This window comes from Python bivittatus, unplaced genomic scaffold (assembly GCF_059951505.1).
Source record: "Python bivittatus isolate LINGU-HERP-01145 unplaced genomic scaffold, Pbiv_v1 ctg000980_np1212, whole genome shotgun sequence".
NCBI classification, from domain to species: Eukaryota; Metazoa; Chordata; class Lepidosauria; order Squamata; family Pythonidae; genus Python; species Python bivittatus.
The window spans coordinates 39,415,858-39,653,679 of NW_028277125.1; the positions used below are offsets into that span (position 1 = coordinate 39,415,858).

General features: G+C 38.6%; 3 protein-coding genes across 11 annotated transcripts; 1 reads left to right on the forward strand and 2 right to left on the reverse strand.

Annotated features, from left to right (window-relative positions):
* Positions 1–1,559: 1,559 nt before the first annotated feature.
* Positions 1,560–9,453, reverse strand: SUMO3 (small ubiquitin like modifier 3). The gene is made up of 4 exons (XM_007438674.4): positions 9,144–9,453; positions 6,423–6,551; positions 5,035–5,106; positions 1,560–3,130 (listed from the first exon to the last, which is right to left on the reverse strand). Exons 1-4 carry the CDS (start codon positions 9,162–9,164, stop codon positions 3,068–3,070), a joined length of 285 nt encoding a protein of 94 aa, XP_007438736.1. The 5' UTR covers positions 9,165–9,453; the 3' UTR covers positions 1,560–3,067.
* Positions 9,454–15,673: 6,220 nt separating this feature from the next.
* PTTG1IP (PTTG1 interacting protein) lies at positions 15,674–34,018 on the reverse strand. The gene is made up of 7 exons (XM_007438675.3): positions 33,796–34,018; positions 30,029–30,084; positions 24,935–25,043; positions 24,169–24,274; positions 20,893–20,958; positions 19,217–19,263; positions 15,674–17,293 (listed from the first exon to the last, which is right to left on the reverse strand). The coding sequence occupies exons 1-7, from the start codon at positions 33,893–33,895 to the stop codon at positions 17,247–17,249; spliced, it is 531 nt and encodes a 176-aa protein (XP_007438737.1). The 5' UTR covers positions 33,896–34,018; the 3' UTR covers positions 15,674–17,246.
* Positions 34,019–49,104: 15,086 nt separating this feature from the next.
* Positions 49,105–232,553, forward strand: DGKG (diacylglycerol kinase gamma). 9 transcript variants are annotated; one of them, XM_025166501.2, is made up of 28 exons: positions 107,442–107,614; positions 107,839–107,940; positions 132,388–132,728; positions 139,744–139,820; positions 144,789–144,809; positions 147,109–147,274; positions 150,713–150,775; positions 153,632–153,889; positions 155,414–155,584; positions 159,769–159,818; positions 160,424–160,498; positions 161,474–161,593; positions 165,491–165,608; positions 167,816–167,904; positions 168,980–169,096; positions 175,798–175,896; positions 177,947–178,063; positions 179,157–179,230; positions 182,325–182,399; positions 183,188–183,273; positions 184,835–184,924; positions 186,562–186,722; positions 191,780–191,844; positions 200,071–200,161; positions 205,770–205,971; positions 216,845–216,965; positions 217,841–217,901; positions 221,012–232,553. In XM_025166501.2, exons 3-28 carry the CDS (start codon positions 132,662–132,664, stop codon positions 221,108–221,110), a joined length of 2,733 nt encoding a protein of 910 aa, XP_025022269.1. In that variant the 5' UTR covers positions 107,442–107,614; positions 107,839–107,940; positions 132,388–132,661; the 3' UTR covers positions 221,111–232,553. The 9 variants fall into 9 exon arrangements, 8 of the variants coding, with proteins under 8 accessions (XP_087988788.1, XP_025022269.1, XP_087988789.1 ...); XM_088132662.1 differs by lacking the exons at positions 107,442–107,614; positions 107,839–107,940 and adding an exon at positions 49,105–49,283; XR_015794506.1 differs by lacking the exons at positions 217,841–217,901; positions 221,012–232,553 and adding an exon at positions 215,275–215,388 and having other exon boundaries at positions 216,845–216,960.
* Positions 232,554–237,822: the final 5,269 nt, after the last annotated feature.

The following is a 237,822-nucleotide window of genomic DNA, read 5'->3' on the forward strand; positions in this document are numbered from 1 at the left end:
AACCTTGGCAAGACTGAGTGGGTGTGGGATTTAAGACTGCTGGATCCAGAGACTTTCCATCTCTGCTTGGTGAGGTGGGGGGACTTCTCCAGTTGGTTAGTGCACAACTTGGAGCAGCTGGCAGCCACAGTTAGGAGGGCCTTTACACAGGTTTGTATTGTACACCAATTGCACCCCCTCCTGGACCACTTCCTGTTTGGATTACTGTAATGCACTCTACATGGGGCTGTCTTGGAAGAATATTTGGAAGTTAATTGATACAAAATGCAGTGTCATGGGCTGTTTTGGCCATTTCTTGTTACCCTCATATATCACCACTGCTCTGCAAATGCACTGGCTTCCAAGTGTGATTATAGGTGCTGATGGTCCTTGCACGGCATATAGCCAGACATTTGTGGGACCACCTATCTCCCATTGTCTCTGCTCACCCCACCAGATCTAGGATGGAGGTCATGCTCCATGTCCCTTCCATCAAACATTGTAATCTTGTGGGATCCCAGAGACACACCTTTCTGAAGACATTAGACACCTGGCTGTTCCCCAGGCATTTGAGCCATACAAGGCAACCTCTGCAGGTTAACGTTGGAATGTATTTATTGCCTTGGTGATTTGGTTTTTGTTGAACTGTTACTTTAAACCCTTGTACGCCATCCCGTCACTTTTGGAGACGGCCACTTTACAAATACATACAATTGTGAGTAGCATGAACCAAGGAACACAAGAAATAGGTTCAGGGTTTGTTTTGCAAAGATAATTCTTTAATTGCTAATGTCTATTTCAAGTAACATGAATTAAGAAGTAGTGTAGTGGTTAATGGGGAAACCCAAATTTGAATCTACCCTCAACCATGGAAACCCATGGAATATTCAGTCACTTTCTCTAGTTTATCAGGTTATTGTTGGGTTAAATGAATTAGCTCCAGTGAAGTCACCTTGAGCTCCTGGAGAAAAGCAGGGTATAAATTAAATCAATCTATTTGGACATCACCAGATAGAATCAAATAGATTACATAATACAAAACAGAACATGGAGATATGCAATCTAGTCACCCAAGGACACTTCCAAGTACAAATTTTGGAACAGACCATAAATTATTGGCATCAAATATTAATTAAATTTAGAAAATATGCCAGCAAGACTGACCTGGACATATAAAATTTAAGAACATAAGGAACAGATTCAGTGTATTCAGTACCCAACAGTTTCTGGAAAACTGAATGTAAAATATGGCCTTGCTCTTTAATTAATTATCAAGATTTTCTCTGCTTTTATAATAAACATTTCTTTCTAAAATACAAAATGATTAGACCAAGGTTTTAGGACAGTAAGGAAATAACAGATGAGCACCTGCTACAAAGTAACAAATATAGAACCTTCAAGATGGACCAATGTTATTAAAATTGTGGTTCTATGCTAGATACATTTATACCCTAAATATTAGGTCCACTCTCAATAAAAGAATTTTAATAAAGATGTACATATGAATAAATTGTCAGCATTTCAGTGATACAGCTTTGAATAGTCATATGAAATTCAGCAGCATTAAACATAAGCCAAGACAGAGTACCAAATTATGTTTACTGTATACAATAATAAAGGACAAGTATTATACAATTGAATAAACAATTAACAGTTTTAAAGGAATATCTCTTCCTGGACCATTTACAATTGTAGGAAATAGGTAAAGATAGCCAGTCTTCTCAACAGGGTTTCTTACAAACCGATATAGATATAAAAGGCAGAAATTGACTTTCCCAAGCAGCAATGAAAAAGCTTACAAAAAGTCAACAAAATAAATTTGATTTAGATGCATCCAAATCACACGTGACTACTAAAATTCCTTTAAATGTAAAGTATTTGGGAAACAGGACCTTTGCATTCAATATTTTCCCAATGGTACACTTGCACTTTAACTTGACCACAAATATTGAAATTTGAAGAGAAGACAATAAAAGAATTATGAATTGATGGCTGAAATTTAAAGAGCCCTGTGCATAAGCAAAAGACTTCACAAATACTCAGGAATGGGATACTGAATTCACTGTTGGCTACATTCCTCTTGTATTGCATTCTGCTCCACTGGGTTCCCCAAACAGTGGTTGCAATGAAAGGGAAGCAATAAAATCCTAATGCATAGGCAGAATACAATACACAGCTATTTGAATCCCAGACTAGACTATAAAAACAATGAGCCTATAAAGTTAGCTTTTAACAAAAAAGGTACATAGCATTTATTGTCCAATAAATCAATAATGCTTTTTGTAAGAATTATCTGCTGAGAATTTCTCCTGCACAAGTCCCACTGAATTAACACGAGCTGCCCAGCAGAGCTTCTTAAAACATCCTGGTCAATTATTTTAAAAAATTATCAAATACTCTGGTACTCCACCCTGGATATGTGAACTTTATAGTAAATGTGGAATATAATGTATGCAAATAGTGTAGTTGCTGACAAACTCAATGACTTCCCATTTAAAAATTGATTCTATACTATTTTATTATGAAAAAGCACATGTACATTTGCATTACCCTTAACTGCCACTATAATCAGCATTCTGCAAGTATTGCTCTTTCCATATATCCCGTTAACAGTTTTAGAGTAATAATTGTGTTTATGATAAAATTCTTTTCTTCTTTCCCAAACATCTTTTAAGAAAAAAATACTACTGCAAAGAAAAACTATTTCAATATTTACATTATCATAATTAAGCAGTAAAACAAAAACAACTAAAGGCAGGACTAAGTATCTTCATTTTACAGTAGGTTGGTATTTAGGTCACCATTTTAGAAGAACAAGATGACAGTAGACAACAGCCAGTATTTACTTATTTGAAAATTTAATTTTTTACTGGGCCCTTTTTCATGAAGTTATTTTCCACAAATACAGCTTCAAGTTGCACACGCAGTATATCAGGGACAGGAAAAGGATTTGGATAAGTGTCCTCAGAACATGAGAAGATTCCTGTATGATTGGCATGTTCGTTTGTTTACTATTTAATAGCAAATCCAAGGACAGATGATGAAGTGGGTGACATTTTGCATTCCTCCTCCGAAACGAAAAGGACATTTAGCACATGCCACCAGTTTGCTGTTGAAACACATCAATAGTATCTTCATCTTCCATTTCCAACTGTTAAAACACAAATGACAAATGTTAAAAAATGTTATGGTAATTTGATTTTTATAACTTCTTATAAGTAAGTTGCATATTGCATGATATTTTAAATGCTACAAAAATTTCCCAGATATTATGGTTTCACACTCAAATACATTTTCACGAATTATGAGACAAATCCATAGCCTTCACATTTTGAGGCAATACTTAAACTGTTATCTACAATTCAGATTGCTGCATAATAAACTTTGCTAACATGCCCACTGGATATAAAGTAGAAGTAGATCTTCAAAATTGGAACAAAGCTCCTTGCTGTTCTTAAAAATCAAGAAGCACTACATATGGGGGGGGGGGGGGTTTCCCAAGTATACTTGTCCATTCAAGCACTTATCACTCAGAAAGGCCAAACAACTAATTTGTCTCTTATTTCAACATCCAACCTTTTCTGCCTGCTTAGAGAATACTGTATCATGAGAGATGGAAAATGAGAATGACTTCCGGAGAAAAAAAAAGCTGTGCTGCATAGCTTTTCCTCATGTACAGGAATTATAACAAATATATATTAATGCCTTTCTTATCCATTTTGTATATTGTTTAAAATTAAAATGCCGTATTAGGAAATATTTCATATTTCTTTCCTATATTTTTCGACATAGTTTTTCAGTGCTTGTTTTCCAATACTCCCATGCCTAAAATATGTCTTGGAGAATACATTAGGCAAACTCTTAATACAGATACTCCATATAGCTCTATGGGAACTTGGGGGGAAGTGGTTTCTGTTCATTCCCATTTGCATTACATTCTCCAAAGAGGTGCAGCTGGTACTTTCAGCAGAAACCCAACTCATGAGATAGAAGCTATCCTTCTTTTTTCACAAATAAATTGTGGAAGAAGGGAAGGAGTTTCATTCTCACTGCTTTTGCTGAAAACAATAGCAATTCACTGATGCATATTCTGCAAAACCTAGATGTCCATACAATCCCCTTTCTTTCCCAACTACTTTATGTATGCCATTGGACCTTAGCAAAAGATTGGTTAAATGTGACCAGAGGCAATTACTGGCTAATGATCCAAATCAAAATTTAAATCTACAACTATAAACACACAGAATATAAATATTACAATTATTTCTGATACAAGACTAAATGAATATATTTCAGCCACTCTGAGACCAGCTCCTGAAATTTAATTTCTCTAGTCTGTTTTTTAAATCCTGTAATAACGTTAAAGACTTTGATTTTCATACCTGAAATAAAAAAAGCAGCTTAAAATAGATTAAAAGGTGTTCAGCATTGGAAAAACAAACATATGGCTCCAACTATTCAATGGTCTGCAGAACTGACCAATATAGATTAGCTAAGGATGACTGCAAGAAATTATGGTTTCCATTCATAGAAATGCTTACTGTACAACTTTATATATGCATGTATGTCTGTAAATATATGCCCTGTATGTTTTTGACTTTTTGTTTTGTTTTTCTCTTTATGATTTTGTGTATTCTTTTTGTTTTTGTATTTACTTAACACAAAAAGTGAACAAAAATCATTTGTTAAAAAAAATAAAATTCTGCAACACACTGATTTGAAAACCAGGATTTTCCCAGTTCCTCAAGTTCAGATGTACATACTTTGTTAACATACCTCTATATGCCCAATTCATATATTTCTTATAGAATAAGAGTTTAAAGTCTCTTAGATGTATTTAATTCATGCTCCCTTCCAAGCTACATATGGACAGAGTTGGAAATAATTATTACAGATTCTTTCCTTTCCCCACCTTATTAGAATTGGATAGGAAAACCACAATTCAGCCAGGAACTTTATGATCTAGAAATGATGTCTATTTTTCAGTATTTGCAGAATTCCCAAAATAAACAGACACAAGCTCAAAGTTATCTACATATGAAACAAGACTCTTACCTGTGCAGGTGTATCTGTTTCATTAATTGGTTGCCCATCAAATCTGAATCTAATCTGTCTCATTGACAAACCCTGGAAAAAAAAACATACGTATACGTATATACACACATGCACACAAATATATATGAGAATGATGCTTTCACAACTAAATCTGCATAAAAGATATCTTAGGTCATGTCAAGGTGGATATTGCATAAAGATAACTCCCAAATTTTTAAGACTAACAACTGATTGATCACTTACCGTATTTTTCCAACAATAAGACGACCCCCACTTTTCCAACCCAAAATTAAAAAATCAATATTTTAAAGATAGTGCAGAACACATTTTTATTTAGTAATTAGTTAACATTTACCTGATACACTCGGTGGGAGGAAGTCCAAACCATCTCTCTGCAGCTCTATTTCCAGGCTCTTTTGCATAACTGATTACATTCAAGCACGAGTGAAACTGCAGATAGCTTGTCTCTGCAAACAGCCTTCCTCTAATTGGTTTGTTCAGCATCAGCTGACGGCAGTTACATCAGGCTCGTGATTGGAGGAAGTCTGTTTGGAAGACAAGCTATTTCACTCATGATTGGAGGCTAGCAATAGGAGGAAGCCTCTCTGCAGAAACAAAGTATGGGCAGTTTTGCAACTGCGCGATTCTCGGCTGACTTCCTTGAATAAGACGCCCTTCAGTTTTTAGGGTAAGGATTTTAGAAAAAAGTATCGTCTTATAGTCGGAAAAATACAGTATATGCATTTGATAAATTAAGTCAGGAACAATGTTGCTCTCATGCAGGCATGTTCAACCTATGTCTATTTTACCAACCTAAGCCATTACAAATATCAAATAATTTGCTCAGCATAATACAGCTCTGTGTGAGCTTAAATATCCACTACATTAACACACACAAACCAATAAGCTAATAAAGGAACGGACAAGGTAACAATAAGCTGGGCTTATCTAAACAGTAGCCAGTTATAATTTTCAGAGACAATCTGACGTAAAGTGAAAAAAATTATGTCAAAATCCTGATGAAAACAGGTCCTACAATACAGATATACTTGGCTCCTGTTTCTTCCCTAATGTGAAAAGGGAAGAATACATTAATTAATTAATTAAATGAATACAGCGTATAGCCAATATATAAATAGGTGCAATTTAAAGCTGACAAAAGTACAACCTATTGCTGGAAATACAAGCACATCTAATTTTATAGTGTATTTGCTATATTATAATCATTATAAATTATTAGCATAATGCTGCTTTACACCACCACTGTATTAGCATTTGGGAAATATTTGAGCATCAGATCTCTGGGAAAACAAAAATTTGGGAAGATAATTAATATATTCAGCATGAATAAGTGTTAATCTTAAATACAATAATGTTAATTTAATTACCTGTCTCTCACAATAAGCTTTCATTAGTTTACTTAGTGGCGTGTGGCGTTTTATTTTAAACTGTACCACCGATCCATCTTGACCAGCAACTTTTAAATTGATATGGTCATTTTCTGTTTTTACTCCTTCCTGCAAAACACAATATAAAAGTATGTATCAGTGTTTGTGAAGTTAAATGTCACACAAAAAATCCTGCAAAAATATGAAACACTTGCAGGTATTTCCCAGACGTTAAGAAAAATCATACAGTACACCTGACATGTTTCAAATCTTACTAAAGCAACAATATTTTCCATGAAACTCTTAATCCAAAAAACAAACAAAAGAATTACAGTGAAATCAGAGCTTAGCACAACAGACAGTTAACTTGCAAAACAACTCTGTCTATTCCTGCTATCTTTCAGAACTATACATTTTTTCCAGTTTTGTGTTTAAAAGCATTTCCAGCTTGGTAATTAGAGAAAGTTATTGCCAAGATGTGCCCCCATACAGTGCCCAAACTTCATGATGCACTATTACCACTATCTATAATGTTACTTCAGAATGATTAAGATTAAGATAGAAAACATACACATCTAAAGCTATACTATGCTTTGGATCACTTAAGATGGCAGCTATGGACAGATACTTCCCAGAGAGTTTTTAAAATTCCCATAGCAAAAATGCTAATTTGAGAAACAGCAGCATGGTATCCTGTCAAAAGATAACAGATAAAAGATGGTGTGGCTAATTGGAATATCCAGGGTAGTGTTGCTACTCTTTCTCCAGCTTCATGTTTTCAATATGCATAATTTAGTGCTAGAGGTGTGTGTTTGTACCCATATGTATACAAATTCCCTGTCTTCCTCCTGCCAGATCTCTGTGCTGTCCTTTGTTTTCTTCTAACACCCCTCACTGTGCAAATTTTAAGATGTTTTTACGTTCCATATCTTCCTGCAGTTCATAACTATTTTATTAAATACTGTATTTCAGAAAGCATTCTTTTTATGGCCAGACCATTTTTTAAAACATCACAACCCTCAATAGAACACCAACAGTACAGAAATGTTATAGAAAAAAAGAGAAGGAAGCATGACAATTTTCATGAAATCTGATACAAATATAAGATACCAGTAGGCTAAGGAAGAGTAGATGGGGACTTTATTTACATTTGAGGTAAAAATTGTACCAACCCTATTTAATGTGGTTTCTTTTGTTTTTAAGATTTTAATTTTTATTTGATATTGCTTTGCTGTGATATTTTAAACTCTGTAGGAGACCTTAGGCTAAACTATGATGTACATATATTATATACTGTATGACATATAAACAAATGCTTAGAAAAAAACTGAACTCCAGACACAGTACCTTGGTAAGAGTTTTAATTAATTCATAAGAGTTTTGTAAATACATTTCTACCCAAATTATTTTACTGTAAGACTGTGGAATAGTTTTACAAGACCGATAATGCAGTCCACAGCATACCACAGGACTTTGAAGAAACAGAGCAGAAAGAATACTGAGGCTTTTGAATGTTGATATTGGAGACTATTACTACTACTGTGGATAGCCAAGAAAAGAAACAAATGGTTTATCAAACAAATCAACTCAGAGTTCTCACTCTGAAGAACTAAAGGACCAGGTTAGGGACAGATGGAGAAGTTCTCTCTATGTGGTTGCTAAGAGTCAACACTGACATGACGACACATAATCAATGCATGCTACGTTGGAAATAAGTCCACTGAACTAAATAGAACATATCTTCAATTAAATATCTATTTGTAGCCTACCCTTTTTAAGTTTCAATAAATTTCATGAGTTTTACTTCCCAATCAGCATCCAGAAGACTGCAACCAAGAGCTTTCTATATAGTGAATTATACTCATCCGGTTCTTCAGTTAACGTGGCCTACCACTTATTTCTGAGCGTTATATGGTTTACAATACAAAACATCAGATGGAACAAGGTTGGAAGAGATTATGCTAACGCAACCAATTCCTTCTGAAGCAACTGGAGAGTAGAATCTCTCTGACACCTTGATGAGGACACTGATCCACCTCCACTAAGTGCGCGCAGGAAGACAAAAGGAGGAGGGGGAAAAGGAAGTCGGGGACGGCCCTTTACTTAAGCGGAGAGCCCCAAGCACGTGGTGATCCCGCGCAATCCACCTCTCGGCAGCGAGGGGAGACCGGGAAAGTGTTGTCGTCGTCTGACCAAACGAGCTCCTACCGCCACCCCGTCGCAGATGTCCTTTGGGCAGCTCGCAGAACACGCACGCTCTTTAAGGCGTAACATAAAGCAGCAGGGACCACTGGGAACAAACCACCTATTACTGGATTGCCCAGAAAGCGAAAGTGCCAGAGCTGTAAGAAAAACACGCTGCTGCGGCCTAGACACCCTTTCAATTCCTGCGGGAGCTCCGCGAAGGAAGAGTGCAGGCGAGCCGCTCCTTCGCCAGTGCCCTCCTTCCGGGTGAGGCGGGTCCGGTTTCTCGCTCACAACCGGGGCGGGGAACGCCAATCCGCAGGCCCAAGACGGGGAGTGAGCCGGGTTTTCCTTTCCGGGGGAGCCCACCCTCCGCTCTCAAAGGCGCCGAGGGCAGCCGCGGGAGCACAGAAGCTGAAGAGTCGCTCTGAGGGGATAGTCCGCCCGCAGACTCCGAGAGGCCTGGCTTCCATCGGGAGGCAGGGCAGCCATCTAACGAACAGGGCGGCTGTGCAAAGCGAGAACGCCCTCGCTTACCTTAGGTTTCTCCTCGGACATGGCGACGCGTCAGGCAGAGACCTCTCGGGGAGCGAGTCTGCACGCGCTCTGAGCCCGTTCCTTCCTCGCTCGCCTCTCCCGCCTGCAGCAACTGCTTGCGAGAACGCGCTTCGCGCCCAGCGATCTTCTGCTCCCTGTTGGCCCTAAGCGGGTCACGTGGGGCATGCACGTTCTCGGCGCGCGCCCCCGAACGATGCTTTGCTCGTCGGGAGCGCGCTTTATTGGGGTGGAGGAGGTGATGGCGCCGAAGGTGCGTCACCGTCGGCTGAAGCGGGAGCTCTGTGGCTGCTAGAGAATGTACGAGGTGGGGGCGTGGTCACTCATAGCGCGGGAGGAGGAAGAGGCGGAGCCAGTTCCCCTATTTTTTAAAAATGATAGAGAACTGGGTGGGGCCGTAGTATTTGCTTATTAACCTTAAGGGTATCTGTACTGTTCAGTTGTAGCAAAAAGAGAAGCTAGTCAGAAAACTATATTCAGGACATGTATCTTTTATGACACTTAGTCGCATGGACAGGGTCACATTCACAAGTCTACATTCAAACTGTGTTTTAGAATTTTAAGCTCCTGAGGTTAATGGCAATAGGCTATTTAAATTTCAAACTCTCCTTATAAAATGGGAAGTCAGTGATTAGAAAATGGACATGAACAATGACACCACCAACATATCCATCCTTCCCCATGTGTTTTTGGTTTCTGCAGGAATAATAGCTTGGCAAAGTGTTCAAGAATATTTGTCTGAAAAATGTCAGAATTGAGGGTCTGATGCATTGTTTTTAGAAAAAATTCTTTGCACATGTACACATACACACATTAATAAACAGTCTATGCTGAGCTCATGCATCACTCTAAGCCATCGATTGTAGTCCCATGATGCACTAATTATGAACCTAGCCTCAAACGGCAGGATTTTGTGTTTTGTTTTTAGCTTAGTGTGTTACATGAAAGGTGGCACTGTAGTTAATAAATCATGGTTTATTACCATAATGTGTGAATCCAACTACATGTGGCACATGTGTGAACCTCTACCTCTAGTCAGTTTCAATAGGCCTCTTGTTCTTTGAAGTTGGAAGCTTTTCTCACATGCCTTTAAAAAGTAGGAAATAAAATGCAGCACTATGGTTATCCTACTTGTAGCAATAAAGCTATTTTCCTATTATTCTGTTCACATGGAACTGGAACTTGCAGGCTTATCCCCCAAGACTGCAAATGGAATGATGTACAATTTAATATGGTTCTCTGGATAAATTGGCAGAGAGCATGAGCTAGGGGGATTACTTAATTACCCCTCAAAAAATGCAGAAATTATCCTTTGCTGAAAATGGGAGAAGTAATGAATCTGTATAAGCACACATACATTCACAGAAAATGAACTGAAGAAGTAAAGACTTTGGCCATTTTCTTAATTTAACTTGAATATTTTTTAAAAAAATATGCATTTAAGATTTACAATTACACCTACTTTCTAATATTAATTGCCAGTGTAACATTGTTCTTAGCATTCTTTGCAAATATGTTGGCTTTCTTAAAATAAATTGATTTTAGGAAAGCCATTTCCTAATTTAAGCACAATGACAAGCATATTCACAGGTGAAAAATGTGTAAAGGCATGTTCTCTATGTTAGTTGAGAAGGCGTCCAAGATTCATTGGGTCAGAGTCACTGAGATTTTTGTTTTATAGTGTCTGGGAAACAGCAAGAAATCAGAATTAATTCTGAGTCACTGATTTAATACTTATTTTAGCGGCTCTCCATTATATTCAAATACGTGCACATGTATATCTTATTTTTATACCCTGTCTCATCAATCCAGAATTCTGATGCAGAAATACCTTTATAAAAGTTAGGTGTTCCTATAGTGTTATTCTTATCTCAAGTATTATAATGCATATTTGCTGTAGCTGGGGTGATCTGGAATACCATTAAAAACAACAATGAACAAAAAACATCCATTTGCCTAAAAGAAATTTTTACATATGCTGTTGAATTCCAACAGTAGCCACACCATCCCAGCAGGATGTCTTCTATAGAGAAGCCTTTATTAGGTTTCTGGTGCAAATGGAAGCATGATCAGGGTACAATTCAGGGAATAACAGTTTCAAAGAAGGATATGGCTTGCATCACAAAAGAGAGCAGCAACCTACAATAACACAAGAGGGCACTGATGACCTCAGTTAGCAATGAAGACAGAATCCAGGCTGATCTTTATGATCTCCAAACAACCTGATAATATTCTCAGGGATTCCTTGAAATCCATAACAGTATGAAGAACTAATTAATAATTCCAGCATTTAATATTTTGTGTCAGAAATGAGTTGTTAATGACCAGTCTGAGTAACAACATTTATTTAGGGCAGGAAAGAAAAGGTGGGAAAAGTATGCTTAGGTTGGATAATAATGCCTTTATGAAAGTTGATCTTTTAATGCTCAGCAATAAGCCAAGTATGTTTGAAATGCCTTCAGGCAAAATTTCTGAATTCTTCCCTCCCTCCCCCTTTTAATTGAGAACATAGTTGGTCACTGTTGAGAACTACCTGCTACATATTATGGCATCAGCTGAGGCAAAACCGTCTTTCCAAAAGCTTTTAGATGTGTACAGCATAAACACTGGATTCTTGTTTGAATGCCACATCCAGTCAGATTGATCAAAGAACTAATTTAGGACTTCAGTTGAATGATTTCCTCCCCTTGATGGAAATTGAGATTTCTTCAATTTTTCTTTCAAAACATTTGGGTATGTATGTATGTATGTATGTATGTATGTATGTATGTATGTATTTGATAAATTTATAAACTGCCTGAGTCCATCATGACTCTGGAAGGCCTACAGTATAAAACAATTTAAAACAATGCCATATCAAACAATACAAAAACATCTATCTATCTATCTGTCTGTCTGTCTGTCTATCTATCTGAAAGACTTCTATGGCTGTCCATCTTACATGCCATAATTCTGGGCGGCTCACACCAACATAGATTAAAAACATAAAAGAAACAATAAAAACCAGCATCTAAAAAACATCTGGAAAAAATAACACAAACTCTAATAGATTAATCATTCAACAAGAAGTCTGCCATCCACTCTTACCCAAGGCCTGGAGGAAGAGCCTTTTCTCTGTAATGTTGTCTTCACTATACAAGCTCAGTCTTTACAATAATCCAAATTCCTGTTGCTTAAATGTAATTATTTTCTCTACTTAGCAAAGGAATGCCTGTTTCCTTAGCTTTGATTTTGAGATAGTTAAAAAAAAACTTCTCAAAAGCCACTGTACTTTCTGCAGTGGTTTTCTTTGAAATGAAATGCTAAATGTTTTGGGAAAAGACTTCTTGACTATTAAGCAATCTAGCCTAAAGATGTCTGATCTTCTTGATCCCTGATGATGATATAGCTATTCTGGATAATTATGCAATATAATTATTAAAGCTTAGTGAAGTTGCACAGCAAGAGAATTTATACTCTGATTATACCATTAACATGAAGAGTGTAATTTGCTCCATTTGGGATTCACTGAATCTCTAGCCTTCTACAAGAGACTGGGATTTATAATTTGTACCGATTGTAGAATATTTGGGTTTATATCTTTCCCAAAATATGTTTAATATGTCTAAATGTATAGATGGAATTTCAGCAGACATGACTCAATGGTTAAAACTTCCATTAAGTTTTTGGGGCAAAATAACGTTATTAAGATGAACATTGCATCAAGATTAATGTGTATCTTAAGAGGGATTCCAATGTTAACCTCTATTAAAGTTCATGAGAATTTTTTTATGGCAGGCTAAAGTCCCTCAGATATCTTGGCCAAACTAAGGTTATGATGATGGCAGCTTTAGCCTACCGTATTTTTGTCTTTGAGCTTTTATTTTAATATCTACTGCACTTTTTATGAATATTTCTATTTCTCTCTCTCTCTCTCTATATATATATATATCTATATATCTATATATCTATATATATATATTTTCTACTAGGATAGCATGTTTTATACCTCTGAAATCTTTGCAAGTTTTAGCATTGTAGTATATTAAACAGGGGTCTTAGTTTTCAACCTTAAAAGCTGTCAGACACATTGGTCATTAATAGGTATGTGGTTTCGATCCCAAGCCTCATTAGAAATTGACAGTGTGGAATAACCCAAATTTGAAAAGTGTGGAAGATGTTTTATTGAAATGCTTGGGCCAAACAAAGGATCAATACTTTAAATCAGTTGATTTTTAATAGTTCTTTTAAAGACTTGAAGATTGCATTTTGAATATGACATTTACTTGGCAATATATACAACTGAAACATGTATTAATTAAACAGTATGGTCCAAATGCTTTAGTAGCCTCCAAAAGCAATTTTAGGATACTTAAGAAATCCAACATTTGAATGAAAGCCCACAATCCAATGTTATAAGCAATTAAAAAGTAAAATGAAAATTAATGTTAGTTATGTATCTGAACTGTGCAATGAAAAATTGGAATATCAGTTTTGGAGAATCAATGGATCCAGGTATTAAGAAACATAACTGTACTTCTTAATGTTTGAAAGTGAAATTAATTCATCTGATATTATTCATGTTTATTGGTTTACTCGTCAAAAGCTGTTTAAAAAGTTATGGACATTAGATTTTGTGTGCTGTCCCTGTAAGATATTTGAAGGCTGTAACTCACAAGATCTAGTCTTGTACAACTATAGCCTTGTTTGGTTTTAAATCATTACACGTCAGGATAGTTGAAATAATATAATTGAGGACCTTATTGTCATGTTGAACTTCATTCCTAAAACATGAAAATTAGGAAGAGTTGGGGCTCTGTTGAGTCCAGGCCATGGCAAAGAGGACAATTTTACATAAATGGAATGAACCCAATCTTCCAGACATTTAAGAAATGGATTCACAATATGAAACTGTTAACTGTTTTTGAAATGTCTGTGTTCTAAAAATGAGAAGATTTAGCAGTATGTTTCTGTATAGTCAAGATTTAATAAGTTTAAGGATTAAATTACTTTTATATCAATATTAATGGACATTATATGTATTTTCTCTATTTTTCCCAGATGTAGAATAGATATGATGGGGCAGCAGTTATGTCTCTGAAGAATCATTTTGCAGTCATCTTCCTTTTTTAATGGGTTTAGCATGTTTAAAAACTGAAAATATGCTGTTTGGTGTACAGAAGTTAGCATGGTTCCTAACTTTTACTGCTGAGATTTTTTGCCCTACTTCTGTATTTGAAATAGCGTTTTAAAGTGCTAGAAGTTTATTATATCATTCTCTGCCTGCCTCATAGTCAAAGCTGCAAGGTAGGTATTATTCTCCATTATAAAAACTGAGGATGGAAGAAAATGTCACTAGCAATCCTCAAATAATGGAAAACAGGCACTCCACCTGATAGTCTCCTAGATGCAGTTGACAAAGAGACAGTCACCAAAGGAAAAGAAATACTGTAACCATCTCTTCAACCCTCTAGTGCAAGCACTGATTTACAGTCTCAGCTGCTATGTTTCACCGTTGGCAGATCTTATAGAACTGTGGGTTAAAGGCATTTTCTAAGTATCTTTGTTTTGAGACAGAACTCCAGTAAAATGTAGCAGGTAAAAATACTGATTTTTTTTTTCTGTCTTCCCATAAGATCACCCAATTTTAAAATAGCAAGTAACAGTTTTGACAGTTTCAGCTTCAATGACGCTCCTTCATTCAACAAGTCTCCTTGCTCCCATCTTAATGTCATCCTGGGGTGGTCTATTCCTCACCTGTGGGGAACTATTTCATTTTCCCACCAGAAGACAATTCCTTTGCTCCCCCTATGAATAAAATCCTTTTTCTTCACACTGTTCCCTGGTTGAACCTTTGACTTGATCTCTCTTCTTCTCTCTCCCTAAGTTGGTTCCCTTCTCTCTTTTATCTTGCCAAATCTCTCTTCCCCCTTATTGCTATCTAGGTTGAGCATTCTGGTTGGAAGGCTCCTGATCAATCAGAGCTGTGAAATCCTAACCAGCTATCCTCACTGGGGGCTTAGTATGTTTAGGTCTCTCCCACCTGATTGGTTTGTATCTATAATGTAGGGTCTGATTTAAGGGTCTGATTCTCCCCCACCCCCATTTCAGACTCCACAACACAAGAAATTCATAACAGAACTGAATGGCTTCATAATTAATTATTCTATATAATATTCTAGAGAAAAGAATGCTCCTAAAATTGTAGCAAACCATTTTTGCTCTAGCTGACCCTATTTATAATTGGGACAGAATCTTATTCTGTACCTCTACCTAGTTGGATGTTTGGATAACTGGCTCCCACTTCAAAAGCCAAACTACTTGCAGTATTTCCAGATCAGGACTATAAATTCCAACCAATATGTCCAGGGCAAGTAGAATATAGTTAGTATATCTTGTTCACTTAGAACAAGAATCAATCTGCAAAGCTATCATTAATTTAAAATGTCCATTTTCTTTCCTTTACAGAGCAATAATGCCAAATCCAAATGTAAGTTTCCATTTGAAAGTCAAGAGAGTTCCAGAAGGTAACAGAGATTTTAAAATGTTAATTTTAATTTAGTTAGCCAAATAATTTACACTTTTCACTATTGTTAATGTTAATATGGCAAAAGAGCTGCATAAAAGTTTTTGTAATACAATGCTCTATCTTTTTGAAATTTATATATTTAAGTATGGAAAGCTCTAGAGTTCACTGTGACTTTGATAAAACAATCAACTGAAGAGTAAATATATGAATGCATTTCAAAGGAATTGTAGTTAGTGTACTATCGACAACACAATATTCATAGTATTACAGAAGAATATTAAATATTTCACAGCATGAGCATTTTATTTAATCCTCTTTAGATTAAGAAGTAATGCTAATGTTGTTCCATATTCTTCACGAAGTTCTATGTTGAGGTTTTAGTTTCTTTCATTCATTTCTCTAGTAGGTAAAGAGTTCAAGTAAAAATGCTCAGAAAAAAAATCTGTAAGTATTTTTTCTTTTCTAAAAAGCCATCCTCCAATTTTTTTCCCCAAAAGTTATTTCACTCTTCCAATTAACATTAAATATTACAAAATCTGTTTTTCTTAGTCTTAATATGCCTCGTCGGAAAAAAAATACACATTTCACCCTCCAGTGCGTAAGGCTCAATATGTGGAATTGCCTGAAAACAGGCTATTGTATCAAAGCAAAAGATTTTATCAGTAAGACTTAAGGTTGATAAATGTCTATTGTGGTTATGAGGGGCATTCTTTCTGACATTATACAATAAGTTACCACTTGAATACATAAGGATACAATGTGATACACATACACTAAAGGGTTTGGCAAATTTGTATTACAAGAATGTTAAGTAATTCAAGAAGACTGAATATAGCTGAACTTTTACCCTTTAAATGCTGGCATATGTCTAATGAGCGCCAGTATAAAAGCTATAGCTATATCAAACTCTTATTAACATTCAGTTTTAATTATTTCTATGGTAGCAATTTTTTAAGGCACAAAATCAGGAGGACTATACCTATTTTGCAAAGAAACATAGAATCAATTTATAAAAGTACAAACCCTTAAGATTCCATGATTTAAAAATGTATATTGGGAACAGTTTCTTTCTGGAATGATTTAGTCACTTTTGCCAGAGAATGTATTAAAGCTTATGATCTTTTTGTACAGGAAATTCCTAAGTATATACAAGGATCTTAAAAACCTTGTCTTATTTCCAGTATTAACATTAGAATGGCTACCAACTGTTGGTCACAGAAGGATACAGTATGTGCACCATTCCGCCCCAATTCATGAATAAATTTGTTTTAAGACTTTGCTGGCAAATAAAGAATGCACAGTAAAAATAAAATATTGTAGTAGCACAAGCATCTACTTAACAGCTAGACAAAAAAAATAACATGAATATATTGCAGCCTCCAGAGTTTTAGAGGTATGTTGGTTTGTTCATTAATCTCAGTCTTTGTTAACAGCTCACTGTAATTATGGTTGGCTCCATCTTGCATTAGGACCATTTTTCTATTTGCAATTAAGGCGTCTAAAGTACAGATCTTTCCACAACTGTACATTATACAGACAGCACTGCCAGATGGTATTTGGACATTTCAAAAGAAATCTTAGTTATTTTCAAATTTGGCATATGGATTCTCTTCTTTAAACAAACCTGAAAGAGAAAAAAATACATAGTTAGAACATTAAAAATATTAATGGTATATGGCAAAAGACCAAAAGGAAGTGGACAGAGGTTGGCCTTATCATGAAGTCCTTTCTGATCACCAAAAGATGAATCCTTCCCCCCACCAACCAAAATAGTATTCATACCCCATTTCTTTTAGCTAGAAAGCAAGACTTAAGACTTCTTACTGTCCTGGGCTAGGAGGCACTTTTAGGCGGCTGTTATCAATGCCTTTCCTCTTTTCTTTCTTGGTTTCCAAAATGAAGTCAGGAAAACCATGGCATAAAATGCAGAGCATTAAGACTGAAGAGAGGTTTCCTCCAAGGAACAAGAAGAAATCTTAAGCTCTGCTTTCTAGCTAGAGGGAGAAGAATAAACACTTTCCTATTTGTTCCATCCTGGTGACTGAAAAGAAGAAATAAGCATTAGTTGCCAATTACTAAAAATAAAGACCTCTGATTGTACATCATTGTACTTGGACAGGCATTTCCACAGTATAACAGCCAGAAAGCAGGGGTTGGAGAACCTTAAACATAGGTACCATAGTAGCCAGAAGAGGCTAGGAGTGCAGACATGGGCATGTAAGGACAGTGGGAGATGGCTGCAGAGGGCCAGCAACCCAGTGGTGAAAAGAGGATGCCTCATAAATTCAGCAGGGAGGTAGCACTGAGGACTGGGGGAAGCTCATGGAATAAGGGGCAGCTGTAGCATACCCCACCACCTAGCCAGCAGCAGATCTTTGCCAGATGCTAGCACATGAATCCAGCAGAGAAGACAGCAATGCATTAGCTGGAATCAACAAGCCAAGTGACTTTGCAGGGAGAAGAGTAAAGTATTAAGAACTTACAGCAGAAATGGCTTTAGAGATTAAAATACATACAGTAGCATAGAGAAGACAGATTGAAAATCATTAGCTAAAGCATTAACTATAAGTAGAAAGACACAGAGATAAGAAAGTAAAACAAGGTACAGAAATACAGGACTGTGAAACAGGAAACAGATTGTAACATGCATAACAAAGTTATAACTGTAGATTTAAATTAAGAATGTAAAGGATAAAATAATATCATAGCAATTAGTGGGTAATGCATACAATAAAACAAGAATAAGGTAGACAAAAGATAATACAATTAAGCTGTTTCATGTAAATTTGTGGTATATCATTTTATTATTGTAATAAACGTTTTCCAACTAAAGTGGGATTGTGTCTTGCTTGAATCTGTACCATCCCTGAGCCTACAATAGTCAATATTTAACATTCAGGTTGCACATACATAGTTATGTAATGAAACGGTACAGTAAGAAAAAGCAAATTATTCAGCACTTCAAATAAGCAAGTTCAGTTATTTCAACAATTGTTAAACATTTATTACAGTTAAGCTATCTATTTCTACTGTAAAAAATTGCTTTAACAAATATATGCATTTTTAATTGCACAGATACTACCATGTATTTTATAATTCTGAATATCAGCTAGCATGGATATGAAACAACATGATTCACATTCTATGGATAAGACACTAAACAACACTTCAAAGTCCACAATATCAGAGTTACTGAACACAATTGCTGGAATGATCCCTGCCAAATCTACAGTTCTCAGACTAGAAGCCAGTCTGGATTCACCGTTCTCGCTATGTCAAATAACAGTGCAGTTGTTTTCCTTCACCCCTTTCAAATCCAATCTTGGAGTCAGGAATCAAGAACTATCAGTCACAAAAGGAGGAATACAGCCCTGAAAACTATTTTGGGGCTTTATAACCAGAGTCAACCTACATAGCAAGCAACATTCTTTGTAACAAAAAGACCATGACATTTACCTCAATGTGTCACCCCTATATTTTGTTACAAAGAATGGCTTTATAACAAAGGCTTTACTTTACAAACAAGTAAAATAATAGCACATATTACCATATTTTTTCCGGATTTCATCATGTCTAGATTTCATCTCTGCTCTCCTGTATGAAATATCAAGCATGTTACATTATGGTTACACTTAAGAAGAAGAAGAAAGTTCAAATAAGTTACCCTTTATCCAGCAAAACAAAACAAAACAAATCTATTAAAAGTAAAAATATAATGGATAGGAGCTATAAGATATTCTGGACAGCTGCCAGAAACCTCCCCCACATGCAGGTTATAGAAGAAAAAATATCCTAATTAAACATCAGAATAGTGTAATGAAAATTATTGGGTGAATGCACATCATGCAGAAATTTAGCAAAAATCTCATTTCATCTGGTCAGCACAACTACCCACAACTACTTTCACACAAGTCACACAAACTTCAGTCCAGGCATGGACCATCCCATACTTCCTGTTCCATGCATGGACCATTCCATGCATTGAACTTTCTGTACATCCCTAATGCTAAATTAAAGAAATAATACCTCTATATCCAAGTCATTAAAAAAATGAAACTGAGACTGAGCTATGTTTTATAAAATAGGATTAAGGTAATTTCCATCATAAAATATGTGCTTAGAAAATGAGGTATACATAGTTTACAGAAGGTCTCATTTTAAAGTTCAGAAATACTTTGAATAATGTGGAATGCATCTTGGAAGAGGCTTTTTTTAAAAAAAAAAAAACCCTCCACATTTTCAAAATTTTCATCATTCATTATTATCTAGGTGTAAATACATCTAGGAATGGCACTGATAATTGTGGCAGAGTTACAGATATGTTACCATGCACATATGCAATTAATCTAATATGGAAGATGCCAGCTAAATCATATATGTATGGGCATATGGATTTTATATTGGACTCTTACAATGAGATCTTACTTATTACACTGTATTAACAAATCTCTTTGGACCTATTATGGAAGGCAAAGTATCAACTTCAGGTCATAAATCCTACCTGCTCTCTTTTTACACTATTTTAAGTAGTCCAGGACACAAGTTAATGGCATGAGCTCAACATCTACTAGGTGATTTGATCAACAAAAGTTTTCTGCACATGAGAACAAGAGTTGACTATTTTGAATTAGAGTTGTTGAGCAAGTATACTGTATTTCTATTTTGCCCATGTATGGCTGGACTGAAACATCTGTGCTTAGTGTTCTAGGCAGACATGTTCCAGAATGGTAAACAGTGGGGTAAAGGCAAGGCCGTCAGCAGTGATGGGAAGGAAGGAGCTGTAAAGATTAGGGGAAGGGTAAGTAGGTATGCCATACTTGGATTCAAATGAGACTGCAGCTAAGGCAAAGGAACGTGCTGGAAAAATTGGCAGGCAGGCTGGTGCACAGGAGGAATAGAGTGATGCAGTGGCAGAAGAGGGGAGCAGCCTTGCCTTTCGCAACCCATTAGACCACTCTGGATTTTGTTTTATCAGAAACTGTTACACGTTTCACTTTGGTCAAATCGAACAGTTTAGATAAACATTCAATCACAATAAGTTTGCTTCATTCACAATGCAAAACACATTTTCCGTTTTGTGCACATTCCTGTTTATCATGTCTGTGCAAAATTTCAAGAAAACATCTAATTGTGAAGCAAGCCTTATTTCTTGACTGGCATGGAATGACCCAAAGGCTAGAAGAAACAAACCTGACCGGCATCTATAAACTAGAAGGAACGCACCTTTCTTCCTGCCGAACTCTCCTTTGCTCTCTCTCCCTGGCAGCCTTTTCATCCTCTTTATCGGCCCTGTTTAGAATAAGATTATTACAAACAGATTGCAATATGAAATGATCCCGTATTATGGACTCATCAAAACCATAAAAAGTAATCAAAAATAGATTCCTATTAGGGCTTCTGGGTGAGGTTCTATGGCTGACTGGATGTCTCCGAAGGAGCAGAGATAGTGCTATGGTAGTGAATGGCAGCCAGCAGTGATTTCTGGCTGGCAAAGTCTTTCCAGTTAAAGGAGAGACTGAGAGATCACCCATCTGCATCCCAGACTGCTGCTCCTTGTGTGGAGACCATGGGATGGAAGCCCTGTGGTTTTCTCATGAGTAGAGTGGCAGGGGGAGTCAAGGGAGAAACAGTGTGCTCACACACGCAAGCGCAGCCTTTTAAAGGACACTAAGTTCAACCAAACCCTCACTTTCTTAATCACTTTCAGATACAATCCATTTGCAGCTGGAAAGAGGTCTTTGAAAACAGTAGGACAAAGAAAATAACCTCTCAGTGAGTCAGCCTTCCTTCTGAATTACAGAAACTAAAGCAAAGAGGAAAATAATATTCTTAAAAGACTTTAAAACAACAGTAAAGAGCTTAACAAGATTTTGACTAAAAAAGTTATAAATGGATAAAGGGGACTGTACAAATTTGAAAGATTAATATTTTGGCAAAAGTGCTTTTGGCACTATTTGGAATTAATTTAATAAATTTGTGGGAATGTTGATTGTTTGACATCAAAGGGAAAAGACAATTGGCAGAATTTACAAAACAAGGAGATAAATGTAACATGAGATTGACTGTGTCATTAAAACTACAGAAAGACAGATTGGACTAAAGCCTTAAGGGTATAGAAAAGGCAAAAGAGGGGGGGGAAAGGACAAGCTTGCCTTTTACTTTCATATTCATAATTGATTTACTTTTACTTTTGGATTATAAATAAAAGAATGGTTGCCACCAGGAAAGTTGCAAGGCTTGGTGAGGGAAGGAGAGGATCATTGGAGCAACTAACAGAAAAGGGGATTACTCCAGAAATATTACAAAAGATGTTTGAAGAGATGGGAAAGCAGGTATCTGAATCTGTCAAATCTGTTAAAAGTGAACTGATTGCTTTTGAAGTGAAAATGGAAGAAAGGTTTGTAAAGATGAAAGAGGAGATGAAGAAGTTACCAAAAAAAATGAAGAATCTATAGGACAACTTATGAAAGAAGAAAAACAACTTAATGACTAAGTGGAAATTTTAGAAAGTAAAACAGAAATAATAAACAGAGAGACAAAAAAGGACTTAAACTATTTGGCATTACTGGGATTGAGAGAAAAAGAATTTTGCTTGAGGTTTAGAGTAGTTCCAGAGGATTCTGGAGAAGACACCAGAGAAAAGGTTGTTCAATCTTTAAGAAACTTTTTGGAATGGGATGAAGATGATATGGAGGCAGTAATGGACAAGTGTATAGAATCAACATGTGATTTCCAAATTAAGAAATGTATCAAGGGATATTCTTGTGCATTTTGTCAGGAAGAAGACTAGAGGCCAAGTTTTGAAGCAGCATTTTACTTCCAGATTGAAGATTAATAATACAGATGTGATTGTACTTAAAGAAATCCCAATCAGAATACTGTGCAAACAAAAAAAGTTTTTTGTTTTTTTTTACTGACAAGCTCAAACAGAAAAATATACCATTTTGATGGGATAAATTGGAAAGCGTGATCTTCACTTTTAAACAACAGAGATTTACACTGAATTCAGTCCAAAAAGCAAGAGAATTCCTAGAAAAATTTAATGTGGAATTGGAAGAAGTGCAAATGGAAGTGATGGAGGGCCCCAAGCAACAGGCACAAGAAATTGAGGAGACTACCATGTTAGGTGCCACAGGTATTGACTTTTGTAAGTTTTGGACATAAATGTGGATTTTAAATGCCTAATGTAGAATATAAATGGAGCAAATGCTCCTCAAAAAAAGTATTTCACTACTTTAAAAAATTGAAACAAGATATAATTTGTTTACAAGAAATGCATATTAGAAAAAAGGATACAAAATACTTGATTTGCAAAAATTTGAGTGAAGAATTTATTTCAGTGGGAGCCAAAAAGAGAAATAGAGTTATTTTGTATATAAACCCCCAGTTACAGCCAGAACTAATATTGACTGATTATGGTAGATATGTGGGGGTGAAGCTTCTTTACATGGGGCCAAGACTCTGATAATGGGAATTTATACTCCAAATGAGGATAAAGTAACATTTTATGAAGGACTTATGGATAAATTAATAGACTTACCATATGAAAATTGAAGTTTAATGGGAGATTGGAATGGAGAAATTTGTCTACAAAAAGACAGAATTTCTGCGAAAGATATTAAAATGACATAAGGTAAGCTACCAAAAGAGTGGGGTTTTTTTGGGGGGGGGGATATGATGGACAATTGTAGAACTTGTACATGCATGGAGATACAAAAATGGTGATGCAAAAGAATATGCTTATTTTTCTGAAAGACATAGATCTTTTTCAAGAATTGATATGTTTTGAACATCTAAGAATTTGGTAACTACTGTTCACAAAGTGGAGATACTGCCAAAGACCTTTTCAGACCACAACCCAGTGACTTTAGCATTTAAAAAGAAAATCAGTTCCTTCAGATGGAGGTGCAGTGAAACATTGTTGCAGAAAGAAATAGTAATGAATGATTGCAAAAAGAAATTGAAATAATTTTTTGACAATAATCTTTAAAAAGATACAGATATAAGGATGGTTTGGGATACAAGTAAAGCTTTTATGAGGGGCCATTTTATACAACATAATAGCAAGCTCAAAAAAAAAATAGAGACAAGAGAAAACACAAGTGATTTTAGATGGTAATCTTAGAGAGAGAGGGTAAAATATAAATATACTTGTAAGTGCGGTTAAGAAGACTGAAAGCCGCTTCTTTATAACTTTTTCTTTTCTTTTCTTTCTTTTTTCTTTCTTTCTTTGCACTTTTTTCACGTACTTATTACTTTCCTTTCCTTACTTTTCTCTTTCAAAATGTGTATTGTTTTTATTCTTTCAAAAAATTCTTTAATAAAAATTGTATATATAAATTTTAATAAAATATATATTAAAATATATTTTATTTTTATTTTATATATTATTTTTAATAATATATTACTATAAATTTTAAGAGAGAGAGATTGATTGATTGATTGATTGATTGATTACTATTAGGACATAAAATGCTAAAAAATAACAAAAATACTTGCTTTCTGTTCTTTTTTTTCCTGCAACAGAAACAGCAACAGACGAAAAGTGTGATAAGGATTGTTCCTCCCACCACAGACATTGTAATGATCAGTGCTTCAAAATTCACTGAAATATTTAAACACAAAAAAATTAGTGTGGAAACTAATTGCCACTGAGTCCTAATTGTTTATTTAAAAAGACAAGTTCTTTCAAGCAAAGACTGAAAGCTTATATCATAGAGAATCTATACAATATATATACAATATACTTATACAATATATAAATGAGTTATGAGGGGGCAGATTAAAGCCCCCTGCAGTAAAAAGGATTGGATATATTTATTCTCAGTAGCAACTGATCCCCCCAAAAGTTTTAACTGAAACTCTCATATCCAGAAGCTGTGTATTTTCTAGTTACCAAATGCTGCAGTCAAGCAGGGAATGATACAATGCAATCATATCCTATTTGTGACACCTTGTGCAATCTCCACAGTCTTAGTATTCATACTGATTTGCAATTGATCAATTTTATTTAATCCGTTAAATATTTGTATTATACAACTGGGAGATATTGCTGGCTGCTACTAAAAGAGGTTTCCTTCCTATTACCTTGAAAGCTATGGCAGTTTGAGCTATACATGTTGCAAAGAGACTGTAAGCTTCTGATAAGAAGTTAATCCTACCAGACCTTGTATTAATATAAAATATTTGAGGGGGGAAGGATATTTATTGTATCAAATACAACATGCTAATGACAACTAAAAGAATATTTCTAGAACCCCCTTACCCCAACATACACCCCAGCGTGCAGAGCTCAACTCGCAAAGAGAACTTGGAGGGAGGATATTCCGAACCGGATACTCCATGCATTTTTTGCTGCTGCTGCACCATAAACACTGGAAGAGAACATTGTGGTTAAATAACACAAGCTAAGAGAGATTGCAAAAGTCAATTAAAAATGAATCAATGCTTTATTATGCATTACAAACTTTTTGGAAGTGCTGCTTCAGTCATGTGCCTTGAAGCAGCATACAAGCCAAGGAGTAATAAAATCAATGGTACAATAATATTAATATCAATACAATAACAACAAATCACAATTGTCATCACCATAATATGGCATTCATCGCAGATACATTGTCTTTTAAAAACCAAGTTTTTACCAGCTTCCTGACTATCAAGAGTGAGGGTCCAAACCTCATTTCTGGTGGCAAGACATTCTATAATAGGGGATCTCTAGCAGAAAATGCTCACTTCTAAGTCCTCTCATGTGGGGGTGGTAACCCTCAGCAAATACTCTCTGCTGGCATGCCTTGGGTGGGAAGATTTTATTTCAAGTAAGCAATCCTGGAGATGTTCAGGCTCCAAGCCATGTAGAATTTTATAGTTTGTCACCAGCACCTTGAATTATGCTCAGAAACTAACTGGTAACCAGTGCAGCTCCCATGGAACCGATTTTATATGGCAGTAACAAATTATTCATGCAAGTAGGTAGACTGTTTTATTTACACTAGCTGGAGCTTCCAGATGGCCTTCAAGGGCAGGCCCCTGTAGCACAAGTAATAATAATAATAATAATAATAATAATAATAATAATAATAATAATTCCATGATGTGACAAAGGATGAGTGATCTTCGTTAGTTGAGAATGGTCACCAATGGGCAATGGGCTCAATGTAGATGTTAAATAGAAGAGAGAGTCAAGCCTTGGGGCTCCTCATACTGGAATGCCCAATGGCTCAACCTCCTCCTCCCTGTCACCCTGACTGGGGATGTCCATTCAGGAAAGAGCAGAGCCACCACTAAACAGTGCCTCTAATTCCCATCCCTTGCAGGCAGTCCAGAAGGATATTTTTGATGGTATTAAAGACTGCCCAGAGGTCCAGCAGGGTAGGGTCATGCTCCTCATCGAGGTCCTGCCACAGGTCATCAGCAAGAGTGACCAATGCAGTTTCTGTCCCATACCTTTAGAAGCATCTGTTTCCCCACGAAGAAAACAGGAGGCTATACTACATAATGCATTAAACCGATTAAGCAATGCTTCTTATCAAAATACTGAATTTACCAAATATTATGCCAAGAGACACCAATAGGCAGAGAAAAAGAAAATCCAGTTCAGAATTTTTAGGGAAAAAAAGGAGCACAATAAGCGGTCATTTTGAAAAAGCTTGTACCTTTACTAGTATTACGAAAAAAATACAGGAATTTATAAACAAGAACATTTGCAAAGTAAAGAACAGAGAAACAAATAGATAAAAACTTGCAAACAGCATTTAAATAGTTAGTTTGATGTAATCCTTTGGGTAAGCAGGATTTCTGTTAATCAGTACAAGTATTTTGTGCCCATGGGGCAGGGCAAGTCCAAGTAAGTTCCAGAAATGAATAATACTTTTGTCCTAATCTGGCATCAAAGACTTTAGAAACATTTGATTTAAGAACTCTAACTTGCACACAAATAGGCAGGTTTAACTGTCAGATTAGTTAATTAAAAAGTGAGCTCTGTCAATGGTTGTTAGTGAAAATTTAAAGCAGAGCATTTCTCAACTTCCAGCAAGACTTTTGTTCAATCCTTGCCCCTTGCCTTACAAAAGTGCAGCCACACTAGATGCTGCACACCCTGTTTTTCAATATTTATCAAGACAGCCTTTTCCACCTTTCATTTTCAGGTAGTTGTAAAAGCTGGCACCTCTTTAAGGAATAATCTGTTACCAAGCTAAGTTGTCACTATTTGAAACACACTGACTCAAAGTTACGTATTGTTCTGTACCATACACAGATTGCATAACTTTCCTAATAGAGCCTGAAACTTTTCATATTGCCCTAATGTGTATATTAGTACATCATCTGACAATTACAATTTTCATATTCTCATATAAGATTAGAAATTCTTCAGCTTTACATGTTCCTTTGTCCAAAACAGTACATCAGTATTGTCCTCACTCTATAAAGCAATATAGCCTATAAAATTACCATCCTTTGTAGTGACCATTACTTTATCCACTTTGTCCCCATCATACATTTCAGCTTTTTGATAAAATATTTGTATTTCAAATAAATATTAAAAAGTATCAATACTGTTTATTATTGAATGCAATGCTTAAAATAAGCAAAGCAGCTGATACATAAACCACAGAAGACAACAGTAAACTCTCACTTTAATGGATCAACGAAGGGAAGGGTGTTTGTTATTCCCAAATATCCTTCAGATGGTGACTAGAATTTTTTGCTTGCATAGCACCATTTTATATATGTGTAAAATAATCAGTTGGACTGTATGCATGTGTAACATGGCAAAGTATTTGTCCATTACATCTGTTAACCTGTGGTCCAGTAAAGGGCTTATTATAATGACTGCAGGAAACAGCAATATTGGATCTATTTATTTTCTATTTATTATTGTAATTTTGTAATTCTAATTGATTTTAACTGTTTTGTAAACCGCCCAGAGTCGTTCAATGAGATGGGCAGTGACAAATTCAATCTATAAATAAATAAAATAAAAAAATAAATATTGCTGCTGAAGAGTTTTTTTTTTATAATTCCTATCCTGCATAATACCTTGCTAGATGTTGATTTTGTACAGGAAACTTCCCTGCTTCTACCAAACAACAAAACTGTAATACTGATTCTGGACTAGTATGAAACTTAGTTTGGAGTTTAAACTATTGTCAATTTTACATCTGCCAAACAATTTATCCATTTCAATTTCAAAAGTGTGAAAAGGCATCTTAGCCCATTGGTTTTCCAAACAATTGAAAATAATCCATATTTTTTCTTCTTTCCCCTAATATTTGTTTCACATAATTCTTTTTAACAAGTTGACCATCTTCATTTTTCATGTTTTTCCTTTAACCTTCCTGTAAGCTACCCTGATACACAGTCATCTTTTATGCCATTTTCCTCTTAAACTAGCTTCTCTTTGAATAAAGTACTTTCTGTTCTCCTTTATAATCAGGTCTCCCTTTCACACTACTAAGATGTCACATGTCATGCATCTGACTCTTTCTCATGCTGATGTCTTGCATTTAATTCATCTTTTTTCCCACCCTTCCAACCTATCTAGGACAAAATGTTGTTTAAGATTACTCATTCTCTCAACTTCTCTATTTTTACTTTGTCTTTCACACTGATGAGTAGGAATGAATTGCCAGAGCATTAGTCACAAACAATTATGAGATTTAACAACAGCAGGCTCAGAAAAGTAAGACCTTCCCAAAACACTAATCTGGCCAAATCATGCAACAAGATACTAGTACCAATAGATACTAGATACTAGTAGACAACTTAATTTCAGACTACAATTTCTGTAAATCCCAACCAGATGTGAACCAAAATTCAGACCTGATGTATCCTGTGCCACACCAAACATTTCTACCATCTTGAATGTATGCAACAGGATTGTGAAGAATAGATGCTGTAATTCATTCTCCCTTTCAGATGATTATCACAGAGCAGCAACAAAAACAAAGTATGCTTCTCAAATAAGTCACAACACACACTGGCTCTTACTCTGTTCATCTGAAAAGAAGGTGGCTTCATTAGCACACCTGCATATCTCTGCAGAGCAGAGCAAGCAGACTCTTGGGGCCCACTAGTAACTAACAGCTCAGGTACTGAAACATTTACTGCCCATTTCTCAGAATAAAGTCTAATGGGACTGACTTCCAAGTTAGAATACACAGACCTGCAGTGTAAATTTGTTGGGCTTATTATTCAATAAGATTACTTTTGCACCATTCTGGTTTGACCTTTTAGAAATCCTTTTTAAGTAGAAAGGTAACAAACATAAATCAAACAAATAAAACAGATATTAGCTTTCTTTTTGACACTAGGCAATCCATTGTGCAAAACAGATAAAAGACAGAGTAAATATTTTATGGCTGAGGAACATTTCACCATCTTATGCCTCACACTATTTAGCTATCTGGAACCTCAAGGCATTCTTGGAAACAATGATAATAATGGAGGCTGGTGCTTTACAGCATGGCAGTAGATTACTATTGTTATAAGAATTAGCAATTGTAAAAAGTCAGATGGGATAGGGAACTCAGCTAGCACCAAGGAAGTTATATGCAAGTGCACTGGTATCCCTAGGCACCATACGGGGGATTCCCACATACAAAACTGGATTGCATTCATTAGTATTAGACCATTTCAGTATATGGCAGTGTTTCTCAACCTTGGCAACTTTAAGATGTGTGGACTTCAACTCCTAGAATTCCTCAGCCAGCCATGGGAGTTGAAGTCCACACATCTTAAAGTTGCCAAGGTTGAGAAACAATGGTATACAGTAACATTTAACTTTCAAAAACAAAGAAAAGGTTGTTCCTCTCCTCACTCTTTAGCATCAGTGATTAGATTAAAACCTTATAATTATATAATTTCAACTGTTTCTAAATAGAATTAGGCTCTGAATATATTTCTCTACTTTAAGCACTATAGCAGTACAAGACACTGTTACCAAATGATAGGAAAGAAAAATGCAGTATTCCCTTGAAATAATGCATTTAACTTATCACATGAACAATTCTACTTGAAAATTATTAAGACTTTTGTCTATTACGTCATCATTCCTAGACAAATAAAATATATAGATATAGCCACCTGGTTCTATTTCAACAGCCTGCTATCTAGACAGTTATATGATTTGTACATTAGATATCCTAATCAGGAAGCTGGGTAAATATGTACATGTATTCTATTACACAAGCAGAAATACTTTTTATGACACTAGGTATGGTAGTTTATAACACAGGAACTTGTTATGCAAATCAGAATATCTGAATGGATCTGGATTAGGCCACCCTTAAAATCACAGCATGAAGCAAACATAGATCAGGATTTCATCACAGAACAAATGTCAAGCAATTGTGTTACTTACTGTGACATTTTTCAGACATTCCTCACAAGTTTTATTTGTGTACTTCTGACACCCCACTGTGAAAATAAGAGTCAATTAATAATTAAGTTAATCTCTTCATTTTCCCAGCTTCCCTCTAGATTTTGTTTGTTTTGTTTTGCAATCAGACATAAAGCTGGACTCTTTGTGACTGAGTGTCCAGAATCAAAGCTATTTGCCTGCAATAATACACTTCTTTGGAGAGAGAACAGTAAGATAGTCAACATTCAACACATTGTTTTTATACCTTAAAGACAGTTGTTAAGCTTCTCTTATACAAAAGTAGCACCTAAATCTATCACCTACAAGTTCTATCAGTAATAAATACCTATCAGTGTTCTATATTTACATATGTATTGCCATATTGTGCACCAATCATGATCTACTGGATCCACAAAGCCAGTAATATCATAAGACATATTAAAATTTCATACTTTACTATGCAACTTCTCAGCTGATTTACATATTCACATTTAGCATCAACTTTAAGGTCAAAGTCCTAAGCAGTCTTATACAATTCTAAACATATTGCATGTACTTCATTCAAGTGTAAAAAAGTTGTTTCAGAATTGAGGCTTTCACATAATACTTTAGCTTTCTGGTAGTTGCAGTACCCTATCAGGTCAGACGTTTCATTTACAAACAGTACTGATAGGGATACATCACCATCCTACTTTGGGTACATTATACAAAGACTTAGTTCTCCAGAAAAGGCTCCAATGCTGGGAAAGGTGGAAGGAAGGAAAGAGAAGAAGAGGATGACCAGCAGCAAGATGGATGGATTCAGTTATGGAGGCAATGAGTGCACCATTGGAAGACCTGAAAGATCTATTTAAGGATAGATCATCATGGAGAAAATCTATCTGGTCGCTAGGAATCGAAAACATTTTGATGACACATAAGCAATCAAAGGAAGAGAAACATATTCACAACTCTACATGGTTCAAATGAACTGGCCAATGAAGATGGTTGAAGTTACATATGACAACAGTTGAGATAAAAGAGAGCCAGTGTATTGTAGCAGTTAAGGTATGAGGCTGGCATCGCAGACACACAGGTTCAAATCTACCCTCAGCCATGGAAGCTCATGGGGTGACTTCAGGCCAGTCACTCTCTCTAAGTCCAACCTACCTCACAGGGTTGTTGTGGGGAAAAAACAGGAGGAGCAAGTGCTATGTATGTCACCTTGAATTCCTGAAGGAAAGGCAGGATATAAATCGCACAAATAATTATACCAATCACTCCGAAGTTCTAAAGGCAAGAATATTATTCTTGGTGATCTTCCTAGAAATCATTTTTGCAGCACCAGCAATTCTAGCAACGAACTGTGATTGAGGAACTAGAGCCACACTCATCACAAGGTTATAGTGAATATAAATTGGTAGTATTTAATTATATAAATACATTTTATTTCATCTTAGTGAAAGCTGATGTTAGAAAGGCAGGAAGTTGCCTCATACCAGGTCAGACTATTTGGCCATCTAACCTGGGCAAAAAAATGAGCATGACATGTGGAAAAAATGAAATGATTAAAAAAAAAAACTTTAGGAAAGATGCTTAAAACTCCAAAGCCACCCAAAAAATATGTTCTCAATACAAAAAAATCTGTTAAATTGAACTGCTAAATTTCACCAATGTGATTAGGAAGTCATTTTGGGACCCGGTGTGGGCATTATTTACCCATCTGTGATCTAACTGGTAGTAGCTCTTTGATTTTCCTGATTACTTGTTTCTTCTCAAGAGATCCTAAGGATTGGATGTGGTCCTTCTTGATACAAGATATGTGCACAATTCATGAAGCTATGGTTCTTCCCTTGCCACATCCATCCTGTTTGAACCAGGCAATTGTAGCACTATTCTACACAGGCTGGCAGAAATAAATCCCATGGTGGCCAATGACACTTTCTCTCTAGTGAATTTTTAGGATTGCAGTCTTAGTTGCTACATCATGAAACTTAGTAACAGCATGTATGTTTTCATACATTGCCAATGCCAATGTGAATAGTTTAGTTTTGGGTTAGCAAGTTATACAAACTGAAACATTGCCATCTGTAAACCAGAGTTTACATATTAGAATGTTACCTAAATGTGGCCAATTATACTTTATTCAAAGAATTATAATTAAACCATAACATAGCACAGTCTGTGAATCAGAACATTAAATTGCTCCAATCATGAAACAACAAATTCAATCCTGAAATTCCTCTATGCAGTTCCTACTTCAATCATTACATCTCTTTAAACCAGGAACTACATAATGAAATAATTAAAAAATGTTAAGGATCAGCTAATCTGTACCACACGGGCTTGTATTGGTGTTCTTCTATAGCTGGTCTTCCAAAATTTTTAATTCAGATAATATAATGCATTCATCATCTAGTTTAGAAATCAAATGTGTTGAAGTCAAATGCCACAATTTGTGCCCAATGAATGTGGACCAACAGGATTAGATACAAATTATTAAATCAGCACTATATCCCATTTTGAGAGCCAGTTTGGTGTAATGGTTAAGGCACCAGGCTAGAAACCAGGAGGTTGTGAGTTCTAGTCCCACCTTTAGGTATGAAGCCAACTGGGTGACTTTGGGCCAGTCACTCTCTCTCCGCCCTAGGAAGCAGGCAACGGCAAACCTCTTCCAAAAAAACTTTCCAAGAAAACTGCAGGTACTTGTCAGGGCAGTCACCAGGAGTCAACACTGACTCGAAGCCACAAAACAAAAACAAAAAAAATCTCATTTTGGATTGTCTAAAGCAGTGTTGTCCAAACTTGGCCACTTTAAGATGAGTGGACTTCAACTCCCAGAATTCCCTAGCCAGTCGTGCTGGCTGGGGAATTCTGGGAGTTGAAGTCCACTCATCTTAAAGTGGCCAAATTTGGACAACACTGGTCTAAAGCTATCATCAGCTTAAAGTCATCTCAGACTGCAGTCCTATTCATGCTTTTCTCAGAAGAAAGATCCACTGAGTTCAGGCAAGTATAAGTTTGCAGTTTTAATTATTCAATTGAAATATTCATGGGTGTAAAAGTTTTGAAGCAACAACATACTTTGCAGCTCCTATACAATGGGAAAAGGGGGTATTGTGTTTTAGAATGCTTCTTGTTATGGGTCACTTTCATAGTTATTAGAATTTTAAAAATGGGGTGGGGAAGACAGTAGAAAATACAGTAGAAAAATCATGAAACATCTTTTAAATCAATTCAATAGTTATGTAACAGATTGAACATCATAGCTCTGGACTACAAATACGCAGCTCTGCAGATGCTGATCAACTGCAACTCCCATTAATTCCAAACAGCGAGGGATGCTGGGAGCTTTAGTCCAACATCTGCAGAGCCACAGGTTGTCCACTCTTGATTTATGGGTTTCTCTTTCACCTCCTCTCTCACCCAAACACCCATATCGCGGCAAACACAGAGGGTCCGGGCACCAGACCACAAGGGTGGCGCCCTCTCCCCCCTTCCCCAAAGTACGCCCAGAGCTCTCTCTCAAAGCGGCGGCACCTGTTCTGCTCTTCCATGCTAAATCGCCTTTGGGCCGCTGTTTCCAAGCCAGCAGCACAGAAGAAAGAGGAGCATCGCAAGAGATTCTCAAACTCAGATTCATGGCCGGAGCGAGGAAAAGCCGAAGCGGTGGCACAAACTGCACGAGAGCCTCGCAACTGCTCCAACAGCGTTCCCAGACCGTCCCCCGGCCCTCACCGCCGCCTCAACCGCCCACGTCCCACAGCAGTTCCGGAGTCTCCTCTTACTTCCTTGCCCCGCGGTCGCCAGAGTGCCCAGGACGATGCTACTCAGCGTCGAGAGGAGCAGCGGGAGGCACAGCAGAAACAAGCGCCGCAAGAAACCCATGGCGACTGGAACAAGCAAGGGGTTGCCCCGCTCGCTCGCTCTCTCCGCGCGTCCTCGGCGCCCTCGCCCTGACTTTCCAAGACCGGAAAACAATCCTGGGATAGACGCGCCTGGCCCGCCCCTTACCGTGCCCGCGCACTGCTTTGGGCGGGCCTAAAGAGCACCCGGAGGGGCGGGCCCAGAGGATGCGCGCTCCTGAAGAAGGTGGGCGGCAGCGTGTTTATACGGACTAGCAGTCGGCAGAAATGGGTGCTTTAGTTTCCCTGGTCTCAGCGCGGCTAGATTCTCATTCATTTTTGTTTTATTGTTTAAAGAACATTGAGAAACAAAGGGCCCGGGAGCTTAGCACCGTGCACTAGCGAATATGTTCTCAGGGGTATTGTTACCATGAATTGAAAGCTCTAAACAGTACATGAGGGGGCTGGCATAAGGAAGCGCCTAGCCGATGTTTCTAGACTGTAATTAAGGAGAAAGCAAAACAAAAATCAGACGTTTGCCGGCAAGTTCTCTCGGGTTTTTCTGACTCCATCTGGGCTCAAATATCGCGCACAGCTAGACCGAATTTGCAGAGCGCTCGTGTGTGTGTTTCTTAAACGGTGGTCTATTAAATTAAACCAAGTACGTGGAATTGCGCAACCGTACTGAACGATTAAAAACCACACTGGACTATTAAAAACCACACTGGTTTTATTTTTACTTAGAATTTACTTAGAATTCACAAATCAAACATTGTGCATTCAGCCATACTGTAATGATTTGTAAGCCATGACTTATAGCAGAGTATGTTAACTAGGTTACTACAGCTTGGTCAACAAACCATGAGTAAAATAAATTATGATTTTATGGTGAATGATTCCAGGTAAATCTCTCCCACTGTTCATAATGTGCAACTGTCTGCAGTGTGTTGAAGAAACAGACACATCTACATCCCTTTTCCAACATGTAGAGACTTTGGCTCTCTAGCTCAACTGCTATTTGCTCTCAGTAGAGCAGTTCGGATTGGCCATTGTGTATTCACAAACCAGACTGTCTTTTTGGAAAAACATGAAAAACAGTGGGATGGAGTAATTACAGTAATTCAGGTTCAAGCCCACTTTCACTTGGAAAATTCATTAGGTGATCTGAACCTCTCCCCCAGCCTAGTCTACCTCACAGGATTGAAGAAATGGAGAGGGCTACAGTATGTATGTTGCTTTGATCTGGAGGCAAGATGGAGTATAAAATTAACAAGTAATAAAATTAATGGGTAAAAAATGATGCTTTGTTTTTCTGTGGGGCTTCTTAAGCAAACTCTGGCTCCTGAATTATGTTCCTCATTTCCAGCTATCCAAATGGCATTATCAGCATATTAAAATTGTTTGGAAAGTAACAATAATTCCCAATAATTTTCACTGAAATTACTATTTCTTCTAGTTTAGCATTTTTTCTATTATATTATTTGTTTATTTATAGCTCACATTTATAGGCAGTGACTCTGGATTGTATACCTTTAAAAATATACCTAATATTTTTATATTATAAAATAATATAAGATAAGGCAATAAATCGGGGACTAAAATAAAACACACCTAAGTAAAAATTCCCAAAGGCACATGCTTCTAATCGAACACCTGGAGAAACAGCCAGGTCTTTAAGGCCTGTTTGAAGGTCATAGGGTGCAGGCAATTTGAATCTCAGGACAGATACTATTCCAAAGGGCAGGTACCATGATAGAGGAGGTAGACCACCTAGGTGCACCAAATGGCATTTTTTTAAGAATAGGACCTGTACCTTATTTTGTTAAGTTCAATAAATAAAACAACAATATTCAACTTTTACATATTCCTTTTCCAGTTTTGACCCATTAGTTGTTCCTTATTACATTCTAACTTGCTTCCTGGTCATCAGACAAATTATTCAATTGGCAGTTGAGGTGACCAGTGTATCAATGCTGTAAGGGCCACCCATAATTTGCTGTGATCTGCACAGTCAAAAATCTTTGTATATCCAGTAAACTAACAATATATATGTTTTTGGAATTCCCTGGTCTTTTCTATTATCCATCAGAATTTAGTAACATAATCTTGAGTGTCCTTCCTCTTCTGAATCTTGCTTGTACATCTGGCAGTTCTAATTCCATGTATGGTTGAAGTCTGGACAGCAAAACCTTGAGCATTATTTTAATAGCATGTGAGATGTGGAATTGTTCAGTAATCTGAGCATTCTTCCTCCTCCCCCCTTGGTACTGAAATATGTTGCCTTGAGTCCTTAGTGAAAGGTTGGGTATAAATTTAACAAGCAATAAATAGGTAAATCTTTCCCATTATAGCCATTGCTGTGTTTTCCATTCCTGTTTATAAACAAGCACTAGAACTGCATCATCCTGTAATATTTTAAACAGTTCTGCTGGTATTGCATCAACTCCTGCAGCTTTACTGTTAGCAGTATTATCTAGGGTCCATTTAACTTCATTTTCCAGAATGTCTGGCTCTAGTTTAGTGATCAAGCCTTTTATGTATCATTGATCTCGGGGTCTTTTTTATATAATTCTTCCATATAGCCATCTCTTCATATAGTCTTTTTTCCAATAAATCTTTGCCTTCCTTATGTTTTATCATGCCCATTTTTGCATAAAAAATAACCCTTGATTTCTACAATTATCTTAAATCTCTTGACCTTCCCATTTGATTTTTTTATCCTCAATTTTTTTTTTTTTGCATTGCTTATTTAGGTACAGTATATTTAGTATATTTCTTTGTCTTTCATGCTCCTCTCGGGAATTGAGCATCTAGCTGGGCAGATTTTCCTTTACTGCCTTTTGATTTCCTCCTTTCTTCAGCTATTTTCATTGTATCAGCACACAGCCATTTTGTCTGATCTTTTTCCTGAGGTTTAAGTAATTGGGTTTTTTAAAAAAGCAGTCTAGCAAAAAGTAACAGACTGGAGTCTTTCATATTATCCAAACTCTAACACTGGACAAAGAAAAATAGGCAGTTGCACAGCACTAGAGCCTATGTACTACATTTTAGTGGGCACAGCTTGTATGATCAGTTTCTGATTTCATGTATCATATGAACATAGAAAATTGGTGTGCTATATATACCAGAATTAATTATGGAAAAAGTTATCATGTCCATACAACAAATGTTTCTGGGATTCCGACATGGCATTATTTCTTTACACTGTGTGGATGTCAGCAAGTGAGTAATTTTGGTACCTCCTAACATTTGGCTTGGCAGCAATTGCTCAGCAATATCAATCCATAGTGCCTTTTCTTCTTGACTGAGATGAAAAACTCCAGCCTGCAGTTTGCAATTGATCAAATGTAGAAAGTTGCAGATGTACAGTACAGCCTAATCAGAAATAATAGTTCCATCAGTGTATGTAGATGCTGTTTCTGAGAGAAGATTAAGTTAGGAAAGGAAACTTCATCTTCCACTTTTGTGCAGTTTTCCGTTGAAATCATTCTTCTTCAATTTCCCTTTGTATCCACTGATGCAACAGGTGCTCATTGCATATGTACATTATAGTTCAGTGAAAATATTTTCATTCTCATGTTAGATGTCAGGTTTAATTTAATCCAAGATACACCAGCCATTTGCTGTTGAACAGCTCTAAAGTTATGATTGCCCTTGAACAGTGTTTCTCAACCTTGGCAACTTTAAGATGTGTGGAATTCAGTATGGCTGGCTGGGGAATTCTGGGAGTTGAAGTCCACACATCTTAAAGTTGCCAAGGTTGAGAAACACTGCCCTAGAATTTGAAAAGGCTATTCCTTTAATGTGTGCAGAACTATTTCCATGCCACTGAGTAAATAAAACCAGCCATTCCTAAAGTCTGCCCATCTCTATCATAAAATGCCCTCCTGAGGGCAAAGCACAAGATTTTAAGCTATTATACTGACTTTAAATTCAAATGTTACATGACTGATGGTTATACTGTGTCCCTTTCAACAGCTACCATAGCTTCACTTAACTGGATTTGGGCATATCCACCCAAGTTTCAGAGGTTTCTATTACTAGATGGGTCATACTTCTAGTTAAGTGAATATCGTATAGGACTGTAGTTGCAATCATGTACTTACACTGGAAGGTATTGGCTGAATTTAAATGTCCATTTTAACTCGAAGGTGGGGGAGATGAGACCTAATGGAACACAATTTTAGCGTATGCTGTGGTTCTTGGGAGGTTAGAGAAATGTTTACTGTTCTGCTTCATTTTATTTTTGTGTGCAATTTTAACATGTTATTGTTATATGTTAACTAGTGTAGTCAATAAGAGAGTGGGAAAGGCAGTAATGGGGTACAACCTCAAAAACGACAGAATGATCTCAGTGCGTATCCAAGGCAAACCATTCAATATCACAGTCATCCAAGTCTATGCCCCAACCACTGATGCTGAAGAAGCTGAAGTTGACCGCTTCTATGAAGACCTACAACACCTTCTAGAACTAGCACCAAAAAAAGATGTCCTTTTCATCATAGGGGATTGGAATGCTAAAGTAGGAAGTCAAGGAGTAATCGGAATAACAGGCAAGTTTGGCCTTGGAGTACAAAATGAAGCAGGGCAAAGGCTAATAGAGTTCTGTCAAGAGAACAAGCTAGTCATAGCAAACACTCTTTTCCAACAACACAAGAGACGACTCTACACATGGACATCACCAGATGGTCAATACCGAAACCAGATTGATTATATACTTTGCAGCCAAAGATGGAGAAGCTCTATACAGACAGCAAAAACAAGACCAGGAGCTGACTGTGGCTCAGATCATGAGCTTCTTACTGCAAAATTTAGGCTTAAATTGAAGAATGTAGGGAAAACCACTAGACCACTCAGGTATGACTTAGATCATATTCCTTGTGAGTCCACATTGAAGGTGATGAATAGATTTAGAGGATTAGATTTAGTAGACAGAGTGCCTGAAGAACTATGGACGGAGGTCCGTAACATTGTACAGGAGGCAGCAACTAAAACCATCCCAAAGAAAAAGAAATGCAAGAAAGCAAAATGGCTGTCTGATGAGGCTTTACAAATAGCTGTGGAAAGAAGGAATGCGAAAAGCAAGGGTGAAAGGGAAAGATATAAGCAACTGAATGCAGATTTCCAGAGAATAGCAAGGAGAGATAAGAAGGCCTTCTTAAATGAACAATGCAAAGAAATTGAGGAAAACAATAGAATGGGGAAGACTAGAGATCTCTACAAGAAAATTGGAGATATGAAAGGAACGTTTAGTGCAAAGATGGGCATGATAAAGGACAAAAAAGGCAGGGACCTAACAGAAGCAGAAGAGATTAAGAAGCGGTGGCAAGAATACACAGAAGAACTATACAAGAAAGATCTTAATGTCCCTGATGTCCATGCTGGTGTGATCACTGACCTTGAGCCAGACATCCTAGAGAGTGAAGTCAAGTGGGCCTTAGGAAGCATTGCTAACAACAAAGCTAGTGGAGATGACAGTATTCCAGCTGAGTTATTTAAAATACTAAAAGATGATGGTGTTAAAGTGCTGCACTCAATATGCCAGCAAGTTTGGAAAACGCAACAGTGGCCACAGGATTGGAAAAGGTCAGTTTATGTTCCAATTCCAAAGAAGGGCAACGCCAAAGAATGCTCAAACTATCGCACAATTGCACTCATTTCACATGCTAGCAAGGTTATGTTCAAAATCCTACAAGCTAGGCTTCAGCAATACATGAACCGAGAACTACCGGATGTACAAGCTGGGTTTCGAAGAGGCAGAGGAACTAGAGATCAAATCGCCAACATTCGCTGGATCATGGAGAAAGCACGAGAGTTCCAGAAAAACATCTACTTCTGCTTCATTGACTATGCAAAAGCCTTTGATTGTGTGGATCACAACAAACTGTGGCAAATTCTTAAAGAGATGGGAGTACCAGACCACCTTACCTGTCTCCTGAGAAATCTGTATGCGGGCCAAGAAGCAACAGTTAGAACCGGTCATGGAACAACCGATTGGTTCAAAATAGGGAAAGGTGTACGACAAGGCTGTATACTGTCACCCTGCTTATTTAACCTATATGCAGAGTACATCATGAGAAATGCCAGGCTGGAAGAATCACAAGCCGGAATCAAGATTGCAGGGAGAATCATCAACAACCTCAGATATGCGGACGATACCACCCTAATGGCAGAAAGTGAAGAAGAACTAAAGAGCCTTTTGATGAGGGTGAAAGAGGAGAGTGCAAACGCTGGCTTGAAACTCAACATTAAAAAAACTAAGATCATGGCATCTGGACCCATCAATTCCTGGCAAATAGGAGGGGTAGAAATGGAAACAGTAACAGACTTCATTTATTTGGGCTCCAAGATCACCGCAGACGGAGACTGCAGCCATGAAATTAAAAGACGCTTGCTCCTTGGGAGGAAAGCTATGGCAAGCCTAGATAGCATATTAAAAAGCAGAGACGTCACCTTGCCGACAAAGATCCGCATAGTCAAAGCTATGGTTTTTCCAGTAGTAATGTATGGCTGTGAGAGCTGGACCATAAAAAAGGCCGAGCGCCGAAGAATTGATGCCTTTGAACTGTGGTGCTGGAGAAGACTCTTGAGAGCCCCCTGGACTGCTAGGAGGTCAAACCAGTCAATCTTAAAGGAAATCAACCCTGATTGCTCATTGGAAGGATCGATAATGAAGCTCAAGCTCAGATACTTTGGTCACCTAATGCGAAGAGAGATCTCTTTGGAGAAGACCCTGATGCTGGGAAAGATTGAAGGCAAAAGGAGAAGAGGACGGCAGAGGATGAGATGGTTAGATAGCATCACTGAAGCAATGAGCATGAAACTGAGCAAACTCAGGGAGGCAGTGAAGGACAGGAAGGCCTGGTGCAATATGGTTCATGGGGTCACGAAGAGTCGGACACGACTTAACGACTAAACAACAACAACAACTAGTGTACTGCTTTCTCTATGTGAATGTTTTATTATATAAGAAAGTGGGAAGGGTTTCCTTAACTAAAGGATAGCAAGCCGATACCTAGGTTCTAAAAGGAGTATTAGATATTGTCCTTGAACACTCTGTACTCTCTTGGATAACACACACATACTGCAAGCTGCAAAATGAATCTAAGCCCATTTTCCAAAACCGTAATCTGTTTTACATATTCAGGAAATGAATCTCATTGACTCCAATGAAACTCAATTCTAGGGCAATAGGCAGGGTTGTATTAGTTGGACTCTTGTTCCTAGTCACTATATTCACCTCCATCATTATACTTGCTCCTGGATGGAAAGAAGTTTAAATAATATAAATAATGTAAGTAATAAATGACCACATGATGGTGCCATAATCTTAAGCTGTTTACTGAAGCACTAAAGTAACATGAACAAGTTACTGAAGTGTTCCTAATGTTTTTTTTTTACAAAGATGTAAGATTCAAGTCATTATTGTATTCACTAAGATTTTTAGCAGTTTATTTGTGCTAAATAGTAAATAAGAGACAAATTTCCAAAGCCGAAGTATGCAACTCTGTCCAGACCAAGGAACAAACACAGCTTCTGAATGGCATGTTGTGGACTGGGTGTAGCAAAGACAAAAACTAATTTTGGTTTGATATCATTTATACTGGATTTACATTTCATTGAAATTATATATAATTGTTATAATTACACCAGCCGTGTATTAATACACCTCCTCTGCTGATTAAATTAAATATTACAGTGTGTTAAGTCTCCCTCAAGCCTTTAAGGATCCTCATGCAGCAAAAAGCCTCTGGTTGTGCAAGTTGGTAGGGAGCACACTCACAGCCAATGGAGGAATTGGAGCTTTCTTGTCAGTTTGCCTTAAATAAATCTATGTTTCATGACTGGTCTTGTCCTGCAAGTCAGCTTTTTTGTAAGAGTGCCCACAACATGCTTTAAATATTCCAGATGTGTTTATCGGCTCCACAGCAGAGGCGCTTTGTGAAGTTCTCCTGGGAGTGAATGATGGAGGTCCACTTAAATCTGGTTCTAGCCTGTCCTTAGCAGCAGCTCCCACAAACACAGAGAGCAGCAGCTTTATTTAAGGGTGACTGTTATGTAGTGTAGTTTTTCCCCATTTAGAAATAAACTTAGTGATTATGAATATTTAGTTGCTTGAGTCAACTTGGGAAAAGAGAAGAAGGTATTCTGGGATCCTGCTGTGAGTCAGTCTCTTTGGAACCAGAGAGACTCTCCCTTCCTTAATTACACTTCTTTCCTTATATTTGTAGCCTCAGTCACAGGAATGTAATGGATCTTCCTATGTCCATGTGTGTGGTTGCTTGTTATGGATGCATATGTTCTGGGCTATATCACCAACATTTTATTGATGTGTATTGTTTGTCAACTTTTTTAATTACATTTTTTTCAACAACGGTGCAAGGAAGAGGAGTTTTGACCAATCCAGTCCAATTAAATGCAGTTGTTTTTTTTCACAATATACATTTCCAGTTTTTTTTCTCTTTTTTTAATATTTATCTCATTGTGATTAGAAAATTTGACTAGAGCATATTTGATCTGAACAAAACAATTCCAGAATTTGTACGTGTGTGCATCTTGTTTAATAAAGCACATAAAAAAAAAAGTGTATGCACATACTTGCATGTAGCCACCTATGATAACATATCACTTTTAGCTTTTAACTTTTACAGGAAGAACTAAAACCAATGTAACAACCAGGGGGTGGGGAAGAGATTATGTAGATATGATCAAATACATTTGTGAAGTTATTTAATGGACAATTTCTCAGATGAGGTTCTGAACACTTATGAATGGTAAGAAACTTCTCAACCATAAGGAATGATTTAGCCAGAAAACAAAAGTAATCAATAGCTAATGTTGGAATAAGTAGGAAGAAAAGTCACATCAAAAGCAGTAGCCTTTCTATCTTTCGAGCACCTAAACTACCTGACCTTTTTTACAAAAAAATTATTCAACACATACACATACATACAAACATGACTTGTTTCCAACTTCTATTACTTTTACATATAAATTCAGTAATTACAATATAAAATGAAACATTCGATGTGCACCCCACCCCCAGGACCAATATTTTACTTAATCATTCCTCTTCCCAAAAATATAATAATTCTTGTGTAGGTGTACATCCTTTCCCTTTCAATAAGACAAATTCTATAAATATATTCCATATCTCTGCAAAGTCATTTCGACTTTGCAACCCCCTTCTAACTTTAATATTACATGTTAACTTATCATTGATTGCAATATCCCACACTTCTTTATACCATTCCTCTATTTGATAATCGCCTTGTGTTTTCCATTTTCTAGCTATCATTAGTCTTGCCGCCGTCATTAAATTTGTAATTAAATCTTTAGTAGCTTGAGTGCATCTAACCTTATCATATATTGATAACAATGCTATATCCGGACATACTTCCAAATTTATCCCAATTATTTCATTTATCTCTTTAAATACTTGTTGCCAAAGCTTCTGTACCTGTTTACAACTCCACCACACATGGAGATAAGTACCCGACTCCTAACATCCCCTCCAACATGTTACTAAATATTTCCTATCTCTTTGGTTTAATCTTACAGGTGTCAGATACCATCTCCAGACAAATTTAAATTTTCCTTTATCCTACCGACATAGTTTTTAAAATATGCATATCCCATATCCTGACCCAACTCTGATTACTTATTTGTTGTGTTAAATCATAATCCCATACTGATTTGAGATAGTCTTGTTGATCTTCAATTTCTAATAATATCTTATAAATTTCACTTGTTTCACCTTTAATAACTATATTGTCTTCTTTGTCTTCTCTCTCTAGAATCAACTTCTCGAATCTTGTGTAACCTCTACATTCTTTATTTTCATTTACCCACTCCCTAGTCTACTTCTCTAACTGTATACAGTTAAGCCATGATATCTTTCTTCCCCTTGACACCTCTCTTATTCTATCTTTACTATTCATTTCTTTCGCCCAATCCTTTATTCGAAATATTTTTTTCTCCCTTAATTCCTTTTCCAATTCCTTCTTTAAATTTATAGGAAATTTTTCCATCATCACCACTGGGGTCAATGGGGAGACAGCTGGCATTAATTTCTCTTTATATTTTGCCCAAATCCTTAAAACAGTTTTTAGAAAGGGGTTCTTAATCCCGTCCAGCCGTTTCTTAGTTAGTTTATTAAAAAATACATTTTCCTATTTCCATTCCACTTCTTGCATTTCCATCTCTAACCAGTTCAACTCTCCTTGTCTTACCATACCGTCTATAATATATCTTATTTGATTAGCTATATAATAAAGTCTTAAATTTAGAAGCCCCAGTCCTCCAGCTTTTTGAGACTTATACCATCTATTTTTATTCACCCTTACTTTCTTGTCCCCATTACAAAAATTATTAAACATGGTTTGCCAACTCTTCATCTCTATCTCTGATACCTTAATTGGTAACATCCTAAATAAAAAAATTATTCTAGGTAAAATCTTCATTTTAATAATTGCTATTCTGCCAAACCATGATAATTTAATTTTCCTATAATCCTCCAACTTCTTTTTAATCTCTTGCTTTAATTTATAAAAATTTTCCATTTTAAATTGGTTCCATTGTTGGTAAAAACTTAGTGATCAAATATGCATTCCCAGAAAATATTGGGAATTTTGATGTAACATGTGCTTAACTCAGTAACATTTTACTGCCCAATAGCAAAAATCATTTGTATTAGGTGATAAAAGTACAATTAAATAATTACAGACTATTCTGAAAATGTATTGGGAATGGTCACATATATGCTAATTTCAGTTACAAGTCCAGTTAGAAATGAACTTTCATTGAGTGATTTTCCCTGTCATGGTATCTACTGAACGGAAGAAACTTTTAAAACACAGAACAAGGATATGTAAGCATGGATAATAATTTGCTGTCTAAGCTCCATCCTCCCTTATTGTCTTGACATGAAGCGAGCTGCTATGATGTCATAGAATATTCATCAATAGGGCAATGTCAATAATAGAATGTTGAAAAATTATGCTTCTGGAGAAATGGTAGATCAGTCTGGAGATGTGGTAATCCTATATATTCTTACAGGGTCATCAATATTATTGAAAAGATCTGGGATTTTCATTAAGGCTTTAATATGCATTGCATATATCCTAAATTCTATTTCTAGATAAACTCAGAGAAGTGAAGCTCTTTTTAAAGACTGTTGCCGTTTGCTGCAATGTATTATTATTATTATTATTATTATTATTACTATTATTACTATTATTACTATTATTACTATTACTATTACTATTATTTGGCATATAATTACAGAGTTTCTATGGACCACTAACAAATACAGCTTATATCAGCATTGAACAAAACAGCAGTTGTACTCCACAAAGGGAGTGTTTCAGGTTTTTCCCTTATTTTTATCTTTCTGAAAACATCTGCTCAGGAGTCCAAAGAAGAGACCTCTCAGACACGCTTCTCTTCAAAGAACTTTGCATGTACTCCAGCAGATAAAATATATGAAACACATTAGATTTACTTTATTCATGTTTATTTGAAGTTCCCATGTCTGATTGTTGCCTGCCCTCATTTTCTCCCTCATTCCTTTGCTTAAATTCTTTTCTCCCCAAGTAAATTCCTTTCTGAAAATATAAAGCATTATATTATGGGATGGCATATCAATATCTTAAACAATGATATGCTGAAATGCTGACCACAGTATTTTCTTTGCATCTCCGCTGCTCAGCATGCTCTGCTTTCCTGATGGTGGTTTTGCATTACTGCTTGCTTTTCCTGTCCATCAGCTGCTTCGGCTGAATGTAACTTGTGGGGTCTGAACCAGAGATAGGCAACCTGCAGCCCAAGCATCACTTAGGGACTCCCACAATTCTTTTCTGAAATCTCAAAATAAAAAATTGATGATAGATTTTCCTACTATTTAAAGGCAGGAGTGCACATGGACTATAGTGTAACATCTAGAAAGAATGAAACAAAGTTTAAAAAACAGTGAAACCCTCCTCAAGAATGGTTGAACTACAACTCAGCAACCTCAACCAACAGGGTTAATGATGGGGAATGATAGGAGCTGCAGTTAAGCAATATTTGGAGGACTGCAAGTTTCTCACCACCCTGGCTAGGGCTTCTATATAGGGCTCATCTTTTAAAAACAAATGATGCGCTCCGAAATTGTGGAGGGGAGGGGTTAGATTTGAACCAGGAAGACTTCCCTTCTAAATATTCTGCATGCTCTGATGCTCATAGTTTCTACCTAATGGGAAGAAGACTGTTCTGCTGGGTATGAATGAGCAGCAATAACACTCTTTGCACATTTAACAGAGGATGTAAATAATAATTATTGGAATAACTGTAAGGAAAAACACTGCTCATTCCCACAAATTGTCTAGCAGTTCAGTCAGGAAGAAGCTTTCCCCATCTGTCTTGTTTGTAAACATTACGTGTTTGTTTTTCATTTCCTCTGCATTCATGAATGGGCAGCTCACCTGTCCAGTCTCCCTCGGTGGGCAAAGGAAAGAGACCAGACAGGGAGAGGCATCTGGGGCATGTTGTTATACTAAGGAAGAATAGAAGCTAGCCTAGGAAAGATGTCTCACCGATCCTTTTTTATACATGAAACAGTCTGCACTTTCCCCTACTGATACCCTTAAAAGGGGAGGGGTAGAAGATCTATTTTTCCCCCCTGTAGTAAAAAAACCTCATATCCAGGATACTGATGCATATTTGATGACTGCTGGAATACTTATGTATAGATTTCCTACCCTACTTTGCCATTCCATATTTTAGGCAAATTTGATATTATTTTTATTAAGCATATTTATATGTAATTTGTCTTTGCTGGAGATGTTTAAACAGAGGCTGGATGGCCATCTGTCAGGAATGCTATGATAGTGGGTTACCTCACTGGGAAGGGAGTGGGCTAGATGAGCTGCATGGTCCCTTACAACCGCTGCATGCTGTGATTCCATAATACAGTATATCCATGTGGAATCAAAATGCAGGACACAAATGCAAACTAATCAAGGCTTCACTGCAGTGTTTATTAGGCAGTACATACTGGAGGGGAGCCCCACCAAAGGTTAGTGGGAGACACTCCCCTGTAGGCAAAATGGATGCCCTGATATTTATACAGTTCTACAAGAAGGGGAAGGGAAAAGAACGCATACACGTACCTATTCATATGATGATGCAGGCATACCTAAATGAGCAATACTTCTCAAGTTACTTTCTGCCTGTCTGTTATCTGCCATCTGCTAGGAAACGATACTGTCACAGAGAAGAAGAAACACATTAGTTCAAGATGCCAAATGCCAGGAAGAAGGCATCCTCCCTCAAGACAGATGCCTAAGTTGCTATGGGGATGTTTGTGATAAGGAATTTACAACCAGCCTGGTTCACACCAGCTTCAGGGATGCTGCACATTCCTTTATGTTTCAATTTTATTAAGGTGATCCCATTCATATGAAGCCTCTAAAAACTTGCTTCTTTCACCCAAAGGTGTATTTTCCTCACATATGTCCCATCTACCAATGTCACTCAGTTCCTCTTAAGAAGTGCCTAAATTTTGTCAACCCAATCCTTGAGGCACAAAATTATGGATCAGCCCCCCTATTTAGGTCATGGGCTTTACAATGAAAGTTACGTTTGAATTTGTTCCTAAATTTGGGTCCTTCTATATATGTTGGGCTTCACCTCCCAGAATTCACAACTTTTGCCCATATTGGCTAAAAATTATGGTTGAAGTCCAAAGAACACTTGAATAGGAACACAGTTTTAGGAGATAATGGTGAATAGAACATGAATAGTGCTTGGATTCGAGACCACTGGGGAATTCCAAGGTGGGAGGTCAAAAACATCCTGAAAGAAGGCAGTAGCAAACCAGTTCTGAAACATCAGTAAAGTAACTGTATGGATGTGTCCTTGTGGTCAATAGGATTTGAAATCAACCTTCACTTTTGAGTAATTCAGCAGAAAGAATGTAATAGGACATTTGGGTGAAGATGAGACACTGACCCAAAAGCACTTAAGATTTCATTCCAGTGGGGAAGTCAAGGGAGGAGCACACTTTCAGTTGTCATACACCATTAACTAGTGTCAGGATGCATGCTACTTGTGAAAGATGGTCCTCAAGCATTGACTGTTTGCGTTCAGGCTGACATACAGGGAGAAAAGGAAATGAGATAAATGTGATAGGATGGGATGGAGAAATTCTAGCATTCCCTTGAAAGGTGTCTGCTAAGCGGATAGTAAACAATTCAAGCAGCCTGCAGTCCTATGCATATTTGCAATCAGTCTCACTGAACTCAATCAGATTTGATTTGATTTGCACCAGATTGCACTATAAAGTTGCATCCAGACTGAAAACAAGTATTATTGAACTCTTGTAGAGAGTAAGGAAGATGATCTTGACGTAGATATGCAATCTCCATTACCAAAGCAACAAGGGGTGAAACACATTTTAAGTCTATCACAGACAGAAAATATGTGGAAAAAACTCAAACTGACACCTCTGTAATTCACAGGAGTATAAGAAGGGGAAGGAGGTAAAGCACAATCAGATTTGCCAGATTCTGTTATTAGAGCCACTCTCAATAAAAGTCGTTTTAGCCTTCCTGCAGAGTTGATTTCCCGGTCTTGGCTATCTGGTGGGGCTGACACCTCTGCAGCTGCATCCACACAACACACATAACCGGGTCAGCTGAAGATCTAGCATGTGGCACAGCGTGCAAAGTTGGGCTAAGCTTTTGTGTCTTGGTATCTCGGGCAAGCCGGACTTGTACGTTTATGGTTCAGCAGACTGTGTATTCTCAGAAAAATGGGTTAATTCAGTCATGTGGTTTGTATGAACGCGACCAGTGTTTCAGGTTTGTGCAACGTCAGCCGCGCGGTGGTCAGTTTCCAGACCGGAAAGTTTCACCCGAACTCCTGTGCGGGTTTGAATCCCAGCGTAGCCCCCCGCCCCGCCTCTGATCTGGTTAGGAATAAATCGGTCTGCCGGGAGCCGCGTCGGGCCACCGCTAGGGGGAGAGCGCGCCGGTCGGCGGCGAAGGGCTCTCCTCGCGCCTTCCTACGGGCTGCCGTCGTCGCTGCCGCTCGCCTTATTTGTCTAGGAAGGGGATTCTCGGCCCCTCCAAGATGGCCTCGGAGTGGTTGTCAAGGCAACAGTGTGAAAGTCATCAGTGCCATGGAAACCTCTGCGTGGCTGAATAATATAAATATTTTTTCTCGAAGAAGGAGCCTGGGGATGAGTGGGCGATGTGCTATTTTCTGACGCTGCGGCGGCAGCGGGCGGGAGGGGGCTCCCCGGCGGTGGGGGAAGGGGGGCCGATAAAATTAGCTCAGCATGGAGGGGAGGAAGAATCTCGGGAGCGGCGGGGCTTGCCCTTGGGATGGGAGACCGAGGAGCCGCGGGGTCTGCCTTTGCATCTCCGGGTCCCAAAGACTCTGTACAGGTAAGAGGTGTTCGGGTGCTTGGGCTTGTCGTACCGCGGCTCCCGGCTCCCTCCCCATCCCCATCCCCATGCGGGGCAAAAGCTGCCCCGTACCCGCCCCCGTCCCCCAGAGCAGGCGCGTCTGCCGCAGCAGCAGCAGCAAGCGGGCCTGAGTTCAACTCTCCTGCAGCTTACTCTGGCTGGCCAGAGGGCCAGGTGGATGTGGCTTCCTCTCCCAGGAGCTCCTCAGAGTCTTTGGTGCAGCAGTGCAAAGCCTGCTGAATGGAGAGGCAAGGCCGGGGGTGATGGGAATTCAAGTTGAGCAGTCTGGAGGGCGCTGGTGGATGATTGCACGGGGGAATTTGTCAAGGACAGATGCCTGTCTTGTGTGTGTATTTGAGAGGGTGGTGTTGGTTTTATATGCAGGTAACCCATTTATGAAATCAGTGCCAGGAAGAAGCCACGGGCCAGGAGCTGTTTCCTGGAATATGTACCTGCAGCAGGAATGTAGATAGAGGAGCCTCATAGGTAGCAACCTATCTGCTAACTGGCCATCAGTTCAGATGCAAGACTGTTTTAAGAGTTTTAGAAGAGTATGAAGGGTCCCACAATATAACTCTGGAGTATTTGGAGACAATCATCTGAGCAAATTTTGGTGAAGAATGAATCGTGGGCTTTTTCAAACACAATTTTTAATTCTTTTAAAAAATTGCAATAACAACAAATACAGTTTTTCTTGTGAAAATTTTCTTGTGCTTTCTTGGTTCATGAATGAATATTTTGGGGAAACAGTTCCCATCTGTACAGTATAATGGGTTCAGTAATGAAATAATAAAGAAACGTGGTAAAGACTTGACATTATGATTTTTCATTCCATCAACAGAACTTCAGGTAGCTGTCAAATAATCTGTTGCATATTGTGTTACTGCATGTGTTTGTGGGGGGTTTTTGTTTTTGTTTTTTTGTTTTTGTTTTTGTTTTTCATTATTTTGAGTGGTAACATATTAGACCATGTACATCACTGGCTGAATATTTACATGCATAGTCATGTTCAAGAACTTAGACCAGGGAACTACTATATTTCTTTCAAGAGCAGTGACATGACTGTAAAACCACAAAAACAGCAATCACAGTATCATTTTGTGGATGTCAATTCAGGATTAAGACCCCCTCCGTGTAGATGTATATAGATAGGTCTTTGCTAATCAGATTCAGATTCAGACTTTACAATAAGAAAAAATGATTTCCAACTCACCAGTTTTTATAATGGCCAATTACTCACATTGTTGCAGCATACTAAATAAATGTTTAAGCACACACACTGCAGAAGCTACTAGGACAATAAATGCCTATCTAAAATTTCCTTCCTAATTTTGCCTGCTCTCACTAGTAGTGGCTCTCCTGAAGTCTTTTTCCTAACCTGTTTTGTGACATCCTTTTTTGTTGACATCCACCTACAAATTCCTTCCTTCTCATCCCACCACTCAATTTTTCAGAAGGTGAGTCACACGAGTATCTATAAGCATCTTCAGGAGTCTAATATGATCATAGCTTTGCTTTGCATTATATATATATACCTGTATATATATAGCTGCAGCCCTTAGCCTAACTTTCAAGGGCTAAATTTAAAAAACCCTCTACAAGTAATTGGCTCAGACTTCTGCCAAGAGCAATGAGTTGTTCCTGCCCTGGCAGTTACCCAGGCAGGGACTCTTGAAGAAGGAAAGAGAGAAGAGATGGTTATTCATCCATTTTTGTCTCTAGTACTCCCCACTACCAGAATGTGGTTTCTCAAGGATTGTCTCTAGAAAGAGTTGTTGTTGTTGTTTAGTCGTTAAGTCGTGTCCGACTCTTCATGACCCCATGAACCATATTGCGCCAGGCCTTCCTGTCCTTCACTGCCTCCCTGAGTTTGCTCAGTTTCATGCTCATTGCTTCAGTGATGCTATCTATCCATCTCATCCTCTGCCGTCCTCTTCTCCTTTTGCCTTCAATCTTTCCCAGCATCAGGGTCCTCTCCAAAGAGATCTCTCTTCGCATTAGGTGGCCAAAATATCTGAGCTTGAGCTTCATTATCGATCCTTCCAATGAGCAATCAGGGTTGATTTCCTTTAAGATTGACTGGTTTGACCTCCTAGCAGTCCAGGGAACTCTTAAGAGTCTTCTCCAGCACCACAGTTCAAAGGCATCAATTCTTCGGCGCTCGGCCTTTTTTATGGTCCAGCTCTCACAGCCATACATTACTACTGGAAAAACCATAGCTTTGACTATGCGGATCTTTGTCGGCAAGGTGACGTCTCTGCTTTTTAATATGCTATCTAGGCTTGCCATAGCTTTCCTCCCAAGGAGCAAGCGTCTTTTAATTTCATGGCTGCAGTCTCCGTCTGCGGTGATCTTGGAGCCCAAATAAATGAAGTCTGTTACTGCTTCAATTTCTACCCCTTCTATTTGCCAGGAATTGATGGGTCCAGATGCCATGATCTTAGTTTTTTTAATGTTGAGTTTCAAGCCAGCTTTTGCACTCTCCTCTTTCACCCTCATCAAGAGGCTCTTTAGTTCTTCTTCACTTTCTGCCATTAGGGTGGTATCGTCCGCATATCTGAGGTTGTTGATGATTCTCCCTGCAATCTTAATTCCGGCTTGTGATTCTTCCAGCCTGGCATTTCTCATGATGTACTCTGCATATAGGTTAAATAAGCAGGGTGACAGTATACAGCCTTGTCATACACCTTTCCCTATTTTGAACCAATCGGTTGTTCCGTGACCGGTTCTAACTGTTGCTTCTTGGCCCGCATACAGATTTCTCAGGAGACAGGTAAGGTGGTCTGGTATTCCCATCTCTTTAAGAATTTGCCACAGTTTGTTGTGATCCACACAATCAAAGGCTTTTGCATAGTCAATGAAGCAGAAGTAGATATTTTTCTGGAACTCTCGTGCTTTCTCCATGATCCAGCGAATGTTGGCGATTTGATCTCTAGTTCCTCTGCCTCTTCGAAACCCAGCTTGTACATCCGGTAGTTCTCGGTTCATATATTGCTGAAGCCTAGCTTGTAGGATTTTGAGCACAACCTTGCTAGCATGTGAAATGAGTGCAATTGTGCGATAGTTTGAGCATTCTTTGGCGTTGCCCTTCTTTGGAATTGGAACGTAAACTGACCTTTTCCAATCCCGTGGCCACTGTTGCGTTTTCCAAACTTGCTGGCATATTGAGTGCAGCACTTTAACACCATCATCTTTTAGTATTTTAAATAACTCAGCTGGAATCCTGTCATCTCCACTAGCTTTGTTGTTAGCAATGCTTCCTAAGGCCCACTTGACTTCACTCTCTAGGATGTCTGGCTCAAGGTCAGTGATCACACCAGCGTGGACATCAGGGACATTAAGATCTTTCTTGTATAGTTCTTCTGTGTATTCTTGCCACCTCTTCTTAATCTCTTCTGCTTCTGTTAGGTCCCTGCCTTTTTTGTCCTTTATCATGCCCATCTTTGCACTAAACGTTCCTTTCATATCTCCAATTTTCTTGAAGAGATCTCTAGTCTTCCCCATTCTATTGTTTTCCTCAATTTCTTTGCATTGTTCATTTAAGAAGGCCTTCTTATCTCTCCTGGCTATTCTCTGGAAATCTGCATTCAGCTGCTTATATCTTTCCCTTTCACCCTTGCTTTTCGCATTCCTTCTTTCCACAGCTATTTGTAAAGCCTCATCAGACAGCCATTTTGCTTTCTTGCATTTCTTTTTCTTTGGGATGGTTTTAGTTGCTGCCTCCTGTACAATGTTACGGACCTCCGTCCATAGTTCTTCAGGCACTCTGTCTACCAAATCTAATCCTCTAAATCTATTCATCACCTTCACTGTGTACTCACAAGGAATATGATCTAAGTCATACCTGAGTGGTCTAGTGGTTTTCCCTACATTCTTCAATTTAAGCCTAAATTTTGCAGTAAGAAGCTCATGATCTGAGCCACAGTCAGCTCCTGGTCTTGTTTTTGCTGTCTGTATAGAGCTTCTCCATCTTTGGCTGCAAAGTATATAATCAATCTGGTTTCGGTATTGACCATCTGGTGATGTCCATGTGTAGAGTCGTCTCTTGTGTTGTTGGAAAAGAGTGTTTGCTATGACTAGCTTGTTCTCTTGACAGAACTCTATTAGCCTTTGCCCTGCTTCATTTTGTACTCCAAGGCCAAATTTGCCTGTTATTCCGATTACTCCTTGACTTCCTACTTTAGCATTCCAATCCCCTATGATGAAAAGGACATCTTTTTTGGTGCTAGTTCTAGAAGGTGTTGTAGGTCTTCATAGAAGCGGTCAACTTCAGCTTCTTCGGCATCAGTGGTTGGGGCATAGACTTGGATGACTGTGATATTGAATGGTTTGCCTTGGATACGCACTGAGATCATTCTGTCGTTTTTGAGGTTGTACCCCATTACTGCCTTCCCCACTCTCTTATTCACTATGAGTGCAACTCCATTTCTTCTAAGGGTTTCTTGCCCACAGTAGTAGATATAATGGTCACCCGAATTAAATTCACCCATTCCCGTCCATTTCAGTTCGCTGATTCCCAAGATGTCGACGTTCAATCTTGTCATCTCATGTTTGACCACATCCAGCTTGCCTTGGTTCATAGATCTTACATTCCAGGTACCTAGACAATATTGTTCTTTATAGCATCGGACCTTCTTTTCGCTTCCAGATACATCCACAGCTGAACGTCCTTTCGGCTTTGGCCCAGCCGCTTCACTCTTTCTGGAGCTACTTGGAATTGCCCTCCGCTCTTCCCCAGTAGCATATTGGACACCTTCCGACCTGAGGGGCTCATCTTCCGGCGTCATATCTTTTAGCCTTTTAACATTGTCCATGGGGTTTTCTTGGCAAGGATACTGGAGTGGGTTGCCATTTCCTTCTCCAGTGGACCACATTTTGTCAGAACTCTCTGTCATGACCTGTCCGTCTTGGGTGGCCCTGCACGGTATAGCTCATGGCTTCACTGAGTTACGCAAGCCCCTTCACCACGACAAGGCAGTGATCCATGAAGGGGCTAGAAAGAGTAAGGGCTGCCAATTACTGTGAAACAGCACTTCATTGGTCCATCTAACTCAACCTTCCCCAACCTGGCATTCTTTAGCTGTGTTGGGACTACAACACCCAGAATTCCCAATGGTGGCTGGGAATTTTGAGAGTGGCAGTGCTAGTATCAGGTAAGGAGGCTGATTTAACCAAATATTAGATGGCAGGCAGGTGGGGTTATGCTTTTTACATCTTCCGTTTTACAGCCAATAGCTACAGCCAATGTGGCAGTGATGCAAGAACAGGACCAAAGGTTACAGAACTGGAATTCCTGGTCCTGACGGACCCCACCTCCCACCAACACCACCCATATTTTTTGAGAACCTATTCTTTTGCCCTTTCCCAAAGTGGAAAATTGAACTGAAACTATTTGGCAATTTGTCATTAAATTTCTGAAGCACAAGCTCAGAGGGTTTTTACAACAACAAAGACTCCTCACCCTTCGGTCCCAGGGATTACACAAATGCATTTGCATTGTCTTCTTGGCAGCAGAGTAGAAGAGGTTTGCCACTGCCGTTTTTCAGGATGTTTTTTTGACTTCCCTATCTAGTCTATAGCCCTGAGGTTCCCTGGTGTTCTGTCATTGGAGTGCTAAAAAGGTCCAGCCCCTGCTTAGATTTTGTGATATCGTGCAAGGTCATCTTGGTTCCAGAGGGCAGGGGAGGGAATCAGAGAAGAATTGGGCTAGGAGGGTGCAGGGCGAATGCTCACCCATGATTTCTTGCTGTACAGCTCATCCCTAGCAATTCTTGTCTATAAAATATGTAATACTTTTCTCCAGCAGCTGAGCAATTCTTGTAGTTTTATAAATTTCCCGTTTAGAGGTAATGGCATAAATGAAATCACTTCTAACAGTTAAGATACCCCCCACCCCCACCCCCCATATGTATTTACACTGATTACCCATTTGGGATGCTAATAGTAAACAATGAAGTCGGATGGACTGCTTAGAAATTGAGATATTCAGTATTGGTACGGCCAACCATTGGTATGATGAACTGTGCCATGTAGTGGAAAACATAAAAACAAAATTCAGTATGGGGAAATTTGAAAAGGTATGTAGATGTTATTTTTAAAGGACTTCTCAGCACTTTCTTTGTTTTCTATTTGCAGCTCTTAATGTTATTCCCAGTAAACTATTGCTGATAAATAGATAATTTATCGAAGTAATTATATTAAATATTAATAATTAATATTTAACTTATTAAATTAAAATCAACCCATTAAATTTATTAATTAAATATTTATTAAATTATTAATGAATATTAATATCTTATTTAATTATATTAAATGATATATTAAAATCATATTAAAGAGATTTAATGATTTAATTAATTGGAATTTTGTTTCAGAAAGCATGATTAGCATACAATGGTGACTCCTTTTTAAAATCCTTCTGTACAGCTAATTATGGTTCTTACCTGGGAATGACTTTTGGGCTGAAATTATAAGTAATTCTTCTTTAAAAATAAATGCCATTAAAATGTGTAAAATCTTGAGTAAATATGTTAATCTTGGATTGTAAATCTGTATCATAATATATGTAAGGTATCTTGTTTTATAGTTTAACTGATTCTAGCACACTGTTAAAAACATATTTCAATATTTATCCTGCATATGGATTTGCATGATTAAGTGGTAGCTTAGACTGTTCGTAGTACTTTTGTATATGAAAAATATTATTTTTCCTCAAATCATGAGAAGACATAGCCACATAATATTTCAACAATGCAGTGTAAACTTATTTTACAGTGAACTGTGATGGGGGGGTGGGGTAGGCACAAGGCTTTTGTAGAAGAAAATCTATATATGGGGTATTATTTATTTTTTATTTTATTAATTTTTTAATTACAAAAAAAGGAAAAATACATAAAAGTGCTTTAACATAAAAGTGAAAAAAAATACAACAACAAAAAGTTAGTATAAAATTTTCAGAGGATAATATTCTTTTGAACTATATACCTAGTACATGGTATTTGATAACTGGATAATGTAAATGGATTCTCCATGCCCTTACTATGGCCAAAAGACTGATATTGCAACATTGGAAAGATAAATGTATAGCCCCATTTATTTAATGGATTGAAGTGGATTGCCTATAGACGTAGACTTTGTATGGACAAGTATAATGAAATATGGGACTCATTTATGCAAAACACACTGGGTTAAAATCAGGATTGTCATATAACTCTATTAAAAATATATATGTACTTGAGTAATATTTGTATTAGATAAGCATATATAGAATTGTAACTGTGTACTATTATAATAATATATATGGGGTATTATTAACTTCTTTTTTAAGAAGAGTTTTCAAAATTTGGGCAAGTGATAGGCAAGAGGAAATCAGTGGGTGCATGTCACCAACTCATCCATTTCCCCACAGGAAGCTCAAATAGTCCCTGTTTTTCTATATTAATCAGATCTGAGGGATATAACTGAACTTCTATATGAATCTTACTGGGAACACATTTGGGTTTCTTGTTCTCATAGAACCATGGCAACATGATTACTAACAGAAGTGAAGTCTGGTTAACATTTGGGGGGTGCGATCTGACTCATTTTTGCATATTTAAGGGGCGGCCAAGATTCTAGGCTTTTCATTTATTTTAATGGCAAAAGAAATCTATGTTGCTCAACTATATGAGGCATTCCACAGTGGCTGCTTCTGCTTTCCAATACTACTGAACTGACTATATGGCCATTCATCATTATGGGAAAAGGAAAGGCAGCCCTTCAGGAGAGCTTCACATAGCTGTGAGCGCTTGGGGAATTTCTGCTGTGAAAAAAGAGAGAGGGGGGAGAGAGAGAATCTTGAGAACTCTAACCACCTTGTACGTTTACAGAAGTAAACAATCCCATATGCTCCTAAATGGAGCTGGAAATTTATCTTCAGTTATTTTATTAAAAATCCAGACATAAATCTGGAGCAGAGATCTGCCTTATAAGCAGAAATAAATGGATCAGATTCACACATTCCTGGTTCCATCTTCATAACAATTTTATATGATCACACTTGACCTTTCTTAACCTAAACTTGCCCAGTCAGTTTGACCTTGAAACATGACACTTTTTTCACAGTTTATTCAATTTGTATTCAGCTTATAAACCACCATGTATTTACCTAGTTTATTTTTATTAACTTTGGGAAATGTATTATAATTTCTTTCTCCATATGTGGCATTTGAATGTTGTACTAATGAGATCTGACATTTTTTAGACAAAGAATATTATCTGTTGCTTTAAATTTCATGTTTTCAGTTTCTCAAAAGTACTAGAAAACAAAAGGGTCTTTCCAATTAAGGGATAACATGGGTTGGGACAAGTACTAATTTTCTTGACATTGATTAGAGAATAATTATTTTCCTGTTCCTGTTGTGCTCTACACATCAGTTGTTTAAAGGACCTCCTTGGGTTTTACTTTTTTCAGCTGGGTGAGAAGTACCCTGGTTACTCATTCTCCTTCTGCCTTGGAACCTTTATAGGAATAAACAGGATTCCAGGCTAAATGTTTAGCCAGAACCATAGTGCCAATTCCTGCAGCGTTGACAGGATTCACACATTTTACAAAGTCAAGGTGTAGATTCCTTCTTGGTGGTTTAGTGTGGTTTGTACATTATGTTTCCAATTTGTAAATTACTATTTATGGCTTAGCATATTGAACAGATTGGGCCAATTGTGATTTAATTTAATAGTAAGGTCAAATGTAAACTGCACATGACATTATTTGGGGAGGTGAGGGCTGCAGGCAATAAAATAATGATGCCAACTATACAGGGTGGTGGTGATGGGGTATTTTGATTTCTTTTCCCCATGGGATGGGTTTTTCAAATAGTATTAAGGCTATTTTAAAGATTAATGTACAGTTTTGTGTATTTCCTGCCTCAGCATGGCAGAAATCCCAACTACTCTTTTTTTTTTTTTTTTTAATCAGAGGGCACAAAAACAGATTTGAAGCAGCATGCAACTCTTGGGCCTCAGGTTGCCTAACCTTGTAATAAACCGCATATAATGAAACAGCCTGGTTTGTGAATCCAGCCATGGTATCAGTTGCTAGTAATAGGGGAAACCGGGCATTCTGTGCTAACAGTGGAACTATAGCACAAACCTTATTTTTCACAGCCTTTACTCTTGGCTCATGATTTTCCAGTGCTATATTTTGGTCATCTTTAACAGTGATCCTGTGCGTCTTTTTATATAGGGCAAAAATCGTCATCTAAATTGTGTTTGGTATTCTTTTCATTAATTGTTCATATTAATTTACTTCTTTTTCTAAAGTCATAATCTCTACATTATGTCTGCTTCTAATTTTCAAGACCCTCTATTTTCTCCTTTGAAGCTATGAACTGTGTCAGTAATATCGCTCAAATTAAATATGTGCCCTGTCACCTTCCACATCAGATTTTCTTTGCTTTCCAAATCAGTTTTGAAAACAGTATTTTCCCTTCTTGAATTCTTTGGTAATTTCATGTTCCATGTATTTGTTTCAAGCCCCAGTGTAAGCTATGCTCTAGGGTCTCTTTTATATTTGTTGATTTCTTTTTCCCCTGTAGTTTTAATGCTGTTAATATATCTCACACATCCAGAAGAGATGTATCTCACAACCAGCATTGTGGGGATATAGGGGATACATGAAAATGTCACAAAAACCATATTATTTGTAATAAATTATCTAGTTGAAAAGTATTTTTCTAACTTTTCCATTTTCCTCAAATATTTTTCTAACAATTCCATGGCTTTTAAGACAGTCTCATAATTTTTAGCAACTAAGATATTTTGCTAGTAAGGAAGGATGGTCTGAATAAATGCAAAAAGAGAAATGCAGGTTAAGCCTGTAGAGACCTGGGTAGGCAGAAGGGAGTCAGTAAAATATACCATACAGTTGTTGTAAATGAAATGGGGTAAACCATAGGGACAGGCTGAGTCCGGTCCAAGTAGGTCATCCAAATGTACAAGTTGATGGTAAACTCAGAAGGGAAGAGTTGAGGTGGAACCAGTTAAATATGGAGGAAAATGACAGGTAAAGTCTGAGACAAATGTGCTGAACACATCCCTGAGCTCTGTGGAGCAAGAGTAGGCTTGAAAGTGGTCTATAAAGAATTATTTCTGTATATAGAAAGAAGAAGTGATATGGAGACTTTCAAAATTTATAGCAAATGAAACAGAGGCAGAAAAGTGTAGGAATTAAAGAATCCTCCAACTAACTGCTCATCAGGTGTGGTTTTGGCTGCAACTTCAGGAAGTAGGTATAAGTACTATTTACATTTGCTGATATACTTAAGAACACAATCAAAACTACAACAATTCAGGCCACTTTATTAAAACTATGTTTATTAATAATATAGAAAAGCTTAGGAACTAAGAGCTTATCTTCACTGCAGGATTACATAATTTGTTACAAACAGTTAAAGATAACAGACGGCACATACTGAAATAACTCTCCCAGTTAGAAGCAGGAGAGATGAAACATGAGTGTCAAAGGGGCACATCTCCAACTGTGCACATTCATAGCACATGTTCTGATAAGAGCATATCTGACTTACAGCCTTCATCCCTGTTACGCATAATAATGAGGCAGTGCTCATGATATAAAGGGTATATTTTACCTTGAACATGCACAGGAAAAGTGATTCATCTTTCTGATGAACAGTACATGTTGTCCCAAAGAAGACTCTGGAAGTTTTCATTTCCCACCTAGGTTACTCTTCTAGTATGTTAGAAGAGGAAACACAGAAGTACAAGTGTACTCTAAAGGAGCCATTTATAGAGCATATTAATAAAATATGAACGATATGAAAATATAAAAATTACCTTTGGCTAGATAGAATATAACTTAGAAACAGAGCTAGAAATCCAAGCTTAACATACAAGTGGAGACTGGAAGAAATGACCTGACTCCCAAGTACAGTGGTACCTCGGGTCACGAACGCTTCTGTTCACAACCAATTCAGGTCACAAACAGCACCCGTTCTGCAAAATTCCGGATCGGGTGATGAACAGGATCTGCGGCCATTTTCCCTCCCGTGACACGTGGTCATGGCTTCCTGTAGGGAGGGGAACTCTCCCTCCAAGCAATAACCGCCTCCCCACCCGCCTTCCTGTCCTCCATGCCAGAAGTCGCGTCGAGCAAGGTTAGCGTTCTCTCTCTTCGTGCTGTACTTTGTGTCATATTTTTGTGGTTTAAAAAAAAAAATACATATGGTTCAGAATGGATTAACCGTAATTACACTGAACCTTATGGGAAAATTTGATTCAGGTCGCGACCAATTCGGGTCCCGACCAGAGTCGCAGAACAAATTAAGTTCGTGAACCGAGGTACCACTGTACAACAACATGAGACTTTATACCTTAACAGTATGTCCTAGTAATTGCCAACAATAAGGGGAATTTTTTAAAAAAGCATACAGATCCTTAAGTCTAAATCACAATAGCCCAAACAGGACAGAAAAGAGATATACCCCAGATCTCCAAGAACAGAAGTTATGATCTTACATAGGAACAAAAGGTAAGGAACAAGAAACTGATAACACTGAGCAAGAAGAGGAACCAAGGTGACCGAGTATCTTTTTTCCATAAGGAGAAGCTGAAATGAAGGCAAGTAATTAATGTACAGTAGTCATGTTTGTAAGAAAGTGGATTGTGAGTAGGTTTCTAAGACCAGCAAGACTGAGATTTGTCTTCCAGCAAGAGGAAGGCTGTGGAGCGTAGCAAAGCCCATACAATACCCCAACTGGGGATGAGAAGGATGGGACATTAAGAAGTTTAAGGCTAATCTCATTCCCAGGGGGATGCATGTTCAGGATTCCTTGCAGCCAGTTACTGTCATCCATCATCTCCAGCTCACTTCCTCCATTAGTCCAAACCAGAACTGCAGGAAAAAGTGCTCAACCACTTCTGACAGTCATTGTCGGAACTCTGGACTCTGCAAGGCAACTGGACTAACATAGCAGCTAATCACCTGATTGGCAGTAAATGTTTTTCTACTATTTTCCTCCTTCCCTCTCTTACTGGATATGTACTGGCAATAGTTTGGAGCTAGTATTGTAAAGCTGGTGTAGCCTCTCAAAAATATCTTCATTTTTGTTGTTGCACCTTTGATTCTGTTTAAAAGGGTTTTGTAGACGTTCATAGTGCATCGAAGTATACAATAGAAGAATCTAAATCTCAATCCTGTCCAATAATATAAACGTTTAACCCATTTAAAAAAGAAGAAGAAATTATATAACTTGCTCCCAACAATTGTCTTGCCATTCAGGAACATTTGTTTTAGTTTCTTTATAAAAGAAATCAGCTGCATTAGAAGGATGTTCTACTTCAGTCTAGCTATGATCAAGATTCTGTTGATTCTTGTGGGATTCAAGAAAATTGCTACAATTACAAAAATGTAACAGAAAAATTCCCTTGTGCCCACTGTAACTGTACTCACACATTATTGTGCTATTATTACATTACTGATACTAGATTAGGGCAGTAATAGGATATGGTCATATCTCTTGCTCCTCAAAATAGTGTCAAATATTCCTGGCAACTAGGGAAGAATCAAGGATTCAGTTCCTTGTCTCAAATTAATCACAGGTCCTAGAGAGGAAGCTTGGGAGCACAAAGAAAAGTTGCTCTTTGTCTTAAGAATGTAAGTAGATTCTCTCCCTGAAGCAAGACAGTGCCAGCTACAGTGTATCCCACAGCTTCTCTGGTTAACTATGCAAATAAGGCCACTCTGGCAAGTAGGCATTGTTAAAGACAACACGGCATCCGAGTACTCAAGTCAAGCAGAAGCCATGTTTGTTATCCTGTATGGCTTAATTCTCATTTGGCACAATTGCTATTATTCAGTGCTCAGGAACATTAGCTTCTAAAGAAAAGTATTAATAGATTATGGACTCTAATTAACATTGACTGCAATAACCCTGCACTTTACTGGAGTCACTTGATGCAACAATAAAAGAAAGATCAGTCCTTCAGAAGTGTCCTTTTTGACATTCTGAGATCCAATAATCCTGTAGGAGGCAAAAGCAGAAAAATGATCACTATCCTGAAATCACATTATGTCCTAGTAAGAGATTCAACATTGTTTTTGTTCAGTATCTTGCTCCTTGCTGGCATTTCAGTTTATGATTTATAGGTTTTAATGCTTGAATGTGGGTTGGGAGTGCTAGTGTTCTGTTTTGCATTATGTAGTAGCCCAGAATCTGTGGATTACAGTGGTACAGATATATTGTAAAATAAATGAATGGTGATACACTGATGGATTATAGCATTTGTGACAACCATTACATACTTTCAAAAATGTGTACTTAGGACTATAAGCACTTAGCTACCCAGTTGCCACTGTACAATTCTTAAAATGAAACTTGTACTTGCCCTTTGCTACCAATAAGCAATATTAGAAGTTTAAATTCCTGTCCTTGTGATGGATGAGCAGCTCAGAAGATTTAGGAGATTCAGCCATTATCAGTCTCACTCCTGATATACAGTGGTACCTCGGGTCATGAACTTAATTTGTTCTGTGACTCTGGTCACAACCCGAATTGGTCGTGACCTGAATCAAATTTTCCCATAAGGTTCAATGTAAATACGGTTAATCCGTTCTGACCCCTACGAATTTGGTCACCAACTGATTTTGGTTGTGACCCGAATCAAATTTTCCCATAAGGTTCAATGTAAATATGGTTCTGAACCATATGTATTTTTTTTTTTAAACCACAAAAATATGACACAAAGTACAGTACAGTACACTATGAAGAGAGAGAACGCTAACCTTGCTTGAGGCGTGGAGGACAGGAAGGTGGGTGCGGAGGCGGTTATTGTTTGGAGGGAGAGTCCCCCTCCCTACAGGAAGCCACGACCACATGTGTCAGCAGGGAAAATGGCCGCGGATCCTGTTCGTCACCTGATGCGGAGTTCGCGAACAGAAGCAAAATTTTGCGAACGGTGCTGTTCGTGACCCGAATTGGTCGTGAACAGAAGCATTCATGACCCGAGGTACCACTGTAGTTACATTTCAGTGAAAAGGGTAAGGAGATTGGGCTGTTACTTTCATCTTCCAAGTTGGGCAAGATATATGTGTGTGATAAAGCCACAACTGTTTTCATTTGCATCATTATCAGGACATTCTAATATGCTTTCTGATTGTAAGTAGCCTAAACACATCTTTTCCAATAAACAAGGCTCCAGAGAAATGACACCTTATGGGCAGCTCCAGAGAAATAAAGCTTCTGACTCATGCTACTATAAGAAACTCCATTCTCAGAAATCTGTAAAAGATAGAAAGTTTCATTCAGGTCCAGCTTAATGACCAGTGACTTCATGGACACATCCATGCAGTTGCTTTGGCTATAGTATGGAAGAGTTTTTTCACTGCCCTCCTTTGGTTATTTAACTTCCCAGTCTAGCCTATAGCCCTGGTCATTTCCAATGCAAGAAACTCTGCTTTGCTTCTGAGCCCAGAGAAGGTCAGTCTGGGTGGTGCCATCTACTTGAGACATTTACAGCAATCCTTCTCAACATAATGGTTTGCACGTTGATACTACACCTCTTATAGACTCTAGTCAGATTGGGCATTATTGGGGAGTATTAGACTGGAGAAATCTGTCTCACTGTCTGTGCATGCACTCATTGCTCCTGTTGATGGGTGGTTTCACAGGTTTTCAGTACTTGTGGACTGGAACTTCATCTGTGTGAATATCATTTCATGACCAGAAACATTAAGATGGTATATCTGATGCTCTGAGTTGGAACATAAGACTCTGCATCTGTTCGGAAACAGTTCTGAACATGAATAATTCATTTTATTGTCTCTTTCTTTTTAAGATGAACATTTCAGGAATATCTACATAAGTGAGGTGCCACCTGTGGACCCATGGTTGCAGATAACTCTCTCCATAAGCCTTGGATGGGGGCCCCAGGTCTCTCCAAATGTTGCTTCCAAATTTCAATTTTCAACATGACAGAAAGGGAAAATTATGGGAATTAATCCTGTTCCCATGCATGGGTTTCATTCCCCAACACATAATTCAGTGAACAAATGTGCCCCTCAGCCCTGTGCACCCAACATCCTTAGAGAAGAAGTATAGGCTTATATTGAAATGCAAAGTAATTATCTAGATAATAATTGCAACACTGTAAATAATTTGAATTCCCTCAATCATGTATCTGTATAACTTTGTTGGAGTGTTAATGTGAACGGTGAATAGGATTTAATTCAGTAGCAACGCTGGTAGTTGGACATGTACAAAGGGTCTTATATCAGTCTCTAGGCAACTGTAGAGAAACAGCATTTGCTCAGCATCCAATTACAAATGACACTTCAGCTGGTGCTTTAAAAACACCAAGTGATAGGGGGGAAAGGGCTCACTCTCTGCTGTGATCTGAATTATTGGAGATGTTGTCATTCAGGCCTACAGTACAAAGCTGCCACTTTTTGACAAGCCCTATTAATGCTTTGGTCTTCCACTAGCTCAGCTCCCAGTGGGACATCTGAAAGCACTTCACAGTCCAAACTAGTACTCTCACTCAGCCTGCCACGTTGTGTCTCTAAATTTTTCACATGCAGAACAATAAAGCAACACCTTTGATGTGCTTGTGACCATAACAGCACATATTCAGGGAGAACAGGCCACTATAAAGTCAACATTCTGAAAGCAACTGGCCATTGAACAAACCTTATCCCAGCCTTCTCCAGCAAGGTGCTCTCCAGAAATGATGGGAACACAACCTCCAGAATTCCCAACTATAGACATGCTGAGTTACAGTTGGAATCCCAGCAATGGCTTATCCATTGTTCTTCCTAAGCAGTTGAAATCATCTTTTATTTTTCCAGGGAAGAAGATCCAGGGAATATTGTCTGAAGATAATTACACTAATACTCTTTGGTTTCTAGAATGCTTCTCAGCTGCACATCCAGATCATTCACAAATCATTATAATTTGTGAATTTTGTTTCTTTAGATATTCATTTATTTTCTCTAGAGATATGTCACTTCCTTTATACAAGTTGGAATAATATTGATGAAATGCTTTTTGTATGGCCGCATTGTCCATTAACACATTTCTCCCTGTTGCAATTTCAATTTCAATATCATTTTCTTTTCTTTTTCTTTTCGTAATTTATATGCTAGCCACTTCCCTGGTTTATTTGCAAACTCAATTTTTTTTTGCTTTACATAATTAATTTTTATTTCCATTCCTCTTAATGTTAACATAAATAATTGTCATTGTAAAAGCTTAATTTGTTGAGAATTACCTATCTTCTCTGGAAATTTCTTTAATTCTTCTTTTCTCTTTATTTCATCCAAAATAGCTTGTGTGGATACATCTAAATTTGTGTGGCAGAGGGAAAAACCACAAGTTAAATATAAGTTGTTACAAGATGCAAAGGAAAGAGGAGGATTGGGTTTACCCAATTTGAAATTATATTTTGAAGCTTGCTGTTTGGTTTGGATGAAAGGGTGGGTGCTGCTGAGAAATAGAAGGCTCTTGAAGTTAGAAGAACATGACCTGAGATTTGGGTGGCATGGATATTTGTGGTATGACAAAATTAAGGTTAATGTGGATTTTAAAAATCATTATGTTAGACATGCCATATTGAGAATATGGAATAGATGCAAACCCACCTTTGTAGCTCTCAGCACAAGAAGCATTTTATAGACAAGAAATAATAGGCAACACAAATGGCTAACTTATTGTGAGATACTAGAATTTTGTCAAGGGAATGTAAAATAAAATCAAGAGAAGAACTGGTGGCAGAAGGATATAGTTGTCAATGGTCCTCTTATTTACAATTATTAGAAAAATTTAAAGTAGACAACAGAATTTATGATTTTGAACATTAAGAATTGTGTACAAATGATGTAGATTTAATTGCTAAAATGAATAAACTTTTATTGAAATTAGAAACAGAAAAAGAACAAGTAAAATAATGTATGATAAAGTAGACTAAAAATGTTGGTTATAATATATACAGATGGAACAATGGGAAAATATGTGGTTGAAAGGACTGAAATTTATACTGTTATAACCTTAAAGAGAATTTGTATAAAATGATGTACCGTTGGTATATGTTACCAGAGAAAAGAAATTAAAAACCTGGCTTTTCAAACATGTCAAAGGCTGGGGCAGTTTGTGCTTCTGCCTGGTTGATGATAAGTGGTTGGAATTTTGTTATATTTTCCCCAATGCATTCATATTTCTGCATTTGGTTTTGTATTTTTAGGATATTTTTTTAACTCTGCCATTTTTCCTGTCATTTCCCCCCTCCCCCCAAAAACATTCAGAGGTAGGTGTGTTTGTGAAGTAAAGCACTGTCTGTTTTAAAAAGCCAGCCCTAAATGGTACAATTTTTTTTTCTTTCCTGTTCTCTTGCCACCCCATCCCCAACTTGCGGACGTGGGGGAGAGATGGCTCTTTCCTTACCAAGTCTCTGATTGCACAGATCAGTAGGGATCCCAGTCACGCTCAAGTGCTGCGCTGTCCCTTAAACTGCCAGTGGGACAGAACGTGACAGGGGTGAGGCTCCATGGAAATCCCTCTCTGAAAGACTTCAACAAATTTCACTCTCTGGATTGGGATATATAGCAATTGTGCCTTCTCTCCCTGTGAGAGAGGTCATCTTTTCTCTGAGCAAAAAAATGCATTCAGGGATCCCTATCTTGCAAGCCCTAATTACTGACCATCTAGCTTAGTGAGAATTGTGTGATGCTCACACTGGGACAATCTGGTACAGGATTTGTGACTAGGAGACAGTATCCTGGGGAAAGGCGGGTAAAGCTGTCAGCTTGCATTGGGAACTACCACTGGCCACATCATGCCCATAGACCAAAGGTTCCCCAATACTTGCTTAATTTGTGATATTTAATTAAAATCCAATTTATGAAAAAGAGCCTTAAGAAGGAGAATAGGGGTGATGAAGTTGCTAGGCCGCAGATTCAGCAGGCCCACTCCTCCTACGTGCCCCTATTCATACACATTCATGGCACTTTTGCATACTTGGGCCCTCTTTTGTCCTCTTCATTGGTGATACATAAAAAGCCAGTCTAGTTCAAAGGTAGTTGTTCCTCAGGAGAAAGAGAAACAGGGTGAACTTCAACTCATGTTCAGAACTTAAGCAATGTTAAGAGGCAGGAGCAATCACTCTCCTCCAAACTAAGAGTGAGCAACTAACTGTTCCCCCATTTAGGAAGCCCACACATTCCATTCCATGGGGTCGTTGCTTTATTCATTCACAGCATCCATCTTACAGACTGCAGCAGAGTTTCTATTCAAAACTCTGCCTTTTGTACATTTATTATTACCAGAATCTGGGGGGGTGCCTCTACAATGCTTTCCAGCATCAACCACTTTATCTTTAATAAACAACCCACGTTAAGGATAGACTGCAGAGTAGGATTTCCAGCTTCTTTTTAACAAGCTTTGGGTTGGCTGCCCCTGATTTGAATTGTTTAAGTGTTGTTTGTGCTCGCTTATAAGTCTTCTGCCACCAAGCAAGACCATGATATCAGGCCCTGACAGATAACCCTGCTGTAGGCTACGTTATGGCACAAGCAGAAAGTAGGAAATGAACTTGTAGTGAGAAGAGGTCCCTTAAGAAAATGAGCTAAACCAAAGGATTTCTCTCTTTTCATGCAAATAGATAGAGGTTTTACAATCAAATCCATATTAAAACTGTATGTATCTCTCTCTCACCCACCCCCTCCCTGTATTGTTGATGCAGAAGATAAATGCTGATTCCAAGTCATCTTTCCAGAACACTGTCATGGAAAGAGCAAAACACAGTTTGGTGAACTTTCTCTGTCCTTAGGAAAAGTAACTTTTCCCGTGAAGTGGAAAAGGTTCATGCTGAAATACTGATAAGGTGCAGCCTGTTCATGATGTGATGTTGCAATAGCGAGTATATTTGTTTTATTTATTTATGTATCACCATACTCCATAGGGACATGTGGGTGGAAAGACAAAATGTTACAAAGCAGCAAGCAAAGAAAATCCACAGAGAAATTAAGAGAGGGAGAACGAGGGCAGGGACCTTAGTTCAGACAGTCAGAGACCTCACACAGTCTGCATAGTGTGTATTAGTTTCTTTATTCAATATTAGTGGTGCTAAATAGTCAATGGCCTTTTCCTTCTCAATTTTGAGTTCCTGTTTGAACTTTGTGTTTTCCGTAGTCACTCCTACATGTGTAATTCCTCACTGTGAGTTTATCAAAATGTTTTTGCATGTAGAACATGAGACGGGCAATCTTTTGTTGGCTGGGGGCTTCACTCAATTTTTTGGGAAGGATGAGGGTTGCGGAGATAATCTCAGTAATGAGATTTACAGCCCTTAATCTAAAAGTTACAATACCGTTTGTTCACAGAACTAGAGGGTTCCTATAACAACATACCCTGGCTAAGCTACATGTCAGCTAAACTAAAAAAGGGATTGCATATTATTCCAAGCATGTTTCTGTAGATAGACAAATCTGCTTCCTTGCTCAGCCTAATACTTAATGAGGGGAAAAGCACAGCAGAGACATTTATAAGTTTTCCATCTGTTAAATCAGCATGTTCTATGTGCTCATCTCTTTGAGAACATGGAATAGAAAAAAGCTGTCTCTCCAAGGCCTTTTCATGGTATGTATTGTTGGAAAAAGCTGACAAGAGATCTAGTAAATGACTTACTCCTGAAAAATAACTGGCCTGCGAAACTGATTTACCCAAACCTAACTGGGTGTGTTGGGTTTTCTGTCTTGCTTCTTGTCTGCTTCACAACTTTATTTTCCATTAAAATTGAGAAAACAATTTAATGCCTGAAAATGAAGACAGTTCACTGACAGTCAGAAAATGACTAGCTTTATAAGAGGCATAGATGGATAGCTATTTGTGAAAATGTTGCATGCATTCGTTTATAATCACATAGCTACATTAATTTACATTTTAAGAAGAATCTACATGAATATTCACATGTATATACCTATTTTGATTGTATTTTATTACAAAAGAAACCACTGCAAATTATTTTCTTCCTTCCAAACTCACATTGTGAATTATATTTTATCTAAAATGCATGCTGTAATACATATTTTGGTATGTAGTAGATAAGAACTATTATAACAAAATTCAGGAAAAAGTGAAATTCAAACCAAAACCATATTTTTGTCGGGCAGAGTGATAATCACAAATACTCCTGTTTGTGCAGAGCACAGCAAAAACTCCAGGAAAATATTAGCCATGAAAGCAAACACAATGCAATGTCCATTTCTTGTTTCCCAAAGAAATCCAGTCAGAAAATATATACTAACTGGTGTTTATTGATAAAAATGCAAATATCATACAAAATACAAAGAAAAACACATCTTCTCATGTAATGTAGCATCCAAGACTTATTAGCAACACGCTTAACAAAATCTCTAGCTACAAACTCTTAGAGAAGAGGTACACTACTTGGTACTTTGTTACAACTACGTAGTCCATAAAACCTACATAGTGGCTAACACTAAAACAACTAACAACTACTCAGAGAGGCTGCACATTTTCCTCTCCTTGTATTATAGCTCTATACCACCCCCACTGGGTAACTAGCATACACACGCCAATAGGTGGCAGTAAATAGCACAATACACAACACACAATAACAGGTGTTTTTCACATGATCTCTATAGCCAAAATATTATTTGTTATTGTTGTAAAGATAACGGGATGAATCCTTTCCCATGAGAAAGAAAATCCTGACAATTTTACTGTGTGAATTAATTTGAGAGATTCACTTTGAGATGAAATCCTAAAACATCCTTTATAAAACACCCACTTACCCAGATCCTGCTGCACAAGCGTATGTGTTTAGCATCATAGTTAATGAAGGGGCGGGGGGGGGGGAATGTCAAGAAAGACTTTGTTCTATTTTTGCAAGATAGGATTTTCCACATCATTCTGGAGCATCCTATTCCATTGGCGGGTGGGGGGAGAATGCCACAGTAGAGGAAGGTTTTGTATTTATTATCACAGATATAGTCAAGGGATGGTAAAGGATGTATCAGTTTATCAGAACGTAAAAGTCCCCAGAACACATTTTGTTTGGAAAGTCAAGCTGTTGGATGTATATACAAACCCCTGACCAATAAGCATGACATTTCACAGACCTCCACAGATCATTCTAACACAGTCAAGACTATAATTCTGGCATAAACTCAAAGCCAAATCTAGAACTGCATTGAAAACAAAAAGTGCAGTCACACATATACGCAACATTTGTTCACTTTGCAGATGAAAAACACTGATCTTAATCCCAAAGACAATCTGTAAATCCATAGCAGAGAAATCAGAACACATGCAAGGCAGATAAAAAAGTGAGACATACTACAGATTACAGAACAGGACATACAGATTACTTATATGATCACAAGATTAAAGATGTGGAAGATATTCTAGAAAATATCTTCTAGTAAGGAAGTAAATGATGCAATGAATGTGTAGCATAAAAACCAAATACAAACTCATGCACTTTCTCTCATTAAATGTCCTTTTTTACAACAGAGAAACATGGAGGCTTATGAATCACATGCATTCATACAGTGCATACCATACAGCCCAGGAAAATCTTTCCACATTCAATATACTACAGAAGGTCTATATCATGCACAGTCCCCAAAACATACATCGTATGTGCATATTTCATAAGAAAGCAGTTTTCATGTGAATAACACAAATGTAAATGGAAGTGAAATAAATGTCCACTTTTAATATATTATTTGTTGTGTTCAATATCCTCCAGACAGACAAGAAATTCCTCTGAAGGAGGTTCACATACGGTCAGAAACAAAAAGTATTCTAACTGTAGTCCTAATTATTAATGTAATTAGAAATATAATACAGACGCATACAGTATAGTTTTCATGGGCACCATTTGCCAACAGGAACCCTTGGTAATTTTAAATTTTTACTTACAGTTAGCTGTGAATTAGCTATGATTTTATTTTATTTTTATACAATATTTTGGCAATTTTCTGAAACTGCTCTGAAATGAAATATGACTCTTCAGCTAATTGATATTCCAGTTTGGTAAAGATTCTCTACCAATAATTTCCTAGCTCTTCAAGTGACATATAGATCCCAGATTTCCTTGAGGGAAGTGAATCTCAATTAAGGCAGAGTAAGTTCCCCAAGAATCACTATGTGCTATAGGAGCATCTTATTCCACAGGGCAGTCATGAGGTTCAGAAACCATGCTCCAAACAAAGGTCGCTTTGCAGTTTAGAAGTTCAGAGACTGTATTACCCCCTGATTTAGCACCTGCTGCTTGTATTTAGAGCAGTTCAAAGGTAATATCTAGGAAACTTGTTCTTATATCAGGAAACATTTCCAATGTTCCTTCTCTCTCAGGACTGCTGAGTCAGTCTTGTGCCTTCAGAAAGCAAACACGCAAGGGTCACAGATGCAGCTGAATCTAAATTTATTTTCAAACCCAAATGTTTGCAAAAAGTTGCCCATTATTCTCTCAGCCATGCTAATTAGGGAACTATTCTGACTATGTGCTGGTGGCAAAGTGTTAATTAATGCAACAGCATTACAGTCTGTTGTAAACAAATTCAGGGGAAGTATATTTGTGAGAAAGATGTGGAAGTATTGCCAGAATTAGACGCAAGTGCTTCCGTGTAACCCACACCAAGCCTTAGATTACTGATACTACATTGCCTTTTGTAGACCTGAGAAAGACAAGGGTTTGACTGACAAGCTAACTGCGTTTTGAAAATTTAATAATGTCCAACTTGACAATCAGAGATCCAATAAGCAAATCACATAAACCAAAATAGGAAAACACAGTTGGCGCATGATTGTTTGCAAACCGGACTGCATTTGCAAACAGGAAAATGGGCACATTCATCCTAAACAATACTCCAAAGTGCTGCCAACAAGTGCATTTAAAGAGAAAATGCAGGTGCATAGTGACCCAGTTAGGCCCTTTGCTTCTAAAAATATCCATCTGAACACCTGTGGAACTTGGAAAACAAACCGTAACAGTGGAAACACTCCTGTACCGTTTCCAGACAGATTAATGGCTGTTTAATAATAAACTAACCATTGGTCCATGTTCACACAGCATGGAAAGCTATAAACATTTTTGACATATTACACAATGAGCTTAGAGGTCACAGAAGAAGATGCAGTTCACTTACATAATCAGTTTTCCAAAGGTTTCAACCATTTATCTTGTTTCTATTGCCAAATTGTTTATCCTAATCTTCCCCAAACTGGTGCCCTCTGGATATGCCAGACTAAGTTCCCAGAGTTCATCGCCAACATGATCTGTGATCATACTGGCTGGAAATTCTGAGAACTGGCATTTAGTATACATTAAGGGCATGTGTCTAGATGTCATGTGCATCATAGTGTTACTGAACAAATTTTGTCATTTACATGAGGACGTTGCTTGCCTCTCCATGCGGATGCCCACAAACGTGTGGTTGAGGAAGGTAATAATAATAATTTATTAATAATAATTTCTTAAACTTGTAGGCCACCCGACTCCCAATGACTCTGGGTATCTCACAACAATCAAATAGGTAGGTTTATATAGTCCCCTTCTGTCAAATGAATGGGGAGTCCTCCTTTGCTTGTTTCACTTTGGATGACTGATTAAAAAACAATGTTGTGATTAGTACCTATGAGTGATCAGTGTCAATCAGCACTTGATAAGAGTTGTCTTATAAAACATTAGAGTGATACTCAAAGATGGCTTTATGTTTGTGGTCTATATAAACATTTATTAAAGAGTTAATTAAGCAGTGTTTGTGCATGAAAGGCTGTTATTCACTTGATATAAGTTCTTGCTTCTTCATAGGCTTGCTTTTGAACTCGTGACATTTTATGACAGCATACTGTAATCCTTTTCAAGTGTTGTTTCCACTAGAAGACAACTCTAAGTCTTTACATTTAGTAAATTTTCCCAAATTAGTCAATTCCATTTAACTAGTTATGCTTCTAAACTTAGTCATACTACTAAAATTTGTGATATTATATTACATTATAATTTCTGGTTATTTGTCATGTTTTCATTAATTAGGTGCCACTAAGTTGAGTTTAGCTCCTGCTGACTAAATGGACAAATGCTTGCCATCTTGATTAGCCTCCTGTAATATGTTGTATAACTTCCAAAGACAGTCCTGTAATTTCTTTGACAGAATCCATCTACTTTACATGTTCTTCTACTTTATCCATCCTTCTCCTTCTCTTAGCCTTGCCAAGAACAGTAATTTTTTTTCTGCTTCATCATTTGCTTGCATCACATGTTTAAAGAACGTGAGCTTCTGCTTGTTGATCTTTGCCTCAATTGAGCAGTCAGTCTTATTTGGTCCAGGGCTGTTCCTTCCTGCACTCCATGGTACTTCTAGTAACTATACATTCACTCAGCATGGTTTTTTTTCCTTCATTTTCTTCTTCAAATGTAACATTAAGCCAGATTTTTCATTTTTATTTTCATAATAAACTCTTGTAAGTCTTCATTTCCTTAGTTAACAAAGTAGCTTGTTGGCTTGTCTCAAACTCTTCAGTGTCCTATTTTGTTTCCAGATATCATCTATGCCAGTCCTTCCATTTTTATGAGATAGTTTCTGTATAAGTTAAACTCACTCTCAAGTCCTGCTGTGCTGTGTCATTGTGACAGGGGGTTGTTCCTGGATGGGATCAGTGAAGAACACCGGGAGTGTATGCCAAGAGTACAGTATATAATCTCAGCAGGGGCACCGAAGGCACAAAGGTCATCCCAGCTGCCCAACTAAAGTAAGCAGGTGCCCATATTGTGCAGCAGCAAGATGGGAAGATGCTGGAGGTAGATGATCACTTTAATGATACCAACAAAGGCATAATTTCATACCGCATGGAAGGAGGCAGTGATAAACCACTTCTCTCCCATGCATAGACAATATAAAGTTATTGATCATATGGTGCCAGATGACGGGCCCAGTGTATTCAAAAGGTAAGATAAAAGAAGTCAAGATGGCAGCCACAATGGTGCAGTTGAAAGTCTGCCTGGTTTTAATGTTTAGTGCACAGGCAATAGACACGCACACATGATGCACGCATGACACACATAAAATCAGGTGGGGTTTCAATCTCACCATCATGGCCACCATCTTGAGTTTTGTTTTGTTTTTTTTACCACACCTTGCAGACACCCCTGGATGGACCCCCCAGTTTGGATGGCACTCAACATACTACTGAGGAAGAGCCGAGGATCTGTTGGAGTACAAATGGTGTTTATGATGTGGCTGGATTAAAACTTTTGGGGCATCTAGTTGTTGATGTTGCCATGTAGAAAAAGAAAATTTGAAACTGCAAAGACAGAATTACAGAGGAACATGAAACATGAACATGGGAAAGTTCAACACAGTGAAAGATGGAACGAAGTGACTACAAATTGACATCTGAGGCATCAGCGAATTGGAATGGGCTGGAACTGAATGCTTCCAGTCAGGAGATCATACTGTTTATTATTCAGGATACAAAATACAAGGAATGGCACTGCTTTCATAGTCAGGAAGGATATAATGAGAACAGTACTTGGCTACTATGCAATTGATGATCAAATAATGTCAATTAGACTTTGCAGAAAAACCTTTAATATGACAATTATCCAAGTTAATCTTCCAATCACTGATGCAGAAGAAGAGATGATGAGTTTTATTTGAATTTGAAATTGATAGAACATGCAAATAATATGTGCTGCTTGTAGTTGGAAACTGGAATGCTAAAGTCAGAAATACTAAGGAGGACAATATAGTTGGACTGTACGATCTAGGAAACTGAAATGAAGCAGGAGAATGACTTATTCATTTCTGCCAATCCCATGATTTCTTCATTGCTAACACAGTTTTCAAACAACCAAAATGACACCTATATATTTGGACATCACCAGGTGGGATACATGGAAATCAAATTGACTATATTATTGGTAGAAGGAAATGGAAGAGTTCAAAGGCATGGCTAGGGGCTAAATGTGGAAAAATCACAAACAGCTCGTGTGCAAGTTCCAAGTTAAGCTAAAGTAACAGGAAAAAGCCAATCACTTTCCCTAATATGATTTGACCATATCCCAAACATTTTCAAGGAGAATATCAGGAATAGCTTTGAAGTCCTGAGCATTTATTGATTAGAAACCAGAGCAACAACCTAAAAAGTTGTTAAGGCTAAAGTTATCTGAACTCAGGAGGTTCCAATCTCAGACTGGTATGCTAACGGATGCCAATGGACAGATAGTAACTGATTCAAAATGAAAGAAACATGTATAGAAATCTAGCTTAAGAGCAGCACGTATGGGAAGGGCTTGGATGTACTAATGGATCACAAGGTCAGCATGTCCCAACAGTGTAATACTGCTGCAAAAAAGGCCACCAACATCTTGAGGAGCAAGAGAAGCATAGAGTCCAGATCATGAAAAGTAATTATCCTGCTCTACTCTACCATGGTCAGGTCTCATTTGAAGTAATGAATTCAGTTCTGCACACCCCAGTTTAAAAAAGACTTTGATAAACTAGAGCAAGTCCAGAGAAGGGCTACCAAGAAGGTGAAAGGACTGGAAACCAAGTCCCATAAGAAACAAAAGACCTAAGCACGTTTAGCTTGCAGAAGAGAAGTTTGAGAGACGACATGGTAGCTGTCAGATTGGCAGGCAGTCATATTGTAGAGGGCTTGGACTTATTTTCACTTGCTCCAGAGGGTAAGACTAGTACTAATGGGATGAAACTTCAAGGATGTAGATACAGATTAGACATTAGGAAGAACTTCTTGATAGTAAGAGCTTTCAGTCAATGAAATAAGTTACCACATGAGGTAGTTTCTTCCCTTTTACTGGAGGTTATCAAACAGAGGCTGGATAGTCATCTACTGGGGATGGTGTAGTGAATCCTGCAGTGTGCAGAGGGTTGTACTTGATGACCTCTTAGGTTCCTTCTGACTCTATGATTCTGAGATTCCAAGAAGATCATACAAAAATGAAATCCTCTACAGTAGCGATGTCAACATCCAAGATACCTTATAAGATATTCCCTACGTATAGTATTAGAAGATGAAGTTAGATCAGCACTCTGGTTATTACCAAGTTGGAAGGCTACAGGCATTGATGGAATATCAGCAATGGAAGACGAATCGGTAAAGTTTCTAACCAACTTATACCAGCAAATCTAGGGAATCACACAGTGGCCAATAGATTGGAACAGATCAATCTATGTTACTAAAAAAGGAGACCTAACAGAATGTGCAAACTATTGTATAGTATCCTTAATTTTACATGCTACCAAAATCTTGCTTAGGATCTTCAAAAACAGATTAGAATCCTACATGGAAAGGGAGATGCCAGATGCTAGAGATGGGTTTAGAAAAGACCAAGGAATTTTTATTATGTAATTTTTTAGATATTAAAGTAAGAGGCGAATATATTTTTTATCTATGCCTGTACCAAGGAAAGTTGGAAGCTACTCTTTCTTTCTTATGCTCCCCTTCTTCCTTCCCCCCTTTTTTTCTTTTCCCTTTTTTTTCCCCCCTTCCTTTTTTCTTGATTTTTCTGTATTTTAACTTTTTTGGAAAACATAATAAAATTTATATTAGAAAAGGCTGAGGAACAAGAGACGTTATTGCTCACATATGCTGGATAATTGAGAAAGCCAAAGAATACCAAAAAGAAGTCACTACTGTATGTGCTTCATTGATTATAGAAAAGCCTTTGTGTCAAACATGTCAAGCTGCAGAATGTGCTTAGGAAAATGGGAATCTCAGAACATCTCATACTCCTTATGTGAAACTTTTACACTGGTCAGGAAGCCATAGTACAGACAAAACATGCTGAAAAGAGAGTGGCTCCAAGTCAGCAAAGGAATGAGACAAGGCTGTATATTCTCTCCTTATTTATTCAACCTATATGAAGAATATATATTAAGGAAAGTAGAATTGGAAGAAGATGAGTGTGGTTATAAAACTGGAGGAAGAAGCATCAATAACTATACTGATGATACTACTCTGATAGCTGAAAATGCAAATGATCTGCAAGCTCTAGAAATGAAAGTCAAGGGGCAGAGTGAAAAAAATGGAAGTACAATGAAAAATAAAGAAGGCCAAACTAATGATAAGTACAGCAACTAGATTCAGAATTGACAAAAAATATACTGAAGTGGTGGATAGCCACTGCCTTTCAGGATCAACTATCAGCCATAAAGGAACAGTGGTCAAGAAAGACTAGCACTTGGTTCAGTAGCAATGAAAGCCTTGGAAAAGATATTCAGATGCTGGGATGTACTTATACCTACAAAGAACAGAATCATACGGGGAGTGGTTTTTTTAAGTAATCCTCTATGGAAGCAAAAATTGGACACCAAAGAAGCAGGATTGAACGAATATTGACGTTTTTGAAATCTCCTAAGAATACCATGATGGCCAAGAAAATTAACAAAGGGATCATTGAACAAAACAACCCAGAGTTCTCACTCAAGGCACAAATGAACAGGCTCAAATTATACTTTGGACACATTATGCAAAGACCCAGATCTCTGGAGAAGTCTATAATGCTGGGAAAGGTGGAAGGAAAGAGAAGAGGTCAACCAGCAGCAAAGTGGATGGACTTAATTACAGTGGTGATGGGTGCACCATATGCAGACTTGAAAGACCAAGCTGGGAACAAATCATCCTGGAGAAAATCTATCTACATGCCTGCTAAGAGTTGACACCCACTTGATGGTACATAATCAATCAGTTAAACTAACATGGGAACAAATGCATCCTTGTATTACTCCCTTTCCTGTTCTGAACCTGACTTGTTTTCCAATTTGGTTTTTACACTACTTCTTGTTCATTGTAAAGGTTCCTCTGAGGAATAATCAAATGTTCTAACATAGTCATTAGCCTTAATAATTCCACTTTTTTGGCACATTCTATATAATCAAAGGTCTTGCTATATACAGAAAAGCAAAGGTAAACCTCCTTTTTAAATATCTTGCTCACCACACATTAGCTATCTTATCTCATATATAATCTTCTGAAATCTGCCTGTTTATGTAAGGGAAACAACATAATGTCTGATTTTTTTGCAGCTTGGACTGTAACCTGAAATAAACTTTCTTTCAGTTCATCCACCTACTCATCTTCCCATACTTTGGCAATGGTGATGGGAGAGAATCTCTGCTCATTTTTTCCTTTCCTCCACCCATCTTTCTTGGCATTTGGAATGCTGCTAGATTAATAACCTAGGTATTAGGAGCCCCAGGAATTGTAATTTTACTAGGGCTGCTAGTATCTATCAGATGCTGTTTTCAAATCTATGTGTCAGAGATCTTTTAGTGCTAACAGCAGTGCTTACAGAGAACACAGAAGAAGGTAAAGAAAGAGGACCCCCTCCCATGTCAGAGAATTTTCTTTCTGATATATTTATATCTGGCAAGCCAGATCCATTTTCCTATCTAATTAAGGGCTGATCTACAGGGGAAGGTTGTCCATTAATACTTAAAATGCTTTTACAACCAGTTTAATTCAAAACTGGATGCTCAGACTTTTCTCTTTAACAATCATGCTTTTAGTAGAAAAGACAGGATCACAAATCTGAGCTGACACTGAAAATGTAAGAGCTGAATGAATCTGCACTATTTTATCAAATGAGGAAGCTGTTGCTTCACTTCCTGTGCCACTCACAATTTAGTTAACATATGCCATATTGTTACAAGTACAAAGGAAGGTGATCAAAAGTGGCAGGTCAAATGTGTCCTAAGTTGTGGGATCATTGTGTGGCCCTGATTACTGCTTCATCACATGTAGAATACACACAAATCCAATCCCTTAACTTTGATTTGAAAACTAATGTGTAGCTGTCAGGCTTCCCATGTCAGACTCAGCAGAACCTATCCAGATCCTAAACATGGCATGGTTAGATAAGAATCTATTGTTCACTAGGATGAAGCCATTTTAAGCAGCTGATTAACTCTGTAGGGGGCAGCTTCTATTACAGTTTAAATCCATTGCTTGTTTTTCTGCCTTTCCCACACTTAATAGATATTTTGCTTTGTTACTTCTCAGGCCTGATGCAAAGTGGCAGCTGACATGTGTTGTACTATTATAATATTATAATGTAAATATTCTGTACACATTAATTTATCTACCACTTTGTTGTTAGGATGGACAAAACAATACAAGGGCCTTGGAGAGAGGACAAACTATATTTGTTTTATTTCTCAAAATAATATCGAGCTATTGATTTGTTCATTCTCACTCATTCTTGATTTGTTCATCCACTCATTCATCCCAAGTTATCATTTATTTACTTGCTTTTCTTTTTAAAACTTGTATTCTTTGTTTGTGCTTCAATGTCAGGACACTCACATGAGAATTTCAAGTATTTATTTAAGTATTTCTTATATTTCTAATCAACCCAATAACCAAGGTTTTCTGGGTAAATTATAAACAATTACATTCATCAATAAGTAGCATAGGAAGGAATATATATCCCAGTATATCCAAACACACAACAAAGCATGCAAACCAAAAGTTTAAAAACAGCAGGCATGGCAGATGATGTCAGCAAAAATAACAGTGAGGGAATGAAAACAAAAATCAAAACTCAAAACATGCTGGGTCAAATGGTCTAATCTCTAAATGGCCAAACCCCCAAATGCCTTTATACATGGCAGTAACGCATTAATTAGATGGTTGTGGTCAATTCTGGAAACAAACTGAATCATATCCCAAGGAAGGTGACCAAGCCAATAAAGGGTTTGCAAAGTCCCACAAGGAATAGTTGAACAAGCTGATAGCGTTAAGCTTGGAGAACAGAAGCTTAAGAATGGCATAATCTTAGCTGTCTAGAAATATCAAACAGAATTGTTTTCTGTGTTCCAGGGATCAGGGATTAAAAGCAGTGGGTAGAAATTGTAAGGAGGCAAATTTTCACATTAGGACAAATGACCTTAAAAAGAGTTGTTCAATAGTGGGATAAATAAACTTGGGAGATGGTAGGCTCTCTTCATGCTTGTACTGTGTACGGTAGATCCTGTATTGGACAGAATAGTAAACAACTGATATCTAAGATCTCTTTCAGAGTGACAATAATAAATGTTTACTTTGTTGCACACTCAGCTCTTTGTTCAGAATGCAGTGAAGCAGACTGAAAGCTGTTGCCTCTTGTTCCCACCTTCCTTAGAATTCCCTAAATAAACTGAGGATGAAACAGCATCTCCTGACATTGCTGAAAAGTGTTTAATGACATATGTTCCCTCCAGTTTTTGCAGGAAAAAAGTCTAATCTTTTATTTTCTCAGCCCTTTACAAGAGTTACCTTTATCACATCCCCAAGGTAATTTTTTTTTTAATTGGACATTTCTTGTGTGCCTCATCCCTCATGAAACAGTAACACATGCTACAGTCTAGCAGCTCCCTGCAGTCTCCTACAAACAGGGCAGTTAACCAAAGTTGTCATTTACAGTTTTTGCTGCCTTCTGTTCCATCTTAACTCAGGAGCATCCCTATAACCAAAAACCTTCCATCCTTTCAACTGCTTATGTCCAAGCCTTCTATTTTTCTCTGGAATTACGGAAATGCCCCTTGATTTATAAAAATGCCATCCCACAACATGCACACTTTCATTGTAACACAGGAATGAGCATGAGCTTCTGCCAGTCTATTTTAAGTATGCTTGATGAAAAAAGTCAACTCTGAACTCTGCCATGGCTATATTTAGCTGGAACATCTCTCTCTGGGATTCAGACTCTATTTGGAAACCTTGTAGCTTGGTGTACAGCCAAACCATTTTTTTTAACAGACATCCCTCCGTGAGGTTTGTCCTCACTGTGTTTTATGAGCAACTGCATTAACCTGACCAACTGAACAACAATGCCTTTTACGGTGCATCTGGCTGGTGGGCAAATGTGGAGTGGGCAGCATGAAGAACCCCAAACAATCTTTTCCCAATCTGGCATTATTTTTTAAACTTACCTAATTACTTTTGATCAAATGGACTATGGTCCCACACATCACGGATCTTATTACAGGGCTAAACATGAAATAAAAGGCTGCACTAACTGAATATTGGAATCCCTGCAACAGATGAAAGAGAGGGTGTACTAATATGCCTCAGTTCCATATTAAAATTCTAACAAACATATAGAGAATGACTATTCCATACAGCTACCTAGAGGGAGTGGCCCTAATCCACTTGTATCTATAAACAAATTGTACACACGCAGTTAGTGACTCTGGATGGAGATGTCCATTATTCATCTGCATCAGAAGATGCAGCTTCTGTTCAAATAGGTCACAAAGGAAGATCTCATCTAAATGTGCTGCATCCAAATGTGCAGCTGTATTTGTTGGACAAGAGAAGTGCTAATTCAGTTTATGTACCTCCTTTGTTAGATTATGGGTAAACCTATGTATAATATTAATTTCTTTACGTGTGCTTTTTATCATTCAATACTTTTGAAGGCATGAATGTATACCGTACACAAAAATGCACACCAGTAGTGAAACACTGCCTCTATCAACCTGAAGCAATTGTGTGAAGTACAAGTTTCCATATTTTAGGAAACAGTGAAACCACAAGTAGATTACATGGATGATTCAGTAGATACCAGAAATGTGCACAATCCATGAAATCACTTTTGTTTCAACCCCAAAACAAAGCAGCATGATTGGAAAGCTCTGCTGAACCTTTTCAAATTGGTTGTAGTTCAGCAGAAACAAAACTGGGAACATTTTAGTTATTCTGGGTTTGGGCTGAAATAAAATCCAGAGGAATGATGCAGTGATCTGAGGGGGTAAACCATAGGGCAAGCTTGATGTACATTGCTCCCCCCCCCCCCCGCTCCTTCTCTGCCAGAGTGCCTGCCCTCAACCTTCCCAGCACCTTCCCATCCTCCCTCTTTCCTCTCAGCCACTGCTGCTGCTCATATCTGAACATGCCATCACCAAGGAAACTCCTCAGCCTTGGTCTTATCATACTTTTAACCCCTCCAAGCCATTTCTGCCTGGAATTGCATATTGTACACATTTTGGTTCTGACGTGGAACCAGCTGTTTTGTGCATGGAACGGCTTGTATATGGCTCTTTTAGAACCCAGTAGATACTGGGTTCATCCTCTAAAGCTGATAGGTACATTTAGCAATCATTGGGGAAACAAGAAGAAATAGAGGTAAGAATAAAAAGATAGTTCTCTCACTGGAGAGACAACACCACATTGGGACTTTTACTTTTCAACTTATTCATATTGATTTTAAATTGAACCAAGTTTGCCAAGGAAATAAAATTATTCAGGGTGGCCAAGCCAGAAGGGAAGGGAAGGGAAGGGAAGGGAAGGGAAGGGAAGGGAAGGGAAGGGAAGGGAAGGGAAGGGAAGGGAAGGGAGATACTCCCAAAGGCTTTTACCAGATGGTTACTTGAATGACAAGCGAAATTCAGTGAAAGCAAGCATAAACTGAATCTCAGGTCATGGACACTAAGTCTCTTGGTGACTATAAGTCACAAAGCCTCTGTGAAGCCACCATATTCAGATACAGCATGGAAAACAACAGCAGGGAATGGTTATTGATGTCATGTCCTGCTTGCAGCTTTCTTGGAAGCAATTGGCTAAGAAGCTGGATACTGCAATAGAAGGACTTTTTGTTGAATCCAGTAGGACTGTTGTGAGTAGAACATGCAGTGCAATTTATCTGATAAATTTATGAAAAATATAAATATGCAGTTTAGTAATAGTTGGTTCATGCTACCCATCAATACAGACTTTGTTACAAGAATGTGTCTGCCTGTGGATGATTGCTTAGAAAGGTAGTAATTATTTCATGTGTTAGCTACTATACGTAATGGGTATAATGCAGTGCAAATTAAATATATTTTAATCCCATTGACTAAATCAGGCTGGAGAAGCTCTGCTTTTCCAGAAGTTCCTAGAATATAATTCCCAATGTCACTTATCATTGGCCATCTGACTAGGGCTGCCAGAAATTATAATTCAACAACATCTGGATGGCTACAGGTCCCCATCCTTAACTTAAATATATGGGACTGAACTGCATGTTAAGAAGCAAGTTTACAGCTAATCACAGAGCTGCAGTATTTAAATGATATATCAGTTGGAATAACTAAATACTTGTAATCTAAACTAAAGATTAAAACTAAATTAACTAAAAAGATGTCAGATTAAACAGGATTTAAAAAAAACAATAGTAGGAAAGCATAGAAGAACTCACAGTCTCCTGGTTTCCAACCTGATGCCTTAACCACTACACCAGACTGGCTTTCTATATAAGTTTAGAAATGTTTAAACTGTTTGAAAAAAGTGTAAGTGCTCTATTTTACTATTGACTTCCACAAAATACACACTAAAAGAATATACGCCATTCCCATACTATCTTTCACAGTCAGAATGATCATGATCATGGTTTTAGATTGCAATCATTTTCTGCCCCCTTAAGCTGCTCCTGCCAATTTAAGAAAATCTATCTAGACTAAGACCCTCGGCAGCAGCTTGCAAAAGATTTAGTCCAGACTACAGTGACAACTTCTCTGCTGCTGTGCCCTCCCAACCTTTGGTCCCAGAAAAGCAATTGCCAGTTTCTGTGGGTTGGTCTTAATGGATGATGATGGTGATGATAATGATCAGGCTGAATCAATCCACTGCAGGATGAAAACCCTGCAGGATAAAGACCTCTTCATTGAAGGTTATGGACCATTCTCTACCATCCTGATCTAGAGTAGGTGGTAGATACATGTTTTCAACTTCCCAGTCTAGAGCTGAAAGAGAATGACTGGCCCAAAGTTATCCAGCCACCTTCTGTGCTTCAGAGAGGCCAAGAACCTGGGTCTCCCCATTCCTAGTTCAGCACCTTAACCACTATACCACACCAGTCTGTCTGGTTCTCTCCTGAACAGACAGACAGGGGTGTGTGTGTGTGTTTGTGTGTGTATAATGTGTATATAACACACACACATAAAATATATGTATACAAAGTTAAATTCATAGATACAAATTTAAAACATAAAGGCACATATGTGGCACAACAGCTTAAATTTTTTTTTAAAAAAAACCTTTCTTGCTTTTTCCCAGCTTGCCTGCTGCCCTTTACTTTGTTCTCAGCAAACCCCTGCAGTTTGATTGGTTATTGCTCAGAGGTAGGAATGCCCCCTCACCAATTTTCCAAGCTTTTCTTTAAGAAGGTCTGCGGCAACTTCTGTTGCAGTCCTTTCTCAGTGGCATAGTAATTAAAACACTTGATTATGCAGAACATCCCTCATTTAGAACCTGGCAGAAATATGTTGTGATTACTATTTTTCTTTCCCTGAACTGCCTATTTTTCCACCAGGATTTCATTGTTTTCTGTGCCATTTTGTCATTTTTCCAGTCACTTGAGCTAGAAGGGTTTCACACACACACACACCGCTTTCAAATAGCCAAAATAACCAGGTTTCACATTCTGAATGTCAACCAGTAAGCAGCTGAGAAAGACATGTAACAGAAGTTGCATAGGCCCTTCTTGAGGAAAAGCTGAGAAAATAGTGAGGGAGCATTCTTGCTTCTGAGTAGTAGCCAATCAAACTGCAGGGGTCTGCCTAGAACAAAGTAAAGCATAGCAGGCTACTTGAACAGCAAAGCTTTTCAACTCAGAGCAGGAAAACATGGGTGAAGGTCACATTTATGAGAGGCTGCACATGAATAGAAGGCAACATTGTCCATTCCTCCCTTCTAGAAACTGTTGCTGGCCCTTATTCACCATGGAAACATCTGGAAGTGTGGATATGCCCTGGGTATTCTAAGACATTTTTAGTACTTCTGTTTATTTTTTTCATTATTTGTAGAAGGACATGAATCATCCGTATGATATGGTCTCTGAGCCTGTCTTCTGGAGTCCTCAGGCAGTAAAGATAGATAGATAGATAGATAGATAGATAGATAGATAGATAGATAGATAGATAGATAGATAGATAGATAGATAGATAGATAATCTGTGAAAGCTCACCTCTTAGTGAAGACTGACTCTTCCTTTCTTAGCACCATAAGGAGATAAGACCCATTTTTATGTTGTTAGACCAGCCCAACAAGCAAACAAGACCCACCTTTTTAATAACTGTAATATCTTAAAAGAGAGAGCCAATCCAGACCAAATGAAGTGTTACAGAAAACAGTTTTAAATTGTTAACTTCTAGATATGCTTAGAGAGAGAGAAAACAGTCTGCATGCTTTTTCAGGAACCCCAATATTGTGCCAATTTACAAGAAGTCTTATTGTATTATATTTAGAATAGAGGGAGCTGTCAAATCCCCAGTGTATTCCACTCACACATATGCAACTTTCATAGGGCAGTTCCATCAAATCACAGCAGCTGTGACATCTAAAGGCGTAGGATAGAGTACCAATTCCATGTAGGAATTTTATGCAGAGCTGGCTTTCTATCCTATATTTAATTCAAACAATATTTTGCTGGAATAGTTATTACTCAAGTAATGAGTTGTCTGGAAATGCATATCATTTCAGTCATCAAAGTATCTAATTTAATTCCGTTTTGAGGGTTAAAGCATTCATGTTCTCAATTCATAGTAACCAGAAACAGCAGTCTCACTATAAAAAAACAACATTACAGGGATCAGCTTGTCTATGCAGGAAGGTGTTCTGCACCTATGATTCAACCACAGTGTCACACTTGTTTCTTGAGTCAGAAGTCTCTGATGCTTGGTACTAATTAAAACCCAATTTGATAATATATTTTAAAAGCCTGGCAAAGAACTTGGCTACCAGGCATTGAAGAATCCTGTCAAATCCTGTTATCCCAAGCAGATGAATTTTATTAAAAGATATCAAGCTATTATCCCCACCTGACATCTCCCTGCCTGCAGTTTCTCCCATCAGTGCAGTATGTCCTTCATGCCAGAAGGAAAGTAGCTTAAGTAGAAAGGGAATCAAATATCTTATTTCCACCATCCTTCTAAGCTGCTTTCTTGCTCACTTTAAGTTTAAATGAACTAAGCAAATTAATGAACTATCAGCCTGACATGACCTACTGCATATCTCAAGACTTCAATCTGTGCTAATGATGCCTCATTTGACTTAACAAATCATCTATCTAGTTTCATGTGGAAAATTTAGCAGCACTAAAAGCAGCCCATTTTCTGATGGAAGGAGATGTCTTTTATTAACCCCAAGCCAGGCCTGTCTCTGAATTATTTGATTGTCTTTTCTGTCTGGGTAAAACTGACAAGATTCTAGCCAGGGTGACTTGGCCCCAAAGCAATTTCTGTGTGAACACCATTCTATCTGCCCCCCCCCTCCCGCCTTGTCATGCTTAAATGTTCTCAGGTGACCATATAAGAAAGCAGCCAAGGCTTTTCCCCTTTGAAAATGCATGATTAAGTGCTGGTGACCTACTTCTACATCTTGAAACTTCTAGACTACCAAAACACCATAATACAACCCCCCCCAAAAAAACAGATCTTTGGGGGAAAAATACCTGAGAAACTCAAGCGGGAAGGGAACAAAAACTAGCACTCTTATTATATTTCAGTTTAATTTTTATCCATCACTCTCTTAATGCTAATCTTAGTGTATTTCTTTCCTCCAAAATCATGGGTTTGTTTTTTAAATATTTTTTCTCCTAAAATAACAAATTATATCAGAGAACTCTAATGCAAGATTCTCTTCACTGCTAAATGAAGTCTATCTTGATATAGGATAATGATGATGATGCAGTCAGATTTAGCATCTGCTAAAATAAATTCAGAAGGCATCTGTTGGGAAAAGATGCATAGGTGCAAAGTTCCATTAAAAGTCAGAAGGAAATAGCAAGGGTAGGAAAGAGCTTGCACCTTTAATAAAAAAATCTGGAAATGCTGTGCTGGAAAATGAAGGTTATACACTGAAATATTATTACCAACTTCATGTTGAAATAATATTCAGTAACAGATTATGAATGCATGCTAAAAGATTTGAGATATCTCTGTGGTTTGGAAGTTCCCAATCCAACAGCCAACAGCCCTTTCCAATTAGTAATATCACCCAGGGACTTTGGATCTTTTCTGACTGAAGGATGTCTGAAAGATCTGAGCTCCATTCATTTAACTTGGTTCACTCACTGTTAATTGTTAACATGCTTGAAAAAAGTACATAATGAAGAATAGATAAGAATAAAATGCAGTTATCTTTGCCAAGGATTCCATTTGGTCTATGCCACAGGAAGCAGAGCTTGAAAATCCCAGGTATAATGAAATTAGCCATGTTATGAATTAACCAGCTGCTCAGCAGAGATGTTTTTTTGTAATGCATCACTGCCTAAAATAAATGTCTGGCCTCTTTAATACCTATTTTTCTAAGATGAAGCATCCCCTTTGAGGTTGTCCAGATTTCAAAAGTTGGTTTGAAACGATAATTAGACTAGGAATTTTAGTAGAAAGAGTTAACCTGAAAAACATAGCCTTTTCCACATCAGTTAATACATTCAGGATGGAAGGGTTTCTAGACATTTTGCCATTGTTAGGGCTCATCCTCACATCCTCCTAACTGTGGCATGAACATGCTCCACTAACCATTTTTAAATGACGCCTCCTCACTATATTGCCTTCATCTCATCTCTAGCCCACAGCATTGGTAATTAATTAGCTATTCCAATTTTAAAATACTGTGTTCCCTCTTCTCCTGTTACAATTGTTGCCATAGACATAATCTAGAACAGTGCTGGCTGGGGAATTCTGGGAGTTAAAGTTCACACATCTTCAAGTTGCCAAGGTTGAGAAACATATAGAACATTTAATGGATGAGGTGGTTGATGATCTGTTAGGGTCTTTCTAGCTCTTATTGACTACTTTAAGCCAACCTAGCATGTTCCCTCCCCTTCCATCACTGAGCACTGCTGTCCATGATCACTTTGGCTGGGTCACAGGAGAGAAAGTCACTTGGCTTCCATAAAGGCCTATATAACGCCTTACAAATGCTTTCCAAAGAGTTTTCCAGGTCTTAGATGCACTACATACATGGGTTTAGTCCTGTTTTCCAAGAGCACTAGACCTCAGTTGGTGCTACCAACTGAACAAGATTATGCCAGCAAAACAAAACGAAACCACACCCCCACCAACGTGGCAGGGCAAGCCACTGTATATAAACAGAGAGGAAACCCCACTCCCTTCTGAAGATGTTACCTAGCCAGGTATTGAAACATTTGCAAGAAAACAACCAAGCTCAGAGAACCCCAAGGACTCCACACTTCAACCCTGAGCGACATATATTCTCTTCTATTGATTCTGAATATATTACTTGCTTTCCACTGCTTTGGTCAACAAAGACTTTCACATGGCTATACTTTTTACTTTTGCCATTACTTTGGTTGTGGTGGTGGTACACAATTTTGCCTATCCCACAGGCTACATCCAGAGCTGCTAACCACAGCCACTCAGTATCAGTACTGTGGTTCTGCAGCTCTGGTCAAGCTCCTCTGTGCCTGTTAGCCAGACTGACAAGTCACAAGCATGGAGAAGGGGCATAGGGTGAAGCAGGAGGGAGCACCTTTGATACCCCTTGCAATTCCTCCTCCACACTGGTGACTTCTCATTTGAGCTGCTTCTGAACACAGGTCTTGTACTCTTTTGAAAGAGCAATAAACCCATGACAGGTCACAGGAATGGAGGAGTATGGAAAGTGGGAGGCAACTCTCCCAACACATTAAACATTTTTTTGGAAAACTCCACTCTATTTGCCTTCTTATCTAGTTTCTGTATCTATGTCCCACCCCCTATCCCAAAAGTTGGTCTTCATAGCTGCTAAGCATGCTCTAGCCTTCTATGAATCCATTTTCTTAATAACCTTTTCCTGTCTTTCATATTATTATCTAGTGTAATGGGACCATCTAACAAATGCTGAACATGAAATAAAATCATATGTGTGGCCGTAAACTATAAAAATGTAAGCTGCGTTTATTTATTTTGAATGCTTTTACGACACCTCAGTTGCTTGGACTCTGGGTGGCTCATTTAAGGAATTAGTAATTTTAATACAATCCTAACTGCAGACTTTTTAAATGTAATCCTGACTTGATCTCAGAAGTTGACCTTATGGTAGTATGCAATAAATAAATAAATAAATATTGCAGCCAGATATATTTCATATCTGCTTCTCTGACCTCAATAGCAAACAGTGTTAAAACTAGTGCTTAGTAATCAATAAAGAGATTATTAAAAATATCCATCTTCAGAGGGTGACTATGAGATATACTGAGCTACTGAGTTAACAGGAACTGATTATGTGTGATGAAATAGAAAATAGAACAAAAACGGTTTAAGAAGAGGAATCAGTGCAATCAGAATAGGAAACTATAGAAATCCAAAAAAATCTCAATATATTCATAGCTCTACAAAACAGCCTGTGGCTCTTTTCTGTTTTTATTGATTTAATTGAATACATTTATGCGAGGTATTTTAGTTTACTATTAAATTTAAATAAAATAAAATAGGCAAGGGAACCACATTTTTCCTTGTTGTTGACTGTCATTATTCAGGAACATGTACTCCCTGTTGAATTAAGGGGGAAATACATTTATCAGCCATATTTTGATCTTCCGGTGTTTGGCACATCATAGTTTTAGCCCACTCTAGCATGCTGTTGCACTTTTCTGCACCTGTGCATTCAGATGGATGGTATATACTTCCTTAGTCTCAATATTCAACATATAGTTCATTAACCTCCATATCCATCATGATGCTAGAAGAGGGTTATTTGCTGGGCAAATGGGTTACATGGTGTTCAAACATGGATTCTTTCTGGTTTAGCTAGACCTTGGTTTCTGTATATCCAAAGTACCCTTCCAATAATAGCTTCCTCCCCAAAAGGAGCATACATAGGACACCATACAAATATATATTTTGTACACTGGAATCCAAGTACAAATGGGCAGGATTTTCATCATGATGTCTCCATGCGTATGTCATCATTTTTTAAAATCATCATGACTAGCTGCAGACAGCTATGATTAAAATGTGTGCTTCTTATCAGAAAGGCCAAGAAGATACCAGAGTGCCTGTTGAGCAGAGTCAGAGATGCTATAAAGGCAAGAAACCTTCCTTTAAAAAATACAAGTCTTCCCAAATAAAAACAACAAAAAAGAACTTAAACTCTGGCAAAAAGCATGCAAGCTGTCAGAATTCTCTTAGCTAGTTGAGAAGAGACTTCCAAGGACACCAAGTGTCTGATCAGTATATTTATGGTAGAAAGTTAATGAAGACATTACAAAAAAAAATAATCCAGTGAGTGCTGTATTTATAGTGAAATCGGAGTTCAAATCCTTGTGCCCCTTTCTCCCATCTGTGTGAAATAAAAAGTTAGAAGCAATACTCTTCTGAGTAAGAGTTATGGTTTCTGTTTGTCTCTTATTTTAGTAACAGACTGATCTGATATCAGGCTGTTTGTGAGTTTGTGAAAACTTGTTCTCACACAGTTAATAAAAGATGCAAAAAGAGATAAACAGACAGAATAGAAAAACGACCGGTGTGGCCATTGGATTATGAAGATCATTAAAGGAGGATAGGGAAGGATTCTCCTACAAGAAAATAAGGAAATATCAGAGGAAGTGAATGAATTTCTTTGCTTCCTTACTATTAAGAATGGAAAACAACTTGAGGTGACATTTTCAGGAGGAAACAGAAATGAATGTATTGAAGCCAAATTGACAAACTAAAAGTAATTAAACCCTCTGGCTCCAGATAGTATCCACTCAAGAGTTCTTAAAGGACTTAAACACACAGTTGCTACTCTAGGTGATAAATCACAGATCACAGGACACAGGTTAGCTCAACTTCATAGCTTGACTTGGCTAAAAACCTTTAGACATGGTTCAACTAGATTAGACATGAATGAAGCCATACACAGCAGTTGACTGCCCATTGCTAGTGCAAAGGTAGGAAAGACTTTCATACTTTCAGGGGTATAAACTCAAGTCTTCCTCACTCCACCCTTCTGAATTAAGATACCTGGCATGGTGGCCTTGCAGTTGTTGTACACTTACAAAAGCTATCACTGCCAGATAATTGCTAGTTCCTGTTTCAACCACCTCAGACCTTACACTATCCCTTCTCCATTTTTCCTCTCCTCCTGAGCCTGGAAACATTTGTTGGTTCTCCCTCTCTCCCTTTTGCTTTTGGGCAGTTGAAGCGGATGGGCCCCCTTCTCCTCAGAGTCAGAACTGCTGGCAGGTGCAGAAACTTTATTGCACAGACAGTCAGATGTCTTGGGCAAATGTTAAGGTTTTGGACTAGGAACAAGGAGACCCAGGCTGTAGTCCAGTGGAAGCTCACTGGTGACTTTGGACTAGTTGCTCTATTCACCCAACCTACCTGTTGCTGGGAGGGAAACTAGGAGGAAGGAGCACTCTGTATGTTGCTTTGAGCTTCTGAATGAAAGGTGGGATATTAGTCAAATTAATTAATTATATAAATGGAACTGTCAAAAGCAGTGGAGTAGACATGCCATTTTCTTTCTCTCAAGAATGTTCCATATCCTTTCAATGAATCAAGTATTCCACTCTGATCTTCTGGTCCAAAATATGCTCTACTTTGAATTCTTCCTCCACCTGCCACCAAGAGGAGAGAGGGTCAGAGATATGCAATGAAAGGAAAGCAGACCAGGACCAGGACCAGGACCAGGACCAGGACCAGGACCAAACTGGAAAACTAGGGGCATTTTCATAGCTGGAAGCTGCAAGCAAAAGGCCACAAGACTGATGCTATGATATAACATCCAACTTCTTAGATGGTTGCATGGAGAGGAGAAATCTGGTAGAAAGCCTGACATGACTTCCAACAGCAATGTTGTCAGTTCTGATGGATTACCTCATCCTGTGTTTCATCTGATGGTCCCTCTTTGAACTGTTCAGTTAAGCCTCTTTTATTCCAGCCCAGATGCTGTGTTAACAACTGAAATTCAGCAGCATATTCCCACATCAACATTTTATCCTGATGTAGGATTTTCTCCCTTTCCCCCCTGCCCCCTCTCTCTTGAATGATAGGCAGTATGCCTTATATACTGGTTCCTGGGAATTGACAGTGGAAGACAGCTACTTGCCCTACTGTCCAGGTTTATGAGCTTGTTACCTCTGGATTCACAAGCAACACACTTTAAGTACCAGCTATACCAGAACAACAGTGGTGGACGGCTAATGCTTTCCTGCCTATATCTGCAAACTTTCTGAATGCATCCAGTTGGCCATTGTGTGATCCAGATCCAACAGGCCTCTTTTTAGGTTCTTATCTTGGCTTATATTAGGCTTCCAAGAGCAGCCTACTTAATGCTTCATGATCCTGTAAGCATGATGACAGCTACCCAGCTATTAATTTTTAGGGCTAGTTATTATTTTCTTTTCCATTTACATGGCCAATGTAAAATAAGTGATAGTAGGACAGATTACACTGCAGGTTGTAAATAGGAGCCACAAGTCCAAGTGATCTTTGTAAACTGAATGTTGTACCTGAAAGCAAAGAAGGGAAATTCAGTGACAATTTAAAAAGTGTGACCAATGTTAACAACAACAGCAAAAATCCATATGGACAAAAACAAGCAGAAGTTTATATTAGAGAGCCACAAAAGAGAAGAAAACCAGAACAGTATATCAGAATCCCAGGAAACAATGTTATATTTTAGGTAGGAAAAAAAAAGGGGGGGGCAACAAATGCTGTTTTAGAATAATAATGAATGGAATAATGTAGAGATCTCATACTGAAATTCTTATGCAGCTTACATGAGGATTAGTTCATCAGCATGAGGGCTGCAACACTGAGGTCTTTTCATACATTAATACAAAAGTCTCTAGAGTGTTGTGAATTATGTCAGAAAGACTGCTTTGTAGGATTGTATACCTACAAGTCTCTACTTCTGTAATTTTTCAGTGCTATTGCTGTCTAATTAATAGTAAGTTGTGCAATGAAGCAGCCTCTGTATCTTTCTGAACAGTGGTACTAACATCAACTGAGGCCTACAGAGGATGTAATGCTGATAGATCCTGCTTGATCTGTTGGTATTTAACAAGATGTAAAGGGGTGGGTGGGGGGGATGTAATAGAATGGCATACATGCACAATTTTGAACATAAGCAGATTCAGTTATAGCTGCACAGCAATAGCTGTGGTTTTCCAATAATATTGGAACTGGGCATGTGGTAGATAGTTCTTACATGGAAACAGCTAGGAGCAGCGAAGATGCTGTGAAAATTGATTCACAGAAAGTAAACACCCTGACACTATATCAAGCCATTACCAAAACAAGGAACAGATGGAACTCTCCTGCCCAAAAGAGAACTGTTTCTAGCTCTTTATGTAGAGTGGGTAGGAGAAAATGATGCAAGAAATATGAACATTGATTGTTATAAATAGAATTTGCATCAGATATTCAGCAGTTGCTGGAATTCTTTCACAATGCCTTATTTATACAAGAATTTTCTTAACAGAAGTTCCTAGACACCTACATGGCTAGTTAATTAGTTTTGGCTCAGTCTCCAGAAGAGAAGCCCGACAATTGCCTTCCTACCCTGCTTCAACCAGAAGTGGTCCTGCATTGGGCTTACAAATCCCACTACTATCTTCTTATGTGGGCCTCCCCTCCCTCTGAAGTGCTTTGGGAGGACAAGAGAGTAAGGCCATCACAGCTTGATTTTCAGCTAGAACCTGCTCCCCCACCTTTGCCATGGCTCTTCTTTGTTACAACTTTAGGGTGAAAAGTCTGGTTCCATGTCCTGATGGTGAGTTGACAGACTGGCCCTGGCTGTAATGGCACCTCAGTGCAGGGCTAGAAGTGCAGCCCCTCCTTTGTTTGTACTATCCATTCTAAAGCCATAGCAAGGAAGACTTGCTAGCCCTCAGCCTGCCCCTTGACCTGCCCTGCCCAGGGCTGCAAATTTAAGAACCCTGCATAATGCACCGTCTTTTCAGCAAAGGAAGGATTAGCAATCTGCTGTCCTACCGTTGGCCATTCTGTGTATAGGAATGAGGTGTGGGCTGCATAAAATGATTTGGGAGCCACATGCAGCCTGCAACACATGAGTTTGGATTAAGGCATATGACAAACCTCATTATTGTGCTGGCCTCTGTATTGCTTATACTTCAAGGATGCATTCAATATGGAGCACTCTTAAAATTGAAGAAACCTCAGAATAAGAATAAAACTATGTAGATTCATAAGAGATTTTTAAAACTTCCCAACTTCAAGCTTGAAAATATTGCAAAAGGACACAACCATTTTCAAGCATTTCACTACTGTGATACATGTGAATTCCTCTGAACAGGAACAGATAGCAGGAGAACTGATCACAGAAGAAAAAGGTAGTTCAGGAAAGGTAGAGTTTTCTAAATATTATGAATCTGTGCAGTTATAAATTATTAATGTAGTTTGTATGATAGTTGTCCTTTACCTGATACTTTTCTGTTGCATTGGATTGTACAGAATTTCCACCCAACACCAGGATGGAAAAGGCTGTTGTGGAGTTCTATCAATAATATTTAAAACATTGCAGGAGACTTTTTAAAAAAAAGAATAACAAACACCTCTCACCCAGGTGTCTGTAACACATGACAGATCAATGCTTTCATCTAGGATAAAATCCTGGATAATAGTTTACCAGCAGCTGACTTGGCCTTAAAAAGCTGGACCTGTATGTTCAAGGTGCATGACCTCTGTCACCTAGACTTTCTTGATTAGACTGCAGCCAGAAAAGAAGGAAGGCCAGCCACCAGCTTTCCATGTGATAGTCAAATTGCAACATGCCACCATAGCTCCCTCTGCCAATGTCTACTTTGATGTTTGTTCCTAGACCAAACTCTATTCCCTTCTCTCCCATCATCTCCCTAAGATGTCCTGTAAGAGGAAATAAAATGTAATAAAAACTAGGGGAAAAAAAACAATTCTTCCCCTGCTGGAGTCCAATATTTCTCCCAGAGTTTATTGATGAGGACAAACAGGTTGATGAGTTTTAAGGTGCTTCCAAGGGGCAGTCCCCTTTAGGTCACTCCATCAACAGTAACTTTACTACCACAGGGCAGCACCTCTTTCAACCTAGGATTCAGGATGATTTTTGTGCAGAGAAATTCCTGCACAAGAATGTCTTTAGCAAGCTGGTCCTACAAAAAGAAGCTGGAAGCTTCTGCAGGTTGTCCTCCAGTGGGTGCTGGAATTACAACTTTTGGACATGCTATTTGGGAATCCTGAGAGTTGTGGTACAACTATAGCTGGAGGTACTATGTAAGAGAAGGCTGTCTATTCAATAATAATTAAACAAGTTTATTTCCAAAATAATTAATAAAAAATATGGGGATGGGGTTTTATAAGAAAGAACATGTTAAAATGTGGTACTAAAGTAATAAGAAATCATGCTGGGATCCATATGAAGTTAGCCATGAGTAAGAACACCATTCTGTGCATTTTTACTTTGAGATAAATCCCACTAGATAAGTGCTTTGATTGCCACAGTGTATTTATACGTATTTTCTTGATATATGCTTCCAAAAAAACCAGATATAGGGTTTGCTGAATAGAAAAATGGGCTGTCTTTGAAAACTGGCTGGAAACTTCAGTTAGTCCAAAATAGGGCGGTTAGAGGATTAATTGAGACTTAGAGATACAATCCTATCTCTTATTTCTTTTGCCTACAAATCTAATTTCAGGTTTGTTTCAAACAGTTGGCTATAATTTATACAAACCTAAATGGTTTGAGATCGGGATACTTAAAAAACAATCTGTTTCTCTATCTGCCTGCTTGGACTCTGTTGAAGACAGCTGGGTTACCACAAGAGACAGAGAGGCTATTCACTTTAGCAATTTATAATAGCATCCAACCACTCTCCGTATCAGTGATATATCATTGCAACAATGACTGGATAACACTAGAAATAGCTTCTGTTTCGGTTGCAACACCTTTTCTGGTGTTGTCCTAGTCACAAAAGCTGGCTACCGATATATCTTGCAATTTCCTGTCCTTACATACCTCTCCAGTAAGGAGACCTTTAAAAAAGCAAGCATTAAATGTGCCTGCCTCATTTAATAAGGAAAGCTGGTTACAGAACTACAGTATAGTAGTTGTATTAAGAAAGGCCCCCAAACTAGCACACTCATTTGGTAGAAACTAATTGTCTTGATACGTGTGTTACATTTCCCACTAAACTCCAGGGAAGGTTGACAGAAAGTAGAGAGCTGCTAATGGTGCAGCCACAAGTCCAAGTAAAGCATGGAATATGCCACTGATTTGCAAAATTCTTTCTCCATCTCAGCTTTTCTGGTATGACCTCATGTCTGTACCCTGTAATCTTTCAATTTGCAAAGACCCCCTTGACTTTTCTGGACTGAGGTGTTTTCAATAATTTTTTTTAGAAGACATCTTTGAATATGTAGGGAGTTTCTTACCCAGATTGACCAGATCCAAGCTTGTTTAGTTTCAGGAAGAGATTTATGAGATGCTAAAATCAAGTTTCCTTGGAAGCACAGAATATGGCAGAGCTAGATAATTGTTTTTTTTCCAAGGGCTACTCTTCTCTCCCCTCCCTGTTTTTAGCCTCCAAGGAAGATAAGGAGCATGATGAGGTTATTACAGGTGAGGGGGTTTAAAAATATGGGAGATTTTTTTTAAAAAAAAAATTAAAAATCAAACATAGGTAATTTTCTTTTTTCTCTGTAGGGAATTTATTTAGAAGGTGTATTTAAATTGGTATGTTTCTTTTTAAAAGATAGAAAATGGATATACCTCTGGAAATAAGCTATAAGTTGCCCTGGCTGAACTGAAGGTTCAGCCTAGTGAGGTTAACTATCTAGTAGGGGTCGGGTTTCTTCCCATTTGCCTAGCAGTAGTACTACAAGAATCCAGTCCTACATCTTTCTCTTTCTATTTGGTGGTCCAGTGCCTACCTTACTGCCATGATTGAGCATATGACACTAACAGAATCTAAAAATGTAATAGAGCTGCAGAGAGCATAATCAAAGCCAACAAAACAGATTCCACCCTGGCGTAATGCCCCCAGTGTTCAAAGGAGTAGTAGCAGGGAAGAAGCAAAGAGAAAAGGCTTGTGTGCAAGTTTCTACCTGCCAATCACAGCCTGCTATTTATTTCTTGCACATTCATAAGTAGCTTTTAGGCAGTGAGCTCTAAGCCAAGCAGTATAGTAGGTGTAGCTGAAGTGGCCATTAAATCCTCAGCAGGTATCCTACTCAGGCAATTATTTCAGGAACATTAGTACTTTCAGATCTTTGCCACCCTGCCTAAAAATCGTGACCAAAAAAGCCAATGAATACCTAGTGGGCATCGGAAACCATGTAGCCTGGGTTGATGAAAAATAATACTTTTCTTCAACTAAACATGCTTTTCTTTTCTCTTTCTGACAGAGTTACAAAATGAATTGCTAGAGGGGATGCAACCATGTCAGAAATATATGCCTTCACAAAGCGCCCTCGCACTCTCCTCCAAGCTTCACAAATTGTGTTCTGTGTGCTAGGATGGAAAGTTTTGAAAGGGCCATGAGCTCAGTGGAGAAAGGGTGGGAAAATCCTAGCTCCCTTTTAAAGTGGGGTGGCAACTAGCAAATTGTATTTCATAATTTATTGGCTGTGTGGGGTATTTCTCTTTATGGATATATTTTTGTTCATGTGCATATTTTTAATACCAAACATAAGGTGTTGAAGATTAGCCTTTAAGGCAATGTACATTGCAATATGTATTTTGAAACTGGACCCAATGTCTATGTAGCTTCCAAGATTCATTGAGCCTTTTTACTGGTCATTTGATAAATTTAAATAAGATGATCTGCTGGTTGAACAGAAAGCTTCAAGTGCATATACAACTAAATGAGATAAGGATCTCTAACACTTCGAAATCTAACCCTGAGCTTTTAATTGGCTTTTGGCCTTATAGTTAGCTACTCTTTAATGTGATTTGGGAAGCACCAATTCAAATGTTTGTAATGCATTTTCCCTGGCAAGGTCAACCATTTGATATGAAGTTATGTGGATGACTTGTGCACTGGTGTGAACAGACTGTAAAGTATTAAAGACGATTGCTGTAGGTTGAGAATTTATTGAGTGTATAGATGTCTGGGAGTTTTTAAATATAGAGTACCGGTGATATTTTCCATGACATATTACAAAATATCTCAGCAATTACAGGTAGGTGTATCAATCTGCTTGTGTTGTGTTGGGCTCTGGATGCAGAAATATTCCATCCATCCGTCATGGAGAAGAGGCTTCCTGGTACAGTATTTCTTCAGACTGCAGAACACGTTAAAGATTATTTCTAAAATAAAATAATCATATATCATGAACGTGTGAAGATAAACATTTTTTTAAAAAAATAAACAGTAACAGCAAAGTATTTAGCTGTAGCAGCCGTTGTCTTTAGCTTCACTAGGGTTTATGCCTTTGGCCATTGTGGCCAAAAGATGTGCAGAACATCCTACTGTGAAAAACTGTGAAATCATGTGTTAGGCACATATGTGCTTGTTAAAAGATGGACAACCTAGTGATACAGTGCCTTAGTAGAGATATTTATCAAACCACTTCAAATGGGCATTGTATCAAGACAATACATAGAAGGATATAACAGCAAAATCCCTTGTAATGCATGGGAATTGCCCTGTGATAGTTAAAACTGATCAAGAGCTATTAATTGTGGAGATTTATTCAGTATAGCATGGATTGAAGACCAAATGCAGAATATTGTTGTCATGAAAGCATGCTATTCCAATGGAAATCTGTCTCCCTAAATTGAAAACATGATGTGATTCGTTATTATATACAGTTCAAGAATGAAGGGAAACCAAATGCCTGTGCAGTTTACTATTTAACCGCACATTGAATCAGTGGTGCCTGGTCTTTTGGGGCCAGTTGACACATGTGGAATTTTGAGAGGATGTTGCAGGCACTCTCGCAACATGGCTGCCATGGTAGACATGACAACTCACCAATATATCAAGATAGAAACCACCACTCACACAGAATCCCAGGGTGCTTTCTACCACCTAAACATACAGTATCTCTGTCTTTTCTTTAGACTTGTGACTACAGTTCCAAACAAGGTATTGGGTTACAGTTCTCAATCATTCCTCCAGGGAAGTAAATGTAATGCTTCAGGCTGGTGCTTTGCTGCATGTTAGCTTTCATTTATTTATTTATTTATTTATTTATTTATTTATTTATGTGTGTGAGAGATTAAAAGATTCTTTAAAAAATAAAATGAGGGACATGGATCCTGGCAGGCATCAAGGGACATATCAGTGAACATCATGTTGGGGATCTAGGCATGAAGTCACATATCCAGCTCTGTTTGGCACATAGCAGCAGAAATAGGTATGCCACATTGTGGCCATGGAAAGGATTCTGCCACTTAAGGTAACAGCAACCTTCCCGAATCTGGAATTGTCCAGATGTGATTCCCTTCTAGACAAGAATTCTGAGAGTTGCAATCTTGTACATCTGAAGGGCACCAGCTTTGGAGAGACTTTATTGTAGCATAAGGCATACCATTTTTGAATATTTCTATGACTTAAGAATTACAGCAAACTCAAAATAGAAAACACAAACTTTAACAAGTCAAAAATCAAAGTCTTTAGCTTAGTCATTTAGCCTGCTGCACAATTTTCTGTTTGCGAGGTGTCATAGACGTAGACTAGAATTCAAAATTTATCATATAGCTTAAGTCTGAAAAGGTTCAGGCCATTTTACCATTTCAGCTTTCTATTTTCTTATTCTGCTGCATATGTTAATCAAGTTCTTCATCATGGCCACAGTTATATGACAGAATTCATCACTAGACCTGCTATATCTGTGCTGCACAAATCCAGATGCCCAAGAGGTGGCAGCCGAGAGATACAGAAACTAATTCTGTAGTGGTCTTTCTGCAGGCCAGATATAGTATACTTAGAACTCTCTTCATCACCAGGCAGACTGAAGCTGGGTTCACACAGATGACCTCTAGAGAAAAGCAAAGTGTTAGTGTTTTCTGTATCTCTTGGCTGCCATTTCTTGGCCATCCGGATTTTTGCAGCTCAGCTCTGATAGCATTAATTAAACTATGATTTATTTAAGCATAGTACATTGACTAAACCATAATTGATTCAGTTCATAATTGCTAAGACATAAACTATGGTTTTCAAACCATAATTCCTGGGATTGTATAACATATGAAGCCAAAACCAAACAGACCACATTTTGACCTATGTATGATGTCTCATGAAATAGAAATAAATAAAAATTTAAAAAAAAATAGAAATAAAATAGAAATAAGAAATAGAGTGGTCATAAGTATGGAATCATTAGTTAACTTTTCAGTTCAACTGTTGCTATTTATCAATTCTTTATTACTTGTCTAGCAGGATAAGGTCTGATATATATTGGGATACTAGCTGTGTGACCATAGTTTATTAGGTTAGCATAACATGCTAGGCCATAAACCATGATTTACAGATTACAATGGCTGGGTTCAAACAACATACCAATCAAAGTGAAATAAACAATCTTATGACCTGGTTTGCATATTTTATTACATTTAATCATAGTTTATTGAATAAATCACAACATATTAATTCAAAGCCAAACAAACCACATTATAGCTTATTATGAATTGTGAACCAACTGCATGCTTTTCTTGTTCCTTAAGCTAGGAAGAGGCCATCAGGGCTTCTCTTGCCACCCCATCAATTACCAGACTATTTTGGGATATGACAGTACTATCAGTGGAAAGATGCATAGTCAGCCTCCATGGTGTTATGTACAACTTCTTTGCATTAGCAGACTAAAAGGGCCCTTCCAAATAACATCACAACCATAGATGGACCATTTCTACTGTAAGTTAGAAAGTTTATTACTGCAGCTGTACATTTTAGTAAAAACAGGGCTATATTTTTGTCATAGATGGCTGTCTATTAGACAGTGAAAGAATTATTCATTCCTTACTAGTACTTTAAAAAGATGGGAACTATTAATTAAATCCAGGGAAGGAAGTTTAACCAGCTAATAGTAATTGGAAATATCCACAATTCTTGCAACATGGCCTTTGGACAGCCAATATGGATTCTCTGCTGCTAATAAAAACAAATTAGTAACATCATCAATGGAATCTTTCTCTACTAGAGTTTCATGCTTCCACTGGCATACACAGGGCTTTCAAGAAGCAGCAAAGCTATGGTGCACAGTGGGTGGGCTGGCAGTATCATTAGTCAAGTGAAGCAGCTGTCTCAGAAGCCATCTGCTAATGGGTGGAGGAAATAGCCCCCACTGCAACCTTTCCTTCTGAGCTCCTTGGTTGTTTCCAGCTTTTTCAGCTAATGACCAGAGAGCAGCAATACTCATTGTTAGAAGGATTCCTTGCCATCTGCCATATGTAATCACCTTCTCCCAGATATCTCCATTGGGAAAGCCCCCTAAGAAGCCTAGACCTGGTTTTTCAGCAGACAATGATCACGTATGGTACAGTATTTGCATCAGTAGTCTGACTTGATCCATGCTAGCAACATCTATAATGAACAAATCCAGGTTCAGGGGTGATGAAGCAGTATTATGGCCTGTGCAGACAGGCCCAACCCAAGGTGTTGTGTCATCTGGGGCAAAGGATAAGATGCTGCTCATCCCCAGTTCATACAGAGAATCTGACAATGGGAGTGTGTCCTCTACTACATTTGACACAGAAGACAAGTTGTAGAGTGTACATAACTGTCTTCCAATAAAATGAAACAGCTGGGGAGTTCAGCAGTTTGCAGCTACAACCCCAACATATGTGGCAATTTAGCGTGCAACTGTATACTAAGTTAACTAAATCATCAACTTCCCATTGGCTGAAGCTTGAGTCTGCTGTCCTTTAGCTGTTTTGGACTATACAGTATCTCCCATGTTCTCCAGTCAGCATGGTGCTCAGCTGTAATTGTTGTTTCCCCACTTTCTGAAGTGTACATATGAGAAAAAGTACAGCCATATATTTCTAAAATGAATATAGTGCAATGTGATTAAATATAAATAATACAACATGCCTGAAATAGTGTTGCCTTTCAACATTAACGTCTGCGCGTCATGGAAAAAAGAGGGGAGGTTTTTTATCTATTTTGGCATATTTTGTTTGCAGTGGTTATTTTGTTCCTTAGGAAAATTTGACCTTTGCCATGGAGGAAAATGATCAGAGCCTTCCTTTGTTTTTCTAAAGAAGCTTGACAGACGGATAAGAGCAAAAGAGGAAACCTTTGACTGGAGGACTCTTATAACACCCTCGTGGGCTGCCCTACTATGTCAGGACCTCCTCATTCAGAGTCAAAACACAGTCACAGTTGTAATGTTGGATGCCATTAGTTCATGCACACTGGAGGCATCTTGGATTAGGAAAGAAGGGATTTTTGTACTGGCCTTTTGATTTTCTCCACAAATCCTATTTCTGAGGGGATTAGATAGACAATATCTGGTTTTCTACATCACACTGACAGTTCATTTTAACCTTGGTTTATTAAGCAACAATATCCCACTAAGCCACAAACTGGTTTACAAACCATACTAATCAGGTCACACAACTTGCTAAGACAAAAGCCAGAGTCAAATCAGACAAAGTCCTTTTTTTAGAATTGCCTTCCTTCTCTTGCAATATAAAATTCATTTTACAGATTTGAGGAAGAATCTACCCAGCTCTCGGGAGTGGGGGGGGATTCAGTACACAAAGTGAAAACATTTGTCACTCCATCATTTTTCCTCTTCTGCCCTGATCCCCTGCAACCAATCATATAGTCTTATACAATGATATAAGTCAAATAAGGAGAATGGTCATGTTGAATATCTCCTTCTAGTCTCGTAATGCCAAAACTATGGAAAAATGGGTACCAAGCAACACTATTGCCATTAGGCATCTTCTAAAATCAGATGCTTTCCTGAAGAAATATAAAACAGCTAGTTCTTTTATAACTATGTTAAAGGGATCTCTCTTTCTCTTTGTATATACATCATATATATGGTACTTAATATCAATACCTCATAGAAGATAAAATACATAGAGTAGCTGTATGTCCGTCTTCCCAAAGATACTTCTCTGTTTGATAGGCTGTCAGAAAGCTATCCTCTGGTTGATAGTATCCTCTGAAGGCTTGTCCAGCCCAAGGCCAATCTAACATTTTTTATAAAAAAAATAAGAAACAAGAGAGCCTTGATATAGCCAATCAACAGTAAGCACTTGGCTGGCAGTCTAAGCACACACACAATCACCTGGTCACATTCTTTCCCACTGTGGCAAAATGTATTTCAATTGAACTCCTAGTAATGCCAGTGATGCATTAGAAAGGATATTTTCTTTCCTTAATCTTGTTTATAAACATTTATCTACATTCAAAACAATTGCAAAGTAGAATACATAAAAGGAAATACTTTACAATAAATTAAAAACAAAACTCAGTTTAAAAAAACTTTAAAATGTTTAAAATCTTAAAGCATTTAAAAACCTCTCAGACATCAGACAATGTAATATCTCCCAACAGAAGAGAATATATGTAGCTTAGGGTTGAACTCTGGAGTCCTTGGTGTTCTCTGAGATTGGTTGTTTGCTTGCAGACGTTTCATTACCCAACTAGGTAACATCATCAGTACCACTGAGTGTGGAGTTTGCTCTCTGTTTATATACAGTAGCTTGCCCTGCCAGTGTTGGTGGAGATGTGGTTTTCTCCTTGGTAGTTCCTTATTAGGGTATTGTTTTCTGCTTGATTGTTTGTCTGGTGTTAATCCCTGCTTATTTGGATGTAATAGAGAGGATGTGTTCTGGTCTTTTTGTTTCCTTCTTAGATTTTTTATTGTCTCTTTTTAATGTTGTGTAAATGTGGTTTATCTCTATGCATCTAGACTCAACCATGTGAGATTCAAACTATAGTTTCAACTGGGAAATTGTGAGCCAAATCCAAGCCAAATCCAAAAACACTAGGGAATTCCTGGAAGCTAGGCATTCAGACAAATCAGCCATAAATAGACACATAGAAATATCCCTAATCAAGGAACCAAGGAGAAACAACCAAGCTCAGAGAGCACCAAGGACTCCAACGTAATATCTGTCCAGAACAGAAATGAACAGCAGGAACATCTTAACCAAAAGCCTAAGTGAACTGATATGACTTATGTTGATGTTGAATATTTAACAGGTCTTGGTGCCACTTATAATTTTACTAAGAGGGAATGTAAGATAGTCCTCACTAAGCAAAGCCTTCAAATATTTTAGCAAGTATTCTGTACTTATTTCAGGCATTGTCTTTGTAGGTATTCATATTGTATTGTGTGTAGTACTGAACATCGGTGTTGTGTCTTGTGCATTTACTTTTTGCCATCTTTTCCCCCATGTGCACTAGTACATCTAAAGTATATTTCCATACACCCACTAAATTCAAAGTTAATAACTAAATTGCTTCTCAGAAAGTGTGGATGGATTCTGTTTGCCTTCTCCGTTGATGCACTGCCTGATGTAGCTCCAGATCCACACAGAAAATTCCCTGCTTGCACAAAATCCTTCCACTGAAGGAAGACCCAGACAGGATCTGGCATGATGAAAAGCACCTAATACCATCAGCTAATCAATATGGGACTCAGTTTGCTTCCCAAATGAATTTGAAGCCATGTCTAGTAATCTCCTTAGTTGTAGAGAACCAGGGAGCTCCAACCAGGGACTATGGCAAGGAATTGATGGAAAACCATCTGGAGAACCCCAAGTTGCCTACTTCTAGAACAAACTTCTTAGACACAACAAGTAACATAAAGGACATCTTTGCATAATTATGTAGTTTGCAATAGGTGTAGAAATCTCTTTTTTTGCTATTGTCCCAAACAGAATGTCACTCTCATAGCCTTTGGGAAAAACCCCTTTTAGCAGGAATGCCTATAAATCATGGTTAACTATAAAGTGGTGATGGAGAATCTAATCTTGTTTCCAAATGCTTTTTATATCCAGTTGATCAAGCAGGAGTAGGGAACGAAGTCATCATAATCACCTACTGCCTAATATTTCCCTTTAAACCAGGTGAAATTCTAGAAGATTCCTTGGAAATAGCTAATGTTGAATCTAAACATGCAACTTTTCACCCATTTTTATTGCGGCACATCATGCTGAAGCAGCAAAATCTTCACACTGGTACAATTTGTACCGCTATGAATAAGGTTAACTCATATCACCAGATGATTTCCGTAGAGAATTCTTAAGACTAATAGTTGGGATTAACTGTGATTGCTAAATATATGCCTCTGATTCATTAGCAGGTCTTTATTTTTAATATAAAAAAGTACACAAAATGGCATGTGTCTACCTTAACTCCTTGAAATAAAGAGTTGTGTATCACTGAAAGACAAAGAAACTATGCTTCTCCTGTAAAATAATTTTCTCATATGCAGATCTTTATAGTTTTATTTAAGATTTCTTTATCTGAATAACAGCTCTAGAGGAAAATGTGGAGCACATGTGTAATCCATGTGCCTCAAAAAGCATCTGATATTCAGTATAATAGATGCTTCACTGCTTCTTTGCTAGCATCTGTTAAATTGGAGTACAAAAGTCTTGTGCTACATCAGAAAGGACCGCCGGTAGGCTGTAGTCTCATGCAGCTGTATGTCCTAACTCTAGCAGGACGTTACCTAATTCCAGAAGATAGAAGTCTCTTAGCAGAGGTCAGACAGCCATGTGACATGTTAACCATCTGTGGACACACAGAAAACAAGCAAGCCAAGCAGCAAAAACTAATTCATATTTTCCATTGTTCAAATCCAGACTAGAATGGAGAGGAGACAGATGATTTGATCATGAGCAGCGTATTGAGTCTCAAGGTGGGTCGGCAGGTTTTTCATGGAGGCTCATTCATAAGGAACCTTTTGCTCTCCCTGGCCTAGGACCACAGAATTTACTGGAGTGCTTGGAGGAAAAGCCAAGTATTTCCTTTATTCATTCCAAAAAGAAAGAAGCTAATCATGGTAACTGCACTAACACTGTCCTGACACCATAATGCAGTGTTTCTCAACCTTGGCAGCTTGAAGATATGTGGACTTCAACTCCCAGAATTCCCCAGAATTGAAGTCCACACATCTTCAAGCTACCAAGGTTGAGAAGCACTGCCATGACATTAAAGCCATGAGAAGCTGTTCATGTTCCCTTGCATCTAGGACTATTTTACATATCACAAAGAAGCACCAATGAAAGGTCCGCAAACTTTTCCAAGGTGGACAAGTATTAAACAAAAACAAATGTTGAACCTCTCTCTCACAAGAATGTGTACAAATTATATGGCTATTGGGAGCTCACTTGGCAATCAAAAGCTTCAAAACACGCTACCACATCTTAGAGAAACATAGTTGCTATTAACTTGCTTTAGAACCAATTTTCACCCAGTTTGGAATGCACTACTTTTCACAAAGAATTCTGCAAAGTAAGACTGCTGACCGTTTTTCCCCTTCATCTCAAGAAAATAGTTTCCACCGTTTTTCAATAGAATATCAGAATATTTAGCAAAAATTTAAACTGGTTAAATTTTTAAAAAGCCAGCCAGAAGTATTATCCATGTTCAGATGAGTTAAGATTGATAAAATTACACCTTAAACACAGTAAAGAAAAAAGTTATTCTCCAAACCAATTTATGGAAGTTTAGTTTTGGACTGAATCCTTGATGACAATTTGGTCTTGAAATATCAGCCTGAGGTTTCAGCCACTTAAGGTTTACAGGTCCAGATTGAAATCTAATAACAAATGGATGTGAATTGACTGGGAGGGCAATTCACTTCTGTGTAATGAATTTAAGGAAGTGCTGGGAGGTAGGGCTAATACCAGGCTGAGCTAGTACTCTGGTTTCTCTTCAGGTGGTATAAATCTTTTCCCCAGTTCAAGGGATTGGTGTGGGTGTCTAAATAGGACTCTTGCAGAGGGTAAACAGACCCATGCTCTTTTTCAGCATTAGTACATGAGACATTTCACCATACAGTGTAGTCACAAAAATTCGGGGTGAGGATCAAAAAAAAAAGACTGGTTCCCCATCTCTTGCTCTACAGCCATCTCCCCATTTATCCTCCAAGATAGAGTCAGCATAGGTGAAACCACCCAGGTACAGCTGGTTTTCTGCCTATTTTTAGGCCGGGGGAAAATTCTGCAGCTGGTGGTTGCGAGCCACCTTAACAGCGGTCAGACTGAGCTGTCAGGCCGAGTGGGAAAGCGCTCAGACCGAGGAGACAGCCGCTGCCAGCGAAGACGAGCCAAGCGAGGAGTCTTGAGGGGGGAAGGAGGCTCCTCAAAGCGCCGCGTGCCCCTTTGCGCGGCTTGCGTTGTTGACCCCCCAGAAGCTCACCGGTACCTCCCGGATGACTAACTAGAGCTCAAACTCCTGAGGTCAGTCTTGGGTTTGCAAAGCCGTCTCCTGGGCTGATACCTCTCCGTCCCCGATACAAGGAAGGAGGGGAGGGGGAGGAAGCAAGCGCCTGGCAACTTGACTGGTAAGACTAAAGCCTCCCCGCACAAACGCGAATTGCCACGGTAGCTGCACGTGTGTTTTTGTGTCTGTGTGCTTGGCTCGAAACTGCTGCATGTTTATTTCGTTGGCGCTCGTATTGCAGACAAACAGAGCAGCTCCGGATGGTGGCTTCTTGTGGGGAGTTGGTCTGCAGTGGATCTGAAAGAAGGATGTAGCTGAAAGACTGCCGCAGGATCTTTGGGAGGTTCGTCTTTAATTTAACTGCAATTTAATTTAATAGTCCGTCGGTTCTTTCCAGCGCAATGTGGAAAAGACATCTGATGCTGTTAAGATAAATGCATGGTGCCCCGTGTCGGAGTCTTCCAGGACAGAAACAAGCGCTGGAAAGATGTTGTGGAAGAATGCTGGGGAAGGGGGAGAGAGAAACAAAAATAGACCCTCAAAGGGTGTTCTAATTTAGAGAGCCAGCAGCGGAGAAGGCTTCCCTCTATGCGGGGCTGTTTTTTTTTTTTAATGGGAAAACATTATTGTTCTTTGCTGACCTGTTAGATCCCGGGGTTTCACCTGCTCGCTCCAGAGGCTAAAGTTTTTTCTCCACTGTTTTTGCAATGTAGAAGTACCACATGCCAAGTCAGACGAAAATCCTATCCGATTTCGTTTATGAAGGTCACACATGCTAAGCAGGCTTTTGTTAGAGGTAGTCTGTGGATTTGGTTATGGAAAAGAATCTGTCTATCCAGGAATCAATGGACATAAATCCAGTCTGCTTTGCTAATGCTAACAATGTCTGCGGCAGAAAAACGTGGAGCAGGTGAACAAGGTGGAGTGGATTACGCAAGTTCAATAGTCATCCAAATATATCAGGTGTGTGTTTAAATGGAAATGTGAAACATCCATTAAAGGGCAACTTACATAACCCACTGGTTTATCAAACTGAGCAGATCCAGACTAAATTCAGCATGTAGGTACAATATTGCTTTATTCTGCACCCAGTTCTCAATTTATTTTCAGTTACTTCATGACAAAGGTGCCTTTCAGTCCAAACTGTGCCCATGACTTCTTCATTCATATGAAGCCACTAAAAATCATACAATAAACTAAATTATAATGTGGATTGTTTGGTTCCGGCTTAGCGTGTTGTGATTTATTTAGTAACTCATGGTTATGGAAGCCACGTTTTAACAGTATATGAACCTAATTATTTCTTCGGATCTTTTCCTGTGAATCAGCCCTTAATCTCAGGTTATTACAATTAGAGATTTAGACTTCAACATGAAGATAAAAGCACAGATTCCTGGACAAGTACAGAGAGTTAGATACTGCTGAAAGAAATGAATTCATACATGATATTACCTCAATAATTGGGCTGATTCAATCTATCTAGCCCAGCAATGTCTGTTCTAACAGGCAAGCAAAGGGTTTTCTTAGCCTTTGCTTTGCACTTTATCAAAAAAATCTAATACACTGATTCCTGAAGAGCCAAGAAGCAGACGTAGGCCTATAGTTTAGATGCAGGACTTGCCCCATGAACATTTTTTCCTCAACTGTATTAAGTTTGTGCTAGCCATGGCGCAAACCAATCTAAGTTTGATGATATATTTTCATCTGGGTAGGCAGTCCACAAATGGTACTTTTAGAAAGCAGAATGAATGGAGGTCTGTCTTAATACCACATCTCCAAACAGTCTGATATATTTGCATGTTACCTTTGGTTAAGAATTGATACAAAGTGATGTGAGTGTTTAACTCTTTCTATCTCACAAAATGAACAGAAGCCAGATATACTTTTTCTGTATAAAGGAGATGGCAAGCTGCCATGTTATACTCATCTACATCTACTCAGGAGTTAGTTCCAATGAGTTCAGTGGGATATGCAGCAAAGTAAGTTTATATAGGATTGTCGTCCTAAGATCTGAACAAATAATACCTACTAAAATGAATTCTCAGAAAATATCATTATTATGCAAAATACTTCATAAATACCATGGAGTGACTTTATGAAGGAGGTTTGGGTTCCAGACCTGCTCCAACATACCTGGCTGTATGCTCCATTGAAGTCAGTTGGAATTCCATGTAGACATAGTCATTTGTTTTTTAGTCTCTGTGATTACGACAACAACACAACAGAGGAATGAATTTTTTATTTTAAACACAGTCACTAGTGCAGTGTTGTCCACCCTGGTAATATTTCTGTTTTTAGTTTTTAAGAGACCTTATGGAACAAAACATGGGAAGCCTGTTTTGTATGTTTTGCTTATGTATGCCAGTGCCAACACTGAAAAAAGGACCACTTTTGTTCCTATAAATGAAATCTTACAATACACTTAAATTCCAAAGTGCTTCCCAGATGATGGAATTAAACAATATAATCATTTTCATCCAGTGCCCAATTTGTGGCTTCTCATAGATTCCAGCAATTCCAGATTAAGCCACTAAGAAAAGGGAGGACTCTAATTGTTTGTGGCAAGAAAGTAGGATTCCAGTCACCAATATTGTAGTCCTACTTCCTAAAATTAAGTTCTGTTTCAATTGATATTTGAGTGAAAGAAGATAGTACATTTTGCAATTCATAGAGAGAAAGAATTCAATTAGTATTTTGGATCTCTTCTTGTCAAAACTCACTCAGCTTCATTTTTTTAGAGTTTGGAGGCTTAATTTCCAGGCTTAATGTTTGGTCTGGTATAGGGCATGTTTTTGTTACATTAATTTTTTTAAAAGCAAGGTAGGACTTTGATTTTTAAAGAATTATTTATTAACATGTACACCTTGCCTTTCTTCAGTGAACTGAAGACTCTATACGTGGTCTTACCCCTTTTAATGCTCACATGCCCACCTTGGGAGATAGGTTAGGCTCAGAAGTAGCAGATGGCTCAGGGTCACCCAGTGAACCTAGCCTCTCAGATCCTAGCCTACCACTCTGCAACTATTTGTAAAGAGAAATGTGGGTTCAGACTGTGAATTATTCTTAGGTAATCAGAGCCCTGGCTGATAGTTTGCAATCAAGGGCAGCAGGTAAATGAAGGTGCAAAATACTTATTAGGCCCCTTTACGAACAGTAGGGCTTTTTTCTAGCATGTCCATGTTTCTTTACAGTAATATAGAAAGGATTATAAATACCAATGCAGTATGAATCACAATGTTATGGAATGATATGCTATGAGCGGTTTGGAATAAGGACAGCTGTTACTATAGTAGTCCATTGCTAGCAGCCAAAAGCATGGAAAATTGAAGAGAATATTCAGTTGTTGCATTAATTAGATATGAAAGCATTCCAGTGCCTCACAATAGACAAATCTCTCTTTCTTTTAGAAATAGCAAAAGGTATCAATGTAAAGATCTTAACTTATATTTCAAATTATAGCAAAGGCTTAATGAAATGTCATTTAGGAAAGTTTCAAGAACCAGAATCTTCCTTCTCCCAGCTAACTATCCAGTGTGGAAAAGGGCTTATTAGGGAGGTTGAGATTTATACTGCAATGCACCTGGAGGGACCAGGTAAAGGATTCTTTGGTCCATCATCCTTCTTTCTCTTGGCCTAAGAAAATAATAAATTGTTGAAAAGAAATAGCTGTAACGTGTATCTTGACTGTTGGAAGTAATTTTTGAGAGCTTAAGACTGCATAAAATGTATTTAGTTCAATGTATGTCACTCAGGACAGCTGCATGGGAAACCTGAGAGATGACTGTAAACTCTATTTCATTTATTTATATTATGCTGGAGAGTCTCTGTAGAGATGTTCCTGTAGCAGGTGTATGGAATAGAAGGAACCAAGAGGATGGATGTACTTTTCAGGGAGATTCCCCCAAAGCAGATAGTGACATCTGCCTGAGCCCCTATTTTGTGCTGAGCTACCAAGCCAACTGACATTGCTCAGTTCCTGCAAGCACCAGTTCAACAAAGCACATTCACTTATATGTGACACCCTAGGTTTCATTCATATCCAACTCTTTATATTATTGAAACTCCATTTCTATTGCTTTATATTTTCACATATAAATGAAATGAATATGAATGAGTGTTTTTGGACACCAATTACTGGAATGAAACCTCCCCTGCCCTCTGTTCTAGGACACTGACATGATTAAACCCCTGAGCAAGGTCTAATAATCTTGGGGGACAGAAATAGGCAAGTGAACGAGGAATCTCCATTACAAGAAACTGAGGTAAACCTTAATAATTCTACATCATCTAGTAATCCATAGACAGGCTTTCCAATAGAGTCAATAGCTATTACATAAACTAGAGAGTTTTCTCTGGGAAACATGGAAACTCATCGTTCAGGTGATCCTTATGCAAAACGTATATGCTGATAAATGTATTGCGTTGCTCTCTCTTTTTTAATACCAGTGAGATTTTATTGCCAAGAATACATTATAACTTAATGCTAAGAGGAAAAACATTGATTGCCAAATATGGATTGTGCCTTAACATAGGCATGGAGAGCCCACTTTCACTATCACATGCCTTCCTTTACCTCTCCAGAAGTGCTGCCAGGTGATAATAGCCTTATGAATGAATACAAGAAGAAGTTATCAGTTAGATGTATTTTTCTCTCCATGTGCTGATGTTATTAACATCCGCATTCATTAAATGTTTTAAAATAAAATCATCCTGTAATTGCTATGGATATTTTGAGCAAGAATTTATTGGGCTCACTGTTTGCTTAAGAGGGAAAAGCCCAGGCTCAAAACTTAACACTTTCCTTTCTTGCCTCAGAGAATTATCTGAAGCCAGATATGTGCACAGTCTGTTGTAACTTTTGAGACTGGCCTGAGCTTCTCCTCTATGTAGACAGCAGGATTGGAGATGGGACTTACACCAAGGATCACCATGGTTACCCTATCAAGGGTAATTTTTTTAAAAGGGCCCTCTACAAGAGCCTTCATAGGATTCCTCCTTTTCAGCATTGCTTGTACCTCCCTTCACATCTACCACTTGTGATAGTAACTAGGAAAACTAAAGCTGCCACAACTAGCTTGTTAGTAGGACCTTTACTCGGCCAGCAACCAAATGGTAGAAATGTTGGGGAAGAGGAATAGCTAGTAACAATAGCTGGCAACAGTGGCAAAGATACTGGCGGGCAACTTGAGGCCCTAAGGCTGCATGTGGTCCTGAATCCCCTTTTTGCACTTCCCAGAGCCATCTCTGATCACAGCTGCTAAAGACTGCTGCCATTGTTTCCTGGCATTTTGAGATGGGAAACACTAGAACATTATAGTGCCAGTTTTGGGATTGGCGGGAGTGAAAGAATAAAGAGAACCACCAAACTCCACCCAAAAGCCTATAAAAGCCTGATCCCAATTCATTCACTGCGGCCTTTGGCCACACAAACAATATTACATGGAGTTCCAATCATCAAAAGGGTGCCCAATTCAGAATTAAGAATCAGGAACAAATAGCATTTCCTGGCATCCTACGTCATACTAGACCAAAGTGACATCAATTAGATGTCAAAAATGTAGATGAGCAGATCAAGGAAAATTCAATTGGTTTTACTGCTGGTGTTAATAGGGCAGTATTCTCCTCTGGCAGGTTTTATAGATTTTTAAAAATCTGTAGGAAGTGTTCCAGTAATGTTTCCTAAGACTGGCAATATTATACATCTTCTCCCAATTATATAGCTGTTAACATAAACTCACTGAAAAAAAATTAAAACATGCAATTTACCCTGTTTTCATTCTTTGTCATATATTTCCCTTCCTGGTAGTCTTTTTTGCTGTAAATTCAGCCAGTCTAAGCTCTTTGTAAGATAATTACATCTGCATGTATACAACAATCAATAGCAGTTTCATAGTTTAAAGGTACTTTGGTTTTGATTGTATGTGTGTGTGCATTTCTGTCCAGGAAAAAACAAGAATATTCGGGTGAAGTTTGCTGGGAGCACAATGCTCACATAAGGATCCTTGAGGAAAAAATAAACCTAACAAACAAAATGGAGACTGCACCCCTTCCCCCTTGTCTTTCAGATATGACCAGGGTCAAACCAGTTCCTTTCTTTGCCTAATCCCCTCAGACCAAAATTGACCCTCCCTGCCTCAGAGGAGGCCCCCCACCATCCCATCAAACCAAAGAATAGAAGCCTCCTCACCAGATTACAGTACAGCCCAAGAGCAACCCTAAACAACAGAGAAACCCCAAACTTTCATCCTCCATCAGCTGATGACCTCAACATTCTATCTCCTTAACAATGAACTTCCCCAGCTCTTCTGCCCTCCTGAAAGACCCATTTTGCCTAACAATAGAACCCCAAAGTGACCAGCCAATCAGATCCCTAGGATTTCCTGCCTCATAGCCGTCAAATTCTATAAAAATTGCTTTCCCATTTTGTTCAAGGTCCCTCTTTCTTGTAAAGCAGACAGCCAATGATCATTGCAACAAACATGGTTCATCTCATTGTTGTGCTCCTTACTCTGGCAAAATTCCATGACAGTCTAAACTCTTTTTTAAGGTAATTATGTCTGCACATATGCTACTATCAATAGCAGTTTCATATTTTAAAGGTACTTTAGTTTTGATTGTGTGTAAGTGTGTGTGTGTGCATTTCTGTCCAGGAAAAAGGAAAAATATTCAAGTGTTTGATACTGATATTCATGCGAAGTTTGCTAGGGGCACAATTTTCACATTCACTGAGGGAAGGATCCATGGATAATTCTTTTACATCTTTAGTCAAAATCAGGCATAAGCGATCCATGGTTTCATCTGGAACAGGTGACTTAGCAGAGAAGGTTCATACCTAGTGAAGGCCAAGAGCACTCAGTGAAGTCAAAGAGGACATAACTGGTCCAGCTGAATGTGAAGGAAAAGTCCAATTCAGGTGGAACATATTTGAAAGGGGGAGTGGGGGGACTCATACCAAATGCATGTGGAACTATGCATTTAGCCTTGGCCCTGACATTGCACACTTCCTCAAAACCATGGAGTCATCTTTCTGTAAGGGTCTGGAAAATCAAAGTTTTACGTTTTTGGAGAACCTCTGTAATAGGACATTCTGGTCTTTATGAGAGTTTAGCATGAACACATAAGGGGCTACAGGAACTTTGCAGTATAAATTGGCAGCCTTTTGGTATCTAAGTTGCCTATTTGAATAACAGTGATATAAAGCTGAACTATTTAGCCATGCAGGTTTAAGTATGGTCACTGAACATTTAACAGAATCTGAATCCTGGCAGGGATGGTGTGACAGAAGAAACTTGGTTTCCATGGAAACTAGAAACTTAGCACATCTCTACTATTCTAATTTGCTAACAGGCTAGAGAGTGACTTCAGATACTGATTTCACAAGAACTAGGACAAGAGATGTTGCAGAGGGATCAGACAAAAAATGCTGAGTTAAAAACTGAATTGCCAAAGGACTAGAAGATGGGAAATAAATTGCTTTACTTCATGGACTTGTTTTAAGTAGAAAAAGATTTAAGACAGATACCTCAGTTTTGTTATTGTCATAGCCTATTCTTTATATATAGCTAAAGGTAAAACTGTTCTGAAAACTATTGTTTTCTAGGAATATCTTTACCACTGTTTAACTGCTGACTTTTAAAATGTTTACTAGACACTAAATTGTGACATTTTCACCTTAGTCAGCTTTCTAATTGGTTTCCCACTGTGTCTAGAATGCTGAGTTGGATGGGTCCATAAGGAAGCTTGCAAATGCCAACATAATTACAAAAGAGACAGGAATATTTTAGCAGAGGCAGCTAATAAAAATTGCATAGGCTTCATGGCAATTCTGAAGAAATTATATACATGTTCTCTTATCACTGGATTACAACACCTCTATTACAATTCAGGATAAGAAAAACAAAGAAGGAATGGCATTGCCAGGATAGCACTTGCATACAGTGCAGTCAGTAACTGAATAATATGAATTAGATTTCACAGACAACTCTTTAATAGGATGGATATCCAAGCTTATGCTCAAACCACTGATACAGAAAAAAAAAAAAAGTAGATGAGTTTTATGGTCAAGTTCAGTCTGAAACCAACTAGCATGCAAACATGATGTGCTGCTTGCAGTTGGAAACTGGAATGACAAAGTTGGAAAGAGCAAGGAAGAAAACATACTGAAGTTGGACTGTATGATCTAGGAAACCAAAATGAAGCAGGAGAATGACTTATCCATTTCTGCCAATCCAATTATTTCTTCATTGCTAATACAGTCTTCAAACAACTAAAATGATACCTATATACATAGACATCACGAGATGGTGTACAGATAAATCAAACAGACTATATTGTTGATAGGAAGTGGAAAAGTTAAGAAACAAAGCAAAAACATGGCTGGGGCTAACTGTGGAACAGATCATAAACTGCTCATGGGCAAGTTACAAGTTAAGCTAAAGCAGCAGAAGAAAGCCAACCAGCTTCCACAATATGATCTTGAGCATATACCCACCATTTTCAAGGTGAACATCAGGAATTACTTGTAAGTCCTGCACCTCATTGATTGGGAACCAGAGGAACTGTAGAATGAACATAAAGAAGTTGTAAGGATGAATGTGAAAAGAAACTGCCAAATATCAAGAAGCAGAGGAAAGCAAACTAGATGTCAGATCAATCCATGGAAATTGCCAAGAATAGAAGAGAAACCAAAGCCCAGAAAGACAAAAATCTCAGAAATTTAACAAAGAGTTTCAGAGAGATGTTAAAAGAGAAAATAAACAGGATTACAACAACATCTGTAAAGACATTGAAGATGGAAACACACACTGAAAAACAAGCAAAGTCTTCCAAAAGGTATCTGAACACAAAAGGAAGTTCCAACCTCAAATGGGTATGCTAATGGACACCAATGGACAGATAGTAACCAACTCAAAGAAGATCAAAGAAAGATAGAAGGAGTATACTGAAATTCTGTATATTCCAACATCCAAGATACCTTATAACATATTTCTCTACTTTCAAGATTATCCAGTACTAGAAAATGAAGTTAGATCAGAACTCCAGTCATTACCAAATCAGAAGGCCACAGGAATTGATGGAATACCTACAAAACTATGGCAAGCAACAGAAAAAGTATTTGTATAGGTGCTGACCAAACTATACTAGCCAATCTGAGAAATAATACAATGGCCAACTGATTGGAAGACAGCAGTCTACATACCAATACCCAAGAAAGGAGACTTAATGGAATGTGCAAACTATCATACAGTATCCTTTATGTGCTAGAAAATTAATGCTTAGGATTATCCAACACAGATTAGAGCCCTACATGGAAAGAGAAATGTCAGATGTTCAAGCTGGCTTTAGAGAAAGCTGAGGAACAAGAGACATTATTGCTGATGCATGCTGGATAATTGAGAAAACCAATTACCAAAAAGAAGTCAGTATGTGCTTCATTGATTATAGAAAGACCTTTATGTCAGTTATGTCAAGCTGCAGAATGACCTTAGGAAAATGGGAATCTCAGAACATCCCATTGTCCTCATGAGAAACCTATACACCAGTCAGGAAGCTACAGAATGGGCAGAACACAGTGAAACAAACTGGCTCCAAGTCAGTAAAGGAGCGAGAAAAGGCTGTATACTCTCCCCTTAGTTATTCAACCTATGTGCTGAATATAAATTGAGGGAAGCCAGATTGAAAGAAGATAAGTGTGGTGTTAAAACTGGAGGAAGAAATAGCCTGCGCCATGCTGATGACACAACTCTGCTAGCTGACAATCCAAATGTTCTGCAAGCTCTAGTAATGAAAGTAAAAGAAACACAGTGGAAAAAATAGGACTGTGATTAATTACAAAGAAGACCAAAGTAATAACAACAGGTACAGCAAAAAGTTTTAGAACTGACAAGAAAGATATTGAAGTGATGGATAGCTTCTGCCTTTTAGAATCAGCTATCAACAGTAAAAGAACTAGCAATCAAGAAATATGCCACAGACTGGCACTTGGTGGAGTAGCAATGTAAATTGTGGAAAAGATATTCAGATGCCAGGATGTGTCTACGCCTACAAAGATCAGAACTAAACAGGCAGCGGTTTTCCCTGTGACTCTCTTTGGAAGCAAAGTTGGACACTGAAGAAGTAGGAAAAAATAAGTATTGACGCTTTTGAAATCTTAATGGCCAAGAAAACAAACAAATGGATCATCGAACAAAACAAATGAAGCTTAAATTATCATACTTCAAAGAAAATATGCAAAGACCTAGCTCTCTGGAGAAATCTATAAAGCTAGGAAAGGTAGAAGAGGATAGCTACTGGTAGTCCTCACTTGGCGGCCACAATTGGGACTGGCAATTCTGTCACTAAGTGCTGCAGTTGCTAAGTGGAAAATCCCACGACCATGATAGGCTTACATTACTTCCCATTCCTGTTAAGTGAATCACCATGGTTGTTAAGTGAGACGTGACCGCAACTTGTGATTTTACTTCTGCATTCTCCATTAACTCTGCTTATGGGAAGCTGGTTGTGAAGCACGCAAATGACTATCACGTGGCCGTGGGACGCTGTGACAGTCGTAAATGTGCGCTGGTTGTGAAGCAAAGTTGAAAAGACCAATGTGGATTGAAACTCAAGGCTGCTGAAGCAGAATTAATGAACTGATAAGTTCTTTATCTTTTTTGTTTTTCTTTTTGCCTTGTTGGAATTGGGTGGAGCAGACCTCTTGGAAGGTTTTGAACACTTAATGTTATTTACGTTGGTGCTGATAATGGCAGAGCAGAGACCTAAGGATCTTCTAAAGTTGGATGAAAATCTAATCTATCTCTCAGAGAGATGAGATACAAGCCAGATTATTTGAGAAACATGATAGAAGACTTGAGAAAATAAATGTGGGGACTGAATAATTTATAATATGTCTGCTGCCCTTAAAGCTTGCTCACAGTGTATGGCTTATAAATGAGAATAATGATTGTGAGAGACCTGTTTAGTAAATGCCTGGCAGGGCATACAAGTGCCTCCTGTCATCTTCATCATGGCAAAAAATGAAATGGAGCCTTTACAGCCTTAAGATGAGATGCCTATGATTACAAGAGAGGTATTCTGTTGAACAATTCTAAAGACTTCTGAAGGCAAGAGAAATTTAAAGAAAATAAAAGGAAAAAATAAAGGACAATCAGCTCAAGGACAAATGTACTAACTCTATGGCAGTCAAAAACAAATAGGGTTCAATGAGAGCCATGTCTAGTCACATATGTTGACAATTGAGTTCCAATCAAGCAATTCTGTAAGATTCCAATTCTAGAAGATTCCAAATGATGCTTATGCAGACACATAACCCATTTGTGAATTATGTTCATGATTAAAAATAGAAATATTCAGAAAATGGTATCTGTAATATATCAGTGCTATTATGACATATAAACCTAGAGGAGGAAAGATTTCATTACTTAATCCATTGTTTAATTCCCTAAAAGTTCTAATTTAAACTTTATTATAATTCACCTTCTAAAGAAATAAGAAACAGTGGTACATAATTAATCAAGCACTATACCTCCCCTCACCTTCACCCATCATGATCAATATTCTGAGATGTTGGGAGATGTCCAAGAGTATCTGCAGACTCAAGGTTAGGAATAGCAGCTTTTTAGAGGCAAAAATGTGCTGAATGAGACGGTATCCTTTCTTGTTGATTAGAATGTCAATAGGAATCCTAGGTCTATTTTCTTTTCCTACGCATCTTGTATGGTGTAATCGAGAGGATGATAGAGGAATTCTCCATTTAAACAGAGAGAGATAAATAACAGGATGGAACCTGAGGGATTAGGGCACCTTGTAGTGAAGAGTAACACAAGTGTTACATCCATGCAGAGATAAGGAGTGAGTAATGTAATGACTGGGTTTTCCATTACAGCTATCATATTGTGGCTTCAAAACCTTATTTGCTTTTACCTAGCAATTATCTGGAGCTTCACAGCTCAGATGTAATAGTCCTATTCATAAATGTTAAGACATATAAAGTTGGTTAGTTTTGTGTTGTTTATATGCAGCAATTGTTTGTAAACCATCATTTATGATTCAGTGTTATATATTTTTTTTTTTTAATCTGCGCTCAGTCGTTACCGACTGCAGTGACTGCTTGGACAAGTCCTTGCAGTTTTCAAGGCAAGTGTTTTGGAATTGGTTTGCCAGAGCCTCCTTCCTAGAGCAGAGCCCAGCTGGCGTGCGCAGGAGGCAGGGTTTCCGTTGCTTTGCGCCCTTTTCGGGCACGCGCGGTTTTTCGCGCTTACCAGCAACTGCTCCCGACTCCTTTTTGCAAGGCGCCGTCAGCATTTTTCCTCCCACCGGAGTGAGAATACACATTTATAAAGCTAGTCAAATTTTAAAAAGGGTTAAGTAAAACAAACCTTAACACAATATCAACCAGATTAATGTCTATTTAATCTAGAAAAGAAGTGTAGAGTCTTTAGGCAAATTATTGTTGTTGTTAGAAGGTCCTGCAAACTAAATTTGCATATTATGCTAAGTCACAGTTTGCTTAACAATACTGAACAATTAAGGTGGGTTTTTTGGGGTTCTTTTGCTGCAATAAACTTACACAATTGGCCTGGGCCTCTAAAAACAACTGGGGACAAAGATTGGTCATGAGGTATGTGTAAGTAGCAGAGTAAGACAAATATTACCAAACACTGAAGAAGTGGGGATGACAGAAAATGTAGTGGGTTTTTTTGAATCCCAAGATATTTTGTAAATACAGAGCTATAGCACAACAGGTTTGCAGTGCTTTGATTTGAAGGCAAAAAGATGCTCCATAGTGTGTGAGAATATGTGAACAAAATGCCCATCTGCAATTTTTTAAACCATATACAGTGGAACCTTGGTTTACAAACTTAATTCGTTCCGTGACTCTGGTCGCACCCCGAATTGGTCACAACCCGAAGCAAATTTTCCCATAAGGTTCAATGTAATTACCGTTAATCCATTCTGGCGTAGAGGACAGGGAGGCGGCTATTGCTTGGAGAGAGAGTCCCCCTCCCTACGACCACGTGTCAGGGGCGGAAAATGGCCACGGACCACGTGTCAGGGGCGGAAAATGGCCGCGGACCACGTGTCAGGGGCGGAAAATGGCCGCGGACCACGTGTCAGGGGCGGAAAATGGCCGCAGACCACGTGTCAGGGGCGGAAAATGGCCACGGACCACGTGTCAGGGGCGGAAAATGGCCGCGGACCGTGTCACAGGAGGGAAAACGGCCACATATCCTGTTCATACCCCGAGGCGGAGTTCGCAAATCGAGGTAAATTTTTGCGGCCGGAGCTGGTCGTAACCCGAAAAATTCGTTAACAGAGGCGTTAGTAACCCGAGGTACCACTGTACATCTTTCCTAGGATCATGTAGCGGCGATAGTGACATAATTCTGAGAAAGGTCACCACTACATTAAGGAGTTGTAGGCATGTTCATACCCTTTCACACTCCAAAGCACCTTCTGTCTTTTAATCCAAAGCACTGCAGAGCATTAGTAGAATTATAAATCCATTAAACTGAAACAAGCTTCTTAGATGTCTTAACTGATAGTTATAGAAAAGTTTGTGGCATGTTATAGCAGTGGTATAATCTGCAGTAATGCTTTAAACAGAATACATAGGGAACTTGGGGGATGTCAGAATACATCTAGACCAGGGTTTCCCCAAAGTGGTCAATATCAACTATTGTTATTATTATTATTAATAATAATATTATTTGTAGTACTATTAAAGTAGTATTTATTAAATTATTTTCATATAATAAATGTTTGGGGGTCAATGGACAACCTACAACTTCATGAAGGGCTCGATGAGCTGAAGAGTTTGTGGACCCCTGACCTAGACCATTTGTTTCTTGCTTAGCTAATTTAAATCTATGGAGTCTGGATACTCTCAAGTTCCTGTGCTGGACTACAAATCTAGCTAGCTTTCATTTTACGTACTCTCCTTGACAGCAAGACTATTCCTTCTGTTTCTTGGATGTGATAGACTGGAAACTACTAGTTTGGTACAAAGGATAAGTTCCGTTGCTCATCCCTTGCTCATTTAGGGAGTGAGCAGACAGCAAGCTTCTGGGATCTACTGTATTTTCTTACCAGAACATCATGATCCTCCAATGGGAACCTTGCAAAAAATACATGGACTTACTTGGGTCAAGGAGGGGTTAGCATGTCATACAAACAAACCCAGCTGGCAGAGGGGCTAGTTTTAGCCCTGGGTTTTGGGGGCCTTTCCACTGTGACTACAGAACTTAAGCAGACCTGCAAAAGCAAGACTATCCTAAGAATTCTATCTCTCTGTTCATTTTACTTCTCACGTCCCCATATGGCCACAAATGGGGGGGGGGAGGGGTCAGTGACACAGGAGGAAAAAAAAGAGATGGAATGTAGTTTCCTCCAACTTAGTGTGTGCTGATCCTGGCTGGGCCACCACAGTTTTGTCTTTTCCTTTATTTTTTCAAACCATGAATAAGCAGCAGAAAGTAACAACTCCCCAATCATCCTTACAACAGTTGGGATGACATCCAAGGTGGCTTTCCCGTTTGACCAGGGCCCTATGCTTGTGTGCTGCCAGCGCATGGGGGCTATTTTCTGTACAGTAGCAGTAAGTGATCAGCCAGGTCATCCAAATCTAGTCAGGGAGCCATAAATTCACAACACTGTAGACTAAAATGTGTTTGGTTAATTTGTAGCTCAATGTATTGTGAAAACACAGCTGCAGAATTAAATAATCCTGAGCATAGGGATTTGGCTTGCGGTCTTCCATATAAAAATCCACTGCTTTTTACCCTGAACTATCTTCAATTTTGCAGCATCATTTAGAATAGGAGTATCACTTTATTATTGCATTATAAATCTTTGATGACCTATTGCAAATTCATCCTGAAACTACTAGGAGATTCAGACTTATCTTCTGCCCATTCACCTGGTCAGAAATAAAGTTTTATGAAGACCTACTGATCTCATGTTCAGCAGCCAGTGGCACCACAAACTCTTTTTATGTGGAATGAACTGGAACAGTCAGGAATCATTCTTTCTTGCTAATGTCTCATCACCTTTTCTCTTGATTATGAACATCCCTGCCATGTTGTCATCCTGCAAAATCATGACTAGGTTGAGAAACTGAAGCCAGAACTAAAACATTTCCAAAATAGCCTACTCTCAGGGGCTTTCCTACTGTTTGCTCATCTTCTAAAAGGCTGCCTTCTGTGTTACATCATAAGTGTCTATGAAGAATTCTGGCAGCAAACACAAAGCTTATCAAGAGAAAATACTTTCTAGTAGTCAGAGCTTCTGCTTCTGGTCTCTGTGAAAAAAATCACTTTGTGGCTCGGCCAACAATAAGTTGTCAGGAATGCACAAGCAAATTATAGGCCACAATAAAATATGATGGTAAACCATTATATCTATCAACCACAGCTACAGTAAAAAGAAATGACTGAATTTTTGGCAGAAGCTAGATTTAGTGGGAGGTGAGTAAATATCATAGAAGATGGTACTATAGGAAGTCTTTCAAATTAATTATTGATATCTTGCTAAAAGCAAAGCTTATGTTAACCTACAAGCTGTATTTCTACCACTCATTAAACCATAAAAGTGGTTCCCAAGCTAGAATGGCTAAATCAGAACTAAACAAAACACAAACTTATAGTATGTTGTGTAAACTGAGCATCATGTTAAACCATAATGTGGAATGTTGGTTCACCTTAGCATATTATTATAAATAATATTATTTTTTATTAATTTATTAATTAAGGTTTATAATTTAGTATGTAGGCTAGATTCACAGACCACAAATTACAGCATGTTTTTAGCCATAGTTTGTTGAATAAATTACTATGACTGGGTTCATACAGTACCCTGGCTTGGATCATATGATATGCTAAGCCAAAAAGTCAACTTAACTAGCATATATATACCACCATCTTATCCTCATAATCTTTTGTGTTTACTAGTGTCTTGGGCTTACCATGCAATTTCAACCAGCAGACCCTATTATCTGGAGTGATGGGAACTGAAATTTTTAACCAAGGTTGGCCATAGATTATAGACACCAGTTTCCATAAGCCCCAAATGGTAGCCCTTTGGCCATGCTAAGTCTTATGTAAGCCTCTGACTCTGGATGACCCACAACCAACAGGGGGTAAGATGGTGGTATGTACATCCTCATTAATACTTGGTGATTTGTAAATTGTGGTTTAGTGTTTTGTCCTACCCTGATTATTCAGTAAGCCATGGTTAAGCAATCAAATTGTGTGAATGTAGCCAGTATGAAGAATAGCCATCTCACTAAACAACTACAGTTGATGAATCACCATATAAATCAATATATTTCTGCCATTTACTTATGTGGCTTGGGTGTGGGAAACTGATGTGTACTGAGGCAATAGAGATTTTTTTGAGAAGTTCCTTTAAGACTAGGTCTCAGGACTGCTGGATACTATTTTCAGTTATAATGCTGCAGAGTAACACTACAGAAAGTGCTCTAAAGCACTGTGTGAAATGTAAAACAGTGGTTTCTTGATTACTCATTCCACTGCTTAGTAAGCTAATGGAGGACCTCCTAACAGAAGAGTAGTTTTACAGCTGATACTTAGCCAGGGGCCACCTTAATCCAGAAACCAACTTGTTTTTAAGCCTAGAATATGTAAAGTAGAATGGTCTGGTGTGTGTTTTATAATCAGATCCTCCAAAACAAATCAACTATATCATACAAGGTTTCTTTACTGGTCTCTGGTAGGTCATTTACTCGGTGAAATAAATCACAGGCAAATGATGTTAACTCCAGATCTTGAAACCAACCCTTTAAAGCAAATAACCTTGAAAAGGTCCATTTTTTCAGCTGTAATAGTTGGGCACACTGTCTAGGAACAGTTACTTTTATATTTTCACTTCACTGATATGCCCTTGAGATGTAGAAGAGAAACATGTGGCTTAAACATTTGTCATCTTGGTTTCTCAGAAGTTGTGTTTTCAGCTAAACATGGATAAGTATGTTATGTGAACCCAGCTTTAAAAAGGGGGCTCCCCTTGAAGAGCATCTGGAGGCTTCAGCTGGTCCAAAATACAGCAATGTAGGCAATTTGGGATGTACCTCCATATGCCCATGGTACATCTCTGCTCTGCAAGCTCCACTGGCTTCCAGTGTGCTTCCAGGTACAATTCAAGGCACACCTATAAAGCCCTTCATGGGTTATTTTTAGGATTGCCTTTCTCCAATTGTTTCTACCTGCCCTATTAGACCCAAAGAAGGGGCATGCTCCAGGTCCTCTCTGTCAAGGAATGTCATCTGGCAGGACCTAGGAAGAGGCTTTTTCTGTTAGGCCCTCTGGAACGTCATAGCACCCAGGATCCACCTGGCACTGACTCTGCTGGCTTTCCAGAAAGCCTTAAAAATATGGCTATGTTCCTGGGCATGGGGGTTGGGAGGTTAAGGGGGCCTGTGAGACAGATGCTTTTCTAATGTTGTTGCCCTCAGCTGCCATTCTATACATATTTATTATTATTGTGTTTTTTGCTGCTGTTAGTGGCTTATTTTTTAATTGACTTTTAAATTTTGTTAGCCATCCAGAATCATTGTCATGAGATGGGCAGCCATATAAATTGAATAAATCCATAAAGGCAAAGATAGGAGAGAAAATTAGAGCAGGATAGGAAAGTATATGGACTTGTTCCTGGAAAGTTTGCTACTGGTGGAAAAAAGAAAAAGAAGCATTTTTCTCTTTCCCACCTTTCCTATTTAGTTTTTGCAAGTATGATATTATGTTATGAAAGCAGAAAAAATGGGAATTGGCATCAACACCTTAATTTTAAAAGCATCTTGTCCAGGAACTATAGCTCTATCAGAATATTAACTAAAATTGGATTTTCTCTGTTGATCTACTTTAATTTTGGATCTATCAGAACAGTATATAGAGTCCACCTTCTGTTAAGCTCTTAGAGCAGAGAGATAGGAGTGTTTTTGTCTGCCATGCCCCCCGCCTATGGGTTTTTGCATGATGTCTACCTCACCTCCTTTGGGTGTATCTACTCCTAGTTGTTAGTCACCCTGATAGTACTCAACCTAGGAGTGAAATGTTCATCTCCATATAATAAAGAGAAATGACTGTTTGAAGTGCTTTTTAAAATCTAGTTTCCCTCCATCAATCATTTTAAATTCCTTTCACAGGGCTGTCTAACAAACCCTTTCTCATTCTTCTGTTTTAACTTGGCCGTTCTGAGAGAAGCTGAGTTTTCCCAGCTGCTCATTATCTTCTGGGCCCTGTCTTCTGTCACCTGTACCTTACCTGTTTTATACAGACTCATTAAACCCTCTGAGTAGGAGTTCATGTGTCCAGTTCAGCATCTAAAATGCTGTAGGTATTTAATTATATGTTGAAGAGTAGCAGCAGTGTCATTAATGTCCTTTCTGAGAGTTGCAGTTATGAGGAAACTCCAGCTTAGGCGGCAAAACATCAGGTTAATAATACCATTTTATATAGTACCCACAGAGTGTCAAAAGCACCTCAGATTCACTATGTTTAGTAATCCCTTTCAAGAGTTCTGTAAGGAGGGTGAGTTTTGTTATCTTTTTCTAACACAGATGAGAGGTTGAGTCTAGCAGAGGCTGGTCTGATTAAGATTTAGTCAGCTAGTAAGTACAAGCTAAAGCAAAATTTGAACCCCAGCTTCTTACCCACAGGCTGAGGCTGCACATTACTAGTATCATCCTAGCATTTCCCAAACCTCTTTTCTTGTAGCAAAAGTCCTTTCTGTATAACAGGAGCAGCTATTGGCAGAAATGTCCATGATTTAAAACTGTATGATATATACAGTCATATTTCAGATTTTGTCTTAAACCAGCTGATCTTTAATTTTATTTTGCTCAAGACGTTTGCTAAGGTACATGAATCCAGCTGACATTTTTTTATTAGTTAATAGCCACCTTTTAGAGAAGACGAATCTCAAATAATTGTTCATCTATCGCTGCTCTGTTTTGTTTGTGCATGCAAATCCTAGAGACTTAATGCACTATTTTGCAACTACAAAGTCCACAGATGGTCTGGGACGCAGGGGGCCATGCCAGTACTCTGCAAGAATAGCAAAGTTCTGAATCAATGAGACAAACAGTTCATTGTGATAACATCAAGCAGCTCCAGAGTTCAACCTTGCAGGACCATGGACAGATCACTAGGTGCTAGAAATTTGCTTCAATAGTGTCATAGTTCTTAAGGATGCCTTCTGGTAGCCCTCTGCAATTGGGTGCCCTTGGATATACTAGAGAACAATTCAAACTATTTATCCAACCCAGCATCATCTATGATGGCTGAGACAATGTGAAGCTAGGGCGCTAGGTATCCAGGTCCTTGCTACTCTTTCCCAATGTCCAGCCAAATTGCTGAAGTACTGAAAATCCTTACGTGAACAACTCCAGGCCTGAAATTTAACACCTTTGTATCCCACCTGGTGTGGCCTCTAAACCAGTGAGCAGACACTGAGAACAAGTCTGACACGATGGGACTTCTTCCTCAGATAGGTCAGATTCAAAGAAAAAGTTCTGTAGGATCTGGTTCTCAAGTCTTGAGGTCCTGGGCACCACTCATAGGTTTGAAATCAGGAACTAACTCTGTCTGAGTAGGAGTGTGGATGAGAGGATGCAACTAAATAACTGTATCCAAACTTCTGCTATAATTCAGGACTTGATTATGAAAAAAAATCTGTACAAATGATTATTCCCATATGTGCACTGAATATGTAGAGACTGGTGTTAGGATCATGATAGTAGATCATATTCTAGTATTATACATCGCACTGCCCCTGCCAAATTCCATACATTCAATACAATATCTATAAAGGGAGCCTATGTAGTGCTGTTTTTTCTTAGGTTCTCATGGGACTGGAAATCCAAATCATTCTGTATTTCCCATTGCACAGAGATCCTGTGCACATTCAGATTAGAACATTTTTTTAAAATTGTGAACAAAAATATCTTTGAAAGTGTCTTATAGATTTTTCTCAAAGAACCTCATTCTACCAGTTTAAAAATTAACATACTTTCTGGTCTAGAATCTATAGTACTGAATCAAATTTGCTGAAGGAAGATTCACAGCAAATTTAGTAAGTTTAAGTATTTAGTATTACTAACAGAATAAAATCTCATATCTTACCTCCAGATAATTGTCCACATTAGTCCCTGAACTCTTGGGACACATGCATATATCATCCATTTTCAGAAACTATTTCTACAAGCCAAATTTCAGACTGTGGTAAGAGTATTTGGATTAGGCTAAAGTAGTGGCAGGAGGCAGTTAAAGAAATATTTAAACCTCTCTTGAAAGTGCTGTAGCTCTAGAAAAGATATAAGTACCTATCTTCCATATCACAATCCTGGGATTTAGGATGAGATGTGGAGCACTACAGTGGCACTATGGGAATCCTCCAGTCCTGTACATGCTATTCTGCAACTTAAATCCACCTCCAGTAATTTACTGTCTGTACTTTCCCTGTGGCAGTGCATTTTCAGGATTTTCTTAGCATGTATTGCTTTACAATAGAATTATTCATCCATCTTTGCCTTTAGAAGTTTTATATCTGAGTAGGTGATAAAAAAACACCTTTACTCTAGTGGATAATGCACAAAAATGCAGAGGCATAATGACAAGGAGCATGATGTGTTTGACTCAGAGATTCAGTTGCTGGAGAATAATGCCAGGAGGGGAGCTATTGGAAATAAGAGTTCATATCTGATTAGGCCAACGATCATTAGATTTTAATATAGTTCTACTAATGCTGCCTTCTAATTCAATCTTGCATCTCATCATGACATGACAATAATGACAAGCTGTCTAAAATTAATTTGTCTCTCACAGGGTAGTGGTTCATCCTGTTCTCCTAAATATGAGAGAGAGAATGTAACTGAATGGAGACAAGGAGAGGAGAGGTTCACCAGGAGCTTTAAAAAGAGTTTTTGTTTAACATGGAAAACCAGTAAAAAGTATCTATCCTCGAGTTGTGCAGCGTTTATACCTGATTACTGTCATGTGTTAGTCACTACAAATCAAAAAGCCAGGCAAATGCAAGTTTGAAATGCTTTATTGGCATGTCTTAATCATAGCCAGGAATCAGGTCAGTAATTAATCAGAGAGCATTTAAGACATAGAAGGCTCAAAGCCATAGAAAGTTTGAGTCATAACAATCTGCTAGCAAGCAAAAAGCAAAGCCACAAAAGTTGCCTGTAATAGTCTAGAGCAGTGTTTCTCAACCTTGGCAGCTTTAAGATGCGTGGACTTCAACTCCCAGAATTCCCCAGCCAGCTCTAGAGTTTCAACACCAGAGAATTTCAGAAGCCAGTCTGAATATCAAACCTAGGTTGTGAATGGAGGACAAGGAACAAGAGTATGGGTCTGCAGTTGAACAGCAAGAGCCCAGAGGCTGCCCTTACATAGCCCCAGCTGCTGGCATGGCTTGATCATGGATCTGGCAGCCCTCTCCTGTCTAGGGGGTGTGCTGATTGCCCTTGCTCAGCCCTTTGTAGTTGCCAGTGGGTTCTGATCTAAGTGCCCGGCCAGCATCAGGTGCCTCATTATCTGCATTGGGTTTCACCTGCTCAGGTTCTTTGTTTCTTTGAAGCTGTTGGAGCTGCCTGATTGCCTGCTAGCTCTGCAGACTGATTGTCTGGTTTGCTCTTTAACCTCAGATTCAGCAGATGAATCTTACAATTCAAATTAAGGGAAATTCCTTCTTTGCATGGACTCTCCTTTTACCATGCTTGGATCCATGCAAATTGCTGTTTCATATCAAATAAGTTATCCTGACATAAAATGGAAGGATACTCACACATACCTTCAACCCCGCAGTTTATTCTGGGATAATACATTGCATTTGTAGGATGGAGAGTAGATTGGATCAGTTGAAATGGCTTTAATTTAAAAATTGTAAGTAGGCCCTAAACCCTACATCATGTGATGGAATGTATCTACATGGAGGAGAGTGATGTGGGAGATCAAGGCTATCAGGAGGGAGGGGGGTCATTCCAGAAGGGGAAAGGAGATAAGAGACAAAGCAGCCCTCAGGGGGATTGTGGGAAGTGAAAGACATTCAGGATAGCCACTCCCTAGAATCTCCCAGGGTATATCCACCTGTTGCTGTAGTATAGATTGAGTCTGGCAAGATTCTGTCTATAAGATGTAAGCAAATAAAGGAACCGTACTCGACTGGACTGTTTCATCATTGTTCTTGGGCTGGGCGTGACACATCACTTCCAGGGTTTTATATGAATGACTTCCTCTCCTGTCCCTCCAAATAGAAGTTAATGCTTTGCTGATATTACAGCATTGTAATATTGGATCAATATTATATTGGATCAAGGGAAGATTAGAGTGTTGTGTGTGTACAACCCACTCAATTAAATGTAATTCTCTACCTCAAATTGTTTACTGGGTAAGGATTTAACTATTACTACTTGACTCTAAGATGAAAAAAAGTCATTGAAAGGACTTCTAGGAATATCATCTCTATCTCCTCTTTACGTTTTGCTTTTCTACATGGGAACCTGGGGTAGAAAACGTACAGAAAGGGTTGAAGGTAGGTAGGGTCCCACCCAACTCTGTGCATAATGGTATTGCTGTCAACAGCATTATGGTGGGCTTTTCAGTTTTTCACTCAGGTGAAAATTAAATGTAAATAAATAAAAGAAGTGACAGCCTCATACCCTTTTTTGCAGCAGCTCAAGAGACATTGAAAATTGCTGCTTCTTGGTTGACTGGGTCACTGGAGATTGCTAGTGATGGAGGGTATTATTTAATTACCTGCAGGAACAGCTGTCTCAGCGAGTCAGATGGTAAACATTAGCATTATTAAATACAGACCAGGCAGGGGGAGGGAAATCCTGTTTGCTGTAATTGCCCACTTTCGCTAGAATAGACCAAGAACAACAACAACAAAAAAACCCAAACCCATCTTATATAGAGTTCACATTATCCTCTTTCAATTTACTACATTATACATATTTAGGAAGAAGTTCTCAAAAACTTTCTGTTTTCTCTGGAGGAATTATGTCCTTTCCTCTCAATCTCACACTAGCCATGCTGTTTTATATTTATTGGCCTGTTCATGCAACATGCTTAACTGAGCCAAGCGGTCAGCCATATTCTGCAAACAAAGATACTGTGTTTGATTGATAATATGCTTTTACTTTTATTGAATACAGGGAGGGAGGGAGAAAGAGTAGACTTTTCTCAGTTCAGTACCCTCCCGAGATCGGATTATAATTCCCATAATTCAAGCAAGCAGATCCATGGTCATTCTGGTGGGACACTATGGAATTCATTTAATAGTATATCTGGAGAGTTTCAATTTGGAGAAGTTCATTAGAAATGAATAATAATTTTCTGTATTTAATAAAAAATAGAGCAACTACTCCTATGCTCAGGAGTAGTTTTGCTGTGGGAGTAATATGCTCAAGCTCCAGAGAGAAGTAATATTCAGTTTCTCAATAGAAGGAAAGAAAAAATGCTGGAAAAAATATTTTTGGAATGACAAAATGTTAAGAATAGTTGAAGTTTGCAGCACATGAACCCTTCTCTGCCAAATACATAGTCAGGTTGTGGTATTTTGGTCACAGACACAAAACTGCCATTGTGATGGCATGGACACAAATGATACTCAAACTTCCCAAGAGAACAATCTGTAAACAATTCCTTTTGAGTTTCTGTAAGATATAAATGTTTAACTGGAAAACATAATGTAGGTAGGTTTTCTTAATGTGGTCTCCTCCATTTTGGACTATAATTTCCATTACCCTCCAAACAGCATGGTGAGCACATCTGGATGATGTAGATAGGGAAGACATCATATAAAGAAAATTAGCAATAACTGTGCTTGCTCATAACAAATGTTCGTTTGGAAAGACCATCATATACTACATACTACACCCATATTTTAGGAAAAAACCTCTGGTTTATATTATAATAAAAATAATATATAAATATATATATATATATATATATATATATATATAAAAAATTTAAATCACACAATTCTCTCTTGACCCAAACCTTTTTGTACTTTCCTAGAAAATTCTAGGAAAGTACAAAAAGGTTTAGGTCAAGAGAGAATTGTGTGATTTAAATATTTAACAACATATCCATGTACATAGCTAGTCATTTCTACAAGGTGCTACATGACTTGTAAGGCATAATGCCAAATAGCATTTCTCAGATTAGCAAGCATTTATGTTGTACAGAAACAGGATGTCTCCCTCTACAGAACAGGCAACCTTTATTTCAGAATTGTCATACATTTTGTGAGCTGTAAACTCCTTTGATTCAGTGGAGCCAAACTGACTGCCTACATTGAAGCCTCTTGCATAGTTCAGCTGAGTTCATGCTTGAGACAGTCTCTCTCATTTCTTTAAGATACTTTTATATCGGTCATGCTGTCTATCCTACCTGGCTGAAGTTTTTATTTACCATAGAATTATTCCATCTTTTTTCTAAGGAGTTTAGGGTGGCATATATAGTTCTCCCAGCCCTCACATCTTTTTCTTCACAACAATTCTAGGAGGTAAGAGATGATGACCTCCTAAAGGTAATCCAGAGAACATAATCAATAAGCAAGAGTTTTTATCTGATTCTCTGGTTTTAACCATACACCACTTTGGAATTAGCCTCTTTTGTTGTAGGTATTTTTATATTTGTAAAACTTCTAACTAAAATATTGAATAAGTTCATTTCTATCTTCATTTTCTTGCAAACTTTCAGAATGAAGCCTCTTGGGAAAGTGCATGTAATTGTATAACTTACACTTCTTTTCATTCTAGGTTTGAATACATTGGCATTCTCCATGAGGTATTTTTCCAATGGCTGTCCTAAGTAAACTAGCTCTGAAGGAACTGGGCACGTGAGCATTCCTGATGAATGTGATTTGAGTTCTGTGGTAGACATCAATTGATAACAATAGTAGTACAGAAAGGGGAACCACCTGCAGATCCAAATTGGAGTGATGACCCAGAAGAATTCCTAGATCTAGATGTGCATCTTCTCCATGAACATTGACTAGAGGTGACACGGCCTCCTCACAACTCCACTTGAAAGATGAGTGATGGGGCGTGGATCATGCTTAGCCCAGCAGAGTTTGCACAGCTGCAGCAGTATTCTGAATGTAAGTACTTTACCTCAGCCAAACGCCAATGCAAATAATCTTGATGATTATTTATGTTAGCAATAACATTCAACAGACTGACCTCCATCACATAATGGATAAGGTCCAATTTTGTTTAGTTTTGTTTTTACAAGGTGCTACAGTTCATGCCATGGCAACTGAGAACTCTAAGGATGTATGCATAGAACTCACAGTACATCTCAGTCATGCATACCGGAGCTTGCTAGGGAGTTCAACAGAAGGAAAAGATAAGAGAGAAAAGTGATTAGAGAAGCTGTGTTTTCTGTGAGGGTAACTTCTGAATAGCTGCTAATTGCAAGGGGGTGTCCTCCTAGCAGCAGATTGCTCATTATAGGTGATTGAGTACCAGTCTACTGCTGAGTAAGTACAGACTGTAGGCAGGCTATAAAGCAGCCAGATTCCAGGGAGTAAACTGAGTTTGCCGGGGGGGTCTGGCAGGAGAGTTTAATGGGAAGTTCCTAACAAATTTTCCCTCCAAGCCTGAAACAAGTTGCTCAGATAAGGACTTGTGCACCATAGAAGGAAGTGAGTGGTATTGTAAGAGGGCTTGCAAACTATTCAGTGAAAAAAATCAGACCATTGGCTTATAAAGTTAATGCCCTTTGTTGTCTACACATTAATGCTCAGAATGGGAAATAAACAAGATGAGCTTCAATTCTTAGTATTCTCCCTGTGAAGATTAGATGGCCCCAACCCTGCTGGCCTTTTGTGAGGCTCTAAAGACCTAGTTCTGGCCTGGGCTTGGGGCCTCAAGTATTTGAAAGCACCATCTCCTGGCTATATTCATGCTGCTGACTGTGCTGTTTCTCTTGGCTGCTATGGGTTTTAATTTTTGTATTTAATTTTTGTATCCATGATATAATTGTTTTTATTCTGTTTGTTGTTGTTTGCCACTTAGAGTCACTTGTTGAGATGGGTGGCTTTACAAATTGGATAAATAAATAAATAAATAAATAAATAAATAAATAAATAAATAAATAAATAAATAAATAAATTCATAGGAATAACAGACACCTGGTAGGATGATTCTCATGACTGGGATATAATAACTGAAGCATATAATTTGTTCAAAAGGGACAGAAGCAATAGAAAGGGGGGAGGAGTTTCCTATTCAGAAATCCAAGTGAATGAATTTGATTGTAGAAAGCATCTAGGTTAAAATATGTGGAGGAATGAATAAAAATAATACTGTAGTTGGTGTCTACTAACATCTGCATAACCACAGGGAAAGTGTGGGTAGCTTTCCAAAACCTAATTGCAGAATTTTCAAAAGGATATGAAACAGTACTGATGAGAACTTTAACTCAGCATCTTTTGGGAGATGAATTCTTGCCAAGTATCATCCTACCAGGGAATTTCTGACTTGCCTTGCTGATAGCAATCTCCTTCTGAAGGCAAAGAAAGGCACAAGAGGGTCAGTTACCCTTGTTTAATAGTAATAAATACAGAAGATTTAGTAAAGGAAATAGAGATAGCAAAAAGATTGGGGGGAAATGTTATGGTGGCATTCTTGATATCAAGGGAAACTAAAGCTGAATGCAATCAAATGCATATCTTGGACTTCAAAAAGAGGAATGTAATACAGTAGAACCCCTCCCAAAGTCCTGCTGTGCTGTCTCATCAAGGGAGGGGTAGTGTTCCTGGGAAGGATGAGCAAAAAATGCCTGGAGTATATGTCAAGAGAGTATAATCCCAGCAGGATCACTCAAGGCATGAAAGCCATCCTTGCTGCTCAGCTAAAGCAAGCAGGCACCTATACATTTGCAGCAGCAATATTGGAAGGTGCTAGAGGTAGAAGAACACTTTAGTAACAAGGACAAAGGCATCATTTCATACTTCACAGGAGAAGATAACGGTAAGCCACTCCAGTATTTTACCAAGAAAACCACATGGATAGAAAATATAAAATGATTGACAATCTGTTGCCGGAAGATGGTCTCCTCAGGTTGAATGGTGCTCAACAAGCTACTGAGGTATAGCTGAGGATGTTTTGAAGTACTAATGGAGTTCATGACGTGGCTAGACTAAGCCTTCAGGACTTCAAGTTGCTGATGTTGTCATGTAGGAAAAGAAAATTCAAAGTTTTGACATTTTGAAAAATTCAAAATGCAAAGCTTCAAAGACATGGAACATGGAATGTAAGAGGCATGAACACGGGAAACTCAGCACAGTGAAAGATTAAATTAATTGATGACACACTGACATCTTAGACAGCAGAAAATTGAAATGGACTAGAATTGGACAGTCAGAAAATCATACGGTTTACTACTCAGGACATGAAAAACAAAGAACAAATGATATTGCTTTCATAATTAGGAAGGATATAGCAAGGATAGTACTTGGATACAATGCAATTGATGACTGAATAATATCAATTAGACTTACAGGATCTGTATATCAGCTGCTAGTGAAGATGGCAAAATGCTAGCAGATGAGGGGAAACTACTCAAGTCCTGTTTTAGTTTTGTCTTCTCTAACAACAAAGCATGTATTCCACCAGGGAATTGTGAAACCCAGGGTGAAGAAACAGTATTGAAGCTTGAGATTGATAGAAACAATCTCTTTGTTTTGAATGAGTTTAATTTTGGGGCCCAAATTGCATACTAGGATATGAAGGAGATTACTGATGGTCTGGCCATTCCTTTATGTATTATCTTTGAGAAATCCCAGAGAATGGATAAAATATCAGATGATACTGAAATACCAGATGTCCATATCTTCAAATATAGAGAAAAAGAGAATCCAAGGAATTACAGACTAGTCACTCTGATATCAATAACCTGGTAAAATTCTAGAGCAGATCATAAAGCAATGATCTGTAACTACCTTGAAAACAACATTGTAAATATGAGAAATTTGTATGGATTTATCAAAAACAAGCCTTGCCAGACTAATTGTACCTCATGTTTTGATTGGGTAATGTTAGTAAATTATATGAATACTATAGATTTTACACACACACACACACACACACACACCCCAGAATTGGAGACCTAGTTAAATGTGGGGTGGATATTATAACAATTAAGAGGCTACACTGCTGGTCTGAAAATAATCAAACTGCGGGAAATATTAAGTGGGGTGTCAAAAGGTTCAGTCCTGGGCTCTGTACCCTTCAACATTTTTATTAATTACTTGGATGAGGGGATGGAGGTTATGCTTATCAGATTTGCATATGAAGCAAAATTGGTCATATAACTAATTTTCTAGAAGAGGGAAATAAAATTAAAAACAATATTAATAGGTTAGAAAAATGTTCTGAAAATAATAGAACAAAATTTAACAGTGAAAATGCAAAGCTATTTACTAAGGAAATAAAATTCAGATTCACAAATATAAGATAAAAGATACTTGGCTTGGCCGTAGTACTTGAAAAAAGGTCTTGGAATAACAGTTGATCACAAATTGGGTAAGCAAGGTGATCTGGCTGTTAAAGAAGGAAATGCAATTTGTAGGATTTAAACATTGGAAAGTACAGCATCTTAATCATGGGAAGTATTTTATTCTGCTTGGGACAAACCTTATTTTGAGCACTGTGTTCATTTCTGAGCACCACACTAAGAGGGGAAATTCTAGAGAAATCTACAGAAATTAAAAAAGGTCCAGAAAAGGGCAACAAGGGTGAACAGGACTTAGAAACTAAATCTGCTACAGAGACAGATTGAAGGAACTGAGAAACTTTAGCCTTGAGAAGAAAAGATTGAAAGGAAGCAATCTTCATATACCTGAAAGAATGTCAACAGAACAATATAAAGACTTAGCCTGTCATCATCTTAGAGTGCAGGACTCAGAATAATTGATTTGATTATCAATTGATTTTAAAAATCTTAATAAAAGCAATTTGTCAGCAGAACGCATTATTCAGAGAGGTGATAGGCTCTTCTTCACAGGATGTGAAGCCAGTAGAGCTGAAATTGAATCCCACACTCCCATTTGGGAAGACCAGTGTGAAGTTGAAGTGCTGAGAATATACAGAAAAGAATGTTCCCACTGACTTATCACCATGAATTTAATCTTTCGGAGTCTCTAGCCTAAACATCACAAAATTCATTATCCCTGAAGAGATGGGATCTTGAGCAATCCCTATAGTTTATATATAGAAACTTCTTTAGACATCACAAAACAGGCATTTACTTTTAATCATTTTCCTGTAGTTTTTCAGTCTGTTTTGATCCTCTGGGACCAATTTCTTAATCCAGGGCAGTTGAACTGTGAGATTGCTGGGATATTTCAATTCCTGGAGTTCTGAGAGCTCAGTAAAGGAAGATTAAGAAGCAGAGAACAATGGTTTCATTATGTTCATACATGTTCAGAACATATTATGGAAGAACTCTTCTCTAATATTGCTGATGATAGAAATAAAAAGAGATACTATCATATCCTATTATATTAATTCTGTTACGTATAATATCAAGCTACAACTTCGCTCAACAACTTAAAGTGACATGGTTTACTCATAGTATTATGTTATAATGGGTGGGTTCATATATCATGCTAAGCCAAAATCAATCAAACCATATGATGGCTTGTGAATTAGCCCATAAAAGAAGTTCAATTTACTGTCACACTACAGAACCAGGCTGTAATCCTTGCAGATAAAAAGTGGGCATGACAGTGGGTATTAAGAATTTGAAAGGAGTAGAAGATAAGCTAAATCATTAATTTCTGAGCCCTAGCAGGTGGAAGAGATGTGGTATTTAAACACTCTGTCTTTTTTGGCCACCAAAATGCAAAATTGCCTCCATTCTACCTCTGTTATCAATCAATAACATTTACTCTGAGATTTGGTTCTCTGTAGCAATAGCAGTAGGGATAAGGAAATAGGTTCCAGAATAATATACTGTGCAGTTTTTATAGAACTGTGCCATCTTCAAAGCAGATTTTTAATTTTTTTATTGTTTTATTTGCTATAAGTAAAAACACATTAAAAAGAAAAAGATATATTGATATATATCTGAGAAAAAAGGAAAATCTCTTTTTCCCATTTCTCTTTTTTTTAAAGCATTATAACATTATAAAGCCACTCATTTTTAAACAACCGATTAAACCTTAATCAGACAGAATTATATTAGTCCTTTCGTTGCATCAATAAAGGGCCAGTTCAAGGTTGAAAGCAAACACATTTCTTTAGTCTAGGATTTGACTTCTAGGATAATTCATTTTCCCCAGAAGTATATTATTATGTTTGCAACACCCCAAATCCAAAATATCCAAGATTCCTCATAAATCCACAAATTCCATATTAATAAAAATAAAAATATTGAGCTAAAATGAGACAACAAAAGGGTAGGTCCAAATCATATGTGTTAAGATGCTTCAAATCTGTTACATCTTCAGTGTAAAGAATGGAAAGCCAGCCTTTTGTAAATATCCACTGTGGTGTCTGAAAAAAAAAAAGATGAACTTAGTTTAAAATAAACCAGTCCAATCATTTAAAGAAGGCCTATTAAAAGTCCTCCCTCCATTGCAAAATACATGTGGCATGGACAAGATGACAGCCCTTCTCTGTGGTGGTCCCCCCAGTCTGGAATACCCTCTTCTGATAGGTACATGTGGCCTCTACTTTGCCAACATTCCAGAAATTAGTTAAACCTGTCTTATTTCAGCAAGCCTTTGGCCCCAACTGACTGATTGATTAGGATGTCTATCTTGGCTTCCGTTAGGGATTTTATTCCTATGTCATATTTCCCCTTGTTTGTTTCTTTTTTACTGCATGCTGCCCAGAGTCCTTTGAGATTGGAGCAAATTATAAATTCTGGAATACAAATAAATAAATAGTGATTCTAGGTCCTTTGATCTTTTCCTTCTTATATATTAACTTGAATCAATCAAGATGCCATTAATGCTAGCTCCAAGGCATTGTTGGCTTCAGGGTATCAGTAGCCAAGGACAGCTGAATAATTAAGTAGAGTACTTTCTCAGGCAACAAATTTGTGAAAGGGTAGCAAATTGAGGTGCTTGTGGGATTTTTATTTGTTTATTTAAAACATTTGTATAGCTGACCATCATAAAGTCAAACTCTGGGTAGTTTACAACCCAATGTTTCCATCTCTTGCACTAGCTTAAATAGTACACCCCATGACTTGGGTTGGTGAAAAGTCCCATTTGCAGTTTTGCCTCAGCCTGCATAATATCTTGGATTGAGAATCTTTTTCTTCCATCTTCTCCTCTAGGGAGTAGAAAGCATGATCGGAAATAGTGCATCCGGAGGATCACTTACTCAACAGAGATCCTTTCTCCTCATGATATGTAAATACCTTATAGCCCCCTCTGCTTGTCTGCCTTTCACTTTCATTCATCACACTTTCAACCATTCTAAATATCCCATGCAGGGATGGTGCTTCTTCACGGTGTTTTATGTTAGAGAGAGGAAGGGAAAATGGTGCTTTCAATCCCTATTTTATCCTCACAACAACTCTACAAGTAAGCTGAAATATATGTAGTCCAAGATCATCCAGTCAGCATTCAATGACTTGATGGGGATGGGAACTTGCCTCTCCTTACTTTTATTGTAATGCTAATCACCATGGAAATCATTATGTGGTTTGTATGGAAGACTTTCTCCCCCCCCCCCCCCCAACTCTATTTGGAAATGCTTTCTGCAGAGAAAATTGTGGTTCTAACCACTAGATTTTAGTGGTTATAAGGCTGACATATCTTACAAAGAAGGCAGGGTTTTGTTTTTGTTTTTGTTTTGTTTTTTTACCCTGCACACAATAACATGGTCAAACATTTGTATTTGCAATATAGTGTATCTATTACTTACAAGATAGCTCTAGGATTTAACAAAGCAGATCTCACAATTATTAGTACAATTTAAGCCATTTAAAGGAAAGCAGAGTAGATCCTCCTCATATTATAGAAATATCTATAGTTTTTACTATTTTAATTCAAGATGTTGCTATTATTCTGTACAATCATTGCTTAACTTGACCTGTTATGAAGAACTTCTTTGGAAATAGGCTGCTCTTAATCTTATTGGCCTGTATTTCAGATTCTACCAAGAAATTGAGAGATGTTTTGGAAGAATTCCATGGGGATGGTATTCTGTCAAAATATAATCCAGAACAAGTAAGAAAACTTGCATTAACTATATTCTTAAATGTCTATTGACAAAATCAACTAGCTGTGTGGATTTGTTTGTACAAAATTCCGGAGGATCTTACTAATATTACTTTAGGATAAATGATTTTCCTTATATGCTATGTAAGCTTTTAAATGTTTCTCTGAATGTGCCTTTTATCTGTCGCATCAGTTTTTAAAACAGGTACAAGTAGGTAAGGTGATTTTCATTAGCATCATAATACAAAAGATTTCTTGTGAGATTAATAGTAATTTCTGGGACGGCGATTTTTCTTGAACTGGTGAAGGGGGAAGGGAAAGATAAAACCTCCCCTCCCTGTACAAGGTTCACCTGTGCCTGCCCTTAAGTTCTTTTTATTTACAAGGTATTTGCTAAGGAAGATACACGTCTAGGGTGGCAGTGAGAGAGGGAAAGGGAATTTGCTTCTGTATGAAAATTCTCTCACAAGACTAATGAAAATGTACATCCACCCTGTTGATTTTCCAGAAAGCCATAAAAATGTGCTTATTTTAGAGGACCCTGGGAGGAGGATTTGTAATAAGTGGCAAGCCCCTCCTTTTTTGGTTATACATACATACATACACATACATACATATGCACACATACATACGTAGCGTGGTGCTGTTTGGGGTTATTCTAATCATAATATAATATGGATATTGTGTTGATTTGTTTTAATCTTCTTATGGAGAAGGGGAATATAAGCTGCTCAGAGGCCCTGTGGAGTAGAGCAGCATAAAAGTCCTAGTAATAAATAAATTATGATTTCTGAAGATCTGCAGTGCATCTCTGCTTAGAAATTAGCTCTACCGGATTTAGTGAGAAACAAATCCTAGTGTTCTGCTATTGGGTGATGCAACAGAGCTTTAACTGCTCTACTTGGAAATTGGAAGACAAGTATAGTAGCTGCCTTATTGCAAGCTGATTTTTAAAGGCTCATTTATTTATTTTTTAAATTGTTACTGACTCTTAAATCTTCAGGGAGGAGTAGCCTATATATTACAGGAAATACATTACATAAAATCATCTGGTCAAAATGCATGTCGTTTACAACATTTTAAAAGTTATTCTCATCGTTTGTTTTCTAAGATAACATAGAAGTGAGGTATAACTCAATGAGTAAATATTAAATCTGAGAATTTTAAGTATCATCAGTTTATATCAAATACATGTCTATTATTTTTGAACAAAGGTAATAAAAATATATATTGCTGTGATTATTGAACAAAGGTAATAAACTATCATTGCTGTGGTTTTTTATTTAAAATTAAAAGTATTTAGCTTTAAAAATATGTGTGTCTAAAGACACTCTTATGCATTTTAATTGGGTTGATGCAGGCAATATTATTTTTTTCTTTTTTGTTTGTTTTTGCATTTTTCCCCAGCAACCTTCTTTTCTAGCTCTAAAAGTCCTCCCCCATTATATTTGACTATTAAAGAATTACCGTTTACTTTCTCAGAATAGGCTTTGGACTTGAGGTAGTGGGAGTAGAAGTTGAGAAAAATATGAGGATGATTCTGTCATGTTGCTATCCTTACTGAGAGGGAAAAAAGGGTTACTAAACATGGCAAAATGGAATATACCTTCACTGCTGCAGAAAAAGGAAATTAGCAACAACGATAGAAGTTGTTCCCAGGTAAGAAAAGGAAGAAAACTGCAGAGCTATTCATGAACACAAATGAGTCCAGAACTGGAGACTATTAAATTAAATGGGAAATGAGCACAAATAATTTGTGAGGGAATTTTTGACACCCAGAGTAATTACAAAGACAAGTCAACAAAGAAGCAGCACAAATTGCAACCACATTCCTATTTAGAAAAGTACTTGTTAAGCATTTGGAAGCAAGCAGGACAATTATTGTTTGTGGGAGGCTGGAAGTGGGCTGTGCTGCTTTCCACCAAGAGCACACGCTGTGGTTTGTATCCTGCAATCGAGTTATTACTTGCTGTGGAATATTGCGCTAAGCAACTGAGGTAGGTATACTTCATTACTACGCACTTGGAAAAATTATTGCATTTGCCATTGGGTATAATGACTAATTACCTTTAAAATCCTTTGAAGATTGGATCTGCTTTCCAGGAGAGGATGCGGAGGAAGCGGACCAAAAAAGAATATATGGGGAGGGAGGAGGTATTTTCATGGAGTCCTTTTGTAACATATACTTTTCATTTGTTTAATCACCCTCCCATCACTATCCTCTTAGTAATCACTTATAGGGCAAGGGAGGAATAATCCACTGCTCAGAATTATTCTGCTTCAGCCCACTTTCCTTTTTCATTTAAGAAAAGACAAAATAGGATATTTTTTTGAGGGGATAGCCATCATTGTTGACAGACAAGTTAGAACATTGTTTCAGGTGACAGGTTGCCTATAACAATCATCACATTGTGGCTGCCTCTGAAGCAGAAGGGACTGCAAGCTTTTTGAGTGCAAAATGAGGAAGCACAGATGTACCCAATATTATCTTTTTTCTCTAACATTACACATACAGTCCTGGACCAAATTGCAAAACTCTTTTAACTTTTCTTGGGCATTCTTCTCTTCTCATTTCAGACGGAATCTATTGTTCTAGTTTCAGGTACCTTTCATTTTTAATTGCACAAAGACTGGTGTTAGTTTTTTATTATTTTTTATTATTTATTTATTTATTTATTGGATTTCTCCCCCGCCCATCTCCCCCACAATAGGGGACTCTGGGCGGCTTACAAAGACTTTTGCTTGATTTTGATGATTTTAAATGTCTCCACTGTTTATTGGTATATATTTATACTTTTTCTTGCTGAATTTTCAAAAAGCTTACCCCACTCAATACAAATCTGGTACCCTTGATTTTGAGCCAGCTTGAGGAAAGTAAGTTGCAGAACAAAATGATTTAAACAATTAAAAACTACAAAGTTAAAAAAAGCAATTAAAATCTAAAATATCCACTTAGATGCCAAGTCATACAACGAGAAATATTGAAGAATCAAAACAATAACAGCAAAAATCATATGCAAGTCCTGGGCAAAATGAAAATATTCTTAGCTACCTGTTCCAACCTGCTTTTAGATCGCGACAGGGAAACTACAACTACCAGCAAATCATGTTAGCTACAACTGCTCAGTGAGTTCCATTTCAGCAATATCTGAACTCTGTAACTTTTCTAGATTAAACTGAAGTCAGAGAAATGAAGGAGAAAGAGCAGTTATAATCCTCATTTTTCTACCTGAGGCCTTAACCCGTTATCCAGGTCCAGAAAAGAATGTCTTAAAAGTCCATACCAAAAAAATCACACATCAACTGGGAATAGCTACAAATGTGTATCAAATAATCTAAGTCTCTCAACTCAAAGTATTAAGACAGTTCTGTAATTTGTGTTGGATAGTTTTTCTATAAGTGCTAAGGTTCCTACTCCCCATCAATGAAATATTTATTTTAAGAATATCATGTAGTAATAGAAACTAACAGTAAACCATTCAAATTTGCATTAGTTGATATTGTCTGTTCTAAAGAAATCACTAGATCCAAGAATAAGTTGCTGGGATCAGTATATCTGACAGAGAAATTGCTTCATTTTGATAAAAATAGCTTTTTGATGTAATTTAGTGAAATACTTCTTAAATTCTTTCCTGTTGTACTTAATTACTTAAAGCAAAGGTATTCTACCACATGTTGAATCTGGAGATAGTTCTACCAATAACATAACTCCCAGTATAAGGGTAACAATACGTTAGTGTTCATATGCTGGGCAATGTAGGAGTTCGACCGTTATAAAACTCTGCTGTAACATTCATTAGATTGCAATCCTGGGAATAAGCCCCACTGAAAACAAACAGGACTTCCTTCTGAATGAGAACATAAAGATTTCACTGTTTGGTGCAGGTCCTGCCCTATTATAGGCAGAGTGAGAAAGTTGCCTTGGGTGGCAAATGCTGAGGGGCAGGGAACAATGGCAAAGTCCACGAGGCGCATACAACCTGCCCTCCACCACATAAGTTAGCCTGCTGACCTCGGTTCCGGTGAAGATTCTGTCCTCTCACCTCATGGTGCTGGCAGATCCAATGGTGAGAGGCACCGTGTTGTTCTTTGCCTCATCAGAAAATCAGTCTTAAGCAGCACACTCACTTACCAGCCCTAATTAAACTTAGAAGGTTGTTATGAGAAAAACAGATAATTACTATATTCTGTTCTGAACTCCTTGGCAGAAGTCCCAGATACAAATATGGTAAATACACACATACACACACACAAATATATTAATATTTCATTAAATCCTTTGAACAGAAAGCTCTTCCTTACAGAACTTTTTTTGCTACCTGTCAGCTAAGTGCAAAGTTCCCAAACCAGAGATCTCATCCAGAAATCTTCTGCCTATAACATGTCTTTCCATCTGTTGGTGAAGTTTGAAATAGGGATACTTTAGAACAATGTATTCTCCCAAGTGCCTTCTATGGTGATGCATTTGAGAAGAACTATAGTCTACAGGTAGTCCTTGACTTATGACTACAATTGGGACTGGAACTTCTGTCACTAAGTGATGTGGTCATTAAGTGAGTTGTGCCCAATTTTACGATCTTTTTTTCCCACAGTCATTAAGTGAATCAAATGGTCATTAAGGGAATCCAGCTTCCCCCATTGACTTTGTTGGAAGCCCCCTGGGAAGGTCGCAAATGGCAATCATGTGATCCTGGGATGTTGCAACTGTCGTAAATACATGCCAGTTGCCAAGCACCCAAATTTTGATCACGTAACCGCAGGGACACTGCAACAGTCATAAGTGTGAGGACCAGTCATAAATCACTTTTCTCAGCACCATCATAACTTCAAACAGTTGTTAAATGAATGGTTGTAAGTGAAGACTACCTGTATTCCTTCCTGGATGCTTGAATTGCCTTTGTCCAATGGAGTAGCTAACTTGTTCAATGCTTCTTCACTGAACTTTGCTTTGTCTTTCTCTGCTCTTTATTCCCTCAGAAGCAAGACACTCTGAACCAAGTAAGACTTGTTTTCCAACTCAGGTTCTCATTTGTTGTGTTATTTGTTGCTTTGTATGGTTGCTTTGCCATAATCTAAGATTCCCCCCAAATTATGTAAGTTTATACTTATGTCATGAAGTTTAAATCTGTGTACTATTAAACCAACAAAACAAATTGTTTATCCCAAAGAATAATAAATCTTTAGGGGAAAAACAATCTTTAAAGTTGAAAATAGTCCTGTTGGAATGAACCTATAGTAACCATAAAATACTGCAGAGAGAGAAAACAGAAAATTGCCTATTTCAAAGAGAATGGAATAGACCGTCATGGGAAAAGGCATGGCTGGCTGGGATGCCCCAAGCCGTATTCCACATATTGGGGCATTGGGCCTGACTTGTTCTTCTCTATTCACCCAAGCCGCAAACAACAGAAGAGAAAATCTTTTTTTTTTTTTAATGTTTTATCAGAAAACCTTTCATGCTGAAATTAACTGACAACCAAGATAAAGAGTCAGTGGAATTTTTTTACAGTGTTACATGATAAATCATATAACATATCAGCCCAGTTATTTAGGCAACTGCATAGACTACTGGCAGCAATGCTAGTTAACTGTTGTTAATCACTTAGGTTAAATGTTGCAGGGAATATAATAGGTTTGCTGCAGAATTATGAATTACAGCTAACAATTCACAGAATGCAAAACCAAGAGATGGCAAGAGCATGTTTTTGGCATGCTCTGTTGTCACCTTTGATCTCTTCTGCTTCCCCACTTATGGCTGCCCCACATGTTTTTTAAGTAACCTTTCATAGTAAGGCTACTATGAAAATTGTGAGCTTCCTGTTAAATACTGCCTGCCCACCAGCTATCTCAGAGTTCAGCATAGTACAAAGCTTTCAAGAGCCCACCAGCTAGATGTGGGCAGTATGTACATTTGGGTGTGTGTGTGTCCCCTGCTGGACTGAGGTGAAATCCTTGTTCAGCCAAGCCCATTCTACCAACGTCACCAAGAAGATTCCAAATAAATATGTCAGGATTACTTCCAAAAGCTTGTGCTGAATGCTTTGCCTTTTGTGGTGGTGCTCAAAGAACTTTAGCTGGTTGTCTATTCGAGGTTCTGCCTTCACTGCTGCTACTGTTCTTCTACATATATGCATGTAACCCTGCTTTCAATATGCATGTAAGAAATGCATTGCTGTGCTACCTTGTGGCGTACTTAGGTATACTTTGTATTCCTGAAATATAACACTGATTTAGCACATGGGAAAGAGATTTCTAGGTGCATATCAGTATACAGGTAAGCTGCAGTGTATCTCTAATGAGTACCTCTAGATGAATGTGTTCACTACCAGATAGACCTCAGTACATATCTGTTCTGTTCATAAAGGTGTTTTTCATCTTGGTTCTTGGAATTTTAAATGCGTTTTTTTCTTTCTAACAATCTTTTCTTCAAAGCTGTGAAACTCAAAGTCCACAAAGCACACCATAAACTGGTCTCCTACCTAATTTGTGTCTAGCATAGCCCAACCGTACCTGATGCCTTCCAAGTAGACTGGGCTTTAATCCGCACAAATCCCAGGCAAAACAGCCACTGGCTGTGCTAGTTGGGAATTAAATATTTCAAATCTCTGGAGGGTACCAAGTTGGGGAAGAATTGCTTATTTTGCCTTATTTGCTTTACCAGGTTCATGGATCCCATCATCCCTCCTGCCACTGTCCTACCTGTTGAAAATCCATAGTTGAATAATACACCTGCCTCCATCTCTTTGGCAGCCTCAATTACAATGATGTGCTGACACAGCTGGAGCGGGACTGCCCTGTGCTTTCTAAGAAGATAGTTCAAGCATAGTGTTAGTCAATCCCCCACCTTCTAATTTAAAATTGTCCCCTTTCCTACAAGTGTGGCTAGGTGTTATTGCTTTATTTCACCATGCATATTGCATATTTTAAATAACCCACTTAAGGCTGAGACAACAGCAACTGCCTGGTTTTTCAGGTAACCTTTTCTCCACTCTAAGATAACCCCCAAATCACACGAGGTGAAAATTTGTATTGATCAAGGATAATTCAGTCCTTTATTCCAGATACCTTTCCCAACAGCTTATTGACCCACCTACAAAGTTCTTGGTCTATTTCACAATGTGGAAATCACTACCTTAACAGTTGTATTTTATTTATTTTTTCCTTTATTTTTTTCTTCTACCCTTCTTTCATATAGCTCCAACAGTTTCAATTTAAAATAGGAAGGGAATAGATTTCTAATGTTTAAAGAATCCTTTTTAAAAAGATGTGTGTCTTTTACTTCCTTCCTTCCTGTTAGCCTATTGACTACGAGGGGTTCCAGCTCTTCATGAGAACATATTTGGAGGTGGATATTCCAGAAGAGCTCTGTCAGCACCTCTTCATGTCCTTCAAGCGAAAAGTTGGCCAATATTCTCCCGAGAGCCAGCAGCAAAGTGCCAGCATTCCACAGCTCAGCAACCTTGGTAAGCAACATGCCTTCTTTGCTGCTTCAGTTCTCATTAGCTATCACCAGTATGGAAATGGCTAAAACTGAAATATTTTAAGATGTCCTTTTGGGCAGGTTTGTTTTCCTAGCTGATTGCTCATTGGGAGGATCGATAATGAAGCTCAAGCTCAAATACTTTGGTCACCTAATGCGAAGAGAGATCTCTTTGGAGAAGACCCTGATGCTGGGAAAGATTGAAGGCAAAAGGAGAAGAGGACGGCAGAGGATGAGATGGTTAGATAGCATCACTGAAGCAATGAGCATGAAACTGAGCAAACTCAGGGAGGCAGTGAAGGACCGGAAGGCCTGGCGCAATATGGTTCATGGGGTCACGAAGAGTCGGACACGACTTAACGACTAAACAACAACAAAATCCTCATTGGCCTGGGTTTCTCCCCTGATTTTTTTTTCATGACAGAAATCTCTCTATGGATAGCATCCCCATTCAGCATCCATGGCCTATCTTTTCTGCAGCTGTGTAATGGCGAGTTAAATGAATGTGATTTGAGTTGTGAACTGAACAAATGATGCAATGATCAATTTTATCACATTCTAGGTTCAGATGCAGGGACTTGATTTGAGAGCCACATATATTTGATTTTGTTTTAATTAAATCTTTTTTGAGTGCTCATAAAAGGAAAGGAATGTGTGTGTGCGTGCATGCGCACATGTGTGTACCTTACAGGCATTCCAAGACATCTTGTAAGACATTTGATCCACAGAGGAGAAGCTTGACAACTTCCGCGATGCCCTCATCATGGCTCTCTACAAAAATAAAGGAAGCAAATCAGACTGCAGAAACTACAGGGATATCTCACTGCTGTCCATTGCAAGCAAGATCTCTGCTCGCATTCTCCTGAGCAGACTTGTCACTGTCTTGGAAAGGAACCTCCCAGAGGCGCAGTGTGGCTTTCAGCCAGAACAGGGTATAGCAGACATGATATTTGCCACGAGGGAAGTCCAGGAAAAGCGCACTGAGCAGAACAAGCCTCTGTACTCTGTCTTCATTGACCTGACAAAGGCATTTGACACTGTAAACAGGGAGGCTCTCTGGGTCATCCTGAGGCATTATGGATGCCCCAGGAAATTTGTGAAGTTGATTCAGCTGCTCCATGATGGAATGGCAGGACAGGTCCTTTACAACAGTGATACATTAGCTGCATTTGCCATTTCCAATGAGGTAAAGCAGAATTGTGTGCTATCCTAGTCCTGTTCAATCTGTTCTTCACATGCTGTCCAGGATCTGAGGGAGGGAGTGTACATCAGGTACTAATTGTATGGTTCTCTTTTTGACCTTCACCACTTGAACACGTGGACGAAGTGCCTCCATATAGTCATTCAAAAAACCTTGTTTGCTGATGACTGGGCACTTCTGGTGCACAAAGACAGTGATCTACAGTTCATGATGAACAAATTCTCAGATGCTGCTATGCTCTTTAGCCTGACAATCAGCTTGAACAAGACTGAAGTACTTTACCAGCCCATGCCAAATACCAACCCTGTAGAACCAAAAATCACTGTTGACGACACCCAGCTGATAAATGTCAACAGCTTCAAATACTTGGGAAGCATAATCTCAAGTGATGGGTCTTTGGACAAAGAAACTGACTCCAGGATCAGCAAGGCCAGCCAGGCTCTGGGGTGGCTGTGTACTAGAGTGCTCAACCAACACAACATCTGTATCTCCACAAGGCTGAAAGTATATCGAGCTGTGGTTATCCCTTCTCTCCTATATGGATGTGAGTCCTGGACTCTGTACCAATGACACATCAAACAACTGGTGAACACATGCTGTCCACTCCATCCTTGGCATTTGTTGGCAAAACCATGTCTACAACCTGGAAGTCTTAGATCATGCAGAGTCCACCAGCATTGAGTCCCTGATTATCAGAGCCCAGATGCGTTGGGTGGGACACATCATCAGAATGGATGATCACCATATGCCTTGCCAGTTGCTCTATGGTGAACTGGAGACCGGAAAGAGACCTCAAGGTCATCCACGCAAGTGCTACAATGATGCTGTGAAAGAAACCCTACACCACTGTGACATCCAGCCAAGGGAACTAGAAGCTGTGGCTGCTGACAGAACCCGCTGGTGAGCCCTGTGCTATGAAGATTCCACCGGCTGTGAAGACAAGCACTGCTAAAAACTATTAGAAAACCATGAGTGGCGTCACAGAAGAACACCCACAGTTACTGCAACAATGGACTTCCAGTGACCACATTGTGTAGATTCTGTGCTTCTAGATTGGGACTGCAGAGCTACCTCTGTGTTCACAGAAGAACTGCACAATAGCATGTCTTCTTCAAACCTGAAGGACTACCCCCCCACACACACACATATTCATTCGTTCGTTCGTTCATTCATTCATTCCATATGTTTCTCTAAATATGCCTTTTGTCAACCAGATTGGTTTTTAAAACAGCAACAGGTATGGAGCAGGGAAGGTAATTTGTGTCAACAGTGTAGCACAAAAGGAGGTAAGTTTTTCCTGTGCAGTTAATAGTGTATGTTGGGAAGGAGAGCTTCATTGGTCTCCTGAACGGGGCAGAGAAGGAGAAAACCTCCTCTTCCTGCACACTGGAGCCTGAATGCAAATGACCACCTGTGCCTGCCCTTAAGTTCTTTGAACTACAGTTGTGGCTCATCCACACAGCCTTGTTGATGTTGGTATTAAAATAGCTGCCTCAGCATTTCTTTTACTGCACCTCAGCAATAAAGCTGATGGTGTCGCCATGCACAGGGAAAGTGTACTATGGACATGGCAAATTACTTTCTGGGCAGAGATTGGTTGGGAGAAGACAGGGAAGCTTGAGGAACCCCTGAATCAAGCTGAGGAAGTTGAGAGGACCGGGGAGAGGAATCAAAACAGTGACAGAAAAAAGCAGCCATGTGTTCCTCTTTTCCCACCTCACTTCCCTCTATATGTAGAGTCTCCAGCTCTATCAGGAGTTATGGAGAGAAGCAGCTCCCACATGTGAACTCCTTTGCCCTGACAAATGTCATGCACCCATCCCCATCTTCCCCCTCCCAAATGCCCCTGCTGCTGTTGGGGCAAAGCCAAACACAATTCTGGTTGTGGGACCTCCTTTTAAAGGCACCTGTCCCTCCATGTAGTCAACTGCTGTACCCGGGCAAGGAGCAAGCAGCAGTGTTCTGCCTTGCCTCATAATGCACTGAGTAATGCTTCCCCACAGTTGGTTGGGCTGAAACAGTTTCTACAGCAGGGTTTTTAAGCATGGAGCCAAATAATACATACATGCAGTTCTGTATTCTGCCTAAATATTTGTGGTCTTTCATGGAATAAAAGTAAAAAGTGTGATTGCTGCTGCAACAATTTGCAATGAATACCGATCAGCTGATGGCAAATTGCTAAAGTATGTGTATATTCTTCTGTTTCTTTCATGTATTCAGAATCCAAGACTCTTGATACAGGCATCTCCATCCAGACAGAAGTTGCTTGTGCTCCTGTTACAGGTATTCAATAAAAACCCTTTAAGAGCTGCACAATATGTCTTCCTCATTTAATAAGGAGCTCTACAGGTACCGACAGGCTGAGTTCTATTCAACATTAGTTCCAACTCTTTATTGTCACTTTATGCTGTAAAAACAAATACAAAGCTAGGGACTACCCTGTCTCTGGAATCCTGCACAGAAATATACAGCAGCAGCTAAGTAAACATGTCAGGCAAATAATGCTTGGGTGCCAGGAGATCTCCCAGTATTTCAGGGAGGTCTGGCTCTTCTAATCCTTATGCCTTGCCAGGAAACCGTTGCTATGTGGGGATGTCCTTTTTTCAGTGCTGTGTTTCTGATTTTGTGGTATCTCCTCTACCATTCTAGTTAGATGCAGAAGATGATCAGAGGGAACATATAGTAATCACAAATAAAGAGATTTGTATTTTTAAATATATATGTAATCTAATTTGCAATCTTAAAGGGTTAAACAGCCATCAGCCTCCCTGCCCAGGTGGATTTACAGCTTTGTTTCGTAAAGAAATTATGTGATATGTTGAGCCCTAAAGCTACTTAATCTGGATATGAAGATACTTTCAGTGTACTATACTTAGTGAGAAGACTGAATACCTTTATAGCACAATATGTAAATTCTGATCAAACAGAGTTTATGTTGTCCCCCTCTCTCTTAATTTTTTCTGGAAGTTGGCTAACCGCTATTCTGTTAAGCCTTTGGTAGGTAGGGGATGATATACTGGAACTGTCATCCTTCATGCCAGTTTTTAATTGTGTGATTTTATTGCTTGGTTTTGCTTTGGGAGTTTTGGTTTTTTGGGGAGGGGGTTGCTTGTTTGTTTGGGGGGGGGTAGTTAATTGTGGATTTGGATAATGTAATTGCAGATCACCAATGTCTTTGGATTGGGGTAACATACAAATTTGAGTAAGCAAATGAATACATACATACATACATAAATATAACTAAAGAAACTAATGCATTAATTGCACTCAAACTGACATGTGAAAATGGTTTTCAGAAAGCCATTAAAGAAAGAGAATGGAGTAAAATATGAGAATGGAAACTAGTGTTTTCTTCTTCAGCTAAAATTAGGGGAAATGAAACATCCTCTATAGGATTCCCCACCACAACTTCAAGTTAGCACACCTAAAAGAACAACAGTGACCCCTCTGCTGGAAAGATGTGGGTCAAGAGGAACATTTTTTGACATATGGTGGACTTATCTCCAAGTTTCTTCCTTTTGGCTGGAATTCTTTTCAGAAATGAGTAAGATCACAAAATAAGTTTTAAATTCACACTTAGCTTTGTTTTTAAAAATCTGAGTTCAGTTGGGCTTTGACATCTAACGACTTTGTTGTTCATGTGCTAGCTGTTGCTAGAACATTTATAGCCAAACATTGGAAAAATAAAACAATGACTGTTGATATTAGCATTGATATGTGTGGCATATTGCATAGCAGAAAAACTAATTCATATTATTCAGTCATGACAAGGCTAAGCCAAACACCACACTTTTTTTTATCAGGTGGCATGATTTTACTTTCTACACAAATCAAAAACATTTTGGTTGAGGTCCCCTATACTTGTTTGTGTGCATGGTAAAAAGTTTAAGGAGGTTTGTGAGGAAACTTAGTTTTGTAGATACTTTTATTAACATATTGTAGACCTTTCTTCTTTACTGTTTAACAGAAACTAAAGGACCATATAAGAATACCATGTCAGAATTTTCGTTATATTTTTGCTATTTTTAATTATATCTTTGTATTTTAAGTTTGGATTTAATATGTACAATTTGAAGTTTTAAGAAAGTCTATTATTTTATATTATTTTTAAAACAAAATGGATCTTCTCTACTACATTACTAGATTAAAATGGATGTGCTGGTGGGGAATGGTAGGAGAATCTGGTGGGCAATAGATAGGAGAGGCTGACAGAATTATTACCAAAAAGAGCTTATCCAAATACAGTACAGAAAATGGCAAGCCATCATGAAAATTATAGGTAAGTTCCTCAGAAAAACAAATTCAGAAGCTCTCTGAAAGATCATCAATTTTTTGTTCTCAGCTTCCTCTGACAAAATGAATAATTTATTATCTTTTCAACTGTTTCAGAAGAGGTTTCTTTTCATCCATTAAAGATAATAATCATAATGGAATGGCTAAAACCTGATTCTCTCTGTTGAGCATCCCCAAACATCCTTGACGGGTTTTTCATGTAATATGGGTATGACATATTACATGAATAACTTAAGCAAATCTGGATTAAGAAATATTTTTCCTTGTAGCCTCATTACTAGCAGGCTTCTCTTTTGATGACTGGGGCTACCCACACTTAGCATTTGTGGGTGGCTGAGGATCCCAAAAAGTGGGATACTGATGCAAAGCAGACAGAATCATGATTTATTGGGGGAGCGGGGAGTTGTGGAGTTCTCTTTGTCTTATAAATTATGTAAATCTATTTTAGAGTATATATTGTTGTTGCTATGCTTCCACTCTGAAAACTGAAAGAAACTAACTACAGCAGCTCTATAGACTACAAAAAAGAGTTTCATGGATCACGTATAGTCCTGGTGTCTTAGGTTATTCATCTCTCAGCCTTTACTAGAAAATCCTGTCTGTGTGAGAATCTCTTGGATAAAATAAGGTCCAATTTTATACGGGGCAGCAAGGGAGTGTGCACAGCCAGCAAGAGAGGAGGAAAAGAAGGGCAGGGATTAGGTAAAGTGCTCTGGGCTGTGCTGGCTGGGATGATGGCGTTGGAAATTATAGCCTAACAGGGAGAGAAGGCCTCCACGTTGAGAAACTTAGTGAAAAACATATTTCATTAAGAAGTCTGATTCCTCACTTTATTTTACATTACAGGGATCAATGGGAAAACTCTACTAAGTGCCATGGGAAGGCATACACCTGAATCCAAAAGCCCCCAGACAAATCTAGCGGAGCCACAATCAGCATCTCTCAGTCCTGTTCCAACTGCCAACATCAATGCCCTTGGGAATGCCTCACCTAGCTGGTCCAGATCATCATCACAGAAATCCACTGCTGGTAACCCTTCTGCTCACAACTCCTCAGGGTCCTCCAAGATTTCCTCAGGTTCTCTGCTCACTCCACAATCCCCAGGTGAGACCTGCCTTTCTTTCCTTGAGGCATTCCTATATATTTTCCAGCCTCACCCACACATAGCTACAAAATTCATTTCAGAGGTCAAAACCCCAGCATGGGGTACAGATCTGGTAGAGAAGCCTGAAGTGGAAGGGAGAGCTGAGGAGATGCACTTTTGGCTGCTGTGAAGATATAAGAAGCAGAAACTTCTCACTCACTTCTTCAGAGTGAGAAAGTGATTTCAAAAGCAAATTTGCACCATTGGCCAATAATTATTTCCAATGTCTTCCTTGCTTCAAAGGCCCAGTTACATTTATCTGCTCCATGGATCTGTCAGTCTGAGGGAATCTTCACCCACTAATCTAACTAGGATGATGTTATCAGCTGCTTGAGCTCAGCTAGGAATCTGTACTTTTATTCCAAGGATTCTGAATGCAGCAGTTTTTGGATGTTTATATAGTTAGTAAGATAGGTGGAGTGGGAGAGTTGTTTCCTTCTGAGGAGTTGTCAGCCAAATGTTTTATTATGTGGTAACAGCATCTGGGATGGGGAGGCCACTGAGTGACCCAATGTTTCCAGAGTACTAGTTTATGCCAGGGAGTAAAGGGTAAATGTACAAGGTTGTAAACATTCTGCAGTAGTTTAGAATTTATTTGTGTACTGATTTCTTCACCCACACTTTACTTTGGTTATTTCTTCCAAGACACGTCTTCTTTCTCCGGTACGATATACATTAGCATTCTTACACATTCTCATGCACGTATTCATTTTCCTCTATTGCATACCATGTCAGCCTTGCCAATACAGAAGTTCCTGTAAGCAGATTTCTTACATGGCAGTGTAATGTCATGAGAAGGAACTTGTGGGTACAGCCATTTCATTTATCTGTCAAGAGCAGACATTCCTGAGTTAGAAGCAACCCTTCTTACAGAAAAGTTTCTAGAGGATTGCTCACATCGGTCTATTGCAGAGAAAACCACAGTTACAGGATGGCTTAAAATCTATTAGTTTTAATCCACAAATTGTGTGCGGTAACAAAATGTTAATTTACCACAAGACAATAATTTTCCTCCCCCCCCCCGCTCCCCATACCGACATCCTTTTTCCTAGCCTACCTTCCTCACTCTATGTCCCTCTGCTGCTTCTCTTCTCTGCCCCCCCCCCCACATTCTCCCCACTACCTTACAGTCCTTCTCAGCCTAACTTCCACATTGGGCTATCGTGCTTTTTTATTCACTGGTGTTTTAGGTTTGGATTTTTTAAAACAGCTATTACCACAATAATTGTATAATAATAAACACAAAAGAAAAATGTACAAAGTGGGCCACAACCTCACCCATGTGTTAATTCTTGATTTGCTATGCAAAGTCTAGTGCAGCCCTTTGGCTCACAGAAATTACTTCTGATCTAAGAACCATGTTGTAGCTCTAAATCAATCTCTCCTAACAGTCACTCTGTATCTATTTTGGACTATAATCTAAAGGATGGCAGCTTGGAAACAGTTATTCTAAAGCAATATGAACCTTTTTCTCTTCCTTCTAGGTTCCAAAAGTTTGGACAAGAAACTGCCCTTCAACCTCCGAAAGAGTCACATCTCCCTGAAAACAGCCAGTCCACACCCACCAGCCCCTTTGGCTCAGGTAGTCTACCTGAAGGACATTGTCTGCTACCTGTCACTGCTGGAAAGGGGACGGGCTGAGGATAAGCTGGAGTGTAAGTGCTTGGGTGACAGGAAGAACATGTGTAGCCCTTGAGCACCAAGTGCAAAGCTACGGGTGCCTTGGTTGCAGGTGGCAGGGGTGGAAAGAATGTGGGAGGGTTGTGGTTTTAGAGGAAACCATAAGAGCTTTGAGGTTTATAAGGGGGGAAGTGCTCAGTTTCACATCAGTGTGAATTGTGAATGAAGCAGACAATAAATTGTTCATTCATTCCTTTCCAGCTAAACAGGAATAGGAACCTGTGGGTCTCTATGTGTTGTTGGACTCGATCATCAGCTCCAGTATGGCCAGTGGTCATAGCTGGGAAGAGCTATGGTCCACAACAAGCAGCTCATTGTGGACAGATAGACTGGCTAAACAGTATTTGCTTAATATTCATTGATGGGAGGCTGCTACATTGGCCCGTAGCTCATATTTCTATGGCCCTTTCCCTTTTTTGGGGTCCCATTTTCAGGGAGCCAGAAACTGAGTTTGTAGATAATTTTCAAATATTTTCCAGTATGAAATACTCAAAGTTCAATGGTCCTCCATTTCTCCTGCAGTAACATCCATTCCTCCTTGCTTTCTAAAAGCAATAGCCCTTAGGCCACCACAAAATATAAATGGAGCAGTTCCCAAGCACAGATACCATTTTTATTGGTTAACACATTTGGGTGTAGTATTATTCATCCAAAATGTTCCCTGTGTCCTTCCTGATAGATGGCTTCTAGTGTGACTAATCAAAAGGTGTTTGTAGTAGTGTGTTCCTCTTCTCTAGCTGGTTTTTAATAGAAAGGAAAGAAGTTAAGAGGCAACACTGTACTATTAGAGGTTTGCCTGGAAGCATTCTCAGAGCTTGTACAGCAACTGCCAACCCTCAATTCTGCAGGTGAGGAATCCATGTATCAATCATCAACTCTGATGAAATACCAGTTCAGTGATGTAATTTTAAATTCCTCAGTTAGAACTTACCAGCTTCCTCAGGAGGTGGAGTTTTTCCCTCAAATAAGTGCTGTCAATTGGGGAATGGGTGGGTGGAAGATATGGGTATAAGTAGCTACAAGTATTGCTGAAAACTAGATACCTTTTAAATTAGTCCCTTAGAAGATTAACCTTGGTGGTGATTTGGAAGGGCAGCTCTTCTGATGAATTTTAACCTTTTTTGTAATGCCTCAACAGACGTTCTTCTCTTTTCTTTACAATTATTCTTTCCCCACATATTATCTCTCTCCAGTTTTGTCCTCTCCTTTTCCTGTATTTCCTTTCCCTTTCTCCTCACCCCATTTCCAACCTTATTTTGGAGTGCGGCTACTAGTGTGTGTGTTTGTGTGTGTGTGTGTGGTGTTATATGAATCCTTTTATTGTGGAAGGGACTCTCCAGGATAGATTTCAGCTGGAGCTGGCAGTCCTAGGTGGACATAATGGGGAAGCTATGCATCACAAAGGTTGCCTGTTTATAATTTTTTCATCTTACTCCTCCTTTCTGCTCAGCTCTGAGTCATTCGCCATTTGAAACTCCTAGTTTTATAAGCCAATCTCTATTAATACTGCAGAGGACAGATTAATTATGAGATATCACTGGGGAAAAAAACATATAGCGTCATTCTCCCAGGACCAGTCTATGATCTATTCTGGTGTAACATTTCAAGTTGAATTGTTCAGTAGAATCTCTTCAGAACGTCATAGCAGGAGTAGAAATGTGATGTTGGAGCCGCCCTTTAGATTAGATGGAACATTCCTAGCCTTTAGACAGGCTTTGCATGATTAGGTATCACAATAAGCAGGGATATTGCTTTTCCTATTTAAAGTGATGTTGAACAAATGTTTCCTCCTTGTAAATGGTGTGTATCCTAGGACAAAGGTACTCATCTCTATTGGCCTGCTTGGTTCCCTTGTTACGTATCATTTACTTTATGAACTGAACTCATTGTTGGATATATAGCAGAGAAAGGAGAAAAATAGCTTTAAAATGAAATCTGTTATCTATTTGTTACTCTTTGCAAAATATAAACTCCAAACCTTGAGAAATAGTGTACAGTTTTGTTTCATTAGCATTTCTGAAAATTGTAGAAGGCTGCCCTCTAGTGCTGTTTGTTAGTTTTCTATTTTTATTTGTTTGTACATAGAATTAAAATTATTTAAATATAATACTATGTACAAACAAATAATAAATCCTTAATCTAGAAGGATTTGGCTGAAGCCTAAGAGTGACTCTAGAGGTAGTTTCTTCCAAAAGATCAGCTACATATTGTACATTGAGAATGCATTAAATAGAGCATAATTATACGCAATTAAAGACACATATATGGAGAATATTGAGGACAATAAATTTGGCACACAAAGTTATTCTACAATCTTAGAAACAGCACACAAAGATTAAAATTATAGTCCATGAAGCATAAGTCAAATTTCCTCAATCTTCAATTGAGTTGGATGACATAATATCCAACCAGCTGGCTGAGCCTGATAGACACTGTAGCCAAATACACCATCTGCTTCTAAGTGGATTACATTGGCTTTAAGATGATATGGACATTGCCTTTCACATTATAAATTCACTGGTATTGTTGATCTACTGATTTGGGTATTCTATTTACTTAAAATGTATATTAAATCAGTTGCTAAGCATGTTCAGTGCTGATTATAATACTAGAAGCCCCATATATCTAAACAATTCCATGTTGGGGAAAACTGGGCTGTTTTATTTCTAACTGAAAATGGTAAAAAAAACAAAAACAAAAACCAGCCCTTCCAATTTGCAGGAATTACAACCAGACCGGGCTCCAAATGCCATGAAAAAGGGGGCTGGAGACAACTCTGATTTAGATGGATGTGTACTGCAATTGCAAAAAACTAAATTTCGTGACCTCTGGTCAGTCAAGAAATAAAAATGCAGCCATTGTGAAGCCAGACTGCCTGAAAAGTATTCCAGAATGCCAGACTTTTTAAAAAGGCATTCATTCATCTGGTTTTTAATTCACATAACATGGGGCAGTTGCATGCTCTGGCTCACATCTGCAGGTAGATTAGCACCAAGCCCATTCCTTTCCACTAGACAGAAAAGATCTTTTATCTTGAAATTAAAAGTTGGAACTGTGGCAGGACAAAGCAGCCTTAGAAACTACCTGGCTGGAATCCTCAGGATCATCTGGAGGAGGGACCCCAAAATAATTGAGGCAGAGGTGAATCTTTTTGAGTCACTAATCGCCTCAGGAAGGATAAGTAAAAATGTCTAGCTAGACATTAATAAATATAGATTCTTTTCTATTTCTCTTTCTGTATGACATGATAGTTTATCGTCTCTGATGTTTACTGTATCTATGCGAGTTGTCCCTGTATGCTTGATGCCTCTTAAGTTCTCTGAGCAGTAGAGAGATCCCACCTCAAGGTCTGTCCCAAGCTTATAGGCTCCTTTGCAGGATTCCTTTAAGGTGCTGATTGATTTTACCAGCACTTTATTTTTATTGTGTCCACCACTTAATGATTTTACATGTGACTACCTAAAGTTAAAAAAGATGTGCAGCGAGGCTTGGGGAGGGTGTGCGAGTGGCCAATGCAGGATGAGCACAGAAGGGCTGGGGAGGCTGCGCGGTCTGAGGAGACTTACCCCAGTGACTTGCGACCTTCCCTGCCATTTCCCCATTGACTTTCTGGGGAAGCAAAGAAGGTCACAAATGGCAATCATGAGATTGTGGGGTGCTGCAACCAGTTGTAAGTGTGAGCCAGTTGCCAAGCATCCAGATCGTGATCACGTCACTGCATGGGTGCTGGGATGGCCAGAACTCTGAGGATCAGTCGTAACTACTATTCATTCAGTTCTGTCATAACTTCAAACAGTCACTGACCGAATGTATAGTAACAGAATCTTGGAAGACTGTCAGAGTTTTCCTCTGCTTTCTGTTACACCAAAGAAAATTATGGTGGGTGATCCTGAGTTTCTTTCTCACCTCCTCCTCTTTGTCAGTGTCCAGCTAATGTTTACTTACCCACTTTTCAATTCCTTCTCTTTTTAATATTCATGCATCTATTTTGTTGTGAATTTTCAAATACAAAGGGTTAACTGGAGGCAGAGATTTCACTGTGGTCAGCTCAGACCTCGAAATTAAGGCAGTGGTAGACTGTAAAGGCTGACTCATAAGCCCTTTTGTGATGGGAGCATACATTTATTACATATCTTTGCACATTTGTGTTTTCTTGCAGTTATGTTTCGCCTCTATGACACAGATGGCAATGGCTTCCTGGACAGCTCGGTAAGCTATCTTTCAAAGTAGTCCATTTCTTTAAAAAGGATAAGAAGTAGACTTTTTTCTAATGCACTGGGGCTTTCCTACTGTGATGCTACTCCAAAGTACATAGAGCTAGGGATACATCAGTGAAATCTGGCTATCTCTGGACAAAGTTGCTAGGTCTCTTCAGCTAGGCTACAGCTCAGAAACAAGACCACTCCAAGCTGAGGGATTCTTAGTAAAGGATCCTCATGGGTCCTTTTCAAAGTTGACAGACTCTGGTAAATTTACCTGGTTAATAGCAGCAACAGAGCTTGGTTTGGCCCTTTAAATTTTTCAAAATGGTCTTGATTAATATAATTCAATTACTTTGTAGAAACTTTAAATGGCAGGTAATGATATGGGCATGTCTGTGCTGCATAATATTACCCTACTGCAAACTCTTTAAAAGGTTTATTCTTTTTTTTTTTTAAGCAAATAACCCAACATAGTTGTATTAAAGAGGCATCTCATCTTCATAAAGATGTAAACCTATTTTTTTCTTGCATGCTGATATATAATTGCAACATCCACAGAGTGTATTACTCACATTGTTTTAAAAACATCTACCTTCTTGTTTCTAAATTCAGGAGCTGGATCGTATTATCAATCAAATGGTACATGTAGCAGAATATCTGGAATGGGACTCCACAGAATTAAGGCCAGTAAGTTATTTTTCCATGGAGAATCAGAATTAATTTTTAAAAAGTGCTTTGTTCTGCCTTTGAGCACTTCTGAGGGCTAAGTCATACACAGTATTCAATACATATTCTGTTCTTTCCTTCACACCGATGTAAGCAAAGCAGTGGATCAATACTGATTAAGATCACCATGTGCAAAGAGTGAGATCACCTTGTGCAAAAGGTTACACATTCATCCCAGAAACTTGCTTAGCAACATATGCCCTCCCCCATATGGAAATTTTTATTTCTTTTTCTTTTTTCTTTTCTTTTTTTGGTAATCCCCTATATGGAACAATGGCATTTTTGCATGGCAAATGGGAGGAAGGTTTAAGCGTCTCTTCTCCATGGCCCAGTCAGGATTGCTCTGACAAGCACTTAAAAAAAAAATCTGGGAAAGCATCTGCGTGCTATTTATATTTAATTATTATGTAGATTAGCCCTGAATTACTGAGATTGAACTATAGATACCATGATGATCCCTATTTTTATTTCCAGAAGGGTTACTATCTTAGTCTGTTGCAGCAAAAACAGAATCTGGTGGCATCTTAAAATTAACTGTTGTTCACAAATCTTAAGCCACAATTAGTCTTTAAGATGCCACAACTTTTTGTTGTTATTGTTCTTTTTATTGATTCCTTGAGTCATCAGCTTATCAATTAACTATAAATAGCATGCAGATATAATTATAAATATTTGCAATTATAAATATATGCAAAAAGAAACAAACAAAGAAAACCCTACAAAACTGTAGGGTTCCATAGAACTCTAAATTAGTCTTGGGACTGATTATCAGATCCAATTCTGCTGCAAACAAACAAGGATAAAAAAACGCTAGAGAAGCAAAAGACAAGCTGTTTTCCATGCTAGTGTTCAAAGCCTACGGTACATTTCCTATCATCAGAATGATTGCAACTGAAAAAGAATATGATGTTCATAATTGGATTTTGTCTTCTACAGATTTTGAAAGAGATGATGGAAGAAATAGACTATGATCATGATGGAACTGTGACACTTGAAGAATGGATTCGGGGTGGCATGACCACCATCCCTCTGCTCGTTCTCCTAGGCATGGAAACAGTGAGTAACAGGCCTGACCTCAACAACAATAAGCCAAACTTATTGTGTGTGTTTCCAGAGTAACAACACCTTTGGCTAAGATAGGAGGAAGGAAGTTACTATTTGATATATATCCTTTCTTTCTACTCAGTCAGTTATGCAATGTGGCTAACAATAATCAAAATGCAGAATATAAAATAGAAATTTTAAAAAAAACATAAATTAAAACCAAAGCAAACAATTAATGTCAAGAGCCTGGCAAAAGATATACATTCAGCTGCTCTTTCAAGACACAAAATAAATTTACTTATAACTACTGTTAAAAAGACTGGAAGCCACTTTATTATTCTTTCTTTTTTTCTTTTACCTTCTTTTCTACTTCTTTTCTATATTTCTTTTTCACTTTTCTATTACTTTTCTCCATCTCTCTTATCTTTAACTCAAAATTTGTATTGTTTTTACACTGTGGAAAAACTTCTTTAAAGATAGATAGATAGATAGATAGATAGATAGATAGATAGATAGATAGATAGATAGATAGATAAGCATGAAACTGAGCAAACTCAGGGAGGCAGTGAAGGACAGGAAGGCCTGGCGCAATATGGTTCATGGGGTCACGAAGAGTCGGACACGACTTAACGACTAAACAACAACAACAACATATTTATATATGAGAGAAATATATATATATGAGAGAAAAATTATATATATATGACAAAAAGAGTCAAATACAATTCTAAAGGTGGACATTCCACAACTAGGAGCAATGCAGCTGAAGGTCTTCTCCTGCATACTGAATGAATGGGCCTTTGAAAGCAAGTGATCTTCTGAAGGGCCTCTTATGTAGAACTTCGCATCTAGAAAGGTTTGTAATAGGAAAGGAAATCTCTCAGATAATCAAACTTCAAACTGTTTATAGTTTTAAAAATTAGCACCAATACCTTAAACAATTACAGGAAACAATTACAGGAAACCAGGAAACAATTACAGAAATTAAGTTGAGGAAAGGTGCTGTACAGAATGGGACCTTCTGAAGGAAATTAGATATGATCAATCTGAATCTACTTACAAGAAAAGTAGAAAAAATAAGTATGATCATTTTTACCAATAATTTAATTGTAATTTATCATTATGTTCAATTGTAATTTTTCATTATGTGTAATTATTTTTATTAACATTTGTATTGCTTGATGGAATATGAGGAGAAGACTAAAGAAATGTACATTGCAAGACAGTCATTTATTTATTTATTTGACTTTTACTCTCAGAAACAGAAAAATTTAACTTACTGCTTTTGACATCAAGTATATAACAAATAATATGCATGTTTGGGATAGGTCTCCCTCTAAGGGATAAAGCAGACTGCTGCATAGTACAGTGGGAAGTAAAGGAGCTTCCAATGAACATTCACTTGTATACTGTACACACAGCTTCTTAGAATCTTTAAAGGGTCTGACCACCTGAGGGTGCCAGTATCCCAAAATTCAGATTCTCAGCTTCCTTTTTAACCATACACACTAAGAAAACCTTTACTGTCTGCACAGTGTTCAAGGATTGTATTAACAGTTAACCAAACTTGCACCAAAAAAGTGAAGGAAGCCAATCTAGATATCTTTAATTAGATTCAAGTTAAATCTAATGACATAGTATTAATTGTGGATTGTTTGTCACGTTATATTATGGTGCTATGGAACTGGAATCCATTTCACCAAGGGTGACAATCCTCCTCCATCTGCCCTTGATTCTTTAGACCAGTGTTTCTCAGCCTTGGCAACTTTAAGTGTGGACTTCAACTCCTAGAATTCTGGGAGTTGAAATCCACACATCTTAAAGTTGCCAAGGTTGAGAAACACTAATTTAGACATACAGTACAAGCAACCTTTCTAATTCCTGGGACCAATATTGCCTGGTACACTGACAGTAGGAGCCATTTACTCAGTTCCACTTCTGTAATCTCATAATTCAGGAATCCCAACTTTAGCAGCTGAAGGTAGAACAGGACAGATTGAAATATACATAGGAAAATATATTTTCTAATTCTAAGTCTACACCTCTTGAAAAATAAGGGTATTAGTCATCATCCCTAGTAATTACAGTTATGTAGAACCAGAGGCAATATGCCTCTGAATGTCAGTTGCTGAGGAACATGAGTAGGTGGATGTTAATGTGTTCAAGTTCTCTTTGTGAGTTTTCAATAAGCATTGTTGACTATTGTGGGACAATAATCTTAGACTACGTATGGCCTTTTTTTTTTTTTTTGATCCAGTACATTACTTCTTAGAAAATAAGCAGCGTATTTTGGTATAGAGCAGCAAATCTGGTATAATATTCCTGTATAAGGTTCTATACATTTCAAAAATTGTGAATTCTATATTTCATACATTTCCCAATCAGGATATTCTGAGTGGTTGCTACTTTCTTTTCTTTCAACACTTTGGTAGCATGTCACTTCCTACCTTACCTGGCCACATAGAGGATATCTAATTAGATGCCTCTAAAAGGCTATTTGTTCCTTTGGAAACAACTGATCTGATTCAATGTCTACAGTACCTTATACTTGTCTCTTTGACTGGAATTGGTGGATTCTACCTAATTTTATAACTTTCTGGACTAACTTTAATGAGTCTCATTTAGAAGGCTTTGCTTTAATTGTCCTTGTGGAGTATTGTTTGTGGTCTTTTTGCAAATGAGTGAAAATACAAAATAAAATAAGAAAGTGAAAATGCAAAATAAAGGGAAAAATAAACTGGAGATTGTGTAATGCAGTTGCTGAAAGCCACCTCCATGAAGCTTGCTGATACAACTTTGGCACTTGCCTGACAGGATTTATCTGGCTCAGAGTAGGAATCCCTAAGCTAAATGTTTAGAAAAAGATAGATCAAGATGCATTCCACAGTAAAGAAATGCTTCTGTTTTGCGCCTCTGTAAGAGACTGTAGATAAGAGATTAGATTTCTTGCTGTGAATGCATATCATTATATCCCAGATGGAGAAGCTAGCCAACATAATTATGCAAAAGAGAATATTTGAAATCATATAATACAGATATTAGTAATAAAGGGTTCTGGAGTACCTTTTACTGTAATGGAATTCATGGAATCATGTTGACTCACTCTTCTCCAAATCAGGCGCTTGCTTTTTCAGTAATTATGATAAAGGTGCTGCTGCTCATAGGACACGCATTCATCTTTTGTATCTGTCAGAGACTGCAGGAACGCCCCCTCCCCACAAAAAAGAAAGCCTAGCATCCATTGCAGATAATTATAATTATACCATGCTATACCAATTGCTGAGGGGAAAAAAACATATTTACAGTTTTAGATTCCATTAGGGTATTCAAGGTCCTTAGACCAGTTTCCCCAAAGTGGTAGCCAAAAGTGTTGGACTATGGCTGTTTTGACTGACTGACTGACTGACTGACTGACTGACTGACTGACTGACTGACTGACTTACCCACTGTAATCAGACTGAATCTCCAATCAGAACAGTTGTTGTTTGGAGATGATAGAAATATACATCAGGAGAAAATCAAGTTGAAAGAGGCTAATTTAGACCCTAGATAATTATTTACCATGAGTCTTAGATTATTTTCTTGCATGGTAGTAAAAGTTTAATTTTTAAAAATTCTTCTTCAAAAAATGATGGGAAGCTAGCAAGACTATAACATAGGTTAATTCAGACAATCATTTACAGATGGTCGATATGCCGGCTAAGTTCATCAAGAGTGCAAAATGTCTGTGTGAGGAAAGCTGATGAATGTTTTCTATAGTTCTGACTAGGGCCTAGTTCACATTATGATGAGATAATATTGATAACTGTGTGAAATGCAGATTTCTGTGATTCTACCCAGGTAGACACCTGTCATACTGATTCTTCTCTGCTAAGTTTAAGTGAGCTTTTTTTTTTTAAATCCCTACAGAATGTAAAGGATGATGGGCAGCACGCTTGGAGGCTGAAACATTTCAAGAAGCCTGCCTACTGCAACTTTTGCCGCACTATGCTACTGGGGGTTAGGAAGCAAGGCTTGTGCTGTTCCTGTAAGTCCCTGCAGGTGTATCATAAACAGGGCTAGTAAGGTTACCTGCATGTCAGTTGGGAAGAGTCATGTCACAGTTCCCCACAGGGATGGAGAAAGGATTTCCTAATTTAGTTGCTGTTTAATTTTAAAACAGAGGTAGTAAGGCTTCAATATTTCTAGTAGGTTCCTCTCTCAAGGGAAGCTTGATATTTTTCTAAGTGTACACCATTTGTATTGGAGAATCAGAGGATCTGCTTTCAAGACAACTAAAGTAACAACTCAGAGTGAATTGTCTTTTCTAGGATTTGGATGGATCTACCTAAAAAGCTGAAAATCATGTACTCTAAGAGCTTCCTATTTCCAACGCTGATGAAGAAATTCATCAGTATTGCTTTGATGGCACTGAACAGTTCCAAAGACTAAAACAAGTTGATTTTTAAAAAGAAAAGTATTATAAGAGGCAATCAAACAACAGTCCAATACTGAAATAGGTTATTATTTTACAAATGCCTAGGTGACAAGGCATGTCCTCCGTTGCCATCTGAAAGAAGACAGCCTGGAAGCCAACCCTTGGGACAAAATTTTAAAATGTTACGATGGGATCCTATAGATGTCTACTGAGAAGTAGGCCCCACTGGATTCAATAGGACACAATTTAGAGTAATTGAATAAAGATGACATCTGTTAATGCATCGCTTTCAAAATTTAACCTATGGGAACTGAGGTTCAGAAGATAACATGGGCAAAGTGTCAGTGAGTTTTTTGCTCAGTTGGGTGTGAAATCTTCATGAATTTATTTGTTTCTTTGTTTAAAGAATTTATATGTCTGCCCATCTTAAACTAATAACTCTGGGAAGCTAACAAATACATAAAATGACACAATATAAAAGCCATAAGGCAAGACATAATGAAAATTAACTAAGGCTTCTCACAAAACAAACACACATATTGGACTCCACTAACATCTGGGCCCCAGTGCTTCAAGGTCTTCCAGAGGTTCAACAGGTTCAGGGCCATCTCGATGGACCTCATGGGGAAGCTGTACCAAAGGGCAGGTACTGTGACTTAGAAAACACACCTCCTGAGTTCCAGTAGGACCTAGAATGTGCCCAGTCTGCAGATCTGGTGGGACAGGCAGAAGTAATTGGAGAGGGGCAGTCCCACAGTAACCTGGCCCTATACCATACAGGGCTTGAAAGATGACAAGACCTTGAATTGCACCAAGAAGCCTACTAGGAGCCAACAGAGCTCACACAGCAGTTGTGTTATGTGAATGTATCTAGGTGTGCCCAAAACTGAATGCACAACTCCCTTCTGGACCAGCTTCTGAATGCTTTTCAAGGGTTGCTCCATGTAGAGTGTTGCAGTAGTCCAACCAAGAAGTGACTAAGGCATGAATGACCATGAGCAGAGCATCCTGATCCAGGTACAAGTGCAATTGGTGTACAACATGGATTTGTCCAAAGGCTCTCCTGGCTATGGCTGCCAAGTCCAGGAGGACCCCCAAATTGCACACTAGCTCTGTCTTTAACTAGAGTTATGGAAAATCTCCAGATCTTAGGGGAGGGGCTGAAACCCACAGCCACTTGATCTTTATAGGGTTACATTCTTTCTCATCCAGACCCTCACAGTCTCCAAGCACTCGGAAAGAACCTTGATGGCATCAGTTGAATGGCCCAGGGCAGAGATATATAACTAAGTATATCAGCATATTGATTGTAAACCCCATGCTGACGAATGACCTCATCCAACACCACCATGTAGATGTTAAACAGGAATGATAAGAGAGTCAAGCCCTGAGGCAATCCACAGGGCAGAAGTCTAGGGCTCAACCTCTCCCTCTGGAAGGAGGAAGGAGAAGAACCACCACAGTACCAGTCCCAACCCCTTAAGCTATTCCAGAATGATATTGTATTTGATGGTATAAAAGTTTGCTGAAAGTTCAAGGAGGGCTAGGACAGATGCACCACCACTGTCCCTAGTCAGCCAGAGGTCATCCATAAGTGTAATCAATGCCTTCTCAATACCAAATGTCCTAAGGTGAATCTACCATCATGGATTAAGACAACAGCTTACTCATTTGGGACTTTTTTCAGAAATTGTATATACAGTTGCATACATAGAATATATATTTTAACAACTAGTCTCTGGAAGTAGCTGGAAACTGTTTGTCCTGAATACAGGGTGAATTTAGAATGGCTCTCTCTTTTTCTTTCTTTTCCACAGTTTGTAAATACACTGTCCATGAAAGATGTGTGTCCAAAGATATTGCTCCTTGCATCAGTACTTATGTAAAATCCAAGAGAAATACAAATGTAAGTGAGGCATATATGGGAGATCAGTGCTATGTGTTCACTAATTGATTATCTGCCATGTGTTCTATGCCATCTGTATGTAGAACATGCAGTCCACACAGTCATTGTAATGCTGCTTCAAATGCTGTTTTAGTACAAGAGACCTCTGTTTTGCAGGCAACCAATTAACTGATATGCTTTTGATATAATAGATAAATAACAGTCTCACATGTAGGACTCTACATTTTGGCCAGGATTTACAGATATAGGATTATTTTTTATTTGCCAGATGATAATATGTTCTTTTTAACTCAGTTTAATTCTTGTTGCCTTAAATATTTTGTTTAATGAAAATCAGTATATGCATTTAATATAAAGTAGGTCCACAAAAATACTGCCTTCCAGATCTTCTCATCTTCAGAGTAAGCTATGTAAGCAGATGCCCAGCAGCAAAACATCACAGGGTCATTCCCTTGCAAGAAATTTCTGTATTTTTAAAACTGAAATCTGAATTATAGCACCATCAATTACATAATTTACATCAACTAAACTCCATTTACTACATCAACAGTATTAATAGGTACAACTAGATAAATTAAAGCCTGTGCTGAAATTGTAACTGAGTTAAGATTCAGACAGTATGCTCTCTAATGCAAAAACAAGTCAGAGTTGCAGTTAGCACAGGAACCAAACTGAAACTTGGGTTTTGAATCAAACACTGAGGCCATAGGTTAGAAACAGGCAGTGAGAGAGGCAGTTATTTATGGTGTGTGCATATAGGTATACAATGCTGCTCATGTGCTGCTCTCAAAGGTATGCACATTATAAGTTAAGCCTTCAACCGTTTTTGTTTTCATAACTGTATAGAAATACCCAGTAATCAGACAAAACTGTTCCCTAAACTGAAGATCGCTATACATAAGAACTTCCCTAAATTTGCACAATCCTCCATTTCTATCAGCCTTCAAAAAATATCCTGAACTATTTGAACTGAGATGATTGTGATGCATGTTCTGGATTCTTCATTTTCTCTCTTTTCCTCACAGTCTCATTTAGCACCTGAGTTTATGTTTAAGTATATATTATGCATTTCTAGGTTATGCAGCACACATGGATTGAGGGCAATTCCCCAGCCAAGTGTGATCGATGTCATAAAAGCATCAAATGCTACCAGGGAATTACCGGACTACATTGTGTATGGTGCCAAATCACAGTGAGTACGTGAAGAGAATGTGGTCTTATTTTTACCAAAGAGTATGGAAAGCTGCCTTATTCAAGACAAGTTGTTACATGTCTTGGCAAGCAACACCACATTTAAGTTAATAATTTTGTGGCATGTCTGTAAGAAACAAAGGTTCATCTTCCATTCCTAGTTTCCTCTCCCAATCACAAAAATGGCCATTATTCAAATTATGGAGAAACCATAAATGCTGAAAATATTGCAGTTCGGCAGTCATGCCATTATCCATCACCTCTTTTATGAACCTGATTCTGACATGTGTGGAGTAAATCTTTGTGAAAAGGAAGGTTGACAATGTATCTTCAGGAGGTTTCAGAGGCAAGACTGGCTGTCTCAAGGAACACATCCAGGATCTGATGATGATATTACTCACATTGCAACTATTGTGATTGGCCTCCCATAAGCACCACTGTAGCACAAAAATAAAGGATGTAGGAGGTATCGTTTCTGATATTTGGGGACATTTCATTGTTATCATGTGTGGTAAATGGTATTACATCCCCCTCAAGTGCAATGACAAGTAGAGAAGTTTGTCAGACCTGCAGATATTAAAGCAGGAATAACAGAGCAGTTTAAAAACATGATTTATTGGTTTATTGATTTTATTGGTGTTTTCATTTAAGCTCTGCTCCTTTTCCAAAGAATTCAGAGCAGTTCTTTGAAGGAAAAAAAAAACAATTTCACAGCCCAAGCTATTTACAGCAGAAGAGCATAACCTGAGGCACAAGGGATATATATAGCCCCTTCCCAAATCTCTGAATGTTGTCCCCAGAGCTTCTCCCAAAAGTTACCAGCAAACTGTAATCTTTAATGTGATAGAGGAGGGAATCATTAAATACATGGGAAATAATCATGTCAACTATAACTGGAGTACAGAGTAAGGAAGATGATTTTGATGGAGATATGCAGGAACTGTTACCTAGTCAGAAGGGGCTGAAACATTTTTAAAGTCCAGAACAATGAGATAACATTTGGAAGTGGCTCAGACAGACACCCTGCTAATTCACTGAACTATAAGAAAGAAGATGAGGCAGTACAGCCCAATCCAACTTGCAAGATTTTGTTATTGTACCCTACTTCAATAAAAGTAGTTTTAGCCTTAATATGGACTTGATTTCCTTGTCTGGTCAATGTAATGGGGGTGACATCAATTTGTCATCATTTAAAAATTTCAACTTAATTAAATCAAATTTAATCATGTTTTGGTCCCATCTGCTTGTTGTCTTGGCCCTGGGTGGTTCTCAACATGCCACTTAAACACTGTACAGCTCTTGGTTTGAAAAATGTTGCATATCCAAGTGCTTTTGACTATTCTCCCTGTCCAAAGCAATGCTTGTTTGGATATGCTGAAATACACAGAGATGGAAAATATGATTTGGGCCCTGGTATAAAAGAATAAATCTGGTGAACCAGGAGCTCTCAACTAAAAAGAACCATTAATCAACATAGGGTAGGTACCTCCCAAGGCTGTCAAGATTCTTGACTGAAAAATACGTTGCCAGGAAGAAAAAGCCTAAAATTACCCTTGAGCATAGACCTATGTAAAGGCTTTGATTTATGTGTGGCAAATGTGTATATAAGGCTTTATTTATTTATTTAAAAAAATTGTATGGCCACCCATCTTAAACAACTCTAGACAGCTCATAACAGCAGTAAAACCCAATAGCTATAAAACAACCAGAAACCATAAAACCAGAAACCAGAAACATAAAAACACCAGCACCTTAATCATCCCCTTGGGAGCCCCACAGCCAGCTCCAACAGTCCATTCTATCTATTCTATTCTATCCCAGCACCTAGGTAGAACACCAGGTCTTGATGGCCTTCCAAAAGGTTAAAAGGGTGGGGGCTTGCCAAATCGCCAGGAGGCAGGTGTTCCATAAGGTAGGGGCAGCCACAGAGAAGACATGCTTCTGAGGTTCCAATGGGTGGCAGGATTTCAGGGAAGGGATCTGCAGCATTCCCTATCTGATCTAGTGACATGGGCAGATATTCTTAGGAAGAAGTGGTCCCACCAATAACCAGGTCCCATGCCATGTAAGGTTTTAAAGGTGATAACCAGCACCTTGAATTGCACCCAGAAGAAAACTGGGAGCCAGTGCCGCTTGCACAACAGAGGTATAACATGGGCAAACCTAGGAACACTTAGTACTGTGCGTGCCACTGCATGCCTGACCAGCTGTAGCTTCTGAGTGGTCTTCAAGGGCAGCCCCACATAAAGCGCATTGCAGTAATCCAAACAGGAAGTTACTAAGGCATGAGTGACTGTGAGCAAGGCCTCCAGTCCAGGAAAGGGCGCAATTGATCTGTGCAAAAAGATCTGTGCAAAGGACCCCCTAGCCACGGCTGCCACCTGCTCATTCAGCAGGACCTGAGAGTCCAGGAGGACCCCCAAATTGTGCACCAGCTCAGTCTGGGGAAGTGCAACCCTATCCAGAGTCAATGATGACAAATCACCAGACCCTAGGGGGCCAAAAACCCAGAACCACTCTGTCTTGCCAGGGTTGAGCTGAAGTCCAGACCCTCACAGCCTCCAGGCACTTGGTCAGCACTGCAACAGCATCACATGCCTGGCCAGGAGTGGAGGTGTATAATTGAGTATCATCTGTGTACTGATGATACTGCACCCTGTGTGGTTGGATGACCTCATCCAGCAGCTTTATGTGGATGTTAAAAAGGAGAGGGGAGAGACCTAAGCCCTGAGGTACCCAATACCACAGCAGCCTAGGGCTCAACTTCTCTCCCCGCCACCAACACCAACTGAAACTGGCCATGGACAAAGGAGGAGAACCACCACAAAGTGGTGCCTCCCACTTCCAACCCCCAGAGTTAGTCCAGAAGGATACCATGCTTGATAATATTGAAAGCCACTGAGAGATCCAGGAGAGCCGGGACAGTTGCAACACCCCATCCTGAGCCCTCCAAAGATCATCAGCAAGTGTGACCAATGCTGCTTCAGGGCTATACTCCAGCCTGAACCAGACTGAAAAGAATCCAGATAATCCACTTCATCCAGGGCTCTCTGAAGCTACATCATGCCAACCACCCTCTCAACAACCTTCCCCCAAAAGGGAAGGTTGGAGATTGGATTAAATTTATCTAGCATGGCTGCGTCCAAGGATGGCCTCATTGTTGTTTGCAATAAAGAGAGTTAATCCAAGCCATATAAGCCAATCTCTCAATAAGAGGTTAAGCATCCAGAGATGTGAGATTTACAGCCAACCAAGGTGAGAAAACTAATACCTGGTTTTGCCTACTCCTATTCTCATCACTATGGAAGGAGCGACTTCCCCAGAGACCAAGGATTAAGCAAGATCTTCAGGCAACCCCATTAACCATCAATTATCTTGCTCCAGTATCAGAACCAGGTAGCAACCCAGATGGATTAGTTAGCCCACACAATTAACCAACTAGTCCAGCAGGTGGGACAGAATTTACTACAAACTGGTTGTCCTTGTACCAGTTTAGCCCCAAACCCTGGAGACATTGCTGGAGCAGCTCTCCAGTAGTGTGTACCTGCTTCTTCAAGTAACAAATATTCCAAGTAATTTACTGTCTTTCTTGCTCAATGTGAATTAAATATCTCCCTGAAATCTGATGACTTTCCCACCAACCAAACCCTTACAGGATTTATAATTGACCTAATGACTGAAGGAGCTATAAAATGAGCAAACCTCTTTTTGATTTAGAACCAATCTGACTTGGACTTTAATTGGGGACACACCTGACAGCTAACTTTGAGGATTTGGTTAAGTAAGTGACTTGCCAACCATGAAATGTATTGCCTGTAACAGGGTAAACATTTGATATGGGAGTATACTGCTGAATTTCAGCTATTACTTTAGAATGTGGCTGGAATGAAAGAAGCTTAAATGGTCAATTGAAAGGGGGAGTATCAGATGAAATATGTGATGAATTTACTTATCCAAGCACTTCTAAGACCATAGCAGCATTAATCCAGGTTTGTTTAGGTACTGATGGAAGACTCATGGAATTATGGCAAAGTATAGATGGAAAGGGAAGATGTGACTATTTTTCCTTTCCTTTCTTCCCCCTCCACCTATCAAGCTGGTTTGCTGGGATTGTGCAGGTACAAATTTGATAAATTACTAAATCTGAGACTCTGAAAAATGAACCAAATTTAAAACTGTTGGAGAGTGTTGTTTGGGTCTGGGTAGTCATGTGGTTTTCAGTTGTGTTTTTAACATACGTTTTGAAGTTATTGCACACCACCCAGAGTAATCTTGGAGTTGGGCAGCCTTAACAAATCCAATAAAATAAATAAATAAAAATAAACCCATGCATCTGGGACTAGCAGAGTTCCACTATCTGCTCAAGAAAATTTGTACCAAAATACACAGGGCCTATGCCCATATTGTGGAGAACTGCCCCTTTGCATGTGAGTATCCTGTAAAGACCCCCTTCCCACTTCTGAAGTATCAACCAAACGTTGATACCAAAGGAAACGAAAAATAGTCACATCTTCCCTTTCCATCTATACTTCTGAAGTATCAACCAAATGTTCTACTTCAGGAGAAGTGGGGGCACAATTTGTAAGCAGATGTCATAAATATTCCAAATCTCAGTTTTTCAAAAGGAAGGTGGTTCCAGTCTCCAAAGGCTCAGAGATTGGAGCAACCCGGGGGGGGGGGGGGGAGTGGAATCCAGATATGTGGAACTATGCATTGCAATTTAGTAAATCTTACAGACTCAGGCTGGCCCTGAAATACAACTGCAAGCCTTAGTAAAAGTGTCATGGGCAAATTTACTGAACCCTTTATTGAACATAAATATGATATGCCTATCAACTTGTCAAATCCCATATTTGAGTTGAGACTATTGATGTCCAGTTCATAAAAGTGAAGTGAACCTCTATAATTCATCAGTGGCAACCATCACGAGTGTCTACAACATACCACTATCTAATATCAGTTAGCCTGTCTGAAGAAATTTATCAACAAGAAGTTTTAAAAAGACTTTATCCACCCCTCCTCCTCCCCTGCCAGGTCTCCTACTTTTCGGATCAAGAAGAATGATGTCTCCTTATTAACAGCTCCTGAATTCTTGAGCCATTGCAATCATTTCCCTTTTCCCCTCATTTCTGGACTCTTAGATTAGAGACAGAAGGCATACATTTCTCCCAATGTCATCTCAGAGGGCTTCCAATCTGATTTGTACAAAAGAGGGGCACACATATATAACTGCCTTTGGTATTTGTTATGGGAAGTTTGACTCTTTGGGAAGCCATGTAGCTTAGCATATATTTGCAGCACCTTAGTCTTTTAAAGATCTATGAAAAGTGTTTTGCATGATTTTTGGACACATTTTGATTGTGTATGTAGATGATTTGCTGATTTACTCTGAGAATCTCACTCTCCACATTGATCAGGCTCAAGCAATTCACTGTGGCTACAGCCTCTACACTAAGTCAGAGAAAAGCACCTTTGATTTGCCTATGTTGGGTTATTTAAGTTACCATATTTCTTTGAAAAAAAAATTCAGATGGCTCCAGCTAAAGTAGAATCCATTCTGTCTTGGGAGCTCCCCACCCCCACCTCACACACACACTAAATGAGGAACATATACCATTTTCTTGGCTTGGCTCATTTTTACCATACGTTTGCTGATACTGCCTCTTATTAAGAAGGGGGTTCTGAAATATTGGGGGGAGTTCCTAATGTAAAAATAGAAGAGAGAAATATTTCCTTCCTGCTATCTGATGTCAGGAGGAGGAAGAGGTAGAGAAGCCCAGAAGAGGAGAAGTATCACCAGCTTCAGCTGCAAAAGAAATGGAAATTTCGCCCTTCCTGGAGGAAAGAGGAATGGAGAGGCCGAAAGAGGAGAGATCTTGTCAACTCCAGCTGTCAAATAAATGGAAATGGAGGGGAGGCACCTTGCTGTCTAGTCACTCATGACCAAAAGAAAGGGGAGGGAAAAGAATCTAAGATCGCCAAACTCAAGTGAGAAAGGGGAAGGAGAAAATAGGAAAGGAGGTGTCATAAGGAATGAAATTGACAAGAACCAGCAGTTCCCAGGCTAGAGAGAACTGTTATGTCAACATACATCAGGTGCCTCCCAAGGCCATCAAAAGAACATCCAGGTATTTGTTATGAAAAAAGCCCCTAAAAGTTAAATGCTGATATATAGACATACAGAAAGGGGTTGACTTCTGCATGCTGCAGTGGGCAAATTTCTGCATGTACATGGCCTTATTCTTGTCTGCAATAAATGGACTAATGAAGCTGAATCACATCTGTCAGCCATCTGCTGAGGAAACCAATTCATGAATTAAGGGTTTAGCATCTGGGGAGACAATATTTACAGATGAGCCTGGTGAGAAGCCTGAATCCTTCATTTCTGCAAGTCCAATGCTACTTCCACAGCCTCCCCTCTTCATTTTGGCACAAAGAGAATCATACTTTACTTTAGCTTCTCATTAGTTTTCTCCTTAAGGAATTAACTCTCCCAATGGAAAGCATAGCTTTTCTGCAACACTGGAGACTAAAAGTCATCTTATCAAAGAAACAGTGCATGTTCTGCTAATCTGATTTCACAATTTTCTTGATCACAAGTAAATGAAAAATATAGAGGATTAAGTAGATAGCAGATATGGATGGACGCGGGAAGGTAAGCATTGGTATGTGCTCAGACCCTGTTTTTTTCTCTTTTTAAAGCTTCACAACAAATGTGCCTCTCATGTGAAACCTGAATGTGACGGTGGGCATCTCAAAGACCACATCTTGCTGCCTTCCCAGATCTGCCCAGTTGTTCTGGTAAATGAGTCTGCTTGGCACATATCAAATTGGCTTAATGTATAGTATTTTCTTCTTGGTTCTGTCTCACTTAAGGGAACTGGATAATGCAATCTCATGATCCAAATCGCTTTATCTAAACTGATTTAGCTAATTAGATTAGCCATTCCAAACCCAGTACTCCCCTGTATATTGGACCATAATTCCCAGCATCCTTGCCCACCATGGTCTCAAGCTGGGAAAAGTGCACTAAAGTCCTCATTTGCTAATAACTAGGCTGATGGTTCCCCAGGGCATAGGTGGATGACACATATGGATGGTAGTTGGGTGGGTGGGTGGGATATGAATTATTCTTCTTTGCCTTTTAAATTAAATAATTAAATTGATGTTAAGGCTTTCATTAGTTTTCATCTATTTTCTAGCCCCAAATTGCTGTAAAAGAGAACTGACACTTTCTGGCAATTAAAATCATAGGAGAACTGAGGGGCCCAGGAGGCCCTGAAATTGCAACTTGCCCATCCCTATGGAATAAAACTAACTAGATGAGACACTGTTTGCATTTGGTAACTTGATTACATATTCAATACTAAAAAAAAAAAGCAAGTGCTTGCTGATTTAAACAAAATCCACTATTGTGCAAATGAAGCTTTGGAAATAATCAAGTTCATGGGCAGTTCCAGATGCCCAATCTTTCTGTTCCTTAATTCTTCTGATTCCACTTTAAAATGCAACTGGGGTTGATCAGGACTGTTTGAGTGGTTGTGGCCATCAAGATGCTATGAGCATAGGCATGTCTGCAAATATATAGAGCTTTAAGAGAGCCAGCAGCTGATCAGCCCTTTCCATTCCAGACCAATAACTGAGCACAGAGCATATCAGCTGATCAGTAACAAGAGCCTTATTTTGCCCCCTCAGCTTTATCCCTAAACATACATTTCTTCTCCCTTTTAACACAATTAAAATGTTAAATTACTAACGTTTCTGTGCTTGCCACAGTACCATATCCTCATGTCTCCCTTTCTTCCTAGCTCCTGCTGATAGGATGTTTATTATGTATTGAGTATTAATATTATGTGTTATGCATAATATTATTCTGCAATCATGCCATTATACAATGTGGGGGGATTCCTGGATTTTTGACATAGAGTCTTCTCTCTGTATAATGTATCTGACTTTTATTTAAAATCAAAACTCTTAAATGCTTTAAATAAAAGTTATTACATGTCAAATGGCATATATCAGAACTTAAATATATTTAAAAAATGGGAAAATTCATGGATGTATCAAACCATGCAGAATACATTCAAGAAGATTTTTCACAAAGAGTGCCACCTTATGTGGAGGGACCCTACATATATAAATCAATACTGAACATTTTTTGCAGGTCATACAAAAAACAGGGAAATGTTTCCTCTGAAGCAGAGGGTATATAGGTGTAAAATAAGGCTAACATGGCCCACAACACTTCTTGGATATTCTCTCTATGTACTGGAGAAAGAGAGTCACACGAATGTTAAGAAAAGGAAAATCAAAATGAATGAAGGATTGAAGCAATTCTCTTCATTGGAAAGATTAGGAAAAAGTCCAGTAAAAGGAAACATGACATACAGAATGATGCATGCTATAAAGAAAATGAATTAAAACATTGGATAAGGCAATGGAAGTCTTTCAATAGCTACTAATCATGATGGCTTTATGCTATCTCCAAGATCGGAGGCATCATGCCTCAATTAATATCTTATTTGTGGGAATTTTGTGGCTATTGCTATACAGAAGCTACTTTTGGGGTGATGTTTTCAGGACTTAATTATGATTTGTAGCAAAATTGCTAGGTTATCCAAGATCATTTGTACTTTATAAAATGCATGTAGTCCTTTACCAAGTGATAAGTTTTGCACTGTTTAATAGACAGCATTTTAGTACTCCTGTGTTATGCAATATCCTTAGTCACTGGTGATCTTATTATATATTTTTATACTTAGAATTCCACCATTTTCTCTCTGTTTATGTAACTAGTACTTCTTTGCTATCTATATTTAAATGTCTGTGTGCATCTTTCCCTCTTCCAAAGGATAGGCAATCCCACTCCCGAAGATCAGACAGTGAATCACCATCCAGCACCACCCCTGAGGATACAAACATGACCTTCAGATACAACACCACCACAGTGGACGGACATGGACTGCAGGTAAGCAGCTGACAGCTTCTTTTCTCCCATGTACAGATATAGTTGTGTGTACCTACGGAGATGCGTTTCCACCATTGCAACCAAATAGTGGATCACTTTTGGAAAAAGATATACCAGAAAAACAGTGACAATAGGTACTAGTCCTTTAGGCTGCTTATAAAATCAGTCTGAAACTAGATGGTCCCAAGGCATTTTATGGCCAGAAAAAAATAACAACCCATCATCCTCTTCTCCAATTCCACATACAAAGTCAAATGGACTGGCAGTTGATCTTTCTTCATATTAACTCTGGCACAGTATTCTTTGCATTCCTGAAGGCAATTTGATAGTTTAAGGCCTTATTTCTTAACCACAGCATCTTTAAGATGTGTGGATTTCAACTCCCAGGATTCTCCACCCAGCATGCTGACTGGGGAATTCTGGGATTTGAAGTCCATGGATCTTAAAGTTGTTGAGGCTGGGAAACACTGGCTTAAGGGATACAAGGAAGCCAACATTCCATATTGCTTTTTCTCTAACATCTTGTTGCCACCTTCCAGCATCTGTTTTCTGAGGCATGTGCCTCACTCTGCCTAATGGAAGGTATTGCCCCAGTCCAGGAATGATAGCTATGTTAAACTGTGCATATGTTAATAGCAGAACATCCATCCCCATAGAATTTCCCCTAATTTAGAATTCATCCCCTCTTCTCTTTGAAAAAGATTATTATGACATAGAATCAATGCTTGCAAATGTTTGGTTAGGCTAATATTTGTCACATCCTTAAGAATTCAGTTCCCTGATGTTTATTTAAAAAGTACAGGAGGTCATAGGCCTCCTAAGTAAAGACATCCATTTATTATTCTGGGTCCAACACACAATTTGTGGCACAGTGGCAAGACAATCTGCAGAAAAGGTACAAACAATAGCACAGGTTGAGGGATCCCAATGTTTCTCCATGGCACTAAACCCTGCATACCCAACAGTTTTCTAGTGACTTGTTTTGCTTCACCTGTAGCTCTGCCGCATGACTTATTTCTCCCCCTTCTGCATGAATGATGTTTTGTATGTTGGGCAAGGAGTCTGCTTGCTTGATATCCACTTTGGTTTTCAGATTACACCTAAGCCAGGAACACACCCATTGTTGGTATTTGTGAACCCCAAGAGTGGAGGAAGGCAAGGAGAAAGGTATGTTTCCCCCTTCTTTTAGAAAATTGTGCATTCCCAAGATTCAAGTTTTGATGCAGTAAATGCACCATTAAATTGTTGTAGACAAACAAATCTCCTTCAAGCAAATGTTTTTATAGCAAATTTCCCCTTAAGTTCAAGTTGTAATGTTTGTTGCTTATGAAATACAGTTGTGATTCCAAGTAATTTTATAATTGCTCTTACAAGTGTAGCATAAGCTTCTGAGAATGTCCTGAGGCAGGAAACTGCTATAGCTCAACACCAGAATGTCAGCTTTGAATACAGAAGGTTCCAGGTTATATACCTTGCATCTTCAGATAGTGATAAGACAGACTCCAGCCTGGAACTCTAGAGAGCTGTTGCCAGTCAGTGCAGAATGTAGGTAAAGAATTGATGGCCCTCTAGATGGTCCTACTCTATAGCTCCTAGTACTCCTCTCCATTGGCCATACTGGTTGAGATTCCTGGAAGTTGTAGTTCAACATCATCTGGAACTATAGAAGTGTAGAATTGGAAGGAGCTATTGAGTGCAATCCCTTGCTCAAATGAAAATGGAAGTAATCAAAATAGGTGGCTGCCGAGCACTACCTGAAGAAATCTAGCAAAGGGGAGCATGTTATCTTCCTTGCTAATTGATTCCATTGTCAATCTGCCCTTCCTGTTACAAAGCTTTTCCTAACACTCAAGTGGAAGCTGTTTTCTATGTTTTCCTATTGTACACTTTGCCAGAAAACAAATCTTCGCTTCCTTCTGTACAACTTCCTTCTGTACAGCTGAAAGCACTATCATGCTCTCCCCATTCATCTTTTCTCAAGTATCTCAAGCCCACTTCCCTCAGCCTCTTCTCCTAAGTCTTCATAGTCTCCTTTCCTAACCTCAGCTGAATCTGATCTTAGCTTTTCTGATGCCATCTCTATAAATCAGAGTTACCAGCATGTATTTTTCCTTGGTGGCTGTCCCCCTTTTTCCCTTTATGTGGTTCTTTTATTTTCAGAATTTCACTAAGAGTTGCTTCTGGTTTGTTTGTGCAGATCAGCTTCTTTTGCTGCCTTCCTTATATTTTTCCTTTTTAACTATTTTGGGGGTGGGAATTCTGCTTTCAGTGCCTCCTATTTTAGGAATTCCCACCCAATCTTGGAATAATTTTCTCTTCAGCTTTTCCTGCCATAGAAACCTACTTTTCATTGCTCTGGGTTTATTAAAATTCACTTTAGTTTCCATTAAAATCAAGAGTGCCTCCATTACATTTCACTTTCTCCCAATGCTCTTGCTTACTTCCACTTTCTCAACTAAATTCTTGTAGTTAGTTTCAGATTAAGTATCGCTGATGCTCTTGTGCTTTCCTCCACTATTTGGAAAAAAAAAAGCGGTCAGTAAAACAAGGCAGGAATAACAAGGCAGGAATTTTCTGGAAGGACCATGTTGGACAGAGTTTGTCTTACCAAAAATGTTGAGTTAATGAAGTTCAATGTATGGCTGCATTCAGATTTATTTTAATTTTCATTATATGGTACTCTTTCCACATAGTTTCTATGACTTCTGCCTTATCTACTAAGTCTTCACTGTTCAGTATGATCAAATCAAGGGTGGCTGATCTCCTTGTGCCTTCTATCTTCTGATGAAGGAGAAAATTGTCAGAAAGTTGGGCCACAAAGTCTGTACCTCTGGTTTAGATTGTATTAATGTGGGTGACAATGACTTACCCGTTCTAAGGCAGGTTTCCTTGTGTTCTTTGAAATGCCTGTTAGTGCCTGTGAAGTCACCAGTCCTTTACTTAGTAAGGATGACTATAATTTATTTATGAAGCAAATAAAGCAAGAACATGGAGAGGACTTCTTATGTGATAATGATCCATTCCAAGGCATCCTGAGGTCTGAAGAAGATAAATTATTTATCATGTAGTGTTCCTGAACAGCTCTTTCACTCCAAAATAGCTGGTATGGGATATAAGAGCTTTTCTCCATTTGCACCTCCCAAGCACAAAGATTCCCAGGCCAGTATGATGGACTGGTTAGGTGATGGACTAACAGTAGGAATACCCAGATTCAAGTCCACTCTCAGCCAGAAGAGCTCATTGAGTGACTCTGGCCCATTTGTTCTCTCTTAGCCCACCCTATCTGCCCATGTTGCTGCTACTAGGAAAGGAAGAAATGGAGGCAGGAATATTATGTATGCCACCTTGAGCTCCTGCAGAAAAATGGGATATAAATCCAATTAATAAGTGAATTTCCCCCTGCAATTTCCTTATGACATTGCCATCTTGTCCCAGCAGTTGAATTAGACAGATTTAAGTTGTCCAAAGCGATACCAGCACTATTGTAGTATTTTTTTTCTCTCTCTTATTCAAACTTCCCCCAAGGACAGCCTTTTAGGTTTTGTCACCTTGAAGGTAAGTCAGATGATAGTGGTGACTGGGAAAGGAGGCATATAGAGGCAAAGTAGGGATTGTCATGCCAATTTAGTTTTCTGCTGATTCAAGTCATAGCGGAGAGCACTTCAACTCAGCCATGGAGAAAGGCCCGGAGACGCTGATAAAAGAGTTTATTTTCATATTTTGTCCTGCCACAAAGAGAAGGATGCATCTACATTCCATAATAGGAACAAAGTTCCCATTGGCACAAATGGGAACTTTGACCCTTTGTAACTGGTAATCATTGAGATTCTGATCTAGATGTGATGGGGACAAGGAGATGCCAAAAATCTCAGCCCATCCACGACACTTCATTTCAGGTGCATTCTGTGTGGTAAAGAAACATGAGCTATAACAGGACAAAACTACATGTCAATTCCTTTTATGTAGTTCAGTCCTCATTTTCTGAATATTTTGAATATGTTGCTAAGGGCTTCCAGAATCTCACCTTATATCTGTACTTAAAACATTAGGGAAGGTTTCACTTGACTTTGGAAAATAATATAGTGGCAATCAAAGAGGTTTCTGCTCTTGGCAAACAGCATTTGCAATGCTTTAGGTGCTGCAAAGAGAGGCAGAGGGAGTGAGGGCAGAGAGAGTAAAGAAAGCTGATTGACAGTAAAAATAATAATCTGCCTTGAGTCTCTTTTTTACAGGTGACAACTCTTATTTTTCATACTTTTAGGGTACATCGGAAATTCCATTATCTACTCAACCCCAGACAAGTTTACAACCTGGATCGAGGGGGACCTACTCCTGGGTATTGAAGTTCACTGAAATTCCAAACATGGTCCATTTCACATATCCTTTGGCCCTCCTTCTTGCTATTACTTCCTTTCTTTTGTCTTGTCTCTGATCTATTCTTCTTCTCTCCACTTTCTTCTTTTTCCCTTTTGCTGTCTTTCTCAATTCAGTTTCCCTTTTTTCCTCCTCCTTCCCGACACAAAAGCTTGTTAATATGCCTTATATTGAGAATCTCAGCTGGCTGTTGGTTCTTTAAAGTATGTATATGCTGGGTTGTATTGTATTTGCCATATTTATGTTACTGAGTCAACTGGGTCTCTATCAATTCATGGAAGAATACACGTGGATGTTTCATTGCAATACAAAGGATCAGCACATGTTATTTGCAGCTGAAGTTCACTTCACTGCTGTTAATGGAATTATGTCTAAAGTTTGCACAGATATTAAGAAAATTCTTTTGAGGAGGATTGGGAAAGATATAAGATCTCCTCCCTGCAGTGTAGATTGCACTTATCCTTAATCATTCACCTGTTCACTTGTAACATTACCTTATTTTTTAATCCTGGAGAACTGTACAACTAACCTGCTTTTCTTTATGTTCACTTTTGTATACTATTGTAGAAGTTGAAAAGCAACCATCTAAGTCAGACTTCCTCAGTCTAATGCCCTCCATATATTTCAGACTACAAATTCCTTGCTTGCATATGCTTGGAAAGTTGGAGAAGAGTGTGGCATTTTTCCTATTGTATGATAAGCAACCATTTCTAAAGTACTTCCTTTTCTTTGCTTTCTATTTTTTCTTAGCTTAAATTTTTTCCGTGATGCCCCAGACTTTCGTATTTTGGCTTGTGGAGGGGATGGGACAGTTGGATGGATCCTGGACTGCATAGGTAAATTAGGATCTAGAGACACTTGATAAATGAATTTGCATTAGAAGCATGGGTGAAGTCTAGGATTGCTGCTAAGAGAAGGGGAGAAGGAGAGGCTGAGGCTCTTCTTTCTCACCAATACACATACCTCTGTCATATTTTTGTCAAATTTTTCATATTTGAAAAAAATGCAAAAGAAAATGTGAATTATGACACTCTAACAAGAAATTAGAGGCAGATACTTTGCCTCACTCACAGTTTGCAGCCTTATTATCATCCCCTTCTTCATAGCTGTTAAGGAGTTTCTGATAAGGAGCTAGAGATGTGCAGATTAAAAACAACAAGCCCAGGTTAGATAAAAACCTGGAAGAGTAATCCTATGCATTGACCTTCCTTGGTTGTACTAACTTGACATTTTATTTATATATTTATTTATTCAATTTGTATAACCACTCATCTCATATTTGTGGTTCTGGGTGGCTCACATAATTAAAACCAACCAAATAACACAACCAGTCAACAAAATACAAAAATCAAGGAAAAAACACAATAGCCCCCTTTAAAAACCAAATCAAAGATCCGATTAAAAACCAAAAATAATTGACTCAGGCTGCCACTATTGTGGTATAAATACATTTTTTTTTCTCCCAGTAAGCTCAAGGTTGAGTTGGATTTGGCTCAAATCTTAAAACCAGTCACAACTCATGCCACGCTCTCCAGATCTGTGAGGAGCGGAGAAGGTGGCAATCTACATGGCTTGTGGTCAATTATATTACCATCCATTCTTGACAATTTAATTTGTGGCATACCACTTATGCAGTAGCTTCTACTCCCTTCCCCTCCCAAGCTTTCCCCTGTTCTTTCTGTCTAATCATATGGAAAGAAGATGGACATGGCTGTACCTTCTGGCCACTACATCACACTTGGCTCAGGAAGGACATGTGGAAAGTAGCTTAGCTACTGTTTTGCTTTTGACCACTCACTGTAAGATTTATCCCCTTCTCTCAGAGACTCTAAAATTTTGAAATATGTCATACCATGGCAATCTTCGTACCTATCTAGTACCAAAATGTACTCCCTTACTGTATAGATGGGGAGAAATCAGTAACCTTTCAGAACAGAGATGTGATGTATTGGTAGAATCCACTGAAGCTCCTGACTAGGTGACTCTAGTGAAGTTCTGCATGGATAAAAGTAATGCTAATTTCATTACATTAAACTGTCAGGGTTTTTAGATGCAAATTGAAAGTAAGGTTCATCATAATCATCAAGGACTCCACTATAGTAATACCCTGCTCCCCCTCCCCCAACCACTTCTTTTACCAATAGTGGACTCCCATCCAGTGCATATATTACATTCAAGCCATCTTCTAACCAACTTGCTTTGTGTACATCATATACTCCCCCTGGCTGTTGCTTTTTATTTTTAGTTGATGAACACAATTCAAGTGAATTCTATCCCTTTGGAAGTTATTAAGCTTTACTACTCCTGTTAGTTCTCCCCTGGCAGATGATGCAAAAGAAGGACATCACACCCAATTGCCTGTCTGCAGGCCTCTGATGGTTGCTTCTTTCTCTGCAGATAAGATGAACTTAGCAAAGCACCCTCCTGTGGCTATCCTGCCATTGGGAACAGGGAATGATCTTGCCCGCTGCCTCCGATGGGGAGGAGGTAAGTCTCTCAAGTCAGCCCAATGCTTCAGTTCATTCACCATGACCTCACACCATAACTTGCCAATGATTCCTCCTGCCAGTAGTCCCATGTGTTGTTGAAACCTGTCAGCTGCTTCTAATGCCACTTGCCATTTTCCATGCTCTGCCCCTGCTGTGAATATGGAGAAATTTCATGGAAAGGATTAAAGGGAAGTTAACTTCACATCACCATCCAGGTGACAGGTGGAGAAAATTAAACACGTTCCCACAATTGAACACCAAGGAGCCAGTCAGGAAGTTGGGTTTCCCTTCTCAGATGGGTATTTAAACAGAGGAGAGGACAAACACCCTTTTATTTTTATTTTCTGTGTTTCTCCTGTGATGCTGGCTAAATGCAAAGGAAGGGGAAAGTTCCAGCCTTGGCAGCTATAGGATGGGAACTAGTGAATCTGGACCAAAAGCTAGACCAGTGAAGCTGGTTGTGGTATTGGTCTGTTCCATTTCATGAATTGAGATATGGGCTGTGTGAACTTGTTCTGGTGTGTATATGTGTGTGGGATCCTGGAGTTTAAAGAACGTCTATTTCCTGCGTCAATAGGAACTGAGATCAACTTATTTAGGAGATATTTGTTCATTTTTCTGCATTTTCTTTTCCATTTGCAACTGTCTAATAAGTCTCAGATCTTCTATACAATAAAGATTTAAATTCTTAATGAACCGGTAGCACTGATTCTGGGAAAGAAATCTAGCCCTTGCGTACACTTTCAGTCAGGTCAAGCTACTGAAGGAAGAGGGTGGCCACTTACCTCCTTCCTTGAAAAGCAGTGGTAGAGAGGGTTTTTTAAGGGGCTAGTGCAGTGGTGAATTTTATGAGCCAGTTGAAAGCAGAGCTACACCGCAACACCTAGCATGCCAATCAGCTGTTTGGTAGCTAGCAGTGCAGTGTTGTGGCAGCAATGGAGCTGGCAGAGCTGGCAGTTATACTTTTATCAGCACACCACTGGGCTAGTAGCAGCATATCTAGTTGGCTGTCCCCAGGAATGGCTGGAAGAGTGCAACGAAGTTGTGAGACAAGAATTTGGAGACCCTGGTAGAAATGAGTGCCTAAACCACCATACCCCATGTGTTTGTATGTCCTATTAAAATGCCATTCGAAACTCTTCATGATAGCTCTTGATCTCCATGATGTGGATGCATTCCTTTTTAAAGTATATATGTGGGGAATCCCATAATATCCACCATGCAACCAGCAGCTGAATCCAATCAATAACTGTACTACCTTCATAGGTGCAGTTTGAACCTAGATTTAACATTCTTACTGGTCCTGGATTTTAAGTGGTCCCTGTTTAGAATGCACATTGTTTTGCTGGCCCAGAGGCTGATGCTGGAGTTTTTGCCACTAGTTAATTGAGAGTTGGGAGTGGTATACAAGGCCTCAGACTTCCATCCCAAATCCAGTTGTTGTTGGGGGGCTTATACCACATCAGGTTGATTTCTGCTTCCACTTCAGATCACCTGCCTTTCTTTTCTGGCTATATATTCCATAGAGCCAGTTCCTGCCTGACCTTCTCTTACACTGTTGCCCCATTAATGCTTGGCAAATTCCACCACTGACATTCTGTTCCTCATCACTGATCAATTTTTTTCTATTCCAAGGTTATGAAGGAGGCAACTTAATAAAAATACTTAAGGATATTGAGCACAGTACTGAGGTAATGCTGGACCGATGGCAAATTGATGTCATTCCCAATGACAAAGAGGAGAATGGAGATCCTGTCCCATACAGCATCATCAACAACTATTTCTCCATAGGAGTAGTAAGCAATCTGTATTTTATTCATATGGCTTTCCAAATATTTAGGACTACAATTCTATTATCTTTTTCCACAAGTCATGCTGAGAAATTTTAAGACTCAATTTTTTTTTTTCTTCATTCTGTTCCCACTGCATTGAAATATCAAGGTCATTAATAAGAACTTCATTAATTATAGAGGGACTGGAGGTAAAAAATTGTTTTAGGAAGCAGAAGGAGGTATAATAGAAGAATCATTTCTCATAGTGTATGTATTTTAGAAATCCATGGCATGGCATTCTGCCTTTTGTTTATGACTATTTTTCACCAAAATTACCCCCCCCCCAAAGTACAGAATCATAAAACAAATAATAAAACCATACAGAGTAATACAAGTTAAAGCCATTAAACCTAATGTAACGTCAGTGACAGCAATGCACCAAATGATACAGCAGGAGAGTTCACCCAAACCTCTAGATACTGGCTGGGGAATTCTGGGAGTTGGAGTCCACACATCTTAAAGTTCCTGAGGTTGAGAAACACTGCTCTGGATAAACAGTTTGGTCTTTAGTTGAATTCCATAACTCGGGCACTTGAGGCCAAATGTCTGATAAATGCAGATTCTTCAAAAGAGCTTCCCTATTTGATGTTACTTTCTGGAGAGGTACATATGGAAAAGATGACCAATAAGATATCCAGGACCCGAGCCACATAGGGATTTTTGTCATTACAAGTAGCTTGAACTTTTCCTGGTAGCACAGAAGCCACCAGCACAGATCCTTCAAAACTGGTAAACTGTTTCTAAGATAGGTTGTCCCTAGAGATGTGGACTATTCAGATCTGAAGCAGGCAAAGGTACTTCAGCTCCAGCACGTTCTTCCACTATGTATTTGTCAGCAACTCCTTCATATTGTTTCCTGAATTCACAGGGTAGCTCTGCAGGCTTAGGAAAATACTTGATGAAGTTCAGGTGATGGTTGAGAAGACATTATGGAGGCAACAACAGAGTGAAACTCATTTTTTGCTGCCCTATTGGCATCTCCTTAGCCTCTTTAACTCAAGCACATATTTTGCTGAGCCTACATAGCTACCATGCAAGCCCAGACTAAACCAAAGCCATTAGCACATTTTCCTGATTGTCTTTCATATCCATCACCTCCTTCTCTTCCTATTTTTGACAAGAACTTCAGACTTCCAGAAAGTAGAACAAAGCAGAGTTCCACTATCTTATTTAGAATAGAATAAAGGTCATATTAGTGCTGTTCAGCTTTAACACTATTCTGAAATGACGAGATCTCCATTATTCTATTTGGGAAAGGAGAGGGAAAGTTTTGCACTGCTCTGTTTTATCACTATTCTGAAACAGAACTTTGTCTTTAGATAGCAGCAGCCCTGCATTTCCTCACTGCAGTGTCCAGAAAATAATGAGGGATGGTGAGCTGGGATGCTTTTCTTTTGTTTGTTTGTTTGCTTATTTGCCACTTTCCCTGAAGTTGTCAGTTTCAACCATGGATGCCCAGCAGTTAGTCAGTTTCAGTTCTCCTAATCCACAGGACCTAACTACAGATAGTTTTCAGTTAAGGACAGTAATTGGGACCTCAGTGAAGAATGGTAATTGGGATAGGGAACTCCATCACTAAGTCATGAAGTGTGACATCACATGACTGCCCAACTTAAGACAGAAGTTCCATCAGTTCCAGTTACCATCATTAAGCGAATCCCACACAGCCGTTAAATATGATGTCACATGATTGCCATTTGCAACCTCCTACTGGCATCCCCGTCAACTTTGCTTGTCAGAAGCCAGCAGGGAAGGTCACAAATGGTGATCACATGAACATGGGACACTGAGACCATCGTAATTGTGAGCCAGTTGGCAAGTGCCTGAATTGCAACCACAGGGATGCTGCGATGGCCACAACCTCAAGGACAGGTCTTAAGTCTCCTCGTTCAGTGCTATCGTAACTTGAATAGTTGCTGAACGAATGGTCATTAACCAAGGACTACCTGTTGTTGCACAATTATGGCATGGCCTACCTCCTTTTTCTCTGGGGCTGATTCTGCCCTGGTGTCTTCCCATATGTTTCTTTCTTAACATTATTTGAATCTGAGAAGTGCTAAAATGAATTGTGGGAAGAGAGGCAGACAAACCAGCCTAGATAAGCCCAAGTAGAATTCTGAAATCAGAACATCTCAAATTTCTTGTAGTGCCTTGATTAATGGGTGCTTTTCCTGATGACTGGTGATATGCTGAAAGGGCACTGCAGCCAAGCCAGAAGAGAAAGCCAATCACCTTGCCTATACACCTTGTGTATTCATTAATATCTCACATTTACTATCTTTATAGTGAGAAACATGGCACTGCAAGGAAGTGATAGCATTTTCTCAAGAAAATAGACATAGTGCCATAAAGAGGATCTATGACATTATGAATAGAGTAAATGATAGATAGATAGATAGATAGATAGATAGATAGATAGATAGATAGATAGATAGATAGATAGATAGATAATTTATCTAGTGTTACCTTGATTGAATGAGGCCAAGATCACTTCCAACTTTTGCGGCTTGCCAAAATAAAAACTAAAAAGAATAAGATCCTGAAAAAATCAGAAGAGCCATTTCTGACCTTGTGTCAAATATACACAATACTGTATATTCAAATAGCTCCATTTGAATACAGGACAACTCCACGTTGGTCACATCTAGAAGGCTGTCACAAGCATTTCCATATCACCTGAGTCAACAACAATAGCAGGAGAAAAAGAAGAGGAACAGGACTTCACATTTCAGGGTTTCTTCCTTTAGTGCTGCTGAAAATGAATCTTTGACCACTGCCAATCTCTTTATAGATTAGCAGCAATCAGAAAGAAAAAGTACTCCAAAACAAAAATACTCCTCTGATCTATGTTTTTAACTCATTTTTATAATAATAGGGCAGATTGTGAAGGTGCATGCCTTCAGTTATGTGCTATTTTCTGGCCCTATTAGCAAGAACATGTCTGCCCAGTTGAATATGCTTTCCTGCTATATTAGTAGCCTGATATAATTGCATTTATAGCCTTTTATAAGTAGCCTTTTATATAATTGTATTTAACTACCCTGCCATTTTGTCCAATTAAGAATTCATGGTCGATATGCATTTTCACTGATAGAAATTGGTCAAATTAGTTTACCCATGTTGTAGGGTTGCTAGGAAGCCCCTCACAACAGCTGACTAGTTTAATGTTCTGGCATGGTAGGAGAAACAGCTGATGGAAAGGGGGAAAAAACACTGAAGCATTTGTTTAAAAATGTTCTTGTGTTATAGTAAGGCTCCATTTATAAATGATTGATGATTGCCATAAATGTGTTACAGACATAAGCAGTGTGTCTTACAAATGGCTGTAATTGATGTGCTGACCTTTTAGAATCAATAACACATGATTAATATTACATTAAATTATTTTTCATGCTTTGCAGACCTTTAAGAAAATTGACTTTGGTGTCCTATATACCACTGTATCTATAGATCCATTGTATAAGTCATTATAATCACTGACTATAACACTGGGTATTGCAGAACAAGAGAAATATATAAACAGGCTGTGTTGTTCTGGAATCTCAGCACTAACAAGATGCTTTTAAATGCTACCTCTGATGATGGTAACAAGCTGTTTGTGAGCCGAGGCTGCCACATGCTGCTTCCCATCTTCTCTCCCTTTATTTTTGGACTGTGAGAAATGTGGGCCAGTAACTATATCACCAACAGGAAGTTTTGGATTACAAATAGATCAGGTCCTGGACTTGCAAAGTCCCTTCCTAGCGACACTTCAATAGTCCATCACCAAGAGAGGGATGGCGGAGTTTGCTAATCCCTGAATGGAGTAGGGTGCATTCCACAGGCAATCCAAACCTAGAGACTGAAAGAAAGGTCTTTGCATTGCTGTTTGTGATTTGAAAAGAGTTTAAACTTTATGCTTACTTAAACAAAGTAAGCATAAAAACACAATTGTCAGCAAAGCAAAGAATGGCCTAGGTTATCCAACACAAGACTATTTTGTTCATGATTCTTAAGGATGTTTTTTTAAGCTGGATGTTTTGCCTTCTGTATTCTATGAGTGCAAAGCAGATTACCGTGAATAATATACATTAGCCTTCCCCAATTAAACCAACTAAAAGGGCATGATATTGGGAGAAGTCATTATACCAGGAGAAATGGTTTCTTTTTCAGTGAAAGACATTTAAGCCAATGGCATGCTGCCATTTTATACTGGTATTGTAAAATGGTAGAAAACACAAGAATGCATACATTCAACTAAGGACACCTCCACAAAAGGATTCTGCACATTTCAAACCTAGTGCTGAACTTCTGTGATCCCACAACATTGGCAGTGGTTGACAGCTGAGTCAATTTACTTCCAGCTGTGCTTTGGTGTGAAAACACTCTTAAAGCAAGTTTCTTTCTGCTCAACTGGAGCTCTGGGAATCTTGTGGGCAGGCTGGTTTCTTACAGGAGAAACACTTGCATCACCCACCTCCCAGCTCAACACATCCTCTCCCTCTTCCCCATAGAAGATCAGCCACCACAGTATCTTGTCAAGGTTCTCTTTGAAAAGCAACATAAGGATAATTCTTTGGCAGTTTGCATTCCCTCCCCCCCAGAGGTATCACAATTACAGGCAAGTGCAATTGCCCTTGAGATCTGGATGGCCCCAATCCTGTTGGCCTTCTGGGAGGCCATGGCTTTTCCTTCAGGCACTATATTATTTTACATGCATTTTTGTTGGTATTCAGAGCTATTTGATTAACATAGGTGGTTATGATAAAAATTATTTAAATAAATAAATGAAATTGGGGGCAAGAATTGCAAAGTGCAAACCATGGTAGTGTGAAAGTGCTTGAGAATATATATTATTCTGGTATAATAACTTTAAGAACCTTGTGGAGAAATGTAACATCAACACTAGTTATAAGAATTGTGGGGAGATACGTTTTAAGGGGTAAAGTACAAAATCTGCAAGTTCTAGCATTCAGAATTCTGGAGACCTGGCTGTACTTTAAAGTCTTCCTCTTTAAAGGCTTCCCTTTCTCTTTTTATAGGATGCATCCATTGCACATAGATTCCACCTGATGAGGGAAAAGCATCCTGAAAAATTCAACAGCAGGTAAATATCAGCCCTTCCCCCAATTCTTTTTCCTTTTGTACTAGTTATAAGGTGCTAGAGTGGGACCAACTCACTTGCTTAAGCCTTTACTAGTCTGGGCACCCTCTATCTATATGTGTGGATTTCAGTTCCCAGATTCCCAAGCTTCTCAGCTGAGAAGTCGGGGAGTTGGTGCACTTGTCTGGAGAACTGGAAAAGGCTAGCTTAGGTCTTTTTCTCAAAGATGGACAAATTTCAGACACTGAGGATCTACTCATAGTATACCCTGGCCTCATCCATTAGTAACTTATCTATTAGCTAGGAGGCCAGAAGCAGAGGACACTACAGGTGACAGCAGCACACTCTGTTTTCCAAGAAGGCCCTTGTGACAAGGAGAAGACTAATCTAACTCTAAAAATCAGGGAGGTTGCTTTGTCTTTCACCCCAGAAAGAACACATATAAGAACTTTGGTATTAAGAAAAAAAAGCCAGCACGAGCTTTTTCCTTTCTCCTTCTTTCTAATCCAGTTGCTTTTGTGCCATGTCTTTTATATTATAAGCCTGAAGGCAGAGACTGATTATTTTAAATTGCTTTGGTAGTCTTTTTCAGTTGAAGAGTAAGGTTAAAAATGTAAAGCAATGCAATCAATCAATCAATCAATCAATCATTTTTGAACCCTGAGATCCAGGAATCAAGAGTCTCTTGCAGAAGGCATATCCCTAAAATTGAAAACTCTGGGCCCAGGAATTTGTTTTGAGTACCAGAACTGATAGCACTTACATGCTTCCATATAAAGATCCAATCCTCACCACCCAAGGCTTTTTCTTCTCAAGTAATATGGTGAGGAGAGGTCATATTTTTGCTACTGTTATCAAACAGAAGTCAACTTCTGTTGCTGGAATACTGAAGTCTACACAGAGATCTATTTGTAGAATCATTTTTTTTTCTTGAATTGATAAGTTTTGTTGTTAATATGTGTCCTAATGGAAACTGCTGTTTAGTAGTAGGCACAAGGGAATGATACATTAGAATACTCACTGTGGAACAATGCAACCATGGACTACCCACCAAAGCATAGAATTGTTAACAATCATATGAATTTCATCACCTCTAACCACTGTGTGCTCTGATGCCATTTTCTCCTACATCCATGGGATTAATATAGGTCCATATATATGGAGGAGCATATAACAATACCTTCTTTCCCATGGCAAAGGTGGTAGTCTCATGCATATATGTAGAGAGAGAGAGAGAGATTTTAAAAATCAACAATCTTGTTTTTTTTTAATGGAAGATGATTATGAGTGCTATTCTTTCCTCTACAAACATGAAGTGTTCCTAAAACAGCTGAAAAAGCAGCCCAAATGTCATTAGTTCTTGGTGTGTGAGTCTTCTCCATGCTTCCACCTGGAACTGCTTTGATCATTGGATCTGGCAAACAATGGGTGTCTGAGCTGCTGCTCCCATACCCATCCCACTTCTAGTTCCCTCACTTACTAATGGCATCCTCCACATTACTGCTAAGCACAGAGCTCTTAAAATTTGATACCTTTCAACGTTTATGATTGTCTAATCAGGATGGAACACTCTTTAGTAGGAATCATTGTCTGATGGTGTAAAATATTTTATTTTTCTTAGAAACTGATACTCTGGCCATTTTGTTTAGTATATCTCCACTGGGCCATTGCGAAGCTATATTTGAGTCTTAGGTGGGCAGGCTCCTACTTTTAAAAAGCCTTATACTCTAAAGAATTGCTTGGCAGGAAGAAATAAATAAGGGAAATGGTGCATAGCATAGAAATAGCAATTTCTGTCATGTTCTCCACCTGTTAAGAAACAGCCCACACATAGGCCGAGGCTTGCCTACGTACATGTTTCATTCATTTTTACAATTCACAAGGATAAAAGTGTAAAAATTCCAGCTTCTATTGTTGCTTAAAGGGAAGGGTGATATTGGTTCTCTTGAGTTATTTCATACCTTACTGTCCAGGACAGGAATAGATCTCTTGGGTAAAAATTGGGTGATCTGAAATAGAATGACAAGGATTGCTGACTCCTAATTGTATGACAATTATAAATAAATAAATAAATAAATAAATAAATAAATAAATAAATAAAAAGATTTCTGTCCCCAGTCTCAGGGGAAAATGTAGGAGTAGATTTTTTCTGACAAGACTTGTAAGCTTGGCTTTGACACTGTTCATAACTCTTAGCACAGATCCACATTTTCTGCTTGGTCTAGTGCCAGTATGGGCCACTCATTGCTTCCTGACTGCAGAAACAGGTGACTTTGACTTCCTCCTATTCCCAGCCCATTGCAAATGCACCTCACACCCGTGTTTTCCAGCTTCAGTTCAAAATTGTTGTTTTGTAACCTGAGCCACATTAAGCTCTTCAGAGCAGATGGTCTCCAGTGACTTCTTCCATTCTTGTAGCAGACCCAGCTCAGATTGGCTGTAGTTCCCGGCACATCCCCTCCCTTCTAGGGGCTGGTCCCTGCCCTGGATGGCCATTTTGTCCTAGGTCACTAGGCTGCTATGTTCTTTGCTGGTCAACAGATGCTGTTCTTTCTACAGTCTTGTGATTGATCCAGAAATGGCCTATTACGTCAGTGAACTATCCTCAATCTTAGAAGCTCATGATCCATTCAACCCTTCTTTCTTCCAGTGGGCATCCTTTTGGTTTCTGCCCAGGCTTGGTGAAGTATCCTTCTCTTGCTTTCCCACCCCCTGCCTTCAATTTTGCAAAGCTTCCCTACATTTCCTCTTTTTTTTTTCTTTTTACGTATTTAAGTTGTAACATAAGAACTTCCTACTTTGTTTCTATAAATCTGAACTATCAGTTCCTCCTTGCTAATAAATTTTCCATGGACCTCCAGAGGAATGGGAAGACAAACTATTTGTATTGTGTTGATTGTTTGATTATTGTAGAATCAGAGCTATGATGGTACCATAAGGGGGGAAAGGAAAAAGAAAAGGTCTGCATTAGTGTCAAAGTAGATATGTGGAAAGGGGGCATGAAGGCATCCATGTGTATAAACATCTGGAGAGAACATCCCTAAAAGAAAAAGGCAGGCCCTGGTAGGCTGGTTTACACAGCCTAGACTCAACATCACCCTGATCCCCTTATCTATACACTGCAATCCAGACTGGAATTTCTGAATCTGGCTTAAGAATTGGCCAGGAGCAGCATGAGCAACAAGTAGCTTAGGCTGCAGTGTGGAATTGCTCTTAGGCTAAGTGTGCGCTCAGAGACACCTTGTTTCTTATTGTACGTTTGCCCATTTGAGCTATTATTTTGCTTCTGACCTCAGAATCAAAATGGATTGATAGTCAATCAGGAATAATGCCATGACACTTGTCTTTAAGATAAAAAATATTACTGAAAGAAGCTTATTTTCTTTGCATATCACAGAGATAAAATCCTGGAGCAAAATGGTCTCAAAAGAATATGTATGGTTCTAAGATTTATAACATTTTGCAATTCTTGATATTTTAGTTTTTGCCTGGAAAGCTGCTAGAATTTGGCTATAGACCCAGTTCCATTCATTCACACTTCATAATTATATATAAATTCCAGAACCAGCAGAAACAGGCAATCAAGGCAAAACAGAACATCAGGTTGGAACTAGCTCATATTTCACATGCAGATTCATGAGAAATGGTCCTGGCTTGCTTTCATTAAATAAAAAAAAGACCACTTCCTAATGTCTATACAAGAGGCATTCAGGAAAACTTTACAAAAATTCTTGTATTCAAACTTTCCTTAAAAAATTAGCAGACCTCCAGCAAACTTTCGCTTTCCTTCTGAAGTAAACCTCTCCTTATCCTCTAACGTATCTTAAGGACAGGATAGGTAATAAAGAATGAAAACCACAAAGGTAATTCCATGCTTCAACCATGCAAAGTGAATAACTTTTGGCCTTTCAGATGGTTCATTTATAGTTCTCATAAAGCATGACCACAGAACATGTTGGCTGGAGTTAATGGGAGGTGCAATCTTAAATATGCAGATTTCTTCAGGATTCCCACTGCTATTAATGATATGCAGGTTTTCATCATTCCCACAACGACTTTACACATCTTCATTAGCAACATACTTTTGCTCAAACTGTAATGGATATACGGCAAACAGTTTGAATCATTTGGCACATGCACAAATATTTGATGCATATATTCACAAATCAGCCTAATATGAGTTGAGATAATGTCATAACCTGTTTGCTGCAACTATGCACTGTGGTCTTTATTGGAGAGGGAGCTAATTAGCTTCTCTCACTCTGCATATAGCTATTTCACAGATTTAAAAATAATGATTTTCTGCCTGTGATAGTCCTGGTGGGTTTACATATTTATAATCCAGAGGAATTGAATTAATGCACTCAGAAGCATTTTCAGGCATACAGAAAGTAGGCAGCATAAATAGTTCATATGGATAAGAAAATGTGAAAGGCAATAAATATATCTGGAAATCCAATGTAAGGTGGTGTTTATGATGTTGGACCTGGGCTGGAAAGACCCAGGTTCAAAAATCTGCTTGTCCATAGAGCTCATTGGGTGACTTTGGATTAGTCATTCTCTTTCAGCCCAAGCTACTTTACAGATTGTTGTTGTGGAATAAAATTCATATAAGCAATTTCAGCTATCAGAAGAAAGGTAGAATATAAATGCAATAAATAATACAATAAATAAATATTTAGCCTGTTGAAGATTGGGGGTATTGTAGAAGATCTGGGGTTTTGTAGCACTCTTCAAACATCAGAAGACGTCACATGGAGTTGAACAGGATAAGATATAATGGGATTAATATTTAATGGGAGGATGTATTTTAGCATTTGGAATATAGTTACCAGACTTCTTGGAAGTATTATGGACTAAAATTGAAATTAACAATTTAGTCACCTAAAAGGTTTTTTTTAATCACATTCACTCTTCTCTACAAAATTCTTGGACTTCGTCCAGTTTTCTGACCTCTTATGAAGCCCTTCTCATTCAGTTCTACCTAATCCAAATATTTACCTTATTATGCCTTCCCACCACTTATTTGTGGCCTACGTTGGTTAACCATGGATTTCTCTCCAGAATCCATGAACATGCATGTACAGTTTTGGTCCAGCAGTAATCTGAGAATTTACATGGCAACATCTAAGAAGAATAAAGCATGTGGAATAAGCAGAGGGATGGAGAAGATTATTCTACTCATTTATTTTCCGAAGTTGGAAACCCTAGGGTTCTTTGAAAGATTTTCAAGGGATCCCTAGTGAGGAAGCATTATTCATACACTTGCCTTGCATACAAAGGATTCCAGATGGCATCACTGAGAAGAGAAAAAGGCCTGTGCACAATCAAGTAAGTAGAGTAGAGTAGATGGACTGTCAAATGCATAGTCTGGCTTCTGTGTGATCAGTGAGAAGATCATATATCAACAATTTCAAATGCCTTGAAAACCTGAAAAATAATGCCTCTGTACAAACACATTCTGAGAATTTCTGGAATGGAGCCATTTAGTCTGCTGAGCAAAAGCACCAAGCTGTCTTATGTCATCTTTAGTGTTTCAAAATTCCTGGTGTTTAATCTGGCATATATTCCATTAGGTGGGATGAACACTTTGAGTTTTTTCTCACAGAGCTCAGAGCAGGCTACCCTCCTAAAAAAACCAAGTGGGCTTGTCACCTTGCTATTCAAGGAAGTGGGTTCCAGTACAGTGAGATGCATAATACTTCAAGACTTCCCTATTTAGTTCTGGAGATGGTTTTACACCTACAGGCAGCTAGGAGCCGAACAGCTGCTGTTCCTGTCTTTATAGCATTACGCCAGTCTGTAAACCTTTGGATGGTTTCTGAGGATCTGGTTGAAAATTTTTCATACAGGGAATAGAGCACAGAAGTAGAGGTACTTCCTGTAAACAAACTCTATTAGATTACCATGTTCCTTAGGACAGCAGTGAAGTCATCTTAGGCCAAAGAGGGGCCATCAAATGTGTATTAGAAAAAGAGGGCAGGTGCAGGCATATTTCTGTCTCAAATTATGAAGAGGCAATAAAAGCATACTGCCCTCTCAAATTGAAGTTAAAAAAAATGGTTTTCCTTCTAAATTGTCTGCTACCCACCACTTACTTCTGATTCTACCACCATAACCTAAAATAACCATGAGTTACAAACACTGAATTGAGAAAGAACCCAGCTCCCTCACTTGACCTTACAAAGCTCAGTTTCAGGGTACAATTTTTTTTTAGTCTGTTTCTCTGGAAAGATGCTTCCTCTGAATTATTTTAAATTGGAACTTGAAAGAGGCAGCCTAGTTGACTTTACTCCAAAGGCTTGACAGGCCATGACTTCCATAAGGAGAAGAGGAAGCCTCCTCAGAATTATGTTAGAAAAACATTGGTGTAAAAGATTGGTATAGTCAAGAAGTAGGTCTTCACAGGAAACAAAAGCAAGATTTTATGGACTTAGGTCAGGGGTTCTCATACTATGGGTTGTGCATCCCCCCCCCCGGGGTTCACGAGCAGGTTTGAGGAGGGTTACAATTTCTGGGTGCCCAGAAGGGTTGAAAGGTAGGCAAGCATGGAGTATAACATTCACAGAGCTCTGGTTCCTATGGAAAGCAAAAAGGAGGAGCCTGCATGAATGGAGGATTGTATGAGCAGAATGCAAGCAGGCAAAGCACACCACTTCATGGGAGCAGCCTAACCAACTACTCTGCATCAGAGTCTGGTTGGCTTTCCCAGGGGCAAAGCTGCAGTAGCAGCTTTCCCACAACAGTCATCAAGTATGAGAAATTCAGTTCCCATCATCAACTGCCAGCGGACTGGGAATAATAGGAGTTGGCTGATGGATTTATGGTGTTGCACTGCCTATTCTGCCTATTTTGAAATTGACTTCAGACTGATTTGTGAGGTATTGGGGAATGGAAACTTGCAGAGGCATCCTTATTCTTGTTTGCTTTCTGTAAGCTCTCTGGACTGCCAAAATCTGGGGTAAGCCCTCTGATACCAACAATCTGCAGACTGTGACATTCATCAATGTATGACCACTGACTGGTGCAGAATAATATGACTTCTTATCCTGAATTGAAATTTGGTTCTGAAGATAGCAACTATTCTATTAAGAAAAGATTTTTCTACCTTTAGAGTTGGCAAAACAAAATAACCAGCTTTATGCAAAGAACATTTTCAAAAATTTAACAAAGCAATTTTTGAATCCCTGGTGACACCAGTGATATCAGAATAAAGCACTTGGCCATATGGGATTAAAGAATGCTTGATGTGTAATTCCATCTGCCTTTTCTTTCTTGGCTGAACAGAGGCAAATTTCTTATCCATTCATTTCCTCTTTGTTTTTTCCAGTTTCTGATAGTGCTGTAAGAATATGGTCATCCTTACTTGAAGGTTTAGCTAGATTATTTGTCAAACCAGAGATTTTTACATTTTGTTAAACTTGTATCTGCAGATAGTGAATTTCTCCTAAACAAATTTCACTGAAAAGAATGAAAAGTATATAAAATCCAATTGTGCCTATTTATTTATACATACCTTGTTTTGTTCAATTAAAATATCCTCAAGGCAGCCTACAGCAATATATAAATTCATTAAAATTCAATGACTAGTAAGTACAAAGGTTACTGTAAGCATTCCAGTTCCTCCTCAAGAGATATTCCCAATCTATTTTGTCCCTGGGATAAGAACTAAACCCATCCCTAAATGCATACAATGTCCAAGAATGCTTTCTATTGATCCCATAATAGTAGCTGTTTCAGGTGGAGTTTGAAATGAATTAGTAATACTTAAAACAATTTCCCCCAAGCTTTCCAGGTGTCTCACCTAATGGCTATGCTGGCTGGAAATGATGGAAAGTGCAAAGCAATACATGTGGAAGACGCCTGTATTTGGGGACAGCTGCCCTAAAGTTTTATCAGGCTGCTCAGACTTGGCTGGAAGTCTCGCAGGAAGGAGATTCCACAGCCTGATCATTGCTAAATCATTGCAAATATGCAAAGCAGCTCAATAATTGAAGCATGCACAAATTAAAACACTTGGTGAATTGAAATATTCCAATACATTGTGGTGTTGAGATGCAATCTCATAAGTTCCCTAATTTTCTAGGAGAATTTTTTTCTCCATCATTTTCCAGTCATACTGTGATAGCTCTTGGCATATGTAGACTGCAAACTTTGTGACTGCTAGCAAGGCAGCATGTGAATGTATCACTCCAGAATGCTTTCCCTTTTTTTGGTTTTGTATGTCAGAATGAAGAATAAATTGTGGTATTTTGAATTCGGCACAACAGAAACATTTGCAGCCACTTGCAAGAAGCTTCACGACTATGTAGAGATTGAGGTGAGTCTCCCCAAATCCTTGAAGTCTTGATTTTCTGTAGGAGGTGTGTTACGATTGTGCCAGTAGTTTCTTAGAATTGTGTTCATGTATCACATTAAATCATTACACATAGTTTATTGAACAAACGAGAGAAGTCAGAGTCAAACTTGCAGAGAAAGAGTTCCATGGTTTATTGGAAAATTATTCCTGGCAGATTTCTGGTTTGTTTTTCCCTTCTTCCTTAACTTCACCTGCATTCCATCTCTGGAGTCGTTAACGCTTTAGTCAAAAAACTAGGCTGTAACAGCTCGGTGCGGCTTACAGGATAGAGTAAAAAAATCATCAAAAATGCATTAAAACATAACAGATATAAATTCAAAAGCTCAAGCAGTGGTGTTAACTGAATGTATTTTATTTATTTGTGAATAGGCACGCCAAGAGTTATGGTAGTAATTGACTCAAAAGATATCTCTGAGCATTGGTCTAGTCTTTATGTAACCAAAATAGCACCATCCATGATAGCCCCAAACTGTGGGGTGGAGGGGGCCGGGGCTGGACTTGTTTTCCTGAGTTTACCCTGGTGGTACTGCAGGGGAATACTGAACATCACCCAGCCACATCCTTCATGACAATTCAGTATCTATGAAGCATTCCATTCTTTCAAGAATTATTGTCATCAATACAAGATATTAATTCCCCCCAATTCAAAAACTTCAGTATCTTCTCAGCCGAAACAGAGTATTTTTTAAACTTACTTGGATCACACATAGTAGATAAATCACAAACATACATTTATGGAAATTTCACTTATTGACTTTACAGTCTTTTAGAACAGCACAGTGGGTTGCTGCTCACCTCCTAATTTGTCCAAAAGAAGAAGGTGGAGGACGAGAAGGAGGTAGGGACAGGCAAAGCAAAGGACACCCTATTTGCCTTTCTACTGAGGGTTGCCAGGTGAAGAGAAAGGGCCTCTGTGTTCTCCTAACTGCCCCTGCACTGCTGGGTGTAAGGGAGAGGGAGGAATAGGAAGACGAGGGTGCATTGGCCATTTCTTCCAATCAGTGGTTAGCAGGATCCACAGTGCAGGAGGGAGGCAGGAGAAAGCTTCTCAGAAAAAGCCTTGCCTGATGGGACAATGCCAGAGAGCACTTTAGTTTTCCTCTTGAGGTTTATGACCTCTACAGCCTTCATGAACACAACAGTCCTCTCTTTACTTTTTAGTGCTGGCTCATGACCTTGATTCTGGCCCACAATGATAGGATCGAACAAGATTTTAGATTCCACACATCTGAATGCTTTCCAATTAACAATATACCTCCTGTGACTCCTGCATTGTTAGCATGTTGACAGAAGTTTTTTTCCCACAAACAGATGGCAGCTGCAGCTGCGCTTTTAGTGACATCTCCATCCACTGAAACATTGTGAGATGTTTTGCAGGGAAAGAGTTGGTAGATTTATAGTGGAGAAAGCTTCTGTTTGCATACAGATACCCAAAACACAGCTCAGTGGAAGAAAAAAAATGCCATAGACGTGGAGTGGCATTTTAAAAATGTATATTCCTGTTTTATGGATTCCCTTTAAGTGTATTTGTTGGCACGGGCATCTGAGTGTTTGTCATCTCTGAAGCTAGTTTTGGGAGAACAGAATTATGCCCTTACGGCTATACTTCAGGGCTTGGCTGGAATTAAGTTTGTTGTGAATGTTTGTAAATTCTGTGACTGCCTACCACCCTTCTAACTACATGGAAACAGCCTTTAATTAGGGAGGGGGAAATGTGCGGTTCACCAGCAGTACTAAGAAGTCAGTCGTTTCATAGTTTGTACTTGGGATTTTGTGTGGTGTGTATTTTCTATAAACCATTTCCACTCCCCAACCTCATCCAAACTGTACTTCTTTTAAGGACTGAGAGTTGTTTTTTGTTTTTTTCAGTGTCCATAGTCTAACACCATAAATGTACTGTTTGTTAATTATTCAATAAAACTAGAATATGGAATTGTCAGTCAAAGCCCACACCTTGCCATTGTGTTTCATGCTTCTTCAGTCTGCTTTGTTTGCCTCCCCTCAATTCCTCATGACGAATGGGGACAGGCATCCTCACTCAAGGGCTGATACAGGGTCAGCTCCCATCAGCTGTCATTCTCCAAGAAATCATTTCAAAAGGCCCTGGGCTCAATGGCTTCTCTGATTGCTTCCCTAGTTGTGTAAGTGATCCTGGTCCTACTATTTCTGCTGTGATTCCAGTTTTGTATGCAGAGAAGTAAAGGCCAGTCTGACCTCAAATCTGGGTATGGATGGCTTTGAGGAATACAGTGCATTCCTCAGGCCACACCAAAAAGATTCCACATGGACATAGCACCCTAGAGCTCACAGCTGGTTTTTTCATACATCTCTTTCTGTTCCCCACTCCTATTTCTTTTCTCATAGTATCTTTCAAAGGTGCCAGTGAAACAGATATAAGCCCATCCACTCCAGCCTGCTCTTTTTCCTTTCATTCATTTAACATGATCAAAGTTTGCTGATCTGGATTATTATTTCAAATTCTTTGTAGACTACCATTACACTCAAAAGGATTCTTCCTTTAGCCTGTACAGATGCTGATGTGTGCTTAAGCCATCCACTTTTATTTTCTAGGGTTACACCCAGTCACAGCCTCCTGATCATACTGCAGACAGCACCTTCAGGGGCTAATAATAGCCAGGAAGGAGAGAGGAGCTTTTTAGAGGAAATTGGAACTCATCCAGACCCAGATCAGGAATACGTTTCAGTTTGATTACTGTCAAAAAGAGTAAATGACATAATGTATACTGCTCCTCAGCTGTCTCAGATGTCTTAGCTGGCTACATCCCTTGCTCATTCATCACTCCCAAGCTTTCTTCCTTCCAATACTAGTCTAGCCTATCCCTTTGGGTACACGATGTTTAAATAAAAAAGAACCAGCAAGGAAGGACATTCTTGGTATCTTTGAAGAACTTTTTCCATTGTCCAGCTATTCTTAAAATATGAGAAGGGTTGTGTTTAGTTTGGTGTGGTATTTAAGTGAACGCTACTATTACCTCCCACGTCCTGCTCACCTAGTACATCTATAAAATAGATGCAGACTAAAATGGTATTTGGCACTTTCCCCCAGCCATCAATTGCTGAGATTGTATTTAGTCTGTGAATCAGTGCAACTCCTAAATCCTTCCCTATATGGATTCATGCCTGAGAGGCTGAAGTCAGACATGGAATATACAGATAGCACATTTTGCCAGAAACATTTCAGACAATCTGAATAGGCAAGTGATTAGTGCTTGGGTTCCTAACAGCTTAGTACCACACATGTCTTCAGTTTGTAATTTAGTCATGCAACATATGAAATAATGAAATAAAATGTCTTTGGATGCCTTTTCTTCACACAAATAATCAGTACTACCCTCTAGATTTCTAGCACAAGCAGGGAGGGCTTCCAAGCTACCCTGAGAGCTACATGGTGTAAAGAAAGGGAAAATTGCCAAAACTGTGGAGTACTAATTAAAACTGTGGGATTCACTTCTTCAAGATGTGGAAATGGGTCCCCACATGGACAGTTTTAATGGGGAATCAGATACATTTATAGACGATAAAGCTGCTGCAGCAAGTAGTCCTGACAGAGATATATTGTTTCCAGTATCAGTAGGCCCCTGAGGATCAGTTGCCAAGAACACAAGCCGTGAGCACTATTGAATTTCAGTCTGCTTGTGGGCTTTCCATAGGTACTTTGTTGGGAACAGAATACTACACACGAAAGGGTTTACACTGGTCCGCCATTGCTTTTATGGCACTTGTTTCGAATTTAGCACTGGTAGGCCATTGATGAGATGGGAAGAAAATACTTTAGCTGTATTTGTTCAACTTTTGACAGATTCCACACTGCAACAACTCATCTATTATACAAAAAAACCTAAATGTATCCCCTCCCAGTACTGGCTGAAAAATACAACCCTAGTTTCTCAGCCCTGGATCTTTCTGCAAATGTATGTTCAGAAGATTGCAGTTTGAGGGCTGCAAAGTGTTAATCTGATAGCATTTTAAGATGAAAGCAACAGTTTGCCCTCCTTTTAGCTCCAGGCATCTGTCATGAGCACAGGAGAAATGGCAGTTTTGTTTTGGAAATTGGCATCAGTTACAGTTGTAGTCGCCTAGAAATAAAGTTGTTTTTTTCCCCAGCTGCAAATGTCTACTTCCAGTCTTCCTGCCAACAACCCATCAGCTGCCCTTTCTCAAAGAGGCCATTGTACCACACTGGCACAGAGACAAAGCAGGGTTAAAGAGGAAAACACACTTGCTCGCCATTAGATGCTCATTCCTCTGCTGTGTGAATATATGGCTTCCATATCACCTTCTGTAGCCTACCAGAATTTTGCTACCCAGAGAAGCACAAGGGAGGTTCGTTTGCAATGTCCCCAAGCAAAACAACGGAGCAGAATTGAGTACAGACCAAAGAACAGCACTTACAGTCCTTTGATACTTATCTGGCTTATGTGCAGACCAAAATAATTGTTTTTCAATTATAGCTTTTGCCAAACATGTTATTATGCTGCTTTAGATTGCTCTTTAAAAAAAAAACAAAAAACTATTTACACCTTGTTTCCAATAATCTCTGGTTTCAGTTGGAGAGGGAAGGCATAACCACACAACTAAAAGGATTCATAAAAGTATGAAGTTTGATCGTTTTTAAGTGTGTTATAAATAAATATTATTATTTCTGTGTTCACCTGACCTATTAGTAAACATTTTGCTTCTGCCATCCATAATTGCTTGTAAAATGATCACATTATTCACCATCTTCATTCCCTGCTTTAAACATTCCTTCTATTGTCAAAAAATAATACGCAATATTCAGAACCAATAGGTGATAAAGCCTCACAAAATTAACAGGATCTGCAGGCATCTTAAAGTGATCTTGAATACAAAAGGCATCGCCTTGGGTGTATATAGCCATGTTGGCTGGGATCATGGATGTTGTTATTCATCAAGAAGGTCACCAGATTGGGAAAGACTGGTCAACCATACCGAAGCTTAAAGTAATCCTTACTGGATTACTTATAATTTACTCATGTCACTCCTGATAACATTTATACCATACTTTAAAAGGCATCAGGACATTTAGTTGGGTAGGCCCCATTTTCATGGATCAAATGTTTCATTCACATCTATTGACCTGTTCAGACTTGTGTATGAAAAGCAAGGAATATAGTGCAAGGTTTATGCTTCAAAAAAAATGTTACCCGTGGATTTTTAAACTGCACATATTGTGGTATATTTAGACTCTAGTTAAAATGGTCTTAAGTAGGTAATACATTGTTCAGACGGTACTGTGTATAAGCCAATTCTGTTTAGTATTCCTTCTGCTTATTCAACTGAATGGGGTCCTAGCCATCTACCTCCGAATTTTGAACTGATAGCATCACAGCTGATCGTTTACCATTGCTGTGATTAATTTTGGATCTTGATCATTTTGTTTTATTGTTTTCATGACAATTAGAAGTTACTTGGATATTTAGAAAGGTGGAATATAAATATCTAAATACTTCACGATATAGTCCTTAATAGATAATTCTAGATAAATTGCATAAAACCACTCTTTTATCTTTTTCTCCCTCTGTATCAGTGTGATGGAACAGTTTTGGATCTGACTAGCACTTCATTGGAAGGTATTGCAGTCCTCAATATTCCCAGCATGTATGGTGGCTCCAATCTCTGGGGGGAAACCAAGAAACAGCGCAGCTACAACCGCATGAGCAAGAAAATACCTGAAAAGTTGCAATCCTCAGTGGTTACTGATGCCAAGGAACTCAAGTTTTGTGTCCAAGGTGAGGGGCCTTAGAATTTTGAGTGCTGTAAAAGTAGCATATGGGAAGTTGGAGATATTTAGAAGTCAGCCTTGCATATCTACAATGGCTACAGAAAAAAAAAAGTATCTCCTGCATTCAATACCTGACAAGTTTGAAGAACCAAAAAATAAGATTTCTTAGGGGCATGCAGTTTAATAACAAATAACAACCTACTTCTCTGTGAAAATGAAGGCCATATATGTATATAAGTTGAGTTTGCTACATACTAAAGCAATCAGCTCAAACCAAAGAATAACAAGAATGTAATCACATGTAATAACAGGAATGTTGTCACATTTACCAGAACATTATCATGGGAGATAATTTTATTTTTGTAATACAAAACCTACATAAATAAGTCACTATCTCTGCCACCCTGTTCTTCCCAGTAGAAGAAGTGGGTGCTGTGTCAAGATCCAGGATTTATGTGTCCATCGTCATAGAATTAAGGAATTGAAAGAGACCATGGAATCCAACTCCTTGCTCACTACCAGAACCTACTCAAATTAAAGCATATCTGAGATATAGCTTAGTTTTTGCTTGAACACACCAGGTGAAGGGGAATCCACCAATTCTCTGGATAATTGGCTTGACTGTTAAGAATTTTTTTCTAAACATTCAGTCTTGAATCTGTTTTCATGATTCCAAGCAATGCCCTCTGTGATGGTAGCACAGTTCTTGGCCTTCTTCTATGTAACATCTCCCAGAGTTTTCTCAAGGTTAAACATTCCCAATTCCTTCAATCTTTCTTAATAGGACTGAATTTCCAGACCCTTGGCTATCCTTGGATATCTTCTCTGAACCTGTTGCAGTTTGACTGAATCTTTCCTACAGTACGGTGTCTAGAACTGGCCACAGTACTTGAGGTGGGATATGACCAACACAAAATTAAGTGATTTCCTGTGGTTTGGAAACAATACTTCTGCTGATGCAGCATAAAATTGCATTTGGCTTTTTTGAAAGCCACATCACACTGCTGACTCATATTCAATTTGTGATCAGCTACAGTTCCAAAATCTTTTTCACAAATGCTTTTGCCAAGTCAGGTACACATGTGCAGTTGATGTCTGCTTACTAAGTGAAAAATCCTGCATGTGTTCCTGTTAAATTTCATTCTGTTATTTTTGGCACATTTCTCTAACATAAAAATAATTTTGAAAGTTATTTATATAATCTTTGGGGTATTAGCTATCCCACTTGACATTGTAATATTTGCAGATTTAATAAATATTCCATCCAAGCTCATGGGGTGACTTTGGAACAATTGCTCTCAGCCCATCCTACCACAAGGCTGTTTTATGGGAAATTATAAGAGCAGGAAGTACTGTAAATACCATCTTGAGCACTTAAATGAAAGGAGGGATAGAAATCAAATAAATAAATAAATACCTCTTGCCCTGGATATTTGAACTCATTCAGAGTAAACAGGTATTCCCTGAATATTTTTTTATCATTCTCAAATTTCAAACCTGTTTCTTAATCCTGCTTTTCACAAATATCTGGTGGAAACCACACCCTTACTTTGAGAAAACTGATCAGAATAGAAGCTGAAAAGCTTCCGCTTTTCTTTGTTACCTACTAGCAATTTGCCATCATTATTAAGAAGCTGGATCTTTGCATAATGTGTCCAAAATAGGATCATTTGAACCTTATTATCTGTGCCTTGAGCAAAACTCTGGATTGATTTCTTTGTTTGCTTGGCTCTTCTCAAGAGTCTTGTCTGACAACAAATTTAAAAGTATTCTATCCCACTTCTTTAAAGTCCAACTTTCACATCCACAGAAATCATTGCCTGCACGATTCTAATCTTCTAGGTACAACATGTCACAGTATCTGAATATTTTTCTCAAGGCATTCTTTCCTACTGTATCAAGTACTAGTTTGTGCTGTATTTTTTTATTGTTGGTACTATTGATAGCTGGTCCCAAAAAGGCAGAAGCTATTCAATATCTTCACTGTCTGTTCTTAGACTGCTTGCTGTACATGTCATCATTAGTTTGGCCTTCTTTGTATTTAACTGTAGTCTCATTTTTTTCACTGTGCTCTTGACTTTCATTACTAGACCTTCAGATCGTTTGCACTTTCATCTATGGGAGGTGTGTCATCAACTTAACATAGGTTATTGATGTTTCTTCCTCCAATTTTAAAGCCCTGCTCATCTTCTTCCAATCCACCCTCCCTCAATATATATTCATACATTGATTAAATAAGGGGAGAGTGTAGAGCTTGTCTCACTTTGCCAACCTGGGACTAGCCTGTTTTGCCATGTTGCATCTGGACTGTGGCTTCCTGTCCTGTAAATAGGTTCTGCATGAGAACAATGTGATGTTCCGGGATTCCCATTTTCTTAAGGATATTCTATGGCTTAACAAGGTCAACACAACTGAAGGTCTTTCTATAATAAATGAAACACATTTATAATTTTGGTATTCTTTTGCTCTCTCCATTATCCAGCACATATCGGCAATAATGTCTCTTGTTCCTCAGTCTTTTCTAAAACTGGCTAATATATCTGGCTTTTCCCTCTCCAGCAGGGCTCTAATCTGCATTGCATAATCCTAAGCATTAGTTTGCTGCCATGTAAAATTAAGGATTTTATGTTATAATTTGTGAATTCAATTAAGTCTTTCTTTGGTATTGGTATGTTGACTGACCTCTTCCAATCTATTGACCATTGTGTCATTCTCCAGCTAGGCTGGCATAGTTTGGTTAAAAACTTTATTGATTTTTCCTCTATTGCTTACCATATTTCTGAGGATATTCCATCAATTTCTGTAGTCTTCCAACTTGGAAATGATTAGAGTGCTGATCTAACTTCGTCTTCTAGTACTAGAGATTCTTGGAAATAGGATATATATATTTAAGATATCTTGAATGTTGACATCTCTGCTGTACAGAATTTCAGTATATTCCTTCCATCTTCTTGGAATCAGGTAATATCTGTCCAATGGCATCCTTTAGCATAGCCATTTGAGGTTGGAATCTCCTTCTGAGTTCAGATATCTTTTGGAAGATTTTGCTGGTTTTTCTGTTTCCATTTTCAGTGTCTTTACAGATGTAATTGTAATACTGCTTCTTGTCTCTTCTAACAGCTGTCTGCAATTCTTTGTTAAGTTCCTTCCAGAGATCTTTGTCTTTCTCAGCTTTGGCCTCTCTTCTCTTCTTGGCAATTCCTACCACCTATTTGACATCCAGTTAAGTTTCTCCATTTCTTGTCTTTGACAGTCTCTTCACATTTATTCTTAACAACTTCTTTAATTTCATTACACAATCCTTCTAGTTCCTAGCAATGAGGCTCAGGATTTCAAAGTAATTTATTTATTTATTTATTTACAGGACTTATATGGCTGCCTATCTCACATAATGATTCTAGGCAGCTCACAACAATCCATAAAAACAAAGATGAAAACAAGGTGCCAGACCAAACAGCCTTCCAGCTCAACTCCCATACTAGCTTATTGCTTGGGGGAAGAGCCACCCTAACCCTCTGGAAGGCTAAAAGGGTAGGGATCCCTCAGATCTCAGGTAGGAGGTATCCACCATGAAGGCACACATCTGAGGTCCCATCAGGTGATAACATTTAAGGGAGGGGGCCTGGAGCATGCCCACCCTATCTAACTTAGTAGAAAGGGAAGATACCTTAAGGGAGTGGTGGTCCTGCAAATAATCTGGCCCTGTGCCATATAAGGCTTTAAAGGTGATAACCAGCACCTTGAATAGCACCTGGAAAGCAACTGGGAGCTAGTGCAGCTCACACAACAGTAGTGTTACTCAGGTAAATGTGGGGCACCCAAAATTGTGTGTGCTGCTGCATTTTGGACTAGTTGCAGCTTCCAGATGGTCTTCAAGGGCAGCCCCATGTAGAGTGTATTGCATTAATCCAAACAGGAGATGACCACGGCATGAATGACTGTGAGCAAGGCCTCCTAGTTCAGGGATAGGTACAACTGGTACACAAGATGAATCTGATTGGTTCAAGGCCCCCCAACCATGGCTGCCACCTGCTCTTCTAGCAGGAGCCACAACTCCAGGAGAATCCCCAAATTGCGCACCAGATCTCTCCAGGGGAGTGTTATTCCATTCAGAGTCAGAGATGTCAATTCTCCTGACCCCAGGAGGGTCAAAGATCCACAACTACTCCATCTTGCTATGGCTGAGTCACAGCCAGTTTCTCTCCATCCAGGCCCTTACAGCCTCAAGGCACTGAACAGCATCACTTGCCTGGCATGGGGTAGAGATGTATTATTGGGTATCATCAGCATACCAATGAAACCAGACTCCATGTGGCTGGATACCTCTCCCAGTGGCTTCATATAGATATTAAATAGGAGAGGAGAGAGACCCGAGCCTTGAGACACCCACATAACAGGGGCAAAGGGCTGGACCTCTCCTCCACCACTTGCATTGACTGGTACAGGCCACAGAGAAAGAGAACCATCACAAAACAGCGCCCCCGCCCCCCCACTCCCACTCCCCAGAGCCGTTCCAGTAAGATATCACGGTCGATGGTATTGAAAGCCATCAAAAGATCCAGAAGGGCCAGGATGGACTCACCACCCCCATCCTGAGTCCTCCAAAGGTTACCCACAAGAGCAGCCAATGCCATGTCAGTACTATAGCCCAACCTGAATCCTGACTGAAAAGGGCCCAGATAATCCTGATGTTCTCCTTGAAAATATTGGTTATATGCTCAAGTTCATATCTTGGAATCTGGTTGGCTTTGTTCTGCTTTAGCTTGAGTTGGAACTGGCACATGAGCAGTTCATGATCTATCATACAGTGAGCCCCTGGTCACATTTTTGCTATTATAATTGAGCTGTTCCACCTTCCTGTACCAATAATATAGTGAGACTGATTTATGTGTGCTCTCTGGTGATGCCCATGTATATAGATATCATTTTGGGTTTGAAGAATGTGTTAGCAATGAAAAAATTATTGAATTGGAAGAAACTGATAAATCATTCTCCTGCTTAATTTCTGTTTCTTAGGCTAGTCAGTACAACTATGTTTTCCTCCTTACTATTTCCAACCTTGGCATTCCAGTTTCCAACCATGAACAGTACATCTTATCTGCATATTCTGACAATTTCAGATTAACCTAGACCAGATTAGTGTGGGTGAAGCTGGTGGGAGAAACTTTTAAAAATGTATATCCCCAAGAACTCTTCTTTAAAATTTAAATATCCAAGAACTCTTCCTATTTAACTCGGGGGGGGGGGCGATGGGGGGGGGACAAGGTAAAGTACTAAACCACAATTTATTGGTTTATTTCTTTATTAAATTTATAAACCAGCCAACTCCATCACAACTCTGGAAAGCATAAAAGTATAAATTTTAAATAGTATAGTACAAACTCCAGGTCTAATGTGTGACCCCACCCCACCCAGGATGTGTCAGGCTCTCAATAACTAGGGTCAGGTCTGTGGTTGCCATGGTGGCCTTGAACTCCTAAGCTGACTCAGACTCCATGCCACCTGGGGGCATATTTGCTACTATTATTTGGCAGTGTATAGCATCTCCAAATTTTGGCACAGTAATTTTGATGGAACAGCAGGTGTTGAACATTGCTCACCTGTGATCTGTATAGATCTATCTGTATTAGGCTCTGGCCTAATTTTTCTAAGCTGCTTTGTAGCAACTTTTACTAACTTTGTATCCATAGGATTTCAAAGGCAAGGAAAATAATCCATGTGAATTTTTCCAACAACTGTTCAGATATGGATTGCAACATTCAAAAAGACAAGCTGACCACAATGACTGTCTGGGGATTTGGGGAGCTATGTCCCAAGCCATCTGGGGGCACCAAGTTGTGGGAAGGTTGGTAAAGGAGATGGCTCAGGCAGTCTGAAGGGGTGGCATGAGGCCAGGCAGGACATACCCTGACAATTAACTAGCTCTCCTAGTGACAGTCTCACACACAATTTCCAGAGAGACTTAATTCACAATTCTAAATTATCTTTTAATGCAGCCAACATTGCTGGCTTCCAGCTGTGCGTGTAAAGAAAGGATTCCCAGGATAAAGGGCATCTGCTTTTTCCCTAGGCAACAAGCTTGTGCTGTAAGAAATCCGAGTTTGTGACTACCAGCTTCTTTTTAACTGTTTTATTTTAATTCATTTCTGCTGAAGAAGCAGCTATGTGCAGCCTGCTTTCAATTCAGTCTGCTTGTCCTGCTCAAAACTTTCCTTCAGGATGCTTGTCTATTGCTTATAGAACAAAGTACTCAGGCCTTTCCAAGTGGGCCCTGGGTTCAAGGGGACAGTGCCCTTCGATTTGGATTCATCTCTGACATTCTATATTGTTTTTAGGACTCCCTCCAGACCCTCAACATGAATGCACTGATTTGGGGATACAGCAGTAGCTTAGGATGTGATCCAAAGGAACATTTTGCAGGCAGCAGTTATTTCCGAGTTTATCATTAATGTAAGCTTCATTAGAGGCTGCCTATTTCATTCTTCTCAATGCAGTGCCCCCCCCCGCCAACTCCTTGCCAGCCTCCAATGAGTCTGAAGCTTTACAGAAAATGGATCTTGTAAGTTAATTAAATATTAAAGGCCTTAAGCTAATCAGTGTTGGCACAGCAGTGCCGAGCTACTGGAAACAAAAGGAATATTCTCTGTCATGGAGAATCATGGATCACCTTGTGAGATTTTTCTGAAATGCTCTTCTGATGACAGCACCTGCCTGAAAATAAGAAAATTCTAAGAATATCCATGTGGGAGAGTATGGGGAGGATTGGAAAGGAGCTTGGCATAGCAGGTGTTACTTAGGCAGAACAGAATGAGTAATTAAGAGGATGCTTTAATGCCGCTACAGGACAAACAGGAAAAAGAGAGCTGCCTGGGTGGTGAAACAGCACTCTCTCCAGAATATTCCATTCTGACTAATGCAAGAGACTCTCTCAGTGGAAAGGCCTGAGGCGGGATGAATGCTGCAGCGAGGTCTGCAGGCATTTACAGCACAGTCCTCAAAGAGAGTCTTTGGGCCTGATCTTCGCTTGGAAAAATGCACAGCACATTTTGAAAATCCTTTTCACTAATGGCTGCCTGAGATACAATGGTAGCTCTCTAAGGACTGCAACTTTAAAGCAATAAAGAGGAAGCTGCCAATATCTGATCTGTGAGCCATATCTACTCCACCCCCACCCTGCAAGGTTGCCATCCTATAAATGTTCCCCTTCACCTACTTCTCTTGTGGAATGATTACTTCACAAATGGGTTCACGCATAGCAGCGATGTCAGCTTGCAGGCTACCTTTATAACACATGCACAGATGATAATGGATAACCAGCTTGAAAACGAATAATCAGGTATGTCAGGACAAGGTTTGTAGGGAGCAGTGGCTACTTCTGAAGGACAACACAAATAGGGATTATTTAAAAACTAATCTTGAGTCACATGGAGGATTTAGCAGTACAGTTTTACATGATCCATCACTAACCTAATCTTCAGAACAACATATCTTGTTGTTCCCCAAATAAGCATGTAACAGCAGGGGTCTGCAAGATCTGAGATACAAGTAGATCTGAACTACAATTTTATTTCCTATCTTTTGGGAAAGAAAAAGAATTGTACTAGAAAACACACTCCAGGTTCATCCTCACCCATAAGAATGCCTCACAAATCATTTTAGAAGATGTGTCTTTATGATGCAGCTTTTGATTATCCCCAGCCTACCATGGAGGCACCCTAAATTGGTCCTTAGCTGTTCCAGTTTTAAAGTAGTGTCTTCTACCTTTTTCCAACATATCTTGACTTAAGAAGAATCTGCAATGGCTCATTCACAAATCTGGCAATGATGCAGTCAGGAGCTGGCATCTTCAGAACTTCTGTTGGCCAGTTGATTGCCAGAGGCTTACTTCTTCACCTCTGGTCAAGGCACTACCCTCCATGGCTATCTTGCTTTGGGCTGCAGGAAAAACATAACACCTGGTTTCTGTAGAAGCATCTGCTCATGTAATACCTGACTCACATTTAACAAAGCATAACACAACTTCCTTATATACACTGGTATATCAGTTCTGTAGACCACTAGACCTATCCTGCTATTAAATAATTGTTCAGAAGTTTTCCAAAGATCAGTAAGCCTGTCTATAAATAAAAATGGGATCTGCTAATTGTTTAAACTGGGAAAGGTATATATTGCTGATTCTGCCCGAGTTCACTAAAGCTTTCTGCTGCTTCTGCTGACAAGGGTTTTGCATGGCTATGCTTTCTGCTGCTTTTATTACTTTGGGAGTGAGGCAGTGTTATTTCGCCTACTCTAATGCCATTTTGCATACTCCATCTACTTCTGCATACTACTTCTGGGTGCTGCTAACTGTGTCCATTCACTGCTAGCACTCCCTTCCCTTATAGGTCTTATTGATTTGGGAGCTGGAGGATAATTGAGAAGAGTTCTGCCAGTTTCCTCTTCTATCCCAAGTGACAGGAAGGTGATAAATCCATCTACAAGCTTACCAGACTTCTGGAAGACTGGCAAGCTTTTGTCCGAAAATTGCCCAGCTGACAAGTTAAGGTTGGGCCAAGATGAGGCAGAAGGACACTGTCTCAATGCACTGTGTAAGTGCCCTCCTCCAGTCCAGCAACCTGTTGACCTGTGTTCGGAAAGAGCCCACGTGACCTGTCACTCAGGCAACTTGACTACAGCTAATGCCTCTGTCTAGGCACCTGCTTGCCCAGCCTGCTCCATCACACTTTCAGGAGAGTGATTGGTGGTGATTTTTCTGACTAGCTACTGATGCTGGGAGGTAGTGAAAACAACACCAAAGACATCTATTAAATCCTGCCTTTAACTTGTCTCATAGTAAGGCTGCAAGGACAGAAGCACTGGCAAGCATTCTTGCTGACGCAGGTTAGAGCTCAGCCATCAGGGCAGCACATATTACACTGGCTTGTTTTTCTGCTAACTCAGGGACTGGAGGAATTCACTCAAATGTGAAAGGGACCTCTGGCCCCAGTCTTTAAAGACTGTACCCATGTTTCAGAGATGAATCCATTATTCCAAAGGTTTTCCTGGAGTAGAAGAAAGAATAATTTGAGGCCACCAGTGCTTATTTTCGAAGTCTTGCAGGCAGGACTTAGTTTGGGGGAATTAAATATGCTGGTTTGGGGTCCTGCAAAAGAAGAAATGACTTCAGCTTTAGCACTGCAGATTCATCCTGGGATAGGCCAAATGTCTACTTTTCAAAAGACAAAGGCCTCCAGCTTGCTTTGTTTTCACATTTGTTTCTCCTTGTTTGTCATTCATTTTTAATCCATGCTTCATTTTTTCCTTTGCACAGCAAAGACAACAAAAAGGAAACCATGTATATCCACAGGAGGATTTGCCAAATGAAGAACCCAAAGAGATGAAGCAAAGCCTATTTATTTAATCCTTAGCCGCATCATCATTCTGAGTACTGAAAAAAAGTTTTATCCTTGACTCAAATAGTGCCTTTTTAAGGGAAGACATTTGTGTTTGAAACCGCAAATTGATAACATCTGTGCATTTGGTAATACTCTTGGATGGCACCAAACACCAACTTCACAAATCCCTCTGAAAATGAATAGAATCTGCACAAAAAGTGCTGTCAAAAGCAGAAGTGTTGCCCCTGTTACTTTGCTTCTGATCTCCACACCTTTTCTCCAAGGAAGTGCTTCCCTCACAGTGTGATTCTTTTCCCAATAAAGCCATTTTTAATGGAATTATATTTGGAACATGCTCACTTGAGCGTCAAAAACACCCATAGGCAGTGCACATGGCATCGCTGGATAACAAGTGGCAGAGCTTCCTACAGTGCCTGTGACTGAATACTACTGGTCAGCTTTGCTGGAAAAAATTGAAGTGAGAGTTGAATCCAACTCATTCCAAAGCAAAATGTGGAGACGGTCCATAGTAATTTAGCACCAGCACTAAATTTACTCCTGAGTTAACCAAGACTTCCATTATAAGATGGGCAAATAAAACTACCTTTTACTGACTCAGACTATTCACAAATTTAGTATGCTTCTTATACTACCCCCATACTACCTTTTTTTTTTCCCCAGGGAACTCAAACTAGCATAGAAGTAGGTACAAGTAGCATCCCATCCAATCACTGACCAGTGTAGCTTCCACATACTGGTAATAACTTTCAAAAGACAGGTGTTTTTATAGACCTGCTATCTGAGTATTTTGAATGATCTTGGAAACTTCTGCCAATAAAATATGAGGCTGACAAAGAACTGCTCTAAACATTGCCTTCAAACATTTGTTTCCAATCTTTTCAAGACAGTGGATTCATTTGGAAATGTAGGAGTGTGATTGACATATGAGCAGAATGACAGTCAAGTAAAGGAGGTCTTGCCCATTCGTGAAATGAATGCCATCCTGGTGGAGTTAAATGCCCACTTCCCAAAATGCAGACAGATACAGTAAAATTCAGAGACCTGGCCAAGTAACAGAAGTAAGATGTGAGCCCCCAAGCTAAATCACATTTTCTTCACCAATCACAAGTTCCCATGTCAGAAGGTGAACTGGTGAAGCCAGGTAAAACATCAGTTCAGATGCACACACACAGATGGGCAAACCTTGCATGCAACTCACCATCTCCTGTAGCCTTTCTGGATTTTTACTATTACCACCTCCAATGATGAGAGAGAGAGGGAGGGAGGGAGGGAGAGAGAGAGAGACCTATCCTACCAACTTTTCCATTAAAACAATTATAATTTAAAACATAATCAGGAGGTCTTAGAAGCTTGCAAATGAGTGCACTGATGTCCATGGGCACTACATGAAAAACTGCAGTATAAGCAACCTTCAACTTTGCATTAAACACAATATAAGGACCACACATTTCTTTATTTAATAATTATCTGTCTTTTTTGCATTAGATCTTAGTGATCAGCTCTTGGAAGTTGTTGGTCTTGAAGGGGCAATGGAAATGGGACAGATCTATACTGGATTGAAAAGTGCTGGCAAGAGATTGGCCCAGTGTTCCTCTGTTGCTATCAGGTACCTACTTTGGGGCTTTGGTTCTAATAAGAATTTTTGCCCCAATTTGGCAAGTTATTATATTAAGCGACAAGCATCATGGCACTTTCTGATATCCCTTTCTTCTGTGTAGTATTCTAATACCCTGCTCTAAAGCCCAAATCTTTATTTTCTGTAGTTTGCCATGACCTGAAAAAATTATCAGGCCTATAAAATAAAGCACTTTGCTTAGAAAGCATTATGTTTTCCCAGAATTTCAGCAAGTTCTAGAAAGAGACAAAAGGCGATGAGAGAATGAGATGAGGAGCAAAGTGGGCCATTGAAGAAGAGGGGAATTTTTGATGCATTACAAAGGAGAATAAGGTGCCTACTCTTACATTAAGGAAAAAGAAAAACATGTAGTTTTTACAGAGCCCAGACTCATTACACCTCAAGACCATACTGGATAAAATCCAGTTGCCTCTTATTGCAATTGCACTTATGATAGATTCTTAAATGTGTTACGCAAAGAATGATAAAGGTGTGGGGTTGATGCATGCAAATTGACCATGCCTCTTGTGCCCCTATGCTATTGCTTCTGTGGTTGCCTAGAAATCCTAACTGCACTAACAAACAAGAGCAGTGTTCATACAATAAGTGATCTACAAATTAGCCAATCCATTTGATCATAGTATGTGGGTCATCCTGTGTAGCTAATTTATGGTTCATTGTATATTGCAAACACTTAACATTAGGTTAATTCCATAAGCCATGATTCAGTGAATACAACTAGTGTCAGCTAACATCATCTTGTATATCTCACTCTTCAGCACAAATTCCATTACTGGCAGCTTAGAGCAGGACAGAATTCAGTTCTGACTTGTTTTCCTTCTTACAAGATTGTTTGTGTGTTGCAGGACAACCAAACTGTTGCCCATGCAAGTGGATGGAGAGCCTTGGATGCAACCACCTTGTACAGTGAGTAGCTGAAACATAGAAGAGTCTGAATGATATTTAAAGGGTTCACTTACTAGGGTATGAAGCTCCGGGAAGTTTACCTTTAGAAAATGAGCTGTAGATGAGATCCAGATTTTAGTAGCAGAACCTGGGAAAGGGCTATTTTAAAAAGAATAATGCTTCTATCCCAAATGGAAACAAACAAAAAAACAAAATCAGCCACAGTATCCCAGGAAAGAAAGATTTCACAGTTTTCAGGAGATAGATTCTTCTGATCTCTTTGATGTCATATTATCAAGCTTTTTCACAGCAATGACAATCACATGTGTATTCCTAATGGAAAATCAAAGAGAAGTTAAAAGGAGAGAGATCTATGGCTGTTGTTCCTCTCAGTAGTATTCTAGAGATGGCTAAAGATGCAATTAGTGTACCTTCAGCCTATCCAGTGTATTCAGAGCATCAAAAGAAGATATGCTAGACATGTTAGAAGAACAGTGGATGGGTGTGTGTGCACACACGCACGCACACGTGTGGGCCTTCAAGTCAGTGTTGACTCCTGGCGACTGCCTGAACAAGTCCCTGAAGTTTTCTTTGCAAGATTTCAGAAGCGGTTTGCCATTGCCTGCTTCTTAGGGCTGAGAGAGAGTGACTGGTCCAAGGTCACCCAGCTGGCTTTGGTCTTAAGGTGGAACTAGAAATCACAGTCTCCCAGTTTCTAGCCTAATTCCTTCACCACTACACCAAACTAGCTCTCAGAAGAACAGTACGGGATAAAAATTGTCCTCTCTGATCTGCAGATGAATACTGTAGAACAATATCTTGCTGAGAAGCATTCAAACTGAAAAGAATTGCTCTTTGGACTCCTGTGTAGGTAGGCCTTGCTTAATGATGGTAATTGGGACCAGAATTTCCATCGCTTAGTGATGCGGTGTGATGGAATGTATCTACGAGGAGGAGAGTAATGTGGGAGATCAAGGCTCAGGAGCATGGAAAGCGAAAGAGGTTCAGGATAGCCACTCCCTAGAATCTCACAGGGTATATCCACCTGTTGCTGTAGTATAGATTGAGTTTAGCAAGATTCTGTCTATAAGGTGTTAGCTAATAAAGGAACTGGACTGAACTGGACTGTTTCATCATTGTTCTTGGGCTGGGCCTGACATGCAGTCATAAAGCATGTCATCATGTGACTGTGCAGCTTAGTGACGGCAGTCCCCAGTTGCTGTTGTTAAGCAAGGACCTCACATGACCACAACTTCCGACTTCCTGCCAGCTTCATCTTTGACTTTCTCCATTGACTTCTCCACAGTTCAACCCTGAGCTACATATATTCTCTTCTATTGGCATCAAGGACTCCACAGCCCATTGACTTTGCTTGTGGGAATCCGGCAGGGAAGGTCGCAAATTGCAATCATGTGACCGTGGAATGCTGCAACTGTCATAATTGTGAGCTGGTTGCCAAGCACCCAAATTGTAATCACGTGACCATGGGGACGCTGCTATGGCTGCAACTATGAGGATCTGTCATAAGTCCTCCTTGTCCAACACTGCAACAAGTTTAAATGGTTGTTGAATGAGTGGTTGTTAAACGAGGACCACCTGTATACATTTGTTACTAGTAGTAAAAAAATATAGTTCTAGAAATATTTTTTCTCATTCACCATGCAAATGTCCATATAGGCCTTTTTTGTTTCTGTGGCAGAATTAACAGCTGTCCAGTTGTAGGAGTTAACAGAATGCTCTGATTACATTTGAGCCATGTAAACATTTAGGTAAACATTTTCCTAAAAGCAATTGTGCCAAGAATCTGGAGATATCTAGGGTTTGGATTTCTGTTTCTGAATCACACTGGATGCTAATCCCAACCTTCACATTGCTTTGAGGATCTCTCCTTACGACAGTTGACTGGGCAGGCAAGAAACGTTGGATGTGCCTTCCTGGAGAGTCTGCTACCCTTCTTGAGTCATCCTGGGCTGTGGTGGAGAAGGTGCCCTTTTCCTCTGCTGCCTCCACAGCTACTCATAATGCTTAATGGCTGAACTCTTTCAGTGCTATCTCCAAATCAGTCTGATCAGAGACTTTCCTTATTTGCCATAGAGAACCAGACAGACTTATCCTCTCTTTCCCTGAAGCAACAGGAATGGGGGTGGATCTGTGAGCCGGATCGTGCTTGGTAGCGGTTTCCTTCGGTCATAGGAGAAAGGCCTTTAGCTCAGGAACAACAGGACACCTGACAGGCTTGTGCCATTTTAGCTGTGTATAGGAAAAGACTGGTATTCTCCCTAGCTGCAAAACAATTGCTTCAAGTGCTCTAGGGAGATGTTACATTGCCACCTGAGTAGAGATTATAAAAGTCCCAATGCAATACCCTGGGGTCATCAGATTGGGGAACTTGCAACAAAATGATGAAATCATATAAAAGCAAGGCTACCAGGGTCCTAAATGGTAGAGTAGTAGAGACACATTCAGCAGATACCACTTTTCTCCCTCTGCAAATAAATGACATGTGTGAAATAATTATTTTCATTTAGCTCTTCCAAACAGCTTGTCTTCTGTTGGAACCAGTCCTTATAGCAGCAATAAACTGGCATAAATAGACCTTGACAATGGGGAAAAGTTAATGGTTATCTGAATTAACAGAAAATCCCTGCCCTTTCCATAGTTCCTTGAAACAGTTGCTATCTAGAAACAGCAGTCATCTAATCATAATATAATGAGGAATGGTTGAAAAAGTTGGATACATTTAGCCTGAAAAAAATACAAAGAAGAAATGTGATGCCTTCTTCAAATGTCTGAAGAACTGAGAACCAAATGAAGAAGCAGGCTTGCTCTCTGTTTTCCAGATTGGAAGACAAAGCAATGAGTCAAAATTAAGGAGAAGCAGATTTCAGTTAAATAGGAGGAGAAACATCTAAAAATAAATGTGAAAAGTGGAACAGACTGCCTTAGAACATGGTGGGCTCTTCTTTGCTGGAGATGTTTTGAGATAAGATGGACAGGCATCTATTAGAGTTATTATTATTGCCTCCTGCATTGTAATTCCTGTATGAAACAGAAGCTTGTACTAAATGATCTCCAAAGGCCTTTTCATTTCTATGATTTTGTGACATTGGTTTCCATCCTTTTGCTTCCAGATTAAAATAACCCACAAAAGCCAAGTGCCAATGTTATTAGGACCTCCCCAAAAGAGCAGCTTTTTCTTCCTGAGGAGGAGAAACCGAACTCGAGACTAATTTTCAACCAAGCAAAGAACAACCTTCAGAAGCAGCAGTTCTCCATTCCAGTGGCAACCACCCTGGGAAGGACTGCAAGAAAGAAATCTTAATCCCTTCAAATTTCCTGGCTTCTGAATCTGCTTTGGAAACATCAGTCTGGAGGCAGCGTTATGAACTCTTAGTAGAAAATAACAGGGTTGATGTTCGGCAGTCAAACTGAAATAGCAGTGTGGGTTCGTATATACATGCACACATAGCCACTTTCTCTAAATATCGTTGGCAGGGATAGCACTAACACTGAGGACTCAGAAGGATTTTTGCTCTCCGTAATGCCACAGCCCAAGGAGGGGAAGCTCTCAACTGCTCTGGTTGACCTGTGGTAAAATCTGGCACTCTTCTGAAGAGAACTTTCTGGGCAACCATGAATTACGCAGCCCTGTCGGAAAGCAAACAAGCAGACATGGAAACAACATGTCTGACGTTGCCCTCCAGATGGGATGTAGGAGCATTTTCATCTAATTTGAACTCTTTAGAACCCCCAAAAATAACTGTTGAAGTATCAAATTTGGTGAGGAACCAAACTTAGCTTATTTATTTTTAAGAAATTCTGTCAGCAGACAAGTGTTATTTTGCTCTACTACTGTTTGGGTCACCAAACTGTACACTTGATTAGACATGCTATTTATTTATTTTTCAAAGTTGAGAAAACACAGGGGAAGATGAAAGGGGAAACGAAGGGAGATGTTATTTTTTTTCAGCTCTAAAACAACAGGGCCCCTTGCTAGCTCTAGTCATAATTTTTAGTTTTAAAATAAAGTGGAAATTAGTTAGCTGTTCCCTTTCAAAGGCACAGGAACATGCAAAAATATTGCCACAATGAAGCTAGATACATTAGAGGAAATGTAAAGCTAGAAAGTGAGAACTTTTTTTAGAAGGAAAAGGAAAACTCAGGGTATATTAAACGTATGAGTAACCCTTCACCATTTGGTATGTTGATCACCTCAACAAATTTAGGGATACCTTCAGGTTTGATACTGACTTCACTGTCCAGTTAATGTTTTTATATTTTCTTTTCACATATGGGGACTTACTACTACTTCAGTCCAGGCATATTTTATATACATATTTTAAAATTTTTCCATGGCAGCTTCAGTTAAGATAGGGTTCCTCTTAAATCCTATCTCATTATGGGGCTGACTTAAGTAACTGAAAATACTGGATGTGCTACAATAGCCTGAATACATGACAAGGAGTTAATACAGAACTGAATGCAAATTCTATGATAGGCATTTATATGCCACTGATACGATGATGAAATGTAAGCAAATTCAGAGGTCAAACTAATCAGTTATTTATCGTCCCATGCATTGGCTTTTGCAACAGAAAACTACCCAGCCAACAATCCTATATACATTCATTTGTGATTAAGTCCCGCTGACCTCAATAGGGTTAATTTTGTATAGGCACATATTAGATTGCAGTGCACGTGGTTCACAGATGCAAGAGACTAAAATGGCGTACTTTAGTTAGGAAATGAATACCTCACATTCTCTAGCTCTTCTTTAACATTTTTCAATCAAATGTTGAATTGACAACAGTATAATGTGCCAGGTAATGTCATGTCACACTTTATTCTTTTTAGATTCCAATGTACATAATGCTTTCTATATAATTGAAAAGTACCAGGTTGTGGGAAACTGTTTAGATCACAATTGCCAGTGTGTGTGATCATCAGTTTTTTCTTCAAGAGAAACTGAGAGATTAAAACAGGAAAAGGTTTGATTCACTTGCAACAGTACCATTCTTCAAAAAAGATAAATTGCTAGCAAACGGATATGCATATTTATTATAATATCAGAGGGAATGTGTTAATTCAAGAGTCACGGTTAATGTAAGCTTCTTTTACAAGTGGTAGCTTTTTAGGATTTTGAATTGGTAATTCTTGCTTCTAGTTTAAGAATACTGGCTCATTCACCTTTAAACAAAGTTGAAGAACATTGTACTCACTGATTCTCCTTGTTGCATGGAAGGTTCTTTTACATTAATCCAGGACAAAGGCATGTCATCTCTGAGTTAGAAGTCTGGAAAGAGCAAATGGCACAAATCCATTTATTTACTTAACTGCTCAAATAAGGAGAACGTATGTTTTCTGTTAACACAGGTCTTTCTAGATGAAGTCATTTGATTCTACTTAGAAAGAGCTTGTCTAAATTAGGAAATCTGGTGGAGACTTTGGCATCTATGACAGCATAACTGTATTTTTCATAGACATCCTGTATTGCAGTTACGATACCTACGGTTTTGGAAATGTTTCACCTGGGACCCATTCAGATGTCTGATAGCACCCTGAAGGTTCTGCAAGAGGTACAATGTAGAACAAATATTGGATAGATTTGTTCTTACATTTGGAAATTTAGTCTCAGGAATTTTTGAGCCCTACTTACTGAGTTTCATCTGTGGGAACCATCCTAGAGAGGCACAATTCTATAGACCATATAATCATGTACTATTTATTATTACTGGATCAGAAAATACCTCATTGGCTAGTATTCATAATTCTGCCTTCTTCTCTTATTGCCTTTCCATAGCTCCGTTTCCTTCCTGCTCCGCTTACCTGTTTGTAAGCATCTTTGCTTCCAAAAATCTTCATCTCTTATGTTTTGCTTGTTTTCAGTTTTGGTTCTTAACCATATGATCAAAATATCCATGACACAAGTACAGCTCGTACTCTTTTCTTAAATATACTTTTCTTCTGCCATTGATTTGCTCTTTGGTTTTGGTTCATTTTAATGAATGTACAGTAGAAAACAAATAAGGAGAATTTCTTCAGAAGCTGTCTCTGCCAGAAGTTCCAGACTAGAGCTTTGCCAAGTTAAAAAAATAGCACAGCAGGAATTTTGTGTCCTCTTGAGAATTTTAAATCTGTGGTAGCCAGATGTCAGCTAAGTATAATGAGAAAGCAAAAAAGATGTGGATTTTAGATATTAGACATTTCAAAAAATTACAGATGATTCTTATGATTTTATTATAGATGAAAACATAACGAACAAAACTAGAGCCAGTGAAGCAGATTTCAGTCCGTAGATACACCACAGAGCATGCCTATCCCATAAATATAAAGTGGTTTACTAGTGATTCCCTTCTGAGGGAATTTGGAGAACCTGCATTCTATGAAGAAGGTTAGAATTACTATAGACCATATATTAATGCCAATACTACCATTTTTATTGCAGGAAAATTAAACTGGCTTAACTAATAAAGCTGAGTTGTAAATATACCTTAAATGGTATGATTTAAGAATAAAAAGCAAGCATATTAAGAACTCATCCTCATTTCCCCCTAATCGAGGCATGAACATTCCACGGTAAATTTTCTTGTATGTCATGGCCTTGTGATGTTGACTACATCACATTCCCCAGCCTAAATTAAGGCAGCCATTTGTAGCTGTTCCAGTGAGAAATGTTCTCCCTCTTCTCCAGACATTTTTTGCTGTGGACATCTAACACACTATCAATGTTGTGGTTGATCATGCAGTCAGGGGCTGAGATCTGCTACTTTAGTCTGCTCTACAGATGTTGTCTCCCCTCCAGTTGCTGGGCACTGCCCTCCATGGACATTTGCCCTTGAGCTGCAGGAAAGACCAGACATGAGACTTCTGTGGGAGCATCTGCCCATGTAATGCCTGACTGATGCTTTCCAGAGTGTATATAATGGATTCTGTACAAGGATTTAACACTCTTCTAAAATAATACTAGTCCTGCTCTTTAAACATGTGCTGCACAGAAGGTTGATTTAGTCCAGGAAAAGGAACTAGGTTCAGCCAACTGTGTGTTGCTGATTCTATCACCAGTTACCGCGTTGCAGATTTTCCACTGTTTCTGCCAACAAGGGATTTCACAAGGCTGTTCTTTTTATTGTTTTATTGGGGGGGGTGCCATTTTGAATACTCCGTGGGCTATTTCTAGGTGTTGCTGGTTTGGCTATTTGCTGTCAGCAATTCCCTTGCAACCTTAGTAGAAGAGAGAGCTCACTCATTATTCCATATATTTCTTCTGTGCTTCTCAGCCTAAGTGCCAGATCAGCGGTATAGGTAAAGAGGGAAGGAGCATCCCTGATGCTCTCCATAACCTCTCCTCTAGGCCTATAGCCTGTCAGTAAGGGTTTTTCTGAACTAGGTCTAACCCTCCTTAGAAAAACCCCAATTGGGAGACTTCTCTCCTGCTTTATCCATGCCCCTCCTCTGTAGCTGTGACTTTTCAGCTGGTCTTTTTTTGGACACAGATTAAGTCCTGTTTTGAAATATCCCTAGTGGCAGGTCCCAGCTCATAGCATCTTCATGTAGTCTCTTACAGTAGTTGAATAACATACCAGGTAGCTAAACACTTGTGTGCAGTCACCCAACCTCACCTCACCACATATTAAGAAGAGCAATTGTTGATGGTTTTTCCCACCAGCAGATTATGTCTGATGGGAGGAGAAACAAGGCCAGGGGAATCTACCAATCCCCTAGTTTCACATTAGCACTATAAAGTCAGCACTAGTCACCAGCCTCATTACTGAGGAAGAGTAGGGCTTGGCTGTTGGGACAACATGATTCATGCTAGAATATTTTTCTCCCAGCTCAAAAATTGGTGTATTGCACTTTAAGTCCTAGGGCACAACCAGGTTAATTAAAGATTATGTTGCTTATATGACACTATATTTATGCTTATATGACACTATCTTTAATTAATTTACTCTGGTTTAATCATAAGTAAGGGGTATATCCAATTATATCTGTCCACCTGCAGAACAGATTGTGCTGATCAAACAGATTCCCATCTCTCTATTGCATCTTCTTGGATGACCTTCCAGACAAAATTTGGGGAAATGCGGTTGTTTAGAAGAGGAGGAGGAAAGGGAAGCCCTGTTAAGCAAGCAGAAGACCATTTGTGTGAAATTGAATGTCTGCTTCTCCCTGTATCAAAGCCAAACTTTAAGTGAAAATACTACCCAAAGTAAGGGGGAGAGATAGATGATTTTTTGTTATCAAGTTCAATTAACCTTATTTTTTAATTTGTTTAATGTACAATTATATTTGTTTAATTTAATTAACCTTAAGCCCATGATTACACATTGCATGATCAGTTCACTGGGTACATTCACTTAAAGTAAACAAAACAGTGGAAGACTTAGTAGTATTTTTGTGTTAGCTCTGTAATACTCAGGAGCAATTCTTAATAGCAGTGATTAGTCTCTGCATTCTGCTTTCATATACAGTGTATTAATATGGTAGCTAGTTATCATCTCCTTCAAAAGAACCGTAAATAAACAAAAAAAATCTGATCAGATTTTATTGAAAGTAAGCCACAGTGAAATCAATGGCACTAATTCCAAACTATCTTTAGATTCAATGACAGTTCCTAATAAGCCACAACAGCTGGATTCATGCACTGCTATAAGTCATGATGTAATTTGATTTTAATAATGTATTATATGATGCCATTGTGGGTTGTACATTATGGTTTACAGCTTAATGCAATAAACAGATGTGGTTTATTCAATAAAACAAACTATGGGTTAACAGAAATATGGAACTGTAGCCCACCAGGTGTTAATGAACTGTAAATTGCAGCATTTTTCAGCTTTAACTTGCTTTAGCAGATTTTGGATGCAATGAGCAAAATCTGTCCATCTCCAGTATGCTTCTATGTGTGCATAAAATGCTATTTGCCATTTTACAGATGCATAAAATATAATGTATAAACCCCATTCATATTTAACAGACACTCTATTTTAATGGACACTCCTTTCTCCCTTATTAATCAAGTAATAGTATGATTTACTGTATGAAAAATCATATTAGAAACAAAAAAAAGGTAGTCTCCAGAATCCACTCACCATCCATCCTCAGCAACAGTGCTGGGAAACAGATTCCTTTTTAATTCAAAACTAAGTTTGAAACCTCTTATTTAATTTTTTTTTAATATATATTCTTTGTTTATCCTGTAAGTGAATTGTTTATATAAGTCTGGATGCAGAGTCATAGATAATCAGTTTAAACTGCATGGCTCTTTTATTGCCATGCTACATTTCACTAAGAAACTTATTCCCAGGTAAGTAGTCATCATGCATATGGCGCTGCAGCTTAGTAAAACTAGGTTCACACAATACACTAGCCATAATGTCTGTGGCTTTGGCCATTCCATGTCCCCTATTATTTAGTAATCCATAGTTAAACAAACTATGACCTAGTGACCTTGCTGAAACACAGCCTAAATCAAAAAGATATTATTTTTTTAAGTACATCTTTGAATAGTTCATTAAGATCAAGAAAACAGTCATGTAACATATTCCAGGATAGCAGGAAATGTATTTAGTCCATGCTACGCATTTCGTCCCCTGTTCTCTGTTTGACATACCTAGCAGTTTGATCACACCAAACCATAAAATGGTTTGTTTCGTTTGGTTTATAATTTAATAGATTGTTTGAACCCAAGCTGGCTATAGCATATGTGTAAAGCCACACAACAATGGATTGATTAAACCATGGTTTAGTATAAAGTGTAAAAACAGCATAGTGGAATGAATGTAGGCCAGAAGACCCAGGGAGGAACAGGCAGGAGACACAGCTGTCCTGTCTCCTTGCTCTGACTGGCTTGATTTGAATAATCCCTTCTGTCTTGGTTAGATGCATTTGATTTCCCCATTTCTTGCTAAGCAGGCACACACAAATTCATAAGCTAGTCTTCTCCTTGCTTTATTTTTTGCTTCACTGAGATTAATTTAATATGCCAAGAGTTATCCATGAGCTCATAAGTGTTGGCATGCAAAAACTTGGAGCTTGCTTCGCTCTTTATATGACAATTTCATTGTAAGTACACTTTATTTCAAACTGACTCCCACATAAAAGCACCTGTATCAAAACAGGAGCTGTGGGCAATAGTAATGCTTGTACCTTGGCTATGTCTTTTTTCTGAAGTGTCATCTTGGGTCTTTATCCTTTACATAGAAAGGAAATATTAACCAGTGGTTTACATCATTGCATCTATATGCTGGAGAAGATTGTACCTGTTGAATTTCTGCTACTCACACAGTTGCTAAAAGCAAATTAAGAAGAATGAGGTGGGGTGGGAGAGCAACTTCTCCAGTTCCCTGTGTAGAACGAAGGTGGTTCAGAAAGAACAAGCAGAACCCTGATTTTGCCTTTGTGCTGTCAAGAAAGTAACTGATCTGAATTCCAACTGTGAAATTTGTATTCCAGGGGATGACTCATTAGTCCAGCTTCATCTCCAGCCCAGACAGAATACATAGGCAGACAAAGCAGCATCTATTTGTGAATGCTGCAAATACCTTGTGCGTGCAGCCACTGTCCAATTCATGTGGGGCTTCCCTACGGCTATTCATAAAAGAAGACTACATTGTTTCTCCAGTGAGGATATCATCACTTTGGTTTCACACTGCTGGCAATCTGCGGATTTAGCTCTTTATAGAAAATAGGCCATATTCTCTGCACAGTTTTGCAGAATTTTGGCCAGGATGTATGAAGATTGTAATAGAATATTTCACAGAACACAAAAAATAGACAGTTTCAAGATGTAACTTTTTGGTAACAGTTCCAAGCGAACATGGCAATCCTGTATCTACTAAACCACACCTGCTTCTTCCTGTTTCTCATTTTGTTGTGCAGACCGTTGGCCATTATTTCAACTCATTTTCTCTTTCAGTATACCTCTAGTCACCTACTATAAGCTTTTCTCCCTAATCATTTGGTCCTCCCTCTAGTGCTCCAGTGTTTATGCTGGAATATTGCCTACCCAAGACAGATTCCTGATGATTTACCTTGACCAATGGCCATCTAGGACAGAAACTGCCAATAAACCCATTTGGCACTCTCCGTAGGAATCTGCCAGATTTTTTTGTTTTTGTTTGTTTAAGTGGACAGCTCCCTCAGGTGTGCTGATTTTTGTGTAAAATGCCAGCAGCGTACCCTTTGGAATTATTGAATTATCATGCTAACTTGTTGCATCCTATTTCTGCAAGAAGCAACTAAGCCTGTCCTCCACCTGAATTCCAGGCAAATGCTATTCAATTAAAGAATACTGTTCTAAAGAAAGGAAGTTATATTTCATATATTACTGCTATGGCAAGCTGACTGCCAATTCAACTGCTCTGTGCACATATGAATGAAGCATAGGCCAGGTCAGGCTCATAATCACAGGGAGAGCATTTGCATCTTACAATATCAGCCCAAACAACCTATTTTTTGGTAGAAGCATTTTGTACATTCAGCAAAGCCATCAAGTGCTGGATGGTAAGAAATTGATTAATATGCCTAATGTGTGTATCAGTAAATAATGTATAATATACACAGGCAGTTCCACCGGTGTTATGGGGAGGTGCTATTAATGCCACTCCCAGGAATTTTCAGCTTCCAAGAATCTATCCCATCACCCATACTACTTATATTGCTTTCTTCTGAGGCCCATATAGACTAAGTTCATAGGAAGCTACTTATACTTGGTCAGACTGCTGGCCCATCTAGTCCAATATTTTCTATATTTACTAGCAGAAGTTGTCCTGGATTTTATGTGGGAAGTCCTTCCAAGATGTATCCGGAGATACCAGAGACTGAACTACAACTTCCTGCATTCAGAGCACATGTTCTCTCCACTGAGCTGTGCTCCTCCCCACAAAGCAACACTGCCCTTGTTCTGTCATTCTCGCTAACTAGGGAGTGGGACTTCTTCTGTCCCACTTCAGTTTATGCTCAGAAACCTGAAAAAAAAAGTTCTACGATATATATTTTCATCACTTGAATATAATACAAGAAACAAAACTCCAGATAGCAAAAGCAGGATGCACAAAATTTTCCTGTGTTGCAGAAGTTATCACACTCAGCTACCCTTCCCAAGCATCTCCCAAAGTCATAAGGGAATCTTTATGCACGTAAACAGAGGGACTGATATGTACGCAGGCAAAATACGCCTTTCTCCATTTAGGTTGTAATGGATGTACACTTCCCCTCCTAGTGTACTATGTGAATACAGGCAGCCAGAGTAATTCTGTTCATTATATGTACTGTATATCCTCTTGAGCATGGACTGCTCATCCTCCTTTCTCATTGATCTTGTAGTTCCCTGCATGGAATTGTGTGAAATTGTTGCATAGCTCATGGTTCTATGTAAATCCTATCTGATGTAGTTTTACATCAAATAAAATTACAATGAAACAGTGGCTGACTTTGAAATGACTTTGAATTAATAGCAGCTGCAATAATATAACTTACAATGTTCACTGTGATAGCATTCCACTCTAGGGGTCAATATGTCAATATGAACACCCCTAGATATGACATAGGAATGTCCCAAGAGTCATCTTATTAAGGAAATAATGCCATCCCTTACAAAATATTAACACTTATTTTGTCTTCCATCTTTTCTGAGTATCTCCTCTGTTTACTTGAGGTGATCTGGTGTCCCATTTTCAGTAACTCCACAGCTGCAGTAAAAGCAGCATATAAGGTTTGAAAAGTTGAAAGCAAATTTCGCAAAACTTTTAAGCCCAGGAGCTATGAAATAAACCTAGATAAGTACAAGGAGGACAGGGGTGATAGAAAAAGTAGAATCTATCATCCCAGTCCTAAAAATAGGTCCTATTCATTTTCATAAAATGGGTTTCAAGCCAAAATGCAGCCTTCTCCAAAACTTTGGAAGATTTGACAGCAGGTGATATAATTCTCAAGCTCTGTGGTTTTGACTGTGTCTGCTAGGAATTACAGAAGCTGTAGCCCAACCTATCTAAATGCCTCCAGGCTGAGGAAGGGTGCTCTATCATCAAGGTGCTTCCATTTCATCTACCTCGAGATTAAGCCTTTCTTGGCGTTGCTTAGTAAATTATTGGCAACATAATATTAAAGGAGGGCTATACTGCATAATTGCCAGGTGAGCATAACTCAGCTTGACTACATGAGTAAAACAATACATTTCCACAGCAACAATTTCTTAAAAATAAGAAGTAACACCGGTTCAGTTTTTTCCCTACAGAGTTTCTTTTTTATTATCATCATCATCACCATCTGACTGTTCATGCATTTAAACATTCATTCACATTCTTGTTTATTTCTAAATGGAAACAATTGTTTGAGACATTTTGATGGAAATTTACTACAGGAAGTGGAAGAGAGGTTTCCTGATGGCATGAAAAGATGTCACTCAACTGGTATAATATACAGCTGGCATCTGCTGCAAATGAAGCAGGTATTTCTGCTTCAGAAACATTTTTCAATTGATTTTACCAATATTGTTCCCTATTCAAAGTATACCAAGAGCAAACCTAATTTCCTATAGTTTTATACTGCACTTTTTTGGCATGAGTTATAAGAGAACCCAATAGGAATAAATAATTGTCTCCAAACTATCATAGTATCGCCTATACTAAGAAAACAAATACACAATAATCCATTAGCATATTGAAGCCTGAAATCTGTTGTAGCAATAAATATCAACCCTCCTCCAAAAAATAAACCCCAGTCTGAGGTTTTCCTCAGACAACTACAAAATACAATCCCATTAAGAATAGATTTTCTTTGCCTCTTTAGCTGGTTCATTCTTGCAAAGATAGGAAAATCCTATGTATATATAAACACAGACTCTACAAAGCCATTTCATAGGAAGCTGCAATTTTGACCTTGTTCACACATTCCACTAAACCATCATGTGGTTTGTTTATACTTAACATGTGAACCCACCCAGTGTATTTTAAGTGTTATGTGTGAAATGGATCATTATGGCTTATGCACAAATTGGGCTTTAAAAAATGGTTTATTTATGGATGTATTCTCTGAGTCACATCACTGGTCCACATAGGTCAGTATTGTCTCATCTGACTGATGCTGATTCTCCAGAATTTCAGAACAAAGATCTTTTCCAGATCAGTTCAGAGATGCCAGGAATTGAATGCAGGACTTTATGCATGCAAACATCACATTCTGTCACTGAGTTAAGGCATTTCCTCCTTGTTAGGAGAAAAGTGCAAGGAAGGGATCTGCTTATTCCAACACTGTCATCAGACAGAAGTCCAGGTCCAAAGTGTCTTCTGAATAGGTCCAAATCATTTAATATAACTTTCTCATATAGTTGTTATAAGACTGGTGTAGTTTAGTTCATTAAAGAAAGACTTTTAGAAATGAACAAATAAAACACATGTGTTCATTTACCCAACTCTGCACTTTACAAAGACTTTGATGTATTGGTGGATACGCTGCATGAAACTGTAATACCTTCTGTTTGGTTCTGACTTATATTGTGCGAACTCTGCCAGCTGTCTTTACCCAGTAAATTATAGTTAAATAAACCATAACAGTGTAATGTGTGAGTCAGGTCATATATGCTTTGCACCAAAAACAAATAAATAAATAAAATCAACCAATACTAGCAATATCTGTAAAATAAGTCAGATGTGGCTAAGTTTGGGTTTGCTTAGTTTGCTTGCTTGTTTAATTTATTCTGGTAACTTTATACTTTTAGTTGGGCAAATCCAAGTAGCTTACAAGTTTAATAAAACATATAACACATTAAAAATAAAACAGAATACAATCTATAAAATCATAAATCAGAATAATAGTGCCATGTACCTTGATAGGCCAGGTATAGAGCACACCAGGAGACAGAATAATGAAAAAGCCTGCTGGACCAGTTCAAGAATCCATTTAGTCCAGCAACAACTAGGGCTTTTAGAGTCCAATTGATCAAACCCAGTCAGCATGACTCTTTATCAAAATTAATGAAAGCTGTAATCCAACACTTAGAATTCTACTGGTTGGAGGTCACTACCACTAACCTGTTTCCAACCACAATCACCCAGACACTCTAGAAAACTTGTAACCCAGATGTGGAAGCCTTCTCTCCTGTAGTTCTCCAGCAGCTGGCATGTAGGGGCATATTTGGAATTTGGAATTTCATATAGGTTACCTCTCTATATTTTCTAGAGAAAGAAAATGTTATCGTTCTTTATGCTGTTCTCCCTTAACCACAAAAAACCCAAAGCCTCCTTTTTTACTTCCTACAGTCATTACTTTCTCAACCTGCTATCTTCCAAATGCAATATATTATTTTGGAACCAAAGAAAGAGCTTTGGGGTGCCTTAAAAATTAATAAAGTTATATGGCCTACATTTCTGTAGCCTTTGTCAAATGCATGAAGAAGTGTTACTGCCCAATAAACATGCTAGTTTTTAGCCACATTCACATGTCATGAGTAGCTAACTTGGATGTAAATGTCACTACCTGATCCCTGCCTCTCACTACTCCTGTCAATGGAGTCCTATATCATGCTGGTCTGAAGCTATCGCCATTGCTAGTTAACACCAACCAGAATTTGAAACTAAGGGCAAGTGTTGGTATCAAATTCCAATTAGTACTAACTAGAAATGACAGCTCTTCCAAGTCTGGACAACATTTTAAACTATTGGAAAACCATGATCTGTGATTAAGAACTGTGAAGAGTGGAATATAAGATGGCTGTGCAATGTTCACAATAATCAGTCATACAAATGCATCTTTTGACAATTTGCTGCAACAAATGTATATGGTTAACTCTGGAAAGTATGCAACAATTTTATAATAGTTACACCTATGTGTAATACAGTATGTATAATGCATTTCCACTTAAAATCTAGTTTTATTTTAAAGCAAAAGGTAAGCATTTCATAATTATACTCATCAGAATATGAGCTGTATGGGTGTGTATAAGGTAAATATATACACACACCTATACAGTATATACAACCTTAGATGCAATCTACCTTCAGCTGTAGAGTCATGTAGATTTTTTAAAGTATTTACTCTATTTTAAAGAATTTTTAATACCTGTAAAGATTATTCTGGCTAGAGCTGAACTCCAATGAAAGGACATGGGCCAAGCAAATCAAATCCAACGTTGATGTCATTTTGGCAAGAGCTATAGATTTTTCCTTTTCATGTTTTAGGAACATTTCATTTTTAAAATCTGATTTAAGGCATCGTAGGCTGTATAAATCAGAGTTTCTGATTTAAAAATAAGCTGTGCCTTCCCTCACTCCAAGAGAACAGAAATAAAAGGCAGCAGCAAGCAAGCTCACGTGTCACAAAAACCAAAGGAAAAAAATCCATGTGAAAAGTATTGTGATAAATTTAGAGCCATTTTTTAAAGAGGCGCTATATTTAGTCAAGTTTTCCCCCTCCCTTTGACTTGAAAAGCTTCAGTAAAAAAGCATTAATATGGAGAGAAAAGAACTGCTTGCTTTCTTCCATCTATCTAGCTAATAAACCAGGCTTAGGCAGGGCTGGGTATGCATTCCATTGGTCTACCACACATTTGGATACTCGTGTGCTGCAAAGAAGTTTATATTCTGAAAATTCCACCAACTGGCCAGAATTTAGGGGCCAGCCAGAACATTATCTTCTTGTCCAAGGGCCAGAATCTGTTGGCACAGAGCCAGAAAAAGTAATTAAGAAGAACTCATCTGTTGGTCTACTAGCATGAGGGAGTATAACACCACATGCGCGTTAAGAAAGATCAGGAGTCTACTGGGTCCTCATCCATGGCAATCTATCACTTAACACATGATGCATGAGCAATCTGACTTTGGGGGAACCATACAGAAGGATGGCATAAATGAGGATTTGCTTTGTTCTATTGCCAGGCAGATGATTCAGCCTGCCAAAGCATAGACTGAAACTTCATAGGCCTTCTTGTTTCAGGTTGCGACTCAGCTATAGAGCGCACAGCCATAATGTGGTCTGCTTGGTTTTAATTTAGCATGTTGTATAAATTCACCAAATTGTGGTTTATTCAATAAACAACGGTGGGACAAACTATGGGTAAATGAAGCAAGAACCAAGTCATAAAATCCATGTGACTCCATCAATTTAGGCCATTATCTGTAGCCATGATTCCATGCTGCTATTGTAGTTAGAGTTGGGAAGGGAAATAGGAGATACGTTCTAAGCAGGCAGGATCCAGGGATGCCATTTAAAATACAGGCAAGTTTAGGCTGTTTTGACTATTTGCAGATCCTTGCAACTCTTTAGGCAGGCAACAGAAATTGTCAAGAGTTGTCTGTTTCCCTCTTCTCTTCTGCAGCAAACCAGCCATCATGCAATGCACCAGGCTGCTTGGGTATTTGCCTTGAAAGAGAATGGCTCACTGGAGCATCAGAGGCAGAGAAAGACAGTGTTCCCATCAATAGCAACGCAAACAAAACGAAACAAAGGAAGCTAACTCATCTCATAAAATTAGTGAACATCATCTGATCAAACAAGCCTGGAGCCAGTTTTGAACTGGTACAAAGTCCTTGTTCAGTGGTGCCTGCAGTCCCAATGCATCTGGAGGCTAGTAGGCTGAAGAAGGCTACTGTAACTTCAGTATCTCTCCCTAGTTCCTATAGCTTGCTTTTTCTTTCCTTTCTTTAATTTTTAAAGCTGACTCAGTTGTCAGAGAAGCACAAAAAATAAGTCACTGCCTATTATGGGTCCTGCCAGAAAAATGAAATGAGAGGATTATGATTTCTGAAACTATAGTGCAGAATTCCCAACTTGGCATCTTCCAGATGTGCTGGACTACAACTCCCATAATTTCCAGATAGCATGCAAGAAGCATGTTGGCAAAGGATTATGGAAATGCCTGGTCAATGATAAGTTGGGAAAGAATGCTAGAGAAGAAAGGGGATGTATTAGTGATAAGCACTAGTTTCACCACATAGGAAGATACATCAGGAGATACTCATGCTCTTTAATCAAGCTTTTTACCTGACCACATTCTACAAAAATATATTTTAGACCAAAGATTCCATTTAAAAAATAAGCTTCCAGTGGGAGAGAGATGGTAAGCAAGCAAGTTCTTCTCGATCCTGGCAGCCAGCTGCTCTGCTTCCTCTTGTCACTAGCTTGTCTGCCTGAACATCAGCTGATGCCAAAACATGAATTAGAACTGGCCCCAATTCAAGTTTTGCTATAGTTTAACCATCCTGCTTTCACCTGAACTGCTTATATGAGTGTCTTAAGCTGAGACTGACCTCATCAAATTTTATAAAGCACTAATGAAATAGTTGTCATGTGGGGAAACGTGTAGAGACATGGACTCAAGTGGTAGACCCACTTCATTTACCTTTTCCCTGATGGTTTTGTTATTCTTTCCTTTCTTCTATGACTTACTCAGGCCTCCCTTTTAGGCTCTTTGCTTCCACTTTCTCTTGGCTGAAATCTTTAGTCCCCTCCTACCAACTTCAGACCTATGCTACCACTGGTCTCTTCTTCGATTACACTTCGTTTTTCTGTAGGCTCCAAAACTCATCTTTCCTTCTTGTTCCTTCTCTTCCCTGTGTCACTGTTTTGTCAAATGAAAGTGGCACCCACAGTGAGTTGTTCAGCAATGGTACCTTCACATTGCCTTTCCAATGTTACTGCAGTTGTGGAAGTGATTCCTTTTTCATTCCAGCCGAGAAATCTGATGTACAAACCATCCCAGTTGCTTCACAATCTATTGATTCAGCAGACATGCGACTACTGTCTGAAGCTGCAGTCTTGCAATTTGAATCAAGAAGGAGATGATTGATGAATTACTGATGAGTGTGCAGTAATCTGATCCCTCTGATCCATATTCCTATGTCTTTCCTCACAGCGCTCCTACTTGGTGACAGCATTTTAAACAGTGTTTTTTCTCAAATATGAGTGTGAATCCGTATACTGTACCCAAACCTGCTGTTAGTAGTTTTTGAAACTGAATTCATTTACAGCTCACACAAACTGAAATGCACTCTAAAGTCCTTCTTTTTTTCTAGTGTGTTCTTTATATTCACATAGTGCTGGCTACATTTAAAATGTTGATACATAAGTCCCTTTTAGATCCATGCAGAGGATTAAATGCATGAGTGGAACCATGCCTCATGTCATATTCCAGTGCTAAGCGCCTTCATCTCACCCTCTAGCTATCAAGACATTAAGTGCAACATATAGGTCTCCACTTACCTGGAATGCTGTGCCATTGTGATTCTCAGCCTCAGGGAGGTCAAAATATTTTCATTTTGGGTTTTGCATATGTATGGCTTATGCAAGATCAAGGGTGAAGCTAGGAGATACTGTACAATCTTACCACCTAGCCAGACATTTCTGAAAACAGCTTTATCTTGCTGTAACTGAAGAGATGATGATTCAGATCTCACACTGAACTGAGGTGTCATCAATCATCCAGTAGAGAACAAGTTTAGATTTACACAAGTTGTTTTTCTTTGACCGTGGTTTATTCAAAAAAGCCCAACTGGATATGTTCACTCAGTACACTAAGCCATAAATCATTATTTACAAACCCAAATGTCTGGATTGAAATAACATGCTAAGCTACTAAAGAGTTCACATTACAACTTAGCATGTCCTTGGAAACCCAAATCTTTTGTAGAAAGGGTCAGTTCCATGCACCACAAATACAGTGCAACCCCTGTATCCCTAATCTCCATGTGCACGACACCTATTTTGAGCTAATCTTGAAATGGCTGTGAGTAGACAACAGTTGCTTGCTCAGAGTTAGTGCTGGAATAGGAGGGTTGATTTCATGGCTGCATGATTAAGAAAAGGAAACTGAAAAATGTACAGGGTATTACAGTTCACCATCATTTTAAAAACTATAAAGCAGCATTTCCCAAACTGGTATCTCCAGGCATGTAGGAGTTCAAAGCCCATAATTCCTAGACAGCATAATTGAGGGTTCAGTTATGGG

What these genes read in the sequence shown, in the direction of transcription:
- SUMO3 (XM_007438674.4), bottom strand. Translation starts at nt 9,164, where the DNA reads ATGTCCGAGGAGAAACCTAAG. An exon ending in TGTCCGAGGAGAAACCTAAG is followed by an intron (nt 6,552 to 9,143) that starts GTAAGCGAGGGC and finishes TGTGTTTTGCAG; the next exon opens with GAAGGAGTAAAAACAGAAAA. An exon ending in AAGCTTATTGTGAGAGACAG is followed by an intron (nt 5,107 to 6,422) that starts GTAATTAAATTA and finishes TTTTTTTTCCAG; the next exon opens with GGTTTGTCAATGAGACAGAT.
- PTTG1IP (XM_007438675.3), bottom strand. Translation starts at nt 33,895, where the DNA reads ATGGGTTTCTTGCGGCGCTTGTTTCTGCTGTGCCTCCCGCTGCTCCTC. An exon ending in AGGAAAAAAAAGAACAGAAA is followed by an intron (nt 20,959 to 24,168) that starts GCAAGTATTTTT and finishes TATTCTAAACAG; the next exon opens with GGCCGATAAAGAGGATGAAA. An exon ending in AGAGTTCGGCAGGAAGAAAG is followed by an intron (nt 19,264 to 20,892) that starts GTGCGTTCCTTC and finishes TATTTCATACAG; the next exon opens with GAGAGCAGAGATGAAATCTA.
- DGKG (XM_088132662.1), top strand. Translation starts at nt 132,662, where the DNA reads ATGAGTGATGGGGCGTGGATCATGCTTAGCCCAGCAGAGTTTGCACAG. An exon ending in GGCTGAGGATAAGCTGGAGT is followed by an intron (nt 155,585 to 159,768) that starts GTAAGTGCTTGG and finishes GTTTTCTTGCAG; the next exon opens with TTATGTTTCGCCTCTATGAC. An exon ending in GGAGGAAGGCAAGGAGAAAG is followed by an intron (nt 179,231 to 182,324) that starts GTATGTTTCCCC and finishes TCATACTTTTAG; the next exon opens with GGTACATCGGAAATTCCATT.